Raw genomic sequence first — 288,358 nt, 5'->3', positions numbered from 1 at the left:
GTTCTGAGTGGAACCTGTCCTGCTAAACAACTGTATGATCTTGGTAACCGCGCTGTAGCTCAGTTTCAGGGTCTTGACAATCTTCTTATAGCCCAGGCCATCTTTATGTAGAGCAACTATTCTTTTTTTCAGATCCTCAGAGAGTTCTTTGCAATAAGGTGCCATGTTGAACTTCCAGTGACCAGTATGAGAGAGTGAGAGCGATAACACCAAATTGAACACACCTGCTCCCCATTCACACCTGAGACCTTGTAATACTAACGAGTCACATGATACTTATGACCGGTACACACGGTCGGACTTTGTTCGGACATTCCGACAACAAAATCCTAGGATTTTTTCCGACGGATGTTGGCTCAAGCTTGTTTTGCGTACACACGGTCGCACAAAGTTGTCGAAATTTCCGATCGCCAACAACGCGGTGACGTCAACCACGTACGACTAGACTAGAAAAAGCCAGTTCAGAACCAAGCGCGGCACCCTTTGGGCTCCTTTTGCTAATCTCGTGTTAGTAAAAGTTTGGTGAGAGACGATTTACGCTTTTTCAGACTCGTGGCTTTCAGATCATTTTCTGCCGTTCAGTTTGTGCTTGTGGGTTTGTATCTGCTCTTCAGTGCATGCAAGCAAGTTCCGCGTGACTTTAATTAGTCATTGTGTTCTTGTTCGTTTGTTACTGTTTTTCAGGTCGCTCTTCACAGGCCTTGCTGTTCTTCAGTGCGTTCTGTTACTTCGTTCTGAGCAGCCGACCGTTTTCTAGCCATGTTGCGTATACGTACTCCTCGTAGAGTTCGTGCTGTGCGGGGGCTTGGTGTTGGGGTCCTGACCTTGACACAAGTCCAGTCCATGAACAGGGTGGGGAGGAGTTCATGGACCAAGAATTGGTTGCTTCAGCGTGACCAGTTCTCTCATATGCCTTTGCTCCGTGAGATCCGTGAGAATAATCCTGATGATTTCAGGAACTTTCTCAGGATGACGGACCCCGTGTTTCACCGTTTGTTGGCTTCGCTGACCCCTTATATTAGCAGGCAGGATACCTGCATGAGGCAAGCCATCACTCCAGAGCAGAGGCTAGTCGCTACCCTGCGGTACTTGGCGACGGGGAGAAGCCTGCAGGACCTCAAGTTCTCAACAGGCATCTCCCCCCAGGCTCTGGGGATCATTATCCCAGAGACCTGTTCTGCCTTCATCCAGGTCCTGCAGAAGGAGTATATGAAGGTAAGATTTTTATCCTTTAATATCACATTTTATTGTATTGAATGTTTGCTAATATATTGTATTTCTTTCCTCATTCCCTAATTACCATGATTGTAATATGCTGGGAATGTCCCCTTTGTCCTCATGCATGCTGGATTTTTCTGTAATTAATTTTTTTGGCCTTCATACATATTTGCCTTCACTTACCTCCCCAGCATGCTCTCCTGCCCCTATATTCACCTCATGTAGTCACTTAACAATGTATTTTATCAGCTCGATAGTAGTGCTTTACCCCAAACACCCCCTAAAATGTTTAGAAATGTGATTTTTGCTTTAAATTCAGGCAGAGTGCCAGAGGCTTTTTTTTGTGGTGTCCCCAAATCATTTTTATTAACCCTCCCTCCCCCCAACTGCAAAGTCAGCTGATCCCAATTCTCTATCTATCCTCAATCATCTATCTGCTGACTTTGCCAAACCCATACACACAATACCCACCTCTTTTGTGCTCAGATTTATGGAGGAATTCCCCAAAGCATGTAGTGCAAGGGCCTTCCTGTATACTTTCAAATGGTACTGTTTAAAGTTTTTGTATCCTATTATTATCTTGACAGGTAATAGCAGAATGTCCAAATGTCCTCAAATGTGTACAGTGTGTATTTATATCTTTGTATTATGACACTTCTTACCTGTCCAGTGGGCTGCCAATAGTGTAACTAAGGAGGGGCTGTTCCAAGTAATACCCTGTATTTAGGCATTCATCTCTCAATGAAGTGAAGATGGTTACCTGTCCAAGATTCCCCCCCCCATAATGTTAGAAATGGCCCATGAGAGGGGGGGAGGGGGAATATGATAGGTGTACCTTATACTTTGGTGTTGTTAAATTCCCCTTAATAAATGCTATCTGGAGGTTGGCCAAGAATGTTTGTGTCTAATATGCTTGCCATGTTTATGTGCAAAAATAGTAATTTATTTTTGTTTTCCTCAACAGTTTCCTTCCACGCCAAAGGAATGGCAGACTGTGGCCTCCCACTTTGCCCAGCGGTGGGACTTTCCTAACTGCGGAGGGGCAATTGATGGGAAACACGTCCACATCGTCCCACCACCCAACTCGGGGTCATACTATTTCATCTATAAGGGGTTCAATAGTATTGTGATGTTGGCGGTGATGTCGGCTAATTACGACTTCTTGTATGTGGACGTGGGGAAGAATGGCCGGATGTTCAATGGTGGAGTCATCGCCCAGACGGAGTTTTACAGGTGTCTCCAGAATGGCAGCTTGGACTTGCCACCTCCAGAGGACAATGTGGAAGGCCTCCCATTCGTCTTCGTTGCTGATGAAGCGTTTGCGCTGGGGGACCATCTTATGCGGCCATTCCCTATGAGGACCCTCACCCCGGAACAGAGGGTTTTTAATTACCAGCTGGCCAGAGCCAGAAGAGTGGTGGAGAACACATTTGGAATCCTGGCCAGCCGGTTCTGCCTATTTCTGACACCCATCCATATGGCGGAGTATAAACTTAATCATATAATCCTGGCGTGCTGTATTCTCCTTAACTTTTTATGCAAACATTCGGCCAACTATGCTGGCTCAGTTGGGCCTGAGGCCGGAATGATACATGAAACAACACTGATGGCGCTTGAAAGTGGCTGTCCTGGCTCGCCCTCCCTGAGTGCCGTGATGTCCGGTTACGATACCTGGAGTTCTTTGCGGGTCGGGGGGCCATCAATATGCCAGCAAATTTGTGAAGCCTTTATCAAATAAAAAAACAAAAAAAAGAAAATCTTTGTTGACATTTACTGCTTGTGTTTGTTTTAGCTGACCCTGACAGAAATGTGTTGAGTCCAGAAAATGGCGTGATTGTGTAACCTTATACAAAGCACTGTTGGATGTTATTTACTAAAGGCAAAGACACTTTGCACTACAAGTGTACTTGAAACTGCACTGAAATTGCACTTGTAGTGCAAAGAGGATTTGCCCTTAGGAAATAACCCCCATTTTCACAGAAAACACCAATTACATCACCACCAAAGTGTTTTAGCATTGAGACAATAATCCACACATTCTTGATTAACAATCTTTTTAATACCTGCACAATCACATGTGCATTTAGAAAAGGTTTTTCAAACAAACCAACATGTTTGTTGTATAACAATTTTTGGGGTAGCATTATAAAAAATAGAAATGTCAATTTAAGATAAAACAGGCATGTGTAAAACCAACAAGAAAGACACCAATCTTGAACTTACAAAGTTCACATTTGGTAGAACTTGAAGGCAATATCAGACATGAGTATTTAGGAACTGTGTTTGATATTGCGTTCTGATGGGTTGAAGTCACCCCAGGAAAAGCCAAATTTGGAAAATGCACACAAATTTCCCAATGTCAACATGTGCTAGCTGCCATCACGGGGGATCAAGGGACGTGTTTTGGGGGAGAAACCCCTTCCTCTCAGCTACTTTATTATTGAGGAAGTGGTTGCACCCCAAAACGCGTCCATTGATCTCCTGTGATGGCAGATAGCACATGTTGGCACACTGTGTGCATCCTCCAAATTAGGCTTTTCTAAAAATCGCTAAAACATTTTTAACATTGTAGCACACAAAAAACAAAGGGATTGGGAGGGGTTTTAAACTTGCCCCAAAACATCAATGATGTTTTTATTTTTTTGAATAACATCATTGATGTTTTTCTTGAGGTTTTCCAATTGTAAATTACACCCCATGATCTCCCCGATCAGGATCTGGGCACTTTCTGATGTGAAAAGATCTGGATCCACAACATCACGATCACCTAAAAAGAGAGAAACCCCCCAAAAAAAGGTATCAAAAATATGCCGGCATCCATCTCTTACCTGAGCCTGTGGTCGCAGACACTCACCTGTTGTGGTGACTAGCTCCACCACGTCTTCTTCCTCCTGCTCTTCTTGGGTTGGGGGGATTTCCCCTTCTTCCAGAGGTGGGGGGTCTGTGGTCTCCTCGGATGAGGGGTGTCCTCCAAGTCTTTTCTCCCCTATGTAAAACAAAAATGCTATACTTAGCACACAGAGATTTGATGGCAGAACTATAAATATGAAACATTGCTTGGAAGTGTGGTACAATTGTCTGTTTTGGCAGAGTTCCAAAATGAAGCATTTTCAGTGTCCTTCAAGCTTCAATACTTTACCTGTTTGGTACAAGCTTCACAGATGTAGTCCCCCCCTATAGTATACACTGGAGCACCTGTGTGGCCCCCTAATAAAAATGGTGTTCTTGTATCCCACACTAGTGCTCCAGTGTCCAGATGTGAAAACAGCTGCTGAGTGTCCTCTCCTTACACAGAATCTAGTTTGCATTTCATTCTAGTAACAAAGCTATCTACACAACCAAATTAGTTTCCGACAAGTAGGGTGTAAAAATTGTGGCCAAATGCATATGGCCTAAACAATGGTGTTTTATAGGCCGAAAGAAAAATGTTTGATACGAATGAATAATGTGCCCATGAACATGAAAGTTGCCATTTAAAAATGTACACTTGTAAGAAAAGCACATGGAGCAGCACGAACGTAAGAAACATAAAGAATAGGAACACAGGACAACTACTTACTTTTTTGCTGCACTCTCCGGATCTTTCTGTACTGCTCATGTTCTCGTAATTTCAGGTCCAACCACCGTTTCCTGAGCTGATCTTTCGATCGCCGTACCCTGAATTTCCGGTGCAGACTCTTGACCACTTTCGCAATTATCTTGGCCTTTCTGACATTGGGGTTGGGGTAAGGTCCATACTTTCCATCATAGTCGGCCTTCTTCAGGATGACCACCATCTCCAACATCTCCCCAAAGGACATATTTGATGCCTTAAATCGTCTCCTTCTGGATCGTGACGTTTCCGGCTCCGGGCTTTCCTCCCCCTCCTCCTCGTTGCTATAATTAGCACGCACCTGCTGTGTATCCGCCATGTGCTCTTCCCCCACTGCGCAGAACGAAAAGGGGCGGGGACTAGACTAGAAAGAACGTCAGGGGCGGGTGGAGTTACACGCATGCGCAGTGTGTATAAAGTGTAACACGCGTGCGTATTACGTACGATCTGTGAGCTGAGGAAGGAGCATCGAAAGCGCCGATCCTGATAACAAAGGTAAGATCTAAACTTGGGCCTATACTGCCTCGAAATGGAAGCCTATATTGTAACCAGATTAGGGGAGTTTGGCCTGACCTTAGGGTTTGTCTTGTGTTGTGTCTTGCAGAGAAAATGGATGGCTTCAATGACCACAACTTCCTCCCCCTGTTCATAGACAAATACAGGGAGCTGCCCTGTCTGTGGCAGGTGAGACACCCCCATTACAATAATAAACAAAAGAGGCAAGCAGCACTGGAGAAACTGCTGGAGTTGGTGAAGCCGGTTGTCCCCACAGCAACCATCCCCTATTTAAAAACCAAAATTGGTGGCCTGAGGAGCACTTATCTTAGGGAGTGCAAGAAGGTCACGGATTCCCAGAGATCCGGAGCTGCAGCAGATGACGTTTATGTCCCCAGGCTGTGGTACTATGAGAGACTGCGATTTCTGTCAGACCACAGTGAAGTCAGGGAATCCCTCTCCACTCTTCCTTCCACTCTTCCTTCCACCCCAGCTGAGGCTTCCGATGTCCAACCTGGGCCTTCCAGCCAGGAAGAAGTGGAGGAGCCCAGCTGGAGTCAGGTATAGCATTCTTCTACAGATTTCTAGTCAATAAATAAATGATGTTTATTAGATGTTATTATTGATCACTAATTGCTGATTGAAAAAAGTGTTTTACATATCAATAGACAGTAGTGGGCACCCAAAATTGGGACAAGAATGAAAAATGCTGGGCTCAGAATGATAGTCTGTTATATTTGTTAACATTCAATTTGCAACAGTCATGAGGTGAAAATTGTGTGTGATTGATGAATCAAAAACTCAAACTATGTCCCTTTTTCATACACAGGAAGACCTCAGCCAGGAGGAGGTTGTGGAATGTGGCAGTCAGGAGGAGGCGGGGATTAGTGGCAGCCAGGAGGAGGCGGGGCTAAGTGTCAGCCAGGAGAAGCCTGGGACCAGTCGCAGCCTGACTGAATCACAGGTTCCTCCCCTCCACCTTCCATACAAAAGAGCGAGGAAGGCGACTCCCATGCAGGATTCAGCGCTCAGGCTAATTCAGGAGGCTTCGGCATCCCTCCGAGCCTTACCCACTCCTGAAGAGGCCTTTGCCTGAATGGCTGCCACCAAACTGCAGGGCATGCAGGAGGGTCAACGCCTCATGTGTGAGCAACTTATTTATAAAGTCCTAACTAAGGGGGTGAGTGGGGAACTAACACCCAAGACCAACGTGATTGAGTTGGACCATCCTCCTCCTCCTCCTCCTCCTGCTGCCACAACTCCACCACCAGAGCCACCGCATGGAAGGAAGCGTGGAAGGAAGACAAGAGCGTGATGACCCTGGGTTCAGTCTGGTCTGACAAAAGCTGCAGTCTCTCGTATGACCACAGCCTGGGGACACAGATGTCATCTGCTGCTTTCCGGATCTCTGGGACTTCTGGACCAGACTGCACTCCCTTAGATAAGGACTCCTCAGGCCACCAATTTTGCTTGAAAATAATTGATGTCTGCCCTGGGGGTCCAAGGCTTCGCAAATTTCTGCAGTTTCTCCAGCGTTGCCTCCCTCTTTGTTTAGTTGTGAGCCCTTAATAAAAGTTTTTTTGGGGGAAATTATACTCTTCTGTGTGTGTTTTCATCCAAAAAGGACAGTTTGTTGGTGACGATTCAGGTACATTTCTAACATAAAATGTGAAATTAACAAGGGGCAACAACACCAAACAATCTCCTACAGATTAAATAGAACAACATATCAATGGTGTTGTGGTAACTTGACACAAAAAACACACACAAAAATTTTCTGGAGTACAAATAAAAATCCCCCCCAAAAAAAAATCAGCCTTGAAAAAAATACAAACCAAAAAAAACTAATCTGCCCTAAAACCAAAAAAAACAAACAAAAAACAACACCAAAACAATGTTGTCAGATGTGACAAATCAAAATATATTGAGGGAATCCCAATAAATAGTAAAGAAATAAGTTTGTGAGAAGTCTGTGTGAATATGAGCAGCAAAAATAATTAATTCTTGTCACATTATAAAGAAGAGAGTGCGCTGTATTAAACCATTTTTAACATTGCAGCGTGACGAAAGTGCTGTATCCATTGCGAACGCTAATTTTACCAGACCGAGCTGTTCCGTGTCGGAATTTCTTCTGAGCATGCGTGGCACTTTGTGCGTCGGAACAGGCCACACATGGTCAGAATTGACACGATCGGATGTTGTTGTCGGAAAATTTTATAGCCTGCTCTCAAACTTTGTGTGTCGGAAAATCCGATGGAAAATGTCCGATGGAACCCACACACGGTCGGAATGTCCGACAACACGATCCGATCTGACATTTTTCATCGGAAAATCCGACCGTGTGTATGGGGCATTAGGGAGGGAAAATGGCTAATTGGGCCCAATTTGGACATTTTCACTTAGGGGTGTACTCACTTTATTTGCAGCATTTTATACATTAATGGCTGTGTGTTGAGTTATTTTGAGGGGACAGCAAATTTACACTGTTATACAAGCTGTACACTCACTACTTTACATTGTAGCAAAGTGTCATTTCTTCAGTGTTGTCACATGAAAAGATATAATAAAATATTTACAAAAATGTGAGGGGTGTACTCACTTTTGTGAGATACTGTGTATATATATATATATATATATATATTTATATATGTAGTACTGGAAGAAGCAAGAATAGCCATAGCAAAAGAAAGAAGAAAATTAAAGCCCTAGTGCAATTTTAACTGAGTATCTAAGTGATGTAAGCTATGGGTGCTAACAATTGTTCCGGTCTTCCATTTACAAAGTTGTTAGAAACCCATTATCCCGGTGCTGAAAGCTCAGCATGGACCAGGCAGAGACTTTTCAGACCAGCAGACACAACCGAGGAAGGCCTTGAGACTCTCATTCATTACTGGAGTTGTATACGGAAATGGTGATTGTATGCTATTTTTATTATAGTAGTTATAAGTTAGTGAAATTACATAACTCAGAAAGGTCGGATTTTCAGTAATCTACAACCCTCAGCTGTATCTGCACTATATACTAGTGGTTCTGAATATACAGTTGGTCATTGGAGAATAAAGGAAAGATATGCATGGCTCTGCCCACTCACTACCTTAAAATGAGGATTTTTTTGGGGATATGGGATTGGATGAGACCTGTGAATATCTTCTGTTTTAACCACTATATATACCACCACCAAGGACATGTCTATGTCCCTCCCTATTAGATTGTAAGCTCTTCTGAGCATGGCCCTCTTAATCCTCTTGTATTTTATTGTATTATAACTGTATTGTCTCCCTTTTATATTGTAAAGCTTTGCGTAAACTGTTGGCGCTATATAAATCCTGTATAATAATAATAATGTCTATTTTTCATTGCAATACTTTATGTCACACCATATTTGCGTTTTTTTTAATTAAAAAAATAGAGAACAGTAAAGTTAGCCCATTTTTTTTATATTGTGAAAGATAATGTTATGCCAAGTAAATTAATACCCAACGTGTCATGCTTCAAAATTGAGCCCGCTCGTGGAATGGCGACAAACTTTGGCCCTTAAAAATTTCTATAGGCGAAGTTTGAAAATTTCTACAGGTTACCAGTTTTCAGTTACAGAGGAGTCTATTGCTAGAATTATTGCTCTCACTGTAATGTTCACGGCAATACCTCACATGTGTGGTTTGAAAACCATTTGCATATGCGAGCGCGACTTACATATGCGTTTGCTTTTGTGTGCGAATACGGCAGGACGGGGCGCTTTAAACTTTTCTTTTTCTTATTTATTTTACTTTTTATTTTTACACTGTCCTTTAAAAAAAAATGTGTCACTTTTATTCCTATTACAAGGAATGTAAACATTCCTTGTAATAGAAAAAAAGCATGACAGGACCTCTTTTTTTTTTGGAAAACTTTTTCTATTTTCTTAACAAATACATAGATAATAGAAATGTACAACAGCACAGCAAACATCTGGCTATTAACAGGGAAGGGACCAGTGCAGGGATCACAAGGTATCCTTACATTACCAAGAAGCATTAGAATATTTACGACTACCATAGTACATCGACATCAATGGGCTGGCCTGGCTCATGCTCCAAAGGTGGGCTGATAATGAGCTAGCTCACCTAAATTATCCCGCTAGCAGGGATCGTGCTACCAGGGATCGGTCTAATAGGGTTTCAAGGGAGGCTATCATATAACAGGGAGGCTTCCTAGTCTGCTGCAGCAGTAGAGGGTTCTGCTAACCACATACTCCAGACTCTATCATATTTTTTGGGACAGCCTCTATGTGTATAGGTGTCCCTGTATAGAGGTATCACATTGTTTACAAGTGTTTTCCATAGACATATAGAGGGAGGAGTCTTTTGCTTTCAGCATAGGACGATGGATTTCCTGGCATAGAACAGCAGGAGACCCAATAAGGTTCTCTCAGCCACCCTGGGCACCAAGTCCTCCACCAGCCCCAGCAGGCATATTCGTGGGGATGGAACAATAGAAATACTTAGTAGTTCATTCACCTCCTTAAGGATTTGTGATCAAAAAACAGTAATTACCGGGCAGGACCAGAAGACGTGAATGTAGTCCCCGGGGGCATGGTCACAACGCCAGCACTCCGGGGAGAGAGAGGACCTCATCCTGTGCACTCGAACGTGAGTAAGATATGCCCTATGGACAATCTTGTATTGAATGAGTTGGTCTCTTAAGAAAACAAGTATTTTAAATGGAAAGTCCCACACATCCTTCCAGTCCTTGAAGTCCATCCCTGGAACGTCCCGGTCCCATTGTTGTTGGAGCCTGGATAGTTCAGGAGACAAGACAAGACTCGGAGGAGATGTGCATACAGCACGGAGGTGGGCTTTTCTGTACAAAGCGCAAGATCCGCTCCAGGTCGGACTGCACCAGCTGCTTTTCGACCGATGGGAACTGAACCTTGAAAGCATGGGACAACTGTAAATATCTGAATTTGTATGAGGGTGGGGCATTGTGGTGAGACATTAGATGATCAAAAGAGAATATTAATAAGTCTGAGGTGGGACTGACTAGGGGAGGAGACTGATCGGTGTTCATACTTAGCATGAACACTGATCGGTCTTTTCTCCCCTGACAGAACCGGGATTTGTATGCTTACGCAGATCCCGATTCTCACTCTGTCACGAGCAAGAATCGCTGGTCACTCGCTTCGGCTCCGGGGACACGCTGCAGACGTGCGAGCGCCTCCTACAGCGTCTTAAAGAGCCGACATACAGCTACGACAGCTCGCCCAGGGGAGCCATCTGGCTACAGTATAACTGCAGGGGGCTGGTCTGGAAGTGGTTAACGCAAAGCAAGAAAGAGGAGCACTAATCAACTAAACACAAAAAGGCTGGGCCATTGACAAACTCTCATAGTGAAAAAAACTCTGAGTCACTAAACAGATGACAGTGCAATGATACAATATCCCCTCCGTGTCCAGTGTATTTCCACAGATGAAATGTTTTATCATTTGTATTTATATATATATATTGTGCCTTTTTAATATATTGTTATTAAATAGGAGCTTCAGTCAGATGTGCAAAAATTAAAAGTCAGCAGCTTTCAAAACTGTAGCTGCTGACTTTTAATAAACAGACACTCTAGCGCCATCCTCACCTGGACCAGTTCTTCACCGGTCCTCGGGTCCCTGGCGCCGGCATGTTAACTATGGGCAGTCGACTCTGACTCCTTGCGGCTTTACGGCCGGCTGCCCATTGGATATTTATATTTAAAGTTTTTTATTGTATTTTTAAAATGAGAAAAAGTAAAATACAGAAACATCGCCAATTGGGCATACCCTGGCGTCTTAGTGTGTACATAAACGGCAGTGAGAGAAGAGCTTATTAAGTGTAGTTTTGATTGGTCTAAGGCAAAAATAATCGAAGAACAGTAAGTAAACAAGTATACTACAAATAACTATGGTAGCATAAAGTATTCCTGTAATAATAGGTTAAGAATTGAGTGGGGGGAACACCTGTGTACAACCTATATCACGGTGTGACACTGCAACCTATATAACATGTTTTAGTAAAGTGTCCGAGAGGTTGTAATAAGATAGGGGGGGGGTGGTATATAAGCTGGCCTCTTAGAGGCTGGACTGTTACGACAGTGGTGTGCTTCTAGAGTCCAGAATCCAAGGGTGCCAGTTTCTGTTAAAGCGCTTGATGGACATATTGGCTTTGGCAAAAGAGAATTCCATCTGAAAGTGTTGGTTAAGTATGCTGATGGTATCTTTAAGAGTTGGCGGGTCTGTTGATTTCCATTTTCTTGCGATTGTTAGTCTTGCGGCAATGAGAATATGTGTGAGTATTGTTTGCTGATGGGTGGGCATCGTTGGAATTGAGAGTCCTAGGAGTAGGTCAAGCGGGGACAAAGATTGGGATGTACCACACATAGCTTCAATTAGGTTGTGTATTTGTCTCCAGAAATTTTTAACTGGTTGGCATTCCCACCAAATGTGTGAGAGAGATCCAATGTGAGTACATCCCCTCCAACAGATCGGGGAGGTGTTCGGGTAGATTTTCGCCAACCTTTCTGGGGTGAAGTACCATTTGTGAAAAAGTTTCTGTGTTGCTTCCCAGTGATTAATGCAGTGCGACAGACGTAAGGGCAATGTGAGGGCCTTTAGCCATTGTGTATCTGAAACTGGTTGGTCTGATAGTGAGGACCAGTACTGTACGGAAGACGCCAGATGGTTAGTAGTTGGTTTGGTGAGAAGCTTGTACATAAACGAGATTCCTTTGGACGTGGGTATAGCTATATTGTAGAATTTGAGTATTGGGAGTGAGACATCGTCTGAGGTTGTCCAGGAAATTTTTGACAGGCTAGATCTAATCCTTAGGTAGAGGAAGAACGTGTGTTTGGATAGTCCGTATTTTTGCTTTAATTGCTCAAATGATAGGAGGGTTGATGACGAAAAGAGCATACCTAAATGGGTGATGCCGACTTTTGTCCATTCTGAAAGAGGTAAGTCTGGGGAAACGAGGTGTAATGCCTCAGTGGGTATTGCTGTCAGAGTGTCCTTTGATATCCCTCCTTTGATTTGTAGTATTGAAGTCCAAATTCTTGTGGCGGATGTAATAGTGTCAAGAGGGTATCTTTTGGGATGGGGGTTGAGCCAGAGTGCGGCTAGGAAGTTTTTAGGATCCGTGGGTAGTAGGTTGGTTTCGATTTGTTTCCAGGTTGTGTGATGTTTGTCTGACCACCAAGTTTTCAGCTGGTCCAGGATAGTTGCTCGGTGGTAGGCTTGAATATCAGGGACACCCAGTCCTCCGTGTTGAACTGGAGTTGTGAGTATGCCTTTTTTTATTCTAGGTCTCTTTTGTTGCCAAGTGAAGCCGTTGATGATTCCTTGGATTTTTTTTATTTGATTTTGCGTTAGAGGGAGAGGTAATGTACGGAAAAAATATAGGACATGGGGAAGTAGATACATTTTTGTCTGAGCTATCCTACCAGCCCATGAAGCTGGAACCCTACCCAGGTCCCTCGCTAGTTGAGTAAGCTTGTCCAGGAGGTCTTCAAAGTTAATTCTCAGTAACATTCGGCTTGGGAAAGTTAATTGGATACCCAAGTATGGGAGAGAGGAGTTGGAGGCCCAAGCAAAGGGGGAGCTAGTGGTAATGGATTTTAAGGTTAGAGAGTCAAGGCCAAGGTTAAGCATTAGGGATTTACTGTGGTTTAGTTTGTACATTGATACTGCGCTAAATTTGTCAAGGATTAGTTGGACTGCAGGGAGGGACAATATTGGATTTGTTAGAGCAATGATCACGTCATCTGCGTATAGACCGATTTTATGATCGGTCTGTCCGATTGTTATACCTGTAATCGCTGTGTCAGATCTAATACATTGTGCTAGGGGCTCCATTATCATGGCGAAAATTAGGGGGGATAGTGGGCACCCCTGTCTCGTGCCATTAGTGATTTGGAATGGGCTGGAGACAACCCCTGATGTCCAAATGCGCGCAGATGGGTGGGTGTACAGAGCTAGTATTGCAGAGAGGAAGGTGCCCGATAGTCCAAATTTTCGGAGTACTGCTTCCATATATGGCCAGTATACTCTATCGAACGCCTTCTCTGCGTCCAAAGATAGGAAGAGAGAAGGCGTTCGATTATGCTCTGTCCACTGGATAAGGTCAATGAAACGTCTGGTACCGTCTGAAGCTTGCCTGCCAGGTACAAATCCTACCTGGTCAGGGTGAATAATTTGGGGGATGATGGTGGAGAGGCGCTGTGCTAACAGTTTGGCGTAAATTTTGGTGTCTGTGTTGAGGAGTGAAATTGGTCTGTAGTTGGCTGGGTTGTCTGGGGGTTTGCCTAGTTTGGGGATGGTAACCACTAGGGCCTCGAGAGATTCCCTAGGGATTATGCCTGTAGTGGCAAATTGGTTATACATGTCGCATAGGTGGGGGACTAGATGTTGGGCGAATCGTTTATAATATTCGTTGGGTAGTCCGTCGGGTCCCGGCGCTTTGTGTAGAGGTAGGTTGTTTATTACTTTTTGAATTTCGGTCTGTGAAAAGGGAGTCGTGAGAGAGTCTAGTTGTTTTGGGGAGATCGAGGGGAGGGAGATAGAAGATAAAAAGTTCTTTATGTCATCTTGGGTGGGTGTGGGATGGGGGTCTGTTTTCGTAAGGTTGTAAAGTTTGTTGTAAAAATTACCAAATTCGTTGGCAATATCTAGCGGGTTGGACAAGCGCTTGCCCTGGGGGTTTGTGATATATGAGATTTTTTTATTAGAAAGTTGTTTTTTGAATTGTTTGGCCATAAATGCTCCTGATTTATTGGCCGATGAGTATATCTGAAGACGTAGTCTTTTGATAAAATAATCAAATTTTTGGTGGAGATGACTGCTGAGTTGGGATCTGAGCTTTTTTAGTTCTGAGGAGGTTGTATTAGTGGGGGATCTCTTGTTTGAAGTTTCAAGAGATCGGATTTGTTTCAGGAGGGATTCTGTTATAGAGGAGTGTTGTTTTTTAGCCTGGGCTCCAAGTTTGATGAAAAGACCTCGTAGACAAGCTTTGTGAGCATTCCAAACAATAGCACAGTCATTTACAGAATTGACATTTTGTTGGAAATAGTTATCGATCTCGGATTGTATTTGAGCCTCAAAGGAGGGGTTGTTGAGGAGGGAGGTGTTTAGTCTCCAGACCGTGTGTCTATTGGTTTGGGAGGGGGATGTTATTTTGATCGTAACTGGAGCATGATCAGACCATGTTATAGTACCTATAGTAGATGTTGTGATAGCTTGTAATAGGTGTTTATCTGTGATGAATAGGTCAATACGGGAGTAGGATTGGTGTGGGGGGGAAAAGTAGGTATAATCTCTCTCCTCATCGTGCATGCACCTCCATATGTCATAAAGATCTTCTTTTTTGAGGATATTTGATATTGCTGAGGGCCTATTTCTCGCAGGGTTGGAAGTATCAAGGGTAGGGTTAATTACTTCATTAAAATCTCCACAAATTACCAGTGGGGAAGATCTGTAAGGGGCCAACTTGGCAAAGAGGTTGGCGTAGAATCTTTTGTGTGCAGTATTGGGGGCATATACGTTGACTACAGTGAGGGGGCGGTTGTCAAATGTGGCTGATAGGATTAAGAATCTGCCGTCTTCGTCACTTTCACAGTGATGAAGCTTGAAATTTATTGCTGCGTTTATGGCAATCATTACTCCTCTCTTTTTTTTAGGGGCACTTGCGAAGAAGCAATGGGGATATTTTTTGTGACTACATTGGGGTTGTTTGAGTTTTGCAAAGTGCGTTTCTTGGGCACAGATTATGTCTGCCCGCTGTTGTAATGCTTCTTTCCATAAGAGATTGCGTTTAAATGGTGAGTTTAGGCCTTTAACATTGAGTGAGGTAATCGAGAGTGTCATGTTGGTATTGTGGCTATGAGGGCTTGGGCAGAGGGAGAGAGACCCCACCTACTGTTGGTGAGAGTAATTACACAGTTAGATACTTAAATGCTGTATATAGTACAATTATTTTACCAAAGTCAGTTGCGAAATACAAACAATCTGCAGTTCTAGAAAACAATTATAGTTAATGTCAATTAATCTATGCTGTAATCAAGAGGAAAGAACAGAGAAAAAAAAAAACACTTAGACAAAAAAAAAAAAGAAACTTGTGCGTAGCACAACTGTAAACCTGAGGGGTGGTGAGGAAAAGAACTAGATGCGACGCCCAGGCTGGATATATGTAGATCTGGGGATCTGGGCTTGGATCAAAGTTAGGTCTTTTTGGGAGCTTTATTCGCCATATTTCTGGAGTCAGATGGCTTGTAGGAAGGAGTAGGTTGTTCCGCTTCTCTGGGGGCAACGGGGAGAAAGCCCCAATTGGTGAGCTTTTTGTAGCCATCCTTCGGGGAGAGAATAGGCACTATCTTTTGTTGGTGGGTGACCAGCAATTTCGTAGGGAAGCCCCATTTGTAGGTTATTTTTCTTTGTTGAAGTATGGAAGTCACTGGGGCGAATGCTCTACGCATCTCCATTGTAGCCGGTGACAGGTCAGTGAATAATTTGACGTTGTTGTAAGGGGCTGGCAGGGGTGTCACGGATCTGGCGGCGGAGAGGACTTGTTCCTTCACATGGAAGAAATGTATACGTGCCAAGATGTCTCTGGGGATATCGTCAGGGAGGTGTGACGGTTTAGCAATTCTATGGGCACGGTCAATTAGAGTGTCGCGGGCGTTGAGGCGTGGGAGTAGGGCTGAGATAAGTTGTTGCAAGTAGGGGGTTATCTCGTTCGGTTTAACCGATTCAGGGATGCCCCGGAATTTGATGTTATTCCGCCTAGAGCGGTCTTCCAAATCCGCCATTTTCATTTTGATACGGTGAATTTCTTCCGCATGGTGCTCATGAGCATCTAACAGTTCATTGTGTGCCTTAGAGTAATCTTGTAGATTTTCTTCAAGGGCATCTGTGCGTTCTTCTAGGCAGTCTATTTTATCATGCATCTGAGATAGTGACATTTGGAGCTCTCTGTGCAGATCTTGCTGCAATGTGAGAAGCATAGATTTCAGCATTACTTCAGACACTGTGTTTTCAGTGACAGGTATAGCAGCCAGGGAGGGAGTATTTTGGGCGCTGTGTGACCCTGCAACAATATGGGACCACAGCTGTTTCTTTGCATGTGGTTCTTTGTTTGGGGAATGTGCAGGGGAGGTAGCCAGCCTCTTACCTCTGTCTTGCTGCAGTCCTCCTGGGGAAACCTCTGGAGGGGAGAGTGTGTCCATGCTGTCCCTGTCTGTTGCTGCGGTCACAGTGCCATGGAGAGGGAGTGTTGAGGAGGTGGCAGGCAGGCCCTCTGTGTTGTTGGAGCGGGTGCCGTCGCTTCCATCGGCGCCATCTTGGGCCTTCTGCATAGCGGCGGCCGTCGGATAGTAGTCAGTGAGACGGCGGGGGTTTGGCGGTTTGTACCGCTGCATCGGAGTGCCCGAGGGTTTCCCCAGTCCTTCCCCGCTGATGTAGTGTGAGCAGCGGGAAGGATGGTAGCTAGGAGTTGCTGGAATCCAGGCCGTGGAGCGGAGCTCGGACTTCAGGCAGCCATCCTGGTCCGCAGCAGGCCACGCCCCCTTGGCTGCCCATTGGATATGTGCAAGCTGTGCTGCACTTTGTAAATGGTCCTGCATCCTTCTGGGACCTGTGACGTATCCCAGAAGGTTGCGGACGGGGGGATGAGAACTTCTGCTCGGATTGCCTAGGTGATCTACATGGAAGTAGGATTAGGTACCTAACAAAACTAGGTACCTGTTCCCCTCCAAAAATATATAACCCAAATATGGCAGAGGAGATGAGACAAGAGGAGGAAGAATGGAACTTACTCTTTTTTGGTGAAGTTCCGCTTTATTAATATATACAGTATATAGTGTCCGGAAGCCAGGAAAATGTATGGGTTGTGTGTGTCCAGAATGGGAGATATATTTGTCCCAGGTGCTGTACACTGATTGCTTTTGTGTTTGTGCTGTGTAGTGAGCCTGTTTGGGCTCAATGAGGGTTAACAAGCTCATGTTTAACAGATAAAGTACTCAGGGCTCTATAAAACTCCCAGTTTGCTTCAACAAGGTGCTCCACCCTGGAACCAGATCTCTGTGCATGGCAGACTGGGGAGCAGCAATACCTCTGAGTGGTGAGATTAAGTCTGTGTGACTAAAGTCTCCTGTTTATTTCTGTGTGACCGGCAAGTGTCTGGGCAGCAGTAGGCTGTAGCAGAACAAGTAGCAGGTTTTTGTAGTTAAATGTCCAAAGTGGCAAGGGTTTATTTTCTGTTTTGTTTTATTTTACCTGTTTTTGATACCTGCACTTTGTAACTACAGATGTGTAAATAAACCACAGTTTTTGCTTTCACAAAGATCCTGCTGTCTGTGCCTACTTCACTGTGCTGTGACCCATCTAGGGGGTCCTGTACACCCTGCTACTGAGCTAATCTCTTACATATGGTGGAGGGTGCGGGCAGGTGAAGTAAGGCCAGCATGGAGGAGCTACTGAGACAGCTTGCTCTGACAAATGCAAACTAACAGCAGACAAATGTAACTTTGCAACAGAGCCTTGAAGCCCAACAAGAGGCTCACCAACATAGCCTTGCAATTCAGCAGAAAGCACTGGAACAGCAGGAACAGAAATACCAACAACAAATAGAGGCTATCATAAAACAGTTTTAGCAAAGGCAGCAGACCAAAGCTGGGAGTGATTCTTGTAACATACTGTCTTTTTGGGTAAGCCACCTGTTGCCAAAGATGACTCCAGATGATGACCCAGAGATGTTTCCGACCACCTTTGAAAGAACAGTGGAAAAAGAAAGTTGGCAAGAACAATGGGCTGGACTAGTGGCCCCCCTACTATCCGGACAATCCCAAAAAGCTTATTTTGACTTGGAGCCTGCGGATGAAAAAAACTATGATCGTTTCAAAATGGAAATATTGGCACGACTGGGTGTAACCCCTTCTGTCCGTGCTCAGCGTGTCCACAATTGGAGTTATCGGCTGAGACCAGGAAATGGCTGCAGCCAGAAACTCTGTCCGGACCAAAAATTGTAGAGTGGCTGATCATGGACAAATTTCTGAGGTCTCTCCCTACCACCTTGCAGAAATGAAGCCGTGGAGATCCAGAAACAGCAGACAAACTTGTAGACCTTGTAGATAGGTACCTAATGACTGAGAATCTGACATCTTCCCTTAAAGACTCACAGACTTTCCAACCCAAGACCAGACCATCCCCAGCTAAGGGTAAGACTGCCCCAAGGGATGGGGATGGAGAAAGTGAAAAAGGGGGAACTAAAGGCATTAGTAAATATATAGGAAAGTATATCATATTTACTTGTTTTTTTTCCCTTTTGTTTACATTTGTTCAGTTACTTCCTGCTTGCCAAGACAAATTATATCATACAAGAGGGGAGGAGAGAAGAATGGGTTTTCTCAGATAAGCATACCCTGATACATGCATGTCTGAGCTAAGGCCAGATTGATTCCAGGATACATCATTTGCCCTTACTCAAGATGGTCACAACCAGAAATGCTAGGGGTTGTTTTTCTCAACAAAATAGAACTTGGAGATATTGATGGATGGAGAGTTTGCTTTGAATATTAAACATTTTAACATTTGTGGTGCTCATACAACCCCTGGCAAAAATTATGGAATCACCAGTCCCTGAGGATGTTCCTTCAGGTGTTTATTGTTGTAGAAAAAAAGCAGATCACAGACATGGCCAAAAACTAAAGGCATTTCAAATGGCAACTTTCTGGCTTTAAGAAACACTAAAAGAAATCAAGAAAAATAATTGTGGTGGCCAGTAACAGTTAGATTTACAGAACAAGCACAGGGAATAAATTATGGAATCACTCAATTCTGAGGAAAAAATTATGGAATCACCCTGTAAATTTTCATTACAAACACTAACACCTGCATCAGATTAAATCTGCTTGTTAGTATGTAGGTAAAGAGGGTAAATCATCACGCACTGTTGGTTGTTCACAGTCGGCTGTGTCTAAAACATGGACCAAATACAAACAACATGGGAAGGTGGTTAAAGGCAAGCGTACTGGTAGACCAAGGAAGACATCAAAGCGTCAAGACAGAAAACTTAAAGCAATATGCCTTGAAAACAGAAAATGTACAACAAAACAAATGAGGAACAAATGGGAGGAAACTGGAGTCAACATCTGTGACCGAACTGTAAGAAACCACCTAAAGGAAATGGGATTTACATAAAGAAAAGCTAAAAGAAAGCCATTTCTAACACCTAAACACAAAAAAACAAGGTTACAATGGGCTAAGGAAAGGCAATCGCGGACTGTGGATGATTGAATGAAAGTCATATTCAGTGATGAATCTCGAATCTGCATTGGGCAAGGTGATGATGCTGGAACTTTTGTTTGGTGCTGTTCCAATGAGATTTATGCAGACGACTGTCTGAAGAAAACATGCAAATTTCCACAGTCAATTATGATATGGGGCTGCATGTCAGGTAAAGGCATTGGGGAGATGGCTGTCATTAAATCTTCAATAAATGCACAGGTTTACATTGAAATTTTGGACACTTTTCTTATCCCATTTATTGAAAGGATGTTTGGGGATGATGAAATCATTTATCAAGAGTATAATGCATCTTGCCATGATGATTTGGCAACAGCAATCAGAGAAGGCTGGAGCCAGATTGATGAAGAGTACTGTTTATCACTCATTAAGTCAATGCCTCGGAGACTGCAAGCAGTTATAAAAGCCAGAGGTGGTGCAACAAAGTACTAGTGATGTGTTGGAGTGTTATTTTGTTTGTTTGTTTTTCATGATTCCATAATTTTTTCCTCAGAATTGAGTGATTCCATAATGTATTCCCTGTGCTTGTTCTATAAATCTAATTGTTACTGGCCACCACAATTATTTTTCTTGATTTCTTTTAGTGTTTCTTAGAGCCAGAAAGTTGCCATTTGAAATGCCTTTAGTTTTTGGTCATGTCTGTGATTTGCTTTTTTTCTACAACAATAAACAACTGAAGGAACATCCTCAGGGACTGGTGATTCCATAATTTTTGCCAGGGGTTGTATGCTGTGAAGATCTGCTTTAAACCGGCATTTAGGCATTTAGGCAGGCAAACTTAGCAGGCAGTCCACTGATTGCTGTCACCAGGACATGTACTGTTAGGAAAAGATTTTTTGTACAAACATGCATGCTTGCAAAACCTGTAGACTGATGCATTTGGGGAGGGAGAGCGTGGTGGACATTCTCGTGTCATGGTAAAAATAACAGTGAACAGCCAGATAAAAACCATCTCGGTGGATCAACTTTCCTCTGAGAAGACATAAAGGGGTTGATTTACTAAAACTGAAGAGTACAAAATCTGATGCAATCTGTGCATGGCAGCCAATCAGGTTTTAACTTCAACTTGTTCAATTAAGCTTTGTTTGAAACCTCACCAGATTTTGCACTCCAGTTTTAGTAAATCAACCCAAAAGCTTTATTGTTTTAAAACTGTAAGGTTGTGACAGGGTTGTAGCTGGAGCCATCTTTAGGCACCTACAGACATAAGTGAATGTTCGTTTGATCTGGCTATTATGGTCAGGTTGGGCAAATGTTTTTTATCTTATTTATGTAGGTACCTCAAGATGGCTCCAGCTGCAATCCAAACAACCAATTACAAACATTAAGGCTGTGGATACTTCTGTTGGTGTAACTTGAGGGTTGATTTACCAAAACTGGAGAGTGCAAAATCTGGTGCAGCTGTGCATGGTAGCCAATCAGCTTCTAACTACAGCTTGTTTAATTCAGTTTTGACAAAAAACAATGGAAGCTGATTGGTTTCTATGCAGATCTGTACCAGATTTTGCACTCTGCAGTTTTAGTAAATCAACCCACTGTGTGTTTGCCACACTATGTTATAATTGATTATAAGCTTTACTGCTTCCAGCAGCTTTCTATTGATGTGAATAATCACACTGATAAACCAAAGGGAGCTGGAAAATGTGAAGTCTAGCACCAGATTCCTAGTCTTAAGCTGGCCATACACCATACAATTTTCTTATGCAATTTTCTTTAGATTTACCTTCAACTATGTAGTTCAAGGGGCTGCTAGATTGTATACAAATTGAAAGTATTTAGGTTTGACCTCATATTATATGTTTTTGGTAAATCTAAAGGAAAGTTGTAAAAGAAAATTGTGTAATGTATGGCCAGCCTTACTGAAACTTGTATGTTAGAATGTTGCAGGTTTAGGGCTCTCATGGCTTTATGGAAGATAACAGAGGGTACAGTGTATGCAGTGCTTAACATGATAGTGCCAGGGTATAGTGAATCAAATGAGTTCATATGTTTTTAAAGAGTTAAAAAGTACAGCAAGTACAAACAGTGGTACACATGCATTTCCGTACATGTCAAACAAATATGAACTGCCAGCTGTAATCAGTGCTGTTCAGAACCTTTCTTTAAAGAATATAATTCTATCCTATAATTACGGAAAAATTATTTTGTCGTTACCAACTCACAGGCACCAATCTTTGAAGAAATTAAGCTGAATCAGTGTAATTGAATTTTTAATTATACATCATTCAATAAAACTATAAATTAGGGTGTTTATATTAATCTGCAGCAGTTTTACAGCTAAGTTGAGTGTCATTTTAATTGCAAACATCTCCCATCTTCATCTTTTTGTGAATTTTCTAAAATGCTGATAACTCTTGTTAAGTTTTACATTGCAGATATAATGTTGAAATAATAGTATACTTTTTAGGCCTTATAACAGTATGCATATACCCAAGGGCTAATATTTTTAAAATGAACTTGTTAGATAGAAATATAGGAGCTGCCATTGCTGGCTTGTTTTTAAAAACTTAAAAGTAGGGGTTTTGAGCAATTTTATTTTATGTTTTATAACCTGATGTTTATTTTATTTTTAATTATTTATAAAGTAAAAATATTTTACAAATAACTATTTCCTGATTAGGTTTTTAGAATGTGGCTCTCCTGTTGTGGCCTCTTCGCTGCCAAATTTTGCCCATTCATAATAATCAATTGGTGTTTCTAGTAACTTTAATGACCCTGACATCTGCTTCATAGTTGAGCCCAATAATGTCCCTAGCTTTATTTTATATATAATAATTCACAGCCTTGACTCATAAAATAATTTCAGTTTCTGGTTTTCCCCACCCCTCCCACCAAAAGCTTATTGAAAATCTCTAGAAAAGTAAATATCACACAAACTAATAAAGGTAAATTATATAAACAAATCTACTAAGGACTACTAGGGATAATCTTCTCGATGTGATAATCTTTTAAATGGTGATGGATATAAAGTAATACATTATATTTACCAATGGTTTACAGCTATAGCTGCATATGACACAAATTTGATTTTCACAAAGTCTGCTGCTTCAGTGTTTTTAGATCTTTTTGTCAGATGGTACTACAGTATACTGAAGTATAATTACAAACACTTCATAAGTGTCAAAGGCTTTTATTGACAATTACATTAAGTTTATGCAAAGCGTCAATATTTGCAATGTTGACCCTTCTTTTTCAAGACCTCTGCAATTCGCCCTGGCATGCTGTCAATCAACTTCTGGGCCTGACTGATGGCAGCCCATTCTTGCATAATCAATGCTTGGAGTTTGTCAGAATTTGTGGGGTTTTTTTTCACTCGCCTCTTGAGGACTGACCACAAGTTCTCAATAGAATTAAGGTCTGGGAAGTTTCCTGGCCATGGACCCAAAAATGTTATGTTTTGTTCTCCAAGCCACTTAGTTATCACTTTTGCTTTATTATAAGGTTCATCATGCTGGAAAAGACATTGTTTGTCACCAAACTGTTCTTGAATGGTTGGGAGAAGTTGCTCCCCCGCCCCAAAGCACCCCCCCATGTTGAGGGCATGCAGCCTGGTATGGTTCAGAAGGGGGGGCACTCACTCATCCCCAACAATCCTGATCTGCTGGGCTGCATGCTCAGGTAAGGGTCTGGTTTGGATTTTGAGTTTTTATTTTGACTCAAAGGGCCTGGTATGGATATGGGGGGGACTCCACGCTGCTTTTTTTTTACCAATTTTATAGCTGGCAAATCTTTTTTTTTTAATTCAGCTGTCAGCAGGGAACCCGTTGACAGCTGATGACTCATCCGTTGTTAAGGACATGGCAGCCAGTTTCCGGCCTGCTCCTTAGCAACCAGCTATATACAGTGTTTTTAAAGGGGAAAAAAACACAAAAGGTATGAAAACTGCATGCAAAAATGCATAAAAAATGTGGGTTTAAAAATACAAAACTCACCGCAAAATGTACCTGAAAAATGCATTAACTGCAACTGTGTAGATGTGAACTTAGACTTAAGCTGGGTACACACTGTTCGAAGTTCAGCAGAAACTAGCAAACTTTCGGTCAATGTGTATAGCAGTCTGTCCAACAGTCTGGTCTATTGACTGGCTTTTATCGAAGGGACATTGCTGGGAAACTAGCATCTGATCAGCATTTGCAGCCAAATGCTGATCAGGGTATTCCGTTGGGGGGTAGTGCCCCTGCTACAATACAACAGCACAGTGGGGTAGATCGCAGCAACAACATTGCTTGTGTTGGAATGGCAATTTGATGGTTTTACTGTTTATTTTGGTGTGTGGCCCTACTGCTTGTGAGTACCTACATTTAGAGCAGACATTTATTCCCTTTCCCTAAGGCCTCATTCCCCTGGGTGTACTGATGAATACAAACATACAGAGGGTGATATTTACATGCCTCGGAGGCACGGGTTTTCTGTGTAGTTGTGTACAGTTAGTCATTTCATATCAGTGACAGGCAGATGGCTTCACGGATATTGACAGGTCTATACATGCAACTCTGGGTTACATTCGTGCAGGACCGATGCACAATTCAGATCACAGTCTGCCACCTGTGTGAGACCTTAAAATTACAAATCAACATGCAGCTGTGCAAGCTGATATGAACTCATCTTACATTCAGTACATACACTTTTTTTTGCTTTTATATATGATCATTGTTTTCATTTCCTGGTTACATGATGCACTGGTGATACCCCTGCCTCCCAGATGCATCCTTGAAAGACTTCATCACCAGTACCTTCCCCATCAGATGATATGCACCTTTTCATGTTCCAGGCAGTGAAGTGTGGTTGATTCATCTGCCCTTAGTAAAAATGGCCACTGTGATAAGAATGGGAGGAAAGGTATGCAAAGAATAAAAAGCCTGCAGTTATCTATAAGTATCTGTTTGTGGATTGCCATTACTAAACATTTCTAAAAAGTCCTACCTCTCACCATTTAACAGTCCAACATCCAACATGTCAAGGAAAGCCATTGTTAAATATCAAGAGGTGGGGCTTAGCACACAAGGAGGCATGGTTTAGTCTCAGCTGGGCCACAAGTTGAGGCCTTTATACAGTCTGAGCCTAGGATCCAGGGTCTTACCCAGGTAGTCAATGATTTGAAAGCACCAGAAGGCGCCTGCACTTTTTCAGTATTGTTAATCAAATGACCGTGCATGATGCAGTTAGTCAACAGGACTGATTGTCATTTCTCCAAAAATCATTCATGTAGGGTTGTGTGCTACTGCCTAGATAACTATTACTGTATTTACTATTTATTCAAATGGTTATATGTATTATAGTTTTATTTTGTTGTTAACCCTTTTGTGACCAGGGGTCAATGAAACCTAGATGTCCAGAACAAATATTGGCATGTCAGTATGCTTTGGTTAACCTCACAAAGCTCACAATTCTCTAGGACTGAGTAGCACTTACTCATCATTATGTGAATGCGACCCAGTCCTGGAAGAAGCTAAGGTGGCTTTCCCAGACTGACAAGAAGACTTAAAGCGGGGTTCCACCCAAATTTTGAACATTATCTCTATGCATTCTCTTCCTTGCCTAGATGCTGACATGCTGTGTAAAAAAATTTAAATCGCCGTAATTACCTTTTTTTTTCTAATCTTCTTTGCACTTCCTGGTTTTCCTCCCATGGGAGTAGGCGTGTTTCTAGCCTCTCCCAGACCTCCCACAGTCCCTGGGAGCTAGTCTCAGGCTTCCCAGCCTGCATTGTGCAACAGCGTCATCACAACATCTCTGCTCCCAGCATTCACCGCATCCAGGAAATACATGCTTGTGGGCTTCAAATGCCCACAATGAAGATGGAAACTGCCTTCAGTGAATTTTATAAGTTATTCTTTACAACGAAATCGGACACAGGCGGACTTATTACACAGAACATGTGAGTAGATAATCATGAGAAGAAAAGTTTGTGAATGAACTCCAAAAAAAAAAAAACGATAGATAGGTGGACCCCCGCTTTAAAGAAAAAGAATATATTTAGGGATTTAAATAAAAAAATACTGGGGGCTTCTGGAGTAGGTGGGGAAGGAGCCCAATGAATCCTGTGGCTCTGCTTTAAAGGACTTATAAGCTTTTATTTTGTACATTGTTTTAATAGTAACCCTGCTCCACATTTTAAAAGTTGATGAAACGAAAACATTTTTTAAAAGTAGTAATCTAATAATGTTTAATACTGTAATTGTATTATACTATTACAGTGTTAAACAGAGGTACACTCCCATCTTTAGGCTGGCATGGTCTCTGGAAGCTTTTAGTTTTGGTCATGGCTGCCATATTCATCACATGATCTGTGATAAGGACCCAATCTTTCAGGCACATTGCAGTCTGATATCTAGCAGTAGACTCTGGTGTTTTTAAACAGGGAACATAGATTAGGGTTCCCTCAGCATAGGGAATTCTGAGGAAATTTATAATACAAATTACAGCCAGGAAAGGTCTCATTATCTGGAGTTTTGTTTGAATGAACTCATTAATCAATTATTGTAATACTTAATTGTATAATTGTCTGGTTTAATTTTCTAAATTATATTTGTATGCCTTTCTCCATTGTCTGTATGTTGGTTAATTCATTTCATTCTTATGAATTATTAGTAGCATTAAAAGGGCTACATGGTAGGGGAAAGGTCACATGCAGTGCTCTCCTTAATAGAAATGTGTTGTGTGTCTCCCCCCTCCTAAGCTACATGAGATCAGCACATAAATTAAATTGCTGTCCTGGTTAAACAAAGATGTGATAAAACTACATGCAATAGCTTTCAAATCTGATAATTTTCTACCTATACATGTGTGAGAGAGGCAGAAAAATCACACAGAAAGCCTTACTGTTTTGATTTCAGCTTTATCAGCTCAGCGTATAAAATGTGCATTGTGAATTTTCGCTAAGAAAATCACATGTACAGATGTTTTTCTAACCTAAACATTAAAATGTATCTAACTTGTTCTGACCCTTTTTTGTAGCTCCTTGTTTTGCTCAGTAGACTAATGTTTATGCTCTTATATAAGGGGTGATTATAAAGTTGGCTCTTTGTGTTAAAGGTTCAGTCCACCCAAAACAGATATTTGAGTTTTTGAGAAACACTTGAGAGTTAAACCACTTGAGAGCTTCTTATATTTCTGGAAGGACTTGGTGACTTCCTAAGTCTGCACACCTGCTTTTGCATTGTTAAAGGGTCACATTTTGCTGCATCTTTAATATGACATGTATAGCTCAAATATGACTTGGGTGGACAGATGCTCAAAGGGGGTAAACTAAACCTGAATCCTAGGTAGATATACAAGATTCAAACAAATGCAGCTCTGTAAATTATAAATGTATTTTTAAATGTAAGCAGTATACGTACCTAACTTTAAGTTGATATCAGCCTCTTGCAGGCACTGTACAGTAGAGCTCATACTGGTAGAGGTCGAAACAGCATAAGAAACCAATCAGTTTTGCTAAAGTACTCCTGTGCTAACAAGGTACAAGCTGATCGGTGATGAGAACAGAATGACAGGGGAATAAGCTCCTGAGGCTGCTGTCATTGTGCAGACAGACTGGATGAAGTACAAGACCTGTAAGCCTTTTTTTTTTATAAATGCAGCAGCCTTAGTTAGTCCATAAAAAATGTTCTAGATAATGTTAGCTTAATTGCAGAACATCTTATCCAGGACTTTGTAAGACAATATCTCTCTTTGTTGGATTTTTTATATGTTTTACTAGGGATGAGCCGAACACCCCCCTGTTCGGTTCAGAACATGCGAACTGGCAAAAAATGCGTTCGAATGCGCAAACATCATTAAACTCTATGGGACACGAATGTGAAAAATCAAATGTGCTAATTTTAAAGGCTTATATGCAAGTTATTGCTATAAAAAGTGTTTGGGGACCCGGGTCCTGCCCCAGGGGACATGTATCAATGCAAAAAAAAGTTTTAAAAGCTGACGTTTTTTCGGGAGCAGTGTTTTTAATAATGCTTAAAGTGAAACAATAAAAATGAAATATTCCTTTTATTATCATGCCTGGGGGGTGTCCTTAGTATGCCTGTAAAGTAGCACATTTTTCCCATGTTTAGAACAATACCACAGCAAAATGACATTTCTAAAGGAAAAAATGTCATTTAAAACTACTCGCGGCTTTAATGTATTATCTGGTCCTGGCAATACAGATGAAAATCATTGAAAAAAACAGCATGGGTTCCCCCCCCAGTCCATTACCAGGCCCTTTGGGTCTGGTATGGATATTAAGGGGAAGCCCGCACCCAAATTTAAAAAAAAAAATGGCGTGGGGGTTCCCCAGGCCCACAGGCACAATATACTCTGAACAGCACTATATATACTATACGGCCTGCCCTAGATACTCTGCAGAAAATTGAGCCTTAGGTGTTTGTGGTACCAGAACACTGTAAGGCCTCAGTTACTCTTGGTGGGTGCTGTGAAATATTATATCAAGAATTGTAATTACATACCCCTGTTAAACAGGGGCAGAAAAAATGGGCCTTAGGTGGTGCCACTACACTGTAAGCCCTCACAGTTACTCTTGATGGGCGCAGGAACGCACCCTGCTGTGAAATACTATATCAAGAATTGTAATTACATGCCCCTGTTAAACAGGGGCAGAAAATTGGGCCTTGGGTAGTGGTGGTGCCACAACACTGTAACCCCTCACAGATAATCTTGTTGGGTGCAGGAACGGCCCTGCTGTGAAATATTAGATCAAAATTTGTAATTACATGCCCCTGTTAAACAGGGGCAGAAAAATTGGATGGTGGTGCCCTAAACCAAAAATATTGTTGGACGCTAGCATCATCAAGATTAAGGAGGAATAGGATAGTCAGCATAGGCAGTCTTCAAAGGGATCCCACATCCATAGCAAATGCAATCAGTTACATCAGCATCAGGTGCTTGATAGCTGCTGCTGATTCAAGAAACAAACCTTTCATAAAAACAAACCTTTCTTCTAGACCTCCTGAAGATGTTTCATCCTCTGCTCCCTCTGCGAAGGCAGGATGAGTTCTGCAACCTTACCCTTGTAATGTAGATCAAGAAGGGTTGCCAGCCAGTAATGATCCCTCTCATTGATACCACAAATCCTAGGGTCCTTTTACAGGCTTTGCAGAATCAGGGAGGCCATGCAGTGTAAGTTTGCAGAGGCATTCGATTCTGAGTCCTCTGGGTCACTAAGGATCACATGATCCATAACTACCTCCTCCCAGCCACGTACAAGTCCATGGGTTTCTTCAGACTGTAAATGATCCCTTGAAGACTGTTGCTGATGCTGAGTGCCAGGCTCCACATCCATGCTCGGGTTTCTGGGGACTGAAAACCATCCCTTGAAGACTGCTGCTGAGTGTTATCCTCTACATCCATGCTGACACAATCCTCCTCCTCCTCTTCTTCCTGTGTGTTTGGCGGGACTGTAAGAATGCTTTTCGATAAAGGGGGCCTTGAGAGGTAAGGAATTCCTCCTCTTCCTCCCGCTGTTCTGCCTCAAGTGCCCTGCCCATGATTCCACAAAGGGTGTGCTCCAACAAGAATACTAAAGGCACAGTGTCACTGATGCATTCATTGTCACTGCTCACCATCCTTGTGGCCTCCTCAAATGGTGACAGGATAGTGCATGGATCCTTGATCAGTAGCCACTGGCATGACGAAAAAAAGGCAAGCTTCCCTGACCCTGTCCTGGTGCCATAATCACACAGGTACTCATTGATGGCCCACTGCTGTGTGTGCATCCGCTGCAGCATTGTCAACGTTGAGTTCCACCTGGTGGGCATGTCACAAATGAGGCGGTTGGTGGGCAGGTTGCATTCCCTTTGAATGTCAGCCAGCTGAGCACTGGCATTGTATGACTGGCGGAAATGACCACAGAATTTTCTGGCCTTCCTCGGGAGATCCTGTAAGCCCGGGTACCTGCTGTACCACCAAATTCAGGACGTGTGGCAAACATGGAATATGTGTCCTTGTCGGAGGGCGGAGAGAAGGTTGGTGCCATTGTCGCATACAATCATTCCTGGCTGAAACTGGCATGGCGTCAACCATCTCTGAGCCTGCCCCTGCAGAGCTGACAGAATCTCTGCCCCAGTGTGGCTCATGTCCCCTAGGCAGACCAACCCATGGCACCTTTTAGCCACACTGCTTGCATAGCCCCTTGAACGCTTACGGAGCACCGCTGGTTCAGAGGACAAATCTGCAGAAGATGCCATAGAGGAAGAAGAAGAGGGGGGTGGAGGAGAAAGCTGTGGCACCACTAGCATTTTGGAGGTGTGGTGGTGGAACAAGCTCCAACAACACTGAACCCTATCCTGCATCCTTCCCAGCTGTCAGCAGAGTTACCCAGTGCGCCGTGAAGGAAATGTAATGTCCCTGCCTATGCCTGCTATACCATGGCGTTTTGGAACCTGCCATTGAGGTACAGCACATTCCACAAATTCACAAAAGGGGCAGAGTCTACCAGCTAAAAAGGCAGCAGTTGCAGTGCTAGCAATTTGGTCAAGCTAGCATTTAGACGCTGAGCATGTGGATGGCTGGGACCGAATTTCTTTTTACAGTTCAGCAACTGGGGTAGGGAAATTTGCCTGCTAAAATCAGATGGTGGTGTACTGCTAGCAAATTGGCTGTAATTACTTGGGACACCTATTGCTATACCTTCATTCCTCTCAGTGCAGGTTTTTGAGAGGACTGGAGGTATAGTAGGGTTGGAGATCCTAGATGAGGAGCAAGGAGAAGTCCGCCTTTTTCTTTGATGTGGATCTTTCAAGTGCTGTTGCCAACGGACTGCATGGCAGGTCATCATATGTCTGGTCAAGCATGTGGTGCCCAAGCGGCTGCTGTTCTGGCCACACTTGATCCGCTTCAGACATAGGTTGAAAACAGCAATGGTGCGATCTGCTGCACGTGTTGAAAAAGGCCCACACCAAGGAACTTTTAAAAGTCAGCAGGGAGTCAGCAGCGCCCTGCACCTGCGGAGCTCTGCGGTGTGATGCAACAGTGTGGCTGCCCTTAAGCTGCCCCTAGAGGACATCCTGCCTCGTTAGAGTTGTGCCTCCTCCTCCTCTCTCCTCTCAGGCACCCAAGTACAGTCAGTGACTTTATCATCCCCTCCCTTCTCGTCACTCGAGCAAACTTGGCACCATGCTGCAGCCAGGGGAACATGACTGCCAGTTTCTTGTCCTTCTTGGGCACCCCCTTTCTCTAGGCTCATGTTACTCCCTTCCTCAACCTGGGAACCAACATCGAAGACTTCAAATCACTGCGTGTTCTCCAGCAGCATGTACCCAACACTGTGGTCGAAAAATTCAAGGGACTCCTCAGTGCATGATGGTGGAGCTATGGAAGGAATGACTGTGGACAAGGAGCCAGTGGAATAGGCCTTTTTGGCAGCTGCGTTGGAAGACAAACTACTCTGAGCCTGGGTGACAGAAGATGAGGAGGATGAGACTGGCTTAGTTGTCCACTCCACCAACTCTTCTGCATGTTCTGGCTCAATAACATGGCCAGCAGCAGAAAAAAAGGACAAGCGTGCCCCACGGCCACCTGCAGAGGATGCACCATGTCCATGACCATCACTGTTGACAGTAGACACAAAGGCTTCTTGCACCCTTTTAGTGGCCTGTGAGCATCTGCCTCTCCTTGTTGGCCTTCCAGACATGATGTATATTTTGTTTTGCAACAGCACACTACACTGTATTAGATACTGTGTACACCACCAGAAGTGTAGTATAAGCTGTACACACTGTATTAGATACTGTGTACACCATCTGCACTGTATTAGCAACTGTACTAAGGCAGCACGGTATTGTGTACTGTATACAACACCAGAAGTGTAGTAGAAACTGTACACACTGTATTAGATACTGTGTATACCGCCTGCACTGTATTAGCAACTGTACTATAGCTGCACTGTATTATGTACACCACCAGAAGTGTAGTAGAAACTGTACACACTGTAATAGATACTGTGTACACCGCCTGCACTGTATTAGAAACAGTACAACTGCTGCACTGTATTTTATACTGTGTACACCACCAGAAGTGTAGTAGAAACTGTACACACTGTATTAGATGCTGTGTACACTGCCTGAAGTGTATTAGAAACAGTGCACCACAGAATGCACTGTAGATATAGGCTATACTGGATGCAGAGTGTAAATATATATTAATACACCCCTGAAGTGTATTAGAAATAGTACACCACAGAATGCACTGTAGATATAGGCTACACTGGATGCAGAATATATATAAATATATATATATATATATATATATATATATATATATATATATATATATATATATATATATATATATATATATATACATATATATATATATATATATATATATATATATACATATATATATATATATATATATATATATATATATATATATATATATATATATAAATACATCACCTGAAGTGTATTAGAAACAGTACACCATGGAATGATGCACTGTAGATATAGATTACACTGAAAGCAGAGTATATATAAGGAATCTTATAAAAGTGAGTACACCCCTCACATTTTTGTAAATATTTTATGATTTCTTTTCATGTAACAACACTGAAGAAATGACGCTTTGCTACAATGTAAAGTAGTGAGTGCACAACTTGTATAACAGTGTAAATTTGCTTTCTCTTCAAAATAAGTCAACACACAGCCATTAATGTCTAATTACTGTCCATGTAAGCAACCTTATATAGTGTGGGGCGTGGACTTAGTCATCTGAGCCATGATAGGCCAAAGACACCCTGCCTTTGGCCAATTATGGCTCTCTTAGCAGAGGGGGCTGTGATTGGCCAAAGCATGCAGGTCAAGTGCATGCTTTGGCCAATCATCATACAGCAATGCACTGCGAACTCGCAGTGCATTATGGGGCATTCCGCGGTGCTCAAATTTGCAGGGAACGCCCCATAAAGTTTGCTCTTCGGCGAATGGACGAACACCCGATGTTCGCGTCGAACTTAAGTTTGACCCGAACATCTAGCTCATCCCTATATTTTACATTATGGAGACAGTAGTAGAAAGAATCACAAATGTACTACTTTGAGTTGCTGCTGAATCCACCAAAGTTATGAAAATGTAATATGTGATTATTTCCACCACAATCCATCCACAATTGAAATATCAGTTTTAGGAAGACAAATTTTTTTAAATGTAGTAGTTTTTTTGTGCAATAACCTTTAATAATGCCATATATAGTCATTTGTGGAAGTTCTCTCAATTTAATAGGTAGTGTAGTTAAATTTCATAGTATTGTAAGGGACTTAACCACTTCAGCCATGGAAGGATTTACCCCCTTCCTGACCAGAGCACTTTTTTGCGATATGGCACTGCGTTGATTTAACTGACAATTGTGCAAAGTTGCACCCAAACAAAATTGACGTCCTTTTTTTCCCACAAATAGAGTTTTCTTTTGGTGGTATTTGATCACCTCTGTGTTTTTTATTTTTTGCGCTATAAACAAAAAAAGAGTGACAATTTTGAAAAAAAGCAATATTTTTTACTTTTTGCTATAATAAATACCCCCCAAAAATATATAAAAAAAACAAATTTTAGGTTTATCAGGTATATCATTTTAGGCTGATATGTATTCTTCTACATATTTTTGGTAAAAAAAACCCCACAATAAGCGTATATTGATTGGTTTGCGCAAAAGTTATCGCATCTACAAAATAGGGGACAGATTTATAGCATTTTTATTATTAATTTCTTTTTATTAGTAATGGCGGCAATCTGCGATTTTTTATCGTGACTGCAACATTATGCAACATTACGACGGACACATCAGAAACTTTTGACACCATTTTGGGACCATTATCATTTATACAGCGATCAGTGCTATAAAAATGCACTGATTACTGTGTAAATGACAATGGCAGGGAAGGGGTTAAACACTAGGGGGTGATCAAGGGGTTAAGTGTGTCCTAGGGAGGTGTTCTAACTGTGGGGGGATGGACTTCCACTGACATGACAGCGATCACTGCTCCCTTAGCTCCCTGTCATGTCACCAGGCAGAACAAGGAAATGCCTTGTTTACAAAGGCATCTCCCCGTACTTCCGCTCCGTGACATGATCGTGAGCCCCCGGCGGACATAGAGTCTGCGGGACAAGGATTTCTAACCACTGGCTTACCTAAAGCTATTGTAAAGGAAAAAAACAAATCTGTATACTTGCTCTGTGCAATTCCATTAAATCTCCTCTTCTCGGGTCCCCCGCCAGCACTCCTAGCTCCTCCTTTCTGTCCGGTGCCCCCACAGAAGGCTACTTCCCAGGGGGGGCACTCGTGCATGCTCGCTCCTGAGCCACCCCACCCCCACAAAATCCGGCCATTAGTACGCTCCATCAGACAATTGTTGTCCAACTTTTCGCCAACAAATGTTGGATGGCAGGCTAGTAAATTTTCAGCAGACAACGGTCTGTTGTCAGATTTTCGTCTCATCTGTACACAAGTCCGTCACACAAAAGTCCTAAGTACAAACACGCATGCTCCGAAGCAAGAACGAGCCAGAAGCGGTCGGTCTTGTAAACTAGCATTCGTAATGGAGAATTAACATTCGTGATGCGGCAAACGATGAAATCTCGAACATTCTCTTTTTCTTTAATGGGATAATAATGAAGCTGCTTTGCTGGTGATACTGATGGAGTTCTGCCGAACGTATTTTAAAAGGGTTTATTTTTCTAGTGATATCAAGAATAATATTATTATGCTTTTTTTTTGTTTTTTTTTGTTTTTTTTTTGGCCAAGTTACCACAACACTATTATACCGTAGTTTTTAATATCAAAGATACAACTATGTTGGTGTCCCTTGTTAATTTTACATTGTATTTTTGAAAAAGTACTGGCCTACTCCCAAACTGTAATTTGAAGTAAAATACATAGCCAAGTATTATTCTACCGATTTTTTTATTGTGCATTAAAAAAAAGAAAATAAATAAAATTAGTCTTGGCTATCTGCCAATAGAACATAACCAAAAAGTGCATTCTATGCATCCAAAAATATATAAAATATAACAAATCAAATCATTATTCAAACAAAAAAGAAAATAATAATTATTAATTGTGGAAGAGGTGAAAATCCCCAGACCAGCGGACTTGTTGGGGGTCTTGGGGCTGGTATTGCCATTGACCGCCATGCTGCTTTGGTGGGTGGAGTTGCTGTGGTGGATGGGGTGGCTGTGGTGGGTTGGCTGCGGGGGTTGTGTATGTGGGCCCACAGAATCACAAAGATGGGTGGTGGCATAGATCTCGCCCATCTCCCCCCTGTTGAGGAGCTGCAGGATGAGCTCCTCACACCTTCTCCTCTGGTCACCGACCATCCCCCTTAACCTATTGGCTATCACCACGCCAAATCCCTCAAACTCATCTGGGTCAGTACGCATGGCAGTAGTAGCCTGGCTGAGGAAAACAGCTGTGGCCTCGTCCAGATTCCTGCTCTTCCTGGCCCTTTTAGCAGGATGGCTAAGGGGAGGGATCTGGGACTCCATCTGGCTGCTGGCCACGGGCTCCTCTGACAACATTATGACTGACACTTTCCTGTGTATGAAAATGGGACATAATTAGAATTTTTTTTGTTTTGGGTTTGGTCATCAATCACACACAATTTTGATCTCCTCACTGTTGAAAATTGAATGTGAACAAATAGAAAAGGTTATCATTCTGACCCCAGCATTTTTTATTCTTGTACAAATCATTTTTGGTCACTACTGTCTATTGATATGACAACCACTTTGTTAAGGCAGAAATATTTTAACAATAACGTCTAGTTATCATCAATGTATTTTTGGATACAATATGTTCAACAATGCTATACCTGGGTCAAGCTGGGCTCCTCCACATCTTCATCCTGTGCAGCAGGACCTGTGTGGACCTCTGGAGCTATGGCCTCAGCAGATGTCAAAGGGAGCGTAGATAGCGATGGCCTGGGTTCTGTCTGGTCGGACAAAAACTGCAGGCTGTTGCAATACCACAGCCTGGGGACATATATGTCATCTGCTGATGCTCCAGATCTCTGTGAGTCCATGAACTTGTTGAGCTCCCTTTTAAAAGTACTCCTCAGGTTTGAGATTTTTGTCTTGACATAATGTCTGCCCTGGGGTACACTGGCTTCACCAACTCAAGCAATTTCTCCAACGCTGCCTTTCTCAAGATTTTATTTGAGTAGTCTCGACTTTTGACCTTCCAGACAGGGCAGCTCCCGATACAGGTCAATGATTTGGGGCAAAAAATCAGGCGCAGTAAATTTATCCGTCATGATAAATGATATGATGCCTGCAGTACGGAACACAAGACAAAACATAATGTCTGGCTTATCTCATAAGCTGCTCCCATTCTAGGCTGCTCCCTATCTAGGCCTCAATCTAAGCTACAGGAAAGCCATAAGGATGTCCCAGTGCGTCAGAGGGGGGCGGGTCACCCGGCGACGACACCGCATGGTCCCGCCCACAGTTTTAAAAGAGCTGTCACCTGCGAGGACGCGTCATATGGCGTGTACCTCCCGTGGAGGCAGATCTTCTTTATTTTTTTTCGGTCCGTCGGCAGAGGTGAATGGACTAGGTGGGACAGTTTTAATTTTTTATGTTTTCATAAAGGACTTCTCCCACGGTGTGTGTTGTTTTTTTTTTACCATTTTCACACTTTTTTTGTGAAATGGTACGGGTACAGTGTACCCGTTACCATTTCAAACAGGGGGGGGCGGGATCTGGGGGTCCCCCTGTTAAAGGGGGCTTCCAGATTCCAATAAGCCCACTGCCCGCAGTCCATCCACAATTGAAATATCAGTTTTAGGAAGACACATTTTTTTAAATGTAGTAGTTTTTTGTGCAAAAACCTTTAATATTGCCACATATAGTAATTTGTGGAAGTTCTGTGAATTTAATAGGTAGTGTAGTTAAATTTCATACATTGATACATGTCTCCTGGGGCAGGACCCAGGTCCCCCAACACTTTTTATGAGAATAACTTGCATATTAACCTTTTAAATTAGCATTTTTGATTTCTCCCATAGACTTTTAAAGGGTGTTCCACGGCTTTCGAATTTGCTGTGAACACCCCAAATTGTTCGCTATTCGGCAAACGGGCGACCAGCCAATGTTTGACCCTAACATAAAGCCCATCCCTATTTGGGAGCCTCTTGTTTGTGCAAGTAAGTATTGTTGGACTCTTGTTTGGACATCGAAACACTCGACATGTATACACATTTGAATTCAAACACCTACTCCACACATTAGCAAAGTATGTAGTGCATTAACATTATCATGGAGAAGGAAGAGGTGGAAGGAGCTGGCAGTATTGCTAGGTACCCGAGTTTTGGAGACCCAGGCACCAGGGCCAAGATTAAAGAGTAGTTGCAGTGTCTACAGTCCGAGTAGTGTAGGTTTCTGAAGGGCAAGCAGGTTGCAAGTAACAATAGACTTGGTAGGTAAGTATTTACTGAATTTGACCATAACTCACTATGTAGGGCCTCAGCCACTTGACCATCGTTACCTCAATACTTTTTACTCTTCTTACTAGGTCATGATTTTCCACGATGCACTTTTGGTAGAATGAGTGCAGATATGTTGCATTGTTTGATGATCTGGAGAAGGAGACTGCCACTGCTTTACAGCGAAGAATCAGAGATTTTGTGGACATGCTTGCCAAATTTTTATTTCCTCTTGCCTGTTCTGAAGTTTTTTATTCCACTTGTTGCCTCCTGTTTGCCCTTTTCTGATTTAACATGTTTTTGGACTTGAAAATGTGAAAGTTTAGGGACAGAACTCAATGTTTCTCTACTCTACTCTTCTAGGTGCACCACCAGGTCATGTTTTATGCATTGTCCTTAGTCAAAAAACTACTGTGCGAATGACAACAGTCATTGAACAGTGAACATGACAACCTGTGCCAAATTCTGCAAGTATAGAAAACATAACCTGGGTTTGCATCTTGAGGAGGAGAGTTGGGAAACACTGCCCTAACTAATGTGCATTGTAATTTTTCAGTGTTTTTAAGAATATAAAACCCAAAATTTGAAGGTGCCCTCAAATTGAACCTTAACATTCTTATTTCCCTCACGATCCCATGCCTAAAATGTGTGTATTTCCATACATCTAGTTTGCCAAAAGCCACAAAACACACAGTGCCAACATGTGCTATCTACCATCACTGGGTATCAATGGATGTGTTTTGGGGGTGCAACCCCTTCCTCATAACTATAGAAGCTCAGAGGAAGGGGTTGCATCCCGAAACACATCCATTGATACCCCCTGATGGGAGCTAACAAATGTTGACACACTGTGTGTTTTGTGGGTTTAGGAAAAAAGTTGTGTGTAACTACACACATTTGCAGCATGGGATCATAAGGATAATTTAATTGTTATGCCTCTACCTGTATGTAGCTTCAAATTTTGGCATTTAAAGTGGTGAGATCACCCCATAGGAAGGCAACATCCACACAGTCTTGGGATACTAATGTCTCATTTGGCCGACACTTTACCAAAATCAAACTTTGTAGGTTCCTGAGTTTGGGATGTGTATCGAATGTTTTTGAACATGCCTGTTTAGCCCCAAAAAGGGGAAATAATGCAAAACATACATGTTATACACCATGTTGGTTTGTTTTAAAACCTTAAAACCCACATGTGAATGTGCTTTGAGTAACACACAATGAGTGGCTTATTATTTAAAAGCTCAGTTGTAGTTACAGTGACAATGTGCTCTTAAAATGTGCCTAACTCCTGCAATTTTTAGTCCTACAAAAATTATAAAAGTTGAAAAGGCATAATGTTTTTGAACTTCATGCATTAGATCCATTAAGAACAAAAACATTGTGTGTGTGTGTGTCTGTGTGTGTGTGTGTGTGTGTGTGTGGTAGACCCACAGCACACCATAATAGTTAGCTGAAGAAGATATTGTCACCTCATGTAGAAAAATAAGGTACATTTGCAGTATTGGAGCAGGTAGCAAAATAAAACCCATTTGTGAACATATTAGACAGATAAGAAACACAGACAACAGTAGTTCAAATGAAAGATGAGTTTATGATCTCGAAATTATATTAGGCATAATCTGGTACAATTTGCTGCCAAGCCACTGCTCCTCTACCCACAAAATAATCAAGGTATTTCTGCCGTACATCTTATGAGGGCAATCCAGCAATGGTATTTTCAAGAGCCGTCAGCACGCCCACACATGGCTGAGCTGCAGCCTCTTCAGCTGGGCCTGCCACTGCAGGGTCCACGTAACTTGGCAGTGAGGTAAGGTAGCAAGTTGCATTCCTCCTTAAAAAATGATGTAAAATACAACAGCACAGGACCACATGGTTGATCCTGTAACCTGCCAGGTTGATTGGAGTCTGAAAGGTCTTAAACAGCCTGAAACGACTCGATAGGATGCCAAAGGTGTTTTCGACCACCTTTCTGGCACGAGATAGAGCCTGTAATTGAATATTCTCTGTTCTGGGGTGAGGTTCCTCATAGGAATCGGCTTCATCAGATGTGCCCCCAGAGCAAAGGCCTCATCTGCAACAAAAACAAAATCGAGGCCCTCAGCATTCTCCTCAGCAGGTGGCAAGTTTAAGGTGCCACTCTGAAGCTGCTTGTAGAACTCTGTCTGCATGATCACTCCTCCATCAGAGTCGCTGCCGTTCTTCCCAACATTCAGATACAAAAACTCATAGTTGGCAGACACTACAGCTAGCATGACTATGCTGCAAAAGCCCTTATAAATAAAATAATATGAGCCAGAGTTGGGTGGTGGGACAATCAGGACATGCTTGCCATCAATAGCACCACCACAGTTGGGAAAATCCCACTGATGGTGGAACTGAGCTGCAACGTCCTGCCATTGCTGTGGGTTGGAAAGAAACTGTGGATTAAAAAAAGAAACAAAGAATTACTACTTCTGCACATAACATTGCAAGCAGATTTGACACAAACATGCTTAGCCAACATAAGGAGAAAACTTAAATGAATATTTAAAGACAAAGGGGTAAGGTCAACGTATCTGATTCATCTCCCCCTCTAGTGGCCCATTAGCAAAATTTTAGGGTGGGGGGAGCAAATGGATAGATGTTTTGAACAGGTAACCCTCTTCACTTCCATGGGAGCTGTTTGCATAAATTATCTGGGATGCTTTAGCCAGCCCCTCCTTACTTACACTATTGGCAGCCCAGTGGATGGGTGAGAAGTGTCATAATCTAAAAATATAGATCCACACTGTCCAAATTGCAGCACATTTTGACATTCTGAAAATACCTATCAATATAATAGGAGACAAAAACTGTCTACGTTACAATTTTTAGGTAATCAGGCAGGCCCTTGCACTACATGGTTGGGTGAATTTATACAGAAATTTAAACACAAAAGAGGGATAGTGTGTATGGGTTTGATAAAGTCAGCAGATAGAGTATTTGTATCTGTTAACTTTTCATTTTTTGGGGGGTTCCAAATGAGTTTTGCCCCAAAAAATGGTCTCTTGCACTCTGCCTGAATTTAAGGACAACAATAACATTTATACACATTTTTGGGGGTTGTTGAGGGTAAGCCCCAAAATGTAGCTGACAAAAAACACTGTGAAGTTACTAGGCTAGGTGTTTATAGGCCCAGGATAGCATGCTGGGGAGGTTAGATATGGAAAATATGCATGTAGGCCAACAAAGGAGCAGGAAAATCTTACAGCATGCATGAGGACAAAGAGGACATTCACAGCATATTACAATATTGAAAATGATGTAATCAACAAATTAAGACAATACATTAGCAAACATTAATACATAGAATGTGATCCTAAAGGGAAACACTTACCCGAATATAGTCCTTCTGCAGTACTTGAATAATGGCTGAGCAGGTGTCTGGAATAATGAGTCCCAGAGCCTGGGGGAGATCCCAGTGGTAAACTTGAGGTCCTGGAGACTTCTCCCCATTGCCAAATAACACAAGGTGGCTATGAGCCTTTGTACTGGAGTGATGGCAAGTTTCATACATGTGTCCTGCTTCTTAATATAGGGGGTCACCAATGCCAAGAGCTGATGAAAGCAGAGGTCCGTCATCTGGAGATAATTCCGAAAATCATCCGGATTATTCTCCTGAAGCTCCCGCAGCAAAGGCATATGACATAATTAGTCACAATTAAACAACCAATTTTTTGTCCAAGAACTGCTCCTCCTCCTGTTCCTGGACTGGGCTTGGGTCAAAGTAATAACTCCAAGGCCAATAATAGCACGTTCTCTCCTCCGATTCCACAACATGGCTGGTTGGCGAACGGCCGTTCAGAAACAAACTGTACAGGGACTACAAGAGGTTTCTAATATGGACTGAAGCAGGTGTGTAGACCAAGAAATCACCAAGGGGTTTATTTACTAAAGCTGGAGAGTGCAAAATCAGGCTCACTTCTGCATAAAAACCCACCAGCTTCCAGGTTTTATTGCCAAAGCTTAATTGAACAAGCTGAGGTTAGAAGCTGATTGGCTACCATGCATAGCTTCACCAGATTCTGAGTGTACCAGTTTTAGTAGATCTACCCCAAGTGCCTTTAGAAATGTTAGAAACTCTCAGTTAATTTAAAGAAAAACAAAGCATTAAATAATATAAATGTCTATTTTAACACTGTCACGGAAAAAGCTGTCTTCACACATGCAATACAAAATAACACAATCCATTAAAAATCTTCAAAAATCTTTAAAAGTAAAGGCAAGGTAAAAGCAGAATAGTGCATTAAAAGCCACCGAGTCTAGCTTTATAAAAAAACAGAAGGATAAGTATAAAAAAACCCCACAAAATTCTGCCACCTACCCTGTATGTACAAGCTCAGACACACAGACACTATTGTCAGGCTCTTAGTTCCACCCAATGCGTTTAGTCTGAATGGACATCATCAGAGGTGTTTTACTTTGGAATATTCACAAAAACTTATATTTATTACTCATTATTCAAACTTCCTCTTCTTCCATGATAATCTGTAGGCTTTTCAATAGAAGTGTCAGAGCTGTGGTTTGATTCTGTCTTAAGACTACCCTTATTTATAAGGCTATTCTGAAGGATGGAGTCACCCTGCCAGATTTCTGCGTGAGCCTGTCTCCTGGAAGTAATCAACTGCCATGTATCACATATCTGGTAAGGTGTTGCACACATACCTGTAACGACTGCTCATCACTCAAATCAAAGGATTGAATATACCAAACACATTCAGACCTATATGTGGGTGTTGGTTTTAGATACATGATGATGGTATCACATTAGATTAGCCCTCAGGTTTCATTTGGTAGAAAATTGTAGCAACACATGTTTGCATAGGTGACAACAGGCCAAAATGTGGAGAAACAAGGTATAGGCAGATGCTTTAGCCCTCAGGTACATTTGCATAAAAATTGGCTAGTGGTGGGCCATTTTTGCAGCAGCAAGAACAGGAACAATTTTGCAGCAACCTAATGTGACATGCACCAAAAAATAGTCCATAAATCCATAAATGTAGGAATGTTAAAAAAAAAAAAAAAACAGTTTCTTAAATTGATTTTCATTAACACAATTTCCTGTTCAGACATTCTTTGAATTTTTTTGGTCTTGGGAAATAGCATCTAATGGTATTTACTAATTCATCTCCTGCAGCATTAACAACTAGTAGCTGTATTTTGAAATAACTGTAGCAGTGGATACAAATGATCATTTAACATTTTGCTTTAAAGTTATTAAACTATAAGGCTGGCTGTAATATAAAGGGAAATCATGCATGGGCAACACAATGGATTAATCATTATCTTGCCATAAAATAGTTATCTCTATTGCAGTTCTCTGCATTGCAGAATGCCCATAGATGTGATGAATATGTCTGTACTACAACTGTGAATTTTTATTTCAAATACCTCTCTATGGCAATATCAACATTCTGCTATTCTAATATTTAAAAATGTTAGATAATAAAATTGAAATACTACTGCAGCAGCTAAAAGGAATACAGACCTTTCTGCAGAAGTATCAGGAATACAAACTAATTTTAGAGCATTTATTTGCATTTGTGTTGGAAAAAAAGCCAGCTATATAATCTAGTAGATGTTACAACAAATTTATTTTAAACTGATCAAACCCAACATTACCCTTTTACAAAACATTTAGATGAATTTGCGCCTCATTAGGCATGTCATATTTAAACGGACTGTATGTGGCAGTGCAATTCTTCTTTTAATGATATAACTTGTTTGAATCTATATGAGTTACGAAGAGCAGTAAGCTCCACGGTTTCAAAAATGTAAAGGGGTTGATTTACTAAAGGCAAACAGACTGTACACTTACCAAGGGAAGTTGCACTTTGCAAGAAAATTTTCCTCAGAGCAAAGTGAATAGGATGAAGCTTTCCTGACTTCCATCATCCAATCATCTGCAAGAAAAAATGCAGTTCTTTTTTTAATTGCCCTTGCACATGATTGAGTATTCTTTGCACAGTGAAACTTCACTACATTCACTAAGCTTTGTGGAAAATTCCCTTGCAAGATCCAACTTGTCATATTATTTGCTTTTTTTTAGTAAATCAACCCCAATGCGTATCTTATCCCAAGATCAAAATATTGCAGATCACCACTTCTTAAATGTGGTGGCTGCATTAGCTTTCTTTTTCTTTTCCCTCTCCTCCTTTACCTGGTAATCTAGTCAGTAACACATTTCGCATCCTAGGACAGATAGAGTGATAAGACTACCAATCACTTCCCCCTCTCTTCATCTCCATGACATAGCGAAGCTCTGTTGTACACAGAGTGCTGTAAACAATGTCAGCTGATATGACTGCAGCATGGGCAGGGAGCACAGGCTAGTATCAGCTCAGCTGATTTCTCATAAGAACAACAGGTATTTATTTTTCTTTTATTTCAATAGTATATTTGACAGACTTAATGGGAGAAAATAACAGAGAAGTTCATTGTTAGGGTTTACATACACTTGCATAGTCTCTCAGCGGTCTTTAATAGGGTCTATATCCATGCAGGTTTGTTCATGTCAGTACTGCTCCTCTCTCCATAAAAGCTAATGGGATTGCAAACACAGCTTAAAGTGGCTGTAAACCTTTGAAATGAAATATGAACAAAGCATATCCCTCTATAGTGTGTACTTGTCCCAATCCAGAGCACTAAGCCTCAACTCGTCTTGTGTGCTGTGTTAAGGGGATGTGTCCCTTCTCCCCAAATAGCTTTCATTGAGCTATGCAGAGTGCAACCTTAGATCCTCCCTCTTTATAAACCTTGGCTTTTGAATAGCTGGAGAGAGGAGAAGACTGCAGATAAACAGGTAAGACTTATGTAGGAGGATGTGTTTTATCTCGACGTATCATTTGAGGCCAGTCACTTCACTGGGTACATGTAAGGGTTTACAACCATTAACAACAAATATTGGTCAGAAGGAGGTCAACTAAAGGTCAAATGCATCTGAATGATCTCAGATGTATCTAAAAAACAGTGCCAAATACAGACTGAATGCACCTGTAATCAAGTTGCTTTTGCCCATCAACACCCAGAGTCAGTCGACACAGGCCCTATGTATACTATTATAATGATGTCCAATGTAGTAATTTTACATGAATTTATTAGACCCATCAGTCCTTTAAAGGCTACCTTTTTGTCTGTGTCATCAGCAACTTCTGTTGCTGTCTAGCTGCTGCTGGTCCCCTATTTTTTTTTTTTTTTTGGGGGGGGGGATTTTAGTATTTATTTTTTATGTATTGCTTTTTTTTTCTGCAAAAAAAAAAGAAAATCAAAAGTTATTTTGGATTCTATTGTTTTTAAGAGTGGTTTAGAGTTTGGAGTTTTAGTTAAATTTTCTTGGGGGGGGGGGGGGGTGTATATTTTGATATTATTTTGATAGGGCCTTTATTTTCATTTCCTTTTTCTGGAGTCAGCAGCGTGGACCCAGTGTGACACAGACAAAGCTGCCAATTGTTAGCAGCACATTACTTCTAAATATTGCTGTCCGGTTTACTGCACAAAAACACCACAATGTAAATTACACAAAAGCTCTACATCTACAATCCCCTTATCGCCATAGCTGCTAATAAAATGAGATAATCCTCTATTGTCATCATGCCAGGGAGCCATTAAAGGAGAGGCAGAGGTTTATCACATGGAGCTTGAAGGGGATGTTCAGGCTGTGCATCCTCAGGCCAAAGTGGTAAGCTGTACCACTGAGAGGGATGCCATGTCTGCCATTCTGTTTTGGTGGTTGAGGTGCTATACAGCCAGAGCATGCAATGAAAAGAGGTGAACTTAATAACTAAGCCTTCATTGTCCTCCTCCTTCTCCTAGGTGCAGATCAGTGCAATGATATCAGCAGCTGCAAAGTGCCCTCTTCATACTCCTCTTCAATATATAATCCGGCCACAGCAAATTTGCTTTCAGAAGTTGACTGAATTAATTGAGCACATCATCAATAACTTCCTGCAGGAGAATGCACAGCAACTAATTGTATCAGATGTTGAGAAAATGAGAGTGAGTAGCATAGAGGGAGGGGACAACAGGCATTGAGAAGCAATTGCCAGTGATGTTCCCGCAGCTCAACCCCACTGCCAAGTGGATTTAGCAATGTAGAGCGTAGGGGTGATGAGGTGGCAGTCCCTACCTGGGTACATAAGAATGTAGATGAAGAAAGTGAAGGAGAGGCATTGGGGAGGCAGAATGTCATGCAAGGGAAGCTTGCAGATGAGTGGAGGGAGCAGCTGCCTAGAAGGCGTAGGCCACTGAAATCCTGAGATCCACTCCGCAGGATTCAGCTGTCTGGGGCTTTTTTCATGCATGTGCTGTAGACATCTTCGTAGTGTTGCAGCCTCTTTTTGCAGCACATGAAGTGTTGTAAATCTATCATGTATTTGGGTACCACATGCATGAGGAGACACATAACTGTTTATCATGCAGCTCAGCAGGTGTAGAAAATGCATGATACTGATCAGCAGTCAAAAGCCCACAATCCTTCCCCTTCTCTCCCCTCCTTTTCCACCTCTTCCACCACTCCACAGCAATCTCTATCCACATCTGTGGCTGCATCTGTGACCTTGAGCGATAGAGATAGAAGTGTGACTAGGGTTTTGAGAGATATAAATTTAGCCCTTTAAGTGGTAAAGTGGGTAAGCATAGGGTCATGCTTAGCAGGGCCAATTGTAGGTTTCAGCCATGCTCAAAATCTTCTATCCTTGATCAGGCAGGTGTCTCTTTTCCAGCCACTGGAGTAGAAGAAAAAGTAGGCACCAAGTCACCCTGACCAGCTTCTCAATGCCAGTTTGGCAACATTGGTGGCTTTACAGCTGCTACCATTCCAACTAGTGGAGTCTCCCCCCTTCCTTGAAATTGCAGTCTGTGCTGTACCACAGTGACGGGTAACTGTTCACCATTATTTCACCCAGCAGGCGATCCATGCCCTGTGTCAGCATGTTGAAGGTGAAGTCTCTTTGTCCCTGGAGCATGCAATCACAGTCCATACGATTACAGACATTTGGTCCAGAAAGCATGGGCAGGGATGTTACATCTCCTCCATATTCCCCTTGGTCAATGTGGTTGCAGCTGGGAATGAAATGGGGCTGAAAAAAGGATGACCCCATACCAACTTGTAACAGGAAAAGTCATATGTGACAATGGAACTAAACAGAGAAAGTTCACACACTTGCCTTGTCTAGAACACAATATGATGGTGCATTGGTTCCTAGCTGGGTATTCTTGCTTTCACGATGTCCTATGGCAGGCCAGAAGAGTGTGCAGCCACTTCAGGCAGTCGGACCCACCCAGTGCTTGGCTGGTTGAAATTCAGCGGCAACAGCAACTGCCTGCCAACCACCTAATATTCGATACTTCAGTATGCTGGAACTTGACCTTGGTCCGTTGCTAAGGGTGCACTTGCATCGGCAGACTATAAATGAGTATTTATTCAAACAAACCACCTCAAAGGCTCCTCATTCAGGATACATTTACTGTATTGTCACATTTGGAAGAGGTGATCAGTATGATAAGCCATGATGAGGTTAGGATTAGCAACATGATACCTCTGGTATTTCTGCTGGAGCACACGCTGTGTGATGTAATAGACCAGGCACTAGAGGCACAGAAGCAAGAGGAAGAATAACGTTATCCTTATTCTGCACTGTGAGGCAGCACCAGTCACTGGAGGAGCATAAAGAGAAGGAGAGTTTGAGTGACAGCTGTGAGGAGACAGAAGTCATGGGGCAGGCTTCCAGGGGTTCAGTTTACCCCTTCTGAAACACTGGGAATTCTATGTGGGTGTGGGTGAGATGGTTGAGGAAACTCAACTACCAGAAATTTGTGGCAGATGGGTTAATTCATACTCCAGTGCCTACACATTAGGGATGAGCTTTGAGTTTGAGTCGAACCCATGTTCGACTCGAACATCGCATGTTCAACCGTTCGTCGAATTGTGAACGTTATGGGTCGTTCACGCCAAATTGGAGTGGCATGTCACGGCCCATAATTCACTGCGGCATCTCAGTGCGTTGCTGGCTGATGACTGGCCAAGCATGCACTATGAGAGCCGTAATTGGCCAAAGCCAGGGTGGCTTTGGCCAATTATGGCTCAGGGGTTTAGTACACGCCCCACACTATATAAGGCTGCCTGTGTGGCGGCCTTGTATAGTATGTTGCGGCAGAGGAGAGATAGACAGAGAGACAGTGTCATTTGATTTAATTTAGATAGAGTAGGCAGGCGAGTCAGTTAGCTGCACTTACAGTGTATTGTGTATATATATGCATCCTTGGTGTTGTGTATATATATATATATATATATATATATATATATATATATATATATATATATATATACACTGTATTCAGTTTAGCTAGATCCATTCCTGTTATTCTCTTCCTACTGACAGGCAAACAGGTGTTTTTACAGTATTTACAGCTACCTGAAGAAAACTGCTGGTGTTCTTCTGATCCTATTAGTACCACAGGCAGGCAGCTGCAGTATTTACAGTTAGTGTACTGTGTCCTCTGCACAGTGTGCACCTAAAGCTACCTGAAGACAATTGCTGTTGTTCTGATCCTATTAATACCACAGGCAGGCAGCTGCAGTATTTACAGTTAGTGTACTGTGTCCTCTGCACAGTGTGCACCTAAAGCTACCTGAAGAAAATTGGTGGTGTTCTTCTGATCCTATTAGTATCACAGGCAGGCAGCTGCAGTATTTACATTTAGTGTACTGTGTCCTCTGCACAGTGTGCACCTAAAGCTACCTGAAGACAATTGCTGTTGTTCTGATCCTATTAATACCACAGGCAGGCAGATGCAGTATTTACAGTTAGTGTACTGTGTCCTCTGCACAGTGTGTACCTAAAGCTACCTGAAGAAAATTGGTGGTGTTCTTCTGATCCTATTAGTACCACAGGCAGGCAGCTGCAGTATTTACATTTAGTGTACTGTGTTCTCTGCACAGTGTGCACCTAAAGCTACCTGAAGAAAATTGCTTTTGTTCTTCTGATCCTATTAATACCACAGGCAGGCAGCTACAGTATTTACAGTTCGTGCAGTGCGTCCTCTGCACAGTGTGCAACTAAAGCTACCTGAAGAAAATTGGTGGTTTTCTTCTGATCCTATTAGTACCACAGGCAGGCAGCTGCAGTATTTACAGTTAGTTTACTGTGTCCTCTGCACAGTGTGCACCTAAAGCTACCTGAAGACAATTGCTGTTGTGCTGATCCTATTAATACCACAGGCAGACAGCTGCAGTATTTACAGTTAGTGTACTGTGTCCTCTGCACAGTGTGCACCTAAAGCTACCTGAAGAAAATTGGTGGTGTTCTTCTGATCCTATTAGTACCACGGGCAGGCAGCTGCAGTATTTACATTTAGTGTACTGTGTCCTCTGCACAGTGTGCACCTAAAGCTACCTGAAGAAAATTGCTGGTGTTCTTCTGATCCTATTAATACCACAGGCAGGCAGCTACAGTATTTACAGTTAGTGTACTGTGTCCTCTGCACAGTGTGCACCTAAAGCTACCTGAAGACAATTGCTGTTGTTCTGATCCTATTAATACCAGAGGCAGGCAGCTGCAGTATTTACAGTTAGTGTACTGTGTCCTCTCCACAGTCTGGACCTAAAGCTACCTGAAGACAATTGCTGGTGTTCTCATACTAATAAAACTACAGGCAGGCAGTTGATTCTGCTAGCTGCAGTATCACTATATATATACATCCCAGCTTTGTGCAGCTACATCTCACTGCAGGCCATTAGTATGTCTGGAAGGCCAACAAGGAGAGGCAGACAGTCACAAGCCAATAAAAGAGGTAAAGCAGGCTCTGTGTCTAAAGGCAACAGTGCTGGTCGTGGAGACGGTGCATCCTCATCAGCACGTGGCCGTGGGACACGCTTGTCCTTTTTTTTGGCAGCTGGCTGTGTTGAGCCGCAACATGCCGAAGACTTGGTAGAGTGGATGACCAAGCAGTCCTCATCCTCCTCGTCCTCTCTCACCCAGGCTCAGGGTCATTTGTCTGGCAAAGCAGCTGCTAAAGCGGCCTCTTCCCTCGGCTCAATGGCATCAGTCACTCCTTCCCTAGCCCCACCATGTCCTCCTGAGGAGTCCCCCAAACTGTTTGACCACAGTGTTGGGTACATGCTCCTGGAGGATGCCCAGTGTTTTGAAGGCTCCGATGATGGTACCCAGCTTGAGGAAGGCAGTAACGTGAGCCCAGAGAGAGGGGGTGCCCAAGAAGGACAGGAATCTGGCAGTCATGTTCCCCCAGCTGCAGCATACTGCCAGCTTTGCTCCAGTGATGAGAAGGGAGGGGAAGATGAGGTCACTGACTCCACGTGGGTGCCTGATAGGAGAGAGGAGGAGGAGGCACATCTCCAATGAGGCAGGATGCCCTCCAGGGGCCAGCTTAAGGGCAGCACACCGACTGCATCACACCGTAGAGCTCCGCATGTGCAGGGTGCTGCTGTCTGTGCGCGTTATTCCAAAAGTTCTTTGGTGTGGGCCTTTTTTGAGACGAGTGCATCAGATCCCACCGCTGCTATTTGCAACATATGTCTCAAGAGTATCTCGCGTGGCCAAAACATCACCCGCTTGGGCACCACATGCTTGACCAGACATATGTCGACCTGCCATGCAGTACATTGGCAAGCGTACCTAAAAGACCCACACCAAAGATCAAAACGGACCTCTCCTTGCTCCTCATCAGATGGGATCTCCAACCCCACTATACCTTCAGTCCTCTCTGAAACCTTCACTGAGAGGAATGAAGGTGTAGAACTAGGTGTGTCACAGCCAAGTACTTGCGGGCAATCTGCTAATGGTACACCGACGTCAGATTGTACCAGGCAAATTTCCCTGACCGAGCTGCTGCACCGCCGAAAGAAGTTTGGTCCCAGCCATCCACATGCCCAGCGGTTGAATGCTAGCTTGGCTAAATTGCTAGCACTTCAACTGCTGCCTTTTCAGTTGATAGACTCTGCCCCCTTCCGTGAGTTTGTGGAATGTGCGGTTCCTCAGTGTCAGGTTCCCAAACGTCACTTTTTCTCATGGAAGGCGATTCTGGCTCTCTACCGGCATGTGGAAGGCAATGTCTTGGCCTCGCTGAAGAGGGTGGTCAGTGGTAAGGTGCATATTACCGATGGCTCATGGTCCAGCAGGCATGGACAGGACGTTACCTATCTTTCACCGAGCACTGGGTGACTCTTCTGGCAGCTGGGAAGGGTGCAGGACAGGGTGCAGTAGTGTTGGAGGTTGTTCCGCCACTACGCCTCCAAAATTCTACTAGTGGTGATTCTGCCACACCTCTCTCCTCCACCCCTCCTCTTCTTCTTCCTCCATGGCCTCCTCCTGTGCTGATTTGTCCTCAGAACCAGCGGTGCTCTGTAGGCATTCAAGGGGCTACGCAAGAATGCAGGCAAAAAGATGCCATGCGGTGCTTGAGCTGGTGTGCTTGGGGGACAGGAGCCACACTGGGTCAGAGATTCTGTCAGCTCTGCAGGGGCAGGTTCAGAGGTAGTTGACACTATGCCAGCTTAAGCCAGGTATGGTGGTTTGCAACAATGGCACCAACCTCCTCTCCGCCCTCTAACAGGGACAACTGACCCATGTGCCTTGTTTGGCTCACATCCTTAACTTGGTGGTGCAGCGGTTCTTGGGCAGGTACCCGGGCTTACAGGATGTCCTGAGGCAGGCCAGAAAAGTCTGTGTGCATTTCTGCAGGTCATATAATGCCAGTGCTCGGTTGGCTGACCTCCAAAAGGAATTTAACCTGCCCTAGAATCTGTGACATGCCCATCAGGTGGAACTCAACGTTGGCCATGCTGCAGCGGCTGCACACGCAGCAGAGGGACATCAATGAGTACCTATGTGACTATGGCACCAGGACAGGGACATGGGAGCTTGTTTTTGTTTCCCCACGCCAGTGGGCTATGATCAGGGATGCATGCACTGTCCTGTCACCATTTGAGGAGGCCATGAGGATGGTGAGCAGTGACAATGCATGCATCAGTGACACTGTCCCTCTTGTCCACCTGTTGGAGCACACGTTGCGTGGAATAATGGACAGGACACTTGAGGCAGAACAGAGGGAGGAAGAGGAGGACCTCCTTACCTCTCAAGGCCCCCTTTATCCAGACAGTGTTCCTGCGTGCCCACTGATCACACAGGAAGAGGAGGAGAAGGAGGATTGTGTCAGCATGGAGGTGGAGCCTGGCACTCAGCATCAGCAGCAGTCTTCAAGGGATCATTTACAGTCCAAAGAAACCCATGGACTTGTACGTGGCTGGGAGGAGGTGGCTGCGGATCATGTTGTCCTTAGTGATCCAGAGGACTCTGGACTGAATGCCTCAGCAAACCTACGCTGCATGGCCTCCCTGATCCTGCAAAGCCTGCGGAAGGATCCTCCTATTCGTGGTATCAAGGGGAGGGATGATTACTGGCTGGCAAGCCTCCTTGATCCACATTACAAGGGTAAGGTTGCGGACCTTATCTTGCCATCGCAGAGGGAAAAGAGGATGAAACATCTTCGGGAGGCCTTGCAGAAATGTTTGTGCAACGCTTTTCCAGAGCCTGGGAGGTTACAATTTCCTGGTCCTCCTGGACAACATGTTGCTGAGGCTTCGGTCAGTCACAGAAGGAGCGGTGGAGAAGGTGGCCATCTGGCCGCCTGACCAGTTTTTTAGTCCGCAGCCCCAAGGTCTGATCGGTTCCAGCAACCATCGCCAGCATCTGATTCACATGGTGCAGGATTACCTAGGGGCAATATCAGACTTGGACACCTTTCCCACCGAAAATCCTCTGGGTTACTGGGTCTTGAGGATGGATCACTGGCCAGAGCTTGCACAGTATGCAATTGAGCTACTGGCCTGTCCTGCATCCAGTGTTCTTTTGGAACACACATTCAGTGCTGCTGAAGGCTTTGTAACTGATCACAGAGTGTGCCTGTCCACCGAATCGGTCGATCGGCTGACCTTCATAAAAATGAACCAGTCTTGGATCACCAGCTACCAAGCACCTGATGCTGATGTAACCGATTGATTTTTTTTAATGGGAGATCCCTTCAAGACTGCCTATGCTGATGCTGAGTGACTATCCTGTTATGCTGAGTGACAATCCTCCTCAATTTTCATGCTGATAGCTTGTAAGAACATTGTGGGTGCAATACTTTGCAGCAGGGCTCATTCCTGCACTCCAACTAGAGTCTCTGTGAGAGGTTGCAGTGTTGTGGCACTAGCATCAGTGCCCAAGGCCCGCATTTTCAGCCCCTGTTTAACGGGGCATATAATTACAATTTTTGATGCAATACTTTGCAGCAGGGCTCATTCCTGCGCTCCAACTATAGCATCTGTGAGGGGTTGCAGTGTTGTGGCACCAGTGCCTAAGGTCCAATTTTTCTGCCTCTGTTCAACAGGTGCATGTAATTACAATTCTTGATATAATATTTCACAGCAGGGCCTGTTCCAGCGCCCACCAAGAGTAACTGTGAGGACTTACAGTGTTGTGGCACCAGCACCACCACCACCACCACCAAAGGCCCAATTTTTCTACCACTGTTCAACAATGGCATGTAATTACAATTCTTGATATAATATTTCACAGCGGCGCCCATTTCAGCACCCACCAAGAGTAACTGTGAGGACTTACAGTGTTGTGGCACCAGCACCACCAGCACCACCAAAGGCCCAATTTTTCTACCACTGTTCAACAATGGCATGTAATTACAATTCTTGATCTAATATTTCACAGCAGGGCCTGTTCCTGTGTCCACCAAGAGTAACTGTGAGGGCTTACAGTGTTGTAACCAACACCTAAGGCCCCAATTTCTGCAGAGTATATAGGGCAGGCCCTACTTTCAAACATCCAACTTACAAACGGCTCCTACTTGCAAACGGAAGGAGACAACAGGAAGTGAGATGAAATCTACGCCTAGAAAGGGAAATTCTCTCCTGTAAGATTTAATATGGGAAAAACGTGTCTCCTCTTCACTGATGCTTTATCACAAATCATTGTTTCACTAAAAACCCTGAATTTTCAAAAAACATTGGTCATTGGGACAGAAAGTGAGGTGAAATCTTCTGAAGAGGTGCACAGACCGCAAAACAAATGTTACAGGGGTGATAACCCTCCCCTATGTTTTCCAAAAAGCTTAAATATAGATGTTTCGGCTGGAGCTACACTTTAAAAATGTACCAGTTCAAAATTACAAACAGATTCTACTTAACATCAAATCTACAGTTCCTGTCTTGTTTGCACCGCCTGTATACTGCTGTTCAGAGTATATAGGGCCTGGGGGCCCCACGCCTTTCCTTTTTTTAAATTTGGGTACGGGGTTCCCCTTAATATCCATACACAAGACCCAAAGGGCCTGGTAATGGACTGGGGGGGTACCCATGCCATTTGTCTCACTGATTTTCATCCATATTGCCAGGACCTGACATTACATTAAAGCCGCAAGCAGTTTTAAATGACTTTTATTCCTTTAAAAATGTCATTTTGTGCAGGGACTGTTCTAAGCACAGGAAACATGTGCCACTTTAAGGCATACCATAGACACCCCCCAGGTACGATATTCAAAGTAATATTTCACTTTTATTTTTTCACTTTAAGCATCATTAAAATCCATCCCCCCCCATAAAAACTTCCATTTTTAAAACTTTTTTTGCATTGATACATGTCCCCTGGGGCAGGACCCGGGTCCCCAAACCCTTTTTAGGACAATAACTTGCATATTAGCCTTTAAAATTAGCACTTTTGATTTCAAACGTTTGAGTCCCATAGACTTTAATGGGGTTCTAAAGTTTGTGCGAACGTTCGGTCCTTGCGAACCGAACGCGGGGGTGTTCGGCTCATCCCTACTACACATGTGCTCCAGGATTTGGGTCATAAAGGAGGAGGACCATTTTTGGTTGGTCACCCTTTTGAATCCATGTTACAAGGGGAAAATTTCAGAGCTTATCCTGCTATCACAGAGGGAGCGAAAATGCACCAACTGCAAGAGGTGTTGTGGAGAAACCTTTTAACAGCTTTCCCAGAGAGTGACAGGATCCCTTTTCATGGCCCACATAGTTTGGATATTTATGGTTTTGAAAGGAGGAGAAGTGGCGATGGCTAACTAAGTAGGCCTTTAGGTCCTCTTATGCACTATTTATGCCTGCTGCCAGTAGTCAATGATTTTATGGGAGCAGGGACTGATATGAACACCCTGACAATGGATGACCCACTTAAATCTTAGGTGTTGAAGCAAGACCAGTGGCCAGTGCTTGTAAAGGATGCTAATGATCTGCTGAGCTTTCTGCAGCCAGTGTCCTTTCAGGTTGGGAATCTAGTGCAGTGTGATGTTTTGTGATTTTAAAAAAAGAAAACTCCTGTCTCCAGACATAATTTATTGGCTCACTTAAAAAACAAAACAAAAAAAAAATGAACCAGTCCTTGTGTCACAGCTAATGCTTCTACTGTTGATAAATTTGGTACATTTTTTAGACAGGGTGCTGAGACATTAACACAGAAAATATTTAATAAATAGACCCCTAAATGTTTCCACAGTTGCTCCTCAGCTGCCGAATTTGAGAATTTTTTAATGCAGGGTAATTCTTGCAAAGCACCTCAATGTATGCTGCATATTGTGCTTCTCAAACAATGTCTAGGTACCACACCTAATGTTTACGCAGCTGTTCTTAAGTTGTAAAATGTATAGTGATTGATGCAGACGAAATAATGCTCTCACCTTATTCTTGTGATTCAATAATCCAGAATATTTTTTGGCTACTTTGCCTCTGAAGTAGTATAGTCTAAAAGTGATTTTTTTTAAACTGCTTTATCTCTCCAAATAAACTGTGGGCTGGCAAAAGTGCTTATATACTGTGACATATAAAAAATATTTTTCTGACTTTTTTTGGTTAAATAATGCAGTTCATAGACACACACTGCGTGTCTCAGCCCTACCCCCTGCTCCCTCCTCACAGGATTTGACTGACAGCAGCAGGAGCCAATAGCTCCCACTGCTGCTCGATCTTGTGAGAAGAGAAAGACAGGTGAGAAGAACTGCAGCTGAACAGTGCTGGATTGATACCGGACTCAGGTAAGTGTTTGGGGTGGGCACAGCAAGTGTCAAAATGTTTTTTACCTTCATGCAGGGAATGCATTAAAGAAAAAAATGTTTTAGCTTTTAGCTTGGAACGAGTTTAAGTTATTTTTTCTCCTTGTCCTTAAAATATATACACTATGGAAGAACTATCACCAAAAGAAAGGTTTTTTAAACCTCAGTGGATAAGGTGCACAAAGCACTTGTCCCACATCTGAATCCATGCAGCGGTTGCTGAGCAAGGCTATTGGATAGCTAGACCCACCCACCTACAGGTAGCTATCCAACAACAATGATCAAAGGAGATGGATTTTTGACTGACAGGAGATGCATGCAGTGCACACAGACCCCACAAACTTATGCCCCCTCCTCCTAAGCTACCAGATGAAACTCTGCTGTGCATTGCTGTCTCCACACCTCTCCTTTTCAGTTTACACTAACCCTAAGTTCAGACCTTTTTATTCTAACACTTGTGGAGCTTGTCAGTTTTAATGTTTGAATGTAATCCTTTGCTTGTGAGTATTCTACTTTTTTAATAAATCAATCTGAAAACTGCTACACTATGTGAATTCTTCTTCTTTCTTCTCCTGCATATGAGATCTGCTTCTAGTATATTTGGCCACTTATGAGCAGCACAGAGGAGAGATCCATTCATCCATCCATCTGCAGGCAGTATAAATCCACATTAGACCTCCTGTGTATTGAGGTCTAATGTTCTTGTAAGCTGATTGAGTTGGTGGTGGCCAGGAGAACTGGAATTGGTAAAGGTGGTAAAGGGAATAAAAAAAAAAACACAGTAGACTTTTTTTTTGGAATGTTTATTGATTATGGACTTTTTCTATAATTTACAGTGAAATTACTGAAATGATGTATTTAACTATTTATTGGATTTGTAACAGTGCAACACATTGGTTGTTTATATTGAATGTGTAATATTTATGCCTTGTGTCTCTGAAATGATCTACTGTCATTGTTGTTTCTGAATCAAAAATGCCTCATATCTCCCTCTTCAAATGCAGTCTACTAAGCAGGCTTACATGATGTTCAGTATGTGTCTGTAATATTTATGCCTTGTGTATATGATATAATCCGCTGTCATTTTATTATCGTTTTTTTTTTCCTAAAATTGCCTAATCTCTCCATCTTACATTGCTACGCAGTTGCACTGCTTACATACTCTCCAGACACTGACAATTGTCACTGAAATATTGCTGTGTAATACTTATTTCTTTATAATAATTGCCTTGTAGACAATACAGTGTGGTACTACAGTAAATATGATCACATGCCATGCTATAAAATTAGTTTTTTCTCTGTTTGGCAATTGCTTCTAAGTTGAGGGGTTTCGATTGTGGTAGATTTTAGCTCAGTTCTGTCTACTGCTTGTTCTGTCCACTCAGTTCTGGCTTATTACTGCCAGTACTGCTATTTCTGGCCTATTACTGCCCTGTTGCAGACAAAAACTCCCTGAACAAAGATTTTTTATCAAGATACATTTAATCACATAGGAGTGTTGCTGCTTTATGTAAGCCTAGGAAGAATGTACAATTAAACAATGAAAAAAATGTAATGCCAGTGTTTTTAATACTGTCTTGGAGAATTGTACTCTTTGGTAAACCCACATATGGGTTCAAAGTGTGCATCTGTGAAGCATTTAATTTGAAGAAGTTGTGTTTTTCCATGTCTCTCTCAAATTTGCATAAAATGGAAGGCCCTCTCCCTGACAGTTTTTTTTTTACTTTTTTTATTTGCATTGGTACATGTCCCCTTGTCAGTGCCTGTCTCCCAATGTCCTTTGTAAATCCTTTGACTATTAGCCTTGAATAAATGGACAGAACTGATTTTCAAGATTTTCTTTTTACACTTTGAATTTTACAGTTAGTTGTTCAAATGTTCCTGCTTATTACACTCATGCATATTCAATTAACACTACTGGCTACATATTTCAGTGTGCTGGTGATAATACAAATACATTCATGTGGTTAAAATTAACCTGACAAACCTGTACAAAACTGGGCTAAGTAACAGATTAATTTGATAACCTCCTTCACCCAGCGGTGTTAATTAACTTTCCCGAATTCCCTTTCTATTCTGTTTACCCACCTGATCCAATTCCGGTACTTCCAGGGGCATGTTATTTTCTGCCTTTTATCCGTTGATGCAGCACTGGGTGTTTAAAGTGACATTAAGTGCCGGTTCACCCCAGTGAGTGGTATGAGATCGCATTTGATTCCCACTGCACTGCAGTGCAAATCACATGCAATGTCTGTGCAATGCAATTTCAGCCACAGGGATAGTATGGCTGAATTTGCATTGCATTCGGACCAAACTCACACAGGACCCTTTTTTTGGTCTGCACCAGAATCGGAACGCATTGGTGTCCGAACTGTCAGTTTGCAATGCGATATGCGAGCTGATATGGGGGTGTCATTAACATTGTATTGATGCTCCCCGCAGTTTGCATATGGCAGTGTGAACTGCCTTGCGAGTTGGGTGAGATGCAGGAACCCGCAGTGGATTCGCAGGGTTCCCACATCACATAAGTGTGAACTGGCACTAAAGGCTCATTTAAAAAAATCCTCCTTTTCAGGTCCCCTGCCGGTGCTCATGGCTCCTTTTCTTTAGCCAGTGCCCCCAATAACAAGCCATTTGCTCTGGGGGTACTGGTGCGTGCTCACTCCCGAGCTCCGCTCTACACATTCATAGACACATAGAGCCTTGGCTCAGCCATGCCCCCTGCTCTGTCCTCATTGGCTCACTGGCGGTGATTGACAGTAGCAGGAGCCAATGGTTCCCGCTGCTGTCTCAGTAATGGAGTAATGATACACTCGGGAGAAGCTCAGCTCTCGCACACATCACTAGATCTAGAGGGAGTTCAGGTGAGTATGAGGGGGGCCGGGGGGGCCCTGCACACAGAAGGTTTTTTACCTCTAGGTATGCATAAAGTTAAAAAACCGTGAGTCTTTAAAACCACTTTAAGTATCTAATCGCTTAACTTCATGGTTGTGGATGCATAACCCTGGTGTAAGCTCCAACCAGATCCACTTGGGTGAAAAGGCTAGTAGGGGGTTCACATAAGTAGGGGAGGTTAGGGAGAGTTTAGTAGAGGGAATATTGCTTTGTCCTGAATGTGTAAAATACAGGATCACATAAGAAATAAATAAGGGATTGTTTATTAATAGTTTTTAAAGCCCAACCCAATGGAACCTTCAGTTGAGGTCAGTTTTGCGCTTTGAATTGTAGGTATAGCCATAACTTTTTTTAGTGTTGCATAGCGTAGGGGCGGGTTAAAATCATTGCAGGATATTTTTTGCTGTCTGTGTCCTGTTGGGCAGATTTCTCTTCCTTTTCTGCTCCTTAAAGCAGGAGTATGGGATGGGTTAAATAACTAGTACATATTACATTAATCACATATCAGCTAATCTTTTTTTCCTACCTATTTTAGTTTTTACAGCATGTTCACATTTGCTTCAGCTGGCAAAAATGATCCATTTTCTGTTTGAAAAGTTTTCAGGGGGTGTATACAACTTCAGCAACACACCACCACACCCCCTGCCTCTGTCCTCCCTCCCCTGAGAGGCGTGGCTGTGCTGTGAATGTGCACGTTGGTCACATGGTTCTGTTTACATAGTAATAGGACCTCACACAGGACACAGAAGCTGACTGCTTGGCCAGATGGTAAACACTGTGTCTAATCTACTGCTGAGAATATGAGATAAAAAGTTTCAAGGGCTTGTCAGGATCTTGAGGGCTCCCTTCTTCTCCCGCCCCCTCCTTCCTTCTGTGGACACTCGTTGCTCTGCTCCTCTTATCCTGTCACTTTACACACACACAGGCACTCAGAGCTCTTTCTCCCCACATACACAGTGTACACAGAGATACAGCTTAGACCTGCTCACTGTTTACACAGACAAAGCCTTGATATACACACTGTATATACAAATAGCCTGCAAGTGTGTGGAGACTGTATAACTGACTGGTTTGCTTGTTGCAGCTCCAACATCATAAAATCAGAGAATACCAGTAGGGATGAGCTGAACACCCCCCCAGTTCCGTTTGCACCAGAACATACCGAACAGGCAAAAATTGTCAGAATGCATGAACACTGTTAAAGTCTATGAGACACAAACATGAACATTGTCCCCAAGCTGTGTCTTGTTGTTTTTAACATTTTGACACTTTTTTATGAAATGGTAGGGGAGGCCGGGATCTGGGGGTCCCCTTCCAGTATCCGATAAGCCCCCAGCCCACAGACCCCCACAACAACCGGGCAAGAGTTGTGCGGATGAGGCCCTTGTCCCCATCAACATAGGGACAAGGTGCTTTGGGCAACCCCAAAGCACCCTCCCCATGTTGAGGGCATGTGGCCTGGTACGGTTCAGGAGGGGGGGCACTCTCTCGTCCCCCCCTCTTTTCCTGCGGCCTGCCAGGTTGCGTGCTTGGATAAGGGTCTGGTATGGATTTTGAGGGGCTCTACGCTATTTTTTTAATTTTGGCACAGGGTTCCCCTTAAAATCCATACCAGACCCTCAGGTCTGATATGGATTTTGGGGGGGCCCCTACGCCATTTTTAAAAAAAATTTGCGCAGGGTTCCCCTTAATTTCCATATCAGACCCGAAGGGCCTGGTATGGATTTTCGGGGGATCCCCACGCATTTTTTTTTTTTAGTTTTGGTTTGAAGTTTCCCTTAATATTCATACCAGACCCAAAGGGCCTGGTAATTGACTGGGGGGATCCCATGCTCTTTTTTTCAATGAGTTTTATCTATATTGCCGAGACCTGACAATTCATTACAGCCACAATCAGTTTTAAATGTTAATTTTTCCCTTAGAAATATCATTTTGCTGTGGTACTGTTCTAAACATGGGAAAAATTTGCCACTTTACAGGCATACTATAGACACCCCCCAGACATGACATTTAAAGGAATATTTCATTTTTATTGTTTCACTTTAAGCATTAAAAAAATCACTGCTCCCGAAAAAATGTCCGTTTTTAAAAATGTTTTTTCATTGATACATGTCCCCTGGGTTAGGCCCAGGGTCCCCAAATACTTTTTATGACAATAACTTGCATATATGCCTTTAAAATGAACACTTTTGATTTTTCATGTTAGTGTCCCATAGACTTTAACGGTGTTCCGGCGGCTTTCGAATTTGCCCCGAACACCGCATATTTTTTTTTTCAATCAAGTTTTTATTGGAATTTTCAAACAAGAATTAGCATGTTACAGAAAAATCGTAAGAAATTGTTCATAAATGCAGTAGTGCGGACGCAGCCGCTTTGGCAGTAAGATTTTAACAGTAACGTTACAGATAGGTAAGTCTGAGAAATATAAAAAACCAATGTGTATAACTTTTGTCACATTAAATCTGGGGATGGCAATGTGAGTTCTTATTAGCAACAGATGTAGTAATTAGTATGAAAGAAAGTATAAGTACATCATTATATCTCATTGGGTATTGCATTAGGATTAGTTCAGGGGGAATCCTGCATAATCGTTAGTATGTGTAGATATGACGTTTGTTGCCGGGGCATCGGTTAGGGTTGGGACAGGATACGTAGGAGGCCTACGAGGAGGTTAGGTGGGGGAATTCGGAATGGTAGGACAATTGGATGTTGTGATAATTAGCAGTCTAGGTTATGATTACGGGGGGGTATTGAGTGGTATTTGGGTGAGGAAGTGGGGGGAGAGGAAAAAAAAGGAGGGGAGCAAGAGGTTCGTGATGGGGGGGATATGTGAAATCATGGAAGGTTAAGTCTAGGAATCCAGAGGGGTAGGGGGACTAGAAGGTACCTATTTCCTGCCACAGCCCAGTGTAGGTGTTCAGGTTAAGTATTGTTTGTATACATCTGTTGTGGTAAAGTGTATCCAGGAGGTCCATGTTTTGGTGAACTTTGTTTGAGTGTCATTGGATTGATGGATGAGATCTTCCATTACTTGTGTATGGTGTATACGATTAAACCACTCTTTTATGGTAGGTGGTTCAGTTAAGCGCCATTTAGGGGGTATGCACATTCTTGCAGAGTTCACCAAATGCATGGTTAGAGAACGATGGTAAGCTGGTATGCGAGAGGAAGAGTGATGTAGAAGGAACATTGCGGGGTGGAAGTCAAGAGTGTAGGTAGTGATACGTGTGATGAGGCTGTGCACTTCTTTCCAGAAAGGTTGGATTTTGGGGCAAGACCACCATACATGTAAGAGTGAACCCGTGTCTGCGTTACATCTCCAGCACGTTTGGGGGATTGTTGGATTGAAGCGGTGCAATATTAGTGGAGTTCTATACCATCTAGAGAATAGTTTATATGCTGATTCTTGTACTTGCACGTTCATTGAACCTTTGTGGATTAAAGTGTGGACGTCAGTCCATTCTTGAGTGTTTAGTTGCATTGATAGGTCTCGTTCCCACTGTCTATTGGTCCAATGTGTGGTCGTGTTGTGCTCATTGAAGAGGAGGGTGTATATTTGTGAGATCAGGTGCCTTTGGGAGTTTTTGCTTAGACAGAGATTTTCAAATGGGGTTGTGGTTCTGGACCAGTTCGGTTTGGGGTGTGGTTTGTTTAGGAAATTACGTATTTGTACGTACGTCCAAAAAGGGAAGGAGTCTATTTTTAGTTTGGAAGCTAAAGCTGATTGTGATAGGATGTGATTTCCTTCAAAGAAGTGCTCTGCTCTGACATTTTGGTGGGGCCATATAGATGTCAGGAATGAGGCATGTATTCCCGGGGAGAAGTCAGGGTTTTGTCTAAGAGGTGTCATCGGACCGTTTACGGAGGAAATGTTGTGTTTGTTACAGGCGTTCCTGAAAGAGATCAGTGTGGGGCTGATGAGTGGGTGTTGTGAGTATTCAGAGAGCGATGTGTGGGATTTAATCCACGGAGTGTTTTGGATGGGCACTGTCGAGAATGTTTGTTCTAAGTGGACCCAATCTTTATGTGCGGAGTGTACGTTCCAATCAACGATTCTAGCCAGATGACAGGCCTGTTGGTACTTGCGTATGTCAGGAGTACCTATGCCTCCTTGTGATTTGGGTTCGGTCAATCTTGAGAAGCTTAGTCGTGGTCGTGTCTTACCCCATATAAACTTCGTGCAGGTTTTTCGATAGATAGTGAAGAATTCGGACGGTAGTTTGATCGGGATCGTTTGTAGGAGATATAGGATTTTGGGCAATGTGTTCATTTTAACAATAGCTGCTCTACCAAACCAAGAGAAGTAACCGGAGGACCATTTCTTTAAATCTGCTTGTATTTTTTGGAGGAGTGGGGCATGGTTCAGGGTGTATAAATTGTTTAGAGAGGTCGGTATCTGAATGCCTAAATACGGGAGTGCAAGTTTCTTCCAGGTGAATGGGAAATTGAGTTGGCATTGTTGACAAATATCTGGGGGCAGGGTGATGTTCAGGGCATTGGATTTAGAGAAATTGATTTGGAGATTGGATAGAGTATTGAAGGTTCTGAAATCCTTAAGCAGGTTTGGGATCGTGGTAAGTGGGTCTGTGAGGAATAGAAGGATGTCATCCGCGAACGCGGCTAGTTTATATGTGCGGTGTTTAATTTGTATTCCTTTGATGTCTGGATTGGAGTTAAGGCGACGGAGGAGAGGTTCAAGAGAAAGAATAAAGATTAAGGGGGAGAGTGGGCAGCCCTGACGTGTTCCATTCGACACGGAGAAGGCATCCGACAGATGGCCGTTAACTTTAATTTTTGCAGTGGGACTGGAGTATAAAGCTGTAATGTAATTTAGCATCGTTTGAGGAAGGCCTATAGCTTTAAGTGTTTCTTGCATATAGTCCCATGCCACCCTGTCGAATGCCTTCTCCGCATCAAGGGAAAGCATAAATCCTTTATTTTTGGTGGATGTAAGCCAATGGTGGATATTGAGCGTTTTGAGCATGTTATCCCTCGCTTCTCTTCCGGGGACAAAACCTACTTGATCAAGGCCAATTAGCTGGGGAATTAATGGTAAGAGTCGATTTGCTAAGGTTTTTGCAAACCATTTGAGGTCAACATTGAGAAGGGAAATAGGTCTGTAGTTGGTGATTAAGGAGTGGTCTTTGTCGGGTTTGGGAATTACAGCTATGTGGGCTGAAAGGAGGTCTCTCGGAGGTTTGATTGGTTGTGCGAAAGAATTAAAAGCTTGCAAGAATGCGGGTATAAGTATTTCTGCGTATGTTTTGTAGTAGCCCGCAGTGAGGCCATCTGGGCCGGGGCTTTTGCCCGATTTCATCTGTTTTAGGGCCATTTCAACTTCAGTACGGGAAAGTGGGGCATTTAATTCCTGAGCTATGGATTCCGATATAGGGTTTGGGCTGTATTGTTTTAAAAATTCGGATATCATTTGAGCGCGGGTGGGGTCGCCAGGGGGGAGGTTGGACTTGTCTAGGTTATATAGTTTACTGTAGTATTTGACAAACTGTCGGGCAATGTCTGGGGTTTTGTTTAGTTTATTGCCCGCGGGATCTATGACATGATGGATTGTCGTGTTGGCTTTAGATGTTTGCAGTGCCCTGGCTAGCATTTTGCTTGCTTTGTTGCCAAATTCGTAAAATTTTCTCTTAGATAGGATATATTTTCGTTGTATTTGTTTGTCTAGCAGTTCCAAAAGCTCCTTTCTGGCTTGCAATAGGTCATTGAAAGTGGTGTGTGCCAGTGATTGTTTGTGTGCTCTTTCAAGTTTTCTGATCTTATCTATCAGATCTGAATGTTGTTGTCTTCTCTCTTTGTTTCGTTTTGCAGCAGCTGCGAGAAAGGTACCCCTAATAACGCTTTTGTGTGCTTCCCAGTTAATTAGTGGGGATGTGTCTTCTGGGTTATTTTCTTTAAAGAAGTTTTGTAAGGTGGAGTCTATTGCCCCCGTGACGGATGGGTCGGTGAGTAAAGAGGGATCCAATCTCCAAATTCTCGAGTGTGGTGTCGTGTCAGGGAATTGGAGTGATAAAGAGACAGGGTGGTGGTCCGAGATAGTCATGGATTCAATGGATGTTTGATGTATTTGGTGTAGGTCACATTGTGAGAGAAAAATGTAGTCTAATCTGGAATATCTGGCGTGCGGAGGAGAATAGAAGGTGTAATCTTTTGTATCTGGGTTAACCGTACGCCATGTGTCATGAAGTAGTAGTTTTGTAAGTAGGGATTTGATTTCTCTGAGGGCCTTATAGGAAAGTGTTGAGGTTCCTGTTGATGTGTCTTGGATGGGGTTTAGTGGGACATTAAAGTCGCCACCTAAGATAAGAGTGCCTTCTGTGAAGGTTGTGAGAGCATTAGTTACAGACCTAAAGAAGGGGACTTGGGTCTTATTTGGTGCATATATGTTCGCTAATGTTATTGTTTTGTTGTGTAGAGTACCTTTTAAAAAAAGATATCTGCCGTCTGCATCTAGAAGCGAGTCTTTGATCTGGAAGGGGCAGTTTTTTGCAATGAGAATCGAGACGCCTTTCGTTTTGTGTAGAGGGTTTGTGGCATGTAACACTGTTGGGTATTGAGCATTGCATAGTTTCGGAATATTATTGGAACGGAAGTGTGTTTCCTGTAAAAATATGATATTAGCTTTCAGTCTGTGCATGGTAAGGAGGAGCTTGGAACGTTTTTCTGGTGTATTGAGTCCCTGAACATTAAGGGAAACTATTTTGAGAACTGGTTTATCGTTTGTTATCGTTTGCGGTGACATGTTAACTGTGATTGCTATGTGTTCTTACAGTGTGGTGTGGGCTGTGGCAGGAGGGTGGGTGTGGGGTGGGATAAGATTCGGGTGTTGAGGTGAGGGAGGATTGACAGAGGGGATATGTATAGGGGCCGGTACTGTGTGGCTTACTGGGCACCTAAACGGTGTTCCAAGCCGCAAATATGTATTCACCGGTAAAATTCAGTGGTTGTAGTCTTATAAAAAGGTGTGTAGAGGTTAGGAAAATGTTTGACCACTGTGTGGGGGTTGGTTTGTCAAGTGAGAGAAATGGAGTTTTAAGAGAGAGAGAAAGAAAAAAAAAAAAAAAAAAAAAAAAAAAAAAGAAAAAGGAAAACGAGAGGAGAAATAGATTCGACCATGTTGGTCCATCTCACCAGCAGCCATATGTCATGGAACTGGGGGTACATGTGTGGCAATGGGTGGTAGTGTGCGTAGTGTATATGGAGCGATCGCAGAAAGGTGTTGGCTCCCATGTAGAGAGTGGGTGAGATAAATGCAGAAAGTAAAAGTTTTTGAGACGTTAAGTAAGGTGATGGTCGTACAGGGTGTGACTCTACTTGTGGTATCTTTGAACTAGCACGTAGGTGTGCGGATTTAAGAGAGGGGTATTTGCATATAAGGTAACACTTAACAGTTATTTATATCTATCTAGATTGAGAGAAAGGGTGATCAATTTGTTTGTGACATTTATGCAGTACTGATATATCGCATAAAAAATCATGTGTATGTAGTCAGTTATACCATTTTTTTATAACCATTAACATGTATTCAAATTATATTAACATAAAAGTTGTTTAACCAAACATAACATATTCTACGTAGTGTCTGTGGCTTATTCGTCATCCATTTGCGAAGAGTATGAGAGTGGTTGATTAAAGAGAGTACAGTATTGTCTTGATATGTCTGTTGTACGTAAATTAAAGGGAATTGTACGTTAAGCGTCAGTCATAGAGAGAGCATACATTCTATAACCATATATACATTTGACCACAGAGAGTGCGATGGCAAGTGCAGTGGATAAAGGTATACCTATCTATGTACTTACATTTCTATTAAGCCACAAGAGTTGATATCAGTTTGGCTATAGAATGAGTGCAATATGGAATGTCATCTGTTAATGTGTCTCCTAGGGGTTATATTGGAAAAGGTAGCAGGTGTAAACGATAAAACCGGCAAATCTCTAACTCTAGCTGTGGCTAGTGTAGTTCGCTATATGTTTTGTGTGGTAGGTTATAGATCCGTTAACCTTCCAGTTGTATGTTGGAACGGGAAGCAATGTGTAGCTAGGGTATATATGTCTCTGCCGGGTATGTAGTGTTTAACCCCATCCGTCTGTGTAAGTTGTGAAGGTGGTGTAGGTATAGGTGTATTGTAAGATGAGGTGTCCGTTGTGTCATGAGATCTGGTAGGGTGGACTGGGAGAGCAGGTGGTCGGGGAGAGTGGTGCTCGTGTATTTCTATGTATCATCAGTGGGATATCCTAAGTGTAGGATGTCTGTGTGTATGGCGGTACCGGAGTATGAACCCTGTATGTGGAGTGAGGCATGTTATAGTGCATTAAGGTTCATGTAGGCAGAGCCGGTGCTACATACGTCTCCGTAGACGGGTGTCGGCGTGTAGATAAGCGGTGGTTCGTCCATCGGATGAGTTCAGAAAAGTGAAGCTGGTCGCGGAAGTGGTGAGTAGATGACAGTCTTTCAGGTGAGGGAGAAAGTCCTGGTGCAAGGTCACCTTCTGCCGTCGGGGTTCGTCTGTTCTTCTGTTGATGGCATCTACGTGGGAGTTGGGGTTCCGGTATATGTCGTACGGTAAAACAAGGTAAGCGGTCTTCGCAGCGGCTCACAGTGCGGGTGGGAGATGCAGTGAGTGTCTCTATCCTGAAGGAGTGAAGGACCTAGCGGTCTCGGCGAGCTCGCCGAGGCAGGGGAGCCGTCATGGGGCTGGATGGTGGGAGACGAGGGTTTGAAGAGGCGTCGGTTCTGGCGGCTGAGGGTGAACGTCTCCTCCGGAAGCTGGAATTGAGCGCGTCCATCGGTTCTTCTGCCGGAGGGGTTTGAGTGGGCGGTTGTAGGTCAAATTCCGCATACCAGTTGGGGACGGGGGTATACGGAATATCTAGCGTACGGCAGAAAGCATCCAATTCTTCTGGAACTCTAAGAAGGGCTGTACGGCCGTGGTGTGCGGCAGATAGGCCGAAAGGGAACTTCCAACGGTAGCGTATGCCTTTCGCTCTCAAGACTTCCAGCAGGGGGCGTAGGTCCTTGCGGTGTCGCAGTGTGATAGCAGAGAGGTCTTGATATATATGGATGGGGTAGCCATCATATTCCAGCGTAGTTTTTTTGCGGGCTTTTTGTAGTAGTTCTTCCTTGACAGAAAAATCATTCACATGACAAATAATGTCCCTCGGAGGGTCAGTGTCTCTCCCTTTTGGGCGCAGCGCTCTATGTATGCGCTCCATAGGGATCGGTGTGGGCTCTGGTCGGTCTAGCAGTTGGTTAAAAAGTCCTGTCACTACGGGGAGAATGCGATCATGTTCAACGGATTCGGGTATACCTCTTACCCGCAGGTTATGTCTTCGGCCCCTGTTATCGAGATCTTCAACATGACGTTGAAGATCTCTTAATTGCATTGTGTGAAAGTCTACCGTTTTGTGTATGATCCTCACTGCGGAGTGTTGGCGGGCAGTTTGGTCTTCCACACGCTGTATGCGGCCCGTGATGGCCTGTAGTTCATGGCGCAGGTCATTGATCGCGGAGAACAGGGTGTCTTTTATGTCAGCCGCCACTGCCTGCAGGTCCAGGAGGCTCGGTTGTCGGTGAGAGGGCAGGGATGATTCCTGTAGAGAACGGTTAAGATCTGTTGGAGTTAAGATGATATCGGCAGGAGGTTGAGGCGAGGGTGCGGCGGGTGGATGAGACGCCATTGTGATCCGCTGGGATCGGAAGATCTCCGGGATTGTTTGATTTGAGCGGTTAGCGAGATCTCTCGGGGATCGGGATCTGCTGTGTGATGTTCCACGGGAAGATGTTCCCATTATTGAGGGGTAGATATTGTCTGGGAACCCCGTGAACAGCGAATTGTAGGCTGTGGTGAGAGGGAGCCAGAGGATCAAGCAGCCATCTTCTCTCAAGGCAAACCACGCCCCCCCCGAACACCGCATATTGTTCGGTGTTCACAAAACATCCAAACAACCAAAGTTCGGCCTGAACTTATGCTCAGGCCGAACCGTTCGCCCATCCCAAAATACCAGTCAGTTATACAGTCTCCACACACATGCGGGCTATTTGTATAGGAGGAAAATTATGTGTGTCCTGCCAAAGCAGTGACCTTTGTCCTAATGACCTCTGGACTGCTGAACTCTGTCTTCTGTCCTACTGACCTCTGTGCTTTGCCCTAATGACCTCTGTCTTCTGGACTGCTGCCCCCTATACTCTGGACTGCTGACCTCTGCCCTTTGAACTGCTGACCTCTGCCCTCTGAACTGCTGACCTCTGGACCACTGACCTCTCCCCTCTGGACTGCTGACCTCTGCCCTCTGGACTGCTGACTTCTGTCCTCTGGATTGCTGACCTCTGTCCTCTGAACTGCTGCCCTCTGGACTGCTGACCTTTGCCCTCTGGACTGCTGCCCTCTGCCCTCTGGACTGCTGACCTCTGCCCTCTGGACCACTGACCTCTGTCCTCTGGACTTTTGTCCTCTGTCCTCTGGACTGCTGACCTCTGTCCTCTGGGCTGCTGACCTCTGCCCCCTGGACTGCTGACCTCTGTCCTCTGGACTGCTGACCTTTGGACAGCTGACCTCTGCCCCTGGACTGCTGACCTCTGTCCTCTGGACTGCTGACCTCTGCCCTCTGGACCGCTGACCTCTGTCCTCTGGACTGCTGCCCTCTGGACTGTTGACCCCTGCCCTCTTGACCGGTGACCTCTGTCCTCTTGACTGCTGACCTCTGTCCTCTGGACTGCTGACCTTTGGACTACTGACCTCTGCCTTCTGGACTGCTGCCCTCTGCCCTCTGGACTGCTGACCTCTGGACTGCTGACCTCTGTCCTCTGGACTGCTGACCTCTGCCCTCTGGACTGCTGATCTCTGGCCTCTGGACTGCTGCCATCTGCCCTCTGGACTGCTGACCTCTGTCCTCTGGACTGTGAACCTCTGACTTCTCCTCTACTGCCCTCTGGACTGTTGATCTCTGTCCTGTTCACATTGATGTGATTTGACATGTTAAATCGCATGCCAAATCGGCAGCACTTACCGGCAATGACAGTGTCAGAATCTGTGTGACACCACATTTGCAGTACTGCACCGATTCCTAAAAGTAGTTTCTGTACTACTTTTGGCGATTTCAGGGTGTGGTTTCCTTTGACATCTGTGCAGAAGCCCACACAGATGTCTCTGAAATTGCCCCCGAAGTGACATGTGGGAATGAAATTGTGCAAGGTCTGTGTGTGCAGTCAGTGTGTCCTGAAGAAGCGGGGGTTTCCACGTGAAACATGTTGATGTCACTCCCTCTCCTCTGAACGTCTGACTCTCCGTACACCTTCCACCATCATCGGCAATCCTCAGCACGGACAACTTTGGGCATGTAAGTGCGGGACAATGGCACTTTGGGTCACCACATCCAGGGGCTATCCATAAGCCTACCGTCTCTGACGTGGTTACGGAGTTACTCCCCATTCAGTCTGGATGACGGGACTTCTGATACGGCATATGCAGTGACAAGCTCATAAGAAATGGTAGGAAAATGAGGCGATCCCTCGCTCAGCTATACTGATATCCAGTCCATTGGACACTATTGTTACCTTCATCCCTGCGGATAACAAAAAACTGAGCACGGCAGATTATGGTAATGTCTATCATCTGCAGAGCATCTACCCTTTTATCTGGGTAAAGTACACTACAACATTTGTATACCTGTTGCCGATTGTGCTCTATTTGCTGAAATTATCTTGACCTTATGCTTGATTGTCATGATATCAGTTTTTCTATTTGCTTTCCGGATCTCTGCAAAGATCAGTGTTTATGAGGTGGAACTTTACTAGCTTACATTCCTTACCTTTCCTGCCATATCTCCCCAATAACCATAGACTGCAGATTCTGACGCTTTGATTTTTGATTTTCAGATCCTTTTGATTGAATTTTTTGGTCTTGATATGTGCAGACTTCTGCCCCTCCACAATACTCTCCTATAAGGACTGCATGGCCCCACGGTGTGTGCTGCCACGTTGCACATTTATTTTAAAGTGCTTCTTATGGCTTATACTATAGTACACGTGCAGTGAAGACGTTCCCTTATTTGTTTGTTAGACTGTCTGTATTTGTTTGTCTTTCCAAAACATTGTCATTAGATGGTGAATGGTGGAGGTTGTAATGATTTCATGCTTCTGTGTATTTGGATATTTTTATCAAACATTTAATACAGTTTCCATTTTTTTATATATTATTTGCATATATTTAGATACTATATTTCTGTGGCTCTGTATGTGGCATCTTTTTCTATGCTTATCTTTCCTTGGTTTGTGTTTTCCGCAGTCAGCGTGAACCTAGGCTAAAAGCCAGTTTTTACCTGCAGGTAATGAGCAGGTTTTCCATGCAGGCAGGAGGTCCCATTGATGTCTACTGTGATGCAGCAGCTGCACAGATACAGCTGCTACTCCCAATATGATACACGTGCAGCTGCAAGTGTGGACCCCAGAATGCAGATAAAGCAGACCCTGAACACAGACCCGCACCTACTGGGTGTCAAATTGTGAGCACTGGCTGTGTCCGTGCAGCTTCTGTATCCCAAAAGAAACAATGGGAATGCCTGTACATGGACGCATGGAACATCTAAGTCGCCAATAAGCTACTTACAGTGGGACGTTGATAGCATGGCAGGCAGTCTGACACTAACTAAAATTTTGTGGGAACCAGTGACACTAATACAGTGATTAGTGGTAATACTATACACTGTTACTGTACTAATGACACTGGCTGGGAACTGACACTGACATCACCAGTGACACCAATACAGAGATTAGTGATAATACTATACACTGTCACTGTACTAATGACACTAGCCGGGAAAGGTTAACATCTAGGGCGATCAATGGGTTAAATGTGTGCCTAACAGTGCTTTGGTGCATTCACTGTGAGGTGCTTTAAAGAATAAGTTCACCTTTTACCCCAAATAAATAAATCCACATTGTTTGCAGGTAAAAACATGTGCATTTATTATTTTTTGTTGCAAGAGCCTGTAAAGCATTCCACCAGCGATCAGCAGATCATTGATGCCATGCAGGATTCCTGCATACTTGTCACTGTATTGGCATCCAAGGAAACCAATTCATTCTAACAGGATAAGTTGTGCTAATTGAACATAATATAAATGGGGATAAATAATGAAGTCCAACAGATGATTAAAAAAGAGGTGTCAGCAATGAAATAAATTAATAAGTCCAATTCCTTGAAAGATATGCTGTATAGGGATGAGCCAAACACCCCCCTGTTCGGTTCGCACCAGAACATGCGAACAGGAAAAAAGTTCGTTCGAACACGCGAACACCGTTAAAGTCTATGGGACACGAACATGAATAATCAAAAGTGCTAATTTTAAAGGCTTATATGCAAGTTATTGTCATAAAAAGTGTTTGGGGACCTGGGTCCTGCCCCAGGGGACATGGATCAATGCAAAAAAAAGTTTTAAAAACTGACGTTTTTTCAGAAGCAGTGATTTTAATAATGCTTAAAGTCAAACAATAAAAGTGTAATATCCCTTTAAATTTCATACCTGGGGGGTGTCTATAGTATGCCTGTAAAGGGGCGCATGTTTCCCATGTTTAGAACAGTCTGACAGCAAAATGACATTTCAAAGGAAAAAAGTCATTTAAAACTACTCGCGGCTATTGCATTGCCGGTCCGACAATACACATAAAAGTTCATTGATAAAAACGGCATGGGAATTCCCCACAGGGGAACCTCGAACCAAAATTAAAAAAAAAAAATGACGTGGGGGTCCCCCTAAATTCCATACCAGGCCCTTCAGGTCTGGTATGGATATTAAGGGGAACCCCGGCCAAAATTTAAAAAAAAATTACGTGGGGGTCCCCCAAAAATCCATACCAGACCCTTATCCGAGCACGCAACCTGGCAGGCCAGGGACCCCCAGATCCCGGCCCCCCCTGTGTGAAATGGTAAGGGGGTACAAAAGTACCCCTACCATTTCACTTAAAAACTGTCAATAATGTTAAAAATGACAAGAGACAGTTTTTGACAATTCCTTTATTTAAATGCTTCTTCTTTCTTCTATCTTCCTTCATCTTCTTCTTCTTCTTCTGGTTCTTCTGGCTCTTCTGGTTCTTCCTCTGGTGTTCTCGTCCAGCATCTCCTCTGCGGCGTCTTCTATCTTCTTCTCCTCGATCCGCTCTGCACCCATGGCATGGGGGGAGGCTCCCGCTCTTCTCTTCATCTTCTTCTCTTCTTCATCTTCTTCTCTTCTTCTCTACTTCTCCGGGCCGCTCCGCATCCATGCTGGCATGGAGGGAGGCTCCCGCTGTGTGACGCATCTCCTCTTCTGACGGTTCTTAAATAACGGGGGGCGGGGCCACCCGGTGACCCCACCCCCCTCTGACGCACGGTGACTTGATGGGACTTCCCTGTGACGTCATGGGGAATGCCACAGGGAAGTCCCGTCATGTCCCGTGCGTCAGAGAGGGGCGGGGTCACTGGGTGGCCCCGCCCCCCGTTATTTAAGAACCGTTGGAAGAGGAGACGCATCACACAGCGGGAGCCTCCCTCCATGCCAGCATGGATGCGGAGCGGCCCGGAGAAGAAGATGAAGAAGAGAAGAAGAGAAGAGAAGAAGATGAAGAAGAGAAGAAGATGAAGAGAAGAGCGGGAGCCTCCCCTCATGCCATGGGTGCGGAGCGGCCTGAGGCGAGGAAGATAGAAGATGCTGCGGAGGAGATGCTGGACGAGAACACTGGAGGAAGAACCAGAAGAGCCAGAAGAACCAGAAGAAGAAGAAGATGAAGGAAGATAGAAGAAAGAAGAAGCATTTAAATAAAGGAATTGTCAAAAACTGTCTCTTGTCATTTTTAACATTTTTGACAGTTTTTTAGTGAAATGGTAGGGGTACTTTTGTACCCCCTTACCATTTCACACAGGGTGGGGGCTGGGATCTGGGGGTCCCCTTGTTAAAGGGGGCTTCCAGATTCCGATAAGCCCCCCGCCCGCAGACCCCCACAACCACCGGCCAGGGTTGTGGGGATGAGGCCCTTGTCCTCATCAACATGGGGACAAGGTGTTTTGGGGGGTTACCCCAAAGCACCATCCCAATGTTGAGGGCATGTGGCCTGGTACGGTTCAGGAGGGGGGCACTCTCTCATCCCCCCCCTCTTTTCCTCCGGCCTGCCAGGTTGCGTGCTTGGATAAGGGTCTGGTATGGATTTTTGGGGGGAACCCATGCCGTTTTTTTTTTTACATTTTGACGCGGGGTTACCCTTAAAATCCATACCAGACCTGAAGGGTCTGGTATGGAATTTAGGGGGACCCCCACGTAATTTTTTTTAAAATTTTGGTTCGGGGTTCCCCTGTGGGGAATTCCCATGCCGTTTTTATCAATTAACTTTTATGTGTATTGTCGGACCGGCAATGCAATAGCCGCGAGTAGTTTTAAATGACTTTTTTCCTTTGAAATGTCATTTTGCTGTCAGACTGTTCTAAACACGGGAAACATGCGCCCCTTTACAGGCATACTATAGACACCCCCCAGCTACGAAATTTAAAGGGATATTACACTTTTATTGTTTGACTTTAAAGCGGTTGTAAAGGTAATTTTTTTTTTTTAAAAAAATAACAAACATATCATACTTACCTTCACTGTGCAGCTCGTTCTGCACAGAGTGGCCCCGAACCTAGTCTTCTGGGGTCCCTCGGCGGCTGTTTCAGCTCCTCCCCGCAAGCATTCACCACCTTAATGCGAGCTCCCTCGCATGGTGGTGAGTGCTTGCGGGCGCGCTCCCGTGATACAGCCGGCGGCTATAGCCGCTCGCTGTATCACTCGGCCCCGCCCCCCGGCGCGCCGCGTCATCGGATGTGATTGACAGCAGCGCGAGCCAATGGCTGCGCTGCTTTCAATCCATCCACTGCAGCCAATCAGCGACCAGGCTGAGCTGCAGCGAAGATGACAAGAACGTGCAGCGAAGATTCGAGGCGTCAGGTAAGTAAAACGGGGGGGGCTGGGGGCGGCGGTACTGTCAAAAGTTTTTTCACCTTAATGCATAGAATGCATTAAGGTGAAAAAATTTTTACCTTTACAACCCCTTTAAGCATTATTAAAATCACTGCTCCTGAAAAAACGGCCGTTTTTAAAACTTTGTTTTGCATTGATCCATGTCCCCTGGGGCAGGACCCAGGTCCCCAAACACTTTTTATGAAAATAACTTGCATATAAGCCTTTAAAATTAGCACTTTTGATTTCTCCCATTTTTAAAGGGTGTTCTGCGGCATTCGAATTTTCCACGAACACCCCAAATTGTTCACTGTTCGGCGAACTTGCGAACAGCCGATGTTCGAGTCGAACATGAGTTTGAGTCGAACTTGAAGCTCATCCCTAATGCTGAATAAAGTGCTGGGTGCTGTGAACTCCAAATCGTATCGTTCACCAGGTGAATCACCACATAAAGTAAGGCTGTACTCTTACCCCACATGTTGGACCCTCTGTTATGGAAGGTCAAACAAGCATAGGAAATTGTCAGCTCCTGGCGTCAAGGGGAAACGGTGGTATAAGGAATATACCTCTATATCATAGAGCGACACATATATGAGAATCTGAGAGGGCTGCACACCCCAATTACAATCTTTGAAAAGAAAAAAGTGGAAAGTTCCCCACGGGGCTTTTTAGCAGCAAATAGGAGTCAAATATTTTGTAAGAAAAATCACAGGTTTTTTATTATTATTTCAAAGGATGGTTAGACACAAAACATATATAAAAAATTAATTCAAATATGAGCTCTGGTATATACAAGGCAAGACAAAGTAGGCTAGGAAAGGTTATACATCAAGGGTGATGCATTGTTACACTTGAAATTACACTATCCAATGTATGGAAATGCCCCAATGCATTTCAACCTCAAAGGTTATGGTCTTCTTCAGGGGTCCTTACATTTCTATAAATACATCAAGAGGACAGATTTCAATATTCAAATTGTCATATAATTTAATATCCAATACAGTATGATTTATTACATCTACATTGTTTCACGTTTGATTTATGTAATCACAGTGTATTTACCCTTTCCGCCAGGAAGGCTCGCTTAACCAGAGACTTCTTTAAAAACCAAATATTCCTCTCAAGTACGATCCCGGACCCACTGAGAGCCTGTCCATGCCCTCAACCCAAGGGAGTGACCCCAATCTGTGAGGCTTACAAGTGGTCACTTGTTTAACGGCCCCCCAATGGGGAATCAAATGGGCAGGAGCACCTGAAAATTGTAATTATACATAATTAGTATACCGGAGAGGTAAGGGTATTTTTTTAAGGACATTGTGAGAGGGGGAGAATCTTAATGAAAGGAGTCCCCCTCCGTGCGCTGCCGGGGTTGTTTCAATGTTAGCTTAGTGTGTAATCTAGGTTTTTTCTCCATAGAGGGGTTGGGAAGTTTATATCCAATCCCTATATAGGAGAAACCATGTTATGCTGTACATGGTATATCATTTTCTATTTGGTTGTGATAGTGAATTATGCGTTGTTCCCACTAATCATCTTAGTGTTGGGAATATACCTCTCTCCAACATCCCCTCCACTGACTGGATCAAAACCTCATGTCCGCCGAACAAACTCCCAAAATAAATAAAAAGGGGGGCTTCCAATTGTGTAAAAAACCCTTTCATGAGGCGTTTTATTCAGACACTGTGCACAACATAGGATACATGGTGCATCAAAGCATAAAAAACTGTAGCTGAAAGTTTGAAACTTTGCAGTGGCTGAATAGCATCTCGTCGCCTGACCGGTTTCATCACTACAAGGACTTCTTCCGGGGCATAGAGACTGCTATCTGTCACCGCAAGTAAGTAAGTATGAATACGCTGCCAACGAAGCCTCGCTTTCATCTCTTATTTGGCAAATGGCAAAACCAAGCCTCAGTGTGGAGCATGCAATCAGCTCGTAAGTTACTACGAGACCGACGGAAGTGACAGAATTAATCGCGCCTCCCTATCACGGGGGAAATGGGTACTGTGAAACGGAACAATAACAGAATGTAATCCCATAACAGGAAATAGAGTTCACAGTGTCCCCAAATGGGGAATAACAAAAAGTGGTATAAATTAATAGCTAGATGTATATTAAATAAATAATACAAGAATGCATAATACAAAAGTTCTAACAAAAAAAATATAATAAAAAAATAATAGAAAAATAATACATAATAATTTAAAATAAATTAAAAAAATAAAAATATTAGAAATAAAAATAAATATGAAAATAAAATTAAAAAATAAATAAAAATAACAAAAATAAAAATAAAAAAATCATAAAATAAAAATAAAATTAAAAATAAAATTAAAATGAAAAAATGAAAATAAATATAAAATAAAATAAAATAAAAATAAAATTAACAAGAAATAAAAAACAAATGTGAATAAATGAAATATAAATCAGGCAGGACTAGGAATTGTTAATAAAGCAATTGACATCCCAATTGACATTCAAGCCGTATGAAGTGTAACTCTTGAAGATAAATATCCATTTTGTATCCATTCTGGAGAGTTCTCTAACTTTGAGATCACCTTGCCAGTGAGAGACAAAGTGGTCTATGCCCACAAACAGGGTACCCCTTGGGTCTCTATTGTGGGCCATATCATAGTGTCGAGAGACACTATGATTAGGAAAACCCTTAATAATATTAGTAATGTGCTCATTAAGCCTCACATTAAGGGCCCATGTGGTCCAGCCCACATATTGTAACCCACAAGGGCATTGAAGAAGATACACTACATGCGTGGAAATACAGGTCACAAATGGTCTGATGGTATATGTCTGTTTTGTCGTAATGGAAGTGAAATCCATAATTTTCTTAGTTTTGTGACTATTTAATTGACAGACACGGCACCTGCCACATTTGTGGAAACCCACAAGATGGTGGAAAAAGGAGGGTCTCAAGGGGGATCCAAAATGCTTTGTACTACCCTAGTATTGATAGAAGGTGCACTCCTATATACAACCTGAGGTTTAGGTGGAAGTAATGGCTCTAAAACACAATCATTAAGAAGAATGTGCCAATGCTTTTGAATGATACGTATAACAGCATAATGCTGGGAGGAATAGGCCGTAATAAACGGTAGGTCATGGACATTTTGATCGGGATTTTTTATTCTATCCACTACCAAGGAACTGCGGTCTCTTCCTTTTTTCTCTTCCATGATGTTAAGAAGATCTTCTGGATTATATCCTTTATCAACAAATCTCCGAAACAGAACTGTACACTGTGAGTTGTAATCCTCTATATTAGTACAATTCCTCCTAATTCAGTGAAATTGACTTTTGGGGATCCCTCCTAGCCATGCTTTGTGGTGACAGCTGTCCTTAGAAATATAAGCATTTCGATCAGTGTTGTTAAAGAAAGTGGAGGTAGTTAAATTTCCTGCTTCAACCTTGATGTTTAAATCCAGGAAATGTATCTCAGTTTGGCTGACTTCATAGTTCAAAAAAAATCCTCTTTCCTTTTTATTTAAAGAATCCAAAAATGGTATGATCATCTTTCTATAGGAGGAGGATGTCATCTATGTATCGTGCCCACAGGGCCAAATATGGTCTCTGATGAACATAGATGACATCCTCCTCCCACTTGGCCATAAAAAGGTTATCCACTCTGGGAGCATATTTTGCCCCCATTGCGACACCTCTGTCTTGGAGAAAACATTGACCTCCAAACCGAAAATAGTTATGCGTCTCTGCAAATTTTAAAAGATTTATGATAAACTCTATCTGGATGGGTAATAAACTTAAATCCCGATTAAGATAATGTGAAACTGCAATTAGACCCAAATTATATGGGATGATGGTGTAAAGAGATGTTATATCTGCTGTTACCAACCACCATCCAATCTCGAAAGGGCATTCCCTAATCAGGTTAATAACCGCACTCATATCTTTGACATACGAAGGCATGTTCCTAACCAGGGGCTGTAAAAAGGTGTCAATATATTTTCCCACCCGGGACGTTACAGATCCTATGCCACTTATTATGGGATGCCCCGGGGGGTAAACAGGATTCTTATGTACTTTGGGTAAGTAGTAAATAATCAGTGTTCTTGGTAAATTGGGTACTATGAACATTTTTTCCTTCTGATCTATGACCTCTTGTTGAAATTCCATGTTTACTACTTTGACCAATTCCTGTCTCGACCCGGGTCTTTCCTCAAAGGAATATAGGTGTCACAGTCGCTCAATCTTTTCCATTTCACTGATACATGCTTCTTTATCTAGTATCACAATCCCTCTGATAACAAGATCTTTAAGGTCACACAATTGATATAGGTCTACTTCCAATTGTGATGACATTTTAGTGCTTTTCAGCTTCACCTTATCAATATCTCTTAGAACCACATCACGGAAGACTCTCACTGAAGGAGCCATTCCACCCGGGGAGAACAAAGAAGCGTTACGAAGATTAGAGGATTGTATTCCTGTGGAGACAATCCTACCTTTCTTAATGGGATTTGATGCAATGTATTTTTTAATGTTGACTTTAGGGATATATTTTTGCACATCAATGAAGGTTTGAAATTTATTAAGTTGTTTGGGGGGAGCAAATTTTAATCCTTTGTCCAGCAGAGCCTTTTCAGCGTCAGTGAGGGGCTTGGAGTTGAGGTTCAAAATAATGTCTCCCCTTACACTCTTTTCCTTTTTCTTTTGAAGTCTCTTACCCCCTCTGGTCCCTCTCTTTGATCATCCTGTTCTCTTTGTGGATGTCCCTGTTGAGGAAAACCCCTATAAGGGGGTCTCCTTGGAGGGCCCTGTGTATAAGGGCGGTTGGAGGGGCCTGGTCCATAAGGGTGGTCTCCAAACTGGGCCCTGATTGTAGTAATGGTTATTTGAAGAATTGAATTTTGGGGCTTGTTCTAACTTAGATGGATACCCTCACCTCTGTCTATAATAATTCTGGTAGGAATCACCATTGACATTATGGCGATTACTAAACTGTTGATTACCACCATGTATAGATGGACCATAATCATTAGTAAAGGGTTTATTTGAAAATCGCCTATCGTCAGAATATGATTGGTTTTGAGGTCTAGGGTTATAACCCCTGTCATCAAAAACCTCATACCTGTTTTGAGTCGAAATATAATTTTCCTGTTGGGAGCCTCCAAACACTTCATCATCGTCCCTGTGCCAAAAATTAAACGGGGACTCAAGGGAGTGTTGAATAGGATAAGAGGAGATATCCCTATTGTGATTGATAGGGAGACGGGGACCTGATGGGTTCGCTCTAAACAGGACTTGTTGCCACTCAGCCCCGTGGGCCGGGTCTATATTACCTCCCAATTCCATAGGTTGGGGTTGTGTTACATCACCACCATTGGCTGCATCTAGTGCGATTTTGTTTTGCTAGCCAAATCCTGCTGAATAGTCATTTTTGTCCCTATTATATTTCTTCCTTTTTTTATTTTTTGGTCACTTTCTTCCTTATAATCCTCACTTTCCTTAAAGCAAATTAGTTTATCTTTAATTTCCTGTAATTGGGAATCCAATGAGGATAGTTTTAGGACTTTACTGTCTTTTAAAAACATTAACAGATTCAAACCTGCCCCATTAAAATATTTATACCAGTCTTCTAACTGGGTTTCACCTTGTGGGGGGTTAACCTCTAATCTGAGGCTGCGTAGGACCATGCCTTCCTTGAAATATTGCTCAAAGAAAGCGATATCCCACTGCGCATGCATCTCAGAGACAAGGAGAGTTTTGGGTCTAGTAAAAAGTCCTCCTACATCATTAGTGTCTCCCTGAAATAACGAGAAGACGCCCTCTTTGTTCATTTTGCATGTAGCTCTAAAATCAAAACATCCATTGTGATCTGAACACAGATTACCAAAGTGTACTTAAAAGGAGTAAAAAAAATTATGTGATAATATAATAATATAGAAGTGAATCTATAGCACAGCAGCAATATAAACTATTTCAAATATACAAGTAAATTAATAACAAAAATAATGTGCTTGTGTATAAAGTGCAAACAAATAAGCAGCAACAAAGAATGTGAGAAATATACACATGAACAAATATAAAATACAAAATAAGTTGCGCTAATTGAACATAATATAAATGTGGACAAATAATGAAGTCCAACAGATGATTAAAAAAAGAGGTGTCAGCAATCAAATAAATTAATAAGTCCAATTCCTTGAAACATATGCTGAATAAAGTGCTTGGTGCTCCAAATGGTATCCTTCACCATTCTTTGTTGCTGCATATTTGTTTGCACTTTGTACACAAGCGTAAGAGTTTTTGTTGTCAATTTAAATTCTAACAGGAAGCATATGAACTATCACGCCAATCCACAGCGCTGTGGTAGTTTGTTGAGCTAATGCTGTCGGGCCTTGTAGTGTTCCATTCACAGAGTACCGTGAAAGAGTGATGCAGCTGGGTGGGCAGGCGTTTTTGTTGACAGCTAGCAGGGAGGAGAAGATACCCTGCTAGCTGTCAGAATGGGCGGGAGGGAGCAGGAGCTGGTGCTTTCATAGAATGTTACATGTTACACCCAGAATATGGGTGTAGCCCGTAACATGTTATGAATGGTCAATTTTCCTATTACTAAGGGATGTGCTTTGCATGGAAACAAAAACCAGCACATCCCTGCTGACAGGACAGAGCTCTGCATTCTTTACATTCACAGAGCTATGCCTTGTCATCCTCTTTACCGATCAGTGGGTGCCAGAGGTCAATAATTGGCCCGGGACCTTCTGATCAGTCGGCGAGGTGGCAACGCACATGTACGGCCTCCACCTGGAAGTGCTGGATCACATATCTAGTATGTGATCCAGCACAGGAGAGCCGCTTTGTTGCTGTACTCCTACATGAGAGGGTCACAAAGCAGTTAGGGCACTTTCACACTGAACTGCGCCGGGTGCCAGCGGTAAAGCGCGTCTATTTTTAGCCCCGCTTTACTGTCATTTTAGCTGCATTTTTTAGCCACTAGCGGGGCACTTTTAACCCCCGCTAGCAGTCAAAAAAGGGTTAAAAGTGCCCGCAAAGTGCCACTGCATCAGCGCTTTGCTGGTGCTTCGGCAGCACTGCCCATTGATTTTAATGGGCAGGGGCGCATTAGGATTGGTGTATACACTGTTTCTAAAGCACCTCAAAGAAGCTGCTTGCAGGACTTTTTTTGACGTCCTGCCAGCGCACTGCTCCAGTGTGAAAGCCCTCAGGCTTTCACATTGGAGTGACAGGAAAGGCACTTTACAGGTGCTATTTTTAGCGCTATAGTGCAAGTAAAGCGGCTCAGTGTGTAAAGTAACATGTGGCACCTTCCTATACGCTGAGATAAAATGCAACATGTTAACTTACTGCACTGCAGCTAGAGGCAAGACAGGATCCATGCCTTCTTTACTGACAGAATGGTAATCTGTCTTTTTTTAGATAGACAAACTGCTATTCTGCCTGCGTACCAAACGATCAGTGGGTGCTGGCGTACATCGAGCAGCACAGTGGAAGTGAGTCACCGGTGGCTCAGAAGTATAGAATCATGTATATATACGTGATCCTGCGCAGCGTGACTGCCCTGTAGCAGTTAAACTGGTATGGGGTGGTGGGCAAGTTAAAAGATGGCTACACCAAACACCTGTCTATCCCATCCTAGGCAGATGTACACGCAAGAATATGTATGAAGATCTGTGCGCCTGTCAGCCTATAATTGAGTTCAACAGGCAACTGCATGGAACACCTCTCCATTCCAGGGCACATCAATGTGGCCAAATACTTCTATATTTGTGCAGCTGCATGAATATGCCATGTAATACAGCCCCCACATAGCAATACAAAAGTAAGGGGGATGTAATCATCCCATTATTGCTATAGGGGTTCTAGGTAATACACTAATTATGGTTAGCAAAGCTCTGTCCATGTCTGAGTAGCTCTGGGCTTCAGTATGATGGAGATGTGAATGGAAGGTTTCATTGTCTCATAAAAATAGATAGTCAATAAAAGAATTGATTCACAATGTTAGCTCTGATTTAATTTCATTTTATTATACCAGTAATGCATGGAATTCCTGTGTGCTGTAAATTCCAAAAGTGTATTCTGCTTTAAAAGTATATTCTTTTCACTCTGATAGATATAAATATATATATAGTGTGGATTCTCTTACACAGCACTATCAGTGACTTCTCTCACCTTACAGTCACTGAAGGGCTGTTATCTCTGCTGGATTCCTCTGAAGAATGGAACAGGCTGAAGAGGAGGAGGGAGGGGGAGCAGATATGCTCTGGCTTTGTAAAGTCTCGGGAACGAGCAGAGAGCAGAGAGCAGAGAGCCGACATCAACCAAGCAAAATGACAGGAAAGTGGGTGGATCCAGACTCCATAGCCAAACCATTGTCACTATTACACTGTATGAAAGTCTGTAGACCCTCCCACAGGTATTTAGCTTGATTTTAACAGAATGGGGGCACTTCTGAGAGGGCTGGAAAGATTTTTGGATATAAGCAGCTCACATAGAATAGATGTAAGCAAAAAACCCTACACTTCTCTTTTAAGCACAGCAAGAAAACTCCCCAATATAAAGGGAATTCCCCTTTGTGACAGTCACCACAACGTGTTTTCCTTTACCTCTTGTTCTGGTAACAACTCTAAAATTCACTTTCTAGCTTGGTGACAGTGATTATCTGAACAAAAAAAAGGTGAACCCAGAGGGGACACAGACAAAATAAAAAGTTGACACTGGGCCTAAAAATAAAAATAAAAATAAAAAAAGAGGTCAGACTGGACATATTTACTAATTATCACATTTATCATTTCTGCATTCTGTTACTGAATCATGCATTTGTGTAAAATGCGGATCACCACTAACAAAGAAATGTTAGTTTAGGTTTATAAAGGCACACAACTGCAGTGCATTTTATTAACAGTTATATAATAGAAAGTATGGTTTTCTGGCAATAATACATGTCAGTTGCTATTTCTTTCATCTGAAAAACAAAGATAAATTAACACTGAGACTAAATGTCCAGTCATGCTAAAATTAAGCATGTTGTTTCCAAGGTAAGCATGCAGCTGTCTTGCTGTCACTTAATGTTGAAAAAGAAAAGTCTAATAAAATGTCTACCTAAAATGCCTGACAGAATAATCCTTAGCAAACTAATGGAATTTGTCAGAATTCAAAAACCATGCATATACTGCAGTATTTTGTGTTGCTTCTGGCTAACAGGAAATCAAAAGTCCTTACCATCTGCAGGAAGATATGTCTCTGATTTTAGACTGGGGAGTTGTTAACATATCAAATGTAATTATGTCTCACTTTTACTATTTGTAACTCCAGATTAATAGTTACATGAACTTAGTGCAAGGGGATTTATGCAAATGAAAGTGAGGCATGCATAAACATTTAATATGGTGTATGTATCGAAGTCAAATAAGTTACATTTTATTGCAGGGGAATGACCTTATCATTAACATTATGTAACTAATAAATATTTTAATACAGATTTGATTTACTTCTTTAAGATTCTCTGGAATTTCAGGCATTCATAATAAAATTCGGTACAAACAAACCTAAACCAATGTATCATGAGAGAGAAAAATACCCCATAAATGTAACATTTAACAAGTGTAAGCAGTAGTAACTGTCACAATAAATGTGTTTAAGTGATATAGGCTATGTAATTATATCATGATATAAGGTTGAAATGTATATCTATTTTACAGCATATTTAACATTTAATTTTCAGTAATGTATTTTAAGTTGATACTGTTTTAGGAATCATCGGGTTTTTCAATAAACCAATGCAAGGACTAAAAGCATTAACTGAAAATGCAGTATCCCTAAAAACCTGTATTGATCGGACTGCACTTAGGCGAACTTTGGCTTGTTGAAATTTACAGTAGTTTGCACTTAGTCCTGTACATTACAGAAAAGTTCTGAAAAGTTCCACTTTCTTAAAAAATATTTTATAACATTGATACATCTGCCAATTTGTTATTTAAAGGACACCTATTAAGAATTAACATCGGACATTTACCACAATTGAATACAAGATGATGATATGACAAAAATGACAAAACAAATATTTTATATTTTTTTCCTAAGAAAAAAAAACACAATAAATACTTAAATGTTTTTGTATTGTCATTATGTGTTCACTTGCATTTGTTTTTCTCATGGGAGGTTTACATTATAATTGTCACTTCCCATGTCAGCTGAAGACATATCAGGGGATATCATAAAAAGTGTCCAACATACTCTTTAGAATTCTGACATGCCTCCACATGACAAATGACAGTTTGGGCAACAGATTTATGTACTTTTGTAAATTTGGGGCATGTACCACGTGCTGGATTTTTTAAGCTGGGTGGGTGGAACCTGATGGGGATTCAGACATACTAGTTCTCCATTAGGTTCACTCCCCTTGTGATTGCCAACAGGCAGTGGGTAGTTTCATAGCCAATACACAGCCTGTTATTAACTATAGAATCTGCCCACTGCCTGCTTTCAATCACAAGGAGAGAGTGGGCCTGATGGGGAACTACTGTCTCAGCTTTTCCATCAAACTCCACCCACTGTCAGTGTCACTGGTTGCTAGGAGGCTGTCGTCTATGAAGCTGACAGTGTAACAACAAGTGACAGGTGAGGAGGCAGTCGTGGCAAACAGGCCGCCTACTACAAAGTGTACAGAGACAGGCCCTTTGCCTCCTTCTGTATGCCAACTTACAATTTGTAACGAAACGTCCCAAACTCCGCTTGAGTGCTTTCATCATATACCACTTCCTCCCAGTCTGAATATAGATATATATAAATTCAGATATTCCAACCGCTCACAAGCACAAAACAGGACGATACTTGTTTAGTTGCTGAACATGGACTCTTATTAGAACCAAAATATAAGTCTTATATACAGTAAAAGAGGAGGTTCCCTCCTGCTCATATTATTCTAACAATACACCTGTAACCAGAAACCTAATTAACATGAGCTAGTTTACTAAATCATTTACCCAGACTAGGTGACTCAGAGAGAGATGACCCCTCAGGGTAAACTTCACGTCTCCTAGCTACAATACACATTATCATAAATATCAACACAGAACTCCTTCATACAATAGCAAGGTTAATTAGCACAAACAACAATGGGTGAAATACTCTTAGAAGCCACACTAGTACACAACAGGAGACCCAGGGCTTTCCAGATCTCATTAATCAGCATTCCCTCCACATACATCCGCCACATGAGTCCCAAGCATGCAGAGACCATTATGGCCTCCTCAATAATGTCCTTCTACATTACACAACAGAATATCCTCCCAAATGCCTGTAGCTCCCTCAAAGGCCAGGGCCCACAGTTGGCAGGCAAGAGGCTAGCATTCAGTCCCCTCCAAAATCCTCCATCCCGGATGAGTCCGTCACATCTCCCCCCCATCAAAAGTTGACCAACAAGGTCCCAGACCTCCACCTGGTCTGGACATGCACCAGTCAGGCAGAGTGAACTCAAATAGTCTGTCAGCGTGATCTCCATTCTTGGCTGCAAGGAATAGTTGACCTTAGTAGGTGTGGGGCAGAGGTCTTTGACCCTCTGTCCGGCTGCCAGCACTTCAGTTGGGTGGTTTTTAACATTCCGGGGCTTGGTCTGCTGCTGGGCAGAGGGTCTGATCACCCCAGCTTCCTGAAATTGTAGAGACATTATACCCTGTTGCCAGTGATTCATCTGGGAGTAGCAGCTTTACTGCATCAGCTTGTCGCTGGAGAGAGGGGGCGACTGCCCCGGTTTCCTGTAATGCCACAGTTGTTGCCGGTGCTGGGCAGAGGTTGGTAGCACTCTGTCCTGTTGCCAGCACTTCTGCTGGGCACTCCACATCCTCCGCTCCAGCTAACCGTTGGGGCAGGAGGCTGGATTCCTCCACTCCCAAACTTTGTACCTGCCATTGGGGAGGTGAGCTGGCTGCTTTCTGTTCCATTCCCTCATCTGGCTGCTGGGATGACATGTCTCTGGTAGTGTCTCCCAGGTGCATGGATCTTTGCTGTGGAGGAAAGGCCATTTCCTCCACCCTGGCCAACTGTTGGGGAGGGACAACGAACACCTCCTCTCTCTTCTCCCCCTGTATCCTGATCTACTGCTGGGAAGTGACCACCACCTTCTGACCCTGGGCATCTGGAATTGCCACAGATGGGGGGCAGAGGTCTTGGACCCTCTGTCCAGTGACCAGCGCTTCAGCTGGGGAAGTTCTTTGCAACTCCACAGATACTGCTGTTGGTGCTGGACAGAGTAAAGTGAAGTTTGGCCCTGATACCAGCTCTTCTCCTGGAGGCTCATCAGTAGGGATGAGCCGAACACCCCCCTGTTCGGTTCGCACCAGAACATGAGAACAGGAAAAAAGTTCGCTCGAACACGCGAACACCGTTAAAGTCTATGGGACACGAACATGAATAATCAAAAGTGCTAATTTTAAAGGCTTATATGCAAGTTATTGTCATAAAAAGTGTTTGGGGACCCGGGTCTTGCCCCAGGGGACATGGATCAATGCAAAAAAAACGTTTTAAAAACTGACGTTTTTTCAGGAGCAGTGATTTTAATAATGCTTAAAGTCAAACAATAAAAGTGTAATATCCCTTTAAATTTCATACCTGGGGGGTGTCTATAGTATGCCTGTAAAGGGGCGCATGTTTCCCGTGTTTAGAACAGTCTGACAGCAAAATGACATTTGGAAGGAAAAAACCCATTTAAAACTACCCGCGGCTATTGCATTGCGGACAATACACATAGAAGTTCATTGATAAAAACGGCATGGGAATTCCCCACAGGGAAACCCCGAACCAAAATTTAAAAAAAAAATGACGTGGGAGTCCCCCTAAATTCCATACCAGGCCCTTCAGGTCTGGTATGGATATTAAGGGGAACTCCGGCCAAAATTTTTTTAAAAAATTACGTGGGGTTCCCCCTAAATTCCATACCAGACCCTTCAGGTCTGGTATGGATTTTAAGGGGAACCCCCCGCCATAAAAAAAAAAAAAAACGGCGTGGGGTCCCCCCAAAAATCCATACCAGACCCTTATCCGAGCACGCAACCTGGCAGGCCGCAGGAAAAGAGGGGGGACAATTCCTTTATTTAAATGCTTCTTCTTTCTTCTATCTTCCTTCATCTTCTTCTTCTTCTGGTTCTTCTGGCTCTTCTGGTTCTTCCTCCGGCGTTCTCGTCCAGCATCTCCTCCACGGCATCTTCTATCTTCTTCTCCTTGGGCCGCTCCATACCCATGGCATGGGGGGAGGCTCCCGCTTTTCTCTTCATCTTCTTCTTCATCCTCTTCTCTTCTTCCTTCTTCTCTTCTTCTCTTCTTCATTTTCTTCTCCGGGCCGCTCCGCACCCATGCTGGCATGGAGGGAGGCTCCCACTGTGTGACGGAGTCTCCTCGTCGGACGGTTCTTAAATAACGGGGGGTGGGGCCACCCGGTGACCCTGCCCCCCTCTGACGCATGGTGACTTGACAGGACTTCCCTGTGACGTCATGGGGAATGCCTCAGGGAAGTCCCGTCATGTCCCGTGCATCAGAGGGGGGCGGTGTCACCGGGTGGCCCCGCCCCCCGTTATTTAAGAACCGTCAGACGAGGAGACGCCGTCACACAGTGGGAGCCTCCCTCCATGCCAGCATGGATGCGGAGCGGCCCGGATAGGAAAAGGAAGAAGAGAAGAAGAGAAGAAGGAAGAATTGAAGAGGATGAAGAAGAAGATGAAGAGAAGAGCGGGAGCCTCCCCCCATGCCATGGGTGCGGAGCGGCCCGAGGAGAAGAAGATAGAAGATGCCGCGGAGGAGATGCTGGACGAGAACGCCGGAGGAAGAACCAGAAGAGCCAGAAGAACCAGAAGAAGATGAAGGAAGATAGAAGAAAGAAGCATTTAAATAAAGGAATTATCAAAAACTGTCTCTTGTCATTTTTAACATTTTTGACAGTTTTTTAGTGAAATGGTAGGGGTAAGTACCCCCTTACCATTTCACACAGGGGGGGCCGGGATCTGGGGGTCCCCTTGTTAAAGGGGGCTTCCAGATTCCGATAAGCCCCCCACCCGCAGACCCCCACAACCACCGGCCAGGGTTGTGGGGATGAGGCCCTTGTCCTCATCAACATGGGGACAAGGGGTTTTGGGGGGCTACCCCAAAGCACCCTTCCAATGTTGAGTACATGTGGCCTGGTACGGTTCAGGAGGGGGGGCGCACTCTCGTCCCCCCTCTTTTCCTGCGGCCTGCCAGGTTGCGTGCTTGGATAAGGGTCTGGTATGGATTTTTGGGGGGACCCCACGCCGTTTTTTTTTTTTTTTTTGGCGCGGGGTTCCCCTTAACCACCTCAATACAGTGCATTTTCGCCCCCTTCCTGCCTAAGCCATTTTTCAGCTTTCAGCGCTGTCGCACTTTGAATGACAATTTTGCGGTCATACAACACTCGACCCAAATGAAATTGTTATCATTTTTTCCCCACAAATAGAGCTTTCTTTTAGTGGTATTTGATCACCTCTGTGTTTTTTTTTTTTTGCGCTATAAACAAAAGAAGAGTGACAAGTTTTAAAAAAAAACACAATAATTTTTACCTTTTGCGATAATAAATATCCAATTTTTTTTTCTTTAAAACAAATTTTTTTTTAGTTTAGGCCAATATGTATTCTTGTACATATTTTTGGTAAAAAAAAATCGCAATAAGCGTATATAGATTGGTTTGCGCAAAAGTTATAGCGTCTACAAAATAGGGGATAGTTTTATAACATTTTTATTTTTTTTTATTTTTTTACTAGTAATGGCGGCGATCTGCGATTTTTATTGTGACTGCGATATTGCGGCGGACACATCGGACACTTTTGACACATATTTGGGACCATTCACATTTATACAGCGATCCGTGCTATAAAAATGCATTGATTACTGTATAAATGTGACAGGCAGTGAAGGGGTTAACACTGGGTGGTGATCGAGGGGTTAACTGTGTTGCTAGGGGAGTGATTCTAACTGTAGGGGGCGGGGACTCACTAGGGGAGGAGACCGATCGATGTTCCTCTGTACTGGGAACACACCATCGGTCTCCTCTCCTCTGACAGGACCGTGGATCTGTGTGTTTACACACACAGATCCATGGTCCTGCTGTGTTACTGGTAATCGCGGGTGCCCGGCGGACATCGTGGCCGCCGGGCACGCGCACCTGGTGCCTAGTGACACGGCGGGCGCGCGCGATCGCAGGCGGCGGCGCGCGCGCGCCCCCTGGTGGCCTAAGAAAGCGAGGACGTCATATGACGTCCGCCCGCAACGAGAGCTGCGCCGCCTGGCCGTCAATTGACGGCCGGCGGTCGGCAGGCGGTTAAAATCCATACCAGACCTGAAGGGTCTGGTATGGAATTTAGGGGGAACCCCACTTCATTTTTTTTTTTATTTTGGCCGGGGTTCCCCTTAATATCCATACTAGACCTGAAGGGCCTGGTATGGAATTTAGGGGGACTCCCACATCATTTTTTTTTTTAATTTTGGTTCGGGGTTTCCCTGTAGGGAATTCCCATGACGTTTTTATCAATGAACTTCTATGTGTATTGTCGGCAATGCAATAGCCGCGGGTAGTTTTAAATGGGTTTTTTCCTTCCAAATGTCATTTTGCTGTCAGACTGTTCTAAACACGGGAAACATGCGCCCCTTTACAGGCATACTATAGACACCCCCCAGGTATGAAATTTAAAGGGATATTACACTTTTATTGTTTGACATTAAGCATTATTAAAATCACTTCTCCTGAAAAAACGGCCGTTTTAAAAACTTTTTTTTGCATTGATCCATGTCCCCTGGGGCAGGACCCGGGTCCCCAAACACTTTTACTTGCATATAAGCCTTTAAAATTAGCACTTTTGATTTCTCCCATAGACTTTTAAAGGGTGTTCTGCGGCATTCGAATTTGCCGCCAACACCCCAAATTGTTCGCTGTTTGGCGAACTTGCGAACAGCCAATGTTCGAGTCGAACATGAGTTCGACTCGAACTCAAAGCTCATCCCTACTCATCAGGTTGTTCTTCCTCAGCAGAAAAGTCTTTAAATCCCTTGTCTCTGCAACTGGTGTCTGAGGATAGAGGTTCACCATCTCCTGTCCATGGAACCCAGAAGATGCTATCGGTGCTGGACAGAGGTTAGCAGAGCTCTGCCCTGTTGTCAGCACTTCAGCTTTGGGGATGGAAATCTCCAGATTTTCCACTGTCGATTCTCTGGCATGCTGCTGGACAGGCACATTCCTCCATCCAAGATCATCCAATGCAGAAACAGGATCATCAAGGTCAGTCAGCACTTGCTGTATCCACCATAAGACCTCCGTGTCCATAGCTGTATTTCCTGATAGTCCCAGGCAAAGGGAGCCCAGCCCTGGTGCTGAGCAGAGTCTAGACGTTCCGAGACGTTCTGAGACATTCAGTAGCCCTTCTCTGAAATCCATGATTTCGTCCAACCGCCACTCCAAATCACTCCCAAAGTTAGGTTCCCCTGTCAGCTTCACATACAACAGTCCCAGACTCCATCACACAGCGGGAGCCTCCCTCCATGCCAGCATGGGTGCAGAGCGGCCCGGAGAAGAAAATGAAGAAGAGAAGAAGGAAGAAGAGAAGACGATGAAGAAGAAGATGAAGAGAAGAGCGGGAGCCTCCCCCCATGCCATGGGTGCGGAGCGGCCCAAGGAGAAGAAGATAGAAGACGCCGTGGAGGAGATGCTGGACGAGAACGCCGGAGGAAGAATGCTGGAAAAGAACGCCGGAGGAAGAACCAGAAGAGCCAGAAGAACCAGAAGAAGAAGAAGATGAAGGAAGATAGAAGAAAGAAGAAGCATTTAAATAAAGGAATTGTCAAAAACTGTCTCTTGTAATTTTTAACATTTTTGACAGTTTTTTAGTGAAATGGTAGGGGTAAGTACCCCCTTACCATTTCACACAGGGGGGGCTGGGATCTGGGGGTCCCCTTGTTAAAGGGGGCTTCCAGATTCCGATAAGCCCCCCGCCCGCAGACCCCCACAACCACCGGCCAGGGTTGTGGGGATGAGGCCCTTGTCCTCATCAACATGGGGACAAGGTGTTTTGGGGGCTACCCCAAAGCACTCTCCCAATGTTGAGGGCATGTGGCCTGGTACGGTGCAGGAGGGGGGGGCGCACTCTCGTCCCCCCCTCTTTTCCTGCGGCCTGCCAGGTTGCGTGCTCGGATAAGGGTCTGGATTGTTTTTCTGGGGGGACCCCAAGCCGTTTTTTTTTTTTTTTGGCGCGGGGTTCCCCTTAAAATCCATACCAACCTGAAGGGTCTGGTATGGAATTTAGGGGGAACCCCACTTCATTTTTTTTTACATTTTGGCCGGGGTTCCCCTTCATATCCATACCAGACCTGAAGGGCCTGGTATGGACTTTAGGGGGACTCCCACGTCATTTTTTTTTTTTAATTTTGGTTCGGGGCTTCCCTGTAGGGAATTCCCATGCCGTTTTTATCAATGAACTTCTATGTGTATTGTCGGCAATGCAATAGCCGCGGGTAGTTTTAAATGGGTTTTTTCCTTCCAAATGTCATTTTGCTGTCAGACTGTTCTAAACACGGGAAACATGCGCCCCTTTACAGGCATACTATAGACACCCCCCAGGTACGAAATTTAAAGGGATATTACACTTTTATTGTTTGACTTTAAGCATTATTTAAAATCACTGCTCCTGAAAAAACGTCCGTTTTTAAAACTTTTTTTTGCATTGATCCATGTCCCCTGGGGCAGGACCCGGGTCCCCAAAAACTTTTTATGACAATAACTTGCATATAAGCCTTTAAAATTAGCACTTTTGATTTCTCCCATAGACTTTTAAAGGGTGTTCTGCGGCATTCGAATATGCCGCGAACACCCCAAATTGTTCGCTGTTCGGCGAACTTGCGAACAGCCAATGTTCGAGTCGAACATGAGTTCGACTCGAACTCGAAGCTCATCCCTACTCATCAGGTTGTTCTTCCTCAGCAGAAAAGTCTTTAAATCCCCTGTCTCTGCAACTGGTGTCTGGGGATAGAGGTTCACCATCTCCTGTCCATGGAACCCAGAAGATGCTATCGGTGCTGGACAGAGGTTAGCAGAGCTCTGCCCTGTTGTCAGCACTTCAGCTTTGGGGATGGAAATCTCCAGATTTTCCACTGTCGATTCTCTGGCATGCTGCTGGACAGGCACATTCCTCCATCCAAGATCATCCCATGCAGAAACAGGATCATCAAGGTCAGTCAGCACTTGCTGTATCCGCCATAAGTTCTCCGCATCCATAGCTGCGGGGGCAGGTTGGAAAAGCACACGGTTACTCTGCCACATTACAAATTCTTCAGCCAGGATTTCAGAGTTGTCAACTGGTATTTCCTGATAGTCCCAGGCAAATGGAGCCCAGCCCTGGTGCTGAGCAGAGTCTAGCAGCTGTCTGTAGGCGATCTCCAGCTCCCATTCCTGAACGGCCAGAAACTCCATATCTTTCAGTGCCCAGTGCACTTCCGAGAGGTTCAGTAGCCCTTCTCTGAAATCCATGATTTCGTCCAACCGCCACTCCAAATCACTCCCAAAGTTAGGGTCCCCTGTCAGCTTCACATACAACAGTCCCAGGCCGCTGTAGCCAAAGCCTTCCATTGGGCTGTCATCCACTATCCAAGGGCATCACAAATCCCTCCCCTAGCTCTCCTCTCATCACAAATCTCCCCAGCTTTCCTTTCATAACAAATCCCCCTCCAGCTCTCCTTTCATCACAAATCCCCCTCCAGCTCTCTTCTCATCAAAAATCCCCCAGCTCTCCTCTCATCACAAATGCCCCCCAGCTCTCCTTTCATCAAAATGTCCCCCCAGCTCTCCTCTCATCACAAATCCCCCCAGCTCTCCTCTCATCACAAATACTCCCAGCTCTCTTCTCATCACAAATCACCCCCAGCTCTCCTCTCATCACAAATACCCCCACTGTCTTCTCATCACAAATCCCCTCAATTCTCCTCTCATCACAAATCCCCCCTAGTTCTTCTCTCATCACAAAGCCCCCCAGCTCTCCTCTCATCTCATCTCATTACAAATCCCCCAGCTCTTCTCTCATCACAAATCCCCCCCAGCTCTCCTCTCATCACACATCCCCCTCCAGCTCGCCTCTCATCACAAATCCCCCCAGCTCTCCTCTCATCACAAATCCCCCCTAGCTCTCCTCTCATCACAAATCTCCCCCAGCTCTCCTCTCTTTCCCAGGTTTCCTCTCTGCACAAAATGCCCCAAGCTCTCCTTTGTGTACAATGCTCTCCCCTCTGCTAAACACACACAATTTCCCTCTCTGCACAAATTCCCCCTCCCCCACACACTTTCACAGTGCACACAGATCACTCAACTCTTTTGCAGTCTCCTTTCTCCGTGGTATGTGCAGGCTTCTTTTTCCAGCACAGTACAGTGGACCAGAGAGCTTCCCCTACTTTAGCATAGAGCTGAGGAGGTGTTTCAGGGCTCCTCGGCTCTGTGCTACAAAATCTGAGTAACGGGGATGGAAGCTTGCTCCTGAATCACTGCAGCAGCTGAAGGTTGAGACCTGGGACCTCACCAGGGCTCGAGGGCAGCAGCCCCCCCGAGTGTGCAGCACTGGCACAGAGAAACCAGTAGAGGAAGTGAGCTCTGCATAAAACTTCCTCTACTGGCTTCAGTATTAAATGACAGGCTGGAGAGGACTGCCAAAGGTTCCGTAACGCAGTTACTCTGGGAAAGTGATCAGGATTTTATTTATTTTTTTTACACATTATGAATGCTTATAGCTGTGAATTTCATTGCTATAAGCTAGCATTTTACTGAATGAAACAGATTAATTCAGTTTGTTTTGATGTGATTAGCTGTGATTGGTCAAAGTTAATCATATGGTACAGATGGGCTGTGTTTGGCCCTGTCTGTACCATGTGATCACATTGACCAATCACAGCTATCAACACAATTGTACACAATGGATGGCATGAAAGGAAGTCATTCATTGTTTACAACTGTCATGTGTCCTGCTGTGATTAGTCACAGTGGTTACATGGTGCCGGCAACCAAGCCAGTACACTGATCAATTATCAGCTGTGTAATATGATGTCCACTTAGAATGGTAAAGCCATCGCCCGGCCGTCATTCTGCTATAGGCTGGGCAGGAAGGTGTTAAAAAGATACAGTGCATCCGGAAAGTATTCACAGCGCTTCACTTTTTCTACATTTTGTTATGTTGCAGCCTTATTCCAAAATTGATTAAATTCATTATTTTACTCAAAATTCTACAAACAATAACCCATAATGACAACCTGAAAAAAGTTTGTTCAATAAATTTATTAAAAATAAAAAACAAAAAAATCACATCTACATACAGTATCTCACAAAAGTGAGTACACCCCTCACATTTTTGTAGATATTTAAATGTATCTTTTCATGTGACAACACTGAATAAATGACACTTTGCTACAATGTAAAGTAGCGAGTGTACTACAAGCTTGTATAACAGTGTCAATTTGCTGTCCCCTCAAAATAACTCAACACACAGCCATTAATGTCTAAACCGCTGGCAACAAAAGTGAGTACACCCCTAAGTGAAAATGTCCAAATTGGGCCCAATTAGCCATTTTCTCTCCCTGGTGTCATGTGACTCATTAGTGTGAATGGTCTCAGGTGTGAATGGGGAGCAGGTGTGTTAAATTTGGTGTTATCTCTCTCACTCTCTCATACTGGTCACTGGAAGTTCAACATGGCACCTCATTGCAAAGAACTCTCTGAAGATCTGAAAAAAAAGAATTGTTGCTCTACATAAAGATGGCCTAGGCTATAAGAAGATTGCCAAGACCCTGAAAATGAGCTGCAGCATGGTGGCCAAGACCATACAGCGGTTTAACGGGGCAGGTTCCACTCAGAACAGGCCTCGCCATGGTCGACAAAAGAGGTTGAGTGCACGTGCTCAGTGTCATATCCAGAGTTTGTCTTTGGGAAATAGACATAGGAATGCTGCCAGCATTGCTGCAAAGGTTGAAGGGGTGTGGGGGGGTCAGCCTGTCAGAGCTCAGACCATACACCACATTCTGCATCAAACTGGTCTGCATGGCTGTCATTCCAGAAGGAAGCCTCTTCTAAAGATGATGCACAAGAAAGCCTGCAAACAGTTTGCTGAAGACAAGCAGACTAAGGACATGGATTATTGGAACCATGTCCTGTGATCTGATGAGATCAAGATAAACTTATTTGGTTCAGATGGTGTCAAGCGTGTGTGGCAGCAACCAGGTGAGGAGTACAAAGACAAGTGTGTCTTGCCTACAGTCAAGCATGGTGGTGGGAGTATCATGGTCTGGGACTGCATGAGTGCTGCTGGCACTGGGGAGCTACAGTTCATTGAGGGAACCATGAATGTCAACATATACTGTGACATACTGAAGCAGAGCATGATTCTCCCCCTTCGGAGACTGAGCCGCAGGGAAGTATTCCAATAGGATAATGACCCCAAATACACCTCCAAGACAACCACTGCCTTGCTAAAGAAGCTGGGGGGAAAAGGTGATGGACTGGCCAAGCATGTCTCCAGACCTAAACCCTATTGAGCATTTGTGGGGCTTCCTCAAACAGAAGGTGGAGGAGCACAAGGTCTCTAACATCCACCAGCTCTGTAATGTCATCATGGAGGAGTGGAAGAGGACACCAGGGGCAACCTGTGAAGCTCTGGTGAACTCCATGCCCAAGAGGGTTAAGGCAGTACTGGAGAATAATGGTGACCACACAAAATGTTGACACTTTGGGCCCAATTTGGACATTTTTTAGGGGTGTACTCACTTTTGTTGCCAGCGGTTTAGACATTAATGGCTGTGTGTTGAGTTATTTTGAGGGGACAGCAAATTTACACTGTTATACAAGCTGTACACTCACTACTTTACGTTGTAGCAAAGTGTAATTTCTTCAGTGTTGTCACATGAAAATATATAATAAAATATTTATAAAAATGTGAGGGTGTACTCACTTTTGTGAGATACTGTAAGTATCCACAGCCTTTGCTCAATACTTTGTTGAAGCACTTTTGGCACCAATTACAGCCTCAATTCTTTTTTAGTATGATGCTACAAGCTTAGCACGCCTATTTTTAGGCAGTTTCTCCCATTCTTCTTTGCAGGACCTCTCAAGATCCAGCAGGTTGGATGAGGAGCATCGGTGCACAGCCATTTTCAGATCTCTCAAGAGATGGTTTCAGATCTCTCAAGAGATCTTCAATCGGTTCAAGTCTGGGCTCTGGCTGGGCCACTCAAGGACATTCACAGAGTTGTCCCATAGCCACTCCTTTGTTATCTTGGCTGTGTGCTTAGGGTCGTTGTCCTGTTGGAAGATGAACATTCGCCTCAGTCTGAGGTCCAGAGCGCTCTGGAGCAGGTTTTCATCAAGGATGTCTCTGTACATTACTGCATTCATCTTTCTCTTGGTCCTGATTAGTCTACTGGTAACTGCCGCTGAAAAACATCCCAACAGCACGATGCTGCCACCACCATGCTTCACTGTAGGGATGGTGTTGGCCAGGTGATGAGCAGTGCCTTGTTCCCTCCAGACATCACACTTGCCATTCAGGCCAAAGAGTTCAGTCTTTGTTTCATTAGATCAGAGTGCCTTCAGGTGCCTTTTGGCAAATTCCAGATGGGCTTTCATGTGCCTGTTACTGAGGAGTGGCTTCCGTTTGGCCACTCTACCATACAGGCCTGATTGGTGGAGTGCTGCAGAGATGGTTGTTCTTCTGGAAGGTTCTCCTCTCTCCACCGAGAAATGCTGGAGCTCTGTCAGAGTGACTATCGGGTTCTTGGTCACCTCCCTGACTAAGACCCTTCTCCCTTGATCGCTCAGTCTGGCTGGGTGGCCCACTCTAGAAGGAGTTCTGATAGTTCCAAACTTCTTTCATTTACAGATGATGTAGGCCACTGTGCTCATTGGGACCTTCAATGCTGCAGACATTTTTCTGTAACCTTCCCCAGATCTGTGCCTAGATACAATCCTGTCTTGGAGGTCTACTGACAATTCCTTGGACCTCATAACTTGGTTTGTGCTCCGACATACACTATTAACTATGGGACCTTATATAGACCTTTCCAAATCACGTTCAATCAACTGAATTGAAGGTGGACTCCAATCAAGTTGTAAAAACATCTCAAGGATGATCAGTGGAAACAAGATGCATCTGAGCTTGATTTTGAGTGTCATGGCAAAGGCTGTGAATACTTATGTACATGTGATTTTTTTTGGGGGGGGGGTTGTAATAAATTTGCAAAGATTTCAAACAAACTTAATTTGCGTGATCATTATGGGGTATTTTTTTATGAAATTTTGAGGAAAATAATGAATTTAATCCATTTTGGAATAAGGCTGTAACATAACAAAATGTGGGAAAGTGAAGCACTATGAATACTTTCCGGATGCCCTGTAAATACAGCAAAGCTTCATTTGTATCTTAAGTTGTCACATAACATACTCTCAATGCAACGTCATAAAAACAACTATTTCTGTTAAAAATTACACACAGCTTGTGAGTTAGCTGTAGCTCTAACAATTATTCAAAAAAAAAGAGACTTGCATGCGGTGCCTCCTACTTACCATATCACAGCTCAAAAACCTAAAAAATATTCCATTGGTGTAGCAGAAGCTTGCACTTATGTGCATTTTGTAAACAGTGCTGTCAGCCAGCATAATAAGCCAAGAGGTGGTCATAGTTTTTTCACATGTTGTAATTCTTAACTGCATATTAGCTGTCTCCTGGTTACAATATGTGCTTGTATTTAGGGATTTCAAAAGATTTTCATCCAAAATAATATCCTGCTTTTCCATGAGCTTGAAGTACTACTTTTTATTAAACAAACAGATGGTAATGCCCTTGCTGACACCTCTCACAAAAGGCTGCACAAGCATTGTGTGATCTAGGAGAACATTTTTGACAATGACAGGAATATGAATCAAGAATCACGCTGTAAAAAGTGGTTAAAATTATAAGGCAAAAGCCTAAAGTGGTATTATCAGCCTAAAGTGGTATTAAAGCGATAGCAAAGGGGGGCGTGGCTTGACGGCTCTTGTGGATGGCTGCCTAGACCCACAGCTCCACAGTTAAACCAGCCTAAGCGACTCACAGAGCGGCTCCAGGGAAAGGGAAACTTACCCACTGAGTAGCCCGGACATCCTAGCAAGCTCACTGCCTACTTTACCGCCGTGAAGTAGGCAGTAGTTTCACTGCCGTGAAATGTCAGCGTGGCTCTCCTCCTCACACTCCAGTTAGAACCTCATGCTGCCTCCCAGAATCCCGCAATCTCCTGACCCGCAGTGTGAGTGCTCTCCTCCCAACTCACCGACCACATCCAGCCCTGCTAAAACTAGGCTCAGAACAGAAGAGCTACAGCAGACCCAGCCCGTCACAGCTCCCTGCCTGTTCTCTCTCCCCGTCACAGCAATCATCAGTGCTGGATGCCTTCCCTGCCTCAGATCAGCCACTATCTGAGAATACCATGAAGAGCATGATGCTCTCACTGAGGCAAAGTTATATACTGATTTATACATTACTGTTTCCTCATTATCTACAACTGTACATAAGCATGATCAAACCATTACTCATATAGAAACAAAAATGGAAGACATGCTCTCTGCACATAATGAGCTAGTTGATGGTTTTGCGGACCATGAAGATTAACTCCAATTAATCAATCTGAAGCTTGCAGACCTGGATGACCAATCCAGGCATAATAATATCAAGTTCCGCAATGTCCCAGAGTTGATTCAACAATCAGATGTAGTACAATACCTGCAGTCCCTGATGCATGCCCTTTTACCTGACCTAACAATCTGTGACATGGAAATTGACAGGGCACACAGACTCCCTAAGCCACCGCACATCCCTGCCTCCACACACAGAGATGTATTAGCCCACGTCCACTTCTTCACGGTGAAAGAGAAAGTCATGTATGCAGCCAAGGCGAGCGGCAAGGCTTCCTGACCCTTTCACCAACATCGCTCTGTATGCTAATTTATCCAAGGCAACCATGGAAAACCTCAGACAGCTGGCGACTACAACCAAAGCTCTTCAGAATCATAAAATCTCATATAAATGGGGCTTCCCACTAAGCTGCTCATTACACACCAAAACAAAACTCATGCAGTGCGGATGCTCCCTGCGGGACTTGAACTCCTGAAGAACTGATGCATCAATCTAGAAGAAATACCGGACCCTTCTAACCAACTTCCACCACACATGGAAACTGGAGGAGCTTAACAAGATGTCTGAAGTCTAGGGATGAGCTTTCTGTTTGGGTCGAACATGAGTTCGACTCGAACATTGACTGTTCGCCCGTTCGTCGAAAACCGAACATTATAGGCCGTTCGAGCCAAATTCAAACAGCGCATAATGGCCCATATCATACATTTCTGTATGATGATTGGCCATGACCTGCATGCTTTGGCCTATCACAGCGCTCTCAGCTAAGATAATTGGCCAAAGGCAGGGTGCCTTTGGCCAATCATGGCTCAGGGGGACTAAGTCCATGCCCCACACTATATAAGGTCGCCTGCACGTCAGCCTCGTGTAGTGTGTCGTTGGAGTGGATGGAGAGAGAGTGTAATTTAGATTGAGCAGGCGGGCAGGCAGATTATTCAGTTAGCTGCAGTGTATTTGATATATATCTAGATATAGATATATATCTATAGATATATATCTATATCTATATCTATATATATAGATATATAGATATATATCTATATATATCTCTATATATATAGATATATATATCTATATATATATATATATATATACAGTCAGTCTTGTATATATATATATATATATATATATATATATCCACTGTATCCAGTATAGCTAGATCTGACTTTAGTCCATTCCTGGTGTACTGTTCCTAATACACTTCAGGCAGGCAGGTGATTCAGTTAGCTGCAAAGTATTTAATATATATACAGATAGTCTTGTATATATATATATATATATATATATATATATATATATATATATATATATATATATATCCCCACTGTATCCAGTTTAGCTATATCTGACTGCAGGCCGTTCCTGGTGTTCTGTTTCTAATATACTTCAGGTGGTGCACACAGTATACAATACTTTTCTGGTGGTCAATACAGTACACCCATAGTTGTTATTAAACCTCTATTGGTGTACACAGTACCGTGCACCCCTAGTGCAGTTGGTACTACTTTTCTGGTGGTGTACACAATACATACAGTGCACTCATAGTTGTTATTACACTTCTGTTGGTGTACACAGTACCATGCACCCCTAGTGCAGTTGCTACTACTTTCCTGGTGGTGTACACAATACATACAGTGCACCCATAATTGTTATTACACTTCTGTTGGTGTACACAGTACCGTGCACCCCTAGTGCAGTTGCTACTACTTTCCTGGTGGTGTACACAATACATACAGTGTACCCATAGTTGTTATTACACTTCTGTTGGTGTACACAGTACTGTGCACCCCTAGTGCAGTTGCTACTACTTTCCTGGTGGTGTACACAATACATACAGTGCACCCATAGTTGTTATTGAACTTCTGTTGGTGTACACAGTACCGTGCACCCCTAGTGCAGTTGCTACTATTTTCCTGGTGGTGTACACAATACAGTGTAATGTCTATTTGCTAGACAAAATTTACAGCATGTCCGGAAGGCTACCAAGGAGAGGCAGACGCTCACAGGCCAGTAAAAGAGGGCAAGCAGGCCTGTCTAATATACTTCAGGTGGTGCACACGGTATACAGTGCTGTGCACCCATAGTGCAGTTGCTCATACTTTTCTGGTGGTCAATACAGTACACCCATAGTTGTTATTAAACCTCTGTTGGTGTACACAGTACCGTGCACCCATAGTGCAGTTGCTACTACTTTCCTGGTGGTGTACACAATACATACAGTGTACTCACAGTTGTTATTACACTTCTGTTGTGTACACAGTACTGTGCACCCCTAGTGCAGTTGCTACTACTTTCCTAGTTTTGTACACAATACATACAGTGCACCCATAGTTGTTATTACACTTCTGTTGGTGTACACAGTACCGTACACCCCTAGTGCAGTTGCTACTACTTTCCTGGTGGTGTACACAATACATACAGTGCACTCATAGTTGTTATTAAACTACTGTTGGTGTACACAGTACCGTGCACCCCTAGTGCAGTTGCTACTACTTTCCTGGTGGTGTACACAATACATACCATGCACCCATAGTTGTTATTAAACTTCTGTTGGTGTACACAGTACTGTGCACCCTATTGCAGTTGCTACTACTTCCCTGGTGGTGTACACAATACATACAGTGTTCAGTGTACCCATAGGTGTTATTATACTTCTGTTGGTGTACACAGTACCGTGCACCCATAGTGCAGTTGCTACTACTTTCCTGATGGTGTACACAATACATACAGTGTACTCATAGTTATTATTACACTTCTGTTGTGTACACAGTACTGTGCACCCCTAGTGCAGTTGCTACTACTTTCCTGATGGTGTACACAATACATACAGTGCACCCATAATTGTTATTACACTTCTGTTGATGTACACAGTACCTTGCACCAGTAGTGCAGTTGCTACTACTTTCCTGGTGGTGTACACGATACATACAGTGCACCCATAGTTGTTATTAAACTTCTGTTGGTGTACACAGTACCATGCACCCATAGTGAAGTTGCTACTACTTTCTTGGTGGTGTACACAATACATACAGTGTACCCATAATTGTTATTACACTTCTGTTGTGTACACAGTACTGTGCACCCCTAGTGCAGTTGCTACTACTTTTCTGGTGGTGTACACAATACATACAGTGCACCCATAGTTGTTAATAAACTTCTGTTGGTGTACACAGTACCGTGCACCCCTAGTGCAGTTGCTACTACTTTCCTGGTGGTGTACACAGTACACAATACAGTGAAGTGTTTTTTTGCTAAACAAAATTTACAGCATGTCTGGGAGGCTATCAAGGAGAGGCAGACGCTCATAGGCCACTAAAAGAGGGCAAGCAGGCTCTGTGTCTACAGTCGACAGTGCTGGTCGTAGACATGGTGCATCCTCAGCACGTGGCTGTGGGGCACGCTTGTCCTTTTTTCCTGCAGCTGGCTTTTTTTGAGCCACAACATGCAGAAGAGTTGGTGGAATGGATAACAAAGCCGTCCTCATCCTCCTCCATGTCACCCAGGCTCAGAGTAGTTTGCCTGCCAATGCAGCTGCCAAAGCGGCCTATTCCAAGGACTCCATGTCAACAGTCACTCCTTCCCTAGCCCCACCATCATCATACACGGAGGAGTTTCCTGAACTATTCGACCATAGTGTCCGGTACATGCTGCAGGAAGATGCGCAGTGATTTGAAGGCTCCGATGATGGTACCCAGGTTGAGGAAGGGAGTAACGTCAGCCTAGAGAGAGGGGGTGCCCAAGGAGGTCAAGAAACTGGCAGTCATGTTCCCCCAGCTGCAGCATACTGCCAAGTTTGCTCCAGTGACGAGGAGGGAGGGGATGATGAGGTCACTGACTCAACTTGGGTGCCTGATAGAAGAGAGGAGGAGGAGGAAGAACATCTCCAACGAGGTAGGATGCCATCCAGGGGACAGTTTAAGGGCAGCCACCCTATTGCATCACACCACAGAGCTAAACAGGTGCAGGGCGCTGCTGACTCCTCACATATTTTGAAAAGTTCTTTGGTGTGGGCCTTTTTTGACACGTGTGCAGCAGATCATACCGTTGCTGTTTGCAACATATGGCTGAAGCGTATCAAGCATTAATCATTAGCAGCAACAACATCACATATCAACAGCAGCCGCTTGGGCACCACATGCTTGACAAGACATACAGGTATGACGACCTCCCATTAAGTCCGTTGGCAACGGCACTTAAAAGACCCACATCAAAGAACAAAGCGGACCTCTCCTTGCTCCTTATCAGCTGGGATCTCCAACTCCACTATACCTCCAGTCCTCTCAGAAACCTGCACTGAGAGGAATGAAGGTATAGAAATAGGTGTCCCAAGTACTTGCGGCCAATCTGCTAGTGGTACACCAACACTGAAATTTAGCAGGCAAATTTCCCTACCCCAGTTGCTAAACCATCAAAAGAAATTCGGTCCCAGCCATCCACATGCTCAGCGTCTGAATGCTAGCTTGGCCATATTGCTAGCACTGCAACTACTGCCTTTTCAGCTGGTAGACTCTGCCCCCTTTTGTGAATTTGTGGAATGTGCAGTACCTCAGTGGCTGGTTCCCAAATGCCATTTCTTTTCACAGAAGGCCATTCTGAGTCTCTACCAGCATGTGGAAGGTAATGTCTTGGCCTCGTTGGAAAGGGCGGTCAGCAGTAAGGTGCATATTACTGCTGAATCATGGTCCAGCAGGCATGGACAGGGACGTTACCTTTCTTTCATGGCGCACTGGATAACTCTGCTGGCAGCTGGATAGGATGCAGGACAGGGTTCAGTATTATTGGAGCTTGTTCCACCACCACGCCTCCAAAATGCTAAATGGTGATTCTGCCACAGCTCTCTCCTCCACCCCTCCTCTTCTTCTTCCTCTATGGCCTCTTCCTCTGCAGATTTGTCCTCTGAACCGGCGGTGCTCTGTAGGCGCTCAAGGAGGTACGCAAGCACTCAGGAAAAAAGATGCCATGCGGTGCTTGCATTAGTTTGCTTAGGGGACAGGAGCCACACTGGGGCAGAGATTCTGTCAGCCCTGCGGGGGCAGGCACCACGCCAGCTTCAGCCAGGAATGGTTGTATGCGACAATGACACCCACCTCCTCTCCGCCCTCCGACAGGGACACTTGACCCATGTTCCCTGTTTGGCTCATGTCCTGTATTTGGTGGTGCAGCGGTTCTTGAGCAGGTACCCGGGCTTACAGGATCTCCTGAGGCAGGCCAGGAAAGTCTGTGGTCATTTCCACCGGTCATATAATGCCAGTGCTTGGCTGGCTGACATTAAAAGAGAATGCAACCTGCCCAAGAACTGCCTCATTTGTGACATGCCCACCAGGTGGAACTGCTGACAATGCTGCAGCGGCTGCACACGCAGCAGAGGGCCATCAATGAGTACCTCTGTGAGTATGGCACCAGGACAGGGTCATGGGAGCCTAGCTTTTTTTTTGCCATGCCAGTGGCTACTGATCAAGGATGTATGCACTGTCCTGTCACCATTTGAGGGGGCCATGAGGATGGTGAGCAGTGACAGTGCATGCATCAGTGATACTGTCCCTCTTGTCTTCCTGTTGAAGCACACGCTTCGTGGAATAATGGACAGGGCACTTGAGGCAGAACAGCAGGAGGAAGAGGAGGACTTCCTTACCTCTCAAGGCCCCCTTTATCCAGATACTAGTGGGATCATTACTGGCTGGCAACCCTTCTTGATCCACGTTACATGGGTAAGGTTGCAGAACTTATCCAGCCTTCGCAGAGGGAGCAGAGGATGAAACATCTTTGGGAGGCCTTGCAGAAAGGTTTGTGCAATGCATTTTCAGAGCCTGGGAGGTTACAATTTCCTGGTGCTGGACAACATGTTACTGAGGCTTCGTTCAGTCACAGAAAGAGTGGTGGAGAAGGCGGCCAGCTGACTGATGCCTTCAGGCAATTCTTCAGTCCCCATATCTGATTGGTTCCAGCAACCATCGCCAGCGTCTGAATTACATGGTGCAGGAATATCTAGGGGCAAGGTCAGACTTGGGGACCTTTCCACCAGAATATCCACTGGGTTACTGGGTCTTGAGGATGGACCACTGGCCAGAACTTGCTCAATATGCAATTGAGCTACTGGCCTGTCCTGCATCCAGCCTTCTTTCTAAATGCACATTCAGTGCTGCCGGAGGCTTTGTAACCGATCACAGTGTGCGCCTGTCCACAGACTCTGTTGATCGGCTCACATTCATAAAAATGACACCAGCTACCAAGCACCTGATGCTGATGATTTTTCTATGGATGTGGGATCCCTTGAAGACTGCATATGCTGAGTGACTATTTTATGTTGAGTGACTATCCTATTCCTCCTCAATTTTCATGATCATAGCTTCTAAGAATATTTTCAGTTCAGGGCACCACCATCACTACCTAAGGCCCAATTTTTCTGCCCCTGTTTAATAGGGTCATGTAATTACAATTTTTGATCTAATATTTCACAGCAGGGCCTGTTCCTGCGCTCAACAAAAGTATCTGTGAGGCTTTACTGTGTTGTGCCACCACCACCTCCACCACCACCGCCTAAGGCACAGTTTTTCTGCCCTTGTTTAACAGGGGCACATAATTACAATTTTTGATCTTATATTTCACAGCAGGGCCTGTTCCTGCGCTCAGCAAAAGTATCTGTGAGGCTTTACAGTGTTGTGCCACCGCCATCACCACCACCGCCGCCTAAGGCCCAATTTTTCTGCCCCTGTTTACCAGGGGCATGTAATTACAATTCTTGATATAATATTTCACAGCAGGGCCCATTCCAGCGCCCACCAAGAGTAACTGTGAGGGCTTACAGTGTTCTGGTACCACCAACACCTAAGGCCCAATTTTCCCCAGAGTGTATAGGGCAGTCCATATAGTATATACAGGCGGTCCCCTATTTTAAAACATCCGACTTACAAATGACTCCTACTTAGAAACGGAGGGAGACAACAGGAAATGAGAGGAAATCTACCCCTAGGAAGGGAAATTCTCTCCTGTAAGAGTTAATATGGGAAAAAAGGTGTCTCCCCACTGATGCTTTATCACCAATCCTTGTTTCCCTAATAACCCAAAATTTTCAAAATCCAATTGTCAATCGAAAAGAAAAATTCAATTGTCATTGGGATAGAAAGTGAGGTGAAATCTTCTGAACAGGGGTGCAGACAGCAAAACAAATGTTACAGGGGTGATGATAACCCTTCCCTATGTTATCCAAAAAGCTTAAAAAATGATTTTTTGGCTGGAGCTACACTTACAAAATGTACCTGCTCCAAATGTACCTGCTCCAAATTACAGATTCAACTTAAGAAGAACAAACCTACAGTCCTTATCTTGTTTGTAACGCCTATATACTGCTGCTGTTCAGAGTATATAGGGCCTGGGGGCCCCATACCTTTTTTTTTATATTTAGGTTCGGGGTTCACCTTAATATCCATACCATCCCCAAAGGGCCTGGTAATGGGCTGGGGGGGAGGGGGGCAACATTACATTACAGCCGCAAGCAGTTTTAAATGACTTTTATTCCTTTAGAAATGTCATTTTGTGACTATTCTAAATATGGGGAAAATGCGCCACTTTACAGGCATACTATAGACACCCCCCAGGCACAATATTTAAAGGAATATTTCACTTTTATTGTTTCACTTTAAGCATTATTAAAATCACTGCTCCCGAAAAAATGGTCGTTTTTAAAACTTTTTTTTGCATTGATTCATGTCTCCTGGGGCAGGACTCGGGTCCCCAAACACTTTTTATGACAATAACTTGCTTATTAGCCTTTAAAATTAGCACTTTTGATTTTTCACGTTCGAGTCCCATAGACTTTAACGGGGTTTGTGTGTTCGCACAAATTTTTGGTCTGTTCGCATGTTCTGCCGTGAACCAAACCGGGGGGGGCTGTTCGGTTCATCCCTACTGAAGTCACAGAATATACCCTTCTCTGCACCCATCCCAGCAAACAGCTGGGAAACTGCAGCGCTCTTATCCAATACCTGCCTGCCTGTTCAGTGATTCCTGTCCCACGTTGTAGACAGAGGACCACTTTCCCCCACTGATTGTTTGCAGCAGTTTCTGTACACTGAGCCCGGGTTTTGTTAGTTACAGGGCTCTCCCTTTTTAAACACAGACCCCTCACCCCAAACCAGCACCAGCCAACCTCAAACCACCTTCCAACCAAGTTATTCCCTGATCTCTCCTACATTGGATGAGCGACAACCCACATTGCCCACACTACATAGAGACGGACTAGCAAATCGCTCTACAACTATTAATTACCACCCTTACCTGGGGACAATCTACCCTGCCTTTACTCCCTCAACATGGCTTTCAAAATAGTCTCTATAAATGCCAGGGGCTTAAACTCACCACAGAAAAGATCTACACTTCTTAGAGAAGCCAACAGTCAAAAAGCTGATGTCCTCTTAGTGTAGGAGACCCATTTTGCATCTGCTAAAACTTCCAGGTTCACCTTGAAAAACTACAACCAGGTCTTTTTAACTTCAGGCCAGAAGAAGAAAAACGTCCTCACTGCCATACGGGACACACTACAATTCAAGTTACACCAATTCATTGCAGACCCCCAAGGCCACTTTCTAATTCTCATATGTGACATTAACCAAGTCTCCTACACACTGATCCACATATATGGGCCACACAAGCAACAACTGCGATTCCACAAACAACTATACAAGAAGGTAACACGAATCCGAAAAGGAAGGCTTCTTCTTGGTGGCGACTTCAACATAATTGGAGACCCGAATCTGAACACTACATCCACAGCTAGACACCATCGACCTGCTCTAAACCCCTTTCTTCAAACTAACAATCTCTTTGACCCATGGAGATGCCAACACAGTAATAAACAGGACTTTTCCTATTTCTCCTCCTCTCAACTCTCATACTCCCGTATTGACTTCTTTCTTGTTGACAAAATCACCCTTCAGGACTAGGAATGAGCTTCGAGTTCGAGTCGAACTCATGTGATATTTCAGTTTTTCTTTTTTAATAAATCTGCAAAAATGTCAACAATTCTGTGTTGTTTTTCTGTCAGTATGGGTTCTGTGTGTACATTAATGAGGAAAAAAATGAACTTAAATGATTTTAGCAAATGGCTGCAATATAACAAAGAGTGAAAAATTTAAGGGGGTCTGAATACTTTCCATCCCCACTGTATATTTATCATTAAAGGTGGTGATAAATCTTATTGCATTTGTGTGGTTATCTGATGGGCTATTCCTATCTTTTTTATGTGGGGATTTATGTTTGCATTAAAGGCCTCCTTAATGAGGATGGAAGGGTACCCTTTATCCTCAAATTTATTCAACATGAAAGTCCCCTGTGTAATGTAATCCTCCATCTTGGAGCAATTTCAATGTAATCTATTGAATTGTCCCCCAGGGATGTTACATTTCCAAGCAGGATGATGGCAACTGGAATAGTGGAGCTAAGAGTTCCCACTGGTGGGTTTGGTATGGTTTTTACTAATGATGGCACTTCCTTCATGTGACAGAACCAGGTGCAAAATAACTCATTTGCCTGGATGAATTACATGAGGGAAGAACAGCCCTAGGGAATTCACGTTACGATGGACCACAAAGGAGGAGGGCCACCCCCCAAATGAGCAGGATGTCATCAATTTACTGGCCATAGAACACTATGTGTTCAGCAAAAGGGTTGTTGGCCCAGATGTGTTCCTCCCCCCAGTAGCCCATAGTGAGGTTGGGGTATCCTGGGGCAAAATCGGCCCCCATGGCTGTACCTCTCACTTGCAAGTAGAATTGGTCCATGAAAGTGAAGTAGTTATGTCTTAAACAAAAATGTGTTCTATCCACTAAAAAAATGGCCTGTTCTGAGTTTTTTTATCACCTGCTTTGGTTACAAAGTATTGGAGAGCAGCAAGACCCACTTCATGAGGATTTGACATGTAAAGGGAGGAAATGTCCAATGATACCCACATCTTCCCATGAATAATGTTTGAGAATCTCCAGTATGTGGCTGGAGTCACTGATGTATGAGGGAAGTTGATACACAAGAGGTTGAAGAAAGTAATTAATTTATATTGACAGGCCACTGGTGAAGCTATTTGTGCTAGCTACTATGGGTCTCCCTGGAGGGTTGGCTAAGGACTTATGTACCTTAGGAAGGTGATAGAAGTAGGGAGTGCTGCATTCGGGGGGAAGCAAAAACATATTGTCTCTGTCCTCCAGCACTCCCTCCTGCCATGCACCCTCAACCAAGGTCTTGAGATTTAATGAGAAGCTTTGTAATGGGTCAGAAGCTAATTTCATGTAGGTGCTTGTATCGGCCAAGAGGCAACAAGCCTCCTGGAGATAGTCAACCCTTTTTTGTACCACCAGGCTGCCCCCTTATCAGCCTGCTTGACAATAACATGCTTGTTATTAGTTAGCTCATTAAGAACCTTTCGTTCTGGCAAGGTGAGATTGAGGTATGTTCTCTTTTTTGAGGACTCACAAAGTTTAAAAAAAATCTTCATATACAGTACAGCTTGATAATATGTTTCAATATATAGTCCTTTGGAATTGACTTGGTTAAATGTGGATTTTGGTCTAAGGCTGGTGTGCATAATTTCTGGATCATGTGGAATGGGACCATGAACTGACTGTCAGTATTATTATCCAACCATAAGTCCTCTAATATGTCTAGAATGTGATCATTCTGTAAGGAAGATTCATTTTCTGATAGATCTTGAATAGAGGGGGCTGGGATGAATTTACCCTGTTTGAACTGTTGTCATTGGCATAATGTCTTTTAACTGTAAGTAGGCATAGGAATTTGTTCAGGTCTTTGAAAAGACCAAAATTATTTGGTCCTGTAGAAGGAGAAAAACCTAAACCCTTTTTTAATAGTAAAGATTTAGCATTGGCAAGGATGTAGGAAGATAAATTGTAAATTTTAACCGTTTCATTTGTTACCTCAAGCCTACTCCTTCTTTTTTGTTTACTCTTGAGGCATGAACTGCCTCTTCATCCTCGTTTAGTTTTCTCTTTTCTTTCGGAGCTCCCTTTGGAAGAAGGATTGGAAAAACCGGACCATCTAAGAGAGATGTCTCTTCTATTTGATGGGACCTACTTGAATCTTTTAGGGATTCACAAGATTTGGGTTGTGCTCCTTCCTTTATATAGTCCTCTAGATTATTGATTATGTATTTAAAAGCCTCATATTTTTATTAAATAGGTTATATGTTCTTCTCATGGAAAGGGCACTGATGGATTAACTGGCAAAAGATATTTCCCTTCAGCTCTGCCCACTTTCCGCCCCTACATCGGGTTTAAAAGGTTCTTTTAGCCATCATTCCTGTGACTTGACAAAGCACATGCACACGAAATGCATTGTCATGGCAAGAGTGATGCATGCTTTCCACGCTGGCCATGACGGCTTCCTCTTCTGGGTGCCCAGGGCTCCAGTGACGCCATCCTTACACGCCGGCGGGTCCGGCTTGGATATACTGTCTGCTTGTTCCACCTTGCAGCCATGATGATCTACGCCTCCCCATGGATTTTCCCGTTCCGGACACGGTGATCCATCAGTGCCTTACAGTCAGCGCAATAATGTTGCTACCATATGTTCCATAGACTATGTACCATCTTTAAGCTTTCAATTATTTTGTTAATAAATCACCAGCTAGTCTGCTGGGCACATTCTGTGGATTATTGCAACCACCCTTTCTAATAAATCACATCAGCCCTTGAGCGCTGTTAGCCTTGTTTGTCTTCAGCTTTTCAGCATCCAATCCTATGGTACTGGACAGCAGCACAGTTGAGCTTTGATCACACTAACCCCATATAGGGTGACCCTACAACCAATAGTGCCTGGAACCCAATTTCTATTGGAGATTTATACAGGACTCCAAGGATCCAGGTGTCACAGGGGGCATCGAGAGAATAGGTATCAAGCAGTGTAGCCAGGGGACAACTGAAAAACTAAGTTCTGAGGTGGAAAACAAAAAAACAAAAAACAAATACATAGTTACATACGGTATTTACATAGTAGGTGAAGTTGAAAAAAGACACAAGTCCATCAAGTCCAACCTATGCGTGTGATTATAAGTCAGTATTACCTTGTATAACCCTGTATGTTGTGGTCATTTAGGTGCTTATCTAATAGTTTTTTGAAACTATCGATGCCCCCCCGCTGAGACCACCACCTGTGGAAGGGAATTCCACATCACCGCTCTTACAGTAAAGAACCCTCTACGTAGTTTATGGTTAAACCACTTTTCTTCTAATTTTAACCGCTTCCCGAGTCAGGATGAGATTTGAGTTCGAGTCAAACCCATGTTCGACTCGAACATCGCTTGTTCGATTGTTCATCGAATTGCAAACGTTATGGGCCATTCGCGCCAAATTCGAGTGGCGCGTCACAGCCTATAATTCACTGCGGCTGATGATTAGCCAAGCATGAACTATGACCCACATGCTTGGCTAATCACAGCGCCGTCTGTACAGAGAGCCGTAATTGGCCAAAGCCAGGGTGTTTTTGACCAATTATGGCTCAGGGGGTTTAATACACGCCCCACACTATATAAGGCCGCCTGCGTGGCGGCCTTGTGTAGTGTGTTGTGGCGGCAGAGAGAGATAGACAGAGAGACAGTGTCATTTGATTTAAGTTAGAATAGTTAGAGTAGGCAGGCGAGTCAGTTAGCTGCACTTACAGTGTATTGTGTATATATATATATATATATGCATCCTTGGTGTTGTATACACATATATATATATATATATATATATATATATATATATATATATATATAAATACTGTATTCAGTTTAGCTAGATCAATTCCTGTTATTCTCTTCCTAATATACTGACAGGCAGGCAGGTGTTTTTACAGTATTTACAGTAGCTGTGTTCTCTGCACAGTGTGCACCTAAAGCTACCTGAAGACAATTGATGGTGTTCTTCTGATCCTATTAGTACCACAGGCAGGCAGCTGCAGTATTTACAGTTAGTGTACTGTGTCCTCTGCACAGTGTGCACCTAAAGCTACCTGAAGAATATTGCTGGTGTTCTGATCCTATTAATACCACAGGCAGGCAGCTGCAGTATTTACAGTTAGTGTACTGAGTCCTCTGCACAGTGTGCACCTAAAGCTACCGGAAGACAATTGCTGGTGTTCTGATCCTATTAATACCACAGGCAGGCAGCTGCAGTATTTAAAGCTAGTGTACTGTGTCCTCTGCACAGTGTGCACCTAAAGCTACCTGAAAACAATTGCTGGTGTTCTTCTGATCCTATTAGTACCACAGGCAGGCAGCTGCAGTATTTAACGTTAGTGTACTGTGTCCTCTGCACAGTGTGCACCTAAAGCTACCTGAAGACTAGGGATGAGCCGAACACTCCCCTGTTCGGTTCGCACCAGAACTTGCGAACAGGCAAAAAATTTGTTCGAACACGCGAACACCGTTAAAGTCTATGGGACACGAACATGAATAATCAAAAGTGCTAATTTTAAAGGCTTATATGCAAGTTAGTGTCATAAAAAGTGTTTGGGGATCTGGGTCCTGCCCCAGGGGACATGGATCAATGCAAAAAAAAGTTTTAAAAAATGCAGTTTTTTCGGGAGCAGTGATTTTAATAATGCTTAAAATGAAACAATAAAAGTGTAATATCCCTTTAAATTTCGTACCTTGGGGGTGTCTATAGTATGCCTGTAAAGGGGCGCATGTTTCCTGTTTTTAGAACAGTCTGACAGCAAAATGACATTTCAAAGGAAAAAAAGTCATTTAAAACTACTCGTGGCTATTAATGAAGTGCCAGTTCGACAATACACATAAAAGTTCATTGATAAAAACTGCATGGGAATTCCCCACAGGGGAACCCCGAACCAAAATTAAAAAAAAAAAATGACGTGGGGGTCCCCCTAAATTCCATACCAGGCCCTTTAGGTCTGGTATGGATATTAAGGGGAACCCCGGCCAAAATTTTAAAAAAAATGGCGTGGGGTCCCCCCAAAAATCCATACCAGACCCTTATCCGAGCCTGTAAGGCCGCAGGAAAAGAGGGGGGATGAGAGAGCACCCCCCCCTGAACCGTACCAGGCCACATGCCCTCAACATTGGGAGGGTGCTTTGGGGTAGCCCCCCAAAACACCTTGTCCCCATGTTGATGAGGACAAGGGCCTCATCCCCACAACCCTTGGCCCGTGGTTGTGGGGGTCTGCGGGTGGGGGGCTTATCGGAATCTGGAAGCCCCCTTTAACAAGGGGACCCCCAGATCCCAGCCCTCCCCCTGTGTGAAATGGTAAGGGGGTACCCCTACCATTTCACTAAAAAACTGTCAAAAATGTTAAAAATGACAAGAGACAGTTTTTGACAATTCCTTTATTTAAATGCTTCCTTTTTCTTCTATCTTCTTTCTATCTTCCTTTGGTTTCTTCCTCCATCTTCTTCTTCTTCTGTTTCTTCTGGTTCTTCTGGTTCTTCCTCCGGTGTTCTTGTCCAGCATCTTCCTCCGCGGAGTCGGCATCTTCTTCCCTTCTTCTCCTAGGGCTGCTCTGCATTCATGATGACATGGAGGGAGGCTCCCGCTGTGTGACGCTTCTCTCTTCATCTTTTTCTCTTCATCTTCTTCTCTTCATCTTCTTGTCTTCATCTTCTTTTCGGGCAGCTCCGCAACCATGATGGCATGGAGGGAGGCTCCCGCTGTGTGACGCTTCTCCTCTTCTGAGGGTTCTTAAATAATGGGGGGTGGGGCCACCTGGTGACCCCGCCTCCCTCTGACGCATGGGGACTTGACGGGACTTCCCTGTGGCATTCCCCGTGACGTCAGAGGGGGGCCGGGTCACCCATTATGTAACCCCGCCCCCTTCTGACGTCATGGGGAATGCCACAGGGAAGTCCCCGTTAAGTTCCCGTGCGTCAGAGGGGGCGGGGTCACCGATGGCTCCGCCCCTTTATTTAAGAACCGTCAGAAGAGGAGAAGCGTTACACAGCAGGAGCCTCCCTCCATGTCATCATGGATGCGGAGCGGCCCGAAAAGAAGATGAAGACAAGAAGATGAAGAGAAGAAGATGAAGAGAAAAAGATGAAGAGAGAAGCGTCACACAGCGGGAGCCTCCCTGCATGCCATCATGGATGCGGAGCGGCCCAAGGAGAAGAAGGGAAGAAGACCCCGATGCCGCGGAGGAAGATGCCGGATGAGAACACCGGAGGAAGAACCAGAAGAACCAGAAGAACCAGAAGAAGAAGAAGATGGAGGAAGAAACCGAAGGAAGATAGAAGAAAGAAGAAAAAAGAAAGAAGAAAGAAGAAGCATTTAAATAAAGGAATGTCAAAAACTGTCTCTTGTCATTTTTAACATTTTTGACAGTTTTTAATAGTGAAATGGTAGGGGTACTTTTGCACCCCCTTACCATTTCACACAGGGGGGAGGGCCGGGATCTGGGGGTCCCCTTGTTAAAGGGGGCTTCCAGATTTCGATAAGCCTCCCGCTCGCAGACCCCCACAACCACCGGCCAAAGGTTGTGGGTAGGGATGAGCCGAACACCCCGCTCTTCGGTTCGCACCAGAACATGCGAACAGGCAAAAAATTTGTTTGAACACGCGAACACCGTTAAAGTCTATGGGACACGAACATGAAGGCTTATATGCAAGTTATTGTTATAAAAAGTGTTTGGGGACCTGGGTCCTGCCCCAGGGGACATGGATCAATGCAAAAAAAAGTTTTAAAAACGGACGTTTTTTCGGGAGCAGTGAAACAGTAAAAGTGTAATATCCCTTTAAATTTCGTACCTGGGGGGTGTCTATAGTATGCCTGTAAAGGGGACCATGTTTCCCGTGTTTAGAACAGTCTGACAGCAAAATGACATTTCAAAGGAAAAAAAGTCATTTAAAACTACCCGCGGCTATTGCATTGCCGACAATACACATAGAAGTTCATTGATAAAAACGTCATGGGAATTCCCTACAGGGAAACCCCGAACCAAAATAAAAAAAAAAAAAATGACGTGGGAGTCCCCCTAAATTCCATACCAGGCCCTTCAGGTCTGGTATGGATATTAAGGGGAACCCCGGGCAAAATTTAAAAAAAAAATGACGTGGGGGTCCCCCTAAATTCCATACCAGACCCTTCAGGTCTGGTATCGATTTTAAGGGTAACCCCGTGCCAAAATTTAAAAAAAAACGGCGTGGGTTCCCCCCAAAAATCCATACCAGACCCTTATCCGAGCACGCAACCTGGCAGGCCGCAGGAAAAGAGGGGGGGATGAAAGAGCGCCCCCCCTCCTGAACCGTACCAGGCCACATGCCCTCAACATTGGGAAGGTGCTTTGGGGTAGCCCCCCAAAACACCTTGTCCCCATGTTGATGAGGACAAGGGCCTCATCCCCACAACCCTGGCCAGTGGTTGTGGGGGTCTGCAGGTGGGGGGCTTATCGGAATCTGGAAGCCCCCTTTAACAAGGGGACCCCCAGATCCCGGCCCTCCCCCCTGTGTGAAATGGTAAGGGGGTACCTACCATTTCACTAAAAAACTGTCAAAAATGTTAAAAATGACAAGAGACAGTTTTTGACAATTCCTTTATTTAAATGCTTCTTCTTTCTTCTTTCTTCTATCTTCCTTCATTTTCTTCTTCTTCTGGTACTTCTGGTTCTTCCTCCGGTGTTCAGGTCCAGCATCTCCTCCATGGCGTCTTCTTCCCTTCTTCTCCTCGGGCCGCTCCGCATCCATGGCATGGAGGGAGGCTCCCGCTCTTCTCTTCATCTTCTTCTCTGCATCTTCTTCTCTTCATCTTCTTCTCTTCATCCTCTTGTCTTCATCTTCTTTTCAGGCCGCTTTGCATCCTAGCTGGCATGGAGAGAGGCTTCCACTGTGTGACGCTTCTCCTCTTCTGACGGTTCTTAAATAATGGGGGGGCGGCGCCACCCAGGGACCCCGCCCCCTCTGATGCACGGTGACTTGACGGGACTTCCCTGTGGTGTCATGGGGAATGCCACAGGGAAGTCCCGTCATGTCCCTGTGCATCAGAGGGGGGTGGGGTCACCGGGTTGCACCGCCCCCCATTATTTAAGAACCGTCAGAAGAGGAGAAGCGTCACACAGTGGGAGCCTCCCTCCATGCCAGCATGGATGCGGAGTGGCCCGAAAAGAAGATGAAGAGAAGAAGATGAAGAGAAGAAGAGGAAGAGAAGAGTGGGAGCCTCCCTCCATGCCGTGGTTGCGGAGCGGCCCGAGGAGAAGAAGGGAAGAAGACGCTGCAGAGGAGATGCTGGACGAGAACACCGGAGGAAGAACCAGAAGTACCAGAAGAACCAGAAGAAGAAGAAGATGAAAGAAGATAGAAGATAGAAGAAAGAAGAAAGAAGAAGCATTTAAATAAAGGAATTGTCAAAAACTGTCTCTTGTCATTTTTAACATTTTTGACAGTTTTTTAGTGAAATGGTAGGCCCTTACCATTTCACACAAGGGGAAGGCCGGAATCTGGGGGTCCCCTTGTTAAAGGGGGCTTCCAGATTCAGATAAGCCCCCCGCCCGCAGACCCCCACAACCACCGGCCAGGGTTGTGGGGATGAGGCCCTTGTCCTCATCAACATGGGGACAAGGTGTTTTGGGGGCTACCCCAAAGCACCCTACCAATGTTGAGGGCATGTGGCCTGGTACGGTTCAGGAGGGGGGGGCGCTCTCTCATCCCCCCTCTTTTCCTGCGGCCTGCCAGGTTGCATGCTCGGATAAGGGTCTGGTATGGATTTTTGGGATTTTATTTTTGGCGCGGGGTTCCCCTTAAAATCCATACCAGACCTGAAGGTCCTTGTATGGAAATTAGGGGGACCCCCACGTCATTTTTTAAAAAATATTTGGCCGGGGTTCCCCTTAATATCCATACCAGACCTGAAGGGCCTGGTATGGCATTTAGAGGGACCCCCCACGTAATTTTTTTTTAAATTTTGGTTCGGGGTTCCCCTGTGTGGAATTCCCATGCCATTTTTATCAATGAACTGCATTGCATTAATAGCCGCGAGTAGTTTTAAATTACTTTTTTCCTTTGAAATGTCATTTTGCTGTCAGACTGTTCTAAACACGGGAAACATGCGCCCCTTTACAGGCATACTATAGACACCCCCCAGGTACGAAATTTAAAGGGATATTACACTTTTATTGTTTCACTTTAAGCATTATTAAAATCACTGCTCCCGAAAAAATGGACGTTTTTAAAACTTTTTTTTGCATTGATACATGTCCCCTGGGGCAGGACCCAGGTCCCCAAACACTTTTTATGACAATACCATAAATATATAAATAAATATAAGCCTTTAAAATTAGCACTTTTGATTTCTCCCATAGACTTTTAAATGGTATTCCGCTGCATTCGAATTTGCCGCAAACACCCCAAATTGTTTGCTGTTCGGCGAACTGGCGAACAGCCTATGTTCGAGTCGAACATGAGTTTGACTCGAACTCGAAGCTCATCCCTACTGACAATTGCTGGTGTTCTGATCCTATTAATACCACAGGTAGGCAGCTGCAGTATTTACAGTTAGTGTACTGTGTCCTCTGCACAGTGTGCACCTAAAGCTACCTGAAGAAAATTGCTGGTGTTCTTCTGATCCTCTTAGTACCACAGGCAGGCAGCTGTAGTATTTACAGTTAGTGTACTGTGTCCTCTGCACAGTGTGCACCTAAAGCTACCTGAAGACAATTGCTGGTGTTCTGATCCTAATAATACCACAGGCAGGCAGCTGCAGTATTTACACTTAGTGTACTGTGTCCTCTGCACAGTGTGCACCTAAAGCTACCTGAAAACAATTGCTGGTGTTCTGATCCTAATAATACCACAGGCAGGCAGCTGCAGTATTTACAGTTAACGTACTGTGTCCTCTGCACAGTGTGCACCTAAAACTACCTGAAGACAATTGCTGGTGTTCTTCTGATTCTATTAGTACCACGGGCAGGCAGCTGCAGTATTTACAGTTAGTGTACTGTGTCCTCTGCACGGTGTGCACCTAAATCGACCTGAAGAATATTGCTGGTGTTCTACTGATCCTATTAGTACCACAGGCAGGCAGCTGCAGTATTTACAGTTAGTGTACTGTGTCCTCTGCACAGTGTGCACCTAAAGCTACCTGAAGACAATTGCTGGTGTTCTGATCCTATTAATACCACAGGCAGGCAGCTGCAGTATTTACAGTTAGTGTACTGTGTCCTCTGCACAGTGTGCACCTAAAGCTACCTGAAGACAATTGCTGGTGTTCTGATCCTATTAATACCACAGGCAGCTGCAGTATTTACAGTTAGTGTACCGTGTCCTCTGCACAGTGTGCACCTAAAGCTACCATAAGACAATTGCTGGTGTTCTTCTGATCCTACTAGTACCACAGGCAGGCAGCTGCAGTATTTACAGTTAGTGTACTGTGTCCTCTGCACAGTGTGCATCTAAAGCTACCTGAAGACAATTGCTGGTGTTCTTTTCCTATTAATACCACAGGCAGGCAGCTGCAGTACTTACAGTTAGTGTACTGTGTCCTCTGCACAGTGTGCACCTAAAGCTACCTGAAGACAATTGCTGGTGTTCTTCTGATCCTTTTAATACCGCAGGCAGCTGCAGTATTTACAGTTAGTGTACTGTGTCCTTTGCACAGTGTGCACCTAGAGCTACCTGAAGACAATTGCTGGTGTTCTCAAACTAATAATACTACAGGCAGGCAGTTGTTTCTGCTAGATGCAGTATAATCAGTATATATATACATCCCAGCTTTGTGCAGCTACATCTCACTGCAGGCCATAAGTATGTCTGGAAGGCCAACAAGGAGAGGCAGACAGTCACAAGCCAATAAAAGAGGGCAAGCATGCTCTGTGTCTAGAGGCAACAGTGCTGGTTGTGCACGTGGGGCATCCTCATCAGCACGTGGCCGTGGGACACGCTAGTCCTTTTTTTTGGCAGCTGGCCATGTTGAGCCACAACATCCCGAAGACTTGGTAGAGTGGATGACCAAGCCGTCCTCATCCTCCTCATCCTCTCTCACCCAGGCTCAGGGTACTTTGTCTGGCAAAGCAGCTGCCAATGTGGTGTCTTCCCTCAGCTCAATGGCATCAGTCACTCCTTCCCTAGCCCCCCCATGTCCTCCTGAGGAGTCCCCCGAACTGTTTGACCACAGAGTTGGGTACATGCTCCAGGAGGATGCCCAGCGTTTTGAAGGCTCCGATGATGGTACCCAGCTAGAGGAAGGCAGTAACGTGAGCCCAGAGAGAGTGAGTGCCAAGAAGGACAGCAATCTGGCAGTCATGTTCCCCCAGTTGCAGCATACTGCTAGGTTTGCTCCAATGATGAGGAGGGAGGGGATGATGAGGAAGTCACTGACTCCATGTGGGTACCTGATAGGAGAGAGGAAGAGGAGGAGGAGAAGGAGGAGGAGGCACATATCCAATGAGGCAGAATGCCCTCCAGGGGCTAGCTTAAGGGCAGCACACCGACTGCATCACACCGCAGAGCTCTGTATGTGCAGGGCGCTGCTGTCTCTGCGCGTTATTGCTGTTGCACCGCCAAAAGAAGCTCGCTCCCAGTCATCCACATGCCCAGAGGTTGAATGCTAGCTTGGCTAAATTTCTAGCACTTCAACTGCTGCCTTTTCAGTTGGTAGATTCTGCCCCCTTCCGTGAGTTTGTGGAATGTGCGGTTCCTCAGTGGCAGGTTCCCAAACGCCACTTTTTCTCATGGAAGGCGATTCCGGCTCTCTACCGGCATGTGGAAGGCAATGTCTTTGCCTCGATGGACAGGGTGGTAAGGTGCATATTACTGCTGACTCTTGGTCCAGCAGGCATGGACAGGGACGTTACCTATCTTTCACCGCACACTGGGTGACTCTTCTGGCAGCTGGGACGGATGCAGGACAGGATGCAGTAGTGTTGGAGGTTGTTCCGCCACCATGTCTCCAAAATTCTACTAGTGGTGATTCTGACACACCTCTCTCCTCCACCCCCTCCTCTTCTTCTTCCTTCATGGCCTCTTCCTGTGCTGATTTGTCATTGGAACCAGCGGTGCTCCGTAGGCGTTAAAGGAGCTACGCAAGCACGCAGGCAAAAAGATGCCATGCGGTGTTTGAGCTGGTGTGCTTGGGGGACAGGAGCCACATTGGTGCAGAGATTCTGTTAGCTCTGCAGGGGCAGGTTCAGAGGTGGTTGACGCCATGCCAGGAATGGTGGTTTGCGAAAATGGCACCAACCTCCTCTCCACCCTCCAACAGGGACAACTGACCTATGCGCCCTGTTTGGCTCACGTCCTTAACTTGGTGGTGCAGCAGTTCTTGGGCAGGTGCCCAGGCTTACAGGATGTCCTGAGGCAGGCCAGGAAAGTCTGTGTGCATTTCCGCCGGTCATATAATGCCAGTGCTTAGCTGGCTGACCTCCAAAAGGAATTTAACCTGCCCAAGAACCGCCTAATCTGTAACATGCCCACCAGGTGGAACTCAATGTTGGCCATGCTGCAGCAGCTGCACACGCAGCAGAGGGCCATCAATGAGTACCTATGCGACTATGGCACCAGGACAGGATCATGGGAGCTTGTTTTTTTTCCACACGCCAGTGGGCTATGATCAGGGATGCATGCACTGTCCTGTCACCATTTGAGGAGGCCACAAGAATGGTGAGCAGTGACAATGCATGCATCAGTGACACTGTCCCTCTTGTCCACCTGCTGGAGCACACGCTGCGTGGAATAATGGACAGAGCACTTGAGGCAAAACAGAGGGAGGAAGAGGAGGACTTCCTTACCTCTCAAGGCCCCCTTTATCCAGACAGTGTTCCTGCGTGCCCACTGTTCACACAGGAAGAGGAGGAGGATTGTGTCAGCATGGAGGTGGAGCCTGGCACTCAGCATCAGCAGCAGTCTTCAAGGGATCATTTACAGTCTGAAGAAACCCATGGACTTGTACATGGCTGGGAGGAGGTGGCTGCAGATCATGTCCTCCTTAGTGACCCAGAGGACTCTGGACCGAATGCCTCAGCAAACCTACGCTGCATGGCCTCCCTGATCCTGCAAAGCCTGTGGAAGGATCCTCGTATCCGTGGTATCAAGGGGAGGGATGATTACTGGCTGGCAAACCTCCTTGATCCACGTTACAAGGGTAAGATGGCAGACCTTATCTTGCTGTCGCAGAGGGAACAGAGGATGAAACATCTTCGGGAGGCCTTGCAGAAATGTTTGTGCAACGTGTTTCCAGAGCCTGGGAGGTTACAATTTCCTGGTCCTCCTTTACAACGTGTTGCTGAGGCTTCGATCAGTCACAGAAGGAGCGGTGGAGAAGGTGGCCGTCTGACCGATGCGTTCAGACAATTTTTTAGTCCGCAGCCCGAAGGTATGATCGGTTCCAGCAACCATCGCCAGCATCTGATTCACATGGTGCAGGAATACCTAGGGGCAAGATCATACTTGGACACCTTTCCCACCGAAAATCCTCTGGGTTACTGGGTCTTAATCACTGGCCAGAGCTTGCACAGTATGCAATTGAGCTACTGGCCTGTCCTGCATCCAGTGTTCTTTTGGAACGCACATTCAGTGCTGCTGGAGGCTTTGTAACCGATCACAGGGTGAGCCTGTCCACCGAATCGGTCAATCGGCTGACCTTCATAAAAATGAATCAGTCTTGGATTACCAGCTACCAAGCACCTGATGCTGATGTAACCGAATAATTTTTTTTAAATGTGAGATCCCTTCAAGACTGCCTATGCTGATGCTGAGTGACTATCCTGTTACGCTGAGTGACAAACGTCTTCCTCCTCAATTTTCATGCTGATAGCTTGTAAGAACATTTTTGGTTCTGGGCACCGCCACCAGTGGCTAAGGCCCAATTTTTCAGCCCCTGTTTAACAGGTTTCGTATAATTACAATTTTTGATGCAATACTTTGCAGCAAGGCTCATTCCTGTGCTCCAACTATTGTATCTGTGAGGGGTTGCAGTGTTGTGGCAGCAGTGGCTAAGGCCCAATTTTTTCTGCCCCTGTTTAACAGGGGCGAGTAATTACAATTTTTAATGCAATACTTTGCAGCAGGGCTCATTCCTGCGCTCCAACTAGAGTATCTGTGAGGGGTTGCAGTGTTGTGGCACCAGCACCAGTGCCCAAGGCCCAATTTTTCAGCCCCTGTTTAACAGGGGCGTATAATTACAATTTTTGATGCAATACTTTGTAGCAGGGCTAATTCCTGCACTCCAACTATAGCATCTGTGAGGGGTTGCGGTGTTGTGGCACCAGTGCCTAAGGCCCAATTTTTCTGCCCCTGTTCAACAGGGACATGTAATTACAATTCTTGATCTAATATTTCACAGCAGGGCCCATTCCTGCGCCCACCAAGAGAAACTGTAAGGGCTTACAGTGTTGTGGCAACACCACCACCACCACCACTAAAGGCCCAATTTTTCTGCCCCTGTTCAACAGGTGCATGTAAGTACAATTCTTGATATAATATTTCACAGCAGGGCCCATTCCAGCGCCCACCAAGAGTAACTGTGAGGACTTACAGTGTTGTGGCACCAGCACCACCACCACCACCACCCCCAAAGGCCCAATTTTTCTACCACTGTTCAACAATGGCATGTAATTACAATTCTTGATCTAATATTTCACAGCAGAGCCTGTTCCTGCGCCCACCAAGAGTAACTGTGAGGGCTTACAGTGTTGTGGCAACACCAACACCTAAGGCCCCAATTTCTGCAGAGTATATAGGGCAGACCCCTTCTTTCAAACATCCAACTTACAAACGACTCCTACTTGCAACAGGAAGTGAGATGAAATCTACCCCTAGGAAGGGAAATTCTCTCCTGTAAGAGTTAATATGGGAAAAACGTGTCTCCTCTCCACTGATGCTTTATCACCAATCCTTGTTTCACTAAAAACCCCAAATTTTCAAAAAACATTTGTCATTGGGATAGAAAGTGAGGTGAAATCTTCTGAAGAGGTGCACAGACAGCAAAACAAATGTTACAGGGGTGATAACCCTTCCCTATGTTTTCCAAAAAGCTTAAAAATAGATTTTTTGGCTGGAGCTACACTTTAAAAATGTGCCAGTTCAAAATTACAAACAGATTCTACTTAACAACAAACCTAAAGTCCCTGTCTTGTTTGCACCGCCTGTATACTGCTGTTCAGAGTATATAGGGCCTGGGGGCCCCACACCTTTCCTTTTTTCAATTTGGGTGCAGAGTTCCCATTAATATCCATACAATACCCAAAGGGCCTGGTAATGGACTGGGGGGGTACCCATGCCGTTTGTCTCACTGATTTTCATCCATATTGCCAGGACCCGACATTACATTAAAGACGCAAGCAGTTTTAAATGACTTTTATTCCTTTACAAATGTAATTTTGTGCAGGGACTGTTCTAAGCATGGGAAACACACGCCACTTTACAGGCATACTATAAACACCCCTCAGGTACGATATTGAAAGGAATATTTCACTTTTTTTTACTTTAAGCATCATTAAAATCACTGCTCCTGAAAAAACGTCCATTTTTAAAACTTTTTTTGCATTGATACATGTCCCCTGGGGCAGGACCCGGGTCCCCAAACCCTTTTTAGGACAATAACTTGCATATTAGCCTTTAAAATTAGCACTTTTGATTTCGAACGTTCGAGTCCCATAGACATTAACAGGTTTCAAAAGTTAGCACGAACTTTCAGTCCGTTCGCAGGTTTTGGTGCGAACCGAACCGGGGATGTTCGGCTCATCCCTATTCCCGACTAGCACACACCGATATATGTTGGCAGAATGGCACTGGTGGGCAAAAGGGCGTACAGGTACGTCCCCTTTAAGAAGCTCCCGCCGTGTTCTCTGTGATCATGACTGCGGGTCCCATTGACTCGATGTCCGGCGGGTGCCCACAATCATTTCACGGAGAGGTAGAATGGGGAGATGCTTTTGTAAACAAAGCATTTCCCCATTCTGCCTAGTGACAGGACAGAGATCACTGCTCTCTGTCATCAAGAGCAGTGATCGCTGTCATGTGTGTTGTAGCCCCTCCCCCCATAGTTAGAATCACTCCCTAGGACACACTTAACCCCTTCATCGCCCCCTAGTGGTTAACCCCTTCACTGCCAATGTAATTTACACAGTAATCAAAGCATTTTTATAGCACTGATCGGTGTATAAATGACAATGGTCCCAAAATAGTGTCAAAAATGTCCAATGTGTCCGCCATAATGTCGTAGTCCTGATAAAAATCGCAGATTGCTGCCATTACTAATAAAAAAATAATAATAAAAATGCCATAACTTTTGCACAAACCAATCAATATATGCTTATTGCGATTTTTTTTACCAAAAATATGTATACTTATCGGCCTAAACTGAGGAAAAAAATTGTTTTTTTATATATTTTTGGGGGATATTTATTATAGCAAAAAGTAAAAAATAATGTGTTTTTTTCAAAATTGTCGGTCTTTTTTGTTTATAGCGCAAAAAATAAAAACCACAGAGGTGATCAAATACCACCAAAAGAAAGCTCTATTTGTGGGAAAAAAAGGACGACAATTTTGTTTGGGTACAACGTTGCACGACCGCGCAATTGTCAGTTAAAGCGACGCAGTGCCGAATCACAAAAAGTGCTCTGGTCAGGAAGTGGGTAAATCCTTCCGGGGCTGAAGTGGTTAATGAGTGGCCACGTGTCTTGTTAAACTCTTTTGCAAAAAAGTTTTATCCCTAATGTGGGGTCATCAGTACGGTATTTGTAAATTTAAATCATATCCCCTCTCAAGCATCCAGAGAGAATAAGTTCAGCGCTTGCAACCTTTCGTTATAACTAATATCCTCCAGACCTTTTATTAGCTTTGTTGCCCTTCTTTGTACTCGCTCCATTTCCAGTACATCCTTCCTGAGGACTGGTGTCCAGAACTGGACAGCATACTCTAGGTGTGACCAGACCAGAATCTTGTAGAGTGGGAGAATTATCGCTTTATCCCTGGAATTAATCCTTTTTTTAATGCATGCCAATATTCTGTTTGCTTTGTTAGCAGCAGCTTGGCATTGCATGCCATTGCTGAGCCTATCATCTACTAGGACCCCCAGGTCCTTTTACATCCTAGATTCCCCCAGAGGTTCTCCCCCTAGTGTACAGATTGCTATCATTTTTTTGCCACCCAAATGCATTATTTTACATTTTTCTACATTAAACCTCATTTGCCATGTAGTTGCCCACCCCATTAATTTGTTCACATCTTCTTGCAAGGTTTCCACATCCTGCAAAGTTATTGCCCTGCTTAGCTTAGTATCGTCCGCAAATACGGAGATTGAACTGTTTACCCCATCTTCCAGGTTGTTTATGAATAAATGAAATAGGATTGGTCCCAGCACAGAACCCTGTGGGACCCCACTACCCACCCCCAACCATTCCGAGTATTCCCCATTTATCACCACCCTCTGAATTTGCCCTTGTAGCCAGGTTTCAATCAATGTACTCACCCTATGGTCCATGCCAACGGACCTTATTTTGTACAGTTAACGTTTATGGGCCTTCCTTTATCTAGGTGGCAACTCACTTCCTCGTAGAAAGTTAATAGATTGGTTTGGCAAGAACGATTCTTCATGAATCCATGCTGATTACTGCTAATGATTTTCATTACTAAAATCTTTTATATAGTCCTTTATCATCCCCTCCAAGAGCTTGCATACTATTGATTTTAGGCTAACTGATCTGTAATTCCCAGGGATGTATTTTGGGACCTTTTTAAATATTGGTATTGGCTGCATTGGCTTTTCTCCAATCTGCTGGTACCATTCCAGTCAGTAGACTGTCAGTAAAAATTAGGAACAATGGTCTGGCAATTACTTGACTGAGTTCCCTAAGTACCCCCGGTGATTTGTTAATGTTAAGTTTCCCAAGTCTAAATCTAATTCTGTCCTCTGTTAGCCATGAGGGTGCTATCTGTGACGTGTCATAAGGATAAGCACTGCAGTTTTGGTTACTAAAGCCCCCTGACTCCCTAGTGAAGACTAAGGAGAAGAATCAATTCAATACCCTCGCCATCTCCCCATCCTTTCTAACCAGATGTCCTTCCTCATTCTTTATGGGGCCAATATGGTCTGTCCTCCCTTTTTTACTGTTTACATATTTAAATAATTTCTTGGGATTTTTTTTTGCTCTCCTCCGCTATGTGTCTTTCGTGTTCTATCTTAGCCACCCTAATTGCACCCTTACATTTCTTTTTGCATTCTTTATAAAGTCCGAATGCTGATGATGATCCCTCAACCCGGTAATTGTTGAAGGCCTTCTCTTTTGCTTTTATATGCATTTTTACATTGGAGCTAAGCCATCCAGGACTTTTGCTCGCTCTTTTAAATTTATTATCCAATGGGATGCACTGGCTAGAGCCCTTATTTAATATGCTCTTAAAGGGAACCCATCTCTCCTTCATGTTCTTTGTGCCTAAGATTTGATCCCAATTTAAGCCTTCTAGCAAGGTCTGTAGTTTAGGGAAGTTGGCTTTTAAAATTCAGTGTCTTTGTATTCCCCTTATATTTCCTATTTGTGTGATTTATACTGAAGCCAATTGACCTGTGATCGCTGTTTCCTAAATTGCCCCGTATTTCCACATCCGTGATCAGGTCTGTATTGTTGGTAATCAGTAGATATAATAATGCTTTATTTCTAGTTGGTGCATCTACCATCTGACCCATGTTGGTGAGTCTACCATCTGACCCATGAAATTGTCCCGCAAGACATTTAGGAATTGGCGAGCCTTAGATGAATGTGTGGTTCCCTCTGCCCACTCTATGTCTGGATAATTGAAATCCCCCATTATGATGACACTTCCCATCCTTGCTACTAATCCAAATTATGATAAGAGGTCCACCTCTGCCTCCTCCCTTAGCTTAGGGGGCCTATAGCATACTCCCAGTATTTTCTTTATCGTACATCATAGGACACAGAGCCTTAAGTATTTACCTAGTGGGATTATAGCTACCTTCAGGTGTTGACACTGGCACACCCAATACAGGAAGTTGACTCCCCTATATAAATCCTCCTCCTTCCAGCAGTACCTCAGGTTTTTCACCAGTGTCTAAAGGTGTTGGCACGAGTGAAGATGTGCTCTGCGGAGCTCCAGGAGGGATCCATGCTGGATTTAAAAAGCCTCCACAACTGGATCCATCCCGCCACTGCGGCTCCAGGATGGTACCCATAGAAGAACAAGGTTTTTCCTGTAACGCTCCTCTTTGAGGGCTGGAGCCTAGGAACCAGGACTCTTTTTGGTCTTGCTACATTACCTAAAGCTGTCCTGAGGGGTGCTATACATGGTCCAAAGGAGTGGAACCCCTATTAAAAGGGCCCCAGTCTTTGAAGGTTTAAACACGCTGCCTGCCGTGATGGGTGAAGTTTGGATCTGTCTGTTTACAGCAGTATCCTGCAGCAAGGAAAAGGTAAGAGGAAAGCATAGGAACTGCAAAGTCCACCTATGACTTTTCTTTCAATTATATTGTAAAATGCCTTAGAAAACTCCTCTAGAGGGAGTAATAGTGTATAGACCCTGTTTAAATCTGTGCTAATACAGCGTGTGTCTCAGCAGCTGGAGGGGGGGTCTCCTCTCCCCCTAAATAGGGAAACTGAGTGGATAGGGATACATGTAAATCCCCTTCTCCCCTCCCCCGCCTCCCCTCTGAGGTGACTCTTGCTAAAGCACAGGAAAGGGTGTGGCGCATAGACAATCAGGCTCACACCTGAAAAAGCTTAAAGCTGATACTAAAAAACGTATTGTTTAGCATTAGATCATTCTATGCTACCACTGTTTTTCCTACTATTGTTCAAGTAAATAGAACAGTTCTTAGAGTACCTTTGCTTTTTGTGCTTTGCACTATGGCTTCAAGGCTTACTACTAAGGCACCAAAACCACCCCCAGGCACTGGGAACTCCAGACATTCCTCCACATTGTCATCCTCTCCAGAGATACCTGACATGGCAAGCCAGGGTGAGTCATTGGAAGCAATTGGTGGTGCAACTGCTTCTCACACTTCAGCCCCTGTATACATGACTGAAGATGCATTTTCCTCTGCCCTGTAGGGCTTAGAAGGAAGATTAGCGGCTTTAATCGCATCATCCATTAAAGGGGATGAGAAGCGGGGTAGATCCCTCTCTCCCACTCCAAACCCCTAACCAGGGGAACAGTGGGGACAGGATGAGGTATTACCCTCAAACGATCAGAAAAAACAAACCGATTACTCCTCTGCGGAGAAAACAACAGTTGAAGTTTCAACTTCACAATCTGAGGTACAAATCCTTATGGACATGGTTCGCTCTACTTTCATGCTACCCCTAACAGAGTCAGCTGAAAGTTTGGTTTCTTCTTTGGGTTCCTTGAAACCTTCACAACCAGTGCATGCATTTCCAGTCCACACATTACTAGAGAAGCTTATTTATACCGAATGGGATCATCCGGATAAGCATTTTCTCCCTACAAAGAGATTCTCAGTTCTCTATCCTATGGAGGAAAATTTTACCAAAAAATGGAAAGTTCCAGCAGTAGATGCTGCGATTTCCAGTGTGAATAAAAGTTTAAATTGTCCAGTGGACAATGCACAAATGCTAAAGGATCCAACTGATAAAAAGTTGGAATTCCTGTTAAAATTTTTCTTTTCTTTAGCAGGTACTATTGCTCAGCCTGCAATTGCAGCTATAGGCATCTGTCAGTCCTTAAAAGACCAGTCCACAGAGGCCCTTAACGAGCTCCTGCACAACAGGCCAGTGAGTTGGCCGATTTACCAAAAGCATTATGTTTTGCCATAGATACTATAAAGGATTCTATTCACCAGGTGTCTTGCCTTGCACTTGTGCTAGTACACATGCATAGGACCCTTTGGCTAAAGGGTTGGTCTGCCGAAGAACCCTGCAAAAACCTACTGTCTAGTTTCCCATTTCATGGGGAGCGACTATTTGGCGATGATTTAGATAAATACATCCAGACAATTTCCAGTGGAAAAAGTACTCTTTTGCCAGTCAAAAGAAAGTATAAACGTCCTTCATTTAAACAGACTCTCTCTTCTGTGCCAAGCGCATCTGCCTCTAGGCAGTGGCGACGGCTTCCACTGTCAGATTTCAGAGGAAAATCGCAGGGTCAGGCCCAGGCTCAAAGGAAGACCTGGAGCCACAAGACTACAAAGCAGAATACTAAGACCTCTTCATGAAGAGGCGTCTCCCCTCACCATGGTGGGGGGAAGACTTCTGCATTTCGCAGAAGTCTGGCAGAGGGAAACTCAGGACAGATGGGCTCTCTCCACAGTGACTCTAGGATACAAACTAGAGTTTCGGGAGTTTCCACCATCTCACTTTCTGAGATCAAACGTTCCCAAGGATCCAGGGAAAAGACAATCCCTGTTTCAAGCATTAGACTGATTATTGACTCAAGGGGTAATCATACAGATGCCCACAGAAGAACAAGGTTTAGGTTTATATTCAAACCTGTTTACGGTACCAAAATCGAATGGAGATGTTAGGCCCATTCTGGATCTAAAAAATCTAAATCGGTTTCTAAAAATTTGCTCATTTTGAATGGAGTCGATCAAGTCAGTGGTCTCCATCCTATATGGCGGAGAACTTCTGGCGTCCATCGACATCAGGGACGCATATCTGCATGTCCCTATATTTCCCACTCACCAAAGGTTTCTGCGATTCGAAGTGGAAAAACGTCACTTTCAGTTCCCGGCTTTACCCTTTGGACGAGCCACAGCACCATGGGTATTCACAAAAATATTGGCCCCACCTCTAGCCAGGTTGAGGGCACAGGACAGAACAGTGTTGGCGTACCTAGACAATCTATTGTTAATAGACCAGTCAGTGACTTGCTTAAGGCAAAGCGTACGCATTACAACCAGTTACCTGGAAAGTCTCGGTTGGATCCTCAACCTAGAGAAGTCTTCCTTAAAACCAGTAAAAAGGCTGGATTACTTAGGCCTGATCATAGATACAGCACAGAAAAGGGTGTTCTTGCCTCCAGCAAAGATCAGCTCCATACAAGAGCTTGTATGGATGGTCAAGTCAAAAGCAAATCCTTCAATTCGCCTTTGCATGAGCTTGTTAGGAAAGATGGTAGCTTCATTCTAAGCAGTCCACTATGCCTAGTTCCATTCAAGACTGTTGCAAAACAGAATCCTCTTTGCTTGGAACGAGACGATCCAAGCTTTGGACTTGCCAATGTGGCTGTCCCCAAGAGTGTCTCAAAGCCTCAGTTGGTGGTTACAAAGCCAGAATTTGCTGAAGGGGAAATCCTTCAAACCAATAATCTGGAAAGTAGTAATGACAGATGCCAGCCTCTCAGGCTGGGGAGTGGTACTAGAAGAGACGACTGTCCAGGGACAGTGGTAAAAACTCGAAAGAGCCCTGCCCATCAACATCCTAGAGATTCAGGCAGTGTATCTGGCTCTGAAAACCTGGACCTCCAGGTTAAAGAATTGTCCAGTCCGGATTCAATCCGACAATGCCACGGCTGTGGCCTATATCAATCACCAAGGGGGCACCAAGAGTCTCTCAGCTCAGAGAGAGGTGAACATATCCTAACTTGGGCAGAAAGGAATGTCCCATCCCTATCGGCAGTTTTCATTCCGGGAGTAGAAAATTGGCAGGCAGACTATCTAAGTCACCAGCAGTTATTACCAGAGGAATGGTCTCTTCACCCCGAAGTGTTTTGGGCTGTTTGCAAAAGATGGGGGACTCCGGACATAGATCTTCTAGCATCCAGATTCAACATGAAGTTAGTCAACTTTGTGTCCAGAACAAGGGATCCACTCGCATATGGAACAGATGTGCTGGTAACTCCGTGGGATCAGTTTTCACTGATCTACGCTTTTCCCCCAATTCAGTTGCTGCCTCGACTTCTTTGCAGGATCAAGCTGGAAAGAAAGTCAGTAATTCTGGTAGCACCAGCATGGCCCAGAAGGTCATGGTATGCAGAGATCATAAAGATGGCAGTGGAGGGTCCTTGGCCTCTCACACTAAGGCCAGACCTGCCATCGCAGGGGCCGATATTCCATCCTACTTTACGAATGCTAAATTTAACGGTTTGGCTATTGAAACCCACATTCTGAAGAAGCGTGGGCTTTCCAGGTCAGTTAGCTCAACTTTAATCAATGCAAGGAAACCAGTTTCCAGAGCTGTATATTATAGAGTTTGGAAAGCTTACATTTCCTGGTGTGAATCCAAGGGTTGGAACCCTCGGAGATATATTATAGGGAGAATTCTTGCCTTTCTACAATTGGGCGTAGAGATGAAGTTGGCCCTAAGTACTATTAAGGGTCAAGTCTCAGCCTTATCATTTTTTTTCAAAGACTGATTGCTACGCATTCTTTAGTCTGGGATTTTATGCAAGGGGTGATGCGGATTAATCCGCCAGTTAAATCACCTTTAACCCCTTAAGACTTGAATTTAGTTTTATCAGTGTTACAAAAACCGCCATTTGAACCATTACAGCATGTTCCCTTAGTCCTTCTGACTAGGAAGCAGATATTTTTGGTTGCTATATCCTCAGCAAGGAGGGTTTCAGAATTGGCTGCTCTTTCTTGTAAAGAGTCATATTTGATTATTCATGAGGACAGAGTAGTGTTACGCCCTCGTCCAGGCTTTTTGCCAAAAGTGGTTTCAGGCTTTCATCTGAATGAAGATATTGTCCTGCCATCGTTTTTCCCAAAACCATGTTCCAGGGAAGAAAAGTGAGAGCAGTGAAAATCTATTTAAAGAAAACTGCTCGGATTCATAAGACTGATGTCTTATTTATTCTGCCAGAGGGTACTAAAAAAGAACAGGCAGCGTCGAAATCCACTGTTGCTAAGTGATTTCGGCAAGTTATAATTCAAACTTATGATTTAAGGGGTAAGATTCCCCATATTCAAGTTAAGGTGCACGCTACCAGAGCGGTTAGTTCTTCTTGGGCAGTGCGTCACCAGGCCTCCTTTGCTCAGATCTACAAGGCCCCAACTTGGTCTTCGGTCCATACATTCACAAAATTTTACCAAGTGGATGTAAGAAGGAATGAGGATAATGCCTTCAGGCGCAGTGTGCTGCAGGCAGCAGTATAAGTCCTCAAGGTCTGGGGGTGCCCTACGGGTTGTGTCTCCCTCCCCTCAAGTAGCAGCAATGGGATGTCCCACTAAGTAAATACTTAAGGCTCTGTGTCCTATGATGTACGATAAAGAAAATAGGATTTTTAAAACAGCTTACCTGTAAAATCCTTTTCTTGGAGTACATCATAGGACACAGAGGTCCCGCCCCTCTTTTTTTTTATAGGGTGTAAGTATTTTGCTTATATTGCTTGGCTACAAAAACTACGTTACTCCTGGAAGGAGGAGGGGTTATATAGGGGAGCCAACTTCCTGTATTGGGTGTGCCAGTGTCAACACCTGAAGGTAGCTATAACCCTACTAAGTAAATACTTAAGGCTCTGTGTCCTATAATGTACTCCAAGAAAAGGATTTTACAGGTAAGCTGTTTTAAAAATCCTATTATTTTCCCCTTAGCCTCATTCGTTTGGAGCTCTACCCATAAAGATTCCACCTCCTCCCTAGATCCCTTGGTGATGTCATCTCTCACATTCACTTGTACATTATTCTTGATATATAGACATACCCCTCCCCCTTTTTTACCCTCTCTATCCCTGTGATAAAGGGAATAACCTTGAATGTTTGCCAGCCAATCATGAGAGCTGTTGAACCAGGTCTCTGAAATTCTCACAAAATCCAAATCCTCCTCATACAACAGTATCTCTATTTCACCCATCTTGTCCGCCAGGCTCCTGGTATTGGTGAACATGCCATGTAGTTTACACCGGTTGCATACTATCCTCTTATTGGGTGCTCTGAGATTGCAACTAGGACTTGTTACTATACTTACCTTGGGTTTATGTGCTTTAGTCAACCTACCACTAATGTCCCCAATACTACCCTCTGGAATATGTTCCGCGCTGACTATCTCTACCTCTGGACCCCCACCCATCGCTTAGTTAAAAAAATGCTCTAACTTTTTGGCCATCTTTACTCCCAGCAGATCTGCACCCTTCTCATTTAGGTGCAGTCTGTCTCTTCTATAGTACTGGTGACCGACTGAGAAGTCCGCCCAGTCCTCTAGGAACCCAAACCCCTCCTTAGTACACCAGCTTCTTAGCCACCCGTTTACTTCCCTAATCGCCCTCTGCCTTTCTGGTGTGGCTTGAGGTACCGGTAGTATTCCTGAAAATACTACCTTGGAGGTCCTGTTCCTCAATTTAGCAATTTAGTCCCTAAAATCGCTCTTTAGGACACTCCATCTGCCTCTGACTTTGTCATTGGTGCCAACGTGCACCATGACAGCCGGGTCTTCTCCAGCCTCTCCCAGTAATCTGTCCACCAGATCCGTGATGTTCTGAACCCAAGCGCCCGGTAGACAGCGTACAGTTCGGCACTTCAGGTCTTTGTGACAGATTAGATTGGCCTCTCTGTCCTTCTAAGAATTGAGTCACCTACTACCAGAATCTGTATATCCTTTCCCTTCGCTTCCCCCTCACTCTCACTGGAGGAGTTCTTCCACTGGCAGCTAGGAGAGTCCCTCAGCTTCAGCAGTGCTGGTCCCTGACTGGTTTCATCAATGTCACTCCATGGAGTGTACTTATTGGGATGCTCTAGCCCTGGATCGGCCTCCCTTGTACTTCCCCCTCTATCCTCCCTGACTGTCACTCATCTACTCTTTTCTCGTGTCTGCACCTCTTTGTCTCCACCTGCCTCTGTGCTGGCCCCTGCTGGGAACTGCCGGGTATGTCCCCGGCTCTCCTTTAGTATGCAGGGTATTTTCAGTGCTGACAGTTGCTTCCCTAGATTCAGAACCTGGGCATCCAGGGAAACAATGTGCTTACATTTTGCACAGCAGTATTCGCCCTCGATCAGATAATCAAGGAACGCATACATGCCACAAGATGTACACTGAGTCGCATCTCCACACCCGCCGGGCATCGTACCTACTAATTTATGAGGATTGGGGATTATACCCTGTCCAAATTACCTAACAACTAGCTTCCTGACATTAATACTCAACAATACAATACACAGGTACTCAACAAGACAATACACAGGTACTCACCGCCCACGTGCACTTGCTGCCTAGGTGTACTCGCCGCCCACGTGCACTCGCAGACCACGTGCACTCACAAACAAACTGCAAGTGCAGACCATGTGCACTCACAGCCTACGTGCACTCGCAGACCATGTGCACTTGCAGACAACGTGCACTCGCAGACCACGTGCACTTGCAGACCACGTGCACTTGCAGACCACATGCACTCGCAGCCTATGTGCGCTCGCAGCCTACGTGCACCCGCAGACAATGTGCACTCGCAGACCACGTGCACTCGCAGACCACGTGCACTCACAGACCATGTGCACTCACAGACCACGTGCACTTGCAGGCAACGTGCACTCGCAGACCACCTGAACTCGAAGCCTACATGCACTCGCATACCACGTGCACTCAAAGACCACTTGCATTCGCAGCACTACTGTACTCACTGCCCACGTGCACTCACAATACACAGGTACACACAATACACAAGTATACACAATACACAGGTACTAACGATCCACACACACACTACTCGGACAACACTTAGGTACTCACACTAAACAGGTACTTTGACCCCTGTTATAACCTAATGTTTTCAACTCACCACTTAGTCCAGTTCCACTTGGTCTAAGTTCCATCAAGCAAAAAGTTAGCAAGCTCAAAATGAGTTCTACAGAAAGTTATATAGACCTCAAGCACCTGTGACCAATTAACCACACCCCTTAATTAGTAGGCTGAAGTAAGGAAAGAAAAAAAAAGGCTGTTAAAAAGTGGTAGAAAGGGTGTTAAAAAAGCTGCAAGGAACCCCCCCCCAAAAAAAAAAACTAAAAATGCACTCAGTCATCAGCAGTCAAAAGCAAAACTTGTTCACACTCTCCACTCAAGGTTCCCACTGTTCAGCTTCCAACCAGCAAGTCTGGCCAGAGTTTTGTTATTTTATCTGGACTAAGAAAGAAAAAAATACTTAAATGCCACTTTAAGATTTATCCACTGGCCATTTATGTAATTTCGCTTCAGTAAGCAAAGGTATTAAAGTTAGCAGGTTATTGAAAATATTCCTAATTTTTTGCTGGCCATGGCTACCACAATTGTTTTTAGAATTATTCTACTAAACGAACTTATGTATAATTGTATGGTAATACAGTATGGTAACATTCTGAGGTGACATTCCCTATATTGAGAAGACCTGCCACTGCTTTAAAATACCTACAAATTTTGATGGAACACAAGCACACCTAGGCACATGCATTTCCATTTTTCTTTAAATGCATTATTTTACATTCCTACTTTCTATTTGTAACAAGTAAATAGGGAACCTTAATAGTATGTTAATTATCTAGGAAAAACAAACTGCACTCCACAGGAGACGCAACAGGGTAGAAGTTTGCAATGTGGCATTTTCAAGTTTTAAAATGTTCTGTTTCACATCCCCTTGGGTATTTTCTCTGGCTTGTAAGAAGAAAGAGAGCTATCATTTCCGATGTTTAGAAGATATATAACCAAGTATAGCCTGAAATTTTCTGACAGGCTATCAATTTTAGATTGTTGAAAGTTTCATAAACTTAATTGCAAACAATTTAAAAAAGCAGAAAAAGTGTTTATTGCTTAGTGCTGTGCTGCTGGTTTGATACAAGTGGTGTAAAATTAGACTGAAGTGAGAACAGCATCTGCCATTGCCATTAGTGCAAATTACTTTCTCATTTGGATCCAAAGTCAGCTATGTCTTCAAAAGACCTGTAACTATAATGGTATAATTCTTTGTGGAGATTAAGACATACATAAAAACAGTTGGAATCCAATATACAGTTCAATTGGTCATGCATGCAGACTTTACAAATACATATTTATTGGCTTTAAAAAAATCAGATTTTTGTGTGTATCTCTGTTTATGCTGACTTAATTTGTCCTGGGGTTGAGAATCCCAGTGACTGTTAGTTGCTTTAGCCTTTGGATATGCAATTATAAATAACATTATATAATACATCCTCCATGCATATATCTATTTTCAGTAGGTAGAGCTGTAATCACTGTAAATAATATAACTACCCTATCAAACTTTAAACATTGTTTAACTATATTATGTATTAGCCTATCATAAAAAGACTTTCATTTAGTTGCCAGTTTTTTTTTCTATTTCATTTTTTAGACATTTATTCTTGATGCAGCTTTTGGTCTCTTAATTTCTGCACTAAAAGAGAAGCATGGGGTTGGGGGAAAAAACACATTTATTCTCACCTGAGTGATGAAACACCATTGATCGCTCAGTTCTCCCCTCCACTCTGAGCAGAGAGCAGTGACTGTCAGTCACTGGCTCCCTGCTCCTGCACCGGAAAGCTGGGCTGTGGAGGGAGTGGGAGCGGCTGGCTCCATTTCCTAGCGTCTTGCAAAGAGGCTGTTCCAGCTTCCAGTGCAGGCATTGGGGTGGAATCCAACTGTAAAGTTGGGAATGATCCAGTGCCTGGATCAGCTGAGTAGAAATGGGTCACAGGGGTGCAAAATTAACTGCACTGATGTGATCCATTAGAGAAGTAAGGCCAAAATAGCTTTGGTCATACTTCAACTTTAATCTTGCAAGTGGAAACTGGACACGTGTTCCCGCTGATATAAAGTTTACCAGACCCCAGCTTGCTTTGTCAAAAAGCCACACTTGACTTTATTTATCAACTTGTCTCAAACAAAGATTACCTCTATTGCCCCAGAGTAACCAGGTTGAAATTTTCATCCAGCAATTATCATTTTTCAGGGCAGGTTTAAGTCTGATCTCATTTGAGTCACTTTGATAAACACACACTTGAGAGGTGTTCTAGAGGATGCACGACTCTGCACTACCTTCAAAGTGCACCCAAGCTGCTGCTTGCAAGAACTTTAAAGGGCACTGCCAAAACACACTGCATGTAATCCTATATATTTCAACTGAACCATTGAATAAAATGGTCTTTTTTTTCTACATGTTCAATTTGTCGTGTGATGTACTGCTGCGCTTAGATGTGAACAAACCCTAAGAGCCGGTTCACACTAGAAGCGGCACGACTTGCAGGTCGCCTCACCGAGGCGACCTGCACACGACTGCCACGGCGACTTGCAAAACGACTTCTGTATAGAAGTCTATGCAAGTCACCCCCAAAGTAGTACAGGAACCTTTTTTCTAAGTCAGAGCGACTTGCGTCGCTCTGATTAGAACGGTTCCATTGTACAGAACGGGAGGCGACCTGTCAGGCGGCTAGGTCGCCTGACAAGTCGCCCCCGTGTGAACCGGCTCTTAGACTAACTGTAAGATATCAAATCTTTGTCAAAAGACATAATTGAAATACAGTGAGCTGCTTCATCAAAAGACTATAAAATGATCTAAGATGGTAAAAAATGTGGCTACTAGTTGTGGGGTGTTAGAAAATAGTTAGTGAAAGTTAGTGCCATAAATTATCATAGACTTATGTAAACACCTTTATCAGCCATGTAATTTGCTGAGGTATGTGGTCTAATGAACATTCTGTCTACAAGGAGAAACTAATATAACTATTTAACCCTTTAAAGTTGTGGGCTGTGAGTGGATCCGAATGGGAACAGATTTTGTCCCAAACAGATCACAGAACAAAAGTAGTCAAGAAAGAGGATAAGTAGACACAAAAGGGTGCAAACTAAGTGTAATATTATAAGCATGGTTATTATAAAAAAAGAAGACAAATGACACTCACAAGCCAAGTGGATAAAAGCACATCTAGCATACTAATCTAGACCGTCTTTGTGATCTCCTTCAGTGTCCACATTTACTGTTAAGATGTAAGGGAGGATTTCCACCAGAAGCCATACAAACTGACACAGATGGGTCCAGATGACAGCGGAAAATGCTGAGGATGATGTCACATCACAAGCCTCCATAACAAAGAAGCCAGAAGCTTTGACATGCGTAGCCATGCCCCCTATGTCTCCCTTCAGAGTGTGATGTCATCCTCAGCATTCCTTGCTGTCATCTGGATTAATCTATGTCAGCTTGTAGGCTCCCAGCGGTGATTCTCCTTTACACTTAACAGAGAATGCGAACACTGAAGGAGACTACAAAGCCAGTCAAGATTACTATGCTACATGTACTTTTATTCACTTGACTTGTGACTATTTATCTTTTTTTTTTTTTTTTTAAAACAAAATGTGCATATAATACTACATTTAGTTTGTGTCCTCTGGAGTCTGTTTATCATATTACAAGTTGGAGATGTTCCATGATCTTAGAGCAGCAGCAAGTGTAATGGGATTGAGTCCTATTAACTCCTGATGTACTGGCCTTGGTGTTGGACTTTTTAAAATACTATACCTATGAATTTAGGCTCTGTTAAATGTGTGCACAGTGGCCATCGTTGTGTCCTTGACTATCTTTTTACTAATGTCAAGAAAAGTGTTGGGACAGAAGATAAGTGGTCAGAGGCATTAAACGAGCCATAAGATAATTGTAGGATTAATCAATGAATCCTAGTAGACTAGCTGGGGCAACACCCAGAACATTGGAATCCACATGTCCAATGTGTATTACTACCATGCAGCGAGATTGGGCATTGCTGATATGTTCCACGGTGTAGTGGAAAGTTAGGGGGCATTATACCATTTGCTGGTATGTAATCTAGGGGTCATACATGTAACAAGTTTATTGCACACGTTTACAATGCATTGTGGATGTTTGCATACAATAACAAATGTAAAGAAAGTTACAAATCTACACCCAAAAGGTTTTTACTTTTGCATAGAGCATATTGCAGTCTGAGCCCCATCTCTGTCTGTGCTGATAAAGAAAGAAATAGGAAATCCAAATTGTTATAGTTTTAACCAAAACAGGAGCTGGGAGAAACTTGTTTCAGGGGCAATTATCCAATGGGGGACTTTATAATCACATTGGAAAGATTTCCTCTCACTTTCTGTTTTGTCTTAAGGATAGGGAATGATGGAAATCTCTAGGCTAGCCAATAAGACTTAATTTTTTTTCAAGAAAGTGGATTGACTTGAGGCTATCTAGATATAGACACTCCAGGCAGAGGTTACTAAAGTGAGAGATAATGAGCTAGTGTGATTGTCTAGACCGCAAAGAGATTTTTCCCAATGGTAGGCTAATCATGTCCAGTGTGTGTTCATCATCAATAACACTAGTAAACCTAGTGAGGATGACCTACATCTGTATATACAATGACTACTATCTGACATTAAAGATACTATACACTTTTTTTTTTTTTATTATTAGTGGTATACAGATCCCAGGAAAAAGAATATTAGCAGCTACTGCTGTGGAAGCATTATATTCATGTATTCAATACTGAAAAGGACTAAATGTGATTCAAAATTCTAAGTGGGCAAGGACAACAATACTTGGAGTATAATTTATTTATTGTTGAATTACTAGAATTTACTTTGATTTATAACTTTTTTTGCATTTAATGATTCCCACTGCCTTCAGGTACAGAGCATGGCAATGGGCACTGTGTGATATGTAATCTTTATCTGCAAAGTGGGAAAAGCTGTTTTTTTCTAATGAGGCCTTGTCAATTTACCTGTGCCATGTTATTACACAACATCCTCATCATGTGGAGTCTTGAGGACAGGCACAGGAGACAAATTGAAAACATTTGTCCATTATTAAAGTGCAAATGCATTTAGTTTATACTTTCTAATTTGATTTTAATAAGATATTTTGTAGATGTGGACATTTTCAAATAGAACAATGGTATATGGGAACAAAATTATACAGTAAGCCTATAGATAGATATATATAATAGAATACTATACAGTATGTGATAAATATACATGCAAAAACCCTGATCCATGGTGTCTTTCCAGGACAATATGTCATTTTGAATTGCATTTGCTCAATCTTGAAAGATTTGTAAAGTAGAACAAAGCGAAACTGAGAGATGGTCTAAAACAGAGGTAAGCATTTTTTCAAAAGGGTATGCAAAAAGGGAAGGAATAGCTTATGATATCAATTATTGTATGAAAGTAAACGAAAAACATAAAGAACCCTTAGAAAAGTACTTATTATAATGAAATACAGACATAAAATCAATTTTGTGAAAAAATTGAGTTATTGCGATGAAGACAACAAATTTGATATGTGTATAGACACTTACCCAGGTCTGATCTTTATAAAAGCAAGTTCCATATGGGACACATTAGGATCCAGCCATTAAAAAGGCTCCAAATGAGTAAATATTTGTAAATATTTAATAAAAGGAATTTTTCCCTGTAGACATTGTGCTCAATGTAAGTATGTTAGTACACAGCAGAACATTCATTTACCTAATGGTGCAAAATACATCCTCTGCTATTTCGTAAATTGCAGATGATAGGGATAGTTTATTTGTTGAGCTGCAAATGCGGGGCAATCTTTATTAGTAAAGCCAAATGACCTTTCCACAAGAAGATATACAATATGTATTGGATATCACTGGAGGCAATCATCAGATCCCTGTGGAACAATGCAGACCAATAGCAACCCTAAATGTAATGAGCATATCAGTTTTACATTTTTTTAAAATAAATTCATTGGTTACACTTCCTAGTACATTGTGTAACATCTGATTGAGTTAATATTCTCTTAATTACATTTGTGAATCTCATTGCAAAAACTCCCATGATTTGTTAACTGTCACGATATTTGTAAACAAAGGCATCCTTTGTAGTGTTTACTTTTTATTTACTGTTGATAAAGTATATTCAATTAAATGGGAATGTTACAGTATTTCTCTACCCACTCTCTGGAATCTTACTTTTTTGTTCTATGTATTTTTTATTCTGGTTCCCCCCTCCCCCATCTTCCTCTGAGACATTTTTACATATAGGTAAGCCTATAATAAGGCTTACCTATATGTACTGAAAATATCTCCTAAACGTGCGCCGTTTAGGAGATATTCACCTTGTAGTGTACTGATGAGGTCATCGGCGCATGCGCAGTGAAGAAACAGCTCTCCGTGCCGTTTCTTCCCCAGTGTATGCCATGACTGGTGGCTCCTGCGCGCATGTGCGGGAGTGATGGCCCCGGAAGTAAGAGGGGCGAAGATGGATGCATCCACCAGCGGGGATATCACGGGCTTCGTTTGAAGGTAAGTGCTACATAATGGGCTAGTATGCAGTGCATACTAGCCCATTATGCTTTTACTTTGCAGGGGAATAAAGAGGAAGTAAAACCCATCAGGGTTTACTTCCTCTTTAATGGCCATGTGCCAATGATCACACCTCTTTCGGTTGTTATTAGGGATCAGCTTCGAGTTCGAGTCGAACTCATGTTTGACTCGAACATCGGCTGTTCGCAAGTTTGCCGAACATCGAACAATTTGGGGTGTACGCGGCAAATTCGAATGCCGCGGAACACCCTTTAAAAGTCTATGGGAGAAATCAAAAGTGCTAATTTTAAAGGCTTATATGCAAGTTATTGTCATAAAAAGTGTTTGGGGACCTGGGTCCTGCCCCAGGGGACATGGATCAATGCAAAAAAAAGTTTTAAAAACGGCTGTTTTTTCAGGAGCAGTGATTTTAATAATGCTTAAAGTCAAACAATAAAAGTGTAATATCGCTTTAAATTTCGTAGCTGGGGGGTGTCTATAGTATGCCTGTAAAGGGGCACATGTTTCCCATGTTTAGAACAGTCTGACAGCAAAATTACATTTCAAGGAAAAAAGTAATTTAAAACTACTCGCGGCTATTGCAATGCCGGTCTGACAATACACATAAAAGTTCATTGATAAAAACGGCATGGGAATTCCCCACAGGGGAACCCCGAACCAAAATAATAAAAAAAAAATCACGTGGGGCTCCCCCTAAATTCCATTCTAGGCCCTTCAGGTCTGGTATGGATATTAAGGGGAACCCCACGCCAAAATTAAAAAAAAAAACTGGCGTGGGCCCCCCCAAAAATCCATACCAGACCCTTATCCGAGCACGCAACCTGGGAGGCCACAGGAAAAGAGGGGGGGACGAGAGAGTGCCCCCCTCCTGAACTGTACCAGGCCACATGCCCCCAACATTGAGAGGGTGCTTTGGGGTAGCCCCCCAAAACACCTTGTCCCCATGTTGATGAGTTCAAGGGCCTCATCCCCACAACCCTGGCCAGTGGTTCTGGGGGTCTGCGGGCGGGGGCTTATCAGAATCTGGAAGCCCCCTTTAACAAGGGGACCCCCAGATACCAGCCCCCCCTGTGTGAAATGGTAAGGGGGTACAAAAGTACCCCTACCATTTCACTAAAAAACTGTCAAAAATGTTAAAAATGACAAGAGACAGTTTTTGACAATTCCTTTATTTAAATGCTTCTTCTTTCTTCTATCTTTCTTCTATCTTCCTTCATCTTCTTCTTCTTCTGGTTATTCTGGCTCTTCTGGTTCTTTCTCCGGTGTTCTCGTCCAGCATCTCCTCCGTGGTGTCTTATATCTTATTCTCCTCAGGCCGCTCCACACCCATGGCATGGGGGGAGGCTCCCACTGTGTGATGCGTCTCCTCTTCTGACGGTTCTTAAATAATGGGGGGCGGGGCCCCCGGTGACTCCGCCCCCTCTGGTGCACAGGACATGACGGGACTTCCCTGTGGCATTCCCACTTCCCTGTGGCATTTCCCGTGACCTCACAGGGAAGTCCCGTCAAGTCACCATGCGTCAGAGGGGGGTGGGGTCACCGGGTGGCCCCGCCCCCCGTTATTTAAGAACCGTCAGAAGAGGAGACGCGTCACACAGCGGGAGCCTCCCTCCATGCCAGCATGGATGCAGAGCGGCCTGGAGAAGAAGATGAAGAAGAGAAGAAGAGAAGAAGAGAAGAAGATGAAGAAGAGAAGAAGATGAAGAGAAGAGCGGGAGCCTCCGCCCATGCCATGGGTGCGGAGCAGCCCGAGGAGAAGAAGATAGAAGACGCCGCTGCTGGACGAGAACACCGGAGGAAGAACCAGAAGAGCCAGAAGAACCAGAAGAAGAAGAAGAAGATGAAGGAAGATAGAAGAAAGAAGAAAGAACAAGCATTTCTGTCTCTTGTCATTTTTAACATTTTTGACAGTTTTTTAGTGAAATGGTAGGGGTACAAAGGGGGGCCGGGATCTGGGGGTCCCCTTGTTAAAGGGGGCTTCCAGATTCCGATAAGCCCCCCGCCAGCAGACCCCCACAACCACCGGCCAAGGTTGTGGGGATGAGGCCCTTGTCCTCATCAACATGGGGACAAGGTGTTTTGGGGGGCTACCCCAAAGCACCCTCCCAATGTTGAGGGCATGTGGCCTGGTACATTTCAGGAGGGAGGGCGCTCTCTCGTCCCCCCTCTTTTCCTGCGGCTTGCCATGTTGCATGCTTGGATAAGGGTCTGGTATGCATCTTTTGGGGGACCCCACGCCGTTTTTTTTTTTTACATTTTGGCGCGCGGTTCCCCTTAAAATCCATACCAGACTTGAAGGGTCTAGTATGGAATTTAGGGGGACCCCCACGTCATTTTTTTTTTAAATTTTGGGTTCCCCTGTGGAGAATTCCCATGCTGTTTTTATGAATGAACCTTTATGTGTATTGTCGGACCGGCAATGCAATAGCCGCGAGTAGTTTTAAATGACTTTTTTCCTTTGAAATGTCATTTTGCTGTCAGACTGTTCTAAACATGGGAAACATGCGCCCCTTTACAGGCATACTATAGACACCCCACAGCTACAAAATTTAAAGGGATATTACACTTTTATTGTTTGACTTTAAGCATTATTAAAATCACTGCTCCTGAAAAAAACGGACGTTTTTAAAACTTTTTTTTGCATTGATACATGTCCCCTGAAGCAGGACCCAGGTCCCCAAACACTTTTTATGACAATAACTTGCATATAAGCCTTTAAAATTAGCACTTTTGATTATTCATGTTCGTGTCCCATAGACTTTAACGGTGTTTGCGTGTTCGAACAAACTTTTTTCCTGTTTGCATGTTCTGGTGCGAACCGAACAGGGGGGTGTTGGGCTCATCCCTCATCCCTAGTTGTGATATCTCTGCACATATGTATCCTCCCCAGAACACAGCCTGCTCATTCTGTTTGATCTGGATATTGGCAACTAGTCGGTGTGATCTTGGAGGGCATACTTTATATATGAGCCATTCCACACATACACACAGTGGTTGATTTACTAAAACTGGTGAGTGCAAAATCTGTTGCAGCTGTGCATGGTAGCCAATTAGCTTCTCAATTAGGCTTGTTCAATTAGGCTTTGACAAAAAACCTATAAATAAATTGTTTTCTATGCAGAGCTGCACCAGGTTTTGCACTTGAAGATAAGCACTCAGCCAAGACATTCCTACTGTTGAATCTTATTATTGTGTTCACTAAAAGTGAAAATGCCTTTCCATCAAGGTGGAATAACGGGTGGGGTTTCCATCATAGGGATCATAATGTTTGCTCACATGGCATCAACACTGACAACCTTTTTTGGGTGATTTTTTAGAAAGGGATAGGAAATCTTATTATTGTGTTCACTAATAGTGAAAATGGCTTTCCATCAAGGCGGAATAACGGGTGGGGTTTCCATCTCAGGGATCATAATGTTTGCTCACATGGCATCAACACTGACAACCTTTTTTGGGTGATTTTTTAGAAAGGGATAGGAATTCATCCTTTTCTTTGCCATGACATATCCTTGTGACATTCTGCTGTTTTTTGTTGATATTTAAAAACACCATACATTTTTTTAGATAATGAACACTCATCTGATCAATTTACCCTGATAAAGAACACATTCCTTGGAATTCACTAAGACTGGTGGAGATAGACTTTTTGAAAGTGTCCCTCATGAGTTCCAAAAGCGACGCAGCATGCAACAAATTCATGTTAGCGGAAAACAAAACACTCCTGCGCACAAGTGAGTTACCAGATGGACTAGATTTTATAATGGATAATGCCTCAGGCCTTGCTACCCTCAGGGATAGGGGTATCCTAGCAGTCAAAGAGGAAAGGTTTTCTTTTTTCCTCTTCAACAAATTCATGTACCTGTCTAGAACTGTTATTTGAATTTGGCACATGCTGTGCTACTTTTACAATGCATGAGAGATGTATTCACAAAATCTGTCTGCACCAATTTCTCTCTCTGTATGCCAAAATAGTATGGTGGTACTTCAAGAGCCACCACGCACAAATGTATCCAGGACATGGGCTACAACTGTCGCATTCCTTGTGTCAAGCCACTCCTGAACCAGAGACAACATCAGAAGCATCTTAATCGATCATGGTATCACTGTGCTTGATTGACCAACAAACTCGCCTGACCTAAACCCCATAGAGAATCTGCAAAGTATTGCCAAGAGGAAGGTGAGAGACACCAGGCCCACCAATGAAGACGCGTTGAAGGCCTCTATCAAAGCAACCTGGGCTTCCATAACACCTCAGCAGTGCCACAGCCTGATCGCCTCCATGCCACGCTGCACTGATGCAGTAATTCAGGCAAAAGGAGCCCAGACCAAGTATTGAGTTCATACTATATTGTACATGGACATACTTTTTCAGTAAGCCAACATTTCTGTGTTAAAAATTCTTTTTTTTATTGGTCTTATGTAGGGCTGCAACTAACGATTATTTTCATAATAGCTTAGTTGGCCAACTGTTGTTTCGATTAATCGAATAATCTGATAAAAAACCCTAAAATAGTTTGGTGCATAATTTAGTTAATATGTAAAGTTTTAAAAAAGATAATGTATTCTTGAATATCTTTATGCAGTGGTAATTGCAAATAACCAGCTATATGGTTAGGCAACAAACAATCTAATGCACTCTGATAATAATAATAAGAGATATATATACAGTATATTAAAGGTTGAATCTGGTACATATCATTGGACTCAGAGATCAAAAATGTTATTTAAAGAAAAATAAACTTAAAAAGACCGAAAATGCTGTTTTGCAGAGTTTCACATAGGATTATAATATAATATTTTGCATGACAGACCACCTTGTCATAGACAGGTAACTTGGTACAAGCTACCTGCGCTTACTATCACTTATGCTGTCCATGCGCGAACACATTTTTCCCTAGAAAATTTTCATTCAAATAATGTTTGATTTTCTAATCTTTAGTGGGGTCATATCGATGTTCTGCTTTCAACCCCAGTGACAGGAAAATTGGAAGGAGCAGAATAGAACACTTTTCTTGATCAAAATAATTTTCCGACAGTTTATGTGGTTATAGTTAAGAAATTACAGTTATTTAAAATTGGATGTTAAAAGCAAGTGAAACTTTTGAACAACAATTGTCAAATTATTGAATGTACAAAGAATTTTTGTATGAATATTCTCATCCAAAAATCGATAGCCAGCATAAGACATTTCGTAGCAGCAGCATGCTTTTTGTATCACCTATCATGATGGGGTTGAAAAAAAAAAATAGACCTTTATAGTACAAAAATAGCAGATAGTCACTACTATAAAGTGTTAATTTATACTGTGAAACAGTGAAAGTAATAATAATATATATAAAACTCTAATTGTAATGCCTTATGTTACCTCCAGCCTACAGCTTCTCTGGATTCAGATACTTATCTTCTCTGTAGAGAGCCCTTAAAGTGATTTTAAATGTTGGAATTTTTTCTTTTAAAACAACAAGCTTGTCATACTTACCTGCTATGTGCAATGGTATTGCACAGAGCAGCCCCATCCTCCTCTTTTAGGGTCCCCCACCAGCGCTTCTGACTCCTCCTGCCTTCAGAGTGCTCCTATAACAAGCCACAAAGTATAGTATAGAATGCCCCTATAGCAAGGTAAAAAAAAACTTCTGCCTTTAGAATCACTCTCCTGCCCAGGACTACGTGTCCCACAAGGCATTGCTCCTCACACATTCACAAGTTCTCTGAAACTTACAGACATGTTTGAACGTTGTACTGAGCTGTATGTGTGCTGCACTCTATTTTCTGATATGTAAACCAATAATGCATTCTGTATGCAGGCCAACTAGTTGGCTGACCAACTAATCGATTAGGACAGTTGACAACTATTTTCATAATCAATTATAATTGATTATGTTGATTAGTTGTTTCAGCCCTAGTCTTATGAAATATTTACATTTTCTGAGATACTGAATTTTGGGTTTTCACTAGCTGTAAGCCATAATCATCAAAAATAAAATAAAGAAATGCTTGAAATATATCACTCAGTGTGTAATTAATCTATATAGTATATGAATTTCACTTTTTGAATTGAATTACTGAAATAAATTACCTTTTTGATGATATTCTATTTTTTTTTAGATGCACTTGTATATGGCATTAAAAAAAAAAGAATGGTTTGCGTAACATTTAGTAAACACAAAAGTAAAACAAAAATGTTAAGGATGTATTTGCCAACTGCTAAACTTGACTCTAAATTGAGTCCTTATGAACATGTATGAAAATGTTAACTGATTAAAGGCAATCTGTCTTCCATTCGAAGTATCTGAAATTAGAAGTGCTGCTTAAGAGCAGCCAGTGCAAAACCCACCCATCAGCTAACTTTACAATGAGGAAGTGCTGCTGGACACTGACAGTGTGGGTATTGTTACTGGACAGGGTATAGGCGAGTGAGGCTTAACCGTGGGGTGGATCTTTTGTCTAATGTCAAGAAAATGAAGGCTTTGCTAGCAACCCAAAAAAACTATCTTATACAATGCACCAAACAAACCTGTTTTTCCTGTACAAAGGAGGCAATAGCAGTCACCTTGTAATACTTGCTGTTATAAGAATCTTTTAGTTTCCAATAATGGCAATAGATGATAGGTTTATTTTAACAGTAATGCAATTTTCATTATAAAATGGAGAAACATACTTTCACTGCTAGTGCCTTAAAATAAAAAGGTGTCTAAGTAAAAAATGTCAAAGTGATATGTATTACTGATTATGATCCATTTTGCAGAGATGAGGCTGCCTGATGTGTGCAACATATGCTGTTATCCAAATGACCTGTCAAGAAATGCACAAGTTCCCCATATGCTTGACTATTATAATTTGCCAAAGATGTGAGATTTCAGATGTGTAAATGCATATGAAAATTTTACAGACATGTTTTACCAAAATTCACAATACCAAAGTTAATCACAATTCAGTAGCTGAAGTAATATATCTTGGACAAGTTCAAAATTATATGTATACGTTAAATTACAATATGGTGGTAGTTCCAGGTGGTAAAGAAGCAGTCCCCCTAGTAATATATGCATTCTTGTGCAAAGTAAAGATAGATGCCGGTAAAGCAGGAAAGGTAAAGAAAAAGAGTGTGTGAACAGAAGGTTTAGTGTAAAAAATGTACATAATGCTGAAAGCAGTTATTAATGAGAAACACAAATACAGACAAAGGATGCTGTGTTGGAAGTTCTTGGTAAACAAGTGTATGCTTGGAAAACAATGCAGTTGTTCACCCAGTCTCTCTACTCTTGAGGAAGCCAGCTAAGGTGCCCCCAAAGCTCATCAGATGGCAAATTTCAACATAAAGCAACAAGGCTTTTTTTTCAACCAAAACATGGAGGATCTCCGTTCCCTGTCCTCTCCAACCTGTTATTGGTAAACATAGAAGTCGGTAGAGGAAGTTTTATGCACTACTCACTTTCTAAACCAACTTCCATGTTTACAGTGGCAATGTGCCTCTTTAAGCTGCTGAGCTTCCAACCTCACTACACCTCCTGAGGACTTCTCCCTGGCAGGTGAGTAGTGGGATTGTTCTGCACTGTGTGTGGGGGGCTTCGTATTGTGTGGGGAGGGCTCAGTATTGTGGAGGGAGGACTGTACTGTGTGGGTGGCTCTATACAGTGTAAGGTCGCTCTATACTTTTAGTGCGAGCTCTGAATTGAAAGGGATAGGTGTGGGGAAAGCCCTGTACTGTGGAAGGGATCTCTGTACTAGAGGGGAAGGGGGGTGTAGGGTGCTCTGTATGGAAGGGATGGGGAGGGATGGTAAATTTTGGTTATTGGTTTGCTGACTTTTGTTACCTGCTGCTGTGCCCTGTGTGATATGCACTCAATTCCTGTATTCTATGTGCTATGTTTTCCTGAATCTTGCACCTTGTGTGATAAGCAGTTCTGAGCCTTGACCTCACCTATTATTCAGTGCAGCATGCTAAGCCTGCCCCTTTATTTGCATCCTCAAGGGTTGGCAGGGGTTTGGGAGTTGGCAGAAAGGGGGTGAATACCTGCACATATTCTCTGAAAAGCCTTGTGTAGCAATATGTAGCAACAGTGTAATAGAAAAACCTATATCTTTTATAATTTAAAAGCAGTTCTGTGGAAACATTGATTTGACTGTATTTAGGTCTGATGAAAATGATTTATGAAAATGATGTTATCAGTCTACTACAAGCAAGTCCCCTAGAACTGTTCTAACATTGTCACATTCTAGCTGGTGAAAGGCAGAAACGGGGGGCCTAATCTGTGTGACACAACATGTATATACATATCCAATATATACACTAATGTACATCCATTAGAGATGTCATGATTTTGTTATCTTGAGGCCAGTATCTTCATCAAGGACATAGATACTGATTATGGATGATGCCAGAACAAAGATGATCCTGGTCTTCTTGGGAGAAAGCCAGATGAAGGCTTTGTCAGGAACAGTACTGTGAGTTCCATTAGGGCCTATTCACACCAGCCCAGTCCACTGCAGTGCATTAAATGCATGTGTGTTAAAGTGGCAGCCTATTAATTTGAATTTATGCTATCTAACACACCACAGCGGACCAAAAAATGTGCATGCAACGTTTTCACCAGTGCAGAGCACCACAATGCATGGTAGTGCATTGCCACATGTTGTATTGCTCTGAAACATAAGTGTGCTCGGAAACTGCATTGGGGTGTCATTCATGATGCATGGCACCACACTACACTAATGCGCATAACACATGCTTTCCAGTAACAGACACTTGAATTGCACTGGTGTATGTATGATCTTAATGTTAAAATACCTGCATGCGTTGCACATCTGTTAATAAGTACAAATGTATTCAGATTATGATTATTATTACATATATTAATTTATCAGAGGTATTTATATATCGCCATCAATTCACACAGTGCTTTACATACAATACATTCACATCAGTTCCTGTCCTCAATGAGCTTGCAATACAGGGGCTCTATCTCACATACACATACTAGGGCCAATTTGGAAGGAAGCCAAATAACCTACCAGCATGTCTTTGGAGTGTGGGAGGAAATCCATTCCAGCTCCATACAGATAACGTCCTGACCTGGATACAAATCTGGAACCCTAGTACTGCAAAGCAGAAGTGTTACCACTAAGCGGCTGTGCTGCCCAGGTAAGAGAAGAGTCTACCCAAAATCGCTTTAGTGCTATGTTATAATTTTTCTATACAATTAAACACATTACTTAGAAAAGAGCATCAATGTTTACATTAAGTTGATCACTTTAAAGTTCAAATGTTCTCAACCATGGTGCCTTCTAAAAGTTTGATTGGTCTTATCCTACATTTTTACTACATGAAGCATGCCATAGTCCCCAATACATTGGAGAATTGCTGATGTTTGCTGAAGGATAGTTAACATACTATAAATAGGTTGTACAGAATATGTACAGTATATGGCCACAAAATATAATATAATACCAAACAAATACTTTTTTCTACCTTTGTGCGATGTACCACAAGTAACTGTAATCAATTCTGCTCCAATTCTACTTTATTTTTACACAACAAGGTTACAGTACAGGTTACACACCTGAAATATCTATCCTGTCACAAAGTGCCTCTACTTTATTATGATTCATCCCCAGTTAAGTCATGTTTCCTAGCTTTACTCAGTAGTGCTTTTTTTCATGTCAGTTAATGACTTTTACTCTTTCCTTCAGTTCATGTTTCTTTACACATGAAAGAAATAAAACCTGACAGAAAGTCTTGACAGATGCACTGTGCAAGGAAAGCTTCACTTATACTCCTTTTTTTGTAATCGTAAATCCAACTTTGACTATACTTACATATATATTGTGTATATATACTGTATATATATATATATATATATATATGTAGCAGGGGTCTGCTCTGCCCCCTTCAGCTCCCGCACCTCCTGTTATCTCCGCTGGTGGCCGCTGGGCAGAGACTGACACTGGCATTGACGCGCCTGTCAGCCCGGTGCGTGGGCTTTCTCCCCTCTCCCCTTTTGTTTCCTCTGTGTACAGAGTGGCGCTCACACACAGGTATCCACCCGCTCTGCTCTTTCCCCCTTGCTTCCCTATTGGCAGAGACTGAGAACCAATCATAAGGGAGCAGATGGATATGTAGTCCCAGCACAAAGCAGTCTGACTGACTTTTAAGGGGACAGGACTGCAAATTCCAGGCTGCACTGCAGAGAGTCAAGAGAATTTAGTCAAGAGAATTGTGGGAGACTCTGCAAGTGTTCTGCGAGTGCACGTAGTTCTGCGAGTGCACATAGATCTGCAAGTGCACGTAGTTCTGTGAGTGGTCTGCGAGTGCACATAGTTCTGCGAGTGGTTTGCGAGTGCACGTAGTTCTGCGAGTGGTCTGTGAGTGAACATAGTTCTGCGAGTGCACGTAGTTCTGCGAGTGGTCTGCGAGTGCATGTAGGTCTGTGAGTGCGCGTAGTTCTGCGAGTGGTCTGAGAGTGCACGTAGGTCTGCGAGTGCACGTAGTTCTGCTAGTGGTCTGCGAGTGCACGTAGTTCTGCCAGTGGTCTGCGAGTGCACGTAGTTCTGTGAGTGCACGTAGTTCTGTGGGTGCACATAGTCTGCGAGTGCACGTAGTTATGCGAGTGGTTTGTGAGTGCACGTAGTTCTGTGAGTGCACGTAGTTCTGCGAGTGGTCTGTGAGTGCACGTAGGTCTGTGAGTGCACGTAGGTCTGTGAGTACCTGTGTATTGTCTTGTTGAGTACCTGTGTATTGTCTTGTTGGGTACCTGTGTATTGTCTTGTTGAGTATTAGTGTGAGAAAGCTAGTTGTTAGATAATTTGGACAGGGTATAATCCCCAATCCTTATTAAATTTAATAGGTACGATGCCCGTTGGGTGTGGAGAGGCGACTTGTACATCTTGCGGCATGTATGCGTTCCTTGATCATCCGATCAAAGGTAAATACTGCTGTGCAAAATGTAAGCGCATTGTTTCCCTGAAAGCCCAGGTTCTGAATCTGGGGAACCATACTAAAGGAGAGCCAGGAACGTACACGGCAGGTGCCGGCAGGGGCCAGCACAGAGGCGGGTGGAGACAAAGAGGTGCAGACACTAGCAAAGAGTAGATGGGTGACAGTCAGGAAGGGTAGAGGGGGAAGTGCCAGGGAGGCCGATCCAGGGCTGGAGCATCCCAATAAGTACGCTTCATTGAGTGACATGAGTGAAACCAGTCAGGGACCAGCACTGCTGGAGCTGAGGGACTCTCCTAGCTGTCGGGGAAGAACTCCTCCAGTGAGAGTGGGGGAAGCAAAGGGAAAGGAAAGACAGATTCTGGTGGTAGGGGACTCAATTCTTAGAAAGACAGAGAGGCCAATCTGTAATAAAGACCTGAAGCGCCGAACAGTATGTTGTCTATCGGGCGCTCGGGTTCGGCACATCACGGATCTGGTGGACAGATTATTGGGAGGGGCTGGGGAAGACCCAGCTGTCTTGGTGCACGTTGGCACCAATGACAAAGTCAGAGGCAGATGGAGTGTCCTAAAGAATGATTTTAGGGACTTGGGAGCTAAATTGAGGAAAAGAACCTCCAAGGTAGTATTCTCAGGAATACTACCAGTACATAGAGCCACACCAGAAATGCAGAGGGAGATTAGGGAACTAAACAAGTGGCTGAAGAGCAGGTGTAGTAAGGAGAGGTTTGGGTTCCTGGAGGACTGGGCCGACTTCTCAGTCGATAACCAGTACTATAGAAGGGACTGACTGCACCTAAATGAGGAGGGTGCAGATCAGCTGGTAATGAAGATGGTCAAAAAGTTAGAGGGGTTTTTATACTAGGCAATGGGAGGGAGGGTCTAGAAGTAGAGATAGTCAGCGTGGAACATATTCCAGAGGATAGTATTGGGGGCATTAGTGGTAGGTTGACCAAAGCACATAAACCCAAGGTAAGTATAGTAGCAAGTCCTAGTTGCAATCTCAGAATACCCAATAAGAGGATAATGTGCAACTGGTCTAAACTACGTGGCATGTTCACCAATGCCAGGAGCCTGGCGGACAAGATGGGTGAACTAGAGATACTGTTGTACGAGGAGGATTTGGATTTTGTGGGAATTTCAGAGACCTAGTTCAACAGCTCTCATGATTGGCTGGCAAACATTCAAGGGTATACCCTTTATCGCAAGGATAGAGAGGTTAAAAAAGGGGGAGGGGTATGCCTATATAACAAGAATAATGTACAAGTGAATGTGAGAGATTACATCACTAAGGGAGATAGGGAGGAGGTGGAATCCTTATGGGTAGAGCTCCAAAGGGATGAAGCTAAGGGGAAAATAATACTAGGAGTATGCTTATAGGCCCCCTAAGGAGGAAGGAAGGGGATACAGATCTCCTATCACAACTTGGTTTAGCAGCAAGGATGGTGTTATCATAATGAGGGATTTTAACTATCCAAACATAGACTGGGCGGAGGGAACTGCGCATTCATCTAAGGCTCGCCAGTTCCTAAATGTCTTGCTGGAAAATTTTATGGGTCAGATGGTAGATGCACCAACTAGAAATAAAGTGTTACTGCATCTACTGATTACCAACAATACAGACTTGATCACGGATGTGGAAATACGGGGCAATTTAGGTAACAGCGATCACAGGTCAATTGGCTTCAGTATAAATCACACAAATAGGAAACATAAGGGGAATATAAAGACACTGAATTTCAAAAGAGCCAACTTCCCTAAACTACGAACCTTGCTAGAAGGCATAAATTGGGATAACATCTTAGGAACAAAGAACAAGGAGGAGAGATGGATTTGCTTTAAGAGCATATTAAATAAGGGCATTAGCCAATGCATCCCATTGGGTAATAAAATTAAAAGAGCGAACAAAAGTCCTGGATGGCTTAACTCCAATGTAAAAATGCATATAAAAGCAAAGGAGAAGGCCTTCAAAAAATACAAGGTTGAGGGATCATCATCAGCATTTAGACTTTATAAAGAATGCAACAAGAAATGTAAGGGTGCAATAAGGACGCCTAGGATAGAACATGAAAGACACATAGTGGAGGAGAGCAAAATAAATCCCAAGAAATTATTTCTGTATGTAAACAGTAAAAAAGGGAGGACAGACCATATTGGCCCCATAAAGAATGAGGAAGGACATCTGGTTACAAAGGATGGGGAGATGGCGAAGGTATTGAATTTATTCTTCTCCTCAGTCTTCACAAGGGAATCGGGGGCTTCAGTAATCAAAACTACAGTGCTTATCCTCATGACACATCACAGGAAGCACCTCCATGGTTAACAGAGGACAGAATTAAAATTAGACTTGGGAAAACGACAGAAAATGACAAAATAAATAACAAACATTGTAATCAAGAAAATGAAAAAGAAAAAATATAATTTACAACATAAACAAGCGCAGTGTCCTCTCTGAAATAGCACAAATAAAGTGCTTACCCCTGTGTGACCCTCAGCTCGGCCAGTCCTCGCATGGACCATCCACTAACACCGGAAAACTGACTTGGCCATATAATGCATTCACAGGGGACAGAAAGGTAAAACTATAGATGGGGCAAAAAATACAATGTATCAAAGACAGGCTGTTTGATAACATAGGGGTAAATGTATATCTAAATTTGTATAGACAAAGTAAAATAATTGAATAATAGAAACACGCAGAGGGCAGATAGTTTGCTCACAAAAGGCTATTAGGTACTTACTCTATATTATTTAAACAAAGCCTGTGGAGGGGTGGCGGTCTTCAGACACACCTGCAGATGGTGGTTGCAGGGAATTGTTCAAAAATGCTATTAAATAAATAAATAAAACAAAATTTGTATATATATGTGTAGGGGTAAGGAAAGAGAGGGGGAATGGACAAAAAATGTAAACTATATTGAAGATAACAGCATTTAAGAAAATAAGGGGCATAATAGGATATAACTTGGCAGAAATAAGATAGTTGGAATCAAAGTATATCTCATCCAATAGAAATATCTGGATGAGACGGTGTTAGTGGATGGTCCATGCGAGGACTGGCCGAGCTGAGGGTCACACAGGGGTAAGCACTTTATTTGTGCTATTTCAGAGAGGACACTGCGCTTGTTTATGTTGGAAATTATATTTTTTCTTTTTCATTTTCTTGATTACAATGTTTGTTATTTATTTTGTATTTTTCTATCTTTTTAGAAATTATAAGAGTGTTGGATGATATTACCTTTCAGCTTGCATATCCCTTGAAAAAGCGACACAGCGAAACATGTCGGGCTAGTATGAAACCATATTATCTTTTGAATAAATATACACTCATACTTTGTTTGACCACTGTAATTATATCAATATTGCAACATTTGTGAACTATGTACAAATTATATGTTTTTAACCTTAATTGTTAAATTAAAAATGAGTTTTTTATAATTCTCTTTGTCTAGTTTATCTGCACCGTTAAAATCCCTTTATCCTCCTTGCTATTTATAATTACTTTCAGGGATGTGGTGCCTATCCAATAGGGTGTTTCACCATTAATCGGAACCAAAACTTCTTTGTACAACATTTTGAGTGTTTAAATACACATCTCCATCTATGGTCCGATTTGGGGAACACAACAGAAATATAGATTGATACTTTGTGTTCAATGTATTTTGGTAATTGAATAACTGTTTTTTAGTGAGTGTTATATTTCTCTACAAACTCTAGAGCTTGATTACCCCTTGTTTCCCTATTTCTCTCCCTGAGGTTTTCCCCATCCCCTGTATAGTCCCTTCTCTCCTCCTTTTTCGTCCCCTCCCCCCTTCACATTCCCATGGCAGCTTTCAGCGGAGAGGCCTGGGTAGGCCTCATGGACAAAATACAACAGTCCCAAAACTCAGGGGAAATCTCTGACAAGGATCTTGAACAGGCTTTCTTAAGACTTCAATGTCTCTTGGAACGTAAGGCTAGAATTTTTTGGCACAAAAGATATTTCAACAAAATAGATTTATTATTAGTAAAATAGTCCCTTGGGGACTTAGAGTTCAAATTTTTCCCAACATACGTAAAGTAGAAGAATCTCTAAAATCAACATGGGAAGAAAACTTGCAGTCTTGTTCCTTTGGAATGATGGATCTATTATGTACCCAATATGAACAAGAACTTGGCGTTCTAGACGAATCTGTATCAAAATGGTATAACGATCATGGTCTCATTTCAAACAGTGCCAGATTTAAGAAAAAAGAGAATGAATTAAAAATACATGTAGAACGGTACACTTTAGAGATTATCCGTACCAAGGAAAACAAGTTTGCACGGGACACCAATGCCCATTTGAATGGATCAGCCTACAAATGGACACAAAATACCAACACTAGACCTTACAGATCCACCAGCCAACGCAATACCAGAAATGAAAATGATATATCTAACCTGTCACCTTCTTCCTCCCTCTCATCTAGCCAATCGACGGTATATCGGGATTTATCTGAAGACAGATTGTCCAAAAAACGGAAAGGCAATTCAGACACAGCCTCCATGGAATCTTTAAAACACCAAACAGGCACTTCACTGCCTTGTCGATCACAACCTAATCACCCTAAACAAGCACCACTTCGAACCCCTGGTATGCCTCAATCTTCATCACAAACGTCACGAGGCCCTCAACTTATGGCCACTCACACGATCGTTTCAACGGCACCTTCCACCTCAGTCACTGCCTCTCCTTTACACCTGAACACTGCCACCAAGGTAAGCAACGCTAATGCAATTATTTCCCCCTCAGGCACACCAGTACCAGCTGACATGAAATTAGCACCCATTTTTTTAGGGAAGGAAAATTCAGACGTAGATTCAGTTCAGTACATCCCAGACTTTACATCTAATGAGCAAGAATTGTCTATTATCAACCTCTCCTCCTACACCTTGACTAAAAAAGAAGAACAGGTACTAAAATTAGGTTTAACCTTTTGTCCTGATTCCCAAATCGATAAATTTCATCTTTTCAAAGACCTCCATTTATTCGCCCGTAGACTTCTATATAAAGTTATCTTTGATAAACCCATAGAAGAACCTTTGCTCCATGATAAGACCCCAAATATCCAAGACAACATGGAGGAACAGCAGGCTATGGAGGACCTGATGGCACTCTGGGAGGAGGGACACACTGATGATAACGTGCCCGGGTGTCTCTCCGTACCGGACATGTCTGTCGCAGGTGTGTCCTTCCCCCCTCCACAGTCCTTCAAGCCAAAATCTAGGGCCTTTCCTCTCCTCAACACCAATCTAAATATTTGGGCGTTCATCAGACAAACTCACCAGGCTATTGAACAATCACACTTCCTGTCATTGGGGACTTCAAATCTAAGTGCTGAACAGAAAGCAGCCATTAAATCACTTGAATCCAATCAGAAACTAGTAATCAAACCCGTGGATAAGGGCTGGAATTTGGTTATCATGGAGGTGTCACAATATGTCAATATGTGAAATAAAATTCTATCAAACCGTGACTGGTATCGACCCATTTCGAAAACATTAATACAAAACTTCTATACACAATACTATAACATTATCTTCAGAGCATACCACAAGGGAATTATTGACAAAAATACCTGGAATTATTTAAATGCAAGGGACCCACGTATCCCCACTTTTTATGCCCTACCCAAGGTACACAAGTCGATTTTGGAACCCCCTGGACGCCCCATAATATCGAGATGTTCATGTCTCACTGAAAATGCAAGCAGTTTAGTGGATAGTTACTTACATCCCCATGTCATTTCCCTTTCTTCCTATATTGAGGATACCATTGACTTACTAAGAACCATTGAGGGCATTTCACTTCCCCCGGGTACATGGCTTGTAGCACTTGACATTGAAAGTCTGTATAATACTATACCTCATAATAAGGGCATTGAAGTAGTGAGAAATCACTTAAGTGAAAGAGGTCCCTCTTCTAGTAAATATAATGAATTCGTTTTGGAACTCCTTGATTACATCCTAAGACACAATGTTTTTCTGTTTAACTCTTCCCACTACCGCAGGGGGTTGCGATGGGGACCAGGTGTGCCCCATCGTATGCCAACCTGTACCTGGGGGGTGGGAAAAGGATGTTTTCTCTAGAGATGACCTTGCCCATCTTATGGAGAAGGTCGTCTCATGGTATCGTTACATAGATGATGTTTTAATTTTCTGGTCCGGCTCTGAACCAGAATTGAATAACTTTCTGAGATTGATCTCTATCAACAATTTCAATCTCAAATTCACCATGGAATACAGTGAAACTAGAATCAATTTTCTTGATCTGACGATCTCCATAGATGCCAATGGTAAATTAGATTCTTCACTTTATAGAAAACCCTCTGCGGGCAATACAATTCTCCATGCGAATAGTTCACACCCAGACTCACTATTAAGGAGTTTCCCATATAGTCAATATCTGCGACTCAAACGCAACTGCAGTAAGGATTCAGACTTTCAAGTAGCTGCTAAGGATCTATATAGAAGATTGCTCTCTCGGGGTTACAGTCACTCTTGCCTCAAGAGAGCATACAACCGTGTCAATGTTCAAAACAGAGATTCTCTAATTTTCTCTAAAAAAACCTCCAAAAAAAGCAGACACAATAAGATTAATTACCCGTTATTCTAATCAGCATAATGAAATTAGAAGAATCCTGAATAGATTTTGGCCCCTTTTATCAGCTGACCCAATAGCCAGGAAATATATAAAACAAATTCCAGAGATAACTTTCAGACGCGTTCCCTCCCTAAAGGACCGTCTAGTTCACAGTCACTTCAGTGAGGCTTCATTTGGTAACAATTTAACTAACACAGGTATTTCTAGCTCAATGTTTTTGTAGTAGCTTTTATGTTGGCAAGACAAAGCGACAATTCTTCAAACGTTTAAGAGACCATATAAAACCCATTTTTAAAAAGCAAATGAACACCGCTATAGGTAGACATGTTGGTACATGCCATGATTTCAATCCATATATCATCAAATTTCTGGTTTTAGAGCATATCCCGTTGGATGAAAGAGGGGGCAGCGTGGATCGCACGCTGCTCCAGCTTGAAGCCCGCTGGGTATACAACCTTAGAGCAACCATCTTTCCAGGTTTGAATGAGAGCTTGAGTTACAAGCCCTTTCTGTGACTCTGCATATTGATTCATCCATTTTCCTTGTCTGAGCTCCCTTATCCATTTCCCAGTCCTCCCTCTCTGTCTATCCACCCTCCCCTGTCTCCTCTTTTGTCCTTTTTACCCTTTTCTAAGCTCTACTAATTGTCTGTTATGGTTATAGGTCTAATATGTTTAGATGTTTGTAACTTATGTTTTTTTGTGTGATGTATATTTACAACAAATGTCACATTTTGATTTTTTTGTCATTTGTTTGTCATTCTCCATGCTTTCTCCAAGCGCATTGTCCATTTGTTATACTGATTGGATCGGTCTGTAAGTGGTCCTCTCCTCTACAGTCAGTTGCCCCTTTGATTTCCCTCCATCTGTTTTGTTCCCAGCTCCTCCCCTTCATTGGTGTTGACGGGGCCCATTGCATTCACACGGACACCCGGGGCACATCCTAGTGATGTGCCATATCTACGCCGCTCTGCTTAGGAGGCCGGGACACGTATGGGCTACGCTCAGCGTCCCATTCCATCCCCTGCAGCCCGGGTATCGCGGCGGCATGTGTAGGATCCCCATGCAGCCCAGTGCATATGTCGGTCTCCTATGCGACCGCGGTGGGCCATGGGAGTTGTAGTAGGATGGATTCCCGGCTCCCGGGGCATGCGCACTAGCGCCCTCACATCCGCATCATGCTGGTGACGTCACACGCCAGCACGATGGGGACAGTATTTAAGCCGGCTTATCTGACAGTGAATGCTGCCAGAGCCGGAGGGTGGAACTCGTCCTTAGCAGTGTCAGTGACTGGTAAGTTTTTACCACACACTGCTCTAAATTAAGCTTCCCATTTTTACTCTCAGTTTATTTACACTTTATAGTATCAAACTGCTTTTTTCATCCAGGGAAAAGAGAAAAAAGAGCACTTTACCTGTTGATTTGTTTTCTCATTGAGGCTAAGTTCCCGTTGCCATCCAGATATTTCTATTGGATGAGATATACTTTGATTCCAACTATCTTATGTCTCCCAAGTTATATCCTAGTATGCCCCTTATTTTCTTAAATGCTGTTATCTTCAATACAGTTTAAATTTTTTGTCCATCCCCCCTCTCTTTCCTTACCCCTACACATATATACAAATTTTATTTTATTTATTTATTTAATACCATTTTTGAACAATTCCCTGCAACCACCATCTGCAGGTGTGTCTGAAGACCGCCACCCCTCCACAGGCTTTGTTTAAATAATATTGAGTAAGTACCTAATAGCCTTTTGTGAGCAAACTATCTGCCCTCTGCCCTTTGCGTGTTTCTATTATTCAATTATTTTACTTTGTCTATACAAATTTAGATATACATTTACCCCTATGTTATCAAACAACCTGTCTTTGATACATTGTATTTTTTGCCCCATCTATAGTTTTACCTTTCTGTCCCCTGTGAATACATTATATGGCCAAGTCAGTTTTCCGGTGTTAGTGGATGGTCCATGCGAGGACTGGCTGAGCCGAGGGTCACACAGGGGTAAGCACTTTATTTGTGCTATTTCAGAGAGGTCACTGCGCTTGTTTATGTTGTAAATTATATTTTTTCTTTTTCATTTTCTTGATTACAATGTTTGTTATTTATTTTGTAATTTTCTATCTTTTTAGAAATTATAAGAGTGTTGGATGATATTACCTTTCAGTTTGCATATCCCTTGAAAAAGCGACACAGCGAAACATGTCGGGCTAGTATGCAACCATATCATCTTTTGAATAAATATACACTCATACTTTGTTTGACCACTGTAATTATATCAATATTGCAACATTTGTGAACTATGTACAAATTATATGTTTTTAACCTTAATTGTTAAATTAAAAATTAGTTTTTTTTATAATTTTCTTTGTCTAGTTTATCTGCACCGTTAAAATCCCTTTATCCTCCTTGCTATTTATAATTACTTTCAGGGATGTGGTGCCTATCCAATAGGGTGTTTCACCATTAATCGGAACCAAAACTTCCTTGTAGACTTGGGAAACTTAACATTAATAAATCACCGGGACCAGATGGCTTTCACCCGAAGGTACTTAGGGAACTCAGTCAAGTAATTGCCAGACCATTGTTCCTAATTTTTACTGACAGTCTACTGACTGAAATGGTACCAGCTGATTGGAGAAAATCCAATGTAGCACCAATATTTAAAAAGGTCCCAAAATACATCCCTGGGAATTACAGACCAGTTAGCCTAACATCAATAGTATGTAAACTCCTGGAGGGGATGATAAGGGACTATATACAAGATTTTAGTAATGAGAATGCAGTAATCAGCATGGATTCATGAAGAATCGTTCTTGCCAAACCAATCTATGAACCTTCTATGAGGAGGTTATTTGCCAGCTAGATAAAGGAAGGCCCGTAGACGTGGTGTATCTGGATTTTGCAAAAGCATTTGACACAGTTCCCCATAAACGTTTACTGTACAAAATAAGGTCCGTTGGCATTGACCATAGGGTGAGTGCATGGATTGAAAACTGGCTACAAGGGCAAGTTCAGAAGGTGGTGATAAATGGGGTGTGTAGTGAGGTCCCCCAGGGTTCTGTGCTGGGACCAATCCTATTTAATTTGTTCATAAGTGATCTGGAGTATGGAGTATGGGGTAAACAGTTCATATTCAAAAATATGAATGCAATCTATACACTGGGGGGGGAACCTCTGGGGGAATCTAGGATGGAAAAGGACCTGGGGGTCCTAGTAGATGATAGGCTCAGCAATGGCATGCAATGCCAAGCTGCTGCTAACAAAGCAAACAGAATATTGGCATTCATTAAAAAGGGGATCAATTCCAGAGATAAAACGATAATTCTCCAGCTCTACAAGACTCTGGTCCAGCCGCACCTAGAGTATGCTGTCCAGTCCTGGGCACCAGTCCTTTGGAAGGAAGTACTGGAAATGGAGCGAGTACAAAGAAGGGCAACAAAGCTAATAAAGGATCTGAAGGATATTAGTTATGAGGAAAGGTTGCGAGCACTGAACTTATTCTCTCTGGAGAAGAGACGCTTGAGAGGGGATATGATTTCAATATACAGATACCAGGGAGTTTAACAAGGCTCGTGGCCACTCATTAAAATTAGAAGAAAAGAGGTTTAACCTTAAACTACGTAGAGGGTTCTTTACTGTAAGGGCGGCAAGGATGTGGAATTCCTTTCCACAGGCGGTCTCAGCGGGGGGCATTGATAGTTTCAAGAAACTATTAGATAAGCACCTGAATGACCGCAACATACAGGGATATACAATGTATTACTGACATATAATCACACAAATAGGTTGGACTTGATGGACTTGTGTCTTTTTTCAACCTCACCTACTATGTAACTATGTAACTATGACTCTATAAAAGTACGGGGCGGAGTAGGACCAGGTCTCTTTGCTTCCTGGATCCCCTCATGTGGATGCCATCCCATCACTGTGAGAAGGGGATTGTGGCCTACCACACAGCATACCACATTCCAATCCGGATGAGAGGGGCCTAGCACTGCATTCTGTTCATCTGACATTCATCCAGGACCACTCCAGTCGCCTACCAACCTGTGTACTGAGCTTCACATCGGGAGATCGATACAGCAGATCCGCTGCTTGAGTGTCACTACATGAGCTACTGTCTGGAAGGCGTCGAACCGCTCTGGTCGTTGGTTAGAGAGCAGTCGCCCACCTTTACAAAACCTTTCTCAGTTTCACTTTACTGAACCTACTTTGAACACTGTGCATAGACGCTTTTAGCTCTCCTCATTTCAAGAAACCTATTGCTTGTTACTACACCTTATTGGATAAAAGTTAATGACCTCCTACATGCCAGTTAAGACCATCAGATCTGCAATGTGGACATTACTGTCATTGCTGCTATAAGGGCCCTTATACCATTACCTTTAAGTCAGACCTCTCATTAGAGTTAACAGTTAATACTTTGGCCTGGGTTCCCCCTTAGTATTGGTAATATCTACAAGTATTCACTAGTTTTGAAGAAGGTATTTACGGATTATCTGTCACTGACTGTATGTATATGCTGCCTATTTGCATATCTTATAAATTTGTTTGAGCACTATAAAAATCACTTTCACCAAATCCTGGTTGTTTGTCCGGGATCTGAATGACCAATACCCTTTTTGAGTTTCTTGCTGCCCAAGTAAATTGAAGAACACATTAATACTTGAAGTGTGTCAGTGTGTCATTACTGTGGTATTCTATTAATCACATTGCCAGGTGTGCCAGAGGGGCTGAGGCCATTCCTGGGGTTGAGTATAGCATCAAGTCAGTTTAACTCCTGGGATATGGATCTGGACAGTTAAGTAGCAGAGGGGGTTGTTAATCAGTTTCCGCTGCTTTGGTGTTAATGGATTTAACAACAGGTGCACTAGATGGGCAATGGTTTTACAGGTGGAGGCCACTGACATTTTGTTTCCCCTACTCATCTTTTCTGACTGTTATTCACTAGTTTTGCAATTTCCCAGGGTCAGTGTCACTACTAGTAACATGAGGCGATGCCTGGACCCGATAGATGTTTTACAGGCAGTCCAACTCCTCTAGGATGGCACATCATACGTGCAATTGCCAGAAGGATTGCTGTGTCTCCCAGCACAGTCTCAGGAGCATGGAGGAGATTCCAGGAGACAGGCAGTTACTCTAGGAGAGCTGGACAGGGCCATACAAGGTCCTTAACCCATCAGCAGGACCGGTATCTGCTCCTTTGTGCAAGGAAGAACAGGATGAGCACTGCTAGAGTCCTACAAAATGACCTCCAGCAGGCCACTGGTGTGAATGTCTCTGACCAAAATCAGACACAGACTTCATGAGAGTGGCCTGAGGGCCCGACATCCCCTAGTGGGTCCTGTGCTCACTGCCTGGCACTGTGGAGCTTGATTGGCATTTTGCCTTTAAACATAAGAATTGGCAGGTCCACCGCAGGCAGATCAGCAAAGGGAGGGGATGAGGGAGCACCTCCCCAACCATACCAGACCGCATGCCCTCAACGTGGAAGGGTGGGTGCTTTGGGGCGGGGGGGCTCTGCATTGATGGGGACAAGGACCTCTTTCCAACAACCCTGGCCGGTGGTTGTCGGGGTCTGCGGGCAGGGGGCTTATCGGAATCTGGAAGCCCCCTTTAACAAGGGGGCCCCCGGATCCCGCCCCCCTATGTGAATTGGTATCCGGTACATCCTCTTCTCCCGCCGCCTTCTTCTTCCAGAGCTCTCTTCTTCCACGCCACTGTCTTCTTCCTCACTGCCGCTGTCTTCTTCCTCGCTGCTGGTTACCCGCTAAAAACAAAAAAGTACACTCTTGTCCTGATGCTGTCTTTCTCTGTTGTGACATCCCCCGCTGTCTGACATTTCTTATGTAGCCATGGGGCATGGCCATCTGATGTCATCACCTAGAGAGGTCGCCCCCTTGTGACGTCAGGTGAAAGGGAACAAAAATCATTATGGGTAACTACCTTGTGATGCCTACAAATACCTGTGTTAGTCTTCAAATCAAAAAAGAAAAGCTTGCAAAGGATTTTACAGATACCTTAAAAGTTAACTCCAGCCTTGCCTTCGGTCTTGCACAGTTGTACTGAATCCACTTCTGTACTTACTGTATTTAGCTTACTCTGATTATACTACAATACTTCAAGCTTCTCATAGTGGGTGAGATTTATTAAAACTGAAAAGTGCAAAATCTGGTGCAGCTGTGCATGCTAGCCAATCAACTTCTAACTTCGGCTTCAATTAATTTCAATTAAGTTTAATTAAGCTGTGAGAAAAAAATATGCAAGCTGTAGGGATGAGCTGAACACCCCCCTGTTCGGTTCACACCAGAACATGCAAACAGGAAAGAAGTTCGTTCGAACATGCGAACACCGTTAAAGTCTATGGGACACGAACATGAATAATCAAAAGTGCTAATTTTAAAGGCTTATATGCAAGTTATTGTCATAAAAAGTGTTTGGGGACCTGGGTCCTGCCCCAGGGGACATGGATCAATGCAAAAAAAAGTTTTAAAAACGACCGTTTTTTCAGGAGCAGGGAACCCCGAACCAAAATTTAAAAAAAAATGATGTGGGGGTCCCCCTAAATTCCATACCAGGCCTTCAGGTCTGGTATGGATATTAAGGGGAACCCTGGCCAAAATTTAAAAAAAAAAATGACGTGGGGGTCCCCCTAAATTCCATACCAGACCCTTCAGGTCTGGTATGAATTTTAAGGGGAACCTCGCACCAAAAAAAAAAAAAAAAACGGCGTAGGGTCCCCCCAAAAATCCATACCAGACCCTTATCCGAGCACGCAACCTGGCAGGCCGCAGGAAAAGAGGGGGGGGATGAGAGAGTGGCCCCCCCCTCCTGAACTGTACCAGGCCACATGCCCTCAACATTGGGAGGGTGCTTTGGGGTAGCCCCCCAAAACACCTTGTCCCCATGTTGATGAGGACAAGGGCCTCATCCCCATAACCCTGGCCGGTGGTTGTGGGGGTCTGCGGGCGGGGGGCTTATCGGAATCTGGAAGCCCCCTTTAACAAGGGGACCCCCAGATCCTGGGCCCCCCCTGTGTGAAATGGTAAGGAGATACAAAAGTACCCCTACCATTTCACTAAAAAACTGTCAAAAATGTTAAAAATGACAAGAGACGTTTTTGACAATTCCTGTTTTGACAAATGCTTCTTCTTTCTTCTATCTTCCTTCATCTTCTTCTTCTTCTGGTTCTTCTGGGTCTTCTGGTTCTTCCTCCGGCGTTCTCGTCCAGCATCTCCTCCGCGGCGTCTTCTATCTTCTTCTCCTCGGGCCGCTCCACACCCATGGCATGGGGGGAGGCTCCCGCTCTTCTCTTCATCTTCTTCATCTTCTTCTTTTCTTCTCTTCTTCTCTTCTTCATTTTCTTCTCCGGCCGCTCCGCATCCATGCTGGCATGGAGGGAGGCTCCCGCTGTGTGACGGCGTCTCCTCGTCTGACGGTTCTTAAATAATGGGGGACGGGGCCACCCGGTGACCCCACCCCCCTCTGACGCACAGGACATGACGGGACTTCCCTGTGGCATTCCCCGTGACGTCACAGGGAAGTCCCGTCAAGTCACCGTGCGTCAGAGGGGGGCCCCCCAGGTGGCCCTGCCCCCCGTTATTTAAGAACCGTCAGACGAGGAGACGCCGTCACACAGCAGGAGCCTCCCTCCATGCCAGCATGGATGCGGAGCAGCCCGGAGAAGAAAATGAAGAAGAGAAGAAGAGAAGAAGAGAAGAAAAGAAGAAGATGAAGAAGATGAAGAGAAGAGCGGGAGCCTCCCCCCATGCCATGGGTGCGGAGCGGCCCGAGGAGAAGAAGATAGAAGACGCCATGGAGGAGATGCTGGATGAGAATGCTGGAGGAAGAACCAGAAGACCCATAAGAACCAGAAAAAGAAGATGAAGGAAGATAGAAGAAAGAAGAAAGAAGAAGCATTTAAATAAAGGAATTGTCAAAAACTGTCTCTTGTCATTGTTAACATTTTTGACAGTTTTTTAGTGGAATGGTAGGGGTACTTTTGTACCTCCTTACCATTTCACACGGGGGGGCGGGATCTGGGGGTCCCCTTGTTAAAGGGGGCTTCCAGATTCCGATAAGCCCCCCGCCCGCAGACCCCCACAACAACCAGCCAGGGTTGTGGGGATGAGGCCCTTGTCCTCATCAACATGGGGACAAGGTGTTTTGGGGGGCTACCTCAAAGCACCCTTACAATGTTGAGGGCATGTGGCCTGGTACGGTTCAGGAGGGGGGGTGCTCTCTCATCCCCCCCTCTTTTCCTGCGGCCTGCCAGGTTGCGTGCTCGGATAAGGGTCTGGTATGGATTTTTGGGATTTTTTTTTGGCGCGGGGTTCCCCTTAAAATCCATACCAGACCCGAATTTAGGGGGACCCCCACGTCATTTTTTTTTTTTATTTTGGCAGGGGTTCCCCTTAATATCCATACAAGACCTGAAGGGCCTGGTATGGAATTTAGGGGGACCCCCACATCATTTTTTTTTAAATTTTGGTTCGGGGTTCCCCTGTGGGGAATTCCCATGCCGTTTTTATCAATGAACTTCTATGTGTATTGTCGGACTGAAAATGCAATAGCCGCGAGTAGTTTTAAATGGATTTTTTCCTTCGAAATGTCATTTTGCTGTCAGACTGTTCTAAACACAGGAAACATGCGCCCCTTTACAGGCATACTATAGACACCCCCCAGCTACGAAATTTAAAGGGATATTACACTTTTATTGTTTGACTTTAAGCATTATTAAAATCACTGCTCCTGAAAAAACGTCCGTTTTTAAAACTTTTTTTGCATTGATCCATGTCCCCTGGGGCAGGACCCAGGTCCCCAAACACTTTTTATGACAATAACTTGCATATAAGGCTTTAAAATTAGCACTTTTGATTTCTCCCATAAACTTTTAAAGGGTGTTCCGCGGCATTCGAATTTGCCGCGAACACCCCAAATTGTTCACTGTTCGGCAAGCTTGCGAACAGCCAATGTTCGAGTCGAACATGAGTTCAACTCGAACTCGAAGCTCATCCCTAGCAAGCTGATTGGTTTCTATGCAGAGCTGCACCAGATTTTGTACTCTCTGGCTTTAATAAATCAACCCCAGTGTGTATTGAACGCTGCAGCAAGTCAACTCTTTCCTCTTCCCTGGCCTGCCCATTTTTTGAGAGCATTTTAGTTGTTTTAATTCTCAGCATCAGCGGGCATTTCTTAGGGCAGTCTGCGTGCAAATGCAGCCTGCCTCAGAACTTCCAATCCTGCAGACTGCCAGCCACCCAAAAAAGGTAGATATTTACTTTGGCATTTGCATAACTCCTTCCTAGAGCTAGCCAACTGCTCAAATCAGGGCTGAGAGCTCTTTATAAAAGTATTCGCGCAGGGTAATGTAATACTTTCAGGAAGCTACAGAAAACTACAGTAGGTACAGTAGACATGTGTAATTCATTTTGTTACTAATTTATATTCAGAATTAATTTTTTTCCCGGAGATTCTGAGTATACGAATCTCTGAATCACAACAGTACTGAATTTCAACTAAACCAAAATAAATTATAATGAAAACAACAATTAATTTCTATTTATTAGTTTCATTTGGATAACACGATGTGATAGTTTGGGGCTTTTTTCAATGTTTGAAGCATCCGAAATATATAACCACATAACGAATGATCTGAATTGATGCGGATACTTTCATTTTATTCAGATGAGAGTGGTGCAGTAATCTTTGAGTCTTGGATAATCAGACGATTCTTTTTGCATTAACATTTTCCATTATAATAAAAATGCACTACTACATATGAAATGGAAACATATTGCAATAAATACAGAAAGATATAAAAGTTTCATTCGCTACTTTCAGAGGCTCGCAACTCCAGTCAATATCGTTCAAGCTCATTTCATTTCTCTTCATGGGTCGAACTAGCAGGGATGACTCAGGGTGCAAGTAAACTCTTGAAAATTATCACGTTAAAATGAATATAGCCAATCTTCTGAAATAACTTCCAAAAATACAAATTGATTCAAAACAACGAATATACAAAACAAAACCAAATATATGATAGGAATGCCGAAAGCAAATCATTCTAACATAATGAATGTGACAAAACAAAATTATTCAATCTGAATTTTTCCATAGTGGGCATCTCTAATGTACAGCACCCTACTGGTCCCTTCCACCAGCCATGATTTGTCAGCACAGTGTTGAGAAGCACAGAGGCCCAGCAATGACATCACTTGGTCTCAAATATTGTATGTAAATGTTTTCTAAAATCTCCTTAGCGTGTTCATAAAGGGGAAGGTGGAACCAGTTGAGAAAAATATAAGCAGATTAAACTTCAGTTTTAATTAGAGTAAATGAACACTGATTTACACTAACATATTCCAGACAGGAAAAGACAAATATTAGATTAGGTAAAAATTGGTGTTTATTTTAATATGTAAATGCAAGCTGGTGTTTATTTATTGCATCCAAAAGCAAAGCCTTTTTGGAAGAAAAGCTATTCACATTCTATCACATTTCCAAAAATAAGGGTATCATCCTTATTTCAGGATAGTAGGCACAGGCATGCAAATCATAGTTTATAACCCATAGTTTAACTGTAAATCCAGACCTGCTGCAGTATAGCAAAGATATAGCCCATTATAATAGATCTGTTTATTCCAAACTGCATACAGCTGTTTCAGGCTTGTTGACCATTATCAGTGCATTGGATGAAAACAATGGGGACAATAAGAAAGCATTATCCAAGAGATTATGGTACTATAGGATAAAAAGAATTCCAAAACCAGCTGAACTGTACTTTCTTGCTGGTCCCCAATGTTACTAACTCACTAAGCAGAGAAAAATGTTATGCTGCAAAGTACAACCAAAGTCTTCATTACGTATGATTCACTGCTTTTTCTTGTGATCTCAAAAACAACAGTACTCCATTGTTTCTGTTGCAAATTCACTAATAAGGCTACAATCACCTCTTCTGATCTCCAAGCTTTGAACAGTTACTACTTCTACTCTTGCTGCTGTTATTACCATGACATAGTTAAGACTATGCAATGATATCCAGATAAATAGATTCTCTGTTTTAATAAGGTAGCAAAAAGTAATTTGCTTTATTCTCAGTAGACATTAGTATCTTTGTAAGCAAGCTTCCAATAGGAGCTTACATCCTTTTCATTAAACAAGAATTGTGTTTTTTGAAGTTATATCTTAAGAATTTCTTCTCAGATATAAGATTGCAAAGCAACACTTTAATCATACCCAAATTTGTACTGTAAATTAAAAGAAAATTGAAAATCACACATTAGCTAGGCTCTTTCTTCTCCAAATTCTCTAACTGTAAGAATCCACATAGATAAAAAATTCCAGAAATGAAAAAAAGGCGATATTATTTATGCACTTACTCTACATAGTCTTTAAATATAATTTTTTTTGGAGCAGCTCAGGTCAGTATAGATGACATACTGTATGTTCAGTACAGTCATTTGTGTAGTTTAGCAAATTGGCCTGAGCAACGATCATATAATTAAACCTGTGATTTATATATCAGTCTTTGGAGTTATGTGAGCTTTTTCTATGAAAACTGCTTTTTTATTTGCTCTGTGTCAGAATGTCTTTTGCCCTTGATTTTACTAACAGAGCAATGGTTTCAAGAGCATTGGATAATCTCTACTGTGTATGTCTATTGACCCATGAGTGTTGCTAATGTTTACCTGTTGGATACAATGAGACTTCAGAGGGTACTTTTTTGAAGCACAAAGGTCTGCCTTTATTTGCAATGTTGTATGTACTTCCAAAGGATCACAAGCACTCAGCCAGACAAAATAAATATATACAAAATCTTTCCCTTGTAATGTCCCTGTCAAATTAACACCAGTCAGAAAGAAAACTATATTGTGGCATACTAATGCCGCGTACAGATGATCGGAATTTCAGACAACAAATGTTCGATGTGAGCTTGTTGTCGAATATTCCGACCGTGTAAAGGGCTCCATCGGACATTTCTGACAAACAAAATTTGAGAGCTGGTTCTCAAATTTTCTGACAACAAAATCCGTTGTAAATTCTGGTCGTGTGTACACAATTCTGACGCACAAAATGCCATGCATGCTCGGAATCAAGCAGAAGAGCCGCACTGGCTATTGAACTTAATTTTTCTCGGCTAGTCCTATGTGTTGTCCGTCACCGCGTTCTTGGCATTCGGAATTTCCGACAACATTTGTGTGACCGTGTGTATGCAAGACAAGTTTCAGCCTACATCCATCGAAATAAATCCACGGTTTGGTTGTCGGAAATTCCGGTCGTCTGTATGCGGCATTACACTCTAATAGGTGGTCATGTATCCTGTCTCACATTCATACATACTAGGGCCAATTTAGACAGGATCCAATTAACCTACCAGCATGTCTTTGGAGTGTGGGAGGAAACCGGAGTACCCGGAGGAAACCCACGCAGACCACAGGGAGAACATGCAAACTCCAGGCAGGTAGTGTCGTGGTCGGGATTCGAACCAGCGACCCTTCTTACTGCTAGGCGAGAGTGCTACCCACTACACCACTGTGCCGCCCGGTCTTCTATGCTATGTAGAAATGTATAATGATATGTGATGGTACTCCCATCCTGAAGAAGGAAGCTTAACCACTTGACGACCGCCTCACGCTGATATATGTCAGCAGAATGGCACGGGCAGGCAAAATCACGTACCTCACGTACCCGCTCCCGATCGCTCCCGGCAAATGAAAATCCTTCCTCTGCCTCTGTAATGTAAACAGAGGGAGAGGAAGTGATGTCATCCCTCCTCGAGCCGGTCTTTTCATTCTGGCGCAGAGGAGAGAAGACATCAAGTAAGTGCACCAACACTACACTTTCAGTAGAACACGCCAGGCACACTTTTCACCCCCCAGTCACCCCCCGATCACCCCCCCCGATCACAGTGACACCAATAGCGGGTTTTTTTTTGCATTGGTGTCAGTTTGTGACAGTTATAAATGTTAGGGCAGTTAGGGTTAGCCCCCTTTAGGTCTAGGGTACCCCCCTTTAGGTCCTAACCCCCCCTAATAAAGGTTAACCCCTTGATCACCCCCGTCGCCAGTGTTGCTAAGCGATCGTTTTTCTGATCGCTGTATCAGTGACACAGGTGACGCTAGTTAGGGAGGTAAGTATATAGGTTCGCTGTCAGTGTTTTATAGCGACAGGGACCCCCATATACTACCTACTAAAGGTTTTAACCCCCTGATTGACCCCTAGTTAACCCTTTCACCAGTGATCACCGTATAAGTGTTACGGGTGACGCTGGTTAGCTTGTTTGTTTTTTTATAGTTTATTATAGTTTTAGGGCACCTGCCGTTTATTACCTTATAAAGGTTTAACCCCCTAATTGCCCGGCGGTGATATAAGTTACGTTTTTAGGATCTGATAAGGTCTGCGTCGCCCCAGGCAGCGTCAGGTTAGCGCCAGTACCGCTAACACCCACGCACGCAGCATACACCTCCCTTAGTGCTATAGTATCTGAACGGATCGATATCTGATCCGATCAGATCTATACTAGTGTCCCCAGCAGTTTAGGGTTCCCAAAAACGCAGTGTTAGCGGGATCAGCCCAGATACCTGCTAGCACCTGCGTTTTGCCCCTCGGCCCAGCCCAGCCCAGCCCACCCAAGTGCAGTATTGATCGATAACTGTCACTTACAAAACACTAAGCACACATAACTGCAGCGTTCGCAGAGTCAGGCCTGATCCCTGCGATTGCTAACAGTTTTTTGGTAGCGTTTTGATACAGTCGCTAACAGTCAGGAGCTTTTTTGCCTGTGAGTCTCACTAATGTACCCCTAAATTTAGAGCCCAAAATGGCAAATCGAAGGTACACTAGTGAAGAGGCCTACACGTTTCTGAGCATGACAGATAGTGAAGAGGAAGTCACTCATCTGTCAGATTCAGGCTCAGAATACAATCCTGTAGAGGACAGCGGCTCCATGACAGATAGCTCTGACGACGGAGTTGTGGTCCCTGCTAAGGTGAGGCGTACCAGACCCCAAACTTCTTCTTCTGTCCTTGAAGTGCAAGGTCCCTCATATAGAGCAGAGAAGTACTAGCGCCGCTGTTCCTTCTGGTGAACTGGCAAGCACCAGCAGCCTAGTACACCCTGGTCATATATCCAGCACTGCAGTATCACGTGGTGACGTGGCGAGTCCCATAAGTGCAGTTCAAGCTGGCGAGGTGGCAAGCACAAGTAGTGTCCCGCTGCCACCAAGAAGACAAACACAGGCCCGTCGTGCCCATAGTGCCCTTCCTGCTGCATTCGCCAATCTGAATTGGGAACCCACCACTTCTGCAGCACCCGTACTTCCCCCAACACTGGCCAACCCGTAATTCAGGTGGAAACAGTTGATTTTATGCCACTGGATTTTTATTCGCTGTTTTTCACCGAAGATCTCTATAGATCTATTGTGGACCAAAGCAATTTGTACGCTGGTCAACACATCGCCACTATTCCCCAGTCCTCCCTTGCCAGAGATTGGAAACCAATTGCGGTTTCCGAATTTAAGCTCTTTCTGGGCCTTTCCCTCAACATGGGCATAAATAAAAAGAGTAAGTTGCAGTCATATTGGTCCACTGACCCAGTTTACCATATGCCCGTATTCTCTGCCTCCATGACCAGGGCACGATATGAGCAGATTTTGTGGTTCATTCACTTCAACGACAATGAACTCTGTCATCCTCGTGGAGACCCTGGATACGATCGGCTCTACAAAATTTGGCCCCTCGTAAACCACTTCAACCAACGTTTTGCAGACTTGTTTACTCCCCATCAAGTAGTCTGCGTTGATGAGTCCCTGATTAAATTTTCTGGCTGCTTGTCATTCAAACAGTACTTTCCCAGCAAGCGTGCCAGATACGGGGTCAAGATGTATAAGCTCTGTGACAGGGCCACAGGCTATACATGTAGATTTATGGTTTACGAGGGCAAAGATAGTCATGTAGAGCCGACAAACTGCCCTGACTACATAGGAAGCTCTGGCAACATAGTGTGGGACTTGGTGTCACCCTTATTCGGAAAGGGGTACCATTTATATGTGGACAATTATTACACAAGCGTGACACTTTTTAGCCACCTTTTTGATCATCAGATTGGAGCATGTGGCACCGTGCGACCTAATCGCCGGGGCTTTCCCCAGCGGCTTGTAGATTCCCGTCTTAGGCTAGGGGAGAGAGCCTGCTTGCAGTGTAATAACTTGCTCGCTATAAAGTGGAGGGACAATAAGAATGTTTTCGTTCTTACCTCCCTTCATGCAGACACGACGGTCCAAATTACTACGGCGACTGGTGTTGTGGAGAAACCCCTCTGTGTCCACGAATATAACCAAAATATGGGAGGGGTGGACCTCAACGACCAGTTGTTGACGCTGTACCTAGTTGCCCGTAAGGCCAGACGCTGGTACAAAAAAGTGTCTGTTTATTTATTTCAATTGGCTTTGCTGAATGCTTATGTGCTATACAGAGCTTCAGAACGGACTGGATCCTTCCTTAAATTCCAGGAAGAGATCATCAGAGCCCTTCTGTTTCCAGACGGTGCTCCACCTCACCATCCCCAACCAAATGCAGTAAGCCGGCTGCATGAGAGCCATTTTCTATATGTCCTCCCGAGTACCCCTACCCAACGAGCCCCCCAAAAAAGATGTCGTGTCTGCAGCAAGCGCAGATTTAGGCGTGACACCCGGTATTAATGTCCCTCCTGTCCTGACAATCCTGGTCTATGCATTGGTGAATGTTTTGAATGCTACCATACACTAGTTGAGTTTTAGCATAGGGTACAGCACTGCACAGACTAGTACACACTTTCACAGGGTCTCCCAAGATGCCATTGCATTTTGAGAGACCCAAACCTGGTACCAGTTAAAAAAGTTAAAGTTACAAAAAAAAGTGTAAAAAAACAAAAAATAAAAGAATAGTAAAAAAAAAGAAAAAAAACACAAAAAAATATATAAAATAAAAAAAACAAAAAAAGTTGTTGTTTTATTGTTCTCTCTCTATTCTCTCTCTATTGTTCTGCATTCTATACTGCAATGTTTTATTGTTATGTTTTTATCATGTTTGCTTTATAGGTATGCAATTTTTTTATACTTTGTTTTTTTATTGTTAACCACTTTTTTGTTTTCAGGTATGCCATTCAGCTGCAGAGCGGATTTATTTATCTTGACAGCAACAGCGTTTGCTCCCACGATACATAAAGCCGTGACTCCAGCGCTGTCGGAGGTGATTTCACCACCACAGTTACATACTTCAGCATATATGCCAAAGTGTGGGGGCAGCAGAGGGCGATTTGCTCCTAACTTTTGCAGGAGGATGCCCCCATGCTTTGGCACATATATACGGTGCATGTATGCCCATCAAAAGTTTACAATATATGCCCAACAAGGACCAGCAACGTACTGGTATGTTGCTGGACTTTGAGTGGTTATACCAGAATGATGCCTGCATGTTTAGGTATCATCTTGGTATCATTCTTTTCAGCCAGCGGTTGGCTTTCATGTAAAAGCAATCCTAGTGGCTAATTAGCCTCTAGACTGCTTTAACAAGCAGTGGGAGGGAATGCCCCCCCACCGTCTTCCATGTTTTTCTCTGGCTCTCCTGTCTCACAGGGAACCTGAAAATGAAGCCGGTGATTCAGCCAGCTGACCATAGAGCTGATCAGAGACCAGAATGGCTCCAAACATCTCTATGGCCTAAGAAACCGGAAGCTACGAGCATTTCATGACTTAGATTTCGCCGGATGTAAACAGCGCCATTGGGAAATTGGGAAAGCATTTTATCACACCAATCTTGGTGTGGTCAGATGCTTTGAGGGCAGAGGAGAGATCTAGGGTCTAATAGACCCCAATTTTTTCAAAAAAGAGTACCTGTCACTACCTATTGCTATCATAGGGGATATTTACATTCCCTGACATAACAATAAAAATTATTTAAAAAAAATAAAAATGAAAGGAACAGTTTTAAAAAAAAAAAAAAGCAAAAAAAAAAGCACCCCTGCCCCCCCCGCTCTCGCGCAAAGGCGAACGCAAGCGTCGGTCTGGCGTCAAATGTAAACAGCAATTGCACCATGCATGTGAGGTATCACCGTGAAGGTCAGATCGAGGGCAGTAATTTTAGCAGTAGACCTCCTCTGTAAATCTAAAGTGGTAACCTGTAAAGGCTTTTGAAGGCTTTTAAAAATGTATTTAGTTTGTCGCCACTGCACGTTTGTGCGCAATTTTAAAGCATGTCATGTTTGGTATCCATGTATTCGGCCTAAGATCATCTTTTTTATTTCATCAAACATTTGGGCAATATAGTGTGTTTTAGTGCATTAAAATTTTAAAAAGTGTGTTTTTTCCCCAAAAAAGGTGTTTGAAAAATCGCTGCGCAAATACTGTGTAAAAAAAAAAATGAAACACCCACCATTTTAATCTGTAGGGCATTTGCTTTAAAAAAATATATAATGTTTGGGGGTTCAAAGTAATTTTCTTGCAAAAAAAAATATTTTTTAATGTAAACAAAAAGTGTCAGAAAGGGCTTTGTCTTCAAGTGGTTAGAAGAGTGGGTGATGTGTGACATAAGCCTCTAAATGTTGTGCATAAAATGCCAGGACAGTTCAAAAGCCCCCCAAATGACCCCATTTTGGAAAGTAGACACCCCAAATGATATATTGCTCACACAGGCCATGGGCATATGTGGAATTGCACCCCAAAATACATTTAGCTGCTTCTCCTGAGTATGGAGATACCACATGTGTGAGACTTTTTGGGAGCCTAGCCGCGTACGGGACCCCGAAAACCAAGCACCGCCTTCAGGCTTTCTAAGGGCGTAAATGTTTGATTTCACTCTTCACTGCCTATCACAGTTTCGGAGGCCATGGAATGCCCAGATGGCACAACCCCCCCCCCAATGACCCCATTTTTGGAAAATAGACACCCAAAGCTATTTGCTGAGAGGTATAGTGAGTATTTTGCAGACCTCACTTTTTGTCACAAACTTTTGAAAATTGAAAAAAGAAAAAAAAAATACATTTTTCTTGTCTTTCTTCATTTTCAAAAACAAATGAGAGCTGCAAAATACTTACCATGCCTCTCAGCAAATAGCTTGGGGTGTCTACTTTCCAAAATGGGGTCATTTTGGGGGGTTTTGTGCTATCTTGGCATTTTATGGCCTTCGAAACTTTGATAGGTAGTGAGGAGTGAAATCAAAAATTTACGCCCTTAGAAATCCTGAAGGCGGTGATTGGATTTCGGGGCCCCGTATGAAGCTAGGCTCCCAAAAAGTGCCACACGGGTGATATCCCCGTACTCAGGAGAAGCAGCAGAATGTATTTTGGGGTGTAATTTCACATATGCCAATGGCATGTTTGAGCAATATATCATTTAGTGACAACTTTGTGCAAAAAAAAAAAATTGTCACTTTCCCGCAACTTGTGTCAAAATATAAAATATTCCATGGACTCAACATGCCTCTCAGCAAATAGCTTGGGGTGTCTACTTTCCAAAATGGGGTCATTTTGGGGGGTTTTGTGCTATCTTGGCATTTTATGGCCTTCAAAACTGTGATAGGTAGTGAGGAGTGAAATCAAAAATTTACGCCCTTAGAAATCCTGAAGGCAGTGATTGGTTTTTGGGGCCCCGTACACCGCTAGGCTCCCAAAAAGTCCCACACATGTGGTATCCCCGTACTCAGGTGCAATTCCACATATGCCCATGGCCTGTGTGAGCAATATATCATTTAGTGACAACTTTTTGTAATTTTTTTTTTTGTCATTATTCAATCACTTGGGACAAAAAAAATAAATATTCAATGGGCTCAACATGCCTCTCAGCAATTTCCTTGGGGTGTCTACTTTCCAAAATGGGGTCATTTGGGGGGGGGGTTTGTACTGCCCTGCCATTTTAGCACCTCAAGAAATGACATAGGCAGTCATAAACTAAAAGCTGTGTAAATTCCAGAAAATGTACCCTAGTTTGTAGATGCTATAACTTTTGTGCAAACCAATAAATATATGCTTATTGACATTTTTTTTTACCAAAGACATGTGGCCGAATACATTTTGGCCTAAATGTATGACTAAAATTGAGTTTATTGGATTTTTTTTATAACAAAAATTAGAAAATATCATTTTTTTTCAAAATTTTTGGTCTTTTTCTGTTTATAGCGCAAAAAATAAAAACGGCAGAGGTGATCAAATACCATCAAAAGAAAGCTCTGTTTGTGGGAAGAAAAGGACGCAAATTTCGTTTGGGTACAGCGTTGCATGACTGCGCAATTAGCAGTTAAAGCGATGTAGTGCCAAATTGTAAAAAGTGCTCTGGTCATTAAGGGGGTAAATCCTTCCGGGGCTGAAGTGGTTAAAGGAGCCCTGTCATCTTGCTCTGAATGGGCAAGGTGAAAGGGTGTCTTTAATGATCTTGTAAACACTGTGCTATTTACAGACTGGATGTAAAGCAATATGGGTTTAAAGTATTTCTAATTCCAAGAACAAAAATATAATATGTTGCAGCTTACAAGTTAGTAGCCAGTTTTGAGCAGACTGGGCAAAGTTTGGAAAGCAAAAAATCAACTAAAACAGATCATAGTGGAAACATTTATTGACGTCTGTGGTAGTCTAATTTATTTTCTGGCCATTTTCAAGGTCAGTCTGCAAGCTATTGTTATAAGAGTGTTCACAGCAAATTTGAATGCCGCGAAACACCCTTTAAAAGTCTATGGGAGAAATCAAAAGTGCTAATTTTAAAGGCTTATATGCAAGTTATTGTCATAAAAAGTGTTTGGGGACCTGGGTCCTGCCCCAGGGGACATGGATCAATGCAAAAAAAAGTTTTAAAAACGGACGTTTTTTCGGGAGCAGTGATTATAATAATGCTTAAAGTCAAACAATAAAAGTGTAATATCCCTTTAAATTTCATAGCTGGGGGGTGTCTATAGTATGCCTGTAAAGGGGCGCATGTTTCCCGTGTTTAGAACAGTCTGACAGCAAAATGACATTTCATAGGAAAAAAGTCATTTAAAACTACTCGCGGCTATTGCATTGCCGGTTCGACAATACACATAAAAGTTCATTGATAAAAACGGCATGGGAATTCCCCACATGGGAACCCCGAACCAAAATTCTTTAAAAAATGACGTGGGGGTCCCCCTAAATTCCATACCAGACCCTTCAGGTCTGGTATGGATTTTAAGGGGAACCCCACGCCAAAATAAAAAAAAAACGGCGTGGGGTCCCCCCAAAAATCCATACCAGACCCTTATCCGAGCACGCAACCTGGCAGGCCGCAGGAAAAGAGGGAGGGACGAGAGAGCAGCCCCCCCTCCTGAACCGTACCAGGCCACATGCCCTCAACATCCGGAGGGTGCTTTGGGGTAGCCCCCCAAAACACCTTGTCCCCATGTTGATGAGGACAAGGGCCTCATCCCCACAACCCTGGCCGGTGGTTGTGGGGGTCTGCGGGCATGGGGCTTATCGGAATCTGGAAGCCCCCTTTAACAAGGGGACCCCCAGATCCCGGCCCCCCCCCTGTGTGACATGGTAAGGGGGTACAAAAGTACCCCTACCATTTCACTAAAAAACTGTCAAAAATGTTAAAAATGACAAGAGACAGTTTTTGACAATTCCTTTATTTAAATGCTTCTTCTTTCTTCTTTCTTCTATCTTCTTCTTCTTCTGGTTCTTCTGGCTCTTCTGGTTCTTCCTCCGGTGTTCTCGTCCAGCATCTCCTCCACGGCGTCTTCTATCTTCTTCTCCTCGGGCTGCTCCGCACCTCTTCTCTTCATCTTCTTCTCTTCTTCATCTTCTTCTCTTCTTCTCTTCTTCTCTTCTTCTCTTCTTCATCTTCTTCTCCGGGCCGCTCCGCATCCATGCTGACATGGAGGGAGGCTCCCGCTGTGTGACGCGTCTCCTCTTCTGATGGTTCTTAAATTACGGGGGCGGGGCCACCCATTGACCCTGCCCCCCTCTGATGCACGGGACATGACTGGACTTCCCTGTGGCATTCCCCGTGATGTCACAGGGAAGTCCCGTCAAGTCACCGTGCGTCAGAGGGGGGCGGGGTCACCGGCTGCCCCCCTTATTTAAGAACCGTCAGAAGAGGAGACGCGTCACACAGCGGGAGCCTCCCTCCATGCCAGCATGGATGCGGAGCGGCCCGGAGAAGAAGATGAAGAAGAGAAGAAGATGAAGAAGAGAAGAAGATGAAGAGAAGAGCGGGAGCCTCCCCCCATGCCATAGGTGTGGAGCGGCCCGAGGAGAAGAAGATAGAAGACGCCGTGGAGGAGATGCTGGATGAGAACACCGGAGGAAGAACCAGAAGAGCCAGAAGAACCAGAAGAAGAAGAAGATAAAGGAAGATAGAAGAAAGAAGAAAGAAGAAGCATTTAAATAAAGGAATTGTCAAAAACTGTCTCTTGTCATTTTTAACATTTTTGACAGTTTTTTAGTGAAATGGTAGGGGTACTTTTGTACCCCCTTACCATTTCACACGGGGGGGCCGGGATCTGGGGGTCCCCTTGTTAAAGGGGGCTTCCAGATTCCGATAAGCCCCACGTCTGCAGACCCCCACAACCACCGGGCAGGGTTGTGGGGTTGAGGCCCTTGTCCTCATCAACATGGGGACAAGGTGTTTTGGGGGGCTACCCTAAAGCACCCTCCCAATGTTGAGGGCATGTGGCCTGGTACGGTTCAGGAGGGGGGGCCGCTCTCTCGTCTCCCCTCTTTTTCTGCAGCCTGCCAGGTTGCGTGCTCGGATAAGGGTCTGGTATGGATCTTTGGGGGGACCCCACGCCGTTTTTTTTTAATTTTGGCGCGGGGTTCCCCTTAAAATCCATACCAGACCTGAAGGGTCTGGTATGGAATTTAGGGGGACCCCCACATAATTTTTTTTTTAATTTTGGCCGGGGTTCCCCTTAATATCCATACCAGACCTGAAGGGCCTGGTATGGAATTTAAGGGGACCCCCACGGCATTTTTTTTTTAAATTTTGGTTCGGGGTTCCCCTGTGGGGAATTCCCATGCCGTTTTTATCAATTAACTTTTATGTGTATTGTCGGACCGGCAATGCAATAGCCCCGAGTAGTTTTAAATGACTTTTTTTCTATGAAATGTAATTTTGCTGTCAGACTGTTCTAAACACGGGAAACATGCACCCCTTTACAGGCATACTATAGACACCCCCCAGGTACCAAATTTAAAGGAATATTACACTTTTATTGTTTCACTTTAAGCATTATTAAAATAACTGCTCCCGAAAAAACGGCCGTTTTTTAAACTTTTTTTTGCATTGATCCATGTCCCCTGGGGCAGGACCCAGGTCCCCAAACACTTTTTATGATATTAACTTGCATATAAGCCTTTAAAATTAGCACTTTTGATTATTCATGTTCGTGTCCCATAGACTTTAACGGTGTTCGCGTGTACGAACAAACTTTTTTCCTGTTCACATGTTCTGGTGCGAACCAAACAGGGGGGTGTTTGGCTCATCCCTAGTGTTGACTCTTGTAACCTCATGATAAATGTATCTTAGGGGTCACTGACTCATTTAACCATGTATTTTATACAAATACGTCATTTAATGGCTACTTCCCTCTTCCCTCTTTTGATTGGTATGTTGAACCATATATAAGCTGTAACGCACCTAATAAAGGCAGACATTTTAAGAATGCGCAACCTGCTTCTCGTTTCATTCCGTGTCTCCAGATATCTGAGGGCCCTGTTGGTGCACCTACAGAGAAGATGGTTGTCCAGAACACCTACTATTTCCTTTCAACGTTTTTAATTTTTGACTATTTGAAAGAATAAAAAAGCCTCTAAATGCAAACGTGGCTAAATGTGGCGTGTAAATGTGGCAAAACGGACGTTTTTAAACGTCCGTTACTATCTGTCATCTTAAATAGTTCAGGAGAGGTTGTAAAAGGTCCCGTGTACATTAAAGTGGATGTAAACCCGAAATTTTTTTTTTTTATATCATACTGTAGCGTATAAGATTTCCTATCATTTGAGCCCAGTCTTGCCACACAGAGTTAATCCATCTCTGAGCAATCCTCTTTTATTGTTCAGTGAGAAAAATCTTGACAAACTGAGAAAAACTTTGTCAAATACTCCCCCTTGTTGTGAGTGATTTACATCTTGTGCACTAGCCTAAGACACAGGCATTATTTTTTAATTCCCTCCCCCACTCCTTTCTTCAGCAGCTCTGCAAGGATTGGCTGTTCCACACCTCAGCATGATTTGACATGCTGAAGTCATGTGGTTACTTTCCTGTCTTTTCACTGGATGTTAGAGATCGTAGCAGAAGTTCAGCAGAAGTTCAATGTTAGAAATACACAGGAGAAAATGCATATTGACAAGGGTAGTGTGGAGGTGGGCGGGGAGTCTACTGACATCACGACTCCACCCACCGAGCTCCAGACAACAGACCCACCCACAGAATATGCAGTTTTTTGGGTCTAATAACAGACAGAGGGGAGACATTTGACAGGTAAAGATACGTGCAGGAGGCATGTATATCCTTATAGATAAGTAGTTTAGAAAGGATGACATTGGGTTTACATCCACTTTAACCCTTAAAATACACAAATCTTTTAAATAACTTGCTTTTGTGATGCCTTAAACTTGCATGCAACATTTCAGAGCAGTATATGTAGTGAATAGTGACATGGCATTTTTGCAAACAGAGGCCTGGGATCTGCCATTTAGCAGTGACAGTGCTACCACCACTAAACAAACCAGGGGATCTTTCATTTAGCATCAGAAGCACTACTGCTGCTAAATGCCAGCTTCCATTTCTAAACAAAAAGGCTGGGGATCCTGGGTGGTGTCATGACCATATTTGGTTACTGATGTCAGTAAAAATATCCAGCTCATTTTTTGACATACAGCAGTCAGCCAGATATCTGTCATTTTCAGGGGAGTAGCAGCAGGTGACTGTCGTTGGGAAGGGGGGTTTTCACGTCAGTGGGTCTTCGTGATTGATGGTGTTATGCTTTACTGGACTTCACTGGGCCACATTATTAAAGTTGGATTTCTGAAGAGGAGGGCATTGTTTGTTTTCTTTTTTTTTTCATATTTTTTTAATTTTATTTACTTTTTCAATTTTTTGTGAATAAGTAACAAGGGGTATTATGTATCCCATACTCATTCACGTAAGAAAGCTGCATATTTGGGAGGCCTCTTATTTTAAAGGGATTATCCAGCTATAGATAAGTCCCCCTCCACAGACCCCCAATTCCTTTTGTGATATCCCAGATATCCTCTCCCTACCTACATAAGTGAGTACAGGATACATAGTACCCCTTGTTGCTCATTTACAATAAAAGTGAAAAAGTAAATTAAAGTGGTTGTAAAGGCTCAATTTTTTTTTTACCTTCATGCATTCTATGCCTGCTTGGATGCCCCATTACAAGCTGCTTGCTCTGGACACACTCGGCAGGAAAGAGGGGCTAGAAGCGCCGGCGAGGGACCTGAGAAAAAGAGAATTAGGGCTGCTCTATGCAAAACCACTGCACAGAGCAGGTAGGTATAACATGTTTGCATTTTTTTTTTTTTTTTAAAGATAGAGACTTTAATATCACTTTAACACCCACAACATGAAAAAGTTATTTTAAAAGAATGGTGTCCATCCAGTTATTTTGTTCCATGTGAATAACAATGAGCTGCCACCCATTGTTGCTGGCACAACAGCATGATGGTCTGCTGTGCCAGACAATATTTTCCTGCTGGTACTCCCTCCTGTCATAGACTAAAGATCCCTGGCTAGCTTCTGTATTCAAACAAACAAAAAGGAGCTGCCACTGTGGGTTTACAATTTGTATTCCAATGTTAAGTTATTAGTGATTTCCTTACAGTGTATTTAAAGGCAAAATTTAAAAAAGCTGTCAATTTCTGTAATACATTTCCCCATGTTTTATCCTTTTAAAGACCCTACAAATACACATAAATACATATTGATCTGCCAGAAATTAACTCAGATCCTAATTTCCTCTTGTGGAATTACTGTATTTGCAACAACTTGTGTCAGCCCTGATCAATTGGCTGTTGTTAAACTACTGAATTTGTCATATGACATTCACCCATTCTCACCACTCTTGCACGCCCCCGGGGGTGTGCAGCACATTGATCCAGGATGAGCCATGTCCCTCGGGACACAGCCAATCCCCAATTAGGGTAAAGAGCCAATGAAAATGTCTCTTTACCATGTCACCGGATGTGTTCAATTACAGCCGGTCACATGCACTATCTTTGTGCACGCAGCTTGTGTACACCCCCAGGGGCACGCAGCACTGCGATTAGGGATGAGGTGTGTCACTCTGACACAGCCCATCCCCAATCAGCTTAAAGAGCCAATTAAATTGGCTCTTTTTCAAGAGACCAGCTGTGTCCAATCACAGCCGGTAACAAATGTCAACAAACCTCGGTAACTAGCTGATACTGGGTTCTCCGCCTCGCACACCAATGCTGTGTGAGGAGGAGATTGCAGTAACAGCTAGTTACTGTTTACAGTGTACAGCACAAAACAAAGTTTGCCCAGTAATAAAGAGTGCCTGTCTCCAGTTCAGAGTACCCGCCTACCTATCTGCAGACCATCAGAGTACCTGAGTACCTATCTGCAACCTATCAGAGTACCCTAGTACCTGTCTTTAGCCCATCGGAGTACCCTAGTACCTGTCTCCAGTTCATTGGAGTACCCGAGTACCTGTCTCCAGCCCAGAGTACCCATGTACCTGTCTCCAGCCCAGAGTACCAGAGTACCTATCTGCAGACCGTCGAAGTACCATAGTACCTGTATCCAGCCCAGAGTACCAGAGTACCTATCTGCAGACCATCATAATACCCAAGTACCTGTCTCCAGCCCGGAGCACCTGATACCTATCTGCAGCCCATCAGAATACCTGAGTACCTGTCTCCATCCCATTAAAGTACTCGAGTACCTATATGCAGCCCAACAGAGTACCTAAGTACCTGTCTCCAGCCCATTAGAGTACCGAGTACCTGTCTCCAGCCCATCGTAGCTCCTGAGTACCTGTCTGCGGCCCATCAGAGTACCCGAGTACCTGTCTGCAGCCCATTGGAGTACCTGAGTACCTAACTGCAGCCCATCAGAGTACCTGAGTACCTATCTGCAGCCAATGCCTCATAGAATATATGTTTCCAAAATGGGGTCATTTTGTGGGTGTTTCCATTGTCCTTGTGCTCTACGGCTTGCAAAAGTGTGATGGGTAGTCAGGAAATTAGATATGCAATTTATGCTCCTATTTATGTGCCTCTGTATGTGACCAGGCTGTTTAAAAGTCTCACACATGTGGTATCGCCATACTCAGGAGGAGTAGCAGAATGTATTTTGGGGTGTAATTTTAGTATGTACATGCTATGTGTTCGAAAAATCTTATAAATTGACAACTTTGTGTAAAAAAAAAAAAAAAAGGTCTTCATTTTCTTTCCACATTTTCCAAAAACTTGTGAAAAAAATGACACGTTCAAAAGACTCAATATGCCTCATAGGATATACGTAGGGGTGTTTGCTTTCCAAAATGGAGTCAATGTGGGCATTTCCATTGTCCTGGTGCTCCAGGGCCTTTAAAAGTGTGATAGGTTGTCAGGAAATTATATGTGTAATTTATGCTCCTAGAACACCTGTTGCTCCCTGCATGTTGGGCCTCTGTATGTGGCTAGGCTGTGTAAAAGTCTCACACCTGTGGTATTGCCATACTCAGGAGGAGTAGCAGAATATATTTGGGGGTGTAATTGCAAGTATGCATATGCTGTGTGTGAGAAATAACTCTTAATGACAATTTTATGTAAAAAGAAATAATAATTTCTTTATTTTTCCCAAAATTGTGGGAAAAAATAACAACTTCAAAAAACTCACCATGCCTCTTACGAAATTCCTTGGAATGTCTACTTTCAAAAAATGAGTCATTTGGGAGGTATTCGTACTGTCCTGACATTTCAAGGCCTCAACAAATTAGATAGGCCGTCAGTAGATCAGGAGTGATTAATTTTCAATGATTGGCTACATAGCTGGTAGACTCTATAATGTTCACACAGACTAAATAATATCCACTAATTTGGGTTATTTTTACCAAAGATATATAGTAGTATACATTTTGGCCCACAGTTATGAACAAAAATTACTTACTTGCAACATTTTATAATAGAAACTAAAAAAAGTGGGTTTTTTTTCAAAATTTTCACTCTTTTTTCATATCGCAAAAAATAAAAATTCCAGTGGTGATTAAATACCAGCAAAAGAAAGCTCTATTTGTGTGAAAAAAAAATGTTGTTTGGGTACAGTGTTTCATGACTGAGTAATTGTCATTTAAAGTGTGAGAGCAATGAAAGCTGAAAATTGGTCTGGACGGGAAGGGGGTGTGCCCTGTATTGAAATGTTTAAGTGCAGCTATAACAGCTATAACATGATCAATGTGTGGGACATGTAAAAATTGCTCACATGGGAGATGGGATTTTTAAGGTGCCAATAACCCAATAATATGAACAACTGTTAAAATGTATTATTTTTTATTATACTGATTTAAAAAGTATAACCATAACAGAAAATACACATAACAAAAAACTGCTAGATCATATCATTTTTGGAAGTTAACGAACATGATTAATAGTTGGTGGTACTTATGGGGTGATAATCCCAACATGTTTCGCCAATCTCTATATACAATGAATATGTATGCATTTCACAGGTAAGTCTCAACTGAGCAAAATAAGGCAATGGGACATTCAAAAACATAAAGAGAGAGATACATTGACTGACTGAAAAATGGAGCACTTATGTGCTGGTTGCAGGAGGGGCAGATCAGATCCTTGTTTGCTACAAAAGATATACCTGTAATTATGCCATAAATTATAGCAAACCAAAACACAAACAAAACAACAATAAGGCAAAACAGTCCCAAGCTAGCCCAGCACAGAGGGGACAGAGATTGACACTAGTAATAACAATGCAATTTAAAGCTTAAATTAATGCTGGGTGTATAAACAGCAATGGGACAGTGTAAGCAACTTGACATATAAATAAGGGCAAACAGGTACCTAAAAAAACATAGTCAACCTCAAAAAGGGGTCTTCAAACACCTGCACACTCCAAGCAAGGAGCCACTCCCAGCGTGTCCACACCGTAGCATGAATGTGGACGCCAAAGGAACACCAAAGGAAAAATGTATATATATTTAATATATGAAAGATAAGAATGATAGAAAATGTAAGAATTTTGAAAACTATATAGAAATATATATATATATATATATATATATATATATATATATATATATATATATATATATACAGTGGGGCAAAAAAGTATTTAGTCAGCCACCAATTGTGCACGTTCTCAGACTTGAAAAGATGAGAGAGGCCTGTAATTGTCATCATAGGTATACCTCAACTATGAGAGATAAAATGTGGAAACAAGTCCAGACAATCACATTGTCTGATTTGTGAAAGAATTTATTTGCAAATTATGGTGGAAAATAAGTATTTGGTCAATATCAAAAGTTCATCTCAATACTTTGTTATATATCCTTTGTTGGCAATGACAGAGGTCAAACGTTTTCTGTAAGTCTTCACAAGGTTGTCACACACTGTTGCTGGTATGTTGGCCCATTCCTCCATGCAGATCTCCTCTAGAGCAGTGATTTTTTTGGGGGGGCTGTCACTTGGCAACAAGGACTTTCAACTCCCTCCAAAGGTTTTCTATGGGGTTAAGACCTGGAGACTGGCTAGGACACTCCAGGACCTTGAAATTCTTCTTACGAAGCCACTCCTTCGTTGCCCGGGCGGTGTGTTTGGGATAATTGTCATGCTGAAAGACCCAGCCACGTTTCATCTTCAATGCCCTTGCTGATGGGAGGAGGTTTGCACTCAAAATCTCACGATACATGGCCCCATTCATTCTTTCATTCACACGGATCAGTCGTCCCGTTCCCTTTGCAGAGAAACAGCCCCAAAACATGATGTTGCCACCCCCATGCTTCACAGTAGGTATGGTGTTCTTTGGTTGCAACTCAGCATTCTCTCCCCTCCAAACACGACGAGTTGTGTTTCTACCAAACAGTTCTACTTTGGTTTCATCTGACCATATGACATTCTCCCAGTCCTCTACTGGATCATCCAAATGCTCTCTAGCAAATCTCAGACGGGCCCGGACATGTACTGGCTTTTAGCAGGGGGACACGTCTGGCACTGCAGGATCTGAGTCCCTGGTGGCATAGTGTGTTACTGATGGTAGCCTTTGTTACGTTGGTCCCAGCTCTCTGCAGGTCATTCACTAGGTCCCCCCCTTGTGGTTCTAGGATTTTTGCTCACCGTTCTTGTGATCATTTTGACCCCACGGGGTGAGATCTTGCGTGGAGCCCTAGATTGAGGGAGATTATCAGTGGTCTTGTATGTCTTCCATTTTCTAATTATTGCTCCCACTGTTGATTTCTTCACACCAAGCTGCTTGCCTATTGCAGATTCAGTCTTCCCAGCCTGGTGCAAGTCTAAAATTTTGTTTCCGGTGTCCTTCGACAGCTCTTTGGTCTTCACCATAGTGCAGTTTGGAGTGTGACTGTTTGAGGTTGTGGACAGGTGTCTTTTATACTGATAACAATATACTGTTCAAACAGGTGCCATTAATACAGGTAATGAGTGGAGAACAGAGGAGCCTCTTAAAGAGGAAGATACAGGTCTGTGAGAGCCAGAAATCTTGCTTGTTTGTAGGTGACCATTTACTTATTTTCCACCATAATTTGCAAATAAATTCTTTCAAAAGTCAGACAATGTGATTGTCTGGATTTGTTTCCACATTCCGTTTCTCATAGTTGAGGTATACCTATGATGACAATTACAGGCCTCTCTCATCTTTTTAAGTGGGAGAACTTGTACAATTGGTGGCTGACTAAATACTTTTTTGCCCCACTGTATATATATATCATCTCCTGTTACAATGTGAAACTAAATGGATTTTTACCCTCCAACTACTAAATTTCCCTGACTCATTGAATCCATTAGTTTTAAACTCTTGCTATAGGATCCATATATAAGTACTAGTTATTTATATCACACATCTCTCGTGCTTCAAATTTCTCTCCAACATGTGTATTTACTTTTTTATTCATTTAATTCTGTAATAATGTTTTAAAGAAAATGACTGATGTACAAGATTGATGTGAGGCATCTAATATATGTGGAGGCATGTTTATGCAGATGCATATGCCTTAATCCACTGATCTGACCTTCTGATACAATGATTGTTTCCTTCCCTTTTGAGGTTTCTTGAATTAATGATATTCCTTTCCTTGATTCATTTCTTTTTATCCGTTCAGCAATAGATCTTTAGTTTAGAGATCATTGGTGACTACAGATGGGGCTTCTTGGTTTGGCTGTATGGATGCCCATGGCGCCTGGTGTGTTTGGGCCTCCGGATTCCCCTTGGGGGAATCTGTTTTCGGGTTCCCCTTTTTGAGGTATCTGGTGGGCCCTTCCATTGCCCGGTGCCCTATCTATGCCATTATCTACCCCAATTTAACATTTATCCCCTCTATCCAATCCACTTGGATAGATGGAATCCCCATATATTTCTTTGTTTGCTTATTATTATTTTTTGATTTTCATTTGTTATCAGTTTTTCTTACATAGTGCTCAATATTTTTACATTTTCTATCTATCTATTTCATATTTGAGATTTTTCACATTTTTTTATAATTATTTATTATTTTTCGATTATAATTTTCAGTATTGCTTCATTTATATATATTTTTTTGGAATCATGATGACTATGTTGTAATGATTATTATTGATTAGCTTGTATCATTTGTGATTGACCCCCATTGAAAACGTCACCTATGACGAAACGCATCTGGGAGGGCACACACTGACGTCACCGCACTGTTTGTGAGGAGGACGGGCTCCTGTGTTGCCGGCCGACACTTGTTTTTAATTCAAAGTTTTATTCACTTATGTAAGTGTCATACTTTTTGTACTTTATTAAACTTCGTAGACTGTATTATGCTATGGTCAGTTTCTCTTTTCATTGAACCTACCTGGAGTACATCCTTGTTATGGCCACGATCCATTGAGACGCTTAAGCGGTTGCTAATACCAGGTCCGTTACCAGGTGTTCTCCTGTGTGTGTCCAGCAGCCGTCCCTGAAGTCAAGGCCGTGGTTGGGTTACACCTGATCGCTTTATATTGCCTACTATCTGGTAAGCAGGCAATTTATATGGTGTCGGGCACTTTCTTCATTATGTGTGAACTCACTGTGGTGCATATCAAGAATTGAAGTTATGGACTGTGTTAAATCATGTTATCTATAAGCTAATCTCAATTTGTGGGTGCAGCCTCTTCCATTCTACCTATAATTTGTGATTTGTATTATCTTGGTCCATTCCATCTTTGTGTTTGGTTGAGGGTGGAGGCGGATCTGGTTGTTGGGCATTTTCCAGAGGGTTGTGGGAAGTGTTCAAGCCCTTCATGGGCTCGTTCACACCCAGTCCCCACGCGGCCCCAGGAGCCTGCTCAGAGGCTGTGCTGCATTGTGCTAGTGGACACACTGAGTGTGGTAGGAGGGGTATCTCAGGAGCCATCCCCACCAGCTTGACTGATCGGTGGGGAGGCTGGTAGAAGCACCAACGAGGTGGTTTGGCTGTTGTTCAAGGTGAGATCTAGCAATGGACAGATGATTACTCTGGGGCAGTTTACATATACTCTTCTTTTAAACTTGGGCAATGTGTTTGTCTTTCTCTGTTTTTCCCTATCGGAGCTGTGGAGGTCTTATCCTTTCTCAAATGGCCCCTTGGAGTGTGCAGGTGTTTGAAGGCCCCTTTTTGAGACTGACTACGATTTGTTTAGTTATCTGTCTGCCCTTATGTATATGCCATTTTTCTTAAATTGTCCCACAGCTGTTTATACACCCAGCATTGATTATGCCTTTTAAATTGCATTGTTATTACTAGTGTCAATCACTGTCCCCTCTGTGTTGGGCTAGCTTGGGACTGTTTTGCCTTGTTGTCATTTTGTTTCTGTTTTGGTTTGCTATAATGTATGGCATAGTTACAAGGTATATATTTTGTAGCAGACAAGGATCTGACCTGCCCCTTCTGCAGCCAGCACATAAGTGCTCCATTTTTCAGTCAGTCAATGTATCTCTCTCTCTATGCCTGCTGAGCTTTTATATGTAGATTCCTGGACCTCATTTTCAACAACAAAAGTATTTGATTGGATGAATACATACATAAATAGTAGTTAATGGTAAGATGTCTCCCATCAATTTTATTTTCTATACTTATGCATTGTTACAATGTATGAATTTATAATGAATATTTATGTATGTTTCTGAATGTCCCATTGCCTTATTTTGCTCAGTTGAGACTTACCTGTGAAATGTATACATATTCATTGTATATAGAGATAATTACATTGCTAATTTATCTATCTGATTAGGTGTGATAATTAATATCCCCTGAGGAAGCCGAAATCATTGGCGAAACATGTCAGGATTATCACCCCATAAGTACCACCAACTATTAATCATTTTTGTTAACTTCCAAAAATGATATGATCTAGCAATTTTAAATGTGTTTTTTTATGTGTATTTTCTGTTATGGTTATACTTTTTAATCATTATAATAAATACTATAAATTTTAACAGTTGTTAATATTATTGGGTTATTGGCACCTTAAAAATCCCAGCTCCCAATGTGAGCAATTTCTGTGTGTCCTTTTTTCCAATTGATGGGATGCGGTGCATATGAGCTTTCCTCTGTTAATTCTCTTATGATCAATATGTATTTTTTGCATTGAAAGCAGATGTCATTCAGCCGGGTCAGACAACAAGCCTTTTCATTACAGGCCATCAATGACAGTGTAGTTGTTTTATGCATGACAGGTTTACTTTAACAAAGTTGCTGCCTTTTCTAGCATCGCATCTTTCTCCCTGAACTAGCAGTCTTTTATTTCACATTTCTGCAACCAGTGAATATCTGATCTCTTATTAATGAGCTACTCTTTGCTTTATAATTGCAGGATTTGCTCTTAAGCTTTAAATCAGGCACATACTCTTCAACAGTCTCAGTGACATTTTGCATACAGATATCTTTCATAAGTTTTACTGCATCTTGGTTACACAGTACTGCACAAATTAGTTCTATACAACTACTTCATTATTGTATTTTCTGGCCTCTGTAACTGTGGCAATTTGCATATATTCATGGCTGCTTCTTCAGCAGCAGATAAAAATTGTGATTTTTCTTTCATCCATAACTTTCATTACGTGTTGTTATAGCTCTCATATAGAGTTGCAATTCTTGCCAAAACACATCCATATGTCTTTCATGTTACCTGACATCTTTAATCCTAGAGGGCAGAATGATTTTAGTTTTTGTATAGTGAAACTGAAAAATCTAGATGCTTTTAGTCACAAGTTCTTGGTAAAACTACACAAAGGATTTACTACCCACTGGCAGCTTCAACTTCATTACTGTGCTAAAGGTAGACAGCTTCATGTTCTGACTATTTCAGCTTTATTTAGAGGGGTTGGTTGAGTGAAGGAGTAGAAACTGTTTACTAAGAAAAAAGAATGTTCACTTAACTCAGTAAATAAGCTCACCAGAGCCACTGCGGAGATGTGTGAACCAGCTGGATCTCCTGCTATGCAAATTGGTCGCAGGGAAATCGGATAGAAATTGGATTGGTGGACTGCGCACTAGTGTAAGCTTGGTTTATAGAGGAAAACAATGGTTTAGTAAGCTAGTCCACCACCTCCTTTGTTTGCTGTGGCTGGATAGCATGGGCAACATCACTAAACAGAGACAAGACAAATGTGTCCTGCCTGAGGACAGATCACGTCTACCTTTGCCTGTGGACATAGATGCTGCTGGCCCCCCATAGTGGCATAGGAACGTCTGCCTATCCTTGTTGGCCTCCCAGACATGATGGGGGGATTATTATCCAAATTTAATATAAACTGGGAAATGTGTGAGTGGATGCACTTTATTGAATGAAGAATGGTGTTTGGTGCACTTTAAATTAAGGACTGACAAAAAAAGGGGGAACACCAGCATCGCAGTCATAAAAATTGTGACTGACAATTAAAAAAAAGGGGGGCAGGCAGGGGACAAAAAAAAGACAAAAAAAAAATACAGAAAAAAAACATGCAGCAACAACAAAAAAAAGGATATACAGCACTGTATACAGCACTAGTAAGTTATGTAATGCTGTGTTATACACTGCACTACACTAACACACTACACTGACACTACACTTTACTCACACTACACTATACTGACACACTATACTCACACTATACTAACACTACCCTAACACTACACTCAGACCCCTTTCACACTGGGGTGCTTTTCAGGCATTTTAGCGCTAAAAATAGGGCCTGTAAAGTGCCTCTCAAACCACCCAGTGTGAAAGCCCGAGTGCTTTCACACTGGGGCGGTGCACTTGCAGGACAGGAAAAAAAGTCTTGCAAACAGCATCTTTGGGGCAGATGCCGGAGCGATGTATACACCACTCCCAAAACGCCCTGCCCAGCACCGCAACATGGGTGCTATTAACCCTTTTTTTGGCCGCTAGCGGGGGTTAAAAGCACCCCACTAGCGGGCAAAAAACACCGCTATAACAGTGGTAAGGCACAGCTAAAACTAGTGGCACTTTACCGCTAATGCCCACGCTGCCTCAGTGTGAAAGGGGTCCCAGAGTCACAATAAGTGAACACACTAACTCGCTAGTAGCAAACTGAGCCCTGCTCTATTTATCTCCACTCCAACAACACACTGCAAAATCACTTCATCCAATCAGGGCTCTGACAGTGCTCTGTGTTCTCATTGGCAAAGTCTTGCAGCTGACAAGTGGTCAGGTGCAAGACTTCATTCAATTAGGGCCCTAGAATGCACTGTGCAGCGAGCAGTGCATTGTGGGAAGCTCGACAGGCGAACATCCCACTGAGCACCCCGCAAATTGGGGTGTTCGCCAAATGAGCGAACAGGCGATGTTTGGCCTGAACTGTTGCTCGGGCTGAACCGTTTGCTCAGCACTACATCAGACTGATACAGACTAGACTCTGGGATGTGCACAGAGGTCTAAGCAGCCGGCTTACTGTCATTAATTTCAACAGGCTGCCTGCACACTCCTGCAGGGAACATATTCAAACTTACAAGAGAGGTTACTGGTGCTTACTAGAGAGGTACTGACATCATATGCATCATACTTTCTGTTTGTAAGAGGCAGCAAGGAGCTTGTTTTGTGTGTTCCAGCTTCACAACTTCCTGGATCACCCTATTTCCAGCAAGAGGGGCTGGGAAGGACTGGTGAAGTACAGCTATGCCTGGATGACACACTGATTTTAACAGGTGGGATTTTTATTTAATCTGCATTGAAATGTATCTTTAAAGTCTGCCAGTGAGTTCATAAACCCTACATCAGTGACCTGTTTTATTTTGCAGTCCATGTAATGTGACACACTTCAAATGTGGAAAGTTGCACTAAAATAGTTGATGGTGCCTTTAAATCTACTAACTGTTCCAATCAATAACAATGTCCTAATGATTTAATTTATGTGGTAAAGCAAGGGGAATTTATCCAGGTAAGGAAATACTATATTAAGCCATTATTGCAGATCATAAAAAATGTATTCATAGATCAGAATATACTTCTGAATTTAACTGCGCTTACAAAAAATGGGCATTATTGTTTCACTGCTTCAAACACAGCTCTAGTTTGGCTTTACTAAATTAGTGTTTATAATTCTGTATAAATCATGTGTGTATGAATGCAATATATTGCTTACCTTATAAGGTAAGCAATAGTTTTCTCAGTTTCCCTGACTGTCTTTTTTTATTGGAACCCTCTCTTTCTCTTCTGAATCAACCCTCACTCCACGATTCAGAAACACGGTGCACTTTCTCTGTGCTACAGAAACTTCCTTGTGCCTTTGTGTGTCTTTCTGTGCAATGGAAATGGCAGTTTCAGCTGTCAACTCCATCTCTATTCTGTTCTGGTGGAGGAACAGTTGCCATAGTGACCACAATGTTAGAGAACTATAAACCATCTTAGCCTAAACTTCTTAGTCAAAAATGTAGTAGCTGTCTTCTGGTGTTCAAAGTCATGTTTTTATCTGAAATGTTGCTAATTTTTGAAAGTATCTTTTTTCTGATAGTGCCACACATTTGTTTGCTTTTCTTTATTTGAATAAGGTTGAGGGATTCAAGTTGATTCTCTTTTTTCATTCAGGTCACCATTGATTTCATGATTATTTTGGAATATACTTTAATCAATTTTGTTTCATGCTCTTAGCCACATCCCAACTACCCTATAGCAAAAAAACAAACAAAACAAGACTGTGAGGTGGAAGCTTTTTTTGTATTGGAGGTGGAGATCATATGACATTTTTCCAGTATTGTTGCTCGTAAGCACCCCTGGGGGCATGCAGCACAGTGATCTGTGATGAGCTGTGTCCCTTGGACACAGCTCATCACAGAATTGGGTAAAGAGCCAATGGCAGTGCCACATGATCACTATAGCTAATCACAGCCAATCACAGATGTAAACAAATGCAGATAACTTGCTATTACCGATTCTTCTTCCTCACGCACAGACATTGTGTGAGAGTAAGGAGGACCTGGAGTTGTGAGTTACTGTTCTTTTACCATGAACACACACACAGAGCCACACAAAGCCATCTGAAGGAATTCAAAATATTCTGGAGGAATTGGGCCTCACACTTAACATTGGACTTGCGTAAAAAAAAAAAGTTACACTCTTACTGATCCACCCTCCCTATTCATCACATGCCACTGTATTTATCTGTTATGTCAAGATCATGAAATGATTATGCTTCTTCTTCCATTTTAACAACAATACACTCTGCCCTCCCTGACATCAGCCTGGATATGACAAGCTTTACAAAATGTGCCCACTTATTATTTTTTCCAAGAAATTTGCCTAGTTGCACATTCCTGACAAACCCATCTATGTTGATGAGTCCCTTGTCCATGGAAATCAAATAGTACATCCTAATTAAAAGGGCCAGATATGGAGTGAAGATATACAAGTTCTGTGAAAGGGCCACAGGGTATACATATGTGTTCTGTGTGTATGAAGGGAAAGATACCCAGCTCCAGCCCACTAACTGCCCAACCTATATTGGGACCAGTGGAAAAATTGTGTGGAACCTAGCATTTCCACTATTCAATAGGAGGTACCAAATTGTACACAAGCCTGCCCCTTTTCCCCAACCTTTACCTCCAGAAAACCTTGGCCTGCTGTAGAGCTCTAACCAATTGGAAGGGCTTCCCACAAAGTCTGGTGACCACAAGGCTACAAAGGGGGGCGGGAGTCAGTGGGTTTGAGGAACAAAGAAGTGTTGGCTCTGAAGTGGAGGGATAAGCGAGATTTATATGTCCTGTCCTCCATTCACAACAACACCACAGTGGCAGTTCTTGGAGGATACGGTCCAGTCCAAAAGCCCTGCATACATAAATATAATCAGTTTATGGGAGGTGTGGATTGCAATGATCAGATGTTACAGCTCTATTTAGCAACAGGAAGCTCCCCCTGATGAAGATGGTCATTCCAATGAAACGCACTGGGAATTAGGTGAACATAAGCGTGATCAGTCCAGTTGCCTAGGGTCACCACTGAAGGGGGCTGGCCCTTAAAAGGAATACCTTGGTGACATTGTATATTTTATGCTCATTCTCTTACAACTACATGTGAGTAGTATTTTTTTTAAATAAAAGCACAGTGATACTATTCAAGAAAGAGGCCCTTTGTCCTTCTTTTTATTAGAGCTACCATCTGGCTACATTCATGGAGATATAGGCTCAGACAGGAGCCCAGCCACAGCATAACAGTGGATGTTACCTGGAGAAACAAGGTGGAGAAAGCGAGGCTTCACTGCCCATGGTGGACAGAGACACCCTATGGTGAAGGTGTGATCCAGTACAGTACTCCAGAATCATCCACCGCACCCCTGTGAAATGGACACTCACCAAAAAGCTGGCTGCTGTTACAGCAGCAAACACGTACTCAGTGTAGATCCGCCATCTGTTGTGCGGAAGGCTGTGGGGAAGGCTGTTCAGCAACTCGCACCATACATATGACAGTGGGTGCCACTGCTGACCCAGTATCGGACAGTGGCCTGACATCAGCATTAGTGTCTTCTCCCCAACTCGTTTTGTCCAAAAGGACATTATCAAGGGGGCCAGAGACTTCATCTGGCTCCCGGTCTGCTTTATTTACTACAGCTACATCTGGATGGTGCGAGATACTGAACAGCCTTCCCCACAACAGATGGGTGAGTGTCCATTTCACAGGGGTGCAGTGGATGATTCTGGAGCACTGTACTGGATAGCCTCTTCACTTTTCAAGTCACCACCAATTTTTTGTGCACATCTTTGCACTGAACTATTGTGCTTTCCCTGATAAGTTTATATTGCTGATCCTATCATAGGACTATGCATTTAAATGTATATTTTTCACTATTTTTGGTTTTTCATTGTTGATTTAAGTTTGGACTTATATATATATTTTTTTCTCACTTTAGCATTTTTTTCACTTTAACAGTTTTTTGGACTTTATTTCAATGTGCTGTCCATTTTCTAACACAGTATTCGAATTTCATCGCTGTTCATTTACTTTTGGCGCAACACACTTTTTTTTAAGATTATTTATATGTTTGGTATATTACTTATCTGTGTCAGATGCCGCCCCACCACAGCGCAGAGATACAACTTTTTTATTTTTTTTATTTCGGATACTCGCTATAGATTCATCTGCACGTGAATATAAGGATTTGATTGTTTCTACTACTGTACAGAGAAAGAGGAGTCATATTCCTATGCAGTTCCAAGAGCAGCTTGGCTTTTATGGATGGGGGCTAGAATCGACACAAAAACTAGTAGGCTTATCAGTCCCACTAACAGCAATGGAATAAAAAATGGTTGTCTTCTTAGATTTGTCAGTTATGTTTTAACATTTATTTTTTACGTTTTTGGAATGGCTGAAGCCCTGGTAAGCTCCTGAATCACAAAAGTGGCTGGGTGCAGTATTTCTCTTCAGGCATAAATAAGTCTTTGTGGATTTTGGTAGGATCAAGTGATTTTGGCTTGTAAATCTCAGATCAGCCAAAATAGGGATTGCTTTGGTATTTGTATGGTTTGGACATGAATGTCTATGGTCTAATGTTAGTAGTCCTCTGCGCTACTATGTACTGAAAAAGTGAAATAAATATAAGTAAATAAACAATGGTGACTTAAGGGGAATTGCTGCAATGCCTAATGTGTTCACAACTACACATGTATAAAATAAAATTTATAAATGGTCTTGCGCTATTCCTTCATTAAAAATAATCAGTGAATGAAACATATAATGTAAACGTGTCCAATAATATATAGTGAACATATTGAAACAATCCAAAAAACAAGTGTTTGCTAAAAACGTGATTGCTATCCAAACATATAATGTTCAATAGGCTGATGAGAATCAAGTGCTCAAGTTGTAACCGATGATCAGTCCTTTTATAGAATACTCCCATAAATTCTATGTACTTCCACCAACACCTCGGTGCTCACAGAATTCTCACCTCATAACCACATATCAAGAGCCATTGATCAAATTCCAGTATGGGGCTAGTGATCCTTCCTCTCAGGACCTCCTCTGTATCTCCTCTGCCTACAGTCAAGGATCCAGGCTCCTAGGGCTCCAGTTCCATATGTGGGGGGCGAAATAGATGATATGCCTCCAATAGTGTAAAACTTTTAAAATAAATCCATTTATTTAAAAGACAATAACATGCTTACATCAAAGCAAAATAATGAGTTCATGGAATTGTAAAAACAACGGCATTTTCCGGCCATGCCCTATGGGTTAACGTCACGTCATGTGACTTCCTCAGGAAAAAACAGACTGGTTGTTTAACCACTTCAGCCCTGGAAGGATTTGCCCCCTTCCTGACCAGAGCACTTTTTACAATTTGGCACTGCGTTGCTTTAACTGCTAATTGCGCAGTCATGCAATGCTGTACCCAAATGAAATTTGCTTCCTTTTTTTCCCACAAATAGAGCTTTCTTTTGATGATATTTGATCACCTCTGCAGTTTTTATTTTTTGCGCTATAAACAGAAAAAGACTGAAAATTTGGGAAAAAAATTATGTTTTCTACTTTTTGTTATAAAAAAATCCAATAAACTCAATTTTAGTCATACATTTAGGCCAAAATGTATTCGTCCACATGTCTTTTGTAAAAAAAATGCCAATAAGCGTATATTTATTGGTTTGCGCAAAAGTTATAGCGTCTGCAAACTAGGGTACATTTGCTGGAATTTACACAGCTTTTAGTTTATGACTGCCTATGTCATTTCTTGAGGTGCTAAAATGGAAGGGCAGTACACCCCCCCCAAATTACCCCATTTTGGAAAGTAGACACCCCAAGGAAATTGCTGAGAGGCATGTTGAGCCCATTAAATATTACATTTTTTTGTCCCAAGCAGGGGCAGACTGACAACTCATGGGGCCCCTGGGCAATAGGGGATCATGGGGCCCACTTTGTCCCCACCCACCCAAACACTAGCCACACCCTCACAAAGCCCCACGTATATATTGCACTGCTACATTACATGCATTGGTCACAGATTTTCTCTACTGTATGTTCAAAATAAATGTTTAAAGAGTTAAGAAAATAAAGAAAAATAAACTCACATTAACAACGTACATTTACTGCGGAGCTGCATCTTCTGTGAGCAGAATCATGTACAGGTACTTGATTCTGCACTTGTGGGTCTGCGTGCTGTTTGACCCGCTGCCACTGTGATTGGACACACCGGGAGCTAATCAGCGGGTCTGGCGGACCCGATGTCTGCCGGGCCCCGATGATCATTTCCAACAGAGGCAGAACGGTGGTCTGCCGATGTAAACAAGTCAGATCACCATTCTGTTAGTAGGGAAGACTGAGATCCTGGGGCTAGAGCCCATAGCAGCGAAGTAAAGAAAGTCATACGCATACATATATATATATTCACACATATATACACACACACTGCAGAGGCTGTGGACATGGTACAGGGGTCAGAGGCTGCAGACATGGTACAGGGGTCAGAGGCTGCGGACATGGTACAGGGGTCAGAGGCTGCGGACATGGTACAGGGGTCGGAGGCTGCAGACATAGTACAGGGGTCAGAGGCTGCGGTCATGATACAGGGGTCAGAGGCTGCGGTCATGGTACAGGGGTCAGAGGCTGCAGAGGGGTCTTACCAGGCTGTGATGAGAGGTGTGCGCCACTGCTGAGACCTCACAAAGTGCCACTGTTGCCTTACATTTAAAAATAGTGCCGCCCGGTGCCATTATATCACTGCGCATGCATGTTTGAAAATGACTGAACGTGTACGGGGTTGCCCGTGCAGCGGCGGCGGTGCATGTGCAGATGACAATCCAGCCCTCCTCATCATACTATACAGGGTTAATTTTACTTTATGGTATGTGATGAGGCGGGGGTTTTAGTGGAGGAAGAGAGCAGTGCTGCTGGCTAGAGTATGAAAACAGGTAGGTGAAAGAGGCTCCCCCTTACTTCCCCCTCCCCCCCACACACACACACACACACACTGCAAGAATGGACTTTATCTTAAATTCCTGGAGATGGGCTGTATTGTGGCACCACATTCTTTGCTGTTATTGCTCAAATTCATGAATATGTTAGAAATATACTGGGACTTTTCAGGTGCTACAGAGATATTCTACATACACATATATTAAAAAAAATATATTTTGTGAAAATGCATCTATGTATGTAGTACCTGAAAAGTTCCATTATATTCTTAACATATTCAAGAATTTTACTTTCACCAGACCTGTCCTGCTGAGGTATTGTACAGGACAAGTTTAAAGCACAGATTTATACAGTGTGGAAGGCAGAACAATCGTGACTCACAGGAGAAGAATGCAGTCTGCCATCCGTCCTGTTATCTTGCCTTCAGGGAGCTCCGGTGACTACTTTATGGGTAGCAATGATCGCTACTGTGTTGTCCTGCTTGCTCTATTCTCCCCCGGGAGGGGAGGGGAGAGGGAGGCTCTGGTGCTGCCTGACACACACAAGCATGGAATAGATCGTGTTTCTCCTTTCTGGACATTCCTCTGCATGCTCGCTACCCGCTCTTCACTTGTCCATTGACCCGAGGAGTGTCTTATATGAGCAATGACAATGTCCAGGCTCCTAGGTCGACATTCTCCCCCTCCCTCGCTCGCTCAGCACAGTTCAGTGTCCAATGTGCGCTAATTGTCAGTGCTGACATTTCCCATCCTTCCTCCAGCTAGCTCCTCTCCTGCTCAGGACTCAGATTTGGCGCCACAAATTCAGCTTCTCTGGAGCCAATGAGAGATGATTTTTGATTTCACTCCTCACTACCTATCACAGTTTTGAAGGCCATAAAATACTAAGATGGCACAACCCCCCCCAAATGACCCCATTTTGGAAAGTAGACACCCCAAGCTATTTGCTGAGAGGCATGTTGAGTCCATGGAATATTTTATATTTAGACACAAGTTGCGAGAAAAATTACAAACTTTTTTTTTTTTTGCACAAAGTTGTCACTAAATGATATATTGCTCAAACATGCCATGGGCATGTGTGGAATTACACCCCAAAATACATTCTGCTGCTTCTCCTGAGTACAGGGATACCATATGTGTGGGACTTTTTGGGAGCCTAGCTGCATACGGGGCCCCGAAATCCAATCACCGTCTTCAGGATTTCTAAGGTCGTAAATTTTTGATTTCACTCCTCACTACCTATCACAGTTTCGAAGGCCATAAAATGCCAAGATAGCACAAACCCCCCCAAATGACCCCATTTTGGAAAGTAGACACCCCAAGCTATTTTGCTGAGAGGCATGGTGAGTATTTTGCAGCTCTCATTTGTTTTTGAAAATGAAGAAAGACAAGAACATTTTTTTTTCTTTTTTCAAATTTCAAAACTGTGACAAAGTGAGGTCTGCAAAATACTCACTATACCTCTCAGCAAATAGCTTGGGATGGCTACTTTCCAAAATGGGGTCATTTGGGGGGGGGGGGGGTTGTGCCACCTGGGCATTCCATGGCCTCTGAAACTGTGATAGGCAGTGAAGAGTGAAATCAAAAATTTACACCCTTAGAAAGCTTGAAGGCGGTGCTTGGTTTTCAGGGTCCCGTACGTGGTTGGCTCCCAAAAAGTCTCACACATGTGGTATCCCCATACTCAGGAGAAGCAGCAGAATGTATTTTGGGGTGTAATTTCACATATTCCCATGACATGTTTGAGCAATATATCATTTAGTGACAACTTTGTGCAAAAAAAAAAAAAATGTGTCTTTTTCCCGCAACTTGTGTCACAATATAAAATATTCCATGGACTCGACATGACTCTCAGCAAATAGCTTGGGGTGTCTACTTTCCTGGCATTTTATGCACAACATTTAAAAGCTTATGTCACACATCACCCACTCTTCTAATCACTTGAAGACAAAGCCCTTTCTGACACTTTTTGTTTACATGAAAAAATTATTTTTTTTTGCAAGAAAATTACTTTGAACCCCCAAACATTATATTTTTTTTAAAGCAAATGCCCTTCAGATTAAAATGGTGGGAGTTTCATTTTTTTTTTTCACACAGTATTTGCGCAACGATTTTTCAAACGCATTTTTTTGGGAAAAAACACACTTTTATTTAATTTTAATGCACTAAAACACACTATATTGCCCAAACGTTTGATGAAGTAAAAAAGATGATCTTAGGCCAAGCATATGGATACCAAACATGACATGCTTTAAAATTGCGCACAAACGTGCAGTGGCAACAACTAAATACATTTTTAAAAGCCTTTAAAAGCCTTTACAAGTTACCACTTTAGATTTACAGAGGAGGTCTACTGCTAAAATGACTGCCCTCGATCTGACCTTCACGTTGATACCTCACATGCATGGTGCAATTACATTTGACGCCAGACCCAAGGTTGCGTTCACCTTTGCGCAAGAGCAGGGAGGAACAGGGGTGCTTTTTTTTTTCTTTTTTTTTTTTTTGGCTTTTTTATCTTATTTTTAAACCGTTCCTTTCATTTTTTTTAAATCATTTTTATTGTTATCTCACCTTTGCGCAAGAGCAGGGGGGAACAGGTGTGCTTTTTTTTTTTTTTTTTTTCTTTATCTTATTTTTAAACGGTTCCTTTCATTTTTTTTATAATTTTTATTGTTATCTCAGGGAATATAAATATCCCCTATGATAGCAATAGGCAGTGACAGGTACTCTTTTTTGAAAAAATTGGGGTCTATTAGACCCTAGATCTCTCCTCTGCCCTCAAAGCATCTGACCACAACAAGATAGGTGTGATGAAATGCTTTCCCAATGGCGCTGTTTACATCCTGCGAAATCTAAGTCATAAAATGCTCATAGCTTCCGGTTTCTTAGGCCATAGAGATGTTTGGAGCCATTCTGGTCTCTGATCAGCTCTATGGTCAGCTGGCCGAATCACCATCTTCATTCTCAGGTTCCCTGTTGGGACAGGAGAGCCAGAGAAAAACATGGAAGACGGTGGGGGGGCATTCCCTCCCACTGCTTGTAAAAGCAGTCTAGAGGCTAATTAGCCGCTAGGATTGCTTTTACATGAAAGCCGACCGATGGCTGAAAAGAATTATACCAAGATGATACCTAAACCTGCAGGCATCCTTCTGGTATAACCACTCAAAGTCCAGCAACATACCAGTACGTTGCTGGTCCTTGTTGGGCATATATTGTGAACTTTTTTTTCATGCAGCCTGTGGGCTGAACGAAAAAAAGAGATTGATCGGTGGGTATGCCCACCATTAGAATAACTCCCTTCATCCACCCACTTTTAATGATGGGCATACATGCACCGTTTATATATGTCAAAGCATGGAGGCATCCGCCCCAAAAGGTAGGAGCAAATCGCTCCTCTACCTCTGCTGCCCCCATGCTTCGGCATATATGCTCTTTTTTTTAACTGTGGTGGTGAAATCACCTCCAAAAGCGCCCGAGTCACAGCTTTATGTATTATCGGAGCAAACGCTGTTGCTGTCAAGATAAATAAATCCGCGCTGCAACTGAATGGCGTACCTGCTAAGCAAATGATGGTTAACAAGAAAACAAAGTAACATTACAGTATAACAGTAATGCCCCGTACACACGGTCGGATTTTCCGATGGAAAATGTGTGATAGGACCTTGTTGTCGGAAATTCCGACCGTGTGTAGGCTCCATCACACATTTTCCATCGGATTTTCCGATACACAAAGTTTGAGAGCAGGCTATAAAATTTCCGATCGTGTGTACACAAATCCGACGCACAAAGTGCCACACACGCTCAGAATAAATAAAGAGATGAAAGCTATTGGCTACTGCCCCGTTTAGAGTCCCGACATACGTGTTTTACGTCACCGCGTTCAGAACGCTCGGCTTTTCCGACAACTTTGTGTGACCGTGTGTATGCAAGACAAATTTGAGCCAACATCCGTCGGAAAAAATCCTAGGATTTTGTTGTCCGAATGTCCGATCAATGTCTGACCGTGTGTACCGGGCATAAGAATTACCATACCTGCAAAGCAAATACAAAACAAATAGTAAAAAATAAAACATTTTTTAACGCAACCTGTGCCTAAAATATATATATGCCGAAGCATGGGGACATCCACCCGCAAAAGGTAGGAGCAAATCGCTCTTCTGCCCCTGCTGCCCCCATGCTTCGGCATATATGCTCTTTTTTTTAACTGTGGTGGTGAAATCACCTCCGACAGCGCTGGAGTCACGGCTTTATGTATCCTGGGAGCAAACGCTGTTGCTGTCAACATAAATAAATCCGCTCTGCAGCTGAATGGCGTACCTGAAAACAAAAAAATGATTAACAATAAAACACAGTAAACAGTAAAGTATAAAAAAATTGCATACCTATAAAGCAAACATGATAAAACATAATAACAATAAAACATTGCAGAATAGAATACAGTAAAAAAGAGCAGAACAATAGAGAGAGAATAGAGAGAGAACAATAAAATGACAACTATTTTTGTTTTTTTTATTTTATATATTTTTTTGTGTTTTTTTTTTTTTTTTTACTTTTTTTTTTACACTTTTTTTGTAACTAGCACCCGTTCCAGGTTCGGTCTCTCAAAATGCAATGGCATCTTGGGAGACCCTGTGAAAGTGTGCCTAGTCTGTGCAGTGCTGTACCCTACGCTAATACTCAACTAGTGTATGGTAGCGTTCAAAACATTCACCAATGCAAAGACCAGGATTGTCAGGACAGGAGGGATAATAATAGCGGGTGTCACGCCTATATCCGCGCTTGCTGCAGACACTACATCTTTTTTGGAGGGCTCGTTGGGTAGGGGTACTCAGGAGGACATAAAGAAAATGCCTCTCATGCAGCCGGCTTACTGCATTTGGTTGGGGAAGGTGAGGTGGAGCACCGTCTGGAAACAGAAGGGCTCTGATGATCTCTTCCTGGAATTTAAGAAAGGATCCAGTCCATCCTGAAGCTCTGTATAGCACATGAGCGTTCAGCAAAGCCAATTGAAATAAATAAACAGACACTTTCTTGTACCAGCATCTGGCCTTACGGGCAATTAGGTACGGCGTCAACAACTGGTCGTTGAGGTCCACCCCTCCCATATTTTGGTTATATTCATGGACACAGAAGGGTTTCTCCACAACACCAGTCACCGTAGTAATTTGGACCGTCGTATCTGCATGAAGGGAGGTAAGAACGAAAACATTCTTATTATCCCTCCACTTCATAGCGAGCAAGTTATCACACTTGAAGCAGGCTCTCTCCCCCAGCCTAAGATGGGAATCTACAAGCCGCTGGGGAAAGCCCCGGCGATTAGGTCGCACGGTGCCACATGCTCCAATCTGTTGATCAAACAAGTGACTAAAAAGTGGCACGCTCGTGTAATAATTGTCCACATATAAGTGGTACCCCATTCCAAATAAGGGTGACACCAAGTCCCACACTATCTTGCCAGCGCTTCCTATGTAGTCAGGGCAGTTTGTTGGCTCTACATGGCTATCTTTTCCCTCGTAAACCATAAAACTACATGTATAGCCTGTGGCCCTGTCACAGAGCTTATACATCTTGACCCCGTATCTGGCACGCTTGCTGGGAAGGTACTGTTTGAATGACAAGCGGCCAGAAAACTTAATCAGGGACTTATCAACGCAGACAACTTGATGGGGAGTAAACAAGTCTGCAAAACGTTGGTTGAAGTGGTTTACGAGGGGCCGAATTTTGTAGAGCCGATTGTATCCAGCGTCTCCCTGAAGATTACAGAGTTCATTGTCATTGAAGTGCATGAACCGCAAGATCTGCTCGTATCGTGCCCTGGTCATGGAGGCAGAGAACAAGGGCATATGGTGAATTGGGTCAGTGGACCAATATGACCGCAACTCATTCTTTTTAGTTATGCCCATGTTGAGGGAAAGGCCCAGAAAGAGCTTAAATTCGGAAACCGTAATTAATCTCCAATCTCTGGCAAGGGAGGACTGGGGAATAGTGGCGATGTGTTGACCAGCGTACAAATTGCTTTGGTCCACAATAGATCTATAGAGATCTTCCGTGAAAAACAGCAAATAAAAATCAAGTGACGTAAAATCAACTGTTTCCACCTGAATGCCGGGTTGGACAGTGAATGGGGGAAGTACAGGTGCTGCAGAAGTGGTGGGTTCCCAATTAGGATCGGCGAATGCAGCAGGAAGGGCACTATGGGCATGATGGGTCTGTGTTGGTCTTTTTGATGGCAGTGGGACACTACTTGTGCTTGCCACCTCACCAGCTTGAACTGCACTTATGGGACTCGCCACATCACCACGTGATACTGCAGTGCTGGATTGACTATGACCAGGATGTACTAGGCCGCTGGTGCTTGCCAATTCACCAAAAGGACTAGTGGCACTAGTACTGCTCTGCTCCATACGAGGGACCTGTGGTTCTTGCACATCAACGACAGAAGAAGAAGATTGGGGTCTGGTACGTCTGACCTTGGCAGGGACCACAACTCTGTCGTCAGAGCTATCTGATCAGATATTGATCCGTTCAGATACTATACCACTAAGGGAGGTGTATGCTGCATGCGTGGGTGTTAACGGTACTGGCACTGACCTGATGCTGCCTGGGGTGACGCAGACCCTATCTGACCCTAAAACTTAACTTATATCACCGCCGGGTGATCAGGGGGTTAAACCTTTATTAGGTAATAAACGGTGGGTGCCCTGAAACTATAAAAAACAAACTAACTAACCAGCATCACCTGTAACAGTTATACGGTGATCACTGGTGAAAGGGTTAACTAGGGGGCAATCAGGGGGTTAAAACCTTTACTAGGTAGTATATGGGGGTCCCTGATGCTATAAAATGCTGACGGCGAACCTAAATACTTACCTCCCTAACTAGCGTCACATGTGACACTAATACAGCGATCAGAAAAACGATCGCTTAGTGACACTGGCGACGGGGGGGTGATCAAGGGGTTAAAACATTATTAGGGGGGTTAGGGAGGTACCCTAGACATAAAGGGGCCTACCACTAACTGTCCTACCACTTATAACTGTCACAAATGACACCAATGCAATAATCAGAAAAAAAAAACTGCTATTGGTGTCACTGTGACAGGGGGTGCAGGGGGGTGATCGGGGGGTGACTGGGGGTGAAATGTGTGCCTAGAGTTCTACTGTAAGTGTAGTATTGGTGCACTTACTTGGATGTCTTCTCTCCTAGGCGCCGGAACGAAAAGACCGACACGAGGAGAGATGACATCACTTCCTCTGCCGCTGTTTACATTACAGAGGCAGAGGAAGATTGTCATTCGTTGGGAGCGATCGCGAGGGGGTGGCCATGAATGAGTGGCCTCCCCCTCAGCACGGATTGCTCTCCTAACAATGCCGACTGCCTCGGGCACCAGGGGGGCGCGATGCGCCCCCTGCCCACGGGAGGCAAATCACTTACCAGGTACGTGATTTTGCCGGCCTGTGCCATTCTGCCACAGTATATCTGCGTTAGGCGGTCGGCAAGTGGTTAATAAATCTATTTATCTGCTAGGGACAGGAAGTGTGACGGTCGCCATTTTGTTGTAGAGTATGTTAATAATATCATGGCGGCCATTTTCCCTATGGTAAATTCAATACATTCAGATAATAGAGGGCCAGGAAATATATTAAATGGCCATTTTGCTGGGGGCCATAGCATAGAGGCCATTTTCTCTATGAGGAATTCAGTGCATTCAGATGATAGAGGACTAGGAAAAATATTAAATGGCCATTTTGCTGGAGACCATTCTATAATACAATCTACATTTTAAATATATATATATATATATTTATACAGTGTCTCACAAAAGTGAGTGCACCCCTCACATTTGTGTAAATATTTTATTATATTTTATTATCTTTTCATGTGACAACATTGAAGAAATTACATTTTGCTACAATGTAAATTAGTGAGTGTACAGCTTGTATAATAGTGTAAATTTGCTGTCCCCTCAAAATAACTCAACACACAGCCATTAAAGTCTAAACCGCTGGCAACAAAAGTGAGTACACCCCTAAGTGAAAATATCCAAATGGGGCCAAAAGTGTCAATATTTTGTGTGGCCACCATTATTTTCCAGCACTGCCTTAACCCTCTTGGGCATGGAGTTCACCAGAGCTTCAAAGGTTGCCACTGGAGTCCTCTTCCACTCCTCCATGATGACATCACAGAGCTGGTGGATGTTAGAGACCTTTAGAGGCATTTCTCCACCTTCCGTTTCAGGATGCCACACAGATGATCGATAGGGTTTAGGTATGGAGACTTGGCCAGTCCATCACCTTTACCCTCAGCTTCTTTAGCAAATCAGTGGTCGTTTTGGAGGTGTGTTTGGGGTTGTTATCATGTTGGAATACTGCCCTGCAACCCCATGTTCTCCTTCAGTACGTCACAGTACATGTTGGCATTCATGGTTCCCTCAATGAACTGTAGCTCCCCAGTGTCTGCAGCACTCATGCAGCCCCAGGACACCATGTTTCACTGTAGGCAAGACACACTTGTCTTTGTACTCCTCACCTGGTTGCTGCCACACACGCTTGACACCATCTGAACCAAATAAGTTTATCTTGGTCTCATCAGACCACAGGACATGGTTCCAGTAATCCATGTCCTTAGTTTGCTTGTCTTCAGCAAGTGTTTGCAGGCTTTCTTGTGCATCATCTTTAGAAGAGGCTTCCTTCTGGGATGACAGTCATGCAGACCAATTTAATGCAGTGTGCAGCGTATGGTCTGAGCACTGACAGGCTGACCCCCCACCCCTTCAACCTCTGCAGCAATGCTGGCAGCACTCATACATCTATTTCCCAAAGACAACATCTGCATATGACGTTGAGCACGTGCTCTCAACTCCTTTAGTTGACCATGGCGAGGGCTGTTCTGAGTGGAACCTGTACTGTTAAAAACCGCCGTATGGTTTTGGCCACCGTGCTGCAGCTCAGTTTCAGGGTCTTGACAATCTTCTTATAGCTCAGGCCAGTGTTTTTCAACTCCAGTCCTCAAGGCACCCCAACAGGTCATGTTTTGAGGCTCTCCATTATTTTGCACAGGTGATTTGATCAGTTTCACTGCCTTAGTAATTGCCACAGCTGTTTCATCTGAGGGAAATCCTGAAAACGTGACCTGTTGGGACACCTTGAGGACTGGAGTTGAGAAACACTGGCCTGGGCCATGTTTATGTAGAGCAACTATTCTTTTTTCAGATCCTGAGAGAGTTCTTTGCCATGAGGTGCCATTTTGAACTTACAGTTACCAGTATGAGAGAGTGAGAGTGATAACACCAAACTTAACACACCTATTCCCCATTCACACCTGAGACCTTGTAACACTAATGAGTCACATGACACTGGGGAGGGAAAATGGCAAATTGGGCCCAATTTGGACATTTTCACTTAGGGGTGTACTCACTTTTGTTGCCAGCTGTTTAGACATTAATGGCTGTGTGTTGAGTTATTTTGAGGGTCCAGCAAATTTACACTGTTATACACTCTGTACGCTCACTACTTTCCATGGTAGCAAAGTGTCATTTCTTCAGTGTTGTTGCATGAAAAGATATAATAAAATATTTACAAAATGTGAGGCGTGTACTCACTTTTGTGAGATACTGTATATAGATGATGGACATATTAATATTTATATTTAAAATATAATATATAATAATGTGAAATAAGGGTTTTATAATTTACATTGCATAAAAATATATATATTTTTTTTTGCACAAATGAAATGTGAGGCTCACATACTAGTGACTCAATAACATACACAACTGAAATTAATAATTAAAGTATATTTATTAACACAATCCTCAATGTATCATTGACTACGCCCCTCATAGTACAATCCTGTACTCCATTAGGATAAACAGGAGAACAGCTATTATAGTTGTTAATAATTACTTATAAAACAATTGAGGTCAAACTCATTGTTCAAACTTTCTGGCCTGAGGGTCCTCATGGCATGTATCCATTTGGATTCCTTTTGGTTCAGGGTCCTAATTTTATGGCTTCCTCTCCATGATTTATTTTATCTTTTTTATGCCCCAAAATTGTAGCTGTGCTGGATTTTTATTATGAACTAATGCAAAGTGTCTAGATATACTATGCTTGGGGAATCCTTTAATAATATTTTGTATATGTTCTTTGATTCTAGTTTTTAATGCCTTTTTGTTCTCCCTACATATTGTAATTTACAAGTACATTCTAGGACATAGACTACTCCTTCAGTGTTGCAGCTAATGGAGTCCTTAATGGGATAAACACATTCTGTACAGATAGCTTCAAATTATGTTCTTTTCTTTTGTAATTTCTTTGAATGTTGGCAGGCATAGCAATATTTACATGGGAAAAGACCTTTCCCAGTAAAAAAAAGGAAAAATGTATTTTGGGGGGTGGTTAAACAACATTTTAAACAATGAAATCTCTCAATGTTGTTGCTCTTTTATAAATAAAGGTGGGTTTATCTGGTAGGATACTATGTAAATGTCTGTCACCTCTCAGTACATGCCAGTATCTTGTAAAAGTTTTTCCACTTCTTTATGTTGAATGTTATAATCTAAAATGAAAGCTAGGGTTTCTAATAATTGTTGCTATTGTCTTTTGTCACATTTCACTGCTTTTTTTGGTGAATGGGTAGGGGTACAATACCCGATACCCATTCACATGGGGGGGGGGTGGGATCTGGGGTCTCCCTTGTTAAAGAGGGCTTCCAGATTCTGATAAGCCCCCCACCCGCAGACCCCCACAACCACCGGGCAAGGGTTGTGGGGATGAGGCCCTTGTCCCCATAATGGGGACAAGGTGCTTTGAGGGGGACCCCAAAGCACCCTCCCCATGTTGAGGGCAAGTGGCCTGGTGTGGTTCAGGTGGGGGTGGGGCGCTCGCTCGCCCCCCCTTCTTGACTTGCTATGGCTGCTTGCTCAGATAAGGGTCTGGTATGGATTTTAGGGGGCCACCCACGCCATTTTTTTTTACATTTTGGTGCAGGGTTCCCCTTAAAATCTATACCAGACCTGAAGCCTTTTTTTTTCCTTGATTTTTGAATAGCTTGATTTTTAAAATTCCACACCATAATATTATTGAGTAATTACATACCATTGCATGTATTTGAAGAGTTAAAATGATGGAATAAACCAAACTGATGTGCATTCGCTAATTATGCTGCTGGGTAAAATGTACATTTTTAGGAGGTGATACCATTGGTGGGATGCAAACCCACTGCTTGAACCTTTGAAGGTAGCAAGGCATACCACTATGCTATGTAGCTGAGCACAATCATATATAGAAAACACTATTACTAATGTTTGATTCTTTTCATTCTATACAATAATGTTTTGCATTTGAGGCATTAATATTATGGTACCAACCATGCTCATGTGCCATTGGCTATTGGGTATGGATGAGCCGAACACCCCCGGTGCGGTTCGCACCAGAACTTGAAAACAGGCAAAAATTTGTGCCAACACCTTTAAAGTCTATGGGAAACTAACACAAAAAATCAAAAGTACTAATTTTACAGGCTTATATGCAAGTTATTGCTATAAAAAGTGTATGGGGACCTGGGTTCTGCCCCAGGGGACATGTATCCATTCAAAAAAAAGTTTTAAAATTGGACTGATTTTAATAATGCTTAAAGTGAAACAATAAAAATGAAATATTCCTTTAAATATCGTGCCTGGGGGGTGTCCTTAGTATGCCTGTAAAGTAGCACATCTTCCCCCATGTTTAGAACAGTACCGCAGCAAAATGACATTTCGAAAGGAAAAAATGTCTTTTAAAACTGCTCCCGTCTTTAATGTATTGTCAGATCCCAGCAATATAGATAAAAATCATTGAAAAAAATGGCGTGAGTCCCCTCCAGTCCATTACCAGGCCCTTTGGGTCTGGTATGAATATTAAGGGGAACCCCGCACAAAATTTTTAAAAAAAATTGCATGGGGGTCCCCCAAAAATCCATACCAGTCCCTTCAGGTCTGGTATGGATATTAAAGGGAACCCCATGCCAAAATTTAGAAAAAAATGGAGTGGGGTCCCCCAAAATCCATACCAGACCCTTATCTGAGCACAAAACCTGGCAGGCAGCAGGAAAAGGGGGGACACGAGAGAGCGCCCCCCTCCTGAATCGTACCAGGCCACATGCCCTCAACATGGGGAGGGTGCTCTGGGGACCCCCCCAAAGCACCTTGTCCCCATGTTGATGGGGACAAGAGCCTCATCCCCGCAACCCTTGCCCGGTGGTTGTGGGGGTCTGTGGGTGGGGGGCTTATCAGAATCTGGAAGCCCCCTTTAATCACTTGCCAACCAGCCGCCGCAGTTGTACTGCAGCAGAATGGCACAGCTGGGCGAAACAACATTATGTAACGTCGCTTCGCCCTGTGGCCACTAGGGGCGCACAAGCGCTGTCGGAGGCGCGCTCGTGTGCCCCCCACTCGCCCCGAGCCGATGCGAGTGCCCGGCGGTCATGATCACTGCCGGGCTCCCGCGATCACCGCTGATACACGGAGAACTGGGAACTGTGTGTGTAAACACACAGTTTCCGGTTCTCTGAGGGGAGAACAGACAGACACAGTATAAACAGGGATATGTCATCTCCCTGCACAGTCCCCTCCCCCCTTCAGTTAGAACACACACTAGGGAACACATTAAGCCCTTGATCATCCCTTAGTGGTTAACCCCTTCACTGCCAGTGACATTTTTACAGTAATCAATGCATTTTTATAGCATCGTTTGCTGTACTAATGCCGATGGTACCAAAAATGTGTCAAAATTGTCTGATGAGTTCGCCATAATGTCGCAGTCCTGATAAAAATCGCAGATCGCCACCATTACTAGTAAAAAAAAATTAATAATAAAAATGCCATAACACTATTCCCTATTTTGTAGACGCTATAACTTTTGCGCACACCAATCAATATACGCTTATTGAGATTTTTTTACCAAAAATATGTAGAAGAATACATATCTGCCTAAACTGAGGAAAAAAATATTTTTTTTATATATTTTTAGGGAATATTTATTATAGCAAAAAGTAAAAAATAATGCATTTTTTTCAAAATTGACGCTCTTTTTTGTTTATAGCGCAACAAATAAACACCGCAAAGGTGATCAAATAACACCAAAAGCAATTTCTATTTGTGGGAAAAAAAGGACATCAATTTTGTTTGGGTGCAACGTTGCATGACCGCGCAATTGTCAGTTAAAGCGGCACAGTGCCAAATCGCAAAAAGTGCTCTGGTCAGGAAGGGGGTAAAATCTTCCTGGGCTGAAGTGGTTAACAAGGGTTAACAAGGGTGCCCCCAGATCCTTGCCCCCCCATGTGAATGGGTACACATACAGGTACATTGTGCACCTACACATTCACCAAAAAAAACTCCTGTGAAATGTGACAAAAAACAATAGTCGGTTTTTGACAATTTCTTTATTGTAAAATAGCTCTAAGTGGTCTTCTCTCCCGAGCCGTGTCTCCCGCCGTCATCTTCTCCTGGTGCTGTCTCTCTTGCTGCCATCTTCTGTCACTGTCTTCTGTCAATTGGGATAGTGTATTTGCTGGCTGTATCCCAGAGGGAGAGTGCAAATTACCATTAGTTTAACATTTAAACAAAAAGGTCTCGCTACTGGTACAAAAAAGTTAAAATTTACCTTTTTTATTTGACAATTTATAATTCCTGTCACCTATCACAAATGTATGGAAAGACTCGCCTCCTTTCTTAAATTTCAAGAGGATATTTTCACTGACATTATCTACCAGCAAGGCTCTCAGTTGATGCTGTGAGCAGGCTCCATGAGCGACATTTCCCAGAGAATATCCCACCCACAGAAACAGGCTGAAGGCATCAAAAAAAGAGAGTTAGTTGGGAAAGACACCTAGTTTCATTGTCCCTAATGTCCCTCTCAACTGGGCCTATGCATAGGAGACTGTTTCAGACTTTACTACACTTCACTAAAATTTTAGTGAAGGCGTGATGAATATATTTCTGACAGCCTGCCACTTCCATGTTTCTAATGTCCTCTGTGCTAATCATTTGCCTGCTGCTTTGACTGACCATGCCTCTGCTTGTTGCCTGAAGTAATCCTGACCTGTTTATTAACAATGCCTCTGCCAGCTGCCTTGAATGATGCTAGCCTGTTTATTGACCATGTGTCTGCCTTCCACCGGAACTGACCTTGGCCTGTTTATCACTCATGGGAAGGGAATAGCCGCTTCTGTCAGGTGGACCAGTGTCGTATGGATGTAAAGAGTCACACAGCTGGAGATAGCACTAACGGCAGCTCTTCTGAAGAGTAGAAGCAGCTCTAGCAGAAAGGACAAAAAACAAGGAAGGCGCCTCTAAGTGCAGATAGCCAGCAGTGTATTCCAAAGCAAAGGTTAAAAACATTTACAAGAAGTGGACATGTAAAAGGCTCATCATTTCATGACAATCCTGATGGGGGCCCAGTTTTTGTGGTCCCATCACCCTGTGCTGGCAAGCAGCTGTAGGATAGCTAGGTCAGGGTAACCACCGGTCTTCCAGGGCCTCAATGGAATGCACATTGTGCGTGTGGAACACACGTGCCAGAAGTGACTTCAGAGTAGGGCCGGTGATGCATTTGTGGAGCATGTGCACAGGGCACTTTATTCAAAACCCTTTTTTTTAAAAAGCATGCTCCAAAATGCATCACCACCCCCACTCTGACGTCACTTCCGACGCATGCATAAGTGATTTTAACCTTTACTTTGGAATAAACTGCTGGCTATCTGCACTTAGAGGTGCCTTCCTTGTTTTTTGTCCTGTTTATCAATCATGCCCCTGTGTGCCACCTGAACTGATCCTGGCCTGTTTATCGACAATGCCTCTGCCTGCCACCTGGAATGACCCTGGCCTGTTTATTGACCAAGATTCTGCCTTCCACTTGAACTGACCTTGGCCTGTTAGTTGACCATGTTTTTTGCCTGGTGCCTGGAATGATCTTTTGCCCTGCCACTGTAATAATGGGATTCAAGATAACATGGGGATCTCACGTATCTGAGGGGCTTCAGAGTACTGTTCCGAGTGGAGAAAACTATGTTTTTGGTTTTCTCCAGGTTTTGTAATTCACAAATTAGGATCTGGAGTCCAGTGGCTTTGAAAAGCTTTGGGTGGGAAGAAGCCTCTACCCCTGAGTCCAGGTCTTACATGAATCTAAAATATAAAAGTGTATGGGCACTAGGTATTATTGTATATCTCCTGTGCAAAAAATATTTAAATCAATGTTGTCTAGAAAAGAATTTGATAATAGCAAACCGAACTATGGATATTGAAGTGTCCATATAACAGTCCAATACAGGTGCTGCTTTTCACCAGTGTAAATCGTGATTAATCCAAGGACTTCAGACTGTGCTCCAGTCTTAATCATGCATTTGACTATGCTGCAAACAATGCTCTCCTGTGATTCCACACTTTTCCCTTGACACACTGACACTCACCAGATACTTTGACCCAAACACTGTGTGGGTTTGTCTGCACTTTGGTAAACCAATGCCAAACTCCATGTCTCCACTCTCCTCCCTGCTGTCTTATCTTCAATTAGTCACTCAAGGACAAAAGGTCAGAAACACTCTCATAGAACAACCAATTTTAATGTTAAAATGTGTGGTGTACAAGGTAATTGAATAAAACTCACATTTACCTGTGCCCAAGCTGGCACAGAGCAATTTTAGCAGTGTGTCTGTTACTCCAAAGCCGGCCGCTTTCTCCCAGCATGGAAAATCAGGGTGCATTCCACTTGCCGGAAATTCTGTCACCTGGAAGTGAGGTCAAAAGCTACGTAAACCTGTGCGTGTAATTTGTGCCCCTAGAACATTTGGATGTTGGCCCTATCTATGTGGGTAGGCTGTGAAAAATTCTCACATGTGTGGTATCACTATACATAGAGGGAGTAGCAGGTTAAATTCTTGGCATGTGGACAACTTTGTGTGAAAAAAAAAGGTTTAATTTCTTCCACATTTTCAAAAGACTTGTGGCAAAATAAAGACAAGCCAGAGTGCAAACCGTGGCACCATTTGTCTGTTTCAGTAAGTGGATGTTAATCCACACAATTGACACCATGAGGCTGTGGCCCATTACCCAGGTACCTTTTTATTATATAAGTACAGTGTCTACAGCAGAAGAGCACCCCAGATTATGTCTTTTAAGGCGAAACGTGTTGGGACACTCTGCTGAAGTCGCTGTTTTATTCCTAAGCGCTTTTTTATCTACTAAAATGTGAGTGTATTTCCTCCTTTTTTTATTGAATAAATTATTTCCGATTTAAATGGGATTACACTATGTGCCTACTTCTTCTTCCTTTTCATAAATGTGTCCTATTGGAGCAACTATCCATGTGGCTCTCTGTCTATTACCTATCCCATTGAGGTCCATTGTTGGAGTTGGTCTTCTGGTTGGTAGTCGTGTCCTCTGTGACAGTTTCCCCTGGGTGTGTGGCCCTACAAGCCTGATTGACCCATTGGGTGTACACTCATTTGGGTTCAATTGCTATGGTAAGTCTTTTGACTCTCTGGTGGTGGATCACTTATCATCAAGTTTGGGCATATTTTCCTTTGTCACATCGTTATCCAGTTCATGTGTCAGTTATTTTGAACCACGTTTTGGATATCTACAATTTATTGTTTGGTTCACCTGTCCAAACACTTAGGACTATAATTTATTTTTAAAATCATTTTTTCCTTCACATTATTGGACATCATTTACTCATATTTTGATTGTCAGATAGTACATTAATTTTTTGTTCTATTATACACATATATTTTAGTGTTTATACACAGTGTCCGCATATATATGTTGTTTGAGTTTCTTTTTAGATCATTTATGTGCACTATATGTATATATATATATATATATATATAGATAGATAGATAGATAGATAGATAGATAGATAGATAGATAGATAGATAGATAGATAGATAGATAGATAGATAGATAGATAGATAGATAGATAGATAGATAGATAGATAGATAGATAGATAGATAGATAGATAGACAGATAGATAGACAGATAGATAGACAGATAGATAGATAGATGGATTCTTTTTCAGTTTATTCTGAGCACTGCACTTACTGTTCACTTGTGAGAAAAAATTACTTGTTCAATAGACTTATTATGCCTCAAAGGAAATACGTAAGAGAGTTTTTGTTCCAAAATGTGGTCATTTTGTGGGTGTTTCTATTGTCCTGGTTTTCCATGGCCTTCAAAAATGTGATAGGTAGTCAGATAATTAGATGCATAATTTATGTTCCTTGAAAGCCCAAATTTGCTTCAAAAAGGTGTCATTTGGGTGGTATTTGTACTGTCCTGGCAATGTGATGAGGCAGTCAGTACATCAGGATTGATCAATTTTCAAATATACTGTTTGTACCATAGCTTGAAGACTATAAATTCCACAGACTAAAGATTATACACTGATTTTGGTTATTTTTACCAAAGAAATGTAGCAGTATAAATGTTGGCCTAAACTTATGAAGCAAAATTACTTACTTGCAAAATTTTATAACAGAAACTAAGAAAAATGTGTCTTTTTTTTTCAAAATTGTTGGTATTCTCTCATTTATTTAATACAAAATAGGTAACCCGGTGGTGAGTAAATGCCACCAAAATAACACTCTATCTGTCTCAAAAAATTATAAAAAATTATTTTTGGGTACAGTGTTGCATAACTGAGTAATTGTCATTCAAATTGTGACAGCACTGAAATCTGAAAATTGGCCTGGCAAGAAGGGGGTAAAAGTGTTCAGTATTGAGCTGGTTAAATACAAAATGCAAAATGTTTTATTATACCTCACACTATACAACTGAAAATTCTCCAAACAAGAGAATTTACAAGGAAAAATGCAGTAATCAGGAGATGAATTTAAGCATGTGTAACTGTTTTAATAGTGTATCTAGATATCTTTCACCAGAATACCACTATTGCATATAAATGACTAGTAAAAAAAACACATAAAAAAAATGTGTTTTGGCCCTACAGGAGCCCTTCACCAATGCAGTTTGTTACATGATCTTAAAGTTGTTTTCCAACTTATTTAAAGCAATTCTGTCCCCACCTAGAAGTCTTTTTAAAATGAGCTCCTCCTCTCTGAAAGAGCACAGCTGGATAAAAAAATCTTCAGCATCTGTTTCAAAGCATTATCTGCAGGATGCACATGCTAGCACCTGCATGCAGGCTAAGACATGCCCAACACCTTAAGTTTGGGAGCATAGCCGTAAATCTTTCTGAACCAACCAGCAGGTGGAACTGCTATGTGCAGCTGTAAGTCAGAGGCTGCATATTCTTCAGCTTGGTTAGCTTTTCAAAAGAGCCAAGGCCATAGGCACTGGCAATGGCACAGGTTTACAGGAAGTGCTTTTTAATTTTTTTAATTATTTTTTTTTTTATTGGTGACAGTCACTTCATTAAGACCCATATTTATAATCCCTCACAAACAATTCCTTCTTTAGAAAACACCATATACCAAAACATCAATGCTTCATATGTATGATTTACAAAGTATACTGTACATGCTTGTATATATACTGACTGAATTGGCTTAGCACACCGTGTATTCATGCTGCTATAGTTTATAGCAAAATAGATACCTAATAAACTATATCAAGCTGCTGTAATGTTTTAAGAAGTAAAATTCTTAGGCTACTGAACTTATTTTTTTTTAAGATATAGGCTTAAGAGCTTTGCTAGTGGAAGTGAGTTTACATTTATCCACAAAATAACAAATTCAGAACAAGAATAAACCCTGGCACATCTTTTGCAAGTTCCATTAAAAGTATATAAAAACATCTTTAAATGTCTTCCAGAATTTTATATAATGGAGGAAAATTATATCCAAGTGTACAGAAACTTTTATCCTCCATTAGCTCTACAGCTAAATTGTTAGTTCTCACAGATTTTTATTTTTATGACAAATACACTATGTGAAGGTTGATTACTTTCCACAGTCTACATTTGAAGGTTTGTACAAAAGGGATATTTCCTTTGTGTGTATGATATTCTGCATGGGCAAGCTGTCCACATCAGATATTTTAAAATTTAATATATGAGGGTGCTAAGGGTAACCCTATACAGAAGATGGCACTATGATGCTTTATGCTAGACTGGAAGGTATTTGGAATGCCTGTGAAATTACTCATGTCACATTTTCATGTCACATTTGATTCTGGGTCACCAGATTCGGTGATGAGTTGTAGGCGATGAGTTGTATCAATTCTCAGCTAAATGTTTGATTGTTCTTCCCAAATAATAAAGACATAATAATACAGACTGATGCTGCATGTCAAAGCCCTTTGCAAACACACACAAACTGAATGTACATGAGTGGATTATAGTTAAACAATATCTTTCAGCAATCAGATTATATGACTGCCATCTGTGCTTCACGTCCCAATCAAGAAACATTAATATATGCTTAACAAATTTTTAAATTACAATATTAAGTGTTTATGTGCTGATGTTAGATTCTTTATATAACCGCACGTTCACTTACTAGAATAATTTTCCAGATGGCTGTACTTGTTATTCTTGGAATGTCCTGTTGTGGAACCTAGAGACAGTTAAACTGGCCTTAAACTAGTAGAATTTCATTCAAACATTTTCTTTTGCTGAACGTTCGTTCAATTTTCTTAATGTTAGCAGAGTCAAATCAACATTAATTTTCAACAGCAGAGACAAGAAAATTCAAAGCAGGATTAAAAAATGTTTGCAGCTTCTGGTTCCTTCACTATATGGTGAGTAGGTGAGTCACCAGAACTTCCTCTGAGCCTGCATTAAATCTGCTTTAAAGCCACCCCAGAAGCTGTCACACAGCCATCCTGCCTGCCATCCCTGCTGGGCAAACAGCTGGATTGATTCCTGGAACAATTCCGGCCCATTCCCACTCCCAGCACAGCCAGCCTGATACTGCAGCAGCGCCAGAAGTCGACAACATGGCATGAGCCTCTCAGAGGGGAGCTCCCTTCTCCTTCTTAGACCCAAAGCATGTCTCCCACCCCATTCTTCTCCTCCTGCATTGTTTGACCTGGCACATGCCTGCATAGCAGAGGTAGTAGCAGCACTTCTCACCCCCACCATATCATTAGCAGTGGAAGCTTCAGTCTCACAGGGCATAGCTCAGATAAGGAAGAAACTCTATACACTTGATACACATTTACAGTGCATCCAGTGCATCCAGGAAGTGGAACACCCTGCCTTTGGCCAATCATGGCTCTCACAGCACATCGCGTTGTGATTGGCCAAAGCATACAGGTCAGGTGCACGCTTTCCCAATCAACAGCCTTCAATGCACTGCAATCTCGCAGTACATTATGGGGCGCTCGTCGACAGGCAAACATCCCGCGAGCACCCCATTAGTTTGTTTGTTCTACAACAAACGAACACCCGATGTTCGGGTCGCACTTACGTTTGACTCAAACATCGGGCCCATCCCTACCAGAGAGGCTGCTCTGCCTGAGCATGAGGTCTATTTAGGACCATTAGTATTAATTGATCCTGGTACATCTCTTCTCCAACTACTGGTGGATATAGGATCCAGGGATCTCTATCCTACCCACTATGTGGAAAAAAGTGAAGCTAATTATTTTTGCTGTTATATGGTTAATTTGTTTCTGCTTTTTTTTTTGCTGGCTGTTTTTACTTTAGCTATCTATTCTGGTAACTCCTTTTTCCTTCCCCATGACATATTTCCCACCACAGATCACTACCCATTTCTCCCATGCTCAGAGTTCTGGTCCTCTCTAGGTGTCAATTATTTCATGTTTAACTTCCAATATCCTTTGTTTTAGCCTCCGTGAAGATCATATCTTGGTATACTAAAAGCCACTGACCCCCTATGAAATGCATGAAGGTGCTGCATCAACTAAAGCGATTCAGAGCCGACATCGCTCTTCTTCAGGAAACATCTGCGTGAAGTAAATTTTTTTCGAATGAAAAAGCTCTCGGCAGGTGAAGTGATCGGCTCACTGGCAATAGGCCAAAAACCCAGTGTCCTCATTTAAATTAATAAAAATATACCATGCACAGTGCAATCTGTGGTTAGTGATGGACTAGGCCACAAAGTTTCTGTTTGCCTAAAATTCTCTTCCCGAACTATTCAGATAACTAATGCATATGCTGCTTACTCTCCTGGATCAACCTTCTTTAAAGACACCCCTGCATGGATCATGCAATGCCCCTTACCTCTCCATGTAGTGGAAGGTGACTTTAACACCGTAATGCACCTTGATGAAGACTGCAAATTCCGTAAAATTCAATTCAGGGATGTCCCCGTTGACTCAGAGTCTCCACTCTCATATGATTTCAGCAACAAACATGTTAGATCCCTGGCGCCTCAGTCACCCTACAGACAAAGAATTCACTTTTTACTCCCCTGCACATGATTCTTTAGCCAGACTTGATTACTGATTCTGTTTCCCTTCCCTCCTTCCTGCCATTTGACATTCCGCTATTCATGATATGGCCATCCCTGAATGGGGGCCTGCCCCATTTCCTTAAAGCTAGGCCTCTACTTTCGAACTCTCCCCCCAAGTCATGAAAATTTCCCACTTACCTAGCACGTAATGAAGATTTCCTACACACTCTACAATCAGCCCGGTCAGATTATAAACTCTTCAATAATGTCCATGATAATGACCCTGTTCTATTTTGGGAAGCGGGTAAAGCATATCTTTGTGGGAAAATTATTGCCTACACATTGTAACCAACAGCAAGGGGGAGGGGAAGTGGGACTTTATATGAAACTGCGCCGGGTAGAGGTCGCACGTTTCCATCCCTGTCACACAATATCTAAAAAACCCGCAAGCAAAAGCCAGTGGGTAAGGAGGAGGAGGTGGGACTTTATATGAAGCCAATGGTTTGCAAGCCGACACAAACGGTGGGTCAATAAAATTCTTTATTTGCATGTTCATACAAACAATGGTATCAGACAATGTCAATATAACACTTGGTAAAATGTTAGCAGTGATAACCAGAGATCAACATAAGGACCAGTAGTATAGTTATCAAGGATATAAAAGATATACAGGTAACATGGATAATAACATGAGTATAAGCAATATTATTAAAGATAGACCAGGGATCACCAGGTGTCAGAATGCGTACATGGTTAAAACAAAGTAATGCCTGCCTGATAGCTGGCCTCAAGTTCCTGTTAAGGGGTAAAACTCGGTATAACATGGGTTGGGACAGTAAATGACAACCGGTAGCTCGACGCGTTTCGTGGTTCAAGACCACTCATCAGGAGCAGACATGTCATGTTTCTGGAAATAAAAATGATAATAATATCAAGGGCCAAGGTAAAAATGGGTACAGAGGGCTAAATAATCCTCCAAAAATTGAAAAGTACTCACGGCAATTGTGGGTAAATGGTGAATGGCCAGGTATGGCAACCATCCGGAACTAATGCCGGGTCGGGAGCTGAGGCGGGCCCCCCCGCCGCGGCGACCAAAACAGGCAATCCCCCCCCAGGGCGATGCAGAGCCACGAGGCACCCTAGAGTTGAGAGTGGAAGATGAGTGATGAATGCAAGGAGTGTATGTGCAGCGGGGGGAATAAATAAATAAAGAATTTTATTGACCCACCGTTTGTGTCGGCTTGCAAACCATTGGCTTCATATAAAGTCCCACCTCCTCCTCCTTACCCACTGGCTTTTGCTTGCGGGTTTTTTAGATATTGCCTACACATTGTCTTTTCAAAAGGCCTTTTTACTACAATAGAGAAAGGCCAGTGAATCTCTCCGTAGAGCACAAGGTGACTTGGTAAATTACTCTCCAGGCTTACCAAAGGCCCCCATAAACCGACACACATTATGGCTCTTAAGGATGGAGCAGGACAACTTACCCACTCTCCGCAGAAGACCACAAAAATCTTAGAGGACTACTATACTGCCCTATATTCAGAAGACCCAATTAATTAAAACACTGCCATATCGTTTCTGGAAAATCTATCTCTCCCTACTCCCGTTGTCCCACAACTAAATGATCTAAACAACCCTATTTCTTCTATGGAAATAGTCTCCACAATTAAAGCCCTAGCCAATAACAAAGCACCAGGCCCTGACGGGTACATTGCTGAATTTTAAAAAGGCAACTGGCAACAACATTATTCCTAACCTATTATCCCTATACAATCAGATGTGGGACTGGGGTGGGGGGAGTTATATGCCCACTGGTTCCCTTGCTTATGTCAAACTTCGTGCCAAAAAAGCAAGGACTCCACTTTACCAGGTTCCTATTAGCCAATTTCTTTGCTCAATTTAGTTGCCAAAATACTTTCTAAAATAATAGCTTTACGCTTTGCGCCCATTCTACCCTCCTTAATTCACCCAGCCTAGGTAAGCTTTGTCTTAGGCCGATACACGACCTCTAGCATCCATAAGGTCTTAACTGTCCTGGAATATGCCAAAACTCATACAAAGGAGGATTTAGCAAATATAACTCCAGATGCAGAAAAGGCCGTTAACAATGTCATAATGTGAAAAATGCAGCGCTAAAACTAAATATGTATGTAAAACTCATATGTGTGAACTAGCAAAGTTCAGTGGTGAATGGGTGTTAACCCAGTGCAATATATATGTGAGAAAACATAAATATAATCAAGTCCAAACAATAAAATGGGTGACAAATCCAATGGAAGTAAGGAAATCTTCCGACATGTAATTCGTCTGTAATAACTCTTGAAGTGAAGAAGTTGTAAACACTCTTACCAGAGCAGATGGATTCGAATGCCAATGACACTGAATCAAACAGGCTTAGAAATCCAGATGAATGGTTCTCCCAGGTGGTAATAGGGCCCCCAGATCGCCAAAGATATCTCCAAAGATATCTCCTCTAGACTGTACTGTTATCCACCAGACTGAGAAAATGGCACATCCAATGGGAACATCCAACTCTCTTCTCTTCATGTGTTCAGACCGCCAGAACACAGGAGGAGGAGGAATGGCCGCCGCTACAGGGCTCAGTGGAGGCACCGCTGCAGGCATCTCCCCCACAGGACAGGGTGAGTCCTAAGCCCCAGAGGGCAACACTAATAAGAAGGGGGAGATCGCTGGACAGATTAAGAGATCACTGGGCCAGAGCTGACGGGGAGGTGGAGGGGGAGGATGAGCCATCCCTGACCCAGATCATGGCAGCCATACAGAGGTGCCAGAATAAACTGACCACTTTGAGGAGCTCAGAATGGAGTATTCCTTCATGAAACATGACATACAGAGGTTAAGGGAGAGGGCAGAGGCCGCTGACCACCGTGTTGCCTCTCTGGAAGATACTGTCAGGCCCTTCGATACTGCTGCACAGGTGACCAAAAAGACTTTGTCTGAACACACATTAAAGATGGCCGACATGGAAGACCGCATGAGAAGGAACAATATAAGGCTGGTGAGGTGGAGGGGAGACACCCAGAAGAATTTCTAGAGAGATGGCTGATTGATAACATTGCGCCTGATACCTTCAAAAAAAGTTTCCCATTGAAAGGGCAAACCGTATCTCAGGTCGGACCCCCCCGAAGGGAGCCCCTCCCAGATCTATGATAGCAAGTGCTCCACTTCCGGGACCGGGAGATTATCCTGCGAGGAGCCAGAACGGGCCCTGAGTTGACATCTGATGGCAATCGAATATCGATATACCCCGATTTTTCTGCAGTCACCCAGAAACAGAGGGCTTCCTTTCAGCCCATAGAGAAAAGGTTGAGGGACCTCAACTTGATCTATAGTATGCTGTATCTGGCCCAGCTGCGCATAGTGGAAAATTAATCCTACTGAGGCTTCAGAGTGGCTGGATACTCGTGGTCGCCAGAGAGATAGAGCCTCTTCTTGATAAAAATATGTGGAGCAAGTTTTGGGTGTGAGCATATTTATGGGAATAACAGAGACTGCCTATCTGACTGTCTCCCTTGTTTTTTTTTCCCATTTTTTTACCTCTAATGCCCATTTGGAAAAAGTCCTGCACCTGACTATGTAAATTTTTTTTCTCTTCTCACGTTTTTTTTTGTCAAAAAGAGAACTGAGACTGTTATTATTTCACCTTTGGGAGCCATGTTCCTGAGATGTATGTTCAAGTTTTACTGGAGGACAATTTTTTTTGAAGGAGCTGACAAGGGAGGTCCCTGATTCTATAGACATTGCTGCTGACTTGTACCAGTAAGATGTGCAGAGTCTGCAGACTGCTCTTGATGCTGCAATTTTAAACAAAGGTTTTTTGACTAAAAAAAATAGGGTTTTTTCTTTTGTATTTCTTTTTTTCTATTTTTGATACGGTGAGGCACGGTTGCTCTAGGGTAACCTGCCATATGTGACAGGTTAAGTCGCATCTCTCCTGCCTAGTTGATCTACGGTCATGGGAATAAATTGCCTGGCATGTTGGGGCTGGGTGCGGGGAGGGGGGTGGGGGAAGTTAGGGGTTTTTTTTATGTTGGGGATTTCATGTCTGTTCTTGGTAGGGAATATACACATTCGGTGTGTTTTCAAGGGGTGACTTTTATTGTCTTGGTCATTACACTCTGTGCAGATGCTAGGGGAAATCTGGAGCCCTTTTCTCTGACTAGCTATAACACGAGGGGGGCAGGAAACCCCCTATTTCACAAGTCTCTGTCATGGAGGTTTATCTTAAAATTTTGGCCTGGAATGTAAGGGGCCTCAACTCTAAATTCAAGCGCTCATTGATATTCGACTATATTAAAAAGCATAAACCACATATAATATTACTTGAGAAGACACATCTCCAGGGCTCCAGGGTTCTCTAATTAAAGCGGGCACATATTGCCGGGGCCTTCCATGCCATCTACTCCTTGTACGCGAGGGGGTCTCCACCTTGGTCACTAAGGCTATGCCCATATCGATACATGCAGTTCGGACTGACACTAAAGGGAGGTTTGTTGTATTGGTGGTGCAGGTGATGAATTGATTTCTAACGATTGTAAATTTGTATGTGCCTCCTCCCTTTTCACTAGCTCATCTGGATGATATGTTACAGGCTACCTATGAGGTGGCGGAGGGGAGGATATTCATATTAGGTGATTTTAACTCTGTGTCTGATCCGGCTTTAGACTGGGAGCGGCTTTTGACACAACAGCCCCCCTTGCTGGATGGATGTCTACTCATGGTTTCAGAGATGTCTGGCGTTTTCATCATCCTGATATAAGGGAGTATTCCTGTTATTCCGAAATGCATAAGACGCTCTCCAGAATAGACACTATCCTGACGGAGGGGGACGGTATGGAATTGGTCAAGGGAGTTTCATATTTGCCCAGAGCTCTATCTGATCATTCCCCCATGACACTGGAACTTAATTTGGGACCAAAGCCTGGTCTACGAATATGGCGAATGGAGGCCAGTTGGCTCCAGGAGGAATATATAAAGATTAAGTGTACAGAGGCTATCAAACATTTCTGTGCTGAAAATGGTAATTCTGCATCCTCACTTCTCCAATGGGAGGCCTTTAAGGCCACGCTACCAGGGGTGTTTATAGCAGAAGTACAGGGGTTCAAGAAACGGTTAGCTTCCACAGTCCAACTTAAAGAGATGGAGGTGACACTAGCGGAGGCAGAATATGTTAGGGACCCCACTAGGGAGAGATTACTGACTCTACAGACCAGAACCAGGGAGTACAAGACAGTTCTAACAGATCGTACCACAAAACTTAACCTTGCACAGCGTAGACGCATTTTTGAATTTGGCGACAAGAATAGCAGGCTCCTGGCATACTTGGCCAGGTTTATATTAAGTCAGTGTATGACAATTCCAAAATTGAAATCTGTGTCTCAACCAATATCCTAAAAACATTTGCTCAATTCTATGAAGAATTATATAGATCTTGTGCTCCTCTGGGGAAGGAGAAAATGGTGACTTACATGGCAGACATTAATTTACGGAGGAGGACAGTTCTACTTTAGAAACCAGCATTACGGTGGAAGAGGTGGAGGAGGCAATTGCCTCCTTCCCACCTAGGAAGCCTCCTGGACTAGATGGCCTTCCCTCTGAATGGTATAACACTTTTTGATATGGTATGGCCCACGCTTACTTAAAGTATTCAATGCGGCTAGATCCGACGGTAGACTACCTCCCTCTATGAGGAAAGCCTTGGTTGTCCTGATCCCTAAGGGAACGAAGGACCCTCGAGAATGTGACTCTTATCATCCGATCTCGCTGATGAATGTTGACACAAAAATCCTGGCCAAAATACTGGCAGGCAGATTACAATCAGCTATCCTAAAATTGGTGGATGCGGATCAAATGGGTTTTATTCAGGGACGGTGCGCACAGATGAACATCAGGAGACTTTTTGTGAATCCCCAGACTGCTCATGACAACTCCGGGACTAGAATAGTGGCCTCCCTAGATACAAAAAAGGCCTTTGACTCTGTGGAGTGGACACATTTGTTCCACCTCCTGGAGTCATATGGCTTTGGCCCTGTCTTCATCTCCTGGGTACGGCTCTTGTATACAGATCCATTGGTGAGACTCAGGGTTAATGGCATCATTTCAGACTCCTTTCCTATTTTTAGGGGCACCAGGCAGGGGTGCCCACTTTCGCCCCTCCTGTTTGCCCTGGCCATAGAGCCCCTGGCGATCAAACTGAGAGCTACTTCACACTAACGGACTTTCGCTCTCAGAAGCCTTCCTTCTTGGTTCAGGAGTTTGGGGATTACTCTGGATTCCGGATCAATTGTAAAAAATCCTCCCTCTTCCCTATTGATGAGGATGTGTGTAAAGAAACCAGTGGTAATCGGCTGGCTCACGCACATGCACGTGCGCGCGGAAGACTACGAACACCCATGCGCACTTATGCGCATGCGCGGCGACCGGCATGCACATGCAGGAGTGCGTCCCTGGTGCCAATTGGCACCAGACAGCCTATTTAAGGAGTTCTCTAACAATTGTTCTGTGCTGACTGGTCTTTCAGCTGTGCTCCTATTACCCTGAACCTATGATTCCTGTCTGAATACCCGTTGCTGACCTTGGCTCCTGTTTGACTCTGCTTCTGGATCCTGTTTGTCTGATCTCTGGCTTTGATCTTGGCTCTCCACTGACCCTGCTCCTGGATTATGTTTACTTGATTCCTGGCTCCTGATCCCGGCTCCTCATCTGACCTTGCCTTTGCCTGATGTCCTGTTACCGTGCTGCCTGTCTGTTAACGAACCCGGCTTCTCCTATGACCTCGCTCCTGCCTCATGCTGCTGCAACTACAGCCCTGCGACTAGCTGTGACTTCCTGCAACAGGTGTCCGGGTCTTCATCTGCAGACACTCGTGTTCCTCCTGGCCCTTGGCTCCTTCTGTTTCACTCTCAGCGGGACCCAGGCTGGAGATACAAGAGAGGCCAACCTCTTTAATTCAGTCTCCCCTCAGGTACGTGACAATGCGGTAGTCCCGTTGGACTGCCCCATTTCATTGTCCACCTCTTTTAGGTATTTTGGGATTGAGGTCCAGCTTCCCATCTCTAAGTTTCTGGAGACAAACTTGACGCCGGTTGTAATAAATTCCTTGCTTGATGGAACGGATAAATCTGTTTAAAATTATTTTTCTTCCTAAGTTTCTGTATATTCTCTTGAATCCCCTGGTTTTTGTGACACTACGTGTCTTTAAGTCCATAGACTCGATTATTGTGGGTTTCCTGTGGGTTTCCAAGGCACCCAGGGTTTCTTTGGCAGTCTTAAAGTTACCAATTACAATGGGAGGGATGGCCCTTCCTGACCTAAGGTCTTACTTTATGGCTTCACAGCTATCCTTCCTCACTGGCGACTATTTCCACTGACACCTAATGCCACTACCCTGTTGGAGGCAGCAGTTTGGGGATTACTCCAGATTGCCACCTCACAGGAAACGCTACAAAATATGTTGTACAGGAAAGGGATCCCGGGGAGGGAGGTGGGATCCGTTATGGCACTCCCAGGAAAAGTGTTTCATTTATGCTCTAAACGAAGGAAAGATGATCCCTTGTGGCTATCTCCAAATAGCCCCCTGTGGTGTTATAGAACCCTTGAAGAGTTTCTAAAATTACTGGATGGGCACAGCACTTTGGCTAGATATGGCATAAAATACCTACATCACATTTATCAGGATAACTATCTCTGTACCTTTGCACAACTGAGAGAAAAATAATGCGAAAAAGTAAGACCACTATGGTCGCAGGTGACTGAATTTATTTCAGATCAGATCAGTTTGATTTATCTAGCATTTGCTCCCCCCTACGATGCCTCCTTGGGGTCTTTTCTCAAGAAGAGATGAACGCACACACAAAACTATTCCTTAGGATTCTATTCTTTGGTGTGAGAAAACTTATTGCCAGACGATGGATATATGATGAACTGTTGTCGCTGGAGATGTGGATAAAAATAATAAATTCTGATGTGCTGATGTATAAAATGACCTATGAAGCTAGAGAGGCCCCCAAGAGGTTTAGGAAGGTATGGTTTAGGTGGGTAGACTCTAAAAATATCCTGGAGGAGGAGGGGTGATTGAACGTTACACTGCTTGAGGCCACTGTCCTTTTTGAAAGATGACAGAGGGTAGATAGTGTTTTTTTTCTAGATCTGGACAGAGCTTTTTTTGTATCCCACTGAATGCAGCACCGAACACAGACATCACCTGGGGAGGGAGGGAAGGGAGGTTTCATTAGCTGGGTTATCAGGCTGTTTTTTATGTTCTGGTTTAATGGTGTGTTTTCAAGAAAGAAAGGAAAAAAGCATGTATACCTCAATGTATGATAGGGGTGGAGTACTGATTGGCTCAGCCAAGAGTGCATCACCAACGAACTGTGGAGAGAGACTCAATTCAAATTAATACACAGGGCTTTTATCCCATCTTTCTTCTCCACTCCTAACTCTGTGACCTGTCCACAATGCCGGATCCCCAAACCCTCACTACTCCATCATTTTTGGCAATGTGCTTCAATTTCAGCTTTCTGGAACCAATTTGTACAGTTTATTTTCACTATCACTGGTTGCCACATTGCCAAGGCGCCTATTCTACTTTTATTCAGTCACAACAAATCAACTGTAACTGGGCAAACCCAAAACCTATATCTCCTAATGGACCTTACCAATGATTACTGCTGTAAAAAAAGACCTCAAAAATCTTCTCTATCAAGAAAAACTGGACACAGAGCTGTAGAACTATGTCCCTACTAATAGATCACAACCTCATGAAGCCCATAGTTTAACTCAATTGTATGCAGCCCAGCTATCCCCTCTCTTTTTGGACAAGACTTGTGACCCTATGGAGGACTAATTACTCTTTACCCCCCCCCCCCTTTCTTATTGTATTCTATTTTAATTTTACTGTACTTTATTTTATGTTAATTTACTTTAGTTTAAGATTAGGTTTGGATCCTTACTACTGTACACATATCATCCCATGTGTAGCAGTTTTTAAATTCTCGTATGCAATAAAACTATGTTCAATGAGAGTCAACAATCCTTGTGTCGCTTTCTCCTCACATACTATGCGAGAAAGCTTAGTACTGTGCTTTGGAAAGCATTTATTTATATTACACCAATGCATATTTGTATGCATTATATATGAATCTATCTTTTTGTAACACATTTCTTCTGATGTTTATCAAGATATCAACCTACGCCCTATCTCCTTGCTCCCCTTTTCCTCTAAACTCCTTGAACGCCTGGTTTACAACCAACTGAGTGACCACCTCATTAAAAACAACCTTCTTGATCCCCTTCAATCTGGATTTCGCCCTCAACACTCCACAGAAACTGCTCTTTTAAAACTCACAAATGACCTACTAACTGCAAAAACCAACGGACACTATTCTGTACTCCTACTTCTGGATCTTTCAGCTGCCTTTGACACGGTTGACCACCCCCTCCTCCTCAAAAAACTTCACTCCATCGGTCTCCGTGACTGTGCTCTTCAGTGGCTCTCATCCTACCTATCCCAACGCACCTTTAGTGTCACTTACAATTCTACTTCCTCCACTCCTCTTCCCTTCTCTGTCGGGGTCCCCCAAGGTTCTGTTCTTGGACCTCTTTTATTTTCAATCTACACCTCTTCCCTGGGTCAGCTGATAGCCTCTCATGGCTTTCAATATCATTTCTATGCTGATGACACACAAATCTATCTCTCCACCCCTCAACTCACTCCATCAGTCTCCTCACGCATCACTAACTTACTAACCAACATATCTGTATGGATGTCACACCACTTCCTCAAACTCAACTTGTCCAAAACCGAGCTTATAATATTTCCTCCCCCACGTGCCTCTTCCCCTGACTTCTCTGTGAAGAGCAATGGCAAAACCATCCACCCGTCCCCACATGTCAGGGTGCTAGGTGTTATCCTAGATTCTGAACTCTCCTTTCAGCCCCACATCCAATCACTTTCCAAAGCTTGCCGCCTCAACCTCCGCAACATCTCTAAACTATGTCCCTTTCTAACCAGTGAAACTACAAAGCTCCTGATTCACTCCCTGGTTATCTCTCGCCTCGACTACTGCAACTCCCTCCTCATTGGCTTACCTTTAAATAGACTATCCCCCCTTCAGTCCATCATGAATGCTGCTGCCAGACTCATCCACCTTACAAACCGATCAGTGTCTGCTACCCCTCTCTGCCGATCCCTCCATTGGCTGCCACTCGCCCAACGAATTAAATTCAAAATACTAACAATAAGTTACAAAGCCATCCACAACTGTGCCCCCAGCTACATCACTAACCTAGTCTCAAAATACCAACCTAAACGCCATCTCCGTTCCTCCCAAGATCTCCTGCTCTCTAGCTCCCTCATCACCTCCTCCCATATCCGCCTCCAGGACTTCTCCCGAGCCTCGCCCATCCTCTGGAATTCCCTACCCCAATCTGTCAGACTGTCTCCAAATTTATCCACTTTTAGGCGATCCCTGAAGACTTTCCTCTTCAGAGAAGCCTATCCTGCCTCCATCTAACAACTGCATTATTTTCTCCATTAGCTCATCCCCCACAGCTATTACCCTTTTGTATAACTTGACCCTCCCTCCTAGATTGTAAGCTCTAACGAGCAGGGCCCTCTGATTCCTCCTGTATTGAATTGTATTGTACTTGTACTGTCTGCCCTAATGTTGTTGTAAAGCGCTGCGTAAACTGTCGGCGCTATATAAATCCTGTATAATAATAATAATAATAAAAAAGATATGGCTTGTACCTACTGTGGTTATACCGTATGTCCTAACCTTTAATAAATATATTAGTTTTAATTTAAATAAATATATTTTGAAAAAAAATGAATGAATTTCTAATGCCTTTTCCAACGGAAAATGTGTGATCGGAGCTTGTTGTCGGAAATTCCGACCATGTGTGGGCTCCATCGGACTTTTTCCATCGGATTTTCCGACACACAAAGTTTGAGAGCAGGATATAATATTTTCTGACAACAAAATCCGATTGCGTCAATTCCGACTGTGTGTGGACAATTCTGACGCACAAAGTGCCACGCATGCTCAGGAGAAATTCCGAGACGGAACTGCTCGGTCTGGTAAAATTTGCGTTCGGAATGGATATACCACTTTCGTCATGCTGCAATGTTTTAAATTGTTTAATGCAGCGCACTCTCTTCTTTATAAGGCTAGAAGAATGAAGTTGTTTTGCTGCTCATATTCACACAGACTTCTCACAAACTTCTTTCTTTATTATTTATCGTGATTTCATCAATATTATTTTATTTGTCACATCTGACGAAAAAAATATAACATTTTAATTTTGGGTTTTTTATTTATTTATTTTTTTTGGATTTGTATTTTTTAAAGCCTGATCTTGTTTTTTCTTTTTTATTTGGTTATTTTTTTTTACTACAGAATAGTTTTGGGTGTGTTTTGTATGTCAAGTTACCACAACAACATTATTATCTTGTATTATTTATTAATCTCAAGGAGATTGTTTGGTGTTGGTGTCTCTTGTTAATTTGACATTGTATTTTTGAAATGTACCTGCCTCCTCACAAACAAACTGTCCTTTTTAAATGAAAACACACATAGGCGAGTATAATTGAAACAAAAATTCCTTTATTAAGGGGTCATACCCAAACAAAGAGGGAGGCAACACTGGATAAACAGCAGAAATTGGTGAAGCCTTTGGCCCCCAGAGCACACATCAATTATTTTACTGCAAAATTGGTGGCCTGATGAGTCCTTATATAAGGGAGTACAATCTGGTCCAGAAGTCCAAGAGATCATGAACAGCAGCAGATGACATGTATGTTCCCAGGCTGTGGTCATACAAGAACCTGCATCTTTTTCCGGACCAGACTGAACTCAGGTCATCACTCTCTGGTCTTCCTTACACGCTTCCTTCCTGTGGCTCTGGTGTTGGTGGTGTGGCAGGAGAAGGAGTAGGACCTGAAGGAGGAGGAGGAGGACCTGTAGGAAGAGGAGGAGGACCATGGGTGAGCTCACAAATGTGGCTTTCGCATGTGAGTTGGCCCCTCACCCCCTTATTTAAAGCTTCTAAAATGAGAAACTCACATAAGAGGCATTGGCCCTCCTCCATTTGCAGCATTTTGCATGCTGTTAGGTCAGCAAAATCCTCTTCAACACTGTGGGGGGTTCTGAGGGCCTCAGTAGCCTTTCAAAATAGGCCAATTGCTGCCTCCTCCAGGTTACTCCTCTTCCTGCCACTTTTTCTTTGAAGGCGGAGGGGAGGGACCTGGGTATTGGGCAGCCTACTTGGCCCAGCCACCTCCTGGCTGAAACTTTTCTGTGTATGAAAAAGGGACATTGTTTTAGTTTTTGGTTCATCAATCACAATCAGAAATTAGTACTCCAAAATAACATAGATTTAACATCATTAATTTGACCACCAGAAATCTTTAGAAGAATGCTATACCTGGCTCAAGCTGGGCTCCTCTACATGTTGCTGCCTGGAAGGCCCAGGTTGGACGTCAGAAGCCTCAGCTGGGGGGGAAGGAAGCGTGGAAGGAAGAGTGGAGAGTGCTGGTCTGGGTTCAGTTTGACCTGCCAGAAAATGCAGCCTGTCATAGTACCACAGCCTGGGGACATAAATGTCATCTGCTACCTGATCTCAGGGAATCCTGGACCTTCTTGTGCTCCCTTAGATAAGTGCTCCTCATGTCACCAATTAGGGCCTTCAAATAGGTAATGTCTGCCGTGGGGATCACCGGCTTCACAAATTGCAGCAAATGATCCAGCGCTGCCTTCCTCCTTATTTGGTTCTTATAATCGGGGTGGTTTACCTGCCACTGACAGGGCAGCTCCCTGAACAGATCAATGAATATGGGGATAAAGTCCTGATCCTTCAATATATCAAAGACACAACACAAGAGAAACCCTAATGTCAGGCTAAAGTCTCCTAATCTTGTCCCAATATAGGCCTCAATTTCTAAGCAGTACAGGCCCAAGTTTAAATGTTACCTTCATTATCACGATCGGTGCTTCCGATACTCCTTCCTCCGCTCACAGATCGTACGTACTACGCACGTGTGTTACGCTTTATATACACTGTGCATGCGTGAAACTCCGCCCGCCCCTGACTCTCTTTCTAGTCTATTCCCTTATCATTCGGCGCAGTGGGGAAGAGCACATGGCAGAGACAGAGCAGGTGCGTGCTAAATACAGCAACGAGGAGGAGGAGGAAAGCCTGGAGCCAGAAACGTCCCGATCCCAGAGGAGACGATTTAAGGCCTCAAATATGTCCTTTGGGGAAATGTTGGAGATGGTCGACATACTGAAGAGGGCCGACTATGACGGGAAGTATGGACCTTACCACAACCCAAATGTCAGAAAGGCCAAGATCATGGCGAAAGTTGTGAAGAGTCTGCAGAAGAATTTTGGGATTCAGTGATTCAAGGATCAACTCCGGAAACGGTGGTCGGACGTTCAAATTAAGCGAGCATGATCAGTATAGAAGGATCAGGAGAGTGCTGCAAAAAAGTAAGTAGTTGTGCTGTGTTCCTATTCGTTATTTTTAGAACGTTCGTGCTGCTCCATGTGCTTTTCTTTACTGTTGTAGTTTAAAATGGCAACTTTCATGTTCATGGACACATTATTCGTTCGTAGGAAACATTGTCCGTTCGGCCTAGAAAACACCATGTTTTGGCTAGATGCATTTCAATACATTTTTGCTAGCCTACTTCTCTTAAAATAAGTTTGTTGTCTAGATGGGTTTGTGTAAGGAGAGGACACTCAGCAGCTGTTTACACATCTGGACGCTGGAGCACTAGTGTGGGACACAAGAACACGCTTTTTATTAGGGGGTCCACACAGGTGCTCCAGTGTATACTATAGGGGTGACTCCATCTGTGAAGCTTGTACAAAACAGGTAAGTATTCAAGCTTGACAAAGTGAAAAAATATTTATTCATCTTGCAACTCTGCCAAAACAGACAATTGTACCCCACTTCCAAGCAATGTTTCATATTCCTATTTCTGCCATCAAATATCTGTGTGCTAAGTATACCTATTTTTTTTACATAGGGGAGAAAAGACTCGGAGGACACCACTCATCAGAGGAGACAACAGACCCCCCACCTCATGAAGAAGTGGAAATCCCACAAAGCCAAGCAGAGGAGGAGGGAGACGTTGTCAAAATTGTCACCACAACAGGTGAGTGTCAGCATCTCCCTGTTCATCCTCTCTGTGAGGTGATCGCGGGACCCGCAACCCGACTCATGGAGCTCCCGGCCGGTGGCGCGCATGCAATGGCACGGCGGGGAATTCAATGGAACTTACAGGTAGGCCCATTTGCCCAGCTGTGCCATTCTGCCGACGTACATTGGCATGCGCCGGTCGGGAAGTGGTTAATAGCTATAAAATATTGTAATTAGGAATATATATAATTTAGTTTGTATCTATGCAGGCCGGAAGATAGTATCTTCACACATATCTGTGAGAAGACCATACAAGACGGGGCCCAGACTTTTGTGTACTAACAATGGGATTCAAACCTCATTGTTGTACACAAACTCACTTCAAAGGATCCCATGCTGGGATATGCAATGAAGTGAGGCCAACTTGTAATCAATACTTAACTTCCAGTGAAAATTCAAGTCAATCTCTGGTTCACAAGGATTTGCATTAAAGGAGGCTGACTTAGTCAAAGTATAGGGAAGCTAACCAATCAGAAGTCACGCTATGCTGACCAATGAGGCATCAGCCTGTATTGATATACACAGACTAGCTCGGAGGAAAGGCTCTCTTTTGGGGAGACCAGTCATCAGGATGGAACCTTGGTAAAAAAGGGTAATTATGGGAAAGGTATGCCCTTTACTTGTAACTAAATATGTTTGTAGATTAATGTTTTAAGGAATATACTCTGTATTCCTTCATGTAATTCTTTTATTTTAACCTAATATTTTCTTCCTTGGTGTAGACTATAGATAGATGCTTGTGTATTAAATAGGCTTTCAAATACTTACCAATAAATGTTGGTATTGTGTTAAAGTTTTCACTTTTGGTCAAAGAACTCTCATTTAACCCAGGCTATAAAATTTTCCGACAACAAAATCCGTTTGCGTCAATTCAAACCGTGTGTGGACAATTCCGACGCACAAAGTGCCACGCATGCTCAGAATAAATTCCGAGACGAACTGTGTAAAATTAGCGTTCAAAATGGATATAGCACTTTGGTCACACTGCAATGTTTTAAATTGTTTAATGCAGCACACTCTCTTCTACTTTATAATGCTAGAAGAATGAAGTTGTTTTGCTGCTCATATTCACACAGACTTCTCACAAACTTCTTTCTTTATTATTTATCGTGATTTCATCAATATAATATTTTTATTTGTCACATCTACCGAAAAATTTTTTTTGATGTTTTTAGATTTTTTTTTTTTTTTAAATCCTGATCTATTGTTTTTTTTGTTTTTTTTAACTCCAGAATAGTTTTGGTTGTGTTTTGTGTGTCAAGTTACCACAACACCATTATTATCTTGTATTATTTACTCTCAAGGAGGTTGCTTGGTGTTGGTGTCTCTTGTTAATTTCACATTGTAGTTTTGAAATGTACCTGCCTCCTCACAAACAATCTGTCCTTTTTGAATGGAAACACACATAGGCGAGTATAATAAAAGAAACCAAAAATTTATTAAGGGGTCCTAACCAAAGAAAGAGGGAGGCAACTCTGGAGAAACAGCAGAAATTGGCAAAGCCTTTGGCCGCCAGGGCACACATCAATTATTTTACTGCAAAATTTGGTGGCCTGAGGAGTCCATATATAAGGGAGTACAATCTGGTCCAGAAGTCCAAGAGATCATGAACAGCAGCAGATGACATGTATGTCCCCAGGCTGTGGTCATACAAGAGCCTGCATCTTTTGTCAGACCAGACTGAACCCAGGCCATCACTTTTTTGTCTTCCTTCCACTCTTCCTTCCATGCCGTGTCTGTGGTGGTGGAGTTGTGGCAGGAGGAGGAGGATGATGCAACTCACACAGGTGGGTATTGGGTGTGATTTCGCCCCTCACGCCCTTAGTTAATGTTTTATAAAGGATGTCCTCAACACATGAGGCGTTGCCCCTCCAGGTTTGTGGCAGCCATGCAGGCAAAGGCCTCTTCATGAGTGGGGGTGGCTCTGAGGGACGCAGAAGCCTCCTGAATCAGCCTTAGTGCTGAATCCTCCACGTTATTACCCTTCCTGGGTCTTTTGTTTGGAAGGTGGAGGGGAGGAACCTGCGATTCTGTGAGGGTCCCACTGGGCCCTGCCACCTCCTGGCTGCCACTTACCCCACCACCTCCTGGCTGCCACTAACCCCCGCCTCCTCCTGGCTGCCACATTCCACAGCCTCCTCCTGTGTGCCACATTCCACAGCCTCCTCCTGGATGAGGTCTTCCTGTGTATGAAAAAGGGACATAGTTTTAGTTTTTTCTTCATCAATCACACACAATTTTCATCTCATGATTGTTGCAAATTGAATGTTAACCACTTCAGCCCCGGAAGGATTTACCCCCTTCCTGACCAGAGCACTTTTTACAATTTGGCACTGCGTCGCTTTAACTGCTAATTGCGCGGTCATGCAATGCTGTACCCAAACAAAATTCACGTCCTTTTCTTCCCACAAATAGAGCTTTCTTTTGATGGTATTTGATCACCTCTGCCATTTTTATTTTTTGCGCTATAAACGGAAAAAGACTGAAAATTTTGAAAAAAAATGGTATTTTCTACTTTTTGTTATTAAAAAAATCCAATAAACTCAATTTTAGTCATACATTTAGGCCAAAATGTATTCAGCCACATGTCTTTGGTAAAAAAAATGTCAATAAGTGTATATTTATTGGTTTTCGCAAAAGTTATAGCGCCTACAAACTACAAACAAACATTTTCTGGAATTCACACAGCCTTTAATTTATGACTGCCTATGTCATTTCTTGAGGTGCTAAAATGGCAGGGCAGTACAAAACCCCCCAAATGACCCCATTTTGGAAAGTAGACACCCCAAGGATATTGCTGAGAGGCATGTTGAGCCCATTGAATATTATTTTTTTTGTCGCAAGTGATTAATTAATGACAAAAAAAAATTACAAACAATTGTCACTAAATGATATATTGCTCACACAGGCCATGGGCATATGTGGAATTGCACTCCAAAATACATTCAGCTGCTTCTCCTGAGTATGGGGATACCACATGTGTGGGACTTTTTGGGAGCCTAGCCACGTACGGGGCCCCGAAAACCAATCACCGCCTTCAGGATTTCTAAGGGTGTAAATTTTTTAATTTCACTCCTCACTACCTATCACAGTTTTGAAGGCCATAAAATGCCCAGATGGCACAAAACCCCCCAAATGACCCAATTTTGGAAAGTAGACACCCCAAGCTATTTGCTGAGGGGCATGTTGAGTCCATGGAATATTTTATATTTTGACACAAGTTGTGGGAAAGTGACAAATTTTTTTTTTTTTGCACAAAGTTGTCACTAAATGATATATTGCTCACACAGGCCATGGGCATATGTGGAATTGCTCCCCAAAATACATTTAGCTGCTTTTCCTGAGTATGGGGATATCACACGTGTGGGACTTTTTGTGAGCCTAGCCGCGTACGGGGCTCCGAAAACCAATCACCACCAGTATTTCTGAGGGCGTAAATTTTTGATTTCACTCTTCATTGCTTATCACAGTTTCGGAGGCCATGGAATGCCCAGGTGGCACAACCCCCCCCCCCCCAAATGACCCCATTTTGGAAAGTAGACACCCCAAGCTATTTGCTGAGAGGCATGGTGAGTATTTTGCAGCTCTCATTTGTTTTTGAAAATGAAGAAAGACAAGAAAAACATTTTTTTTTCTTTTTTCAATTTTCAAAACTTTGTGACAAAAAGTGAGGTCTGCAAAATACTCACTATACCTCTCAGCAAATAGCTTGGGGTGTCTACTTTCCAAAATAGGGTAATTTGGGGGGGGGTTATGCCACCTGGGCATTCCATGGCCTCCGAAACTGTGATAGGCAGTGAAGAGTGAAATCAAAAATTTACGCCCTTAGAAAGCCTGAAGGCGGTGCTTGGTTTTCGGGGTCCCGTACGCGGCTAGGCTCCCAAAAAGTCTCACACATGTGGTATCCCCATACTGAGGAGAAGCAACAGAATGTATTTTGGGGTGTAATTTCACATATTCCCATGGCATGTTTGAGCAATATATCATTTAATGACAACTTTGTGCAAAAAAAAAAAAAATTCTTTTTCCCGCAACTTGTGTCATAATATAAAATATTCCATGGACTCGACATGCCTCTCAGCAAATAGCTTGTCTACTTTCCAAAATGGGGTCGTTTGGGGGGGTTTTGAACTGTCCTGGCATTTTATGCACAACATTTAGAAGCTTATGTCACACATCACCCACTCTTCTAACCACTTGAAGACAAAGCCCTTTCTGACACTTTTTGTTTACATGAAAATTTTTTTTTTTTTTTTGCAAGAAAATTACTTTGAACCCCCAAACATTATATATTTTTTTAAAGCAAATGCCCTACAGATTAAAATGGTGGGTGTTTCATTTTTTTTTTTTTCACACAGTATTTGCGCAGCGATTTTTCAAACGCATTTTTTTGGAAAAAACACACTTTTTAAAATTTTAATGCACTAAAACACACTATATAAATAAAAAATATGATCTTAGGCCGAGTACATGGATACCAAACATGACATGCTTTAAAATTGCGCACAAACGTGCAGTGGCAACAAACTAAATACATTTTTAAAAGCCTTTAAAAGCCTTTGCAGGTTACCAATTTAGATTTACAGAGGAGGTCTACTGCTAAAATTACTGCCCTTGATCTGACCTTCGTGGTGATACCTCACATGCATGGTGCAATTGCTGTTTACATTTGACGCCAGACCAACGCTTGCGTTCGCCTTTGCGCGAGAGCGGGGGGGGGTGCTTTTTTTTCTTTATTTTTTTTGCTTTTTTATCTTATTTTTAAACTGTTCCTTTCATTTTTTTTTTTTTTTAATCATTTTTATTGCTATCTCAGGGAATGTAAATATCCCCTATGATAGCAATAGGTAGTGACAGGTACTCTTTTTTGAAAAAATTGGGGTCTATTAGACCCTAGATCTCTCCTCTGCCCTCAAAGCATCTGACCACACAAAGATCGGTGTGATAAAATGCCTTCACAATTTCCCAATGGCACTGTTTACATCCGGCGAAATCTAAGTCATGAAATGCTCGTAGCTTCCGGTTTCTTAGGCCATAGAGATGTTTGGAGCCACTCTGGTCTCTGATCAACTCTATGGTCAGCTGGCTGAATCACCGGCTGCATTCTCAGGTTCCCTGTTGAGACAGGAGAGCCAGAGAAAAACATGGAAGATGGTGGGGGGAGCATTCCCTTCCACTGCTTGTAAAAGCAGTCTAAAGGCTAATTAGTCACTAGGATTGCTTTTACATGAAAGCCAACGGCTGGCTGAAAAGAATGATACCAAGATGATACCTAAACCTGCAGGCATCCTTCTGGTATAACCACTCAACGTCCAGCAACATTCCAGTACGTTGCTGGTCCTTTTTGGGCATATATTGTAATCTTTTTTTTTCATGCAGCCTGTGGGCTGCATGAAAAAAAGAGATTGATCGGTGGGGATGCCCACCATTAAAATACCTCCCTTCATCCACCCACTTCTAATGATGGGCATACATGCACCATTTATATATGCCAAAACAGGGGGACATCCACCCCAAAAGTTAGGAGCAAATCGCTCCTCCGCCCTTGCTGCCCCCATGCTTCGGCATATATCACCTGTAACTTTTGTAACTGTAACCGGTTCCAGGTTTGGGTCTCTCAAAATATGATGGCATCTTGGGATACCCTGTGAAAGTGTGCCTAGTCTGTGCAATGCTGTACCCTACGCTAATACTCAACTAGTGTATGGTAGCGTTCAAAACATTCACCAATGCAAAGACCAGGATTGTCAGGACAGGAAGGACAATAATAGCGGGTGTCACGCCTATATCCGCGCTTGCTGCAGACACGACATCTTTTTTGGGGGAGTTCGTTGGGTAGGGGTACTCGGGAGGACATAAAGAAAATGCCTCTCATGCAGCCGACTGCATTTGGTTGGGGATGTGGATGGGGGAAGTACGGGTGCTGCAGAAGTGGTGGGTTCCCAATTAGGATTGGCGAATGCAGCAGGAAGGGCACTATGGGCACGACGGGCCTGTGTTTGTCTTCTTCTTGGTGGCAGCGGGACACTACTTGTGCTTGCCACCTCACCAGCTTGAAGTGCACTTATGGGACTCGCCACGTCACCAAGTGTTACTGCAGTGCTGGTTTGACTACGACCGGGGTGTACTAGGCCACTGATGCTTGCCAATTCACCAAAACGCTACCAAAAAAACTGTTAGCGATCGCAGGGATCAGGCCTGACTCTGCAAACGCTGCAGTTATGTGTTTAGTGTTTTGTAAGTGACAGTGATCGATCGATACTGCACTTGGGTGGGCTGGGCCGGGCGAAGGGGCAAAACGCAGGTGCTAGCAGGTATCTGGGCTGATCCCGCTAACACTGCATTTTTGGGAACTCTAAACTGCTGGGGATGCTAGTATAGATCTGATCGGATCAGATATTGATCCGTTCAGATACTATACCACTAAGGGAGGTGTACGGTGCGTGCGTGGGTGTTATCGCTACTACCACTAACCTGACGCTGCCTGGGGCTGGTGCTTGCCAGTTCACCAAAACGCTACCAAAAAAACTGTTAGCGATCGCAGGGATCAGGCCTGACTCTGCGAATGCTATGCGTTTAGTGTTTTGTAAGTGACAGTGATTGATCGATACTGCACTTGGGTGGGCTGGGCTGGGCCGGGCGGAGGGGCAAAACGCAGGTGCTAGCAGGTATCTGGGCTGATTCTGCTAACACTGCGTTTTTGGGAACCTTAAACTGCTGGGGACGCTAGTATAGATCTGATCGGATCAGATATTTATCCGTTCAGATACTATACCACTAAGGGAGGTGTATGCTGCGTGCGTGGGTGTTAGCACTACTGGCGCTAACCTGACGCTGCCTGGGGCGACGCAGACCCTATCTGACCCTAAAACCTAACTTATATCACCGCCGGGCGATCAGGGGGCTAAACCTTTATTCGGTTATAAACGGCGGGTGCCCTGACACTATAAAAAATAAACGAACTAACCAGCGTCACCCGTAACAGTTATACGGTGATCACTGTTGAAAGGGTTAACTAGGGGGCAATCAAGGGGTTAAAACATTTATTAGGTAGTATATGGGGGGTCCCTGTCGCTATAAAACACTGACCGCGAACCTATATATTTACCTCCCTAACTAGCGTCACCAGTGACACTAATACAGCGATCAGAAAAACGATCGCTTAGTGACACTGGTGATGGGGGGTGATCAAGGGGTTAAAACTTTTTTAGGGGGGTTAGGGGGGTACCCTAGACCTAAAGGGGGCTAATACTAACTGCCCTACCACACTAACTGTCACAAGCTGACACCAATGCAGTAATCAGAAAAAAAAACTGCTTGGTGTCAGTGTGACGGGGGGGTAATTTGGGGGTGATGGGGGGTGTAATGTATGCCTGGCGTGTTCTTCTGTGTGTGTGTTTTACACTCACTTGGATGTCTTCTCTCCTCGGCGCCGGAACGGAAAGTACCGAGCCGAAGAGCGATGACATCACTTCCTCTGCCTCTGTTTACTATACAGAGGCAGAGGAAGATTCTCATTGGCTGGGAGCGATCACGAGGGGGGCCACAAATGGATGGCCTCCCCCTCACGTCTGATCGCTCCTGGACAGAAGCCGACTGCCTCGGGCACTGGGGGGGTCCGATTGGACCCCCCGCCCGCGGGAGGCAGATCACGTACAGGTACGTGATTCTGCCAGCCCGTGCCATTCTGCTGACGTATTTTGTCGTGAGGCGGTCGGCAACTGGTTAAGAAATATAAAAGATTATCATTCTGAGCCCAGCATTTTTCATTCTTGTTCCAATTATTTTTGCCCACTACTGTCTATTGATATGTAAAACACTTTATTAAATCAGCAATTAGTGATCAATAATAACATCTAGTAAACATCACTTATTTATTGACCAGAAATCTGTAGCAGAATGCTATATATGGCTCAAGCTGGGCTCCCCCACTTCTTCCTGGCTGGAAGTCCAAGGTTGGACATCGGAAGCCTCAGCTGGGTGGAAGATAGGGTGGAAGGAAGAGTGGAAGGAAGGGTTGAGAGGGATTCCCTGACTTCAGTCTGGTCTGACAGAAATAGCAGTCTCTCATAGTACCACAGCCTGAGGACATAAACGTCATCTGCTGCAGGTCCTGATCTCTGGGAATCCTGGACCTTCTTGCGCTCCCTAAGATAAGTGCTCCTCAGGCCACCAATTTTGGCTTTTAAATAGGAGATGGTTGCTGTGGGGACCACCAGCTTCACCAACTCCAGCAGTTTCTTCAGCGCTGCCTGCCTCTTTTGTTTATGATTATATTGCTGGTGTTTCACCTGTCACAGGCAGGGCAGCTCCCTGTATTTGTCTTTGAACAGGGGGAGGAAGTTGTGGTCATTGAAGCCATCCATTTTATCTGCAATACATAACACAAGACAAACCCTAATGTCAGGCTAAAGTCTCCTAATCTTGTCCCAATATAGGCCTCAATCTCTAATCTAAGCAGTATAGGCCAAAGTTTAAATGTTACCTTCGTTATCACGATCGGCGCTTCCTATACTCCTTCCTCCACTCACGTATGACGCACGCGTGTTACGCTTTATATACACTGCACATGCGTGAAACTCCGCCCGCCCCTGACGTTCTTTCTAGTCTTCCCGCCCCTTCTCGTTCGGCACAGTGAGGAAGAGCACATGGCGGAGACACAACAGGTGCGTGCTAATTACAGCAACGAGGAGGAGGAAAGCCCGGTGCCAGAAACGTCCCGATCCCAGAAGAGATGAACCTTACCCAAACCCCAATATGAGAAAGGCCAAGATCATGACTAAAGTTGTGAAAAGTCTGCACCGTAATTTTGATGTTCCAAGGATCAACTGAGGAAGCGGTGGTTGGACCTCAAAATCAGGGAGTACGATCAGTATAGAAGGATCAGGAGAGTGCTGCAAAAAAGTAAGTAGTTGTGCTGTGTTCCTATTCGTTATTTTTAGAACGTTCGTGCTGCTCCATGTGCTTTTCTTTACTGTTGTACAGTACCTGACCGCGAGATTGTGTTTCCAGCGCGATACCATCACGCTGGTTCTCGGCGACAGGGTACTGTGAATGTCGTGCTGGCTCACTCATTGGGAAAGGAAAACTTTGTTTTCCTTCCGCGATGAGTGACAGGCAGTGCTGACAGCTGTCTGGTATGAATCCTGAGGCGGGAACACCGCGCCAAATTTTAAATGAAAAAACCGGCGTGGGTTCCCCCCTCGGGGGCATACCAGGCCCTTAGGTCTGGCATGGATTGTAACGGGAACCCCCTACGCCGAAAAATCGGCGTGGGGGTCCCCCCCAAATCCGTACCAGACCCTTATCCGAGCACGCAGCCCGGCCGGCCAGGAAAGGGGGTGGGGACGAGCGAGCGCCCCCCCCCCTCCTGAGCCGTACCAGGCCGCATGCCCTCAACATGGGGGGGTGGGTGCCTTGGGGGAGGGGGGGCGCCCTGCGGGCCCCCCCACCCCAAAGCACCTTGTCCCCATGTTGATGAGGACAAGGGCCTCTTCCCGACAACCCTGGCCGTTGGTTGTCGGGGTCTGCGGGCGGGGGGCTTATCGGAATCCGGGAGCCCCCCTTAATAAGGGGGCCCCCAGATCCCGGCCCCCCACCCTGTGTGAATGAGTTTGGGGTACATGGTACCCCTACCCATTCACCTAGGGAAAAGTGTCAGTATAAAAAAAACACAGTACACAGGTTTTAAGAATAATTTATTAGTCAGCTCCGGGATCTTCTTCCGACTTCGGGGGGTCTCCTTCCGACTTCTCCCGGTGTTCGGCCTCTTCTCCCGGGCCGCGCTGCTATCTTCTTCCAGCTCTATTGCCAGCGAGGAGCCCGGTCTGCTGCCGCTGTCTTGTCGCCGCTGTCTCGCCGCTGTCTCTGTGTGTATTAATTTGTTGCTTTCAAATCTTTACTTTACTTTGTTACCTTTCTTTCTATATAAACCTTCAGAAACTTCACCATCAGCAGATATTGTTGCTTTCCTCATCACCCAATTGATCTGGAATACCAATTAAAACTTCCATTCCAGAAGTTCCAGTCTCTTTCTTTGACCATATTCACATGAGTAAGTGAGTAAGGAAAAATCCATCCAGCAGGGGCAAACAAAGAAATAAAAAATTTTAAAGCAATTTCAAAACTTCTAACTATTCTATTTAAAATTACAAATACAACTTTTGTTCTGAGTTCCATCTTAAAGTCCAGTTGAGATTTTAGCTCAGATGCTACACATAAAATGTGCAACCAAAACGTTTTACCTCACAGGATACTGCAGAGAAGGACAGCTGTTATCTGTGTCAGAATCCATCAGTCTGACACATCCCCTGCTGCTAGATATACAGCTATCCTATCAGAATCACTTGCTTACCTCAGCAACCCACATAAAATTAAAGGAAAACTCCACTTTTATTAAAAAAATAATAAAGCATAAACATATGTTGGACAAGCCATTTTGCAATTTAATGTTATTAAATGTTACATTTTTATTTCAATCTGCAGCTTCTGTAGTTTTCAAACTGTCAAAAAATTCAATGCAATATGACAACCTGGAGGCGTTCTGTACACTGTTAATGTTTGGAATCCCTCCAGAAATTGAATTTCTTTCTCCTATGATTGGTAGACAGATTTTATCAGAGGTCTCTAATTAGATTAAAATAACATTTTAGGCATCCCCCTGCAGGAATTTAATTTTGGGTAGAATTCTCCATTAAGGTTTGTCTACTAAAGGAATGCAGATGAGTTTTTTTAAATGCTTAACATGTAACATTATAATGCCAATTTCCTTTAAATAACATACCTGGGAGGTTCCCTAATCTTGCCTGTGAGGGGGCACATCTCTGTAATTACAGCAGCACTTACATTTACAAAGAAAAAAAGTGTTTAAAATTGTCGGCAAATAACCAGTCATTGACAACTTCTTTGTTAAAAAAAAATAGTGCTATTTTCTACAAAATATTTCCTTGGATAGTAGAGCTTATAGGATTTGATGGTTTTATCCTTACAGTACATCAGCACTCCTGATGTTATTATTTGTGCAATTAAAAGGAGGAGGGTAGGTATAAGTGGCTTTGATGATAAAACTTAGTCAAGAATGCGCCATCTTCCAAATCTCAAGCGTGTCCTCTTTTCCAGACTTTCCCAGTTAGTTCAATGTCCTTCTTGGCCATTGAGACAGCCTTGGCTTTCAACTCTGCCTCGATTTCTCACCTCCTGAGTCCTCACCGCAAGCCATCTCTTCTGCACTCAGAAGGAATTTCTTTGATGTGCCCACAGGATCAGCAGAACACTGCTGGTTGGTGTTAAAGCTGTAACAAACCCAAAAGAAAACATGTATTATATAGCAGCTTACCAATCCTTAGATGTGATGGCTGCATTACATTTTTTTAGGCTATTTTTGAGATCATTCATCATGTGGATTTCAGCATACTGTTTGACACACTCACTGGAGAGGTTCACTGGATAATGATCTATCAACCTTCAAACTGACTTATCAAAGTGACCCTCTCAAAGATATCCTTTTGTCTAACCCAGAGGGAGAGAAATATGTCCAAAAGGCTTGTTATAATAACTCTCATCTGAGAGTTAGATCCCTTTCACACTGGGCCATTTTTCAGGTGCTTTAGTGCTAAAAACAGTGCCTGTAAAGTGCCTGAAAACTGCCTCCCCTGCAGCCCCAGTGTGAAAGCCTGAGTGCTTTCACACTGGGGTGGTGCGCTTGCAGGATGGGAAAAAAAGTCCTGCAAGCGGCATCTTTTGAGCTGTGCGGGAGCAGTGTATACACTGCTCCCGCACCGCCCTGCCCATTGAAATGCAGGCGCTTCAGCAGCACCACTTTTCAGGCACTTTTAACTCCTTCTGAGGGGTTAAAAGTGCCCACTAGCGGCGGCAAAGTGCCACTTTAACAGCGGTAAAGCATCGCTAAAACTAGTGGCACTTTACCACTGATGCCCCACCACCTCAGTGTGAAAGTAGCCTAAAGGTGATAACAGAGGGCTACTACACCGTACTCACTCTATAGCACGATATAGCAAAAAAGCCTTAGAAAGTCACAGTTTGGTTCTTATTGTACAAATTGATAATGTGTTATGTGTGTGTGGTGGAAATGTGTTGGGTATCTATTCCAGATCAGTCCCAACTCAAAACAAGGCAAAATTCCTTTTCCCCAACGTGCAGTGAAAAATGTAGGGCAGGCCTTACCTTTTTCAAGCATAATGCAGTGCTAGGCAACTTCTGCCCTGCACCACACGAAGGATAATACAACTTAATGAAATGTCACTGTGTGAACTTTTAATAAAGTTGGTTTTAAAAAGTAAACAGTGATATGTGCCACCATCATCACATTGCACTGCAGTGATCCCACTGCACTACACCACACACATTGTAATGCAGCATCTGGTGTGAATTAGCCCTCATAGTGCATAACCAGTTAGATAAACCAATTAAATTACATGTCTTGTATTATTTCATTTATCCTCATTAACCCCTACCCCCAGAATTATCTGATTTGATCATCCATACCTTTTACAACCTCACTAGCTTAGGGAAAGGTATGTGGGACGCTAAGGACTTTGCCACCACTCAGCTCAACAGGTAATAATCATGCCATCTATATACTCTAGTGATTATGGTTGAGATTATAACTTAGAACTGTTTTTAAACCAGGTTTGATGTACTGTATATAGATGTATAGTGATCTTTCATAAGTCTGTCTTAATTTGGTAACCTTATTGGATTGGGGTGAGGGCATACACTGGAGAAATGAATGATATACTTAACTCTGCCAGAGAAGAAAAGCCCAGTTGGTTAGATGATCGATTACAGAGAGTCCTGCCTCAGGATATCAAGTTGGTGCTGTGCTAATATATGCCTCTATTTTGAATATTTTTCTTATATTCATGTGCACTCGTTGAACTTGGTACCAAATGACATTTTTCTATTTTTTGGGGATTTCTGAAAAGATGGAACATTATCATGATATTACCAGAGCCACAATCCCCTCCTCTCCAGTAGAGGTAAAGATTTAAATTCCATACATCACTTTTGAGACAAATTAAACCTACCATCTAATATTGCCCCACTGAGTGCAACTGTTCAAGATATTTTAACACAACACTGGAAAGAGATACAAAGAGTCATCCAGACAGAGAAAAACATCTTTGGGATGTTGTAAATTGTGACCTGTATATTAGTCATCATTTTTCCCTGGTTCATAATTGCCTGATCTTCATCTAGTAGGGTCACCAAGAGTAGGGAACCTGCTCAGGGCCTGAGAGGAGATCGCTCTACATCCTTCTTCCTTCTCCCTTCACCACCACTGGCTCATATTGACTGCCTATGGAAAAAAATTGCTTTCTTCGAAGCATTACATAAAAACTCTAGTGGACAGGAATTTTTTCAATAAATATCTATCAAAATACACAGGGCTTGTGCCTACTGTAGTGGCCTGTATCATGGAATTGGTAATAACATTGCAGAAATGCTATCTAGGCCCCTAAAATCAAAACTTTGTTGAACCATGTTTCATTGATTAAAACCCCCAAAGATCCTCAGCCCAATGCCTATAAGCAAGTCAAAAACATATAGAGTAAATCCTAACATGATGCCAACATTAAACAGTTCTACTATTCTGTCTTTCTTTGGAAACCCCACTTAAGACGAAAAAACTGCACACTGCACTAAAGCAAACTAAACCAGGAAAGATATATCAGGCCATGAAGTATACATTTTACAATATTATAAAATGTTTGAAGCCAATTTAGCTATGCATTTTCTCAAAGCAAATAAAAGCCTAAATAAACTTTCCCTAGTCCTGCATCCTCAGTTATGATTTAGCCAGAATACTCTGAGGATCCCATTATCATTAATATAAAAGAAAATCTTGCACTAAATAATAAAGACTGCTGCACTTTTACTACTCCTTGAATACGAGGAAGTAAAAAAATGGTGCTAAACTATATAAAAATTGCGCTGTCTTGTGTGTAAAAAATCAACAAAATATACTGTGTCTCAACACTGAATATTTCAACATGTGATTATAACATCATGGTAATAAAAAGCAATTAAAGCCATTTCCACAAATCAAGTGTCCATGTGTATTCATTCAAATATGTGTTCAAATCTTGTTCCAGAAAAATATTATACTGTGCACCACTCCTAGTGAAAGGGTAACGATCAATCCGTGTTCCAGATAAAAAGATTAAATGTGCCTCCTACCAGATCCTCATGATCTCTAAATTATAGGAGATAATGATACGCATGAGGTGAACAGATGTATAGACTCATCCAGTGTATATTCCGTCCTCCGCGATGGATGGATCAAACAGCCTGCTGATCAGCTTCCCAGACAACACACTTCGATCTGGACTCACTCTGCACTCTCCACTCGATATATGCGTAGGATTAAGAACAGAGGGGAGGCTCATCATGTATTATTTAAAACATAAGGGATTTATTGGGCTAAAATATGCACTCACAGCATCGTAAATAAAACAAGCAGTAGAGAGAGGATAATCCAACCCCGGGATAACCAACAAGTCTGGATCATAATCGCGTAATCATTTGCGTAATTGGAAGGAGACGGGAGTTGTGATGCGATTATGATCCAGACTCGTTGGTGATCCCTGGGTTGGATTATCCTCTCGCTACTGCTTGTTTTATTTACGAGACTTTCCAAAGACTCCCGGACTTCCTTCAGCTCCCGTGGACTTGCTAGCTGCCTCGGCTCTCTCAGTCTCCCAGACCCACTTCTGGCCTCCTAGGCCCTGGTAGTTGTCTTGACCTTTCCAGTCCTTCAGACAAGAAGTCCCCCCTCACCAAGGATGTAGTCTCACACAGGACAGACGGTCTTCCTGACAGAGGTCTGTCTTCAAACAGCAGCAGCAAGCTGCTCACACTCCACCTTCCACCTCCTACTGCTCTCACCAGCCCCTCATTATGAGGGCTGTGTACACCTGGGCACACACCCTGATGGCAGTCCACAACACCCGGAGACAGGGTTGGAGATTCCATCCCACGCAAGACTCTTAGGGATTTCCAAACAACAGAGCCCCATCCAGCGATAGCAAAATCTGGAGAAAGCTGCCAGAGCAGTTTTCTCCATTTAAAATCTAGCCTCTGTAGCCTTCCAGTGAGAAGACATACAAGCTCTGTGTTCTTTTTAACCAAATTTTCCCAGAGATAGGGACTCTCACTATTACAGCTTGTATTGGTAGTAACCAATGACCAAAGTGTAGTTAGTGTCCTCCCTCCAAACATTAGATATGACGTTCCAATACCATAGTGAAGGCAAAAGGGGAGGTAGTGAACCCTGCCTCAATATTTACCTCTAGAGTTTGCCGATCTGTAGTAAAGTCTGATGTTGTGAGAAAATTTGTAAGTCCTCAGAATGGTGTTTTACCAAATATATTATTACTTCAGGCACCTGAAAGAGTTTAAAAGCAATCCACAGTAAGGAATAAGCAACTGATCCATAGGCATTGGCCAAGTCAAGGAACCAGACACATAGCTCCTTTCTTCCTATTTTAACATCTACATTTGATGTCATATTATGCTGATTATTCAAGGCATCCAGAGAAGCCCACAATGCCAGCCTTCTGGATTGATATATCAAAAAAATATTTTGTTTCAGATACTATGAAAGTCTTTCTGTCAACACACTTAAAAAAATCTTGCCTTCTGTATTCAAAACATGTATTTGGTGAAACTGTTCAATGGAAACTGATTTTTTTTTTTTTTTGAGACCAGTAATTCCCCCATGCTTTGTGAGGTTTTAGGGAGTACTTATGAAATAAAAAATGCAGCGCTGTCTCTTTAAGAAAATCACACATTTTACAGGCAAAGAAATTATAGGCAAAGAGGCAAAGAATCCTCCACCAACACTCCAAATGTGCAGCCTCTTACCAGAGAGATTTGGCCACCCAAACAAGCAGCCAAATAGTGCAGTTTAACAGCTCCAGGCAAAATTAGGCAGGTTTTCTCCAAAAACACCACTTCAGAATCCAGTAGTGCATTAACATTCAAATTTTCTACCAGATCAGCAAATACGAAGGGAAAGAAAAAAGAGCCTCCTCATAGCGTATTTAGATTCAAAGCCAAGATAGTTTAATAAAGTATTGCACTTACACAGCAAAGCTGAATGAATAGCATATACAGATCTCATAGGAATCCAACCATCAAGATGGCCATGGTCCATGCCGGTGTGCGATGACGTCAAATGCTTTGACTCCACCCTACATGTTTTATCACTAATGGACATCTTTAGGGGCACTGAAGTGGTGTTTTTGGAGAATTCCTGCCTAATTTTGTCTGGAACTGTTTAACTGGCCTATTTGGCTGCTTGTTATGGTGGCCAAATCTCTCTGGTAAGAGGCTGCACGTTTGGAGTGTTGGTGTTGATAGTTACATAGTTACATAGTAGGTGAGGTTGAAAAAAAGACACAAGTCCATCAAGTCCAACCTATGTGTGTGATTATGTGTCAGTATTACATTGTATATCCCTGCATGTTGTGGTCATTCAGGTGATTATCTAATAGTTTCTTGAAGCTATCAATGCTCCCCGCTGAGACCACCGCCTGTGGAAGGGAATTCCACATCCTTGCCGCTCTTACAGTAAAGAAACCTCTACGTAGTTTAAGGTTAAACCTCTTTTCTTCTAATTGTAATGAGTGGCCACGAGTCTTATTAAACTCTCTTCTGCAAAAAAAGTTTTATCCCTATTGTGGGGTCACCAGTACAGTATTTGTAAATTGAAATCATATCACCTCTCAAGCGTCTCTTCTCCAGAGAGAATAAGTTCAGTGCTTGCAACCTTTCCTCATAACTAAGATCCTCCAGACCCTTTATTAGCTTTGTTGCCATTCTTTGTACTCGCTCCATTTCTAGTACATCCTTCCTGAGGACTGGTGCCCAGAACTGGACAGCATACTCCAGGTGCGGCCGGACCAGAGCCTTGTAGAGTGGGAGAATTATCGTTTTATCTCTTACGTTGATCCCCCTTTTAATGCATGCCAATATTCTGTTTGCTTTATTAGCAGCAGCTTGGCATTGCATGCCATTGCTGAGCCTATCATCTACTAGGACCCCCAGGTCCTTTTCCATCCTAGATTCCCCCAGAGGTTCTCCCCCCAGTGTATAAATTGCATTCATATTTTTGCCACCCAAATGCATTATTTTACATTTTTCTACATTGAACCTCATTTGCCATGAAGTCGCCCACCCCATTAATTTGTTCAGGTCTTTTTGCAAGGTTTCCACATCCTGCGGAGAAGTTATTGCCCTGCTTAGCTTAGTATCGTCTGCAAATACAGAGATTGAACTGTTTATCCCATCCTCCAGGTCATTTATAAACAAATTAAATAGGATTGGTCCCAGCACAGAACCCTGGGGAACCCCACTACCCACCCCTGACCATAGAAGGTTAATAGATTGGTTTGGCAAGAACGATTCTTCATGAATCCATGCTGATTACTGCTAATGATATCGTTCTTATTACTAAAATCTTGTATATAGTCCCTTATCATCCCCTCCAAGAGTTTACATACTATTGATGTTAGGCTAACTGGTCTGTAATTCCCAGGGATGTATTTTGGGCCCTTTTTAAATATTGGTGCTACATTGGCTTTTCTCCAATCATCTGGTACCATTCCAGTCAATAGACTGTCTGTAAAAATTAGGAACAACGGTCTGGCAATCACTTGACTGAGTTCACCAAGTACCCTCGGATGCAAGCCATCTGGTCCCGGTGATTTCTTAATGTTAAGTTTCTCAAGTCTAATTTTAATTCTGTCCTCTGTTAACCATGGAAGTGCTTCCTGTGTTGTGTCATGAGGATAAACACTGCAGTTTTGGTTACTGAAGCCCCCCGATTCACTCGTGAAGACTGAGGAGAAGAATAAATTCAATACCTTTGCCATCTCCCCATCCTTTGTAACCAGATGTCCTTCCTTATTCTTTATGGGGCCAATATGGTCTGTCCTCCCTTTTTTACTGTTTACATACTTAAAGAATTTCTTGGGATTTTTTTTGCTCTCCTCCGCTATATGTCTTTCATGTTCTATCTTAGCCGTCCTAATTGCACTCTTACATTTCTTGTTGCATTCTTTATAAAGTCTGAATGCTGAGGATGATCCCTCAACCTTGTATTTTTTGAAGGCCTTCTCCTTTGCTTTTATATGCATTTTTACATTGGAGTTAAGCCATCCAGGATTTTTGTTCGCTCTTTTAAATTTATTACCCAATGGGATACATTGGCTAATGCCCTTATTTAATATGCTCTTAAAGCAAACCCATCTCTCCTCCGTATTCTTTGTTCCTAATATTTTATCCCAATTTATGCCTTTTAGCAAGGTTTGTAGTTTAGGGAAGTTGGCTCTTTTGAAATTCAGTATCTTTGTGTTCCCTTCATGTTTCCTATTTGTGTGATTTATACTGAAACTAATTGACCTGTGATCGCTGTTACCTAAATTGCCCCGTATTTCCACATCCGTGATCAGGTCTGTATTGTTGGTAATCAGTAGATCCAGTAATGTTTTATTTCTAGTTGGTGCGTCTACCATCTGACCCATAAAATTGTCCTGCAAGACATTAAGGAACTGGCGAGCCTTAAATGAATGCGCGGTTCCCTCCGCCCAGTCTATGTCTGGATAATTAAAATCCCCCATTATGATAATACTTCCCATCCTTGCTGCTAATCCAATTTGTGATAGGAGATGCGTCTCCACTTCCTCCCTCAGGTTAGGGGGCCTATAACATACTCCCAGTATTATTTTCCCCTTGGCTTCATCCCTTTGGAGCTCTACCCATAAGGATTCCACCTCCTCTCTAGCTCCCTCAGTGATGTCATCTCTCACATTCACTTGTACATTATTCTTGATATATAGGCATACCCCTCCCCCTTTTTTACCCTCTCTATCCTTGCGGTATAGGGTATACCCTTGAATGTTTGCCAGCCAATCATAAGAGCTGTTGAACCAGGTCTCTGAAATTCCCACAAAATCCTCCTTGTACAACAGTATCTCTAGTTCACCCATCTTGTCCGCCATGCTCCTGGCATTGGTGAACATGCCACATAGTTTAGACCGGTCGCATATTGTCCTCGTATTGAGTGTTTCGAGATTGCAACTAGGACTTGCTACTATACTCACCTTGTGTTTTTGTGCTTTGGTTAACCTACCACTAATGCCCCCAATACTACCCTCTGGAATATCTTCCGCGCTGGCTATCTCTGTCTCTGGACCCTCCCCCAAATCGCCTAGTTTAAAAACCTCTCTAACTTTTTGGCCATCTTCATTCCAAGCAGATCTGCACCCTCCTCATTTAGGTGCAGTCCATCCATTCTATAGTACCGGTTACCGACTGTGAAGTCGGCCCAGTCCTCCAGGAACCCAAACCCCTCCTTACTACACCAGCTCTTCAGCCACTTGTTTACTTCCCTAATCTCCCTCTGCCTTTCTGGTGTGGCTCGATGTACCGGTAGTATTCCTGAGAATACTACCTTGGAGATCCATTTCCTCAATTTAACTCCTAAGTCCCTAAAATCGTTCTTTAGGACACTCCATCTGCCTCTGACTTTGTCATTGGTGCCAACGTGCACCATGACAGCCGGGTCTTCCCCAGCCCCTCACAGTAATCTGTCCACAAGATCCGTGATGTGCCGAACCCGAGCGCCCGGTAGACAACATACTTCTTTGGCGCTTCAGGTCTTGGTTAGAGATTGCCCTCTCTGTCCTTCTAAGAATTGAGTCCCCTACCACCAGAATCTGTCTTTCCTTTCCCTTTGCTGCCCCCCCACTCTCACTGGAGGAGTTCTTCCCCTGGCAGCTAGGAGAGTCCCTCAGCTCCAGCAGTGTTGGTCCCTGACTGGTTTCACCAATGTCACTCAAAGGAGCGTACTTATTGGGATGCTCCAGTCCTGGATCGGCCTCCCTGGCACTTCCCCCTCTACCCCTCCTGACTGTCACCCATCTACTCTTTGCTAGTGCCTGCACCTCTTTGTCTCCACCCGTCTCTGTGCTGGCCCCTGCCGGCACCTGCCGTGTATGCCCTGTATATTTGTTGACAGAACAGGGGTGTTCACCGATGCGGACTGACAGAAAACATATCAAATTAAGCAGTTTATTAACTGCATAACGACTTGGGTACTCATTATCCTGGAGTGCCGTAAATTCTATGTGGGGAATACAAAATGCCCACTAAAAGTCTGCATTGGGGAACACTTGTCAAGCATACGCAGAGGTGATGATGAGACACCGATAGCACAGCACTTTGCACAATTCCATAATGGGCAACCCCAAGGCCTTATGATTAAAGGGTTTTATGCCTTAAAGCTGTCCAGCAGGAAGGGTGACTGTAACACAATACTTCTTCAAAGGGAAAAGGAGTGACATTCCAATTGGGAATGCTAACCCCCAAGGGGTTAAACACAGAATTAAATCTACAGGTTTTCCTGTCTCAATGAAATCTATGGGTACTTTTGGCAAACTTGAAATCAGTCCCCTCCTGACCAATCCGCTTTTGAATTTATGTGTTTTTGTGTTGCTCTTGCTTGATTTCTTACAGCCACCAATTTGGGCACAATACATGTCTTTGATCCAACTATAGAGTCTATTATACAGTTGGCTTTGTCAGAATATACTTGATACACGCCATTTTCCCCTATCAGCGAACCTAGATATGGTAGAATGTGTGTTGCTTTATTGCCTAAAGGAACTTTGAATGCATGGCTATGGAAAATTAAAATGTATTGTGTTTTTACTAAATGGCCACAAGATGGTATATATCTAGTTCACACTTAGAAGCTGACCCATTGAAGGGTTATAAGCTAGGAGTGTCTTGGTCTGGATGATGTCACAGGATATCCTGAACTCTTTAAAAGACCAAGCTACACTGTGTCGCACTACCCTGAGGAAGCTCACGTGTTAGGTGGGCAAAACACATCGGTGTGATGATCCCACTCACACCCGCAGTGTCATCTGCACTATATGGATGACCCCCAAGGGAGTCATGACAAGCCCTTGATCCAGGCATCTAGCTGTACCGGTGACTGTGAGTACCCTACGTGAGGACAGACTTATTGATTTGAGTGTCTGCCACAGTCAATGGGGATTTACTGCACGTGGCTACTCATCACAACTATTAACCATTCTATGCCTGTAATCTCAATGGTGACTGATACGGGCGTGCCATCTTCATGCTGGCTCTGCACAATTATATATGGATGCTCAGATTTCATGCAGGCTGTAGTTGTTTTTCACTATTAGACTGTGTACAGACTTCATGCTGCCATTTCTGCAGGTCACCACCGGCTTGCTGCTCTGACTGATACATTTGTCTCCACTCAATGCATTCTATGATTCTGTATACTTGACCAATTGAATTGTCAGTATTGGATGACTAAACAAGCATGTTTAATATCTTTGGATTCACCACAGCCTGTATATGAGACTTTCTTTGCTGCCCCTGTCCTGACACTATCGGAGGACTACTAGTGGGAAACGATTTGTTTGATGTTCTAACAGTATTATACTTGTGTTTATTATAGGTGACATAGTGAACCTGGATATTACCCACTGATCTGCATGGCCGTGCATGGGCCATGCAGTTATAGGATATTTTCCCAGGATCTCACTTCTGACCCTTATTATCAATTATTATGTGTTAATAAAGTCTGTCTGTTAACTCATTGGTCTGAGTGTGGGTGCGGATGAGACCCCAGGGGTGTTTTAATTGCAACGTTGTCAGTTATTATTCTTGTTGTGTCACCAACCTTTCTGCATATGATTTTCATATCTTGATTACTAATAAAGGTTTTTGAGGAGAGATATCAGTTTGTCTTCTGCATAGAACAATAGTGGGTTTTTCCCAACTTTTTTACTATCTATTACCTAATTTGATCTAGGGGCACCACCTATACACTTAAAGGTATGCCAATACTCCTCTTTTTTTTGTTACATTTATGCCCTGCCTTTCTTCAGCAGTTGTTTTTTTATTGCCTAACTTCCTCAGGCCTATTCTTTCTTTAGCGAGTCAGTGTATTTCCCGACAATGAATTTGGGACAGAAGTCAAATTTTTCCTGCTGCTCACCCATCTTCTCCCACATATTTTCTGCTGATCCCTTGATATTACTTAAGATCAAACTTACGTCTGCGTTGAAAGTTTCCCACTTATTGCTGTTAGGCTTTGACCATTTCACCAATGGCTTAAATCTTTGCATGTTCTCCAGGTAGTGAATCCCCCTGATTATGTCTTATTTTTTGTGCCTGAAACTTCTTCCACATTATGTAGGTTGTTGATACTCTGTTGACTTTGGTTTTCTTTGTATTTACATATTACAGGTATTTATATAATGCTGATAATTTTTGCAGGGATTTACATCTATATAATGTTCATTCACACCAGCCCCTTTCTTCAAAGAGTTAACAATCTAGGGTCTGAAACTTACATACAATACACCCATGAGCATGTCTTTGGAGTGCAGAAGGAAACCGGCAAGCACAGGGAGAACATGCAAACTCCATTCAGGTAGTGTCATGGTTTGGCCTTCAGTTTATGATTGTAGAGCTGGCAAGAAGAAGTGCTAGCCACTAAGCCACTGTGCCCCCTTTTCAACCAACTGTCAAGCTTTGTTACCAGGCGGTCAGTCAGGGTGTCTTCTTGCATCATCACTCTTGCAGACTCCAGGGGCATTTAACTCTTGGGACTTTACATAGCCAAGTAAAAGTGGCTCTTGTGATGGAGGTGATGCTGCCTGTTGTTTTTTGTAGCTAACCCATAACTGTACAGCTGGGGTCTATTTCTTCCTTTTAGCAGTATCTTCAGGCTGTCACATGGTTTTTCCCTTATCAACTGCTCTTGCAGAAAATCAGAAGAGCTATTGGAACTTGATTTTTCAATCATTATTGCAAGTCAGCACTAATTATCGGTGTAGTGACGTGTTGGGAGAAAGGTATATCATAATTTTTTGGCATTTCATTTAAGAGCACACAGGACAAGCAGAACATGCTGGTCAGGGACATGGGCTTAGATGCCTCAAATTTTAGATCAATACCAAAGGCAGAGCATTGCTAAGGGTTGAATACCCAAGGAGCTAATTCAACCACAGCAAAAGTAAAAGCTGTGTTAACCCTTCAAAATAAAAGACAAGGGGATTATTTACTAAAGGCAAATCCACTTTGCGCTTCAAGTGCAAACTACAAGTGCAAAGTGCACTTGAAATTGCACTGAAAGTGCAGTCGCTATAAATCTGAGGGTAGATCTGAAATGATGGGAAGCTCTGCTGATTTTATCATCCAATCATGTGCAAGCTAAAATTCTGTTTTTTATTTTTCTTGCATGTCCCTCTCGGATCTAGAGCGACTGCACTTCCAAGTGCACTTTCAGTGCAATTTCAAGTGCACTTTGCACTTGTAGTTTGCACTTGTAGTGCTTAGTGGATTTGCCTTTCGTAAATAACCCCCAATGTATAGAGATTGACTGAACAGAGATTAATTGTTGTGTCACAAGTAGTTGGCAAAGATTCGCCATGAGGGGCAACACTTGAGATTGCCTTGTCTTCACCAAGGCTCCTGATGATGGAAATGGAGTGGCACTTCAGGTCTAATTTTTTTAATCTCAATTTTTAAGTTAAACTATATACAGTATCTTTTCTTAGCATCAATTTTTCCTGACATTATCTTGCTGAACAGCAGGACTGCTCATTATAGCTTTTTGTGGTATGCATCTCACTGATTCGATCAGCTAAAATCAACCAAAATATGTGATATATGAAGTAAATTATAATTTACATTTCTCCTGTTTTTTATGTTGCTTGGAGAGCTAAATTCTTTCATTGTATGGCCTCACTATATATTGAGTGCAGTGATGTCAGATTTCACTCAACCCCAGCATTATCAGGACTGTGTAGGGGGATAGCTGCCAGAGATGATAAAAAATGCATCATTTTTGAAAATACCTACATGTCAATTCTGAGAACTCGTTTGTTGTATTTAAACCAATTACTGGGTGAATAGAAGCTCAGTTGGAAACCAACAGCCTAATTTGTGGTAAATACTGAGATTGTTACTAGAAAATGTTTTCTCAGTTCTGTTATTTATTTTATAATACATTCAATAACTTAAAATAGAAAAAAAGTGATTTCAAAATATCACAATTACCCTTATCTTTGTATTAACGGCAGATAGCAAAGTAAATGTACAACAATACATATTACAGTACATGAGAGGTTAGCACTTCTCTTTGTTCAGATGATTTATATCTATTTTCTTGCCTGGAAACCATTATCTTGACAATTCAATCGACTTACACTGGAACACTTGTTTTATTGCAGCTATAGGTTATTAAATTAATCTTCCATTCTTACTTCATTCTTTTTACATTCTTTTTTTTTCTTTTTTAAATGATAAATCAGAAAAGGCTCTGTGACATTTGTCTGTTGATCTGTCAATCTATTTGTCAAATGACAAGGGAGAAAGTGTAATTGCTGCTGCTTGGTACCACACCAGTATTACCAATGTGATACATGGGCAAGTGTTTTACAAAGAATCACCATAGAAAGTCCTCCCCATTCCTCATAATCATCTGCCACAACTTTATATTCTGTTGATTTAACAGGAACTATCAGTAAATGGCCACAAGATCTTCAGTGTGTTTTCTCTTTTTCTAAGGTGCAGTAACACACTCACACACTTGTTTTGCTATAGTGCTGTACTTTTGAGGCTGTTAGGCCCACTATCTCTCACTCTGTTTTATTTACTATTTACCTTATTTATTTACAGATTTCCTAATCCTGGATGTTAATTCTTAAAATTGGCCTCAAAATGCTATTCTTATTAGTTTGACACCCCCCATTTACAAATGCTTAAAAATGAAATGAAAAGTAAATATACAATATATACATATGTATTAAAGAGTAAAGTTTAAAAAAAAAAGAAAGAAAGAAAAAAACCTTACTTTATCCAATCTTCTGCCTATGCTATCTAGGCATGAATTGCATATTAGGCCTTTCATCAAGATTCTTGGAACACTGATGCTCTAGCACTGTGGAGAATATTCAAGATTTGGGATCATCAGCGTTCCCATGATATTACTGGTAGAGATGGGGTTTGAGTTCTCCACTACCATGGTTTCAAGGTGAACCGTGCGTGTTGCAGCTTTAGTCTGGGTTCACACTGCAGCACGCTTGGCTCACAGCAGGAGTCCAGTGCATCCCCATTCACTGTTTCAAGTCTGATTTCAACCTGAATTTTTAGCAGAATTTGGATCTCAAATGGACCAAAAGACGCACAGGACTCTTTGACAATTTGCACCAGAGCCGCTGCTGAGATGTGTGAACTGGCTCCATAGAGAGCAGGTCACAATCTCATGCTATGCGAATTGAATGTGGGGAAAGCTGCATCCAATTCACAACAGTGTTAACCCAGCCTTACAGTCCTGCTTACAGACCGAATTCTTGTAATTATAATGCACTGTCTGGCCTTAGAAGGGTCAAAATGAGAAAATTGGATAAGACAGCCTCCTCGTTTTAAAAAGGTGAGGTCATGGAAGCGATATTGACAATGTGCTTTATCCATGATAGGGAAAGTGTAGGGAGTGCTGCTGACAAACCATATAGTGTAGGGCTTGTAGGCATTGGCAAGTCCTTTTAAGTAGATGTAAATCCTTAGTAAATATCAAGTAGGTAGAATATGTTGTGTATCTTAGTGAATTGGAGGGTGTGGGTTTTGACTTTTTTTCATCCTTTATTACACCTTAATGCTAATGATGTCCTGCAATCTCTGTATAGCCTGCCCATGTTCACATGCACTACAGTGCACTTTATCTCTTGGCCCTGAAGAAAGACTCACAAGAAAAAGATAATTAGGACTGAATAGGCATTGAAATGCGTCTATGAATATGTTACTGTTTGGCCACACAGGCTAGGACCTTAGGGCAGGGGGCTGTTTTTACCAATTCTTTACCATGTATGATTCAGGGGAACATATTCTTTCCATACTTGCATAGAAGGAGAAGAAAGAGGTGAGGGTGGAAAGGAAAGTGGTGTAGTGGGAGAAGTGGGTGGAGGAGGGAGTGAAGAAGGAATACATGAGGGAACATGGAAAGGAAAGATGGATGAAGGAGACAGAGGTGGGGAGGTAGAGGAGGGAGAAATGGTGAATGGAGAGGGAAAGGAGGAGTAGAGGGAGCAGGTAGAGTAGGAGGAGAAGGAGGAAGAGGTCACATTAGCAACCTTTGGCTCGCCACCTACTACCTCCATATAGCTTTTAGGCTTGCCTGTAATTTTTGTTGGGGGGGGGGGGCAAGTGACAATTAAAAATGTAGTCTGTAGAATCAGTAACAAGGATCATTGGTAATTCAAGACTGGTTCATTTTAATTAAAGCTAGCTGATCCACACTGCCCCATAGGGCAAGCCAGGACATACTGCCCAAGCTCTGGCCAGTGGTCCAGCCTGGATAGTCAATCATTCAGGGTGTAGAGGGAGAAGGGGGTAGAGGAAGGTGAGGAGGAGAATGTCCACATTAGTCCTGAATCCAATGTAGTCAGCATTCATTCATGTCATAACATGCCTGTGAGTGCTCCCTGCAACTGGACCTGGCTCCTGTGACTTAAAGAACCCTGAAAATCAGTACTGCAGTACTGAAGTAGCCATTACCACTACTTCTCCTGCTTTTAGTGATCAAGGGCACTTTGGTCATCGGGTGGAATCTTGCCACCATCAGGAAATGTTGCAAAGAGGTTCGTGCACAGCAACTTCTCAGTGTCCCATTTTGAGATTCCTCTCGGATGGTGGCAGTAGATTCTCTAATTACCTGGTATTACCTGGTATCTGGTATATGATGAATTGTCCACTGTACAGTGATCTCTCTCTCTCTTTGATGACCCAAGTCCTGGGGTCCTTGGACAAACATTTGAACATTATGGGCTCCAGTCACCACAAATTGCCTGCAGCAGAGGATTCTCACTGTCCTCAATAACTTCCCCACACCCACATACAACACTCTGGGTTTGGGAGGTTTTGAAACATCCCCCATGAAACCTATTAATTTCTTCCTTATTGCCATAAGCACCCCAACGCCCCAGCTCCTCATAATCCTTTTCAGTTTCCTGCTGCTGACAGTGATGGAGACAGTAGGCAAGAGTTCCTGCTGGCCCTAAAACAGCAGCAAGTCCTCTTCCATATCTTATTGCTGCTTTGTATTCAGTCCCAGTCTATCAAGCCATGCAGGGTGTACTCCATGAGGAACATGAGCAGGATTGTATCACTAATCTCGTCCTCTTCGTGGCTCACCATTTTTGTCACCGCCTCAAGCCACTGATGTGAATAGGGCCCCAGCTCACAGGGAGCGGGGTATGACTGTTTAAAGTAAATCTTTCTGGCCTGACAGAGGACCTCCTGGAAGAAAAGTTACTTCATTATTAACCACTGCACCACCAGAGGACATGTGCCAGGCAGGAAACATATTTGAATTTTCCCTAGTGAAAGGTAGGTTAGTGCAAAATGTCAAAATTGCCTGGCTGAAGATAGCAGACACTTATTGGTTTGAGCCTACAGAGCTGATAACAGTATGGCAAATACTGATTCCAAGGAGTTGGAGGATGGGTGCAGTGAGGGTGGGGAAGTACAAAGGGCAAAGCACATGGTGGTACCACCAGCTCCAGTAGCAAGCCCTTTATAGCACCATTCCCAGCTTCCAGAACATAAAACTAGTGTATCATGAAGGATATATAGCATCCCTGCCCATGCTTATTGACCTTTGTGTCTGTGGTCATGTGTAACCTGCCTCTGACAGCATGGTCCAGCGATATATATGCATTACTTTTCACATTCTGGTGAACCGAAGGGATAGACTTCTGGGCAAAATAATGGTAGCTGAATACCTGCCACTATGGAATAACACAGGCCATAAATTAGCAGAAGGGGTTGATTCTACTAGCTGGAATGTGAGCAGCTGTTAAGTCAGCAGTTTTCCAAGTTTGCATTAAGACACTGGGCATAGAAGTAATAATAGGACATATTTTTTATTTGCTACAGTTGCTGTGGAAGAGACACTTGCCTTGGCACCTGGAATGTGTTAACTCATGCATGTGGAATCAAAATTGATGGTACTTTCACCATGACTGATACACTGCAGGCAGAGGCTAGAGATCACAGTGGTGCTTTCAACAGCAGATATGTAAATTTCTTCAGGCCCACACTACAGAGCTTTGTGAACCTGCCTTGTAGATAGCAGTGGCCTGTACTTGTGGGACAGGGCCATCAGTTGGATTAGGGCAGCTGCTCCCTCCAGTCTCCTTCAAGCTGCCCCTATTCCAGAACAAAATCCATTCTCACTGCTTTTTTCCCTCCCCCTCAGAACTATCCTCTTCTCCAAATGGTGGCACCCATGGATGGTCTGCCACCTCATTATCCACCACCTGCTCATTGCTGGAGGCTTCTTGGCAGTAAGCTCCAGCTGCTTCAACATCACTGTCTCTTGCTGCTCCCTGCCTGATGTCCATTCTCCCTATAGTCATGGCACTAATCTTCTCATGTTCAATATCTGAAAGGATGAATGCTTTTACATGACCAAGGTCATCCTTCCACAGCAGTCAATGATTATGTAATCTTTGCTGATTCCACAATGCCTGTTTGTGGGGCTATAGCAGGATTAGCAGAAAAAAGATGAAGAGGGCAAATTAGCAACAGTTGCAGACAATTGGTACTCTGCACCTGGAAAGAGGAAGGCTTTGTCAACCACTCAACAACCTCCTGCATGTGCTGTAGCTATATAGCATGACCACTCAACGATAGAAAAAGGTGAATGTGCCCTGCCATTGCTTTGTCATGCTGAACCTATTCACCCTCTACCTCTACAACCTCTCTGCCTCTCCTAACCTCTGCCTTTCACTTTAGGCTAGCCTGAAATTTTTTTAACAAAGGGGATTTACTCAATTCAATTGCAGCTATGACAATAAGGGGAACTGTTCTGTGGTGCTTTGGTGCACACTATTTTATCACGTAATTATGCTGTGACATGCTTTGCCCGTGTCAGCACTAAGCGTATGCTGCATTTCTAGAAATAAAAAAATGTCCCAAAAATAGACCTTGAAACATGAAACCTGAACTGAATTTTATTATTTTTTTAACCAGGTAGAAAATAAAAGCATATGGATAAATGTGAAAACCCAATTGGAGCCTTGGAGTCTAGCTGCAGCTAAACAGCCACACAGCAGTTGTCTGTAGCAGAGTCTGCCAGCTCGGCAGAAGATTGCTCCCTTGATCTCCGCTGAGCCGGCGGATGACAGGCCCGTCTCTGCTCACTGAGCAGAAAGGGGCCTATCAGAGCCCCGCTGATTCCTATGGGGAGATCGGGTGAAAACGGACAGCAGGTCCATTTTCATAAGATCTCATCCGATCCACCAAGATGCATGGTGAATTGATAACCATACGTCTGTCTTGATCGGATGGCAGGCGGGTGTCAGCGGACACATCTCCGCTGACATCCATCTGCCCATAGGAGTCAATGAATGGCCCACTCGGATCTGCCTGAAAAACAGACAGGTGGATCCAAATGGGTTTGTCGCGTGAAAGGGGCCTTACAGTGATTACTCATTTTGTAGCCCTTCCCTGTGTTATCTCTTCTCTGTGAAAAGTAAAAAAATCCAGACTTGTTCGTTAGTGGGGAAAAAAGATAAATCATATCTATTCCTCTGCTAAAGACAAAGCTGTACAAAAAAGGAGTCTTTTGAAGAAAAAATAAAATAAAAGATAAACTAGTTCAATGCTTTACCTAGCTTCGTGAGTGTAGCTGGCAGTGTTAGTGGCAGTGTAGGATGTAAGTGCATACAATTTTTTATTAATAAATACCTATCTTCATCTTACTACACTATGACTGGTATTATCTGATTCTGAGCACCTAGACTATCTATCAGAGAATTGAGAGTCTTAAAGGGACAATATCATAATGATGATCGATAAAGGGGAAGTTGCGCCTTGCAGCCCCTTTGAGACCTCCTTTTGGGGAATGCGTGATATGAATTATTAGGGCCTTCTCCCAAGGTGAGAGTCCACTCAGAACACGTGGTGTTGGTGTATTTGCAGCAATTTGCAGTTATTCTTGCAGCACTGGTTCTGTGGTCACAAATACAAAGAGGAAGACTTTGTGTGGACTTTCCTTCCTTTCTAGCACTGGAGTCTTGGTCACATTTATTACACCTGCTTTTTTTGTTTTTTAGATTGCATTTATTGTATTCTTTTTTTTTTTGCTTTAATATTGAACTAACTTCGTAAGAATTGTGAACCTTGCAGCACTGAGGTTCCAGGTTGCGCATATTTTATTTCACTCAGCATATATTTTATATTGTATATTTCTTTGGATTTGAGATTATTTTTAGTGGCAGTGCTTTCTGGTGGTGGGCTTTATGGTAAAAGTGATCTGAGCAGCTCTACAACCACCTAATCACTTTTACAAGCAGCAGCAGGAGGTTCCCCCTCCTGCTGCTGCCCACTATCTTTCTTGGGCTCTCTCATCCTACTGAGGAGCCCGGGAACAATGTGGCCTGTTGCATCAGAAGAACACAGTGGAGTAGCATTAGCTTCTTGTCCCCAGTCTTTTCTCTGACCTAAGAAAACAAAGAAGGTGATGACAATTTTCTCACTTCTGATTTCAGTTTGTTTACAAGCTGTTCCTGGCTTGTAAAACAGCTGATCAAACTGATCGTGGTTTGATGAGCTGCTTTGGAGGGCAGAGGAGAGATCTGGGATTTAATAGACTCCAATTCTCTCCATTAAGAGGACCTGTCATGGCCCCATGCTATCACAAGGGATGTTTATTTGAAAAAAATAGAGACAGTGTAACATTTTTTTTAATAATAATAAAAAAAATGCATATGTAGGTCACACCACATATGTGAGCTATTGCTGTTTAACTCTAAACTGGCAACATGTAAAGACTTTTAAAGCATCACCTATGGAGATTTTTAAGTATAATAGTTTGTTGCCATTCCACAGGCACACACAATTTTAAAGTGTGACATGTTAGGTATCTATTTACTCGGCATTAGGGATAAGCTGAACACCCTCCTGTTCGGTTTGCATCAGAACATTCAAACAGGCAAAAAATTTGGCAGAACACACGAACACTGTTAAAGTCTATGGGACACGAACATGAATAATCAAAAGTGCTAATTTTAAAGGCTTATATGCAAGTTATTGTCATAAAAAGTGTTTGGGGACCCGGGTCCTGCCCCAGGGGACATGTATCAATGCAAAAAAAAATTTTAAAAGTGGCCTTTTGTTGGGAGCAGTGATTTTTTTAATGCTTAAAGCGAAACAATAAAAATGAAATATTCCTTTAAATATTGTGCCTGGGGGGGTGTCTAGAGTATGCCTGTAAAAGTGGCGAATTTTTCCCCTGTTTACAACAGTACCACAGCAAAATGACATTTCAAAAGGAAAAATTGTCATTTAAAACTGATCGGGGCTGTAATGAATTGTCGGGTCTCGGCAATATAGATACAGATAATTGAAAAAAAGAGCATGGGATGCCCCTGTCCATTACCAGGCCCTTTGGGTCTGGTATGAATATTAAGGGGAACCCCAAATCAAAATTAAAAAAAAATGTGTGGGGGTCCCCCTAAAATCCATACCAGGCCCTTCGGTTCTGATATGGAAATTAAGGGGAACCTTGTGCCAAAACATAAAAAAAAGGCATAGGGGTCCCCCCAAAATCCTTACCAGACCCTTATCCAAGCACGTAACCTGGCAGGCTGCAGGAAAAGAGGGGGGATGAGAGAGAGCGTCCCCCCTCTTCAACCGTACCAGGCCACATGCCCTCAACATGGGGAGGGTGCTTTGGGGTAGCCCCCCAAAGCACCTTGTCCCCACCTTGTCCTTACTTCGTGGGACATTTTTCTTTTTTCTTTGATTAAAAAAGGACTTGTCCCAAGCTGTCTCTTGTCTTTTTTACCATTTTGACACTTTTTTTGTGAAATGGTAGGGGTACATTTGTGCCCCGTTACCAATTCACACAGGGGGAGGCTGGGATCTGGGGGTCCCCCTTCCAGATTCGGATAAGCCCCCGCCCGCAGACCCCCACAACCACTGGGCAAGGGTTGTGGGGATGAGGCCCTTTGTCAACATCAACATGGGGACAAGGTGCTTTGGGGGGCTACTCCAAAGCACCCTCCCCATGTTGAGGGCATGTGGGCTGGTACGGTTGGGGAGGGGGGCACTCTCTCGCCCCCCTCTTTTACTGCGGCCTGCCAGGTTGCGTGCTCAGATAAGGGTCTGGTATGGATTTTGGGGGGCCCCTACATCATTTTATTTTAATTTTGGTGCAGGTTTTTCCTTAAAATCCATACCAGACTTGAAGGGTCTGGTATGGATTTTGGGGGGACACCTACGCCATTTGTTTTTTAAAATTTGGTGCAGGGTTCCCCTTAATTTCCATATCAGACCTGACGGGCCTGGTATGGATTTTAGGGGGACCCCCCTAATTTTGGATTAGGGGTTCCCCTTAATATTTATACCAGACCCAAAGGGCCTGGTAATGGATTGGATGGGATACCATGCTCTTTATTTCAATTATCAGTATCTATTTGTGATGGAAAGATAAAACTGCACTATTTTGGAAAAATTGAAAATGCTACAGCAGCTACATACAAATGTGACTAAAATTTATAAACACGAGGTGAGTGAAAATGTAGCGCTAGTGTGGGCTGTGTGAAACAGCTACATGATCCAAAAAATATAAAACATGTGAATAAACATATATCTAAACAACAGACACATAAGTCTTGTTAAGTGATGAAACACAGGTGAATCAAAAAGATTAGGTGTAAATCACAAAAGGGAAGTGATGGTTGTAACAACAAGGGAGCCCAGTTTGGAGACAGGAAGTCTTACTGTCGGGAGACTAGTAGACCAGACTGTGTGGACTGCACAGAGGAGACCAGAAACACATGTAAGTGAAATGGTGTTTATTAACAAGTGATAAGTTACAGGAACAAACAGTGCAAAAACCCACACAACAACCCACTACAAACAACAATGTATATATATATAAGTAAAGGGAGATACCGTAATCGTAAACAAGCCAAGCCAAGGTCATGCACAGGGAAGTCAGCAGAAGGGTAAGGACGGGAACCTGAACAGGACAAGGAGAGGATGGATGGATGGGGTTCAGGGCAGGGATCCAAGGGAGCCAGGAACAGAAGGGACAGGACTAGGAAGGCCTCAGGATAGGGATTGGATCAGATCAGGACAAGGCAGATAGCAGGCTCAAGGTCAAACAGGCAGCAAGGTCAGAACGCAGGGAGAGGGAGAGAGATACCAAGGCAAGCCTATGAGGGCTTGCCGGGTATTTGTAAGGCTGTGGTAATTGACCTCACGTTACAGCTGAGCGCAGTGTGAGCTGTTTGCTCCACACTGCCAGAGTGCACCCGCTGGTTGACGCCGGTACTACGGCCCGAGGATGCAACAGTGCCACCAGCAGGAAAGACCTCTTACTGCAGGTCCTAGGTGTTGGAAGACACCTGCTGATGGACACTGGTACTGCGATCCAAGAGACCGATAGCGCCACCAACGGGTAGACCTTCTCATGACAGTACCCCCCCCTAAAGGAGCGGCCTCCGGACGCTCCAACAAGGTGTATCTGTTCAAAGTTCATGGCCTTCAACTGGACAGATGAGGGCACATCAGGCCGGGCATCGGGTACATCAACCTGGACAGTGGGTACTGCTGGCATGTCAGAGTCATTAAGCTGGGCAGCAGACGACAGGAACCACTTGAGCTGGGCAGCAGACGACAGGAACCACTTGAGCTGGGCAGCAAACGACAGGAACCACTTGAGCTGGGCAGCAAACGACAGGAACCACTTGAGCTGGGCAGCAAACGACAGGAACCACTTGAGCTGGGCAGCAAACGACAGGAACCACTTGAGCTGGGCAGCAGACGACAGGAACCACTTGAGCTGGGCAGCAGACGACAGGAACCACTTGAGCTGGGCAGCAGACGACAGGAACCACTTGAGCTGGGCAGCAGACGACAGGAACCACTTGAGCTGGGCAGCAGACGACAGGAAACACTTGAGCTGGGCAGCAAACGACAGGAACCACTTGAGCTGGGCAGCAAACGACAGGAACCACTTGAGCTGGGCAGCAGACGACAGGAACCACTTGAGCTGGGCAGCAGACGACAGGAACCACTTGAGCTGGGCAGCAGACGACAGGAAACACTTGAGCTGGGCAGCAGACGACAGGAAACACTTGAGCTGGGCAGCAGACGACAGGAAACACTTGAGCTGGGCAGCAGACGACAGGAAACACTTGAGCTGGGCAGCAGACGACAGGAAACACTTGAGCTGGGCAGCAGACGACAGGAGACATTTGAGCTGGGCAGCAGACGACAGGAGACACTTGAGCTGGGCAGCAGACGACAGGAGACACTTGAGCTGGGCAGCAGACAACAGGAACCACTTGAGCTGGGCAGCAGACGACAGGAACCACTTGAGCTGGGCAGCAGACGACAGGAACCACTTGAGCTGGGCAGCAGACGACAGGAACCACTTGAGCTGGGCAGCAGACGACAGGAACCACTTGAGCTGGGCAGCAGACGACAGGAACCACTTGAGCTGGGCAGCAGACGACAGGAACCACTTGAGCTGGGCAGCAGACGACAGGAAACACTTGAGCTGGGCAGCAGACGACAGGAACCACTTGAGCTGGGCAGCAGATGACAGGAACCACTTGAGCTGGAGGGCAGACACCCGAACATCAGGCTGGAGGGCTGGAACATCAGACTGGAAAGCTGGAACATCCGACTTGGAAGCTGGCACATCAGACTGAGAAGCTGGCACATCAGACTGAGAAGCAATCTTCGAGGCATCAGGCTGAAAGGCAAGCTGCAAGACATCAGGCTGGGAAGCTGGGACAGCAAACTGGGAAGCTGGCACATCAATCTGGGAAGCTGGCACATCAATCTGGGAAGCTGGCACATCAATCTGGGAAGCTGGCACATCAATCTGGGAAGCTGGCACATCAGACTGGGAAGCTGGCACATCAGACTGGGAAGCTGGCACATCAGACTGGGAAGCTGGCACATCAGACTGGGAAGCTGGCACATCAGACTGGCAGGTAGGCATCAAGACATCAGGCTGGAAGACAAGCTGCAAGGCATCAGGCTGGGAAGCTGGTACAGCAAACTGGGAAGTTGGCACATCAATCTGGGAAGCTGGCACATCAATCTGGGAAGCTGGCACATCAATCTGGGAAGCTGGCACATCAGACTGGGAAGCTGGCACATCAGACTGGGAAGCTGGCACATCAGACTGGCAGGTAGGCATCAAGACATCGGGCTGGAAGACAAGCTGCAAGGCATCAGGCTGGGAAGCTGGCACATCAATCTGGGAAGCTGGCACATCAATCTGGGAAGCTGGCACATCAGACTGGGAAGCTGGCACATCAGACTGGGAAGCTGGCACATCAGACTGGGAAGCTGGCACATCAGACTGGCAGGTAGGCATCAAGACATCGGGCTGGAAGACAAGCTGCAAGGCATCAGGCTGGGAAGCTGGCACATCAATCTGGGAAGCTGGCACATCAATCTGGGAAGCTGGCACATCAATCTGGGAAGCTGGCACATCAATCTGGGAAGCTGGCACATCAGACTGGTAGGTGGGCATCAAGACATCAGGCTGGAAGACAAGCTGCAAGGCATCAGGCTGGGAAGCTGGTACAGCAAACTGGGAAGTTGGCACATCAATCTGGAAAGCTGGCACATCAGACTGGTAGGTAGGCATCAAGACATCAGGCTGGAAGGCAAGCTGCAAGACATCCGGCTGGAAGGCAGGGACATCGAGCTGGAAGGCAGGCATCGGGACGACAGACTGGGAGGCAGGCACATCAGACTGTAAAGCTGAAACATCAGACTGGAAGGCTGGGACATCAGACTGGAAGGCTGGGACATCAGACTGGAAGGCTGGGACATCAGACTGGAAGGCTGGGACATCAGACTGGAAGGCTGGAACATCAGACTGCAAAGCTGGAACATCAGACTGCAAAGCTGGAACATCAGACTGCAAAGCTGGAACATCAGACTGCAAAGCTGGAACATCAGACTGCAAAGCTGGAACATCAGACTGCAAAGCTGGAACGTCAGACTGCAAAGCTGGAACGTCAGACTGCAAAGCTGGAACGTCAGACTGCAAAGCTGGAACGTCAGACTGCAAAGCTGGAACGTCAGACTGCAAAGCTGGAACGTCAGACTGCAAAGCTGAAACAGCAGACTGGAAGGCTGGAACAGCAGACTGCAAAGCTGGAACAGCAGACTGGAAGGCTGGAACAGCAGACTGGAAGGCTGGAACAGCAGACTGCAAAGCTGGAACAGCAGACTGGAAGGCTGGGACATCAGACTGGAAGGCTGGGACATCAGACTGGAAGGCTGGGACATCAGACTGGAAGGCTGGGACATCAGACTGCAAAGCTTGAACTTCAGACTGCAAAGCTTGAACTTCAGACTGCAAAGCTTGAACTTCAGACTGCAAAGCTTGAACTTCAGACTGCAAAGCTTGAACTTCAGACTGCAAAGCTTGAACTTCAGACTGCAAAGCTTGAACTTCAGACTGCAAAGCTTGAACTTCAGACTGCAAAGCTTGAACTTCAGACTGCAAAGCTGGAACGTCAGACTGCAAAGCTGGAACGTCAGACTGCAAAGCTGGAACGTCAGACTGCAAAGCTGGAACGTCAGACTGCAAAGCTGGAACGTCAGACTGCAAAGCTGGAACGTCAGACTGCAAAGCTGAAACAGCAGACTGGAAGGCTGGAACAGCAGACTGCAAAGCTGGAACAGCAGACTGGAAGGCTGGAACAGCAGACTGGAAGGCTGGAACAGCAGACTGCAAAGCTGGAACAGCAGACTGGAAGGCTGGAACATCAGACTGGAATGCTGGGACATCAGACTGGAAGGCTGGGACATCAGACTGCAAAGCTTGAACTTCAGACTGCAAAGCTTGAACTTCAGACTGCAAAGCTGGAACATCAGACTGCAAAGCTGGAACAGGTTGGGTTACTGGCAAGATGGTGTGGGTCGGGAAGAATTTTTGCTTCTTCTTTGGTTTAGCCCGTGCAGTTTTGTATGTAGGTGCAGGGCTGTAAGCAAAGAAAGTAGCTGGATCGAAGGAAGACCAAGGAACTGTAGCTAGAGAGGGGTTTTGTGGGACTGTTACAGGTGGAGGAGAAGAGACAGGTGAATTGAAAGCAGGATAGGTGCGACACTTGGAGACTGGGTGATAGTATTTGGTAGGGAACTGATTAAACTGGGTTGTAGCTGAGGTTGTCATAGGTGACGGGGAGATAGATCTTTTGGAAGGCAGATGATTAATGGCAGGGCTGGAATGTTGTGGCTTAGCTAAAGACAGGAGATCTGACCATGCCTGCAGCAAAGGTTGAACAAACGCTGATTTACACACAGCCTGACTAACCAAAGATTGTACTGAATAAAGGCAATCAGATAACACCTGCTGGGAACAAGCGGAATAATGTTCATCAAAGTAAGCCGGATCATCCTCTAACAACCATACCAGGGATTCCACCTGGTCACAACTGAAAGGAGGGGAGAAATCGTCACTACCTTCGGGAATGCATGATGAGGCTGACTTTGTACATAATTGGATCAAAGGCAGAACATCCTCAAATAACACATGACCTTGATCTACAAGTAAATGGGCGGTTTGTATCGTTTCCAGCAGTTGGTCTCGGGTCCAATCTTTAAGAGTCTGACAACAATATTCATTATCCTCTGCCGCCAGCAGAGAATAATAGACAATTTCATCAAAGTCCATTTTGCGCGCCCACCGTAACAGGATGGTTTCTCAGTGCAGCCACGTCTGGTCAGGGATGGCCTTGGTATACTGTCGGGAGACTAGTAGACCAGACTGTGTGGACTGCACAGAGGAGACCAGAAACACATGTAAGTGAAATGGTGTTTATTAACAAGTGATAAGTTACAGGAACAAACAGTGCAAAAACCCACACAACAACCCACTACAAACAACAATGTATATATATATAAGTAAAGGGAGATACCGTAATCGTAAACAAGCCAAGCCAAGGTCATGCACAGGGAAGTCAGCAGAAGGGTAAGGACGGGAACCTGAACAGGACAAGGAGAGGATGGATGGATGGGGTTCAGGGCAGGGATCCAAGGGAGCCAGGAACAGAAGGGACAGGACTAGGAAGGCCTCAGGATAGGGATTGGATCAGATCAGGACAAGGCAGATAGCAGGCTCAAGGTCAAACAGGCAGCAAGGTCAGAACGCAGGGAGAGGGAGAGAGATACCAAGGCAAGCCTATGAGGGCTTGCCGGGTATTTGTAAGGCTGTGGTAATTGACCTCACGTTACAGCTGAGCGCAGTGTGAGCTGTTTGCTCCACACTGCCAGAGTGCACCCGCTGGTTGACGCCGGTACTACGGCCCGAGGATGCAACAGTGCCACCAGCAGGAAAGACCTCTTACTGCAGGTCCTAGGTGTTGGAAGACACCTGCTGATGGACACTGGTACTGCGATCCAAGAGACCGATAGCGCCACCAACGGGTAGACCTTCTCATGACACTTACCCTGGGTCAGAGGTGCCCCAGCCTGGAGCCAAGAGACAGAAGGTCTTACCCAGGGGTCAGAGGTGCCCCAGCCAACAGCTAGGAAGTCTTATCCAGGGGTCAGAGGAGCCCCAGCCAGGAAACAGGAGGTCTCAGTCCAGGAGTCAGAAAGAGGTTGAAAGACAAAAGAAAACAGGGGTTGTTCCACCTGTGGTGATCGTATTGGATGGATATTGCCTACTGAAGATATCACAGCCCACTCCAGTTTCCTTGCTGACCATCCCAGGATATCTTAAAGCTGTTCCTTTCAATGCCTATTTGATCTGGTGTCGCTGACATCCAGATCCATATGTTCCGGTAAGAGTACCCATTTAATTCCTTTTTGTGATATCTGCTGTCAATATTATATTTCATCCGACTGCCCACATGAAGATGTCCACCATCTGACAGACTCCTTGCTTTCACAACCTTCATCCTTTGGGACACCAGTTGCTAAACATTCACATTTCTTGCCCTTGATTGTTCACATGAAGTTGTCCACCATCTGACAGTATCTATATTGCCAAGACCCGATAATTCATTACAGCCGCGATCAGTTTTAAATGACAATTTTTCCTTAAGAAATGTAATTTTGCTGTGGTACTGTTCTAAACACAGGAACAATGCGCCACTTTACAGGCATACTATATACACCCCTTAGGCACGATATTTAAAGGAATATTTTATTGTTTCACCTTAAGCATTAAAAAAAATCACTGCTCCCGAAAAAACGGCCCTTTTTAAAAAAATGTTTGCATTGATACATGTCCCCTGGGGCAGGACCCAGATCCCCAAACACTTTTTATGACAATAACTTGCATATAAGCCTTTAAAATTAGCACTTTTGATTTTTCATGTTAGTGTCCCATAGACTTTAACAATGTTTCGGCAGCTTTCAAATTTGCCACGAACACTGCATATTGTTTGCTGTTCGGTGAACAGGTGAACACCCAGTGTTTGAGTTGAACTTACGTTCGACTCGAACATCTGGCTCATCCCTACTCGGCATTACATCATCTTTTACATTTTAACAAAAAATTGTGTATTATATTGTGTTTATGTGCACAAAATCTTATTTTAATGTATTTTTTTCCTGAACATATGCATTTGATAATTGGATGCGCAAACACAAAAATTGCAACAACATTTTATTCTTCAGAGTCTTTTCTTTAAAAAAATATGCAATGTTTGGGGCTTTTAAGTAAAAAAAAAGAAAAAAAGATGATTTTTACATCTATGAGTGCCTGGGGCACACTAAAAATGCAAAAAATTTTCAAATTTTATGCTTGAGGGATGCTCTAAAGCTGTTCATGGTTTTTTAACATCACCTACACCGTATTGTGGCAGCAAAAAAATTGCATGCATTATTCCTTGGCTTGCAAACAGCAGTAACAACCTAATGTGATCAATTTCCCTTCTAAAAAAGTATTTCATCATATTTTGTGTAGCAGGTTATCTAATGGAAAAGGGAAAAGTCCTGAAAGTCACACATCTCTGCAAAACCTTCGTAGAAGGTGTATGTTAGGAGACTAGTAGACCAGACTGTGTGGACTGCACAGAGATAACCCAAAACGCATGTAAGTGAATAAATAATGGTGTTTATTAAACAAGTGACAAGTAAGAGGAATATAAACAGTGCAAAACCAACCACAGACCCACAAACAACAAATAGTATATACAAGTAAATGGAGATACCGGAATCGAAAACAAAGCCAGGCCAAGGTCATACACAGGGAGGTCAGCAGATGGGCAAGGACGGGAAACCAGCAGGACAGGGAGAAGATGGATGGTTAGGCTGCAGGACAGGGATCCAAGGGAATCAGGAGGGACAAGAACAGGATGGGCTAGGGATAGGGATCGGATCGGATCAGAGCAGAGCAGGACAGAAACAGGTTCACGATCAGGATACAGGCAGCAAGGTCAGGGCACAGGGAGAAAGATACCAAGGCGAGCATGTGAGGGCTTGCCGGGTATTTATAGGACTGACTATAATTGACGCTGACTCGGTTAAATTGATGATAGGCAACTCCTATCCTCATATTGATTAGTGGTTCCAAATTAATAATAACTACTGCAGTAGGGAACAGACACAAAAGATACGCTCAGCATCTTTCCAAATTACTGTTCTGCTTTATTATGACGCAATTGAAGGTTTTTGTGCACATGATTACGTAGGTATCACATTAATATTACAATTGTAGGTTTATCGTAACAAGGGCGTTACATAGGCAGGCTTATTCTAATCAGAACTCAAAAGAATGTAAACATGTACTGAAAACATTATTAGTGCCGTGTGCACAGTGAGGGCAGTGTGCGATACATACAAAATACAATACAATTATATACAGAACTTACAAATTTCCATTACAACTTCAAGTCACACCTGAGCGCAGGGAGTGTTGTCTGCTCCATACTGCCAGGATCCATCCGCTGGTGGACGTCAGTACTGCGGCCAAAAGATGAAATGACACCAGCAGGGAAATATTCTCCTGACAGTTCAACACTGCCAGGAGACACCTGCTGGTGGACCCCAGTACTGCATGCCAAACGATATATCTTACCAGCGGATGGACCCTTTCCTGACAGTACCCCTCCCTAAAGGAGCGGCCTCTGGACACTCCAACTAGTCTTAATTGTCCATAGTCTATGGCATCAGGCAGAATGGTGGAAGAAGGCATTTCAGGCTGGTCGTCAGGCACATCCGGGCAGACAGCTGGCATGTCAGAGTCATTGAGCTTGGCAGCAGACAGGAACAAACCAAGCTGGGCAGCAGACAGGAACAAACCGAGCTGGGCAGCAGGCTCCGGGTCGTCGAGCTGGGCAGCAGGCTCCGGGTCGTCGAGCTGGGCAGCAGGCTCCGGTCGTCGAGCTGGGCAGCAGGCTCCGGGTCATCGAGCTGGGCAGCAGGCTCCGGGTCGTCGAGCTGGGCAGCAGGCTCCGGGTCATTGAGCTGGAAAGCAGGCTTCGGGTCATCGAACTGGGCAGCAGTCTCTGGAGCATTAGGCCGAACAGCGAGTACCGTAAGGGCAGGCCAGATTACAGGCACCGGCTCAGCAAGCTGGGTAACGGACCCCGGCCCAGTGGGCTGGGTAACAGGCCCCGACTCAGCGAGCTGGACACCGGGCACTGGTTCGGCAAACCGGATAACGGATACTGGCTCGACAGGCAAAGTGACGGACTTCGGTTTAGCAGACTGGGTAACGGGCACCGGATCAGCAGACCAGGTAACGGGCACTGATTCAACAGACTGGGTAATGGGCACCGATTCAGCAGGCTGAGACACGGGCACCGAAACTCCAGGCTGAAACACGGGCACCGGAACTTCAGGCTGAGATACCAACATCACGACATCAGGCTGGAAGACAGGTACCAGGATATCAAGCTGGAGGATGGGCACATCAGACTGGAAAGTGGGTACCGAAACATCAGACCGGGCAGCAGGTGCGGGAACTTCAGGCTGGACAGCAAAGACAGGCGTTGGCACATCAGGCAGAACAGCAGGTACTGGCACAACAGGCTGAACAACAGGTACATCGGACTGGTCAGTAGTCACTGGAGCGTCAGACTGGAACATGGACACTGAGATTTCGGGCTGACCAGCAGGCACTGGGACCTCAAACTGGGCAGCGGGCACAGGCATTGGCACAACTGGCTGAGTAGCAGACACTGGCACATCAGGCTGGGAAGCGGACTGGAAAGCCCACACGAGACATCAGACCAGGCAGCGGCTACTGGAACTTTAGACTGGGCAGCCGGCACAGGTGCTGGCACATCGGGCAGAACAGCAGGTGCTGGCATACAAGGCTGGACAATAGGTACATTGGACTGGACAGTAGTCACTGAAGCATCAGACGGGGTAGCAGGCACTGGATCGTCAGACTGAGTGGCAGGCACTGGATCATCAGACTGAGTGACAGGCACTGGATCGTCAGACTGAGTGGCAGGCACTGGATCGTCAGACTGAGTGGCAGGCACTGGATCGTCAGACTGAGTGGCAGGCACTGGACTGTCAGACTGAGTGTCAGGCACTGGATCGTCAGACTGAGTGGCAGGCACTGGATCGTCAGACTGAGTAGCAGGCACTGGAACGTCAGACTGGGTGGCAGGCACTGGAACGTCAGACTGGGTGGCAGACACTGGAATGTCAGACTGGGTGGCAGGCACTGGGATGTCAGGCTGGGTGGCAGGCATCGGGACGTCAGGCTGGAAGGCAGGCATCGAGACATCCGGCTGGAAGGTAGGCATCGGGACGTCAGGCTGGAAGGCGGGCATCGGGACGTCAGGCTGGAAGGCAGGCATCGGGACATCCTGCTGGAAGGCAGGCATCGAGACATCTAGCTGGAAGGCAGGCATCGAGACATCCGGCTGGAAGGCAGGCATCGAGACATCCAGCTGGAAGGCAGGCATCGAGACATCCGGCTGGAAGGCAGGCATCGAGACATCCGGCTGGAAGGCAGGTATCGAGACATCCGGCTGGAAGGCAGGCACCGAGACATCCGGCCGGAAGGCAGGCACCGAGACATCCGGCTGGAAGGCAGGCACCGAGACATCCGGCTGGAAGGCAGGCACCGAGACATCTGGCTGGAAGGCAGGCACCAAGACATCCGGCTGGAAGGCAGGCATCGGGGCATCAGACTGGGAGGCAGGCACATCAGACTGGAAAGTGGCAGCAGGTTGGGTTACTGGCAAGATGGTGTGGGTCGGGAAGAATTTTTGTTTCTTCTTTTTTGGTTTAGCCCGTGCAGTTTTGTATGTAGGTGCAGGGCTGTAAGAAAAGAAAGTAGCTGGGCAGAAGGAAGACCAAGGAACTGTAGCTAGAGAAGGGTTTTGTGGGACTGTTACAGGTGGAGGAGAAGAGACAGGTGGATTGAAGGCAGGATAGGTGCTACACTTGGAGACTGGGTAGTAGTATTTGGCAGGGGGCTGATTAAACTGGGATGTAGCTGAGGTTGCCATAGGCGACGGGGAGGTAGATTTTTGGGAAGGCAGATGATTAATGGCAGGGCTGGAATATTGTGGCTTAGCTAAAGACAGGAGATCTGACCATGCCTGCAGCACAGGTTGAACAAACGCTGATTCACACACAGCCTGACTAACCAGAGGTTGTACTGAATAAATGCAATCGGATAACACCTGCTGGGAACAAGCGGAATAATGTTCATCAAAAAAAGCCGGATCATCCTCTAACAACCATACCAGGGATTCAACCTGGTCACAACTGAAAGGAGGGGAGAAATCGTCATTACCTTCGGGAACGCATGACAAGGCTGACTTTGTACATAATTGGATCAAAGGCTGAACATCCTCAAATAACGCATGACCCTGATCTACTAGTAAATGGGCTGATTGGATCATTTCCAGCAGTTGGTCACGGGTCCAATCTTTAAGAGTCTGACGGCAATATTCATTATCCTCTGCCACCAGCAGAGAATAATAGACAATTTCATCAAAGTCCATCTTTTGCGCGCCCACCATACCAGGACGGTTTCTCAGTGCAGCCACGTCTGGTCAGGGATGGCCTTGGTATACTGTCAGGAGACTAGTAGACCAGATTTTGTGGATGCACAGAGATAACCCAAAACGCATGTAAGTGAATAAATAATGGTGTTTATTAAACAAGTGACAAGTAAGAGGAATATAAACAGTGCAAAACCAACCACAGACCCACAAACAACAAATAGTATATACAAGTAAATGGAGATACTGGAATCGTAAACAAAGCCAGGCCAAGGTCATACACAGGGAGGTCAGCAGATGGGCAAGGACGGGAAACCAGCAGAACAGGGAGAGGATGGATGGTTAGGCTGCAGGACAGGGATCCAAGGGAATCAGGAGGGACAGGAACAGGATGGGCTAGGGATAGGGATCGGATCAGAGCAGAGCAGGACAGAAACAGGTTCACGATCAGGATACAGGCAGCAAGGTCAGGGCACAGGGAGAAAGATACCAAGGCGAGCATGTGAGGGCTTGCCGGGTATTTATAGGACTGACTATAATTGACTTCAAGTCACACCTGAGCGCAGGGAGTGTTGTCTGCTCCATACTGCCAGGATCCATCCGCTGGTAGACGTCAGTACTGCGGCCAAAAGATGAAATGACACCAGCAGGGAAATATTCTCCTGACAGTTCAACACTGCCAGGAGACACCTGCTGGTGGACCCCAGTACTGCATGCCAAACGATATATCTTACCAGAGGATGGACCCTTTCCTGACAGTGTATGACAGCCTCAGCCCGAGCTCCATCCAGGCCCCGCCCCCAACATGTTTCACTCTGCCTATGAAGCTTATTCATGACTAAGCTCTATGGGCAGAGTTAAATACATTTGGGGCGTGGCCTGGTTGGAGCCTGGACTGAGGCTGTCATACACCTACTTATGGGGTTTTGCAGAGATGTGAGATTTCCAGGACTTTTCCCTTTTCCATTAGATGTCTAGAGCTGGGACAAGCTGTGTCCTTGTCTGCACTCCAAGCAGTTGCTACATAAGAGGACCAAGTGGAGCCTTGAGTAGCATCTGTAAATTTAGTTTGGGTTACAATGATAGGTCATAATTGAACGGTGGAAGTAGAAGAGAAAATATACCTAAAATCTCCCAGAAGGTTTTGGCAGAGTGTTGCCCTGCCTGGACCCAGGTATTTAGAACAGCCAGCACACTAATTGGTCAAGTGTTTGCTGGGCTTTTAGTAGTGACCTGACCATGTTTCTGGGCTCCACCCCAGAAAACAAGAGGTAATTTCCCAGAAGTCAGAAGGGCTCCACCTAAAAGAGAGGTGGGAGCCAGTACTGCAAGAGGCTGCTAGCTGTGTGCACAGAGTTGGTGAGCAACCAGTCTGTGGGAGACAGACAAAGTCCAAAAGGGTAAGGCCAGAGCAGGAGTGCTGCAAGCCTGGGGGTCGAGTGATCACTTGTTTTGAAACAAGAGTGAAATGCTGAAAACCCTGGGAGGGAAACCTGTTGTTTTGTGTTTGCTGAACTGTCTTTTATTACAAATGGACAAGAAAGTTCAACAAACACAAAGCAACAGGTTTCCCTCAAAGTCTTGCGATCACTACATTGTCCTCAGCTATGTCCCCCAAGTCAAGTACTGGGCTTTGTGAGGGATAAAAGACTCCTCCTCAATGCCACCATGAATTCCTCCTCATGCTCCTCCTCTGCCTGCAGAGGCCTCACAGAGACAGCATCCAGATATAGTGGGCCCTTAGACACTAGGAAATCCTCCTTTCTTCCTGCTGTTGTTTCTCTAGTGCCCTGTCTATAATGACATGCAATGTCTACTCCAGCAGGAACATTACAGGAATGGTTTCACTGATGAAGGCATTGGCACAGATCACCATTTTTGTTGCCTCCTCAAGCGGTGACAATATGGTGCATGCATCCTGTATGAGGGGCCACTGACATGGGGAAAAGAACCCCAGCTTCCTTTGAGCCTGTCTTTGTGCCATCCTCATACAGGTACTCAATTATAGCCAAAACAGAGTTTCATTGGTTGGGCATCTCACATAACAGGTTGTTTGCATGCAGATGGAGTTTCCACTGAATCTCACCCAGCCAAACACAGTCTGGGCCTGACTGCCTTAAATGGCTACAGACTGCAGCACCAGGTTGAGAACATGTGCCAAGCAAAGCACATATGTGCACTTTCTCTGCTGAAGGGAGGACAGAAGATTGGTGCTGTTGTAACGCATAACCTTTCTTTGCACAAGATGGTGAGGGATTAACCACCTCTGGGCCTTCCCCTGCAGAGCTGACAGCTGGTAGGGTATAGAATATTTATTTTGTAGTGGAGAGAAGGGGAGCAGTCTCTGGTCTTGTCCATCAACAACCTCACAAAATTTAAAGCGGAGTTCCAGTCCCCCAAGCACTTTTTTTTTAAAAACTGCTCTGCATTTGTCCAAACATGTACATGAACAATTACAACACATATGTGTTGCAATTATACTTTCTTTAAAAATAGTTTTGAACTTACTGATCTCGGAAGCAGGCAGGTTCGGTTTTAGCTGTGGGCATCTGAAGCCCTCCTGTCTTAATTTCCGTGATTTTCTTCTGACGTTCGCGTCATTTACTGTCTGCAAATAATGTGAGATTTTGTCAGTAGGCGATTCGTAGGGACTCCTGGGATACATGACGCCGGTATCCCAAGAGCCCTTGGGAATCGCTTAGTGACGTAATCGCCTAGGCGGGGACATGCCGAAAGTACGGGTGAGACCCCAAAATAAATGGTATTTACATTCCAAAAAAAAAAAAAACTATTTTCATTAGTAAAAGCATTATCAATGGGTATACAATAGACATAAAATAAAAAATAAAATGGGCAGAGTTCCGCCTGCCTGCCTATAGAAAATTATCCCCTATGCACCATCTGTTGACATCTTTGTCCCTGACCCTGCCACTACAATATTGCAATAATACAGTACATAAAGGTAATAAAGCAAAACAAAAAAAAATGCTCTTCAATTCCATGTTTTTAGAATGGTAAGGGTTTTGATATTTTATCATTACTTTATCATTGCTTTGCTCAAAGGACCAGTAAACATTAATTTGCATGATATGTACATTATCCAAGAAACTTTCTCCATTTTGGGTTAAAAGAGGGTGGGTATGGTGTAATATACACTCAGTTTTGAAAAGCTCTTAAAACTGTCACAATAATTTCATTGAATCATTGTAAAGCAGATGTAATAGTTTTTTTTTTTAATTTACTAAAATCAACAATTTAATTTTGGGGTGGGGTAACTATATTATTTGTGATCATGTTTTAATCAAACAGTTTATAACAAATCTGATCTCAGTAATAGAAAAATGTTCAGTTAAATTTTTTTGAACAACTGTACACTTTTAATTAATGGACTATTGTATTTCATCAAACACTCTTTTGGAACGTAAAATGGAACAGATTTGATGGGTTGTGATGTTTTGTACGAGCTCATAGATCCTATTATCAACAAACATATTTCACTGGGAAAATTGTCTTTAGGCTCTCCAGTGTATGCATCCTCTCTTTAATTATCATTAATTTTGATGGCAAAAAATCAGATGGCAGCATATTTGTGTGTGCCAGTATTCAAATCGAGATGCTGAAGTGGTCTTAATGCACAATCAATGGCATACTGCGCTGAATATAAATAATACATTTTGCATTCATTCAACAGATTGAATGGAGAATCTTTAATTTGAATACTGTATTATTAGAAAATGATACTCGAAAAACACAGTCAATGTTGACTAAATCATATATTATAACGTACATAGATAACTGATCATCAATGCAAATTGCAGAAGCAATATATTTCAATAACATTTAAAATGATGTTGTAATTTACCATGACTTATGTTTTATTTCTCTGATTTATCTGTATATACTTTTGTGAGCTGTTATTTTAAAGATACATTGTAAGTGAACAATCGTGGTAACATATATTTGTATGACTATCAATACATTTTTAGCCTGTTTTACTTACTAATATGAATTTATTATACAGTATACAGTATGGCAGTAATATTGAAAGTCATACAATAGGAAGTGTGGCTTGGCAAACATGGTGTGAAATGTGTCTAGCTGCAGATCCACGCAGCATTGATCCTGCACAATACAGTGGCTTTCATCCTGCTCCAAAAGTAGTGCCTTGGATTATCTAAGTAATCCACTGCCTCCTTGACTCTTAATGTTGCCTTCAAAGCTTGCCTCTGTGTGGTCTTTGGCTGGACAAGTACTGGTGGGTGCACAGATGGAACAGAAACAATCCTGAGATGCAGGACTGCAATTCAACACTATTTGACATGGTAAAAGTACTTGCCAGAAAAGTCAGAGTCAGAATCTGGGGCAGCTGTGCAAATAAACCAATTATCTTCTGTCTTTAAGCTTAACTGAACAAGCTGAAGATAAAAGCTAGCTGACTATGCATTGCTGCCCCAAATTCTGGCTGCTCCAATTTTAGTAAATTCTCCCCATAGATTCACAAAGACTGAAACTAAGATTAGTACTGAGGAAGATCAATTAAATCCTTTACAGTATATATCTGATCAACATTACCTCCAGCTACAGGCTTTGCAGCAGAAACAAGAGGATCTAGAAAAAAGATTATGCAAAAATAACCTCTGTTTTATAGGCCTCCTGGAAAAAGGAGAAAGGTCTGATCCTACGGGCTTTTTAGAATCTCTCTTGATTACTATTTATGGCAGAGAGAAATTTTCACCCACCCTTGCGTTGGAACAAGCCCAGCATCCAAGAGCAAGATGCCCACCTTCAGGGGCACCTTACGGAACTTTTTTTGCTATACTACCTAGTTAAAGGGACCTCAATCTGGATCTGTGACTCGCCATGGATATGGGCAATATACCAGCTGTGACTGTTTTCCTAGAAATTCCTACAGAAACAACCAAGCAACAAGCTAAGTTTATTGAGGCCAAATGGAGATTGAGTGTAGCTTAATATTACATATGCAATGCTGCACAGTGTTCGGCTGTAAGTCACTGATGGTAACTGTACACTTTTCTTAAGGATGGTTTAACTGGCTTGAGCAATGGGATCTAGGTAGGAAGGCTCCTGTGGTGATGTGTGCTTATACTAATAGAAGATGAGATATTAGGACTAGAGTTAACATGATCTCCTTTCACTTTTTCTTCCTCTGTTATGTCTGACAATACACTGCTATGTACTAGTTGTTATTACTTGCCCATGCTGAACTCATGTTTGCATAAGTTTACAGGGATTTCCTGTTTCAGATGGTTTAACCCCTCCTTTCTCAATATAATTTGCTCTATAAACTTTTGCACAAGCCTAGATGGTGTGGGCTCATTTGAAATGCTGTTTTACCTCTCACGCCCCTTCACCCAGAGTCTACTATGTTACCTGTTACTGGGGCTGACTTTGCTTCTTTCTTTTCTTGTTTAATACTATAGTTTTACATTGTGCTATTCAGTGTTATAAATGCATATGCTCTTTTCTCCTTTGTTTTGCATGTTAATGATCTTTTTGACCATTCTAGGAATTATGTTCACACAAATTGGGGTTCATGTAGAGCCAGGGGGGTTGGGATGGGTTATTTTTGGGGGGGGGACAAAAAACCCCATCTTCTCAGTTGCACATTACTACTTAAATATGTGAAATACACAAATATATCTCAGTAAGAATGAGACAATTTGACCTAACAGTGCTACTTTAAATGCAGATACAAATATTATATTATAAAGATGTGCAAAGTGCCTCAGTGGCAAATCTCATACCAAAGTGCAATATAATTAATTGAACATGAACCAAAAATGTATAATCTCTGACTATAAATAATATAAAACAGAAAAGTCCATAAAGAGGGTACTGTAGTACACAGATATACAGATGGAAGAAAAATTGCACGTGCCTTGATGATAATTCAACTTCCCAGATCTCCAAAACGTGACACCCTTCACTTGCATGCAAGGCTTACCAGTTGGAATGTGACCCTCAGTTACAGAGTGGTCATATAGGAAGTATAATAAAGTGTGGCGCTAGTGTAAGAAAATATATTAACAACAAAACAAAAGTGATATCTAAAAGAAGGGAACAAAGCCCTAAAATGTGTGACAATTAAACCCGTGATAGTCTCATGGGGTGTGTGGAGGGGTATCTCTTCAAAAACATCACAAAACAAATAAACAATGAAAAATAGAAACAAGTGCATTAAACTTGAAAAAGGCAACTATATCCAATATATCCATTGTGATGGGAATAACCCAAATTAAGAATATCTCAAAGTTAAATCACAATGGATATATAGTGAGAAACATCAATGTGATGTGCATAGACCCAAAATTAAGTGTCCATCAAAATAATACCATGGCATGAGGCCATGGATAAACTTAAGTAGTGAATATGTGCAATTTTAATGTCCGTCACTATGCACTGGGGTAATCACAAAATCGCAGTGACACCCTAGGTGCCCACAGTCCTCATATATGATGAATGGAGACTATTAGAAGTGTCTCTGCATATAGGTGGATTCTTCTATTGGCATGGTAGTATTATCTCAAACTAATAAGCATAAAATGTCCTTACCAGAAAAGGTGGACTCACAGGCCCTTGGAGGTGAGTCAGAAGAGCTTGTACCGTCAAACGGTGTAATGCAGTGAACCGTAGGATTATCCAGACCTGGATCCTATCGATGGACCTGGCTTTGGAAGAACGAAGAATGTCACCGAATGGTATGTCCCTGGAGGAATTGAACCAGACCTGAGTGTCTTCTATGGTCAGCCTCGATCGTCAACCAGAAAAACACCTCATCAGCGACTGTCCATACGGTTAGGCAAATAAGAAAGAAAAAACTTCCACATAGTGTGAATCCATTTAAAATGTTGTAGGCACTAAAAATAAACAAAATATACAAAGGACCAAAAAGAGGGGTTTATCAGTCAGACCTTAATTAATGGCAACAAAAGTATGATCGTGTTATTCATAAAAATATAATAAAATAATTTTTTGGTGGATGCAACCCTTATTGGAAAGGAGAACAAAAAGTATATATATATATATATATATATATATATATATATATATATATATATATATAAATCGCTGCCAAATTCCACCAATCAGGACAAAACAAGAAAGGAGAGGGGAGGAAAACTAAAATAAACAAGACAGAAGAGAAACTAGTAAACTATAAGTTAGTAATATATAGTTAAAATTATTTCAGTGACTGGTATTTATAAGTGCATTGGTTAGTTATAGGTTGGTATCTATAAATGCATTGGTTGGCTCCCAGGTCAATTACATTATGTGACCGAAAAGCTTTAGTAGAGACTCAAAAGAGTTCAAAAAGGACCCCCTGGGTCTAAACCTAAATAAAAATAACACAAAATGAAGAGAGAAGAAACAAAAAAATATGCCATCTAGGGAAGTATCTAAGGCGGACCAAAAGGGAGACATCAATGCTCAAGATTGATTAATGAAGGCATTGATATCCCAATCAATGTTAAGTCCGTATGGTGCATAACATTTGACAAGGTGTATCCAGAAAGTTTCTAACTTGGAGACACCTCTTACAATTACGTCTGATTCTCATCAACTGGCTCAGAGGGACTGATTTAGCATAGCATAAAACTATTCAGCGATTCCATGCTGCCTCTCCATAGGAGGAGGATGTCGTCGATGTACCTGGCCCATAGGACCAACTGTGGTGGGTCCTATATATATAACAATATATAGGGCGCACAATACGTAATTTCGCGATATGAGTGAACGAACACATCACAGCCATAAAAAAAGGACGCACTAATCATAGTGTACCCAAACACTATCTGCACTACCACAACCAGATCCCATCAGGAACGAAATTCCAAATTATAGACAAATTTGTACCACACTGGAGAGGAGAACCTAATGTAAGAGGTGTCTCCAAGTTAGAAACTTTCTGGATACACCTTGTCAAATGTTATGCACCATACGGACTTAACATTGATTGGGATATCAATGCCTTCATTAATCAATCTTGAGAATTGATGTCTCCCTTTTGGTCCGCCTTAGATACTTCCCTAGATGGCATATTTTTTTGTTTCTTCTCTCTTCATTTTGTGTTATTTTTATTTAGGTTTAGACCCAGGGGGTCCTTTTTGAACCCCCTTTGAGTCTCTACTAAAGCTTTTCGGTCACATAATGTTATTGACCTGGGAGCCAACCGATGCATTTATAGATACCAACCTATAACTAACCAATGCACTTATAAATACCAGTCACTGAAATAATTTTAACCATATATTACTAACTTATAGTTTACTAGTTTCTCTTCTGTCTTGTTTATTTTAGTTTTCCTCCCTTCTCCTTTCTTGTTTTATCCTGATTGGTGGAATTTGGCTGCGATTTATATATATATATATATATATATATATATATATATATATACTTTTTGTTCTCCTTTTCAATAAGGGTTGCATCCACCAATAATTTCTTTTATTATATTTTTATGAATAACACGACCATATTTTTGTTGCCATTAATTAAGGTCTGACTGATAAACCCCTCTTTTTGGTCCTTTGTATATTTTGTTTATTTTTAGTGCCTTTCATGTACTATCTTTATGGTGTTTTCATGTATGTTATTTAGAAGATTTACATATATAGACCATTAATGTGGGTTACAGATGCACATTAGCTATTATTAGCTTCTGTTGCATTCCCCTTTAAATAAGGGTTTAATATAAAATATTATGGTGATTTGACTTCCGCTATTTGACATAGTCACATATATTTTGAGTTAAGATTACATCTCTATCCCCGACCGCTTAAATGCTTGCGTTCCAGGCCTCGGATCGGCGAGCCTCTACTTCCTACCTCCCGTGATACGCAGTCTCTAAGCGGCCTTACGTCATTCCGTACATGATGGATCACGTG

The sequence above is a fragment of the Aquarana catesbeiana genome, linkage group LG03, assembly GCF_042186555.1.
Source record: "Aquarana catesbeiana isolate 2022-GZ linkage group LG03, ASM4218655v1, whole genome shotgun sequence".
NCBI lineage: Eukaryota > Metazoa > Chordata > Amphibia > Anura > Ranidae > Aquarana > Aquarana catesbeiana.
This window is presented reverse-complemented; position numbering follows the sequence as displayed.